Genomic DNA, 250,000 nt, shown 5'->3' with positions numbered 1-250,000 from the left:
TGGCGGAATTTGTTAAATAAAATTTGAAGAAGACGAAGTTAAAGAAAATTGAAGAAGAAGACGTTTTGGTCACAAATCTACATACATAACCATATACGTTTGCTCCATTATCATAAGAGAATGTGTTGATCTTCAAGTGATGCTGTGACGACATGATAACAAAATGCTTAACAAAGCTTTAGCTCGATCTCCATTGCATATTTGATTAATTACACATTTGTAGATCTAATTTCTTAAGTCATCCAGAAGCAGATGTTCCAGTCAAGGTGAAGAACGGTTTTCACTCAATCCTATGAAGTTCAAAACACTAAAACAGCTGCTCTTGATAAAAGGGGATAATTATTGGCGTGCACTCGGACATATTTCCATGCACCTGGAGGTTGTGATGGCCTACAGGGCACATCAAGTTGTGACCATGACCCACCATTGCAAGATCTCTCCTTGAATTATGGGGCCTGTCTGTCGGTCCTCATATGGAACTGTTAGGAAGATGCCAATTAACCAATTACTCAGAAAACATGACTCATGCCACGGTAATGCTAAAATTAATGCTTATTAATCGATTAACGCAGCTGTCTTACACCCTTACTCCAATCTAACCATTAATATTTCCTAAATCTATATTTGTCTTACTTCTTCTTAACCACACCATTTAAAATGGATATTCTTATCCACCAACAAGGCCGTCATCTGCAGCTTGATGGAATACTGCTCTCCCCTTTGGGCTGGCGCTCCTGCCTCACATCTTGCTCAGCTTGACGCCGTCGGAACCAAGGCCTTAAAAATCATTGGAATCTCCCGTGATGAATCTGAGTCTATGGGCCATCACTTGGTCAACACAGACAGGTCGGTGCTCTCTCTGTCTTCTACCACCACCTTTCTGGTCTTGCACCCTCTGCTTTTTCTGTGCTTTGTCCCCCCTCAGGATTCTGCAGAGCACACACGGTCCTTCCTCAATCTGTTCAATTCCATTTTTCCCTCCAGAACATCAAGATGGCTCTTCATCACCACCGTTACAGGTCATCCTCTATCCACACCCAGGATTAGTTATACCTTTATTAGCCCTCCCTAATCATACACCTTCCTCTCCAGTTTATTGTGTCTTCCACCCCCTTCTCCATCACCCTCTTTTTCATGGTTTAGTTCCATTTCTGGTTATTCTTTTGTTTTCACTTCCGCCTCTTGCTGTGTTTGAGGCCTTATCCAGTGTATTCACCCTCTGTGTCCTCCTACCTCTCTCCTTGATCTCATTCTTCCGTTGTCCATCTACTTTGGTGTTGGTGTGTTAACCCCGCCCCTTGCCACTACGTTCTTCTTATTCTATGTTCTAACTCTTCCATGAGCCTCGACTTTGTATCCAAAAAAGTAGTATGCGGAGAAGGAAAATAAGGTTGCGAGGAGATATTAGTAAATGGTGGGAGAGCTGCCCCATTTATAGAGCACTCGCAGAGTTACCCGGCGTTGCCCGGAAAATAAATAAGTCAGTCATGTGTGTGTAGTGGGCTTTTTATAGTCAGAGGAAGCCACGCCCCTTGGACACGCCCCGCTGCCATGCCCCATGGGCACGCCACGCTGCCACGCCCCATGGGCACGCCACGCTGCCACGACCCTTGGGCACGCCATGCTGCCACGCCCCTTGGGCACGCCATGCTGCCACGCCCCTTGGGCACGCCCCACTGCCAAGCCCCTCGGGCACGCCACACTGCCACACCCCTTGGACACACTCAGCTGCCGTGCCCTTTGGGCACGCCACGCTGCCACGCCCCTTGGGCTCACCCCAAGTCCAAATCTGATGCGCCCATATTTTTTGTCGTGAAAAGTTACACTCATGGACCCCCTCTTCCCTCTCTAATGGCGCTTTTCCATTGCACATTGCACTTATGATTTAGCTATCTTCTCTCTGGAATCGTGGTATTACAAAATGGCGGTTGGGTCTGAACATAGCGTGACGGTTCCGTGACGATTGCGATTGACCAATCAACGGTTTGCAGTATTGCTCGCTCCACTCATAGGTCCGGGTTCGGCTCGCTTGGTACCTATCCATAGCAGGAACCAAATTTAGCACGGATACTTAGATATGGTACTATATATACTATATATATAAATCCCTGGTGTTGGGCTAGCGGCTAGGGTGCCGGCTTAGGATACCTAGGATCCTGGGTTCGAATCCCAGTCGATCGCTGAATTAACACCAGGGGGGTTGACTCAGCCTGTTCATCCTTCCGAGGTCAGCTAATTGAGTACCAGTTCACTGGTAATTCCCTGTTTGTTGTTAAAGGCGGCAAAAAGGGTTGGCGGCAGGAAGGGCATCCGGCCGTAAAACATTGCTTCAAAAAGGGGACCAAAAAACAACAACAACCACGGTTCCCGAAAAAGGCCAACCCCCGCTTTGCGGGGAAAAATGGCCTCTAAAGGTGGTTATTTTTTTATATTACTTAGATACGGTACGGTTCACTTGCCAATGGAAAAACGAAAAAACGGATTTTGGTTACAGTACGGTACGGTACGGTACGGTACCGCAGTGGAAAAGCGCCACAAGTCACTTCCTTAAGCTGTCCATGAGGCACAACCGAACAAACAGATGTTCACAAATAGGGTTATATCGATGGGAAGGGGTTAAAAACAATTCAGCTATATTCGCATCCGATTTGCCATTTTACTGTTTATCTGGAAGAAAATCTATGAAAAAGATAGGAGGGAAGACTTTATATTTTCACAGTCAGAGATGACCTAGCTAATGACCCACAGGAGATACATCACATCACAACTGTGTACCTGCGAGGTGAGTGATGGCTGACTTAGACATGTTTACCATTCATCAGTTTCAATTCGCCTTCAGCACCATACACCGACCAGAATGGCCACACGGGATGGATTCATGAGCAGGTAGGCCTACTTATGACCGTTTCGGGATCGCTCCGACGTACGATTCACTACTCCGGGAAATGTCAGCCATCCTGGATCTCTGGATATATTAATGAGATTGTGGAAGGAGAATTGTAAGAAACGACGACTTGTTAAATAACGCATTTGTATGGAAGTGATGTACTTGGTTGAAATGTCGATCGCAAAGGTGACAGAGAATGTTGGTGGCTGTACCGACGCCATTTCTTTGGGCAAGCGAATCATGGCCGAGCATGTAACTAGCTTGGAGGTAAACAGCAGGTCAAGCGATGGCATCGTGGGTTGCACTTGCTGTCACTTGAATTGGAGCTTAGAATTAATCCGATGGCACTGCACAGGGACTACGATAGGATTTGTCTGCTTTCTTAAATCCTTACAAGTGTAGCATTCCAGAAAATTCTTGCAGAGAAAGATATAACAAAACCGCTGATCTTTGCTGAAGGAATTAGCCATGTTGGCAATAATGCCAGCGTATCTGCAGATTTCAACTCAGGCTGCTCAATGGAGGGTGTGATGTCACGTGTGATAAAAAAAAAATGCAACCGATGGAAAGGTCCTGTCATTGTGATTAAGAGGTGAAACCTCGATGTGGTGGTAATACAGATATGACAACACAATCACAAATTCACAAAACTTAGACGGGTAACCTGGAAAGACCTGACTGTGATGATCAAGGACATAACCAGTTCAGCAACATGGGACTTTCAAAATGACATGTGAATGCTAAACGACACAGTTTGCGCATGCGCTGTGTGTGTTTACACTGACTCGATTCTGTTCGCCGGGCACTTTTAACCTGCCGTTGCTAGCGCGACATCTGTAATTCAAATAGACGTTAAAACAAAATTTTCAGCATTTGGACGAAAGAGTGGCAATTTCAGAATGGTTACTTAACCATAATTGTTCTGTTCCTAAATGCAAATCGGACTCTCAGAAATATAGGAAACAAGTACAGATACATTCAAAATACACCACCCCCATGCCAAATAAAGAAATAACATCCTCCAGCGGGGCATTGCCGGGGACGCCTTAGGCCTTAGGCGCCCGGCAATACCGCAGTGTGCAACATAGAGAAAGTATTGGGAGGGAGAGGTGTACAATAATTGATTGATTAATTGCAAAATTAAAATCTATAAATAATAATCGTAAAATAATTTCCTAATCAATTGGCTAATAGCATACCTCAACCACCAGTGTTTCATCCGAAGCTGTAACTTTTTGGAAATTAATTAAATAGGTAATTGGTCAAAACAAATCATAGAATTAATTGATTGACTAATCAATAAATAATTAATCGATTAATTGATTAATCAATAAATCAAAAATATCGTTTATAACCACATCACTTGGTCACTGTCATGTCCGAATATCAGCTTCCTCGCTCAAAAGGTGCCTTGAGATATTGCCTAGATTAGAAAGAAAATAAATAAGTGATTAATACAAAAAATAAATTAATGATAATCGACAATCGTAACCATAATTAAATTACTAATCAACTGGCTAATACAAATACCTAAACCACCACTGTTTCATCAGAATCTGTAACTTTTTAAAAAATCAAATAATTAAATTAATAATATAATCGATTAGTTGATTAATCAATAAATCAAAAATACCCTTTACAGCCAAATCACTTGGTCAGTGTCGTGTCCAAGTATCAGCTCCCTAACTCAAAAGGTGCCTGAGATATTGCCCATATGAGAAAGGAAATAAATAAGTGCGTAATTAATCGATAATAATTAAGTAATTAATCAATCAATTGATTAATCAAAAAACAAAAAATACTGTTTTTGCCAAAGCACGTGCTAACCATTGTTCTGAAATTTCAGCTTCCTAGCTCAAAGGGTGGCTGAGAGATCGCCCAGACAAACAATAAAACAAACAAGAAATATGTCATGCATCGCACAATACTTGCGAAATCCCTAAAATAAGTTGTTGGCCTCAAAATAATTGGTGGTTGAATTCAGTGACCTGGTATGCAAATCCTCTTACAATTTTAAATCAGTCAGATGAAAATTGAGGATTTTATAAATTTGGCGTAGGGTTGACCTTTTCGCAGATGTTGACCTCAAAAGTATTTGGTGGTTGAATTTAGTGACCAGATATCTTAAAATTCTCTTAAAATTTCAAGTGATTCGGATGAAAATTGAAGATTTTAGAAATTTGACAAAATTGGAACCTTTGGCCTATGTTGACCTATTGACCTTTTGACCCCAAAAACAATAGGCTTCTTGCTTATGACAAACTCTACCATTTGGTGAAGTTTCCTAATGATCAGTTGAAAATTGTGACCTGTAGGCGACTGACATACAGACAGACAGATAGAATAACGCATAAGACAAACCAATATACTTGAAAAATCTTCAATTTTCGCAAGTAACAAACAAGCAAGCAAGCAAGGAAACAAGAAAGAAACCGGAGTGAAAATGGAGTACTCCCTTTCAGCGTGCGTCATCGCCGGGCCCCCTTCGGTGCCCGGCTATGACGTCATGCAGCTCCAAGAGATGAAATAGGAAAGGAGCGGTGTGCAATACGAAAAATATCTGTGGATGAGAGGAGCAGGGTTCTATCATTTACTGTTCGTAAATTCTAACATTGGCTGTGGATATAACTCACACATGCAGACGCTTCTCCTTTAAGCAATAGATGCAAAAATCTAGTATAATTAGGCCGTCCAGTGCACAGCAGGAGACAAGGTATTGTAATCACATGTGTGTGTGTGTGTGTGTGTGTGTGTGTGTGTGTGTGTGTGTGTGTGTGTGTGTGTGTGTGTGTGTGTGTGTCTGTCTGTCTGTCTGTCTGGGACGTAGCAATTTTTCACGAAAAGTTTTATGATAATACGAAGAAGGCAAATTAAGAATTTTGTCAAAACGTCAAAAAGTCAAAGGTGCGCGTCACATAAAATCATCCATTTTCATACAATTGACCTGAAACTTCAATTTACCATTTGAGTTTTGTCATCAAATTTTTAACAAAGCTTTATTATGATAATAGGAGAAAATAAATTAATAATTTGATTAAAGGTCAAAGGTCAGCGTCACATAAAGTCGTCAATTTTCACCCGATTGACCTGAAAGTTAAAGGATTTGCATATTGGGTAAATTAATTAGTTCACCAATCAAAAGCTACAAGCCGATTGTTTTTTTAGATCAAAAGATCAAAGGTCAAGGTTGCGTAAAATCACCAATTTTCATTCGATTGACCTGAAATTTAAAGAATTTGCATATCGGGTCACTGAATTGGTTCACTAATCAAAAGATAGAAGTCGATTGGTTTTTTTTTTTAGTTAAAAGGTCAAGGCTGCATAAAATCATCAATTTTCATTTTGTATTTTTACCCTCGCCTGAGGAGAGGGTATTGCATTTGAGTCCGTTTGTTACTTGGAAAAACCATTTTTTTGGACAAGTATGTTGATCACTCCGGTTTGTGTGTGTGTGTGTGTTTGTGTGTGTTTGTTTGTCTGTCCACTCAGTTATACTTGCGTACACGTCACAATTTTAAACTGATCTTCACGAAACTTCACGAAATTGTAGAGTTCGTGGTCCGACAAAATCCTATATATTTTGAGGTCAAAAGGTCAACATAGGCCAAAGGTCAACCACTTTTTGTCAAATTTCTAAAATCCTCAAATTTCATCCGATTGACTTGAAATTTGAATGGGATTTTCATATCACCTAACTGAATTCAACCACCAACTATTTTTGAGATCAAGCAAACGCCAAGAGGTCAACATAGGCCAAAGGTCAACTATTTAATATTTCTAAAATCCTCAATTTTCATGTCATTGACTTGAAATTTGAAAAGGATTTTCATATCAGCTAACTGAATTCAACCACCAACTATTTTGAGGTCAACATAGGCCAGGGCAGGTGTGCATGCCCACCGAGCATTTTGAGGGCAGATTACGTCATTTTTTTAAAGTACTGTATTGGCAACCAAATTTTGGCTACAATAATGGTGCAATTATTTAATTTCAAATCTCAATAATTTTCAACAGATGCATTCTGGAGCCCCATTCTAATTTGTGAAAAAATTCAATCCGTGAGAATTCTTATTATTTATTTGTTTTCAAGTTATCACTTTCAACACTACATTTACAAGCTGGCCTTCAAAGCCAGTCGCCGACTGGGCATCGTCCGTCGTGCGAAGTCCTTCCTCGGCACACCTGAGCTCCTCGCCACATACAAGGCTTTCATCCACAGCTCAATGGAATACTGTTCTCCCCTATGGGCCGGTGCTCCTGCCTCACACCTAGCTCGGCCTCACGCTGTTGAAACCAAAGCTTTCAGAATCATTGGAATCTCCCGCGATGAAGCTGATTCTGAGGGCCTTTCACTCACTCACTGCAGGCAGGTTGGTGGTCTTTCTGTCTTCTACCGACTCCTCTCCGGCTTTGCTCCCCCAGCTCTATCTGGGCTCTGTCCCCCAAATATTCCTGCAGGACTCACAAGATCTGTCTGCAACCCTTCTGGTGAACTTGCCAAAATCAAGACTCTGTGCTCACCTTCACTCCTTCATTCCCCTTTTCTCCCGCCTCTGGAACAAACTCCCTCACTCTCTTCAATCCCACTCCTCCCTCCAGGTCTTTAAAGCAGCTGTTCACCACCATCTCTTACCTTCCCCAATCCAAAACCTTGATCTTTTCTACCCCCGCTAATTCACCCCAGATCCACTTTTTTGAAATTCCGACTTCTTTCCTGGAAGTCCTAGCAGTGTCCATATGTTTTATTCCTCTCCCACCTCCCCACCCTCCCCCCTTCCCACGCTTCCTCCCCCCAAGCCCTCTCCCTTCCACAAATCTCCCGATGTCCCTGTTCTCTGCTGTTGTGCTTGTGTGCTTTCTTCTCTTTCTCCCAATCTTGTCTTCCGCTCCCTTTATCTTGTGTTTTATGTGTCCGTTTGTTTTTTTGTGATTAATGTTAGCTCTTACTAATTAGCCTCGATCTTGTCTACCAAAAAATAAATAAATAAGTCACTTCTACTGTCATGGCGTACAGCGATTACAACCTGCATCCATTGGATTAAGCAACTATTATGCACATTCAAATTGACAGGAGTCATCTTGGAGATTCTACTCACGAATTTTCCTGAAATTATCCCTACGTTCTAATGGGGTTGGCATTGGGGAGGTTTGGGCCAAGTCTTTCATGAACCGGCTGGCCAGGGACAGACATTCGACTCAGGGCAGGAATTTGGATTTTGTTCATGGTACCAACGACAACTCACCGACTCTTCGTGAAAAACACCGTGGGGATCTTTACCGTCCACCAACTAATGCATGCAGAGGGGATGCCAAGTTTAACGTCCACCCAAGTGACGTCACACACATAGATGAATGACCCTGCTTGGGAAACACTAGGCTGACCGTTTATAGCTGGGTCGGGATCCCAACCCAGGCTAAACAGCTTAGCGGCGATTGTGGGAATAATTGTGCAAAGAAGTTAACCACTTAACAATTGATTTTTATCAATCACTGAGACTCTGCTAATTTTATATAGTAATTTAATTGTTTAAATTACCTTAATTATTCTCAATCTTAACCGCTGCCAAAGCTGTGCATGGGGGGGGGGGGGGGAGGAGGAGGGGCACACACCTTAACTCCCCCCCAACCCCTCCCTTGCTATGTTTATACACATGCAAGTGTGTGACATCACATTGATAACTCGAGAGTTCATAGAACATGATGCCCCACGCAATTTTCAAGCATACACTCCAATTTTAACAAAATAATGATTTTAAAAATTGTTAAAAAACAGTTTAGCATGGAGTTGGCCAGGGTGTGCCGACCTAACCTACCTGTATTAACCATACATAACCCAACCCTCTTACTTGCAGATTGCCCCTCCCCACCCCCACACCCAATTCCTGTTCGTTCATTCATTACCACACGGCATGTGAAGCAAAGAGCGGGGTTAAGCAGTCGGCTCACTTCTGCCTGTCTATCCATCTATAAACGTCCATTTATGATTGAAGAACAACTTGATTTCAATTGAATGTAATATTTTGAACACAGATCAGAACATGAACAGGAAAACACGACACGGATTGGAACATGAATCGGAAAACGAACCTGTACTTTTACAGTACTTTGGCTCTCAAATTGTCCCGATTGTGCATGTGCAGAGAGGAGTGAGATTAAAAAAAAATTTTTTTTTACTCTGTCTGCCTGTCTGGCAGTAAAACAAAATTGAAAATAATTCCAAATCTGAAACTTACATTTTTAACGACGTCATAAAGGACACAAACAACGGGCATAAAGACCTAATGTAATGTGTTAAATAAGGTGGTGTAAAAGACGCTGCATCAACGGCGGTAAACTTTCGATGTTTTTTCTAAATCCTTGAAAATCTTTATTTTATTTCAGTTGAATTATATATTTGCATACTGTACAATACAAATAGCCTATTTGACACTTTCAAAAAACCTTCCGTTTAGCAGTACTTAGACAAAATATTATGGCATTTTACGTCAACACGACCAATCAAATTTGTCTCTCATAGACCCCGCCCATGTCCTTGTTTCCCAAGACTGCCCTCCGTCATCTCGCTCCTACCATAAATCTCGATTTTGTAAAGATAAAAACAAAAAAGATGATAAATTTACGTCACAGTGTTGTCTGATGTACAATTATTTTGTTAAAAATAAACTTGCTAATCTCGGTGAACTCACTTTTTAGTTTTTTTTGTTTGTATACAAGATCGAGGCTCGTGCAAGAGCTAACATCAATCACAAAAAAACCAAACGGACACATAGAACATACAATAAAGGGAGTGGGAGACAAGATGGGGAGAGAGAGGGAAGCACACAAGTACAACAGCAGACAACAAGGACATCGGGAGATCTTTGGGAAGGAGAGGGCTTGGGGGGAGGAGGCATGGGAAAGGGGGTGAGGGTGGGTGAGGTAAAAAAAAAACACATGGACATAGCTAGGACTTCCAGGAAAGAAGTCGGTATTTCAAAAAAGTGGATCTGGGCTCTGGGGTGAATTAACGGGGGTAGAAAAGAACAAGGTTTTGGATGGGGGAAGATAAGAGATGGTGGTTTTGGTTTTGGTGGATGGTGATGATGATGGTGGTTTTGGGCCACCTTTTGAACACCACCTTTTGAGCCTTAGGCATGGAAAGAAAAACAACAAAACTCGTTCACTTGAACCAGCGTGAAATTCATTTTTCAAAAATAAATCACAAAAAGTACAATTTATCTACAACAAGTCAGTGCCAGTGATTGATTGCCTTACTCGTGGTGTTAGTGTCGCATTTCATCCGAGAAGGGACTTTCTTCTATTCCGATGTCAAATTGGGTCACAAATGGAAGGGAAATTACACCGGTGAAGCGAAATCATTTTCATGAAAAGCAGGACTAGTCGAGGGGATTGACATCGTAATCAATGTGTGAGCGTTTTGGGAGCGAAGAGAAGGCCACCCACTGTGAGATGCATTCGCCATGATGCTCCTGCTACCTCTGCGATGCCAAAACATTTGCATGTGAATAAGAGGGCTTCTGCGTGGCAGATGAGGTTACCTGGTTCCGGTGAGCGAACACACGCCTCCATTTTGTCTGCAGTGCAAAATTGAAGGAGTGAATTGTGTCGAATGCCACTGGTGGGGTGGTCTCCTTTTTGTCGACATTCTACAAGGAGTCACAACCTGGTGTTGGCTTCGTGGTTAGGGTGCCGGCTTGGGACCCTAAGGATCCTGGGTTCAAATCCCGGTCGATCGCTGAATTAACATCCAGGGGGGTTGACTCAGCCTGTCATCCTTCTGAGGTCGGCAAATTGAGTACCAGCGCGCTGGTAATTCCCTGCGTGTCGCAAGAGGCGACCAACAGGGTTGGCGGCAGGAAGGGCATAAAACATTGCTTCAAGAAGGGGACCAAGGTGCCCAAAAAAGGGCCAACCTCTGCTCTGTGGGGGAAAATGGCCTCTAAAGGCGGTTCCTACAAGGAGTCACAAGCAACTTCAACACGGGGGGGGGGGGGGTAGGTGGAGGTTATGTGGCTGACCAAGCCAGTGCAGGGCTGGCAGGATGACCCAGAGAGTATGCACACTCACCTCTGTGCCGCCTACCTTGGGTTCGAATCCACACAGATATCCACCATCATCAGGGTGACTCATCAATGTGTGTGGCGTCCAGAAGCGTCGGAAGCTTCCAAAAGGATTTGGGGCTAGGGCTTCTTCTTAAAAGCATCTCTTCTTCTTTCATATGTAGCAAAAGGCTGCGTGGTAGTCATCATTGGCTGTGCAGCTGATCGATGCAGCGCCCTCTGTAGGCGAAGGCAGGAAATGTTTATTGGTTCAGGGTGCCGACGATAGATCGCCTACTCTACACGATGGACGCCTGCTGAGTGCATCCTCTGGCAAGTGGGCGTGGCATGTGAGAGGGGGAGGATCGTGGTGAGTAAAATGGCGTCCTCCATGACGACATACGATTCCGAGCGACGCCGTGTTCTATGGCGATCGATAAAGCTTCTATGTGCAGGTTACATGTGATCTTTAGTGCTCGCCGATGGCCAAATGTCCCAGAGTTCCACAAAATTACCCAAGACCCAGAAATCAAAGATGCTTCGTGCAATTTCTGATTAGATCTCAAGGAAATTGTCGCACGTATATTGCACCGTTTCCCTCGTATATTGCACGGCTTGCCTTCCCTTGGCCGTCATTCTCCTGTAAGTGCAATCCATCAATGAAATGCCGTTTGACACTGTGCGATGTTGCTGTAAAAATGCATGGCGGTGGCTCGTAACTCATCCGGCAGCTCCACTTACACAGCTAAACTCGGATGGGATGGGTTGAAAAATATTTTATGGTCTCGCAGAGAGAGCACCCATCTGGCTTTTCTCCGTGGAAGGCGGTGGACCTTCCATAGCTCCAGTGTACGTCGTCCTGTGCAGATGTTGTAAAATAAACTAACTTCTGCTCTACTTCGGTTGTGATGCTACGTCACATCATAAAGAAGTAGATATTTGCGGTCACAAAGCCGCCATATTACTTTCAGAATGTATGGATAGTGTGTAAATTAAGAAAATGTGTCCCCATCTACAGTCTATCCATAAAACTCAACACCATGGAAATTTTATACTGATGCAATTTTTTGTTAATTACACGACTCACAATAAGTTAGGGCTATTGGCAGGTTCTTCGGTGTGGTTGATTTTGTGTATTAATTATGTTGAAAAAAGTTGTTGGTCCTAATTCTATAGTTATTAATGAGTGTAAAAAAACACAGCATTCTTGATTTCAATACCCTAACCCTAACCCCTATAAAAAAAATAAACTCACTCCCACAATATCCCTAACTTATTGTGAGTAGTGTAGGTCACAATCAGAAACAAGAATGAACGCTGTGTTCACAACCTGCTACAAAAAATATATAGTTTTTGCCTCCTCTGCCGATTGGAAAACGCGCACTTAAAACACTCTTAAAAGATGAACAGCGCGATTGGGAAACACATTTAATGGTCTATTAAAAGATGAACAGCGTGATTGGGAAACGCACATTTAATGATCTATTAAAAGATGAGCAGTGCGATTGGGAAACGCACATTTAATGACATTAAAAGATGAACAGCACGATTGGGAAACACACATTTAATGAGCTATTAAAAGATGAACAGCACGATTGGGAAACGCACATTTAATGAGCTATTAAAAGTTGAGCAGCGTGATTGGGAAACGTATTTAATGTGCTATTAAAAGATGAACAGCACGATTGGGAAACACATTTAATGATCTATTAAAAGATGAACATTGCGATTGGGAAACACACATTTAATGAGCTATTAAAAGATGAACAGAGCGATTGGGAAACACATTTAATGCGCTATTAAAAGATGAGTAGCGCGATTGGGAAACACACATTTAATGCGCCATTAAAAGATGAACAGCACGATTGAAAAACACATTTAATGTGCTATTAAAAGATGAACAGCATGATTGGGAAACACATTTAATGACCGATTAAAAGATGAACAGTGTGATTGGGAAACATTTAATGCGCTATTAAAAGATGAACAGCACGATTTGGGAACGCACATTTAATGATCAATTAAAAGATGAACAGCACGATTGGGAAACGCACATTTAACGCGCGATTAAAAGATGAACAGCACGATTGGGAAACACACATTTAATGCGCTATTAAAAGATGAACAGCACGATTGGAAAATACATTTAATGAGCTATTAAAAGATGAACAGCACGATTGGGAAACACATTTAATGACTGATTAAAAGATGAACAGTGTGATTGCAAAACACACATTTAATGATCTATTAAAAGATGAACAGCACGAATGGGAAACGCACATTTAATGATCTATTAAAAGATGAACAGAGCGATTGGGAAACACATTTAATGCGCTATTAAAAGATGAACAGCACGATTGGGAAACACACATTTAATGTGCTATTAAAATATGAACAGCACGATTGGAAAACACATTTAATGAGCTATTAAAGGATGAACAGCGCGATTGGGAAACACATTTAATGACCGATTAAAAGATGAACATCGCGATTGGGAAACACATTTAATGAGCTATTAAAAGATGAACAGCGGAATTGGGAAACAAAGTAAATGCGCTATTAAAAGATGAGCAGTGCGATTGGGAAACACATTTAATGCGCTATTAAAAGATGACACCACAATTGGGAAACACATTTAATGACCTATTAAAAGATGAACAGCACGATTGGGAAACACATTTAATGTGCTATTAAAAGATGAACAACGCGATTGGGAAACACACATTTAATGTGCTATTAAAAGATGAGCAGCACGATTGGGAAACATATATTTAATGTGCCATTAAAAGATTACAGCATGATTGGGGAACACACATTTAATGAGCTATTAAAAGATGAACAGCACGATTGGAAAACACATTTAATGCACTATTAAAAGATGTACCAGAAAATCACAATGGAGAATCACATTTAATCAAAATCATCCGTCCACAACTTTTGGAGATATCCTGCTATGTATCGTTGTTGGCCCTATCTCCCAATGGTGAAGAATTGCTTTGAAAAATTCTACTAGCCGGATCCGGAACCGGATATTCACAAAAATCTAATCATTTCGTCCTTGTCACATACACTACCTCTCTGCCAAATTTCGTCCGAATTCGTCCACAACTTTTTGAGATATCTTGTTCACAAACAAATGGACAAACAGACAGACAGGGGTGAAAACATATCCTCCATCCACCTTTGGCGGTGAAGGTAACTAGACACCTCTCATCCATGTCAGCCTCCACCACGGTTATAGCAGAACGAGCTGATTTTTCACACGGTCACATATTGTTTAAACCCAATATGGGGCCCTTCAAATATTATGTATTGCTGTTTTTTAAATGACACTCCCACCCTACTGTAATGCCACACAATGCGAGATCAAACACCCCCGAAAATAATATGGAACTGTAGCGGTTACCGGAAGCATACACAATCACCTTGCACCGGCCGATGATGCAACCGGCGAGCGGTTACTTGTCCGGACTCGCCCGGACGTGTCCAGACTTGCCTTTCCCGGGCGAACACTTGACTTGCATACCACGCCCCGTTGAGAGGCGTGGCTTACCTATTTGCATACCATGCCCCACCTGAGAGGCGTAGCGTTTGTGTGTTGAACTTGACTTATGAATTGCCGCCCGTTCGATCGGCAGTTTTCAGTGCCTTTGAGTTGAGCTAGAAATAAATAGCTCAGTGAAACTTCGTTCCTGGTGTCATCCATTTTGTCCGGCTTTATCGTGAGAGCATACATAGCTCCACAATTGGTGACCCCTTTTCAAGAACACGGCGATGGAGTCATCTGGAGCTTTGAAGCTCCCTGGCTTTTGGGAATTGCACGCAGCCATCTGGTTCGCCCAAGCAGATTCTCAATTCACCCTGCGGAACATGACGGAGGACACGACGTGCTACCACCATATGGTCTCCGCGCTCAACGCCTCCACTGCCGCCCGGGTCCTGAGCTTCCTACAGAACCCGCCGAACGCCGACAAATACGGCGCACTCAAAGGCCTACTCCTCGGTGCGTTTGGACTCACGGAGACCGAACGCACGCGACAACTGCTCGACCTCCCGAAGCTGGGTGAGGCCCATCCATCCGAACGCATGGACCACATGCTTGCTCTACTCGGCGACCACAGCCCAGATTTCCTCTTCCGCGAGCTGTTCCTCCGGCAGCTACCCGGGCAGGTACGATTAGCTTTGGCTAATTTGCCCATCACGGACCCTCGCGCCCTGGCCAAGGAGGCCGATAAATTTTTCTCGGCCAGGCGACATGTCGGAGCGGCCGCCTGGAACCCTGGGCCGACGGAGGCAACGCCCGCACCATGACCAGCGCCACCACCGGCCGAGTTAGCGCCACTGGCGGCAACGGCCGCCATGACGACCGAACCCAACGCGACCGCCGGAGCCTCCACCAGAGCGGACCATGTGCTACTACCACGCCAGGTTGGGGCAGAAGGCCAGAACGTGCCGCCCACCGTGCACTTTCGGCAGGTCGGGAAATGACCAGGCCGCCGCTCGCTGCCTGCCATGAGCATCGGCCATTCAGGCAGCCTTCTGTTTATTACGGACAAAGCGTCCGGGCGGCGTTTTTTGTGCGACACTGGCGCTCAGCTGAGCGTGATACCCGCCTCGGTGCAGGACAAACAGGCCGCGCATTGCGGCCCCGCCTTGGTCGCCACAAACGGCTCCTCCATCCGCACCTTTGGTTCGCGCAGCGTCGCATTCTGCTTCGGGGGCCAGCGCTTCAGGTGGGACTTCATCACGGCGAACATACCCATGGCCTTGCTGGGTGCAGATTTTCTTTGCGCGCATGGGCTTTTGGTTGACGTCAAACTGCGTTGGCTCATCAACGTCGAGACCTTCAGCTCGCTCGCTTGCTCTTGAGCGGCTCCGCACCAACCAAGCTAGCCTGCGTTCTCCCGGCCGCGGACGATTTCACCCACCTATTCGCCGAGTTTCCCGCCCTCATGCAGCCGACGTTTTTGGCCGTCGCCGTCAAACACGGCTTCGAACACCACATCCCGACCACAGGCCCACCGGTCTACGCCAGGGCTCGTCGCCTCGACCCGGCCAAACTCGCCGTGGCGAAGGCGGAATTCGACGCGCTGGAGCGATTGGGCATTGTGCGGTGCTCGAATAGCACGTGGGCCTCGCCCCTGCACATCGTGCCCAAACCGGGTGGCGGATGGCGACCATGTGGCGATTACCGCCGCCTCAACGACGCCACCACCCCCGACCGGTACCCGATACCACATATACAGGACTTTTCCACCCGTTTGGTGGGGCGGGTGATCTTTTCCAAGGTCAACCTCATTCGGGGCTACCACCAGGTACCTGTCCGGCTGGCTGATGTTCTGAAGACGGCGGTAATTACACCTTTTGGCCTCTTCAAGTTCCTTCGCATGCCGTTCGGCCTTAAGAATGCAGCCCAGGCCTTCCAACGGCTGATGCACAGTGTGCTGCGCGACCTCACCCTTCCTTTTCGTCTACTTGGACAACATTCTCGTCGCCAGCACTTCCTGGGCGGAGCACCTCATCCACCTGCGCACGCTTTTTGAGCGCCTCGGCCAGCACGGCCTCATCATCAACCTGGTGAAATGCAAGTTTGGCGTAACGGCCGTCGACTTCCTGGGGCACTGCATCACGAAGCGCGGGGCCGTTCCGCTACCGACCAAGGTGGAGGCAGTCACAAGTTTCCCGCGCCCCCGCTCCATCAAGGCCCTACAGGAATTTTTGGGAATGGTAAATTTCTACCACCGGTTCGTGCCTCGCGCCACCCAACTCATGCGCCCCCTGTACGAAGCTCTCCGGGGCAAGCTGTCCAAGCACGACGTCGCCTGGACCAAAGAGATGGACGAGGCATTCACGGGCGCTAAGCTGGCCCTCACCAATGCGACCATGCTGGCCCACCCGGCGCTCGACGCACCCATCGCCCTCACCATGGACGCTTCCGACTACGCGGTGGGCGTCGTGCATGAACAGTGCGTGAACGGGGCTTGGCAACCGCTGGCCTTCTTCAGCCGACAACTTCGCCCTAACGAGCGCAAGTATAGCGCTTTCGACCGCGAGCTCCTCGGCCTTTACCTGGCCGTTCGCCACTTCCGCCATCTTTTGGAGGGCCACCCGTTCACGGCGTTTGTGGACCACAAACCCCTGGTCTTCACCATGGCCGATGTTACAGAGCCGTGGTCAGCCCGCCAGCAGTGCCACCTCTCCGCCATGTCCGAATTTACGACGGACATCTGGCACGTCGCGGGCAAGGACAACGCTGTGGCCGATTGCCTCTCCCTGTACGGCGCGAACGCCGTCCACCTGGGTGTGGACTTCGCCCGCATCGCGGCCGACCAGACCGCCGACCCCACGGTGCAAGCCCTCCGGACAGCCGAAACAGGCCTGCGGTTGGCCGACGTCCCCTTCGAGGACACAGGCACAGTTCTCCTGTGCGACGTTTCCCTGGGCCAACCTCGCCCCATCGTGCCCACCGGATGGCAGCGGCACATTTTTGACGCCCTCCACGGCCTTCCCCACCCAGGCCGGAAAGCATCGCAGAAGCTCGTGGCAGCGAAATTCGTCTGGCACGGGCTCCGTAAAGACGTACGCGACTGGGCCAATGCCTGTGTCGCCTGCCAGCGCGCGAAGGTCCACCGGCACACCCAGGCCCCGTTGGCACCATTCGACGTGCCCACGCGGCGCTTCGACCACGTCAATGTGGACCTGGTGGGACCCCTTCCCTCCTCGCGGGGCTTCACCCACCTCCTCACGATGGTGGACAGGACCACCAGGTGGCCGGAGGCCGTCCCGCTGGCATCAACAACATCCGCCGACGTGGTGCAGGCCTTCATTGACACCTGGATTGCCCGTTTCGGCGCCCCCTCGGACATCTCCTCCGACAGAGGCCCGCAATTCACCTCCGAGCTTTGGGGCGCAGTCGCCCAGGCCTTGGGGGTCAAGCTTCACCGCACCACGGCGTACCACCCCCAAGCCAATGGCTTGTGCGAGCGGTTCCACCGCTCGATGAAGGCCGTTCTCAGGGCCAGCCTCCAGGACGACGGTTGGGCCGACAGGCTCCCGTGGGTCCTATTGGGCCTCCGAACGGCCCCTAAAGAGGACCTCCAGGCTTCCACCGCCGAGCTGGTCTACGGCCAGCCACTGCGCGTGCCGGGCGAGTTCATCCCTGACGCCACCGGCCCTTGGTCCCCGGCTCGCCAACGCTCGGTCCTCCAATAGGCCGCCAGGAGATTCACCCCCGTGCCCACGTCCCATCACGGCTGCCCCCAACCCCACGTCCCCCCAGCACTTCGCACTGCGGAGTACGTTTCTATCCGCAACGACGCACACCGGGGACCGCTCCGGCCGCCGTACGATGGACCTTTCCGGGTCCTGAAGAGGGACGACAAGTCGTTTGTCGTGGGCATCGGCGGCAATCATCTCCCGCCTGAGAGGCGTAGCTTTTGTGTGTTGAACTTGACTTAGAAATTGCCGTCCGTTCGATCGGCAGTTTTCAGTGCTTTTGTGTGGTGAACTTTGGTTATAATTTGACGCCCGTGCTATCGGGCTTTTCAGTGCTTTTGAGTTGAGCTAGAAATAAATATCTTCGTGAAACTTCGTTCCTGGTGTCGTCCATTTTGTCCGGCTTTATCGTGAGAGCATAGCTCCACAGAACAATTGAAGACACCTCCCCTGCCCCTTCCAATCAATACTCGACCCAAAGCCAATGGAAATCGGACTCAACAAAACTGGCCAGTGGGCAGTGTATAATCAGCAGAGGCCTACAGGCCTAATGTCTTAAGCCCACCAGAAAACCGAGATGGCGGCCATATTATTTTGTCTGGGTGCCATGGCAGGTTGGGTCGTGACAAATATTGGTGTGGTCCGGTATCTGTCCGACCAATGGGAACACATTTCAAAAATCGACCCCCAACAACAACAACCTTGCAGAGCTCTTGTCGACCCGCAGGTAAAAAGTAGGCCAAGGACATTAATCAAATATCAGGTGCACAACGTCAGTGCATGTCCTTATGTTGCAAGAACATCTTGGAAGCAGTCTTTGAGATTCTGCATTGGCAAAATTGAGCGATGACAAAAAAGTCAGCCATTTGACTTTTTTTTTCAGACCGCCATTTGACAATGACCTTGAACCCTTAAGGGTTATGATGTAAATTAAGCATAAATGTGCTTTGCTCTAGGCTATCTATAGAGGGCAATTTTGTTCTGATCAGATAAACCTCAGTCAAGTTTGAGTGAAAAATAAAAAGTAGGTCAATCTCAAAATAATTATGTCAACCACGCATAACTTTTATTCCCATTATTGAAGAAAATTTTCATTCCGAAAGTCCCAGCTGGATCCGAGATACATAGGCAGAAACATAGGCAGAAAAAAAAGGAATGAAAAATAAGGAATGAAAAAAAAAGAAATGAAAAAAATGAAAAAAGGAATAAAAATGGAATGAAAAAAAGGAATGAAAAAACCTCCTAAATGGTGGATTAGTACTCGTTGGGTTCAAACTCTGGGTTACTATTAAAAGTGGGGGCACTAATTGTAGAAACAAACCCAACAGGTATACGCCACCCCTTATCCTATTGGCCGAGGATTAACTACAGATTCCCCCTTTCTTTCAGATTACAAAATTTCCGTTTGCTGATCAGGACAAATCCAATTCTATTGCGAATGAGAGGAAACCGTGATTAGAAATGCCAAACGAAGCCCGCTTGATGATGTTCACGATTTGTTGGGGGAAAACTTTATAAACATGATGGGGTTTCTGGAACTCCGGGAAGCAGTTTGTGGTTTGTCCAGCGAATCCTGGAAACACGACTAAGAGTGATTCACATGGGATGTGGATGTGCCTGTAGATATGGAGAAGTCATTTCATTCGATCGTATTCAAGACCCTACACCAAGAATCGCTCATTGTGATGCAGGATGCACTATTATAGAATTGTGGATATTTTTCCAAGTGTACTGACCTTCTCAGATTTCACAAGTTTAAGAAAAGAGAATTTGCAAAAAACAGATTGCGCACTTCATATCATGAGCAAGCAGAAAAGTATCGGTGACTTACCAACAGGCGTTGTCCTGTGCAGCTTGGCAATCCCACAACTTCCTTATGGAAGTGGGTAATCCTCCTGGTGTCACTGCAACATTCTAATGTGTTCGGGTAAAAGTGTGAATACTTCTTGGCCACCCTGCCAGGAATTGTCGACACAATGTAGGATGAGAGAGTACAGTTTATAAGACTGTGGACTGCCAAGATGGCCAAGGCCCAATAGGTACGCACACTGGCCTCTGGGCCATCTAGCCTGGGTTGGAATCTCGGCCCAGCCACAAACTGTCATCCTGCTGTTTCACAGGCAGTGAAAGTCAAACTGCCGGCATTAGTTGGTGGACATTATAGATGTTGGTGGACAGGTCTAAGCCTATTTATGGATTGTGATTAAGGAGGTTCACACTTTCATGCTGCTTGTATACCCAGGTGTTAATGGACATTTGAGGATGGATCTACCACCAAGTAACAAAAAAGTATTACATCAAGTAATAACCAGGCAACAAAGTCATCTGAATGAGTATCTTTAGGGTATATTTGATCATTAATTTTTTGTCTGCATCTAGGTTCATGGAAGAGTCAGGTGACACAGGGTAGAAAAGACAATGAATGACAGTGGGGCATATTTGGACACAAGCAATGGGATGAATGAACAGGAAGAGGGACAGAGAGAGAGAGACAGAGACAGAGACAGAGACAAACAGAGAGAGAGAGATAGAGAGATAGAGAGATAGATAGAGATAGAGATAGAGATAGAGAGAGAGAGAGAGAGATATCAGGAGGAAACAAGATCGGTAAATGCATGTCCGAGAAATGATTGAGGACGTGTTGAACATCGGGGTTTTTCAACAACTAAAATGGCCACCAGTCAACCAGTCGGCCATCTTTGACCATATCACAAAACAAGTGAATCCTCTTGGATTGCGCTGAGGTTCGGGCATGGAATTTCGAGCCTCGATCATGGTTCGAGCCTCGATCTTGTATACAAAAATAATAATAATAATAATAATAATAATAACCTTGGGCCGAATCTCGCGCTTCACCAGTGCGCGTGCGCGAATTTACGTCACGTCGGCAGCGAGAAGGGGTTCCCCAACACGAACCAATCAGGAACTGCCACGTCACACTTATATGATCTCAGAATTCCTGTGACAGGAATTCGCGTTACACTGGCTGGGAGTCATTCGCTAGAGGCGCTTCCTCAGCGCTAATAAAGCGAGGTGCACGTGTATGCCATCACGTACTTTGCTTGGCACACAGATAAAAAATGATGGTTTACATATGCATGTCATTTATTTTCGAGATCAGATCCACAATGGCCGACTGGCGGCCATTTTGTTACTTAAACATGTCCCAACCATTTCTTGAACTTGCACTTGTCCCATGTTTGAACAAAATCTGACCGTGCTTGTTCAAAAAATGGTTGGGACATGTTTAAGTTAAAAAGATTAATCAGGACACTCTGTAGTTGTGTCTGTGAAAGTGTCATTTGATTCCATCACGTTTTGAAAAAAATATATTTGGAGTGATCTGTTGCTTATACACTGCCCAAACAAAAGAATGTGTCAGTAGAATGCATTGCATGCTTGGAACAACATACCCCATTAGGCGGGTACTCTGCTAGTAACAATAAATGGAAACAAAGGAGAGAAAGGCAACAAAAGGAAAGAGGATAGATAAGATCAAAAGGGGAGGTCGAATAGACAAAACAGAATAAAGTAAACTATAAGGGGAAACACACAGAGAAGCAAAGGACTGAAAGGTTGTAAGAGACGGGAGCTATATGTGAATGAAAATCACTCTTTGATCCCCTGGAAATGCCATCCAGTAGATAAGGGATTGCATTTTCCGTTCAACTGTCTGTGGTGCTGATTTGAGATTCTGAACAGGGAAAGATAGCATGCCGTGATCTCGAAAGTAGTAGGACATTGTGCGCTGATACTTTGGCGAATTTTCATGTCGGGATTAGAATGGGATATGTAGGCCAAAGGCAAAAATTTGTTTTTAGGATAAAGTTGTCTTTTGAGATCATTTGCCATCCCAATCTTCTTGAAAAGTGCATGAAACATTACTGATAAGATACTTTTGTAATACCTTGTGCGGTTTAGACAATTATTACCCTGGCCAGAGGAGAGGTTATTGCATTTGAGTCCGTTTGTTTGTCTGTCTGTTTGTTTGTCTGTTTGTTTATCTGTCTGTTTGTCTGGAAAAAGAATAAATAAGATTTTCTCTGCAACCCTTGGTCCGATTGACAGGAAATTTTCACCATACGTGCAACTCCACATGGACATTTTAAAATGATAATTATGACATCATAGATCACGTGGTGCGGCCGCCATCTTGGAAAAACCGAAAAACTTTGCACCTCTATATCTCCGAAAGCGCCGAATATAAAAAATTGAGACATGGCTCATTGTAAAGAACTCTCCATGGGGGATAAAATATGTTAATGATAATGTCATAGGTGCCTCCATCATGACGTCATAATTCGACAACTACAAAATTCATCCGATCAAGATGAAATTTATTGAGCGTCATGTAGGCATAAATTGGTGGAGAAAAAAAAAATAATGATAACGTCATTGGTAACGTGGTTCGGCCGCCATCTTGGAAAAACCGAAAAACATTTCATCTATACCTCCATATCTGAAAGCGCTGCATATAAAAAATTGAGACATGGCTCATTGCAAAGAACTCTCCAGGGGGAATAAAATATGTTCATGATGATGTCATCGGTGCCTCCATTATGACGTCATAATTCGACAAGTACAAAACTTCATGCGATCAAGATGAAATTTCTTGAGCATAATCTAGGAATAAATTAGTGGAGAATAAAATGACGTCATTGGTCATGTGGTTCGGCTGCCATATTTGTTTTAACACAAAAGCCTTGAAAACCACTGTAAATACATCCTGGCGAGGGTTTGCAATCCCTGATTGTTCTTTCTTGTTTATTATGCATTGCACCTCCCAAATCGAGAAAATTAAAAATAAGAAACGGCAGAGAAGGGAAGATGATGGGGGGAGAGAGAGAGAGAGAGAGAGGGGTGAGGGTGCCAGAAGTGTGGAAGGAGTGGGGATGAAAGGGGGAGGAGTTTGGGAGGGGTTATTATAGTTTTAAGGAAAAAAATAAGTTTTGGACATACAGGGCAGAAAGGATTTGGAGTCAAATTTCTGCCATATTTGTGCATGGAGTAAATAGAACTTCCGCTACACGACATGGCAATGCTGTGTTTTATTATAGGACAAATAATTACCATACTATATTTTTTAAGTCACTACTTGAACTACTAACTTGCCTAAGTGGTGCATATAGCAAACCTGCTCGTTTCGTACCATCTGCAAGTTCTGACATCTAATTCAGAATTCCTAGATAAGGGAAGTGAGGTAAAAATAGGAAGTTTAGGCACAGAATGAATTTGAGTGATCATGTCTATTATATTCACACCAAAATACTCCCAGCTACTCCATATATCTACTGCTAATTATACAGCCTACCTCAAGCAAGGAAGCTGCACCCAATGGTCTAGTCTTTTCTAAAGTCACCATTAAATCTTTGACATCTAAAACCTGAAAGTAGACAGTAAACCTCATTAGAAAGAGATGCATTGATCTCTGGCACTACCCCCAGAAAATTATTTTTCAGTTAAATCCGGTCTCTCCGGTTAAATCAGGTGTGATCAATTTCTCAGTGATTAAATTCACAGTCACTAAACCTTTGGGGTCCAGGAATGACTGTGCCAGAGGTTGAGGTATGAGCACCTCAACTCCTATAAAGTACCCCTTATGGTCAGAATCTCAAATAGCCTGTTATGTCCGAGAAATGGTTGAGGCCTAACAAACAAATCCTCCTTTTCTGACAAATCTCAAACTCTCACTCTCTGTCTCCAAAAGGACCGTCTGGCAAACCCTCCTATCTAACTTCTTAACAATCCTCTTGAGGAAGTCCAGTCATTCAAACTCCTGGGTTTCACTGTCAGCCATGATCTTTCTTGGGCAAACCACATTTCAAAGTTGGCCTCTAAAGCCAGTCATTGAATGGGCATTCTCCGCCTCCGCCATACAAAGTCCTTTCTTGGCACACCTGAACTCCTGTCTACCAACAAGGCCTTCATCCTTAGCTTGGTGTAGTGCTCTCCCCTCTGGGCTGGTACCCCTGCCTCACATCTCGCTCAGCTTGATGCCATGGAAACGGAGGCCTTCATGGTTATTGGAATCTCTCGCAACAAAGCTGAGTCTATGGGCCTATCACTTCGCCATCACAGACAGGTCAATTGACTCTGTCTTTTACTGCCCCCTTTCCGGTCTTGCAGAGTCTGCCTTTCCCGTGCTCTACCCTCGCACCTCCACCCACAGGTTTCTGTAGGGTGCACACAGTACACCAACAACCCCCTTTTGGTGAAACTACCTAACTTCAGGATCACTGCTCACCTCCAATCATTTGTTCCTCTTTTTCCCCACCTGTGGAACCAACTTCCACATTCTCTTTAATCTCATTTTTCCCTCCAGATGTTCAAGTCACCCGCTCACCCCAAGCTCAGATCATCCCCAATGCAAAACCATGATCTTTCCTAACCTCTTTAACATCCCTTCCCCTCTCCCAAGCCCCCCACTTTCCAAATTTGCCTTTGCCTAAAAGTTTGCTTCTGTATCCATATTGTCCACCCTGTGCATCCTCCCCTACCCCTCATTCCTCCGCACATCCCTTATTTTACCAAGTCTCTCTCTATTTTGTCCCTCAACCCTGCTGTTGGTGCCCCCAGGCTACCCTCTCTTTCTACCGTTCCTTTTGTTCTGTTGCTTCCTGATCCATTCTGCGTTGTAGCTCCTCCATGAGCCTCGACTTCGTGTTAAAAAAACAAAACAAAAAAAAGTCCTCGCGCCAACACTGTTTTAACAAATGGTAGAGGTGTGATAGTCCTCTAAAAGTCCCCCCTCCAAAAGAGACATCTCCGGAGGGGTGTATCTCGATGACTGTTGTGAAGCGTACCCGCCTAGGAAAATTGGTGGAATGACCAAAAGCATCGGTGAATGCTCTTGCATTGGTGGAAAGAATCAGAATTGACAGTAAAAATGGGCACATCATTTGTTTTTCCCCCGTCGGAGCTGATATTCAGTGTATTTCAGTGTAAACAAAAGTAAGCTGCCAAACCCTGGAGCAGGGTTGTTTATTGTAACAAGATTCGATCTTAAAGTAACATCACATCATCAATGTACAGTACAAAGGAAGTCGCACCCACACTCATATTGAGATGCAATTTTTAGTGCAGTCACTATCAGATTTACGAGCTTGACATGCAATGCAACTTTTATACACAGACAAATTGTCTCACCCTGTTCATCTCTATTGCAATCTGGTCGTTCGGCTTAATCGTGACGCCGAGTAATGAAACCGTAGCAGGTAGACTTAGCGGAGGCTGCACAATCTCAAACTCAGAATGGACCGGGGACGGGGCTAGGAAGCAAGCCGAATACAGAATCACAAATATACACGGGCAGAAACACTAGCACTCGTACATCCAATACACACCTTTACCTCTGAACTGTACACCAAATTGCTCCTTGCACTGGCAGTACCGTCTGTGTATATAATCACAAGGACGAACAGCGAACTCACCAGGTATCGGGCATCATTAACTGCACCTGGACAACGTAAGGATGGCCAGCTGAACGGGTGTTTTCAACCTCCTAGAAAACCGTAACGGCTTCGAAAAGGAATCACCTGGAAAGCACGAGGAGGTAAATGCTGAACGCAGGCCAGAAACTTGGTGTTGCGGTGTGGCGCTCCAATCTGAGGATTTAGCTCAGCACTTTGGGATGCTGGGTTACAATCCCACATACCGTGTCAATTTTCCCATCAACTCATATCCAGCACATCGATTTATCCGAGTCTATTTCCTTAATGGAAGTATTTACAAGCTCCTCGAGGAGCCTCGGATCTCCGAGGAGGAAATGCAGCGGACACGGCCCGGTAGCCTTATCGTTGTGGTTTATGGTCCACTTCGGTGTGTGCAGTATTTCAAATGCCGTGCCATCACCTCATGCACAATTTAGCTTCTCGACAATAGGTGAAATAAATTCCTGTCCACAGAACCATCCACCGACCAATAAAACGTCTCGATTATCTTTTCTATTCCGCAGACTCCCTTCAACAGTTCCACTGTAGGGATCTCAAATTGACGACGCGGTTCTTTCGCAAGATCTTTCTCAAAGCACAAAGTCATGAACAAGGTGCAAAGCGTCAACTTAATCGAGTGTTTTACAATGACACCGCCACGGAAAGTAAAAATTTTCCTTGACAAGTTTCCTTTCTGCTTTCACAATTTTTCACCATGAGAGATTGATGGAGCATTTTCTTTTGCAAACGGCCAGAAAACAAGTTGCAAAATGAAAGCGCAAGAGATGACGCTATTTGGAAGTAGAAATAGATCCAGTGTAACATCTTCAGAAAGCAAAAAAATAAGAAAAAATAAAAAAAAACATTCAATCTTTTCTGCATTCACGTATAGCAGGTCAGAGCATCGGCGAAGGGGCCTTGCAGGGAAGGCCCGAGGAGGCAGCGAATCCAAACATGGTAGGAGGTGCCAGGATGTATGTTTTCGGCAAACGTATGGTTAAGAGCCGAAAGGATGTAAGGAGAGTAAGTGTTTTCGCCCTCTTCTTGGATCCACACCTCATACTGCACCTTTCAGACCAGGGAACAAACAGAGTCCAGGGGATTGAAGGGAGGAAGTGGTTGGGATGGAGGGGAGTGAGGGAGGATAGGTAAGAGAAGAAGAGAGGACAGAGTGTTAACAAGGAACTTTTTGCGGATGATGTACGAGCTTCAGGTTTATTTGCTGGTCCATGCCCTCCCTCATAACCCCCATTCCATGCACAGTGTTCCCAGGCCCATGATCACACATTGCAACACATCACACAGTTTATGATAACCCTCGTCTTCACCTGAGGATTACAGGTGGAGATTGTTCTCACACACTTCCCATGAAAGCACGAGTGGTTGTCACACCATTAGGGATTATGTGGCCCTCCTCAGATGTGTAAATTACAGGCCTGCCGGTATCACTTTAGGCTGAGAGCACAAGAAGCGGTATTGAAGGACATTCGAGGCAAAATCACCAGCATCTGAAATCGAGCGATTGGCCTGTTTATCCGAGTTCTTATTTTAAGTCACTCGTGCTTAGGCCCACAACCACATCGGAAATGTGAACAGTCGTAACAAAGTCAACTTTCTCCTCCATCCACTAAAAAATAGTGATTCTATCAAGTTAACTCTTACCTGTGTTAACTATAACCTTCAACTTAAAATAACATACAGACTAAGTTATGTGTACGATTAATACCTTTAACTTACCATAGTATACAGACGAAGCTCTCTCTACTATTATCTTCAACATGCTGCAATGTTATTTGCTTAATTAGCACCTGGGCCGTGTGTGGAAGCTGTTGCTTGGTGTCTCTCATTTACCCAGGTGTTTCTATTTTTACGGTGTAGCCCATGGGGCAATGACGTCTAGAACAGCGTTTGTCTGTCCGTATGTATGTCCCTTACAAACGTCCACCAATCAGAGCTGAGGATCTGGTCACATGACAGGGGGACAGCGTTTAGTAACCATTAGAGTTACATGTTCTACTAAAAGGAAATATAATAACCTTCAGTGGAACATTTTGCGGTCCCAGCAGGTGTTTTAAGGTAGGTATAGAAGGTTTCAGAAATTCCTCAATACAATTTTGAAATGTGATTGACACGGACCTTGCTCCTGAATCCGGAAGTGAACAGTTCGCTGGTTTGATAATATCTCAACACAATTGTGATTTAACATTACATTTTGATATATCAACAGCAGTATTAATTTTTACCCTCGCCAGAGGAGAGGGTATTGCATTTGAGTCCGTTTGTTACTTGCAAAATCGAAGATTTTTCAAGTATATTGTCGGTTCCATTTGTGGTTCTGTCTGTTTGTCTGTTTGTCTGTCACTGGCCTACAGGTCACACTTCTAAACCGATCGTCACGAAACTTCACCACGTTGTACAAGTCGTCCAAATTGAGAAGCCTATTGATTATGAGGTCAAAGCTCAAAGGTCATCTGGAGGTCAAATTTCTAAAATCACCATTTGCATATCGAGTCACTAAATTGGGAAAGATACTATTTTTTTTAGGTCAAAAGGTCAATGGTCAACTCAAGGTCAAACTTCCAAAATCATCAATTTTCATCTGAAAAACCGTCAATTTTCATCCAATTGACTTGTACATTGAACAGCATTTGCACATTGAGTCACTAAATAGGGAAACCAACTATTGAGGTCAAAAGGTCAAAGGTCAAGCAAAGGCTCAACCATCCAAAATCATAATTTTTTATCTGAAAAATCGTCACTTTTCTTCCAATTGACCCGAGCTTTGATCAAGATTGTCAATTTTAATCTTGACGAAATGGACAATTTGCTGCATCAATGGAAAATATTTTTTGGAGGGAGGGGGCGGGGCGGATTTTGCAAGTATCGTGCTCTGCATGACGTCTTCTTGTTTGTCTGTTTGTCTGTCTGTTTGTTTGTCCGCGCAGAATAAATATGATTTTCTCTGCAACAGTTGGTCCGATCGACAGGACATTTTCACCATAGGTGCAACTCCACCTGAGGAATTTTTAAATAATTATGACGTCATAGGTCATGTGGTTGGCCGCCATCTTGGAAAAACCGAAAAAAATTCCACCTCTATATCTCCGAAAGCACGGAATAGAAAAAATTTAGATATGGCTCATTGTAAAGAACTCCATGGGGAATAAAATATGTTAATGATGACGTCATTGGTCACGTGGTTCGGCCGCCATCTTGGAAAAACCGAAAAACTTTGCACCTCCATTTCTCCGAAAGTGCTGAATAGAAAAAATTGAGACATGGCTCATTGTAAAGAACTCTCCATGGGGAGGAAAATATGTTAATGATGATGTCATAGGTGCCTCCATTATGACATCATAATTCGACAAGTACAAAACTTCATCCAATCGAGATGAAATTTCTTGAGCGCCATGTCGGCATTAACTGGTGGAGAAAAAGATAATGATGATGATGATGACGTCATGGGTCACGTGGTTCGGCCGCCATCTTGGAAAAACCGAAAAACTTTGCACCTCTATATCTCCGAAAGCGCTGAATAGAAAAAATTGAGACATGGCTCATTGTAAAGAACTCTCCATGGGGAATAAAATACGTTAATGATGATGTCATAGGTGCCTCCATTATGACGTCATAATTCGACAAGTACAAAACTTCATCCGATCAAGATGCAATTTCTTGAGCATAATCTAGGAATAAATTAGTTTAGAAAAAAAAAGAATGACGACGTCATCGGTCACGTGGTTCGGCCGCCATATTTGATTTATCACAAAAGCCTTTAAAACCACTGAAAATACATCCTGGCGAGGGTTTGCAATCTCCGATTGCTCTTTTTCTTGTTTGTGATTGCAATAATGAATGATGCTGTTTGGAATGAAAATAGAGATATCGAGTTTAACACAGAATGAGGAAATGACGTAAGGGTTTCCATCCCTGATATTCGCAATTCCCCATTTGCAGTTTAGCCACTGACTGGATATAGCAACATTCCGACTGGGTATGTTTTTTTTTGTCCAAGTCCTTCATGAACCTGCTGTCAAGGTTTGACGTTCGACTGAATGTGGAATTTATTGTAGCATCGTTTGCCATTCGCTGTTTTTTTTCCCCCACCAAGTCATTCACGAACAGGCTGTCCATGCCTGACGTTCGACTGAAGGTGGCACAGGAATGTGGAATTTATTGGTTCATCGTTTGCCATTCGCCGTTTTTTTCCCCCCCAAGTCATTCACAAACCGGCTGTCCATGCCTGACGTTCGACTGAAGGTGGCACAGGAATGTGGAATTTATTGGTTCATCGTTTGCCATTCGCCGTTTTTTTCTCAAAGTCATTCACGAACCGGTTCTCCATGCACAAAGTCCAAAAAAAATAAAAGTTCCATTATTTGCTAACTGGTAGCTTGTATCCCCACCCAGGTCATACTATCCTCTTCAACTAAATTATCAAACAAGCCCAGCTACGCCGTTGTTAGGCTATCGGTCTTGTTTGTCCGATAATTTGAGGTTTGTCCGACATCGTAAATACCTGCATGTCGTTTACTGAAAAAAAAAAAAAAAATCAGATCATTTGTCTTTATTATGCTAATAACCAAAACCCATAATCACGTGGTTCCTGCCTTAATGCATATGCTATAAAACAAGATGGCAGCAGATGACAACAAATAACTTAGAGACAAAACGTAATAAAATTTACAATGAGCAAGAATTTACAAACTACTGGCTGCACAGTACATTGATAATTGTCGATCAAGGACATCTGCATGAGAGAGAGATCATTGACGGCATGAGGTTTTGACAATAGAGGCTTTAGGAATGACGTCCTGATCTTGCTGGGGAGGAGGAGTGGGGGCGCGGGGGGGGGGGGGGGGGAAGGGGGTTACAAAAAATATATACATTGAAGGAATATAAAGGCTTTCCCTCCACCGAGACAAGAGTGTATCCAAAGCTGGAGAATACCTGTAATATTAACGTTCACCTTACCTGACGCTGTCTTGAGAAACAAGGAAAGGACATGGACAGGGTCTACTTGTGGCAAATTTGATTAGTCGTGTTGATGTAAAATGACGTCATATTTTGTCCAAGTACTGCTAAATGTATGTTTTGAAATTGCTAAAAATGGAATTTGTGTTCTACAATGTTCAAGTATATAACTGAAATGAAATGAAATAAACATTTTAATGGTCGCAGAAAAAAAAAATCCGGAAGTTTTCTGCCGTTGATGCAGTCAGTATCTTTTACACCACCTTATTTGACGTTACATTAGTTATTCGTGCCTGTTGTTTGTGTTCTTTATAACGTCCTTCAAAACCAAGTTTCCAGTCTTTCAAGTTGTACCCCGCCCCTTTCCTATTCCATCTCCAGGCGCTGCATGACGTCATCGCCGGGCACAGAAGGGGAGTCGGAACGTTCACTGTGATGATGTTCTCATTGTGACGATGTATGTGTTCACGGTAGTGTTTGACGTGACGGTGTGAACGTAATTTCGTAATGTTTTTCGTTTCATAATCCTTAAATGAACGTTTAATGTTTGATGAACGTTTAATGCCCTTCGATGTCCGGGGCCGCACGCGCGCTGCACTGGACGGGCCAGCGTGTACCTTGCCCTTCGCCGTCAGGCTCGGGTAAACCGCTGAGCCCCATCCGTGATGGGGACTGGGGCTTGAGACAGTGTCCTTCATTAAACGTATAATAAACGTTGTCTCCATCGATCTTGCCAAGGCCTTAACAGCTATCAGCTCAAAATCCTTTTAACTGTTGATTTGGTACAGTTACACGTATCGGGAATTTGGTACACGTATCGGGAGTACATACGACATAACGATTGTGAACACGTTTATCGATCACGATTCACGATCACGATCATCACGATCATAGTGTATCGATCACGATTTGAAACACGATGGAATAATATTTACCGATATGAACAGTGATGAGGCTTTTATTGAAATTCTAAAGATACTGTTTAGATTTTGATGATTTGCGCGTGATATGATTCAACGGATGTTTATATGAATCGTTTAAAAAAATTTAAAACCTTCAATTTCTGATATTTTGCCTTTTCATTTGGGCCTCTCAATTGAAGCCCCGCCCATAGTGCGGGTACCGTTGCTAGTATGTAAAATTTAGCATTGATAGGCTGAGCGGTGTCAGAGAAACAATTATTTAATATTTTCCTTCGATCTAATATGGCTGCCAAACCATGTGACCTATTATGTCATAAATTTAATATTTCAATACAAATGGGTCAAATGGTTTAAGATAAGGAATTCGATTAAAACATTTTTGGCTGGCATACCACTTCACTTATGATGTCATCATTATCATGCTTTTGTTCCCCATTGGGAGTACTCGACAATGTGCCAAGTTTCAAATTTTTCCATTCAGCGGTTTCTGAGAAATAATTTTTTAATTACTTGCTTTTACTCCAAGATGACTGCCATACCACATGACCTATGACATCGCAATTGTCATAGAAACATTCTGCATGGGTGTCATTCCTACCCTGAAAGTTTCATCTCAATCAGACATATGGTTGCTGAAAAAAACGAGGTTTAGCCCGGACGGACGGATGGACAACCCGAAAACATCATGCCTCCGGCGACTTTGTCGGTGGAGGCATAAAAAGTTACCTCACTCCTCCCTGTGCATGCGTGGTCGAGACAAATTCAGAGCCAAAGTACTGCAAAACTACAGGTTCCTTTTCTGATTCACGTTCTGATTCGTGTTCAAAATATAACATTCAATTGAAATTAATTTGTTTCTTGATCATAAACTGAAATTTGTAGACAGGACAGACAGGCAGAAGTGAATCTTTTGCTGAATACCACTTTTCGCTTCGCGTGCGAGGAGTAATAATCACTTTTCACAATATGCACACACATTTCATCAATTGCATATAAAGAGTCCATGTCAAATTTGAACCACTGTCTTACAAAGTTGCTATTTATAAAACAATATTCAAAATTCTACATGAAGGTCGTAATATGCTTTAATGGATTTTCAAGTTGTAACTTGATGCGCTCCGTCTGCACCCACATATTTGAATGACCTTTAGATGTAATACATATTCACTACTAAATGGTAACGTTTTTTTTCATGTAGTCATGTGATCCACAGTTGAAAATAGTTATCAGATTCAGTAATTCACAGTTTCTGAAATTAAACTTTTGCTTCATTTACTATCATGATCATTGGGGTAAGTAACCAGTCGCTTAATAGGAGCACATTGTTCGGACAATAATGGAATTACTATTATTTTATTTTTTTGTGTACAACATTGAAGCTCGTGTAAGAGCTAACATTAATCACAAAAAGACAAACTGACACATCAAACATAAGATAAAGGGAGTGAGAGACAAGATGGGGGGAGAGAGAGGGAAGCACACATGTACAACATTTAAGAGCAGGGACATCAGGAGATCTGTGGGAGGGAGAGGGCTTGGGGGGAGGAGGCACGGGAAGGGGGGGGGGGGCGATGAGGGGGGTCGGAGAGTTATAAAACACATGGACACTGCAAGGACTTCCAGGAAAGAAGTCGGAATTTCCAAAAAGTGGAATCTGGGGTGAATTAACGTGGGTAGAAAAGATCAAGGTTTTGGATGGGGGAAGATAAGAGATGGTGGTGAACAGCTGTTTTAAAGACCTGGAGGGAGGAGTGGGATTGAATAGAGTGAGGGAGATTGTTCCAGAGGCGGGAGAAAAGAGGAATGAAAAAGTGAAGGTGAATAGAGTCTTGATTTTGGCAGTTTAACCATAAGAGGGTTGCTGGCAGATCTTGTGCGACCTGTAGGAATATTTGGCGGACAGAGCACAGACAGAGCTGGTGGAGCTGGGCCGGAGAGGAGTCGGTAGAAGACAGAAAGACCACCAACCTGCCTTGCATATTTTGAAAAGACCTCTGATTTGTTACATTGCATATTTTGAAATAATTTGCCTGAATGACCAGAAGTAATTCACATGACCAAAATAGCTTAACATGGGGAAATGTTGCCATCACAAAACATCATTATCGAACCTTGAAATTGGCATCGATCACATTGATGATCAATGGTATTTGGCGGAGGCGCTATTCCACATCAAATCACACAAAGAAAAAATACCCGAGGCCTTCTATTTTGAAGGAAACTTGGTGAAATTGTCCGGCCTAATGGAAACGGAATCATGCGAACCGTCAGCTTTGCAGGTGTCGTGGTTTTCGAGTTGCGGCTTGACAATATCCACAGGTACACATACCCAAGCCTAAATGCCGAAAAACAATTGCTCTGGTTAACGTATGTAGACATGAAATTGGCAGAATGTGAAGCTCTTCAAAATTCACCTTTGTTAAAAAATTTCTCATTATTTTTTTTTTACGATCAACTGGAGAATAATAAAGAACCCTTTTAACATGATATGCAATGTGATGGGGTTCAGAAATACATTTTCATATCCAAGATCACATTGCATAACCTTTGACCTTGAATTACTGTGAGTAGGTCTTTTAAGTGGCATTTTTCAGATTGGTGATGGTTTTTCCAATCTGTTCTTTGTACCGTTTCCAAATTTGAGAATCTGCTCATTCAGTGTGATTGAAAGCAATGAGCCATATAAGACAGCATGTCGCCCTAAAAATGTACAATAATGGGAGACTGGGAGAGAGACTAAAATTAGAAAATTTAGAAAGCTGAAATGAAGAAAAGAATGAAGTTTATTTGTTAATTCCAAAGTTTACGGTATTTGCTTGCTATGTCGGTGTATAATTGCATATTTTAAAAAGTTTATAATTAGATGAAAGCTGTTAAAGAAAACCAATTGAATGTAACCGAACAATTTAAATTCTATCAAAACAATTTGTTTTTTCAGAACAAACAAATAAACACTTTCAATGTTGCACAAGATATACCACAATGCACTGCATTTTAAGATGGCGGCACCCAGGGCACTGTCACTATAAGCGAGCAGGAATGAACCATGGGAGTTTTTAAACCAGTTCCCTAATTAACGCACATCACCATATCCCATACCTGAGTCCTCTTTGTCCCCTTAAGAGCGAACGGATATTATGCAAACGTGAAGATTTGGGAATGTGTGTGACCACAGATATTCTCCTCCGAATGGCAAAAAAGTGACGTCTTTATCCAAGAAGAGAAAAATAGACAGAAATGAAATCGTGCAATTCCAGAAAAATGGAGAATTCATATTTTTTTGTGGAAGTGAATGGAAAACCCACTTGTTTGACCTGAACACCACACTCAAGATCGCCACAGCCCAGTCGCTTGCTCCAAATGTAGTGTCTCAAACCAACAGGTATCAGGTATCAGGAAGCAACAGCAGCAGTAACCAAAGTACCAATGGATATTTTATACTTGAATTATTACCTCTGCCACCGAAGGTGGACCGAGGTCTGTTGTGTCTGTCCGTTTGTGAGCAGTGTATCTCAAAAAGTTGTGGACGGATTCGGACGAAATTTGGTGGGCAGGTTAGATGTGTTACGGGGACAAATTGATTAGATTTCGATGAAGATCCGGATGCGGATGCGGATCCATATACGAGAATGTTGAAAGTAATTTTTCACCACTAGCAACGGTACCCGCCCTATGGGCGGGGCTTCAATTGGGAAGCCCAAATGAAAAGGCAAAATATCAGAAATTGAAGGCTTTTTTTATTTTAAACGATTCATATAAACATCCGTTGAATCATATCACACACAAATCATCAAAATCTAAACAGTACGTGGCGCCATTTTGAAAAAAAGATTGAATTCTGCAAAACGGAAGCGGCCGCTACACGTCTTTCTCAGTCGCACGTTTATGTGTGAAGAGTGCGCGCCGAATCTGTAACACGGAAGCGGCCGCTACACCTGCTTCTCAGTCGCTTTGCACACGCTGCCATGTTACTTCGGAGCCGCACGTTTGTATAGGAAGAGTTCATCAGGAGTCGATCTACTCTCTCCTGGTACGTAGAATAAACAGTATTTGTAGAATTTCAACAAAAGCCACATCTTTGTTCATATTGGTAAATATTAATCCATCATGTTTGGAAAAACTGGAAAATTGGAAAAGTTGGAAAAACAATATAGCCTATTTTACTCCCAGGGTCCCAGGAATACCCACCCAAAATATCGTTGCGATCGGTTGAGACGTTTTTGCGGTACCTTCGAACGGACGGACGGACATTTGGTGAATTATAGCATGATTAAGAGATGGGGCAAAAAGGGATGAAATTGAATGACGTCTGATCAAACCCGACATGTAAAATGAGTTTGACATCCCTGGACTGGAGTGATTTCGTGGCTAGTTAGACTATAAAAAGCGACTGAAGGAGACAGGACTTTATACATTAGTAAGGAGGCAATAACAAGGGGAATTGATCGAGATGTTTAAGATAATGAAGGGTATACACATAATAAGTGCAGAAGAGAATTTCAGCAGAATGGACAGTAATAGGACCAGCGACCACAACCTGAGAGTAAAGAATAGAAGATTAAGGTAGGGGTATTTCACTCAGAGTAGTTATTACATCGAATACCTTTCGCTGGAGAGGTAGTGGCAACATAAACAGCGAATGGGTTGAAACAATTGAATTAGATAGTTACCAAGAAGCATTGGGGATATCGGGCTACAGGGACAATGGCAGGACTTGTAGGTAGCTGAGGTATATGTAGATGGCTGATTTTATACACTAGCGTGGACCGGCTCGCTTCGCTCACCTCACCACACGTCACTACAGAGGAACAGGATTGTTTTGACTGAGGATAATGACTGTACCTGAATTGTTGTGTCGTCATAACTTACACCCATCATAATACAAACATTTATTTTGCACAAATTTATTTGTAATATTGGTGATATTATTTATTTATAATTTATTTGGAATCAAATAAGGTCCAAGTGGTGCAAAGTTCTAAATGGTCATGGGTCCAATCTGGTCTGGTGGGTCTAAAGCGTCTTATTGGTATTTGTGGTCATCATGGTCTTTAATGGTTTTTGTGTCTTTGGGGTGTTTGGTTTTGGTGTTTGGGTGGTTTGAGGTCTTTGAGGGTCTGACATTCAAACAGTACATAATTAATAGATATATAGTCACAAGTCTTCACCACCTCACTGCCTCGCAGACCATGTTTTTCGGGTTTATATATATTTGAAGAAGAAGACGTTTGGGCCACAAAATATATACATACATACATACATAACCATATGTTTGCTCCATTAAAATAAGATGTGTACCAATTATGATGTTTGTGAGTGTCTCATCCAAAGGTTAATGTGCTGTTGGTGTCTATTCGTGCCCTTAACCCCCACCTCTTCCTTTTTCTCTCCAAAAAATAAAATAAAATAAAGATGTAAAAATACGATACGGTTAAAAAATCCTGGTGACATCCACGTTTCTGCCGGGTACTTCAACAACCTCCACCATCCCAAGCGAAATTAAGTAAATCAACTAGTACATTGTATTAATATAAATGGTCTGTTCCTGTGTCCATGCTCTTTGTATTTCCTTGCAATGTCTGTTATACATGTTTTTCTCTCTCATTACTCATTACAGATACATTTTTATCCTGTGCATGCAATGCAAAAAGTGGGGTTAAGCTATTGGTTCACTTTGCTAACGTCAAGAACTAACGTCATGTGTTAAATAAGGTGGTGTAAAAGATGCTGCGTCAACGGCGGCAAACTTCCGGAATTTTTTTTTCCCCTCCAACCTTTAAAATCTTTTTTTTACTTCAATTTAATTATATACTTGAACACTGTAGAACACAAATTGCCTTTCAGTCACTTTCAAAACCGTTCCGTTTAGCAGTATCTGGTCAAAATATTACGGTATTTTACATAATCACGACCAATCAAATTTGCCGCTCGCAGTCCCCGCAAATGTCCTCGTTTCTCAAGACAAATTGGGCTCATTTTACATTCCCCATTTACATTCATGGTAAAGATATAGTTTTCTACCTTTGTATCAAGGTCAGTGTTTATGAATAAGTCGTCCTGTTTATTTGTGCTGCTCAGGGACACCGTGTTGTGACCTATAGTATCTGTGACAGGGGAAGTTTTCTTGTGTCTTTGTCCTTCCCGTTGAATCAGGCGGGGGCTGGTCAAGAGAGGAGTCGAGAGGGGTCGGCATATCCAATATGAAACTAACAACCGGACAGTTTGGAAAGGGTTTATAATTTCCAAAAGGCACGTATATACAAGCCAAACTGTGTCAAAAATAGAAAACCTTATCGAAGCACATAAAATCCCTTACTCAGTCAACTTATCACAGATACACAAGTGCCACTCTCATTCCGTGAAAAGGAGATAAGTAATGAGACGGAGACGGAGACGGAGACGGAGACGGAGAGGGAGAGAGAGAGAGAGAGAGAGAGAGAGAGAGAGAGAGAGAGAGAGGGAGAGAGAGAGAGGGTGATGGGGTGTATAGGGTCGACCCCGATCCCAACCATACGTGAACCGACTGTTTTGCGTGTGCCCAAACAGGTAGGGGGGAGGGGTGGTTGGGGGTGGATTATGTGGGTGGTTGTGGAGCTGAAGAGGGTGAATGCAAGGGTATACAATGGAAGTGAGAGGTGCAAAAGTCAGCTAAGCCTGAAAAGAACAGTTGGCGCTTTGGCGATAGCTACGCATCCAAAATGAACGTGGCAGAGGTAGAAAAGGAAGAAAAAGTCTATGGGTCAGTGCGTTTGGGAACCACACCCAGGAGTTCTCGCTAGATCGGCCATTCTGCCTGAGGCTAATTCTTGTTCACTCTGGCTTTCCCTCCAGGCTCCAGTTTTCTCTCGGGCTCCAGCTGTATCTCCGGGCTCCAGCTTTCTTCTTTTCACAGCTTCCAGACACAAAGCCCTGTTCTGAACTTGAACCCTGACCCTTATAGCCAAAGATGTGTTTGCCTCCCTGTCCACATATCTCCTAATCTGATCGCTTTTCCATTGGTTGTCCATGTGATATGGCGAAGGTCATTGGTCGCCTTGAAGCTTAACAGCATGGTGGGGACAGAAGCCCAGTGACGGAACGGGCACCAAGACCTGGGCAACGTGGCGGGGGCCGGGGTTTCAGCCATGCAACAGCGCACACTCTGTCTTGCGTTGTTGTTGTTTCCTGCCCTTTCAGCCGTGCTGTGACGTGCGCTCAGTCCTGCACTGTTGTTTCCTGCCCTTTTGATGCCATTTCGATGACAAATTCAACAACCCCACATGGACAAAGTTGGCATTTGTGGTGTGGTGGTGTGTAAGGCATGTTGTAAAGTGTGTTGGATGTGTGGTAGAGATGGAGAGAGACAGACAGAGAGAACGAACCGCAATGGGGCCGATGCTTCTACAAAAATAACATGTTCCCCTCCCTACTGAAAGCAGGGAAGGCGGGAGTGGGGAAGTGGGGGTGGGGGCAGGGGGGTGAAGGGGAGGTGAGACTCGAGTCTCAAGTTAGCCAATCAATACACTATAAAATAATTAGACGAGGTTTGTTTTACGATGTAGCCTATAGGGCAAAGCCCTCCAGCACCGTGTTTGTCTGTCCATATGCACTATGTATGTATGTCCCTCACAAACGTACACCAATCAGAGTTGAGGATCTGGTCACATGACAGGGGTGATGTGATGTGATGTGATTACGTCTGTGATGTCATTACGGCATACGACGACTGAGTCCACACACCGCCATTTTGATTCCTATGCTGTTCAGGCCGAACATATCCTCGAACCTGTCATATATCACAATCGCCATACTCTACCTTTACGTTTTTCATTCAGTGTGAAACACAAACAATCCGATTGTTAAAATGATCATCAAATATCGAAAGCATATGTGTTACGGGTCTTCCAATGACACAGTACATAAAGGCCTTAGGCTTCATGCCTTCATGCCTCACCTTCAGGCCGCTTTGGACGAATTAGCCCGGTTTCTTCATGCAGGGAATAGTTTTCGTAATAAGAATACTAATAATGTTAATAATAACACAATAGCAAATATAATCGTAACACTGTAAGCCCTTTGTCATGATTGCAAGGTTAGTGGATTGAAGCGGTGTATGATTGGTTCATTGTTGACTCGAACCATATAGAATAAACCAATGTCTCAATGCAATCTCTTCACTTCCATGGTGACAAACAGCTTAGAGACTTGGAGTACTTTAAAAGAATTTAATACTTACATTATTTGCTAACTGGTATCTACACCCATGTCATACCATCCTTTTTTTTTTTTTTTTTTTTTTTTTTGTATACAAGATCGAGGCTCGTGAAAGAGCTAACATTAATCACACAAAAAGACAAACCGACACACAAAACACAAAAAACAAGGGGAGCGGCAGACAAGATGGGGAGAGAGGGGGAAGGACACAAACACAACATTTGAGAGCAGGGACATCGGGAGGACTTGGAGGGGAGGTGGGAGAGGAATAAAACATATGAACACTGCAAGGACTCTGGGGTGAATTACCGGGGGTAGAAAAGATCAAGGTTTTCGATGGGGGAAGATAAGAGATGGTGGTGAACAGCTGTTTTAAAGACCTGGAGGGAGGAGTGGGATTGAAAGGAGTGGGGGAGTTTGTTCCAGAGGCGGGAGAAAAGGGGAATGAAAGAGTGAAAGTGAGCAGAGAGCCTAGACTTTGGCAGTTTAACCACAAGAGGGTTGCAGGCAGATCTTGTGCGACCTGAAGGAATATTGGGGGGGACAGAGCACAGAGAGAGCTGGGGGAGCAAGGCCCGAGAGGAGTCGGTAGGAGACAAAGACCACCAACCTGCCTGCGGTGAGTGAGTGAAAGGCCCTCGGAGTTGACTACACATCGCAGGAGATTCCAATGATTCTGAAAGCTTTGGCCTCAACAGCGTGAAGCCGAGTAAGGTGTGAGGCAGGAGCACCAGCCCAGAGGGGGGAACAGTATTCCATTGAGCTGCGGATGAAAGCCTTGTATGTGGTGAGGAGCTCAGGTGTGCCAAGGAAGGACTTCGCACGACGGAGGATGCCCAGTCGGCGACTGGCTTTGGAGGCCAGCTTGGAAATGTAGTTTTCCCAAGAAAGATCATGGCAGATAGTGAGACCCAAAAGCTTGAGCGACAGAACTTCTTGGAGAGGATTGTTGAGAAAGTAGATGGGAGGGTTGTCCAGTCGGTCCTTTCGGAGAGACATTGTAAGAGTGTGAGATTTGTCAGGATTGAAAGACATGTTCCACTTGTTTGACCAGTCTGTGATTTTGTCCAGGTCTGCAGAGAGTGAGGAGGCTGCAGACTGCCGATCTGAGGGATGAGGAATGGAGCGGCAGATAGTGGAGTCATCAGCAAAGAGATAGAGAGGATTTTCCAGAGAGTCGGAGAGGTCATTGATGAAGACCAGAAATAGCACAGGGCCCAGAACACTACCTTGGGGAACTCCAGCCAGAACAGGAAGGGAAGATGAGAGAAATCCATTCAGGGCCACACGTTGCCTACGACCAGAGAGGAAATCCACAAGCCATGAGTGGAGATTTCCCTGAATACCATAGGAGGTGAGTTTGGTGAGCAGAGCTGGGTGCCAGACCGTATTGAAGGCACGTGATATGTCAAGTGAGACAGCTCTGATTTCCTGTTTGGCATTGAGGACCTCCATCCATTGTTGAGACAGCAGAAGCAACATGTCCAGAGTAGAATGACCTGGTCTGAATCCAAATTGATGATCAGAGATCAAGCCATTGGAGAAGAGGAAGGATTTGATATCTGAAGCAATGATGGATTCCATGACTTTGCTGATAATTGGGAGCAGGCTGATTGGTCTGTAGTTGCAAGGATCTGTTTTTGCACCTTTTTGTGTAAAGCGGTAATGTTTGCTGATTTCCAAGATGCTGGCAGATGACCTTGAGCAAAAGAGAGGGTGAAAAGAACAGAGAGAGGGTGAGATAGAGCGGCAGAGCAGGATTTTAGGACCCGAGGGCTGATGCCATCCCGAGGGCTCTTCAACTAAAATATCAAACAAGCCCGGCTACGCCACTGTTAGACTTTCGGTCTTGTTTTATTGTCCTTTGGTATGCGCTACCCTAGCCTGGTGTTGGCTTAGCGGTTAGGGTGCCGGCTTCGGATCCTAGGATCCTGGGTTTGAATCCCGGTTGATCGCTGAATGAATGCCAGGGGGGTTGACTCAGCCTGTCATCCTTCCGAGGTCGGCAAATTGAGTACCAGTTCACTGGTAATTCCCTGTGTGTTCTGTGTCGCAAGAGGCGACTAACACGATTGGCGGCAGGAAGGGCATCTGGCCGTAAAACATTGCTCCAAAAAAAAAAGGGGACCATGGTGCCCAAAAAAGGCCAACCCCTGCTCTGTGGGGAAAAATGGCCTCGAAAGGTGGTTCAGGTATGCACTACCCCTGGGGTCTCCGAAATCCTTTCCAATATTAATCCCACAGCCGATGCTATTTTGGTAATTATGTTGTAAATGCTCAGTTAATTTTTATTTATTATTATTATAATTTTTTATCATCTCATAATTAATTCCTTGACTGCAAAACAAAATCCACTGCAATCTGGAAAAATATCAACATAGAGCATTCATTAATCATATAAACCACTTGTAATTGCACAACACCTAAAAGCCAAAGGAATGTAATAACTTGCTTTGAAAATGTAATTTACAAGTTGTAATGGTTTTATTCCCACTTTGGTATCAATTTGTAAAAAAAACAAAAAAAACACAAGACAATGTGTATTACCTACTTTCTGTAAATGTATTCCCAGTTTACAGGCCATAGTTAGGTATTAGGGAAGTCAGAAACTGCAATTATTCAATATAATTTTGCCAGTGGGACCTAAAAAGTGCGGGATAGGCAACAGAATATAGCTTGGTGAAGAGTAGTCGTACTTTTAATCAAGTCATGGAATATCCTGCAATACTGGTAACTCCTAAAAACCATGAAAAATACCAACGATTTAACCAAACACTAACCTCCTGAGGTTCCAAGAAGTCTAGGTTCCATGGAGGCTGCCATGTGACCATGATATGTGCTTCGGCGGATATAGGGTCGACCGCGGACTTGCAGCGAGGGACCCTGACTCGGCTTGGAAACACGGGCGTCACGGGTACTTGTCCGGGAGCAGTGAGCTTGTCAGGTATTACCTGGCGCATGGTGGCCAAGAACGAAGCGATATCCACTCGTGTGTCCTGCGGATAGAAGCGGCAGAAGGCATTCGCACGTTTCAAAGGTTGCCGAATCACACCTGTCCGATTCGGCAAACTTACAAATTGTTGCATTAGCCGCCAAGCTCAGCACATCCGTGTGGCAAAGGTTTTCCGACTTGATCTCAGTGTAGCGTAAATTATGGATCAGAAAACAAAATCCCAAACTTTATCATTAATTAAGCCCTATTAGAAGTGCAACGTCATTAGGTGCTTAACTGGTGCATCTCATGAAGCTCTCACTGGCTTATTGGCTCCCATCAGCTATTTATATGGTGAGAGGCCGACAAGGAATGCTCTTTGTCATCGTTGATGCAGAAACCTCCCCTTTGGGAGAAGCGGTGCATGTTCCAGCGAGTATGCATTGTTCTCCAGCATATAGAGTGGGAGAAATTTGTTTGAAGTCACCACCCGCTGCATTGCTTCGGTAAAACTTTCGTTCACCAATACCGCTGCAATTTCCTTGGTGGATGAAGTCCTTTATGCCAACAACAAGAAGAAGCATGTATCCGTGGATGTTCTAGCATGTCAGGTTGTAGCACGAGTTATTCTGGTTTCAGAAAGGGGAATTGGAATGACTGTTACGACATCACCGGCTGTTGCAGAACAAGCCAAGTGGGCAAATATCATTGGAACAAGAATAACGGGGAATCGGCATTACAAATGTGAGCTTAAACAATCATACAGAGGATTAGAAACTATTGACGACATCCAAAAATGCATGAACAGCAGCTGCATCCTCAGGGGTTGAAGCTTTCGATTTCCTCCCAAGCGAAAGTTAATGCTCTGTTGGAACAGAACTTTCTCTTGATTACAATCCAGTTGGACGCTCCGTGAGCCACAGCCGGTGAGGTTAATAGCATGTGTGACTTCCACAGAAAGGCATTTAATTTGGAGAAAACTTACAATTTTAATGAACAAATGTAACAGAAATATGATTGGTTTTTAAATCTCACATTGTATTGTGAGCAAGGTAGATAGATGTATCAGTGGTTCACAAATAAACAAGAATCATCCATGATAAATTCTCAAACATGCTCGAGCATTAAACATTGGTAAAGGGAAAAACAACATAGCGATTCTACATACCTGTGTACCCGACTACATACCTACACTTCCCTGACAAGGGAAACATTTGCATAAACATTTCCCTATAAATTCACCCACTGATATGCAATTTTTGATGGGATTTGCCAGGCATCAGGAGGCATTGGTCTTCAGTTCTACAATGTTTGGTGAAAATAGGACTAGTAGTTCTAGCATTACAGGTGATGAAGGTTGTGCTCAAGTTTCATCAAAACCGTGGTGTAGTTTCAGAGAAGAAAGCAAATACCTATTTTGGGGTTGGGAGGTTGAGGGGATGGGGGGGGGGGGGGGGTGTCAAACCTGGACCCACTTTAATCCCCCATAGATCCCCACAGACCTTCATTTTTAGCTCACCTGGAACAAAGTTCAGGGGATCTTATGCAATGGCTTGTTGTCCGTCCGTCAGTCCGTAAACACTTGAAACTTCTTCTCCGAAACCGCTGATGGGATTGTGACTAATCTTGTCACAAATTATATTTATTGTGTTGTGACTAAAGTTTGTTCTTGGCATTAAAAAATATACATATTGGGGGGTAAGGGGGTCTACCCGGGGTCAAAGTGGATCTAGGTTTGACCCCCCCAAAATATGAATTTGCTTTTTCCTCTAAAACTACAAACAATATGTCGATGAAACTTCACTACAATCTTCTTCACCCGTGATGTACCAAGGATTGTTCCTGGCATTAAAAAAATCTGCCCCTTTGGGGGTCTACCCCCAGAATAGGTATTTTTTTGTTGTTGTTTAAAGTCTTATGATTATGTTTGTGTGATTCTACATGCTGCCCTGTCTTCTAGCAACCATTGAAATTGGTTTAAAATACCTTTAGTCAGTGTAGTATACTGTTTATTCTACCAGGTGAGCACCAGGGGTATGCACCTATGTTTTTTTTTTAATGGTGAGAACCAAACTTAGTACATTACGGGTGAAGAAGATTGTGGTCAAATTTCATCGAAATTATGTGTGTGTGTGTAGTTTCAGAGAAGATCCGAGTGTTTACATACTGACTGCTAATACCTCACCTGAACTATGTTCCAGGTGAGCTTAAAAAAAAAACCAGGGGGATAATGTAATCGGCTCTGTCTGTCTGGCCATAAGGTCACGTGGTACGGAAACATCTTGGAAAAACCTAAAAACTTTGCACCTCGATATCTCTGAAACCGCTCTATGGAGAAAATGAAAACCTGTCTCATTGTCAAGTACATTCTCCTCATGGGAAACAATATATATTCATGATGATGTCAGCGGTGCCTTCATTGTGACATCATACTTAGACAAGTAAAACGCTTGATCCGATCATTTTGAAATTTCTTGACCATGATCTGCATAAAAATTATATGGGAGAATCTAATTGATGACGTCATTGGTCAAGTGTTTTGGCAGCCATATTGGATTGAACATAAATCTACATCATGCATAAGCCACACAAACACAGCAGCTAATAAAAACCCGACAAAATACACCACACAAACACGTCTTGGCGAGGGTTTGCAATCTCCGATTGATCTTTCTTGTTTACCTTGTATTTAATCTACCCTGTATTTAAACTGGAAATGATGAGATTTCATTACCCTACAAGATTACTTTCTCCAATATTTTCATTCTTGCTTTCGCTTCCTGCATTTCTTGTCAAGCTCCATTTTTGTTTCCTAAGCTATAGCTTCCTTCATGTCATTGCAACACTCTAGCCCAAACACAAAGCAAGAAGTATTTTCTTTACGGGGAGGGTTAGGTATGACAGGATGATGCAGAGGTAGCAAGTTTACCTTAGAGATGGTGAGTCTTGGTTTCATGCCGGAACCACTTTAAAATGTAGGACTGGTGCATTGCACGGTGGATGTTGCATCACTAAATGCCAGATGGAGAATGAGCCAGGTGCCCTTCTGCTGGCATTAGTTTGTGGATCAGGTTAAGGATCCCACATTCCACATATTTTGAGAAGAGAAGACAAGTTATTGCTGACACCCTGAATAAATTCCAAATTCCTACCCAGACTACCACTGCAAGGCAATGGCAAACCACTCGGTTGAATTATTGGTGTGAGGCTCCTTTAGCAGGATTGAACCTGTGAGAGATATACAGATAGATATGTAGATTGAGATGGATATACGGAGGGAGAGTGAGAGATGTCAAGATCTACACTTTGTAATATCTTATTGTACTCCTGTTCTATGCCGTGCTCGAGCCACGTGACATTCACTTCCATACCATGTACACAGTGCATGCACTTTCCCTGTGCAATAAATATATACATTTTAGTTTGGTGATGTGCACTTCAGTTCCACATGCTGCGCGCGCACCGCCTGATTGCATTACAAGCATGATTGATATTTCCTCTGTAGAGCATTGTTGTGCGCTTGTCTTACATGATAAAATCCTTTGCCAGTTCAAACGTGCTGTGAATAATTGCAGACTTCTCATCTTAGATGATCTCACACTCGATTCATTTCCTATTTCCCGAATGATGCACTACCACAGATACAACTTTATCACTACGTAACACGTCCTAAAATGTAACGACGTGCCCCTGAAAACCACCAAAATGCTCAGCATTCGTTTGTATAATCCAGTCGCATCTCTCCTTACCTCTTGGCTCTTCAAACGTAAATTAAGCAGCAAAACAATTCTTCATTTAAAAGCCTGGAGGTCTTTTAACAGTTGTCCAGGCACTCACACGTGTCGCATAGTTGTCTCGAGCCCGATTGTTAGTAAATCAACGCTGCGTTTTGTCATAGAGCAGCTCCATGAGCTACACTACGTGCTGATAATAAAGATCAGTAAAGCGGAAAGGAAGTCAATGCACTGTTTAAATCGAACCACAAAGAGGTTACAGGACAAGGAATTATTACAGATGTTGGTGCAAAACCTTCTGTCAAAAGAAATGCATTAGTCCATCAGATTTGAACCTAAGACTGACAGCGCACGTAGAGAAAATGAATAATATGTGACAATAATAATTGAGTGATTTCTGCATCGAGTGAGATTATTCTCAGTTGCATGAAACCGGAGACAGTGTGTGGAAGCTTTTGTAAAGGCAGTGGAAAAAAATATACACACATCTCTATAAAATTGGATACAAATGGCCCTGCTTCATTCGTCTTGTGATTCTACTGGACGGGATCCTGTCAAGGAATCCAGCGATAAAAGAAAACTGCAAATCAAATGCCTGAGCTTCCTGCAAGGAGCGTGCCAAAAAAAACAGGCAATATAGCAGGAGCATACATAAATATTTCTGCTTTTTTTTTTGGTCAAGTGGACCTTTTTGTCTTCCAAAACACAATAAAACCCATCTTATCCGGCAAACTCCTTTTCCCAAAAACAACAGGCCAGAATAAAAGACACAAATTATCAAGAGAGTTTGGCAATAAAGTCCGTCCCATCCCTAAGCATTCATATCGAACCAGCTGTGCCAACAACCCAAAGAGATTAAACGTCGCAGAATGCAGTCTCTCCTTCCTGGGAATGGTCCCTGCACCATGGTCAAATTAGCTGCTGCCAAGATGACTCGTTCAAACTGGCAATAAAACCCAAATGCTGTGTGCCCCATCGGTTTAATGGCTGTGGATACCAAATGGCCTATCTCAATGCCAATATTATGGACCTCAGTGTGGAGAAGTAAAGGATGTTCCATCCAAGAAAGCTCCGACTAAAAAAAAAAAAAAAAAGATAGAAACCCGAGATATAAACAGTGAAACTAAAAGAATGAAATATGAATATCAAAATGAAATAATTACTTGAGAGATAATTTGATTGTTCAAAGGCTGGACAAAATGTAACGTCATTAAGGTTTAAAACAGATAATATACTGTATATAAATATATATTAGACGAGCTGAAGTACCCGGCGCTGCCTGGGGGAATTCAAGGAAATATGTATTTAAATATTTCCTGCATCATAAATTGGGGAATGCTGGCCTTATGGTTTCCTATGAAGTACCAATCTTGGGCGTCGCAAAATGCGCTTGGACCACTTTCACTTCTTTTTATCAATTTCATTTTTAAATAAAACAAATCACTACAACCTCAACAGATGACATTGAAACACACGACATATGACCTGGAAAAAGCCAGGCAGTATATACGCAACATACTCACTCGAGGCCTGAACACAGAGGTGTTATGGGTGTTATAATAAACCTGTTGTAAAGCAATCTTTTTAATAACAGGTGCACGTGTAAACACTATAGTAATCAAATCACAAAATAGACAATCTCAACATACATCTCTACAATACATATTACTCAATCGCTCCTGGGAAAAAGAAAAACCCCAGGCAGTGTATAAGCACGAGCCCTGATTGAGGTCTGAAGACTAATTATCTGGTTTTATCCAGGGTCAATTTTTTTTTTTTTTCGAACAAAGCCCTTGACCTTCCTCTGGATGAGAGGAGGTCATGCAAAGTTTGATTGCACTGGTTCCTGCAGGGTCCAAATACATAAACACACAAACACACATTCTTCTTTATATATTCAATATACTGTATAAATGCAAGTTGCCCGATTGCGTCTGATCAGGGTAAACATTGTAAACACAACACGTACAATGCTGATTTTTTTTTTTTTTGTATACTGAATCGAGGCTCGTGAAAGAGCTGACATTTACTTCACAAACAAATCAACCAGAAAAACAAACTATATAAAAAGAGGGAGCGCAAGACAAGAGAAGGGGAAGCACACAAACACTTGAGAGCACACAACATTTAAGAGCAGGGAGATGTGTGGGAGGAAGAGGGCTTGGGGGGTGGAGGCGTGGGAAGGGGGGAGGGAAGGTGGGAGAAGTATAAAACACAAGGACACCAAGGACTTCCAGGACAGAAGTTGGTATTTCAAAAAAGTGGAATTGGGGTGAAATTAGCGGGGGTAGAAAAGATGAAGGTTTTGGATGGGGGGAAGATAAGAGATGGTGGTGAACAGCTGTTTTAAAGACCTGGAGGGTGGAGTGGGATTGAAGAGAGTGAGGGAGTTTGTTCCAGAGGCGGGAGAAAAGAGGAATGAAGGAGTGAAGGTGAGCAGAGCGTCTTGATTTTGGCAGTTTAACCATAAGAGGGTTGCAGGCAGATCTTGTGTGACCTGTAGAAATATTTGTGGGACAAAGCCCAGAGAGAGCTGGGGGGGCAAGGCCAGAGAGGAGTCGGTAGAAGAGGAGAGAAAGACCACCAACCTGCCTGTGGTGAGTGAGTGAGAGGCCCTTGGAGTTAGCTTCATCGCGGGAGATTCCAATGATTCTGAATGCTTTGGTTTCAACAGCGTGAAGACGAGCTAGGTGTGAGGCAGGAGCACCAGCCCAGAGGGGAGAGCAGTATTCCATTGAGCTGCGGATGAAAGCCTTGTATGTGTTGAGGAGCTCAGGTGTGCCAAGGAAGGACTTCGCACGACGGAGGATGCCCAGTCGGCGACTGGCTTTGGAGGCCAGATTTGAAATGTGGTTTTCCCAGGAAAGATCATGGCAGGTAGTGAGACCCAAAAGCTTGAGTGACAGAACTTCTTGGAGAGGATTATTCAGAAAGTGGATGGGAGGGTTGTCCAGTCGGTCTTTTCGGAGAGACATCGTAAGAGTGTAAGATTTGTCAGGATTGAAAGACATGTTCCACTTGTTTGCCCAGTCTGTGATTTTGTCCAGGTCTGCAGAGAGTGAGGAGGCTGCAGACTGCCGATCTGAGGGATGAAGAATGGAGCGACAGAGAGTAGAGTCATCAGCAAAGAGATAGAGAGGATTTTCAAGAGAGTCAGAGAGATCATTGATGAAGACCAGAAAAAGCACAGGGCCCAGAACACTGCCTTGGGGAACTCCAGCCTGAACAGGAAGAGGAGATGAGAGAAACCCATTCAGGGCCACACGTTGACTACGACTAGAGAGGAAGTCCGCCAGCCATGCGTGGAGATTTCCATGGATACCAAAAGAGGAGAGTTTGGTGAGCAGAGCGGGGTGCCAGACCGTATCGAAGGCACGTGATATGTCAAGGGAGACAGCTCTAATTTCCTGTTTGGCATTGAGGACCTCCATCCATTGTTGAGAAAGCAGAAGCAGCATGTCCAGAGTTAGGGTTAGGGTTGTTAGGGTCCTCCCGGTGACTACCTGGTCTCGGTGACCCCCGGACCGTGAGAGGAACTCCGCCAGAAAGATCTATTATTTATGCTCTTTCGTAACGCATAAATCTGAATTCCAATCAATAAGAAACCCCACACCAAGGATCCAGAATAATCAATGATATATTCCCCGAGCAATCAACAACCATCCACAATCAGCAATCAATAGTACAAAGATGTAAACTCATCTATAATAACTCTAAGATGGCCATCTTATACATTCCTCACGTGAGCCCCACTCCCGACTCCCTCCATGGTCAATGTCTCTCTCAATGTCTCCGTACTCCGGTAGTTCGATCTCCGCACGTGGGCGGTTGAACGGACCCTTCCTGACGTGCTTTCACCGGGCACGTCCCGTACCGGGAACAACGGCTGCAGCACGCACCTCCTGGCCAAGCAAAGCGGGTACAGCAAAGCAGGCAAAGCAACACGCGGCTTGCCCAGCGCGCGCGGCCCAAAGTGCGACCCGTACGCGGCCTTATAGACGGTGAGGCGAACTGTGCCAGGGGCTTGGTTCCGTGCACGAACCCACGGCGACTTGACGTGTCAAAGGGTAGTTACACGTCCCGGTAACTCCTCTCGCCAGACGGTCTTTTAAACGCCGATTCTGTTACGTTGCTCAATCGATACCGCTCGCGTCCGAGCTCGGCGAGGAAGAAGAAGAATCGGCGTTTCTCCAGGACCTCGTGTCTTTTCTTCTTCCGTTTCCGGTCTCCTTTTTCCCAGAAGGGCTCCTGACCCTTTAATCCCAACAACCTTTAATCGAGTCCACATTGATAAGCAAAGACCTGAATAGTAATTCACATACATTCACATAAATATGTAACAGGACCTCCATCCATTGTTGAGAAAGCAAAAGCAGCATGTCCAGAGTAGAGTGACCAGGTCTGAAACCAAATTGATGATCAGAGATCAAGCCATTGGAGAAGAGGAAAGATTTCATATCTGAAGCAATGATGGATTCCATGACTTTGCTGATAATTGGGAGAAGGCTGATTGGTCTGTAGTTGCTGGGATCTGTTTTTGCACCTTTTTTGTGCAAAGTTTTATACTTCTCCCACCCCCCCCCCCCCCCTTCCCACGCCGCCTCACCCCAAGTCCTCTCCCTTCCACACATTCCCGATGTCCCTGCTCTCAAATGTTGTGTTTATGTGCTTCCCCTTCTCTCCCCAGCCTGTCTACCGCTCCCCTTTTTATATACTTTCTTTGTTTGTCTGTTTGATTTGTTTGTGTGATAAATGTTAGCTCTTTCACGAGCCTCGATTATGTATACCAAAAAAAAAAAAAAAAAAAGAAAAGCGGTGATGTTGGCAGATTTCCAAGCAGATGGCAAATGACCTTGAGCAAAAGAGAGGGTGAAGAGAACAGAGAGAGGGAGTGAAAGAGCGGAAGAACAGGATTTTAGGACCCGTGGGCTGATGCCGTCAGGTCCAGTTGCAGAATCAGAGTCGAAGGTTGACAGAAACTTTTCCACCTTGTCAGGAGGAAAGGACACAGAGTCCAGGAGCAGCTGGGTACGACTGGGTACGGTGGGTACAGAGAGGGATGGGTTTGGGACACAAGATTTAGAGGCAAACAAAGAGTTGAGGCATTCAGCTTTTTCACGTGCGGAGTCAGCCGTGTGGCCGTTTGAGGTGAGGGAGGGGATGGAGGGGGAACAAACACCAGAAACAGATTTGACCAGACGCCACCAGGATTTGGAAGAGGGAGACAGATAAGAGAGTTCTGTTCTGAGAACGGAGAGATATTGTTTCCTGGCTCTCCTGAGGGTGGACACACACTTGTTTCGGGCTTTGTGAAAGGAAATGAGATTTCCTTCCGTTGGATTTGCTTTCCAGGAGACGAAAGCAAGTCGTTTCTGGGCAATAGCCTCACCACAAGATTCCGTGTACCATGGACGGGAGGAAGGGTATGACAACTGAAGACGAGATGGGATAAATCTGTGCATGAGAGAGAGCAAAGAGATACTTGCTTAAATGATACCTCATTTAAGAGCTATTGGATCCAGACAGTGCATGATGAGGTTTAAAAATAATGTTATTCATGCAATCATGAGTTATATTCATTTTTGTAGCACACATGGTGTATATGATCAGATTTGTTGGTTTGCACATCTATCACAAGTAAAGAAAAGAATATAACACAAACTATTCAGTCAATTCTGTCAATGTATAATTACCTTTCCATCAATTTACTTTTCTGAGAAACCTTATCAGTCTTAACAGTTAGTCACCATAATGCTGTTAAAGGAAAATAATAGAAAAACAAGTACAAAAAGTTTTAATTAAAACAAAGGCCGCGTCGATGTTACACAATGCCTAGATGCAGCTGTGCCTATAACGTCGATGTTATAGGCACAGGACATTCCTATTGATTCGATTACTTGATGTTATTTTTGTGCAAAGTGAAAATATATCTCGGCAATTTCCCGTGTGTGGCGACGAATTTTTAATATATCTCGGCATTTTCCCGTCTGTTATTTCAGGCGGTGTATGACTGACCATGCTGCGATTTAAAAAAAAAAAAATCTCGGCAATTTCCCGTGTGTGGCGACACGTGAACGAAGCTATGCTCCTCTCTCCACATTATTGTGACGACGTATAAATTAAATATTTCATCGTGACGATTGTCATCAAATGGACGAATTTTTAATATATCTCGGCATTTTCCCGTCTGTTATTTCGGGTGGTGTATGACTGACCATGCCGCGATTTAAAATATATATATCTCAATGGACTTGAAGTTACAGGCCTTTGAGAATTCATTTCGTTCTATAAAGGGCAACTTTCATCGGATTTTCTTCCCGTTTTTTTTCAACCGAGTCTAAAACTATGTTAGCGACTGTGAAAAATGAAATGATATATCGAATTTGATTTGAAATAAAACTGTGTGAGAGAGGAAGACACCACGGGCCTACAAAACAGGCCTCAAAGCTATGCGAGTTAATAAAATGGTGGATATTTGTTTATATGAAGCCTCTGACAGAATGGGTGGAGCTATGGTTCCCAGAATGGGTGGAGCTTTGAGGTTTTGTCTTCTCTGCAAGAACAAGAACAAGAAGAACAACAACAACAGCAGAGGGCACTCTATGACCAGCGTCTGCGACGCGGCTAAAAATATGATGAATAATTTCCTTTTCGTCCATTTTACTTTCCCGCAAAAACGTCATTCTTTTGGAAACGAATGAATTCTCCTACAAACGGAACCTCAGACTTCTTGCTCAATCCATCTATGGCAAGTTGGAGTTGACGAAAAACGAGTTGGTTCGATTACAAATGGAAAGCAGCTTTTTATTTTAGTGATTTATTCGACTTGATCGGAAGTGAAGTGATACTGCGCATGGAATCCTGGTGGGTTGTGAACATACATAGCCTTGGGTGAGAGAATTGTCTTGACGTCACACAGCCGTTTATATATAGTCCTCATACCCCAAATAATTGTGGATATTAGGAGAACAAATCTTCATAATGCATATTACTTGGGGGTATTAGGAGATTTGGGGGTATGAGGAGATATTTATCATTTTGTTATTCACACGAAAATTAGGTGCATATGGAGATTAGTTCAAAACCAAAATAGACTTAAAAAATGAAAAACGGAAACCAGTATGCTCCCTTCCATATTGGCTCAGGATGGCTACAGGTATAACCAGTCTGTGTGTCAATCCTTGCGAGGGAGGGGGAGGGATGCAGACTTGGAGTTGGGAAGGGGGGAATGATACAGACTTGTAGTAGGAAGGATACTGAGTTGGGAGAGGGGGGGGGGGGGGAAGGGGGATGCAGACTTAGAATTGATAATTTGGGGTGCGGACTTGGAATTGGGACGGAGGAGAGAGGGATGGATACCGAGTTGGGAGCGCGGGGTGGTGGGGGGGGGGGGGAGGGGGATGCAGACTTAGAATTGATAATTTGGGGTGCGGACTTGGAATTGGGACGGAGGAGAGAGGGATGGATACCGAGTTGGGAGAGCGGGGTGGTGTCTGGGAGGATGCAGACTTAGAATTGATAATTTGGGGTGTGGACTTGGAATTGGGACGGAGGAGAGAGGGATGGATACCGAGTTGGGAGAGCGGGGTGGTGTCTGGGAGGATGCAGACTTAGAATTGATAATTTGCGGTGCGGACTTGCAATTGGGACGGAGGAGAGAGGGATGGATACCGAGTTGGGAGAGTGGGATGGCGGGGGGGGGGGGGGGAAGGGGGATGCAGACTTAGAATTGATAATTTGGGGTGCGGACTTGGAATTGGGACGGCGGAGGCAGGGATGGATACCGAGTTGGGAGAGCGGGGTGGTGGGGGCGGTGGGGAATGGAGACTTAGAATTGATAATTTGGGGTGCGGACTTGGATTTGGGACGGAGGAGAGAGGGATGGATACCGAGTTGGGAGAGCGGGGTGGTGGGGAGGGGGATGCAGACTTAGAATTGATAATTTGGGGTGCGGACTTGGAATTGGGACGGAGGAGAGAGGGATGGATACCGAGTTGGGAGAGCGGGGTGGTGGGGGGGGGGGGGGGGGGTGAGGGAGGATGCAGACTTAGAATTGATAATTTGGGGTGCGGACTTGGAATTGGGATGGAGGAGAGAGGGATGGATACCGAGTTGGGAGAGCGGGGTGGTGGGGGGGGAGGATGCAGACTTGGCATTGATAATTTGCGGTGCGGACTTGCAATTGGGACGCAGGAGAGAGGGATGGATACCGAGTTGGGAGAGCGGGGTGGTGGGGGGGGGGGGGGCGGGGTGGGGATGCAGACTTAGAATTGATAATTTGGGGTGCGGACTTGGAATTGGGACGGAGGAGAGAGGGATGGATACCGAGTTGGGAGAGTGGGGTGGTGGGGGGCCGGGGGGGGGGGGGATGCAGACTTAGAATTGGGAGAGGGGAGGGATTCCAAATTAGTTTATGTGTGCTCAGACGTAACCTCGAGCACAGGGCTTCAGCTTGAGCGAAGTTTGAACAGAAGTCTGAATCGAAGTGATGTGCCAAGCAATAGTAAAGTTATGCAAAATATTCGACCTTTTTGAAAGTAGTCTGATAAGGCAGCTTGAAAAGAAAATATTTTTTTGAGCGATTTATACAACTAAATATAATATGATTATCACCATACAGTGCATTCAGAAAGTATTCAGACCCTTTCTCTTTTTTCACATTTTGTTATGTTGCAGCCTTATGCTGAAATCGTTTAAATTCATTTTTTCACTCATCAATCTACACTCAATACCCCATTATGACAAAGAGAAAACAGGATTTTAGAAAGTTTTGCAAATTTATTAAAAAGAAAAAACTGAAATATCATATTTACATAAGTATTCAGACCCTTTGCTATGACACTTGAAATTTAGCTCAGGTGCCTCCCATTTCTCATGATCATCTTTGAGATGTTTCTACACCTTGATTGGAGTCCACCTGTGGTAAATTCAATTGATTGGACATGATTTCGATAGGCACACACCTGTCTATATAAGGTCTCACAGCTGACAATGCATATCAGAGCAAAAACCAAGCCATGAGGTCGAAGGAACTGCCTGCAGAGCTCAGAGACAGGATTTTGTCGAGGCACAGATCTGGGGAAGCCTACAAAAAATCTCTGCTGCATTGAAGGTTCCCAAGAGCAGTGGCCTCCATAATTCTTAGATGGAAGAAGTTTGGAACAACCAGGACTCTTCCTAGAGCCGGCCGCCCGGCCAAACTGAGCAATCGGGGGAGAAGGGCCTTGGTAAGAGAGGTGACCAAGAACCCGATGGTCACTCTGGCTGAGCTCCAGAGATCCTGTGTGGAGATGGGAGAAACTTCCAGAAGGACAACAATCACTGCAACACTCCACCAATCTGGGCTTTTTGGCAGAGTGGCCAGACGGTAGCCTCTCCTCAGTGAAAGACATGAAAGCCCGCTAGGAGTTTGCAAAAAAGCACCGAAAGGACTCTCAGACTGCGAGAAACAAGATTCTGTGGTCTGATGAAACCAAGATTGAACTGTTTGGCCTCAATTCTAAGCGTCATGTCTGGAGGAAACCAGGCACCGCTCATCACCTGCCCAATACCGTCCCAACGGTGAAGCATGGTGGTGGCAGCATCATGCTGTGGGGGTGTTTTTGAGCAGCAGGGACTGGGGGACTGGTCAGGGTTGAGGGAACAATGAAGGGAGCAAAGCACAGAGATATCCTTAATGAAAACCTGAAACAGAGCGCTCAGGTCCTCAGAATGGGCGAAGGTTCACCTTCCAACAGGACAATGACCCAAGCACACAGCCAAGACAACGCAGGAGTGGCTTAGGGACAACTCTGTGAAGGTCCTTGGGTGGCACAGCCAGAGCCCTGATTTGAATCCAATAGAACATCTCTGGAGAGACCTGAAAATGGCTGTCCACCGACAGTCCCCATCCAACCTGACAGAGCTTGAGAGGATCTGCAGAGAAGAATGGCAGAAAATCCCCAAATCCAGGTGTGCAAAGCTTGTCGCGTCATACCCAAGAAGACTCGAGGCTGTAATCGCTGCCAAAGGTGATTCAACTAAGTACTGAGTTAAGGGTCTGAATACTTATGTAAATGTGATATTTCAGTTTTTTCTTTTTAATAAATTTGCAAAACTTTCTAAAATCCTGTTTTCTCTTTGTCATTATGGGGTATTGAGTGTAGATTGATGAGGGAAAAAATGAATTTAAACGATTTCAGCATAAGGCTGCAACATAACAAAATGTGAAAAAAGTGAAGGGGTCTGAATACTTTCTGAATGCACTGTGTATATAATTCAACTGAGCAATTTAAACATTTGTTAGATTTATTTGTCATTCTTTTACAAGCTCGAGACTCAATCGGGAAATGGATTCTCATCACTATTACATTTAATTTCTGTTTTATCCGTTTTTACCCTGCGCTCGCGAAGCGACAGGCGGCGTTAAGCATCCAGGTACGTACGTACGTGCGTGTCTGCATTTCAGTAAAGTAAAGTGTGTGCCGTGTCAGCATTTTAAAAATTCGTTTTCTCGGCCACCGTCGGTCTGATTGACACGAAACTTTACCATCTAACCGCCTCCGCCTGAATAAATTTTTTATTCATAATTATGACGTCATATATCACGCGGTACCGACGCCATCTTGGAAAAAAGTTACACCTCTATATCTCCCAAACTGCTCAATGGAAAAAATTGAAACATAGCTCATTGTCCAGTACTCACCATGGGGAATATAATATATGTTGATGGTGATGTCATCGGTGCCTTAATTATGACGTCATAATTTGACAAGTACAATGCTTGATCTGATCAGTATGAATAAAACAAATTTCCTCTGCAACTGTTAGTCCGATGGACACAAAATTTTCAGAATATATGCGGCTCCTGTATAATTATTTCATGATAATTATAACGTCATAGGTCACGTGGTACAGACGCCATCTGGGAAAAAAAAAAAATCGAAAAACGTCGCACCTCTATATCTCCGAAACCGCTCCATGGAAAAAAATTGAAACATGGCTCATTGTCAATTACTCCCTTTGGGGAATAAGATATGTTAATGATGATATCGGTGCCTTCGTTATGACGTCATAATTCGACAAGTACAACACATATCCGATGATTGTGAATTTTTTTTTCTCAGCAACTGTTGGTCTGATGGGCACGAAATTTTCACCATGGGAATGCCTCCTCATGCAGAAAATTTTAATGATAATCAGTAAAATGAGAAAATTGGCCAAATTAAGAAATTCTATTGTGGTGATCCCTAATAAGGAGATTGGATTAAAGGCCGATTTTGCTCATAAAAAGGTATGCAGCCTAATTTATATTTTAAAAAAGACTTCTCGGAGACTCAAAGGTGCATCCTCATCTATATGTGAACAATAATCCTTGCAGTGACCCAATTCCAAAATAGCCTTCTTCATGGAACACATTCTGGCCCACTTGCATAATTTCATGTTCGATGAACGTAAGGTTTTCCCTGAAACGCATTAACAAGAAAAAAGGGGTATATTGAATGTCAAGGTCAAATATGCATAGCCAGGTGCACAACTTCAGGCTAGTATCTATATTTGTGCAAAGTAGGGTGTTTGTAGCCTCAGCCATTTAGGAGTTATTGAACCAACAGAAATATGCGAGAATTAATAACAATAAAAATAGCTGGATGAATAACAATTTGGCTTCCATTCAGAAAATGAAGGCCACAATTAAAAGGGTCGTTGTCATAATGAGGGAGGTGGGTTGAAGGGAATACCGGATCCATGGTACGTGACGGTAAACGCAAAATAATCCTCGAATGAGGTTGACAACATATATTCACACAAAGGACATTCACCAACGTAATGATATTTACCACCATTACAAAAAAGGGGGGTTGCTATTCTCCTTGCCATCCACGTTACAGTAAATACGCACATTCATAATAATGGAGGTCCACTCTTGACAGATTTAGGGTCTTCAGACCAGGTCAAGAAACATTTTGAAGCTCGAAACAATCTTACACAGATCAGATCACCACTCCATCGTGAGGTATTCAATTGAAGGTGCAGGGATTTTGAATTTGGTCAGGATGCCAGAGAAAACTTGTCTCCTTTTCGTGGAAGCCAATGGGATTTTCAACATCCACCAACAACCAGTACTGATAGACAAGTCCTCCAGCTTATAGCCGGGGCCTAGCCGGGGCCGTCACATGGACGCATCAATCGCCCTGCATGCAAAACACCTGGGTGGCAGTGTATACTTGGGTCCACATTCAAACCCAGGGGAGACAGAGAGAGAGAGAGACAGAGACAGAGACAGAGACAGAGAGAGAGAGACAGAGACAGAGAGAGAGAGAGAGAGAGAGAGAGAGAGAGCTTCAAAACTAGTGTGCTTACCTCTTACGCTATCCTGAGGGTCCCTCATGTATAAAATTATTAAGAAGACAATTTCTTACCGATTCAACATATTGTAATGTGACATTGTCTAGGTGAACAACGGCAGCGCTGGGTGTAACTACTGCCAAATCGCCGAGCGATCTGATAGGCCCAATTAAAAACTGTTGGCAGGAAGATGGTCTTCACACCTAAAATACACCGTATTGGCTACCCAGGTCGAAAATCCCATAGAAACCAACAGAGACCAGTAGGACATTTATATGGGTCTCTATTGGAAATCACGGTTTCTATAGGCTTCTATAGGTTTCTCCAGGGACCAGTAGAGTTTCCAGTAGAAACCTAAGCAGATTCGGTTGATGCCAATATAATTCTACTGGTCCAATTTCCTATGGGATTTTTATGGGATTTGTCCGAATGGTTTTCTATGGGAATTTCGACCTGGGTGAGCAACAATTAATATAGAGTGATAAATCAGGATGCAGAGTTCTGTAAATAATAAATATGAGCAACCCAATTGACACCAGGTATGATTCTGCCAGGCCTCATGCATGGTAAGACACCTGCAACACGAACTTATTGCATTATAGAAAAAAATATCCCCAGCTTTTTTCGGGTTTTTTTGGATACAGAATCAAGGTTCGTGGAAGAGCAAACACATTGAACATGAAAACATGCACGGACACATAAAACATACAATGAAGGGAGCGGTATACAAGAGAGAAAGAGAGAGGAGGCACACAAGCACAACAACAGTAGATAACAAGGATGTCGATGGATCTGTGGAAAGGAGAGGGCTGGGGGAGGAGGGAGAGGTACAGGGTATAAAGCAAATGAAGACTAGGAATTTCAGGAAAGAAGTTGGGGTTTGAAAGAGGTGGATTTGGGGTGTTTTAACGGGGGTAGAAACGATCAAGGTTTTGGATGGGGGAAGACAAGAGAGGGTGGTGAACAGCTGTTTTGAAGACCTGGAGGGAGGGAGAAGTGGGATTGAAGAGAAAGTGGAAGTTTGTTCCAAAGACAGGAGAAAAGAGGAATGAAAGAGTGGAGGTGAGCAGAGTCTTGATTTTGGCAATTTCACCAGAAGAGGGTTGCTGGCAGATCTTGAGTGCTGCAGAAATATTTGGGGGACAGAGCACAGACAGAGCAGGGGGAGCAAGGCCGGAGAGGAGTCGGTAGAAGACAGAAAGACCACCAACCTGCCTGCGGTGAGAGAGAGAAAGGCCCTCAGAATCAGCTTCATCGCGGGAGATTCCAATGATTCTGAATGCTTTGGTTTCAACCGCGTGAAGCCGAACTAGGTGTCTAGGTGTAAGGCAGGAGCACCAGCCCAGAGGGGGGAGCAGTATTCCATTCAGCTGTGGATGAAAGCTTTGTATGTGGTGAGGAGTTCAGAAATGCCCAAAAAGGACTTTGCACGACAGAGGATGCTCAGTCGGGGAGTCGTTTTGGAGGCCAGCTTGAAATGTGGTTTTCCCAGGAAAGATCGTGGCAGATAGTGAGACCCAAAAGCTTGAGTGACAGAACTTCTTCAAGAGGTTTGTTCAGAAAGTAGATGGGAGGGTTGTCCAGTCAGTCTTTTCAGAGAGACAAAGTGAGAGTGTGAGATTTGTCAGGATTGAAGGACATGTTCCACTTGTTTGACCAGTTTGTAATATTGTCCAGGTTTGCAGAGAGTGAAGAGGCTGCTACCTGCTGATCTTAGGGTTGAGATATGGAGCGGCAGAGAGTGGAGTCATCAGCAAAGAGATAGAGAGGATTTTCCAAAGAGTCGGAGAGATCATTGATGAAGACCAGAAAAAGCACAGGACCCAGAACACTGTCTTGAGGAACTCCAGCCTGAACAGGAAGGGGAGATGAGAGAAATCCATTCAGGGCCACACTGACTGCGACCAGTGTGGAAGTCCGCAAGCCATGTGTGGAGATTTCCATGGATACCATAAGAGGAGAGTTTGGTGAGCAGGGCGGGGTGCCAGACCGTATCGAAGGCACGTGATATGTCAAGGGAGACAGCTCTGATTTCCTGTTTGGCATTGAGGACCTCCATCCATTGTTGAGACAGCAGAAGCAGCATGTCCAGAGTAGAATGACCTGGTCTGAAACCAAAAATGATCCGAGATCAAGCCATTTGAGAAGAGGAAGGATTTGATGTGAGAAGCGATGATTGATTCCATGACCTTGCTGATTATTGGGAGCAGGCCGATTGGTCTGTAATTGCAAGGATCTGTTTTTGCACATTTTTTGTGTAAAGTGGCAATGTTTGCTAATTTATAAGCAGATGGCAGATGAGCTTGAGCAAAAGAGAGGGTGAAGAGAACAGAGAGAGGGTGTGAAAGAGTGGCAGAGCAGGATTTTAGGACCCGTGGGCTGATGCCGTCTGGTCCAGTTGTAGAATCAGGGTTGATGATTGACAGAAACCTCTCCACCTTGTCAGGAGAGAAGGACAGATAGCAGAGCAGTTAAGAGGAAGCATCGTTCATTTTTTCAGGAAAGCACCAAATTTGGCACAGATGTAGTATGGACCTATACAATTGCTTTCCTGAGGGGCGCCCAAAAATTCAGAACCCCTGGTGGCCGCCATATTGAATTTCAACATTACCACCCTCTGTGACCTATTTCCCTCAATAACTTCTATACTATGAGTGGTCTTGGTCTTGTATTGTGGTCTTGGCAATAGCACACTACTTTACCTACCAGTCACACGGTGTGGAGGAACTCTGGAATGCCATTGGCACTGGTAAAAGCTACCGCTACCTTGCCATCCATAAAATTGCCACCGGCCTTGGCCGCAGGAAGTCCGAGTCTTTGCCATTATTTCATGCCTTCACTGGCTGCGACAGTCATTTTTTGCCCAAAATGGGAAAAAGACAGCCTGGAAGGCTTGGGAGGCATACCCCAGCATCACGCAGACCTTTCATGCTCTCGCTTATAGGCCATCTGTGGACGCTATTACTATGGAACTAGAGAGCATAGAAAGATATGTTGCCATCCTCTATGACCGGACTACCGAGATAAAGACAGTGAATGACATGCGCCGACACTTGTTCACGAAGAAGGCAAGAACAATTCATCACATTCCCCCAACAGCAGACGCCTTCGAACAACACCTAAAACGTGCATGTTTTCAGGCTGGACACGTATGGAGTCAGGCACTTGTGCCCTACCCAGAACTTCCATCACCAGCTGATTGGGGCTGGATGAAAACAGGGACTTCTTGGACACCAATTTGGACCATAATACCACTGATACAGGAGGCATGTTCAGAGCTTACAAGCTGCCATTGTAAGTCGGCCTGTAAAGGCAACTGTAAATGCTCCAGGGCAAATCTGCCCTGCACATCACTGTGTGACTGCGATGGACAGTGCTTGTAGTACTACGCGTCTGTGCGAGAGCCTCCACCTTTCAAGTGCCCACAATATTTTAAGTTAAAACTGCAACTGTGTGTAACTTTGATTAATTAATACCATTCCATTGTTATCAGAGACCAATAAAACAATGTGTATCACTTGGAATTGAAATTTTACCTAAAATACTATGAATGAAAGATTCAAGGAAAATGGAAACACAATGGCGGCCATCTTGAAATTAAAGATGATGAATGCCAATCTTTATGCAATTGATCCCATTGGATTCAGAGACCATGAAAACATGGGGTAAGACACTGGAACTGTGGTGTTATCGCTCATAGTATATAAGTTATTGAGGGAAATAGGTCACAGAGGGCGGTCATGTTGAAATTCAATATGGTGGCCACCAGGGGTTCTGAATTTTTGGGCACCCCTCAGGAAAACAATTGTATAGGTCCATACTACATCTGTGCCAATTTTGGTGCTTTCCTGAAAAAATGAACGATACGCCCTATTTTTCGGTCTTAACTGTCTAAGTTAGAGAGAGATGGGTTTGGGACACAATTTTGAGGTAAACACAGAGTTGAGACATACGGGTTTTTCACGTGCAGTGTCAGCTGTGTAGCCATTTGAGGTAAGGGAGGGGATGGAAGGGAAACAATCACCACAAACAGATTTGACCAGACACCACCAGGTTTTGGAGGAGGGAGACAGGTTTGATAGTTCAGTCTTGAGAGTAGAGATAGTGCTTCCTGGCTCTCCAGAGGGTAGACACACACTTGTTCCGAGCTTTGTGAAAGGAACTGAGATTGCCTTCAGTTGGATTCACCTTCCATGAGGCGAAGGCAAGTTATTTAAAGTTTCTGGCCATAAATCCATAAGCTACAATACACAAAGGGTCGCGATTAAAAGTAAAAGGGAAACAACCTGTGAGTTGGGCCAAATGATAATTCAGGGAGGCAACATGGATGAAAAATGACACATCCTGCTTGGCAAAGTTGACATGGTGCATGCACATTGGATGAGTATAAGACGATAAGCAGGTGCATTCTCTCACCCTGGAGCACAGGTGGGGCAGGCTCGTTCCACGGCACTCGGCTAGCTTTGGGGTGGTGTTGCAATGACGAATTGGCAGCTGAATCTTGCCCCTAAGTTCTCCCTGACTCCGACACATTTCTCCCAGCTTCACATTCGAAGACACTCTGAAACTTGAGCCTGCATCTGTCCTTTCCGAAGCTCTGCTGATATTCAGGCCTCTCACCCCCTGTTTATCGGCTCAGCCAAATGACATCTAGCTTGGCCGAATGTATAGTACCTCTGCATTTGAAATGCTGCACGTCTCCTGGGGCAGTGCAGTATTGGATGCCAGAACGACACTGAACTGTGGGGATTAATAATAAAATGATAATAAAGAGGGAGGTGGCTTGAAGGGCAGACTGGAACTGTAGAATACGTGGTCCTGAAGCTAAATGAATCCCCTTGGTTACATGATGGCCACGTGTACGCATACACAAAATACCTCTGTAATTGTGTTGTCCATATACAGGAGCATGAATACAATGGAAGGCGGTGGGGGTGGTTGTCCCACTCATTTCCATGCATACTTCAATGTTGGTGGATAAAAATCATCACATAATAAAATGCACAATTTGGTGTCTGTCTGATTTTTTTTTTAAATACATTCGGCCGTTACTCATCCAATCTCAACCAAACTTGACAGGAGGATCAAGTGCCCCACGATGGAGGTTGTAGCGATTAAATTCCCCCTCCCCACAACGGGGATTTGCACCTTGGATGAAGTCAGTGTTGAGGTGTATATCCATATTAAGATAGCTAGCTTATCGTGGCGTTTTTCCGAGGCCGCGTCTAATCATAAAAGTAACAAGAAAGAACAATCAGAGATGGCAAACCCTCGCCAGGATGTATTTTCAGTGGTTTTTAAGGCTTTTATGTTAAAGCAAATATGGCGGCCGAACCACGTGACTGATGACGTCTCATTTTTTTTCTAAACTAATTTATTCCTAGATTATGCTTAAGAAATTTCAACTTGATCGGATGAAGTTTTCTACTTGTCGAATTATGACATCATAATGGAGGCACATATGACATCATCATAAACATATTTTATTCCCCATGGAGAGTTCTTTGCAATGATCCATGTCTAAATTTTTTCTACACAGCGCTTTTGGAGATGTGCAAAGGTTTGCTGTTTTTCCAAGATGGCGCCCATACCACATGACCTATGATGTCATACTTATCATTAAACAATTCTACAGGAGGAGGTGCACCTACGCTGAAAATTTCCTGTCAATCGGACCAACGGTTGCAGAGAAAATCATGTTTATTCTGTGTGGACAGACAGAAACAAACAAAGCCAAACGGACAGACAGACTCAAATCGCCAGAGGAGGGTAATAACAACACTAAATCTAATAGCATAATATTAATGTTATTCCAAAACAATATTAATACGAATAATATCCCTTCTCTCCAAGAAGTTCATCCTCTGTGGATAAATGCCGTGTTAACGTGTACGAATAGCTTATCGTGGCTTTCATGGAAACCCTAACCGGAAGTAAAATAATATTATCAACCACAAACACATATGATTACCTTTTTAGAACAGTCACTACTGTTGTTTAACACTGAACTGAAAGGGAGGAAAGCCAGGATGTGTTCAGTTACCAAGAAGATGTCTAGCGCTTCCAAACCAGCCGTTCCTTATCAACGGAAATCAGCAAACATTACCGCTTTACACAAAAAAGGTGCAAAAACAGATCCTTGCAACTACAGACCAATCAGCCTGCTCCCAATTATCAGCAAAGTCATGGAATCCATCATTGCTTCGGATATGAAATCTTTCCTATTCTCCAATGGCTTGATCTCTGATCATCAATTTGGTTTCAGACCAGGTCACTCTACTCTGGACATGCTGCTTCTGCTGTCTCAACAATGGATGGAGGTCCTCAATGCCAAACAGGAAATCAGAGCTGTCTCCCTTGACATATCACGTGCCTTCGATACGGTCTGGCACCCAGCTCTGCTCACCAAACTCTCCTCCTATGGTATCCATGGAAATCTCCACGCATGGCTTGCGGACTTCCTCTCTGGTCGTAGTCAACGTGTGGCCCTGAATGGATTTCTCTCATCTCCCCTTCCCGTTCAGGCTGGAGTTCCCCAAGGCAGTGTGCTGGGCCCTGTGCTTTTTCTGGTCTTTATCAATGATCTCTCCAACTTTCTGGAAAATCCTCTATCTCTTTGCTGATGACTCCACTCTCTGCCGCTCCATTCCTCTTCCCTCAGATCGGCAGTCTGCAGCCTCCTCACTCTCTGAAGACCTGGACAAAATCACAGACTGGTCAAACATGTGGAACATGTCTTTCAATCCTGACAAATCTCACACTCTTACTATGTCTCTCCGAAAAGATCGACTGGACAACCCTCCCATCTACTTTCTCAACAATCCTCTCCAAGAAGTTCTGTCGCTCAAGCTTTTGGGTCTCACCATCTGCCATGATCTTTCTTGGGAAAACCACATTTCCAAGCTGGCCTCCAAAGCCAGTCGCCGACTGGGCATCCTGCGTCGTGCGAAGTCCTTCCTAGGCACACCTGAGCTCCTCACCACATACAAGGCTTTCATCCGCAGCTCAATGGAATACTGTTCTCCCCTATGGGCTGGTGCTCCTGCCTCACACCTGGCTCGGCTTCACGCTGTTGAATCCAAAGCTTTCAGAATCATTGGAATCTCCCGCGATTAAGCTATCTCTGAGGGCCTTTCACTCACTCACTGCAGGCAGGTAGGTGGTCATTCTGTCTTCTACCGACTCCTCTCCGGCCTTGCTCCCCCAGCTCTCTCTGTGCTCTGTCCCCCAAATATTCCTACAGGTCGCACAAGATCTGCCAGCCACCCTCTGATGGTTAAACTGCCGAAATCTCGGCTCTCTGCTCACCTTCACTCTTTCATTCCTCTTTTCTCCCACCTCTGGAACAAACTCCCACACTCACTTCAATCACACTCCTCCCTCCAGGTCTTCAAAACAGCTGTTCACCACCATCTCTTATCTTCCCCCATCCAAAACCTTGATCTTTTCTACCCCCACTAATTCACCCCAGATCCACCTTGTTTGAAATTCCAACTTCTTTCCTGGAAGTCTTGGCAGTGTCCATATGTTTTATACCTCTCCCACCCCCCCCCCCTTCCCATGCCTCCCCCCCAAAGCCCTCTCCCTCCCACAGTTCTCTCGATGTCTCCATGTCTCTCGGTCCCTGCTCTCAAATGTTGTGTTTGTGTCCTTCCCCCTCTCTCCCCATCTTGTCTACCGCTCCCGATGTTATTTGTTTTGTGTGTCTGTTTGTCTTTCTGTGTGATTAATGTTCGCTATTTCACGAGCCTCGATCTTGTATACAAAACAAAACAAAAAAAAACAAAAAAAAAACGGTTTTAAACGGATGCTTAAGCCACCGATTGAGTGCTCCACAAGAAACTTGGTAACTGAACACACCCCCGACATTCTTGAGGTCTTAAATCTACTGTAATCTATATACCCCAGAGAGGAATGACCATTCCTGCCGCTCAACAGGTGTACCAGTATATACTCGTATAAATGGCAATTCTCGGATGATTAAATCTCATGCCGAGAACGTTTTTTAAAACTCTTCCTCCCCAAGTATTTCTTTCGATTAAAAGTTGTGCCCAATTATTGGAAAGCAAACACATTGTTATTAAGCAATACCACAGAGCTATTGTAATAGAACATGTTTAAGTCGTTGTTAAAAACAACTGGACGTTTGCAACAACTGAGGACACCTCTTCTGACGAATGCATGTTGGACCACGATTGAATTATGAGCTCTGAATGTTGGTTGAATCATCCCTCAAGTGCAGGTGTGGTGCAAATGAAGTGCCATGAAGTACCGTTGAACTTAAGGACAATAATGTGGAAAATGGACACCAAGATCTTTAACATCCTGCATCAAGGCCAATGGAAGAGGTTCAGTCTCTTCAACTTCTAAGCTTCACCATCAGCAGAGACTATTTCTGGACTGACAGCATAGCTAGGCTGGCATCAAATGCCAACCACAGAATGGGCAAACTCTGTTTATTCAAAGGCATTCCTGAAAAATTCAGAACTACCCACAGCTTACAAGGGCTTTGGCCATAGCTCAATGGAGTATTGCTCTCTTATGGGTTTGGACTCCAGCATTATATCCGCCTCTCCTAAAACCTGCGGAATTAAAAGGCTTTGAACATCATTAGCATCTCCGATGATGTGCTGTGCCTCGCGTTTTCACATCTCGAACTGTTTGATTGCTATCTGCCTTTTTGCCATCTCCAGAGATGCTCCCTCTGCTCCATCTAATCCTCCCCTGCTCTACAATGAGCCAAGTGCTCTTACAAGAACCTGCTTCTGGTTAAATTCCTAAAATCTAAGGTCGCCACCCACCTCCACTCATTTCTTCCTCCTTTATGTCGTTTGTAGAGCTGCCTTCTGTTCCATCACACTCTTCTCTCCAGGGCTTCAAACTTGTGATTCACCACCATCTCATATTACCCCCAACCCAAATCCTTGCACCCCGACCCTACCTAACTTTACCCTGGTACTTGTGGGTTACTATATTTACTGCTCTCTCTCCCTACCCTCTTTCTTGTTTGTTGTCGTTGATATTGTAGTGTAGTTCTCTCGAACAAGGCTGCGGCACGGAGACAGCCGATCGATCTCCCAGGAGCGACCCGCATATCAAATATCCCCCCACACCCAGAATGGTGTACCCATGCCTTCACAATGTCAGGGCCATGACAGAGTTAGAGAGATAGGAAAGAGAGACAAGAGGGAAAGGGCCGGTCCATGGGGACCGATCGGAACTCTGACCGTGACCGCGCAGCCCTGACGAATCCGGGCAGCAGAGAAGAATGGGGAAGATTTGGCACCCAACCTGCATTGGGGGGTACAACCACCACAAAGAGGCGTCCCCGATAGTTGCCCTTCCTTGTTTGTTCTTCGCATTGCTTATGTCCAACTGTAGCCCCACTGTCAGTCTGTTGCCATTTTACCTCATTTTACACTCTTCCATGAGTCTAGATTGTATTTAAAAAAATGGAAATATAAAGAAAAGACCCTACAGGCCAAAAACAAGTGTTTTGTTGGTTTAACAACAAGGTAAAACACATTGCAAACACTTGTAGCATGTTGAAATGCATGAGAAATATGATGCGCCCCACCAATATTTTAGACACACTATAACCATCCTGGAATTCATGTGTTGTCACCTTCAAATGATTTCGAGAATGCTTTTCAGGAAGCCATGAAAAGGTGTCAAAGTTACTGACTGGCAAGCATCGATGTGCCAACACGTGAGAATTATCTCAGGAAGAAGAGGTTTGAGGATTAAAGGTTTATCATTGAAATGCCATTCTGGTGCGCAGCGTGTTGCGGAAATGATGTGCGAAGCCTCATTTCCACTCGTGTGCTGGCCAGTCCTCGTGTTAGGTGCTATTGCAATCTGGTGCTTGTATTTGCTGTATAAGCATGCAATATTTTAAATACTCGCGAAAAACGCCTCCTTATGGACGGGATAATTTACCCAGAATTGGCTTACTTACTATGGCTTGTAATACCCCCCCGCCCCTCCCCCCCCACCGACGGGGAGCCACACTATGCTACATACATACATAGAGAGAATTAGGGTCTTCCTTAACCCCCCCCCCCCCCCCCCCCCCAAGCACTAGTTTTCAACTCATTCCATCTCATGGTTCAGGAGATATGCAAACACACACTCACGACGTCGACCGATATGCCTCCACCCACGTTATTACATAATTTTAATACTTGTACCAAGTTTGTTTTAAATCCATTCAGCTGTTCTCAAGTTATCACATTTTTACCTGGCATGACCTCTGACCTTTGACCTGTTCATGCCATAATCCAATCAGTTCATCTTTGCCTCATATATACTTATACCAGGTTTGTTTCAAATCCCATCACTGGTTCACGAATTGGCGCGGCAACATAATTTTTACTTAATGACCTCTGACCTTTGACCTCATGACCCCAAAATCTAATCAGTTCATCTTTACCTCGTTATACATACGTGCACCAAGTTCGACTAAGATCCCTTTTCCATTCTTAAGTTATCGCGGTAACAAAGTAATTGTAACTTAACATGATCTCTGATCTTTGACCTCTTGACCCGAAAATCGAATCAGTTTATCTTTGCATCATCTTGCTATAATTCACCAAATGTCCGTCCATCCGTTCCCAGGTACCGCAAAAACGGCTGAACCGATCGCAACGATATTTTGGGTGGGTAATCCTGGGACCCCCTGGAGTAAAATAGGCTATATTGTTTTTCCAATTTCAGCTTTGGTCTCCAGCATTTTCAGGTTTGGACTCCCGCCTAACGTTATTGTCCCAGGTACTGCAAAAAACGGCTGCACCGATCGCAACAATACACCTCCATGCCCGTGGGATTCCCACAGGTGACCTCACTAGTAATATACAATTACATCAAGTTTGGTGAAAATCCCATGACTGGTTCACAACGTAGCTCAGTAACAGAATTTTTACCTCACATGACTAAGATCCATTCAGCCATTCTCAAGTTATCATGGTAACGAAAATCTGTCACGGATGGACGGACAGACAACCTGAAAACATAATGCCTCCGGAGACTTCGTCAGCGGAGGCATAAAAATCATTTTTAAAAAGGGAGAATTAATGCTTCCTAATCATAATCGATTTTTTCACTTTGAATCCTTTTGTATGGAAAAAAAAAATGAACAGAAAATTCCTGAATTTCCCAGTTATTACTGAAGATGAGTCTTGCCTACGTGGGTGCACGATAGGATGAGAAATGCAAAATGCTTTTAACAGTCAGTGGTCTAAAAAAACACCGAACCAAGCTCGGGGGCTTTCCTTAGAAGGTGTTCTACCTGTCAACATGACACCAGGCTGACGTGCGATACTGTCAGCCTGCCATGTTGTCCATGAAGACGTGCCAACTTTGCTCGAGGGATCGGGGTCTGCACATTGGGTTGTTGAGGGGCCACCTATTTAATACGGGAGCACACTGATGTAAAAGGAGGATTGAAGTCAAAATTCCTCAATCTTTGTGTGCACGGAAAATATGCACATACTCCAAGAGGAGCAATAAGGCTGAAGAAGGTGAACGAGCTTGCTCCCATGCAATCGTGAGGAGGGAAGGGGATTGGAGGAAAAAAAGATAAAACTGGAGAGGGATAATCGTGAAATTGAGGTTCAGTGATTGTGTTTGAACAGTCCAGGATTATATCAGAGAACCCAACTGAAGGGGGAAGGCCAATGACGTCAACCCCTGCACACAACATACCGAGTCCACAACAAAGACTGATGACTAGTTTGAAACATTCTTTCAGAATGCAAACAATTACAATAGCAACAACAACAGACGTTTTAAGACTATTTTGCAATTTTTCATGAGGTGTGGTCAAATGAGGGCATTCCTCCATATGGATCTATCCAATGAGTCATTTTTGTGGAAACCCGATCCAATTTTTTTTTTTTGGCCATTTTCATTGCATGTCTTTTTGAGGACGTCCTCTTCCTTGGACCACACGCTTATTACCTCCACCACCAAAGGTGGATGGAGGTTATGCTTTCACCCCTGTCTGTTTGTTACTTGCAAAATCGAAAACATTTCAAGTATATTGGTTGGTTGGATTTGTTATTGTGTCTGTCTGTTTGTCTGTTTGTTTGTTTGTCTGTTTGTTTGTCTGTTTGTCTGTCACCGGTCTACAGGTCACAATTCTAAACCGATCATCACTAAACTTCCCCAAGTTGTAGAGGTCGTCACAATTGAGAAGCCTATTGATTTTGAGGTCAAAGGTCATCTGGAGGTCAAATTTCTAAAATCGCTATTTTTAATCCGATCGACTTGAAAATTGAACAGCATTTGTATAGTGTCACTAAATAGGAAAACCAACTATTTTTGAGGTCAAAAGGTCAAAGGTCAACTCAAGGTCAAACTTCTAAAATCATCAATTTTCATCTGAAAAATCGTCACTTTTCATCCTATTAACCTGAGCTTTGATCAAGATTGTCAATTTTAATCTGGATGAAATGGACAATTTGATGGATCAATTGCATCCTTTTGGGGGGGGGGTGGGGTGGGTGGGGAGGGGATGGGTTTTGCAAGTATCGTGCTCTGCATTACGTCTTCTTGTTTGTTACTTGCAAAATCTAAGATTTTTCAAGTACAGGGTGAATCAAAAGTAGCGCCCGCGCCCGATTTGTTTTTTCGGCTGTCAGATTCTTTCTGGGATGTCATGTTGTTAATAATTGTCCTGCAGATTATTAATTTTCTTAATTTATTAGCTCCACCTCATTATGGACGTCATGACCGTCAGTGGCTTGATGAAAACTTTCCCGGAAAGTGGATCGGCCGCCGCGGTCCGATCGAGTGGCCGGCACGCTCCCCAGACCTTACACCTCCAGATTTCTTTATTTGGGGACTCATGAAACACCTTGTTAATCGTGAAAAGCCTCGTACCATTCAGGAATTGAACGCTCAAATCACTGCAAAGTTTGAGGAAATTGATATCGAACCCTGCAAGCGTGTGTGCCACTCTGTGCCTGCTCGGCTGCAATTGTGCATCGATCACGAGGGAGGGCACTTTGAAAATTGCAAGTAAAACAGCTTGATACACTTCCGTAATAATTTTCCCCCGAATAAATGGTTAGATAAACATGTCATTCATTTATTTCTACCTTCTTGTGCACTGTAATACAAATGTCAAACAAACAATCAACTGACAGAAATATATATATATATATATAAACAGAAATTGGGTGCTACTTTTGACTCGCTGTATATTGGTCGGTTGCCTTTGTGGTTCTGTCTGTCTGTCTGTCTGTCACTGGCTTACAGGTCACAATTTTCAACCGATCTTCACGAAACTTCACCACGAAACTTCACCTTCACCAAAGTCTCCCTTGACATATCACGTGCCTTCGATACGGTCTGGCACCCCGCTCTGCTCACCAAACTCTCCTCTTTTGGTATCCATGGAAATCTCCACGCATGGCTGGCGGACTTCCTCTCTAGTCATAGTCAACGTGTGGCCCTGAATGGGTTTCTCTCATCTCCTCTTCCTGTTCAGGCTGGAGTTCCACAAGGCAGTGTTCTGGGCCCTGTGCTTTTTCTGGTCTTCATCAATGATCTCTCTGACTCTCTTGAAAATCCTCTGTATCTCTTTGCTGATGACTACTCTCTGTCGCTCCATTCTTCATCCCTCAGATCGGCAGTCTGCAGCCTCCTCACTCTCTGCAGACCTGGACAAAATCACAGACTGGGCAAACAAGTGGAACATGTCTTTCAATCCTGACAAATCTCACACTCTTACGATGTCTCTCCGAAAAGACCGACTGGACAACCCTCCCATCCACTTTCTGAATAATCCTCTCCAAGAAGTTCTGTCACTCAAGCTTTTGGGACTCACTATCTGCCATGATCTTTCCTGGGAAAACCACATTTCAAATCTGGCCTCCAAAGCCAGTCGCCGACTGGGCATCCTCCGTCGTGCGAAGTCCTTCCTTGGCACACCTGAGCTCCTCACCACATACAAGGCTTTCATCCGCAGCTCAATGGAATACTGCTCTCCCCTCTGGGCTGGTGCTCCTGCCTCACACCTAGCTCGTCTTCACGCTGTTGAAACCAAAGCGTTCAGAATCATTGGAATCTCCCGTGATGAAGCTAACTCCAAGGGCCTCTCACTCACTCACCGCAGGCAGGTTGGTGGTCTTTCCGTCTTCTACCGAATCCTCTCTGGCCTTGCCCCCCCAGCTCTCTCTGGGCTCTGTCCCGCAAATATTCCTACAGGTCGCACAAGATCTGCCTGCAACCCTCTTATGGTCAAACTGCCAAAATCAAGACTCTCTGCTCACCTTCACTCCTTCATTCCTCTTTTCTCCCGCCTCTGGAACAAACTCCCTCACTCTCTTCAATCCCACTCCACCCTCCAGGTCTTTAAAACAGCTGTTCACCACCATCTCTTATCTTCCCCCATCCAAAACCTTGATCTTTTCTACCCCTGCTAATTTCACCCCAATTCCACTTTTTTGAAATACCAACTTCTGTCCTGGAAGTCCTTGGTGTCCTTGTGTTTTATACTTCTCCCTCCTTCCCACGTCTCCGCCCCCCAAGCCCTCTCCCTTCCACACATCTCCCTGCTCTCAAATGTTGTGTTTGTGTGCTCTCAAATGTGCTCTCAAATGTTATGTTTGTGTGCTTCCCCTTCTCTCCCCATCTTGTTTTTCCGCTCCCTCTTTTTATATATTTTGTTTGTCTGGTTGATTTGTTTGTGAAGTAAATGTTAGCTCTTTCACGAGCCTCGATTCAGTTTACCAAAAAAAAAAAAATGATAGAGTTGGTGAAAAGAAAGAAGCCTATTGTTTTTAGGGTCAATTGGTCAAAAGGTCAACATAGGCTGAAAGGTCAACATAAGCCACATTTCTAAAATCCTCAATTTTCATCCAATTGACTTGAAATTTGAAAAGGACTTGCATATCTGGTCACTGAATTCAACCACCAAGCATTTTTGAGGTCAACATAGGCCGAATTTCTAAAATCCTCGATTTTCATCCGATTGACTGGAAATTTGAAGAGCATTTGCACATCTGGTCACTGAATTGAACCACAAACTATATTTTCGGTAAACATAGGCCAAAAGTTCAACATAGGCCGAATTTCTAAAATCACCAATTTTCATTTGATTGACTTGAAATTCGAAGAGGATTTACATATATGGTCACTGAATTCAACCACCAACTATTTTTGAGGTCAACATAGGCCAAAAGGTCAACGTAGGCCAAGTTTTTTTTTTAATCCTCAATTTTCATCCGATTGACTTGAAAACTAAACAGCATTTGCACATTACAATTTTTTAAGTGTTCTTCCCCATTGAGTGATTATGGCCAAAAACGAGGGGTAGATCAGGGTATGAAAGACTGGTCCTATGGTGATTCCAGTGATTGATTTTGATTAAATTAGATTCTGTATTGTGATTTTCTGGTCTACCCTGAGATACAAAATGTAAACTGTTCACCAGGTGGAGGTATGCTCTCGACTGAGTGCCGTTCTAGTTGCTTTCTGCACCGCTTAATCTTATGACCTTCGTTACACATGAGGCGAACACACCAACAGTCTTGTCTTCTGAAGTTCTTATTCGCTAGAATAGATTTTTACTCATTTCTGACACAAATAGTTAGCCTGGTGTTGGCTTAGCGGTTAGGGTGCTGGTTTGGGATCCTAGGATCCTGGGTTCGAATCCCGATCGATCGCTGAATTAACACCAGGGGGGTTGACTCAGCCTGTCATACTTCCGAGGTCGGCAAATTGAGTACCAGCTTGCTGGGATGAATGATCACGGTGTGTACCCCGGTTTAGAATAGGTACACCGTATCCCTGCGCATCGTAAGAGCGTGACCAAGGGTTGGCGTCAGGAAGGGCATCCGGCCATAAAAACATTGCCTCAAACAGGGAACCATGATTGTCATGGGGCCCGCAAGGCTAACCCCCGCTCTAGCGGGGAAAATGGCCTTAAAACGATCATTCATTCATTCATTCATTCTGACCTTCTGCAGTCCATTGTTTTACCCATAGAAGGAAACAAAGCTCTTTGTTTCAGAGACAGTCCATTCATCAATCATATCATTCTCATATCTGTTCTTTCAAAATTATTTTTACATCTTCGATCCGCATTGCCAGCATTTTGCTTCCATACATCAAAGCCGGCCTGATACGGGCTTTTAAACTTTACCAAGCTGACTTTATTGTTCTTCGATCGGCTAATTCTGCTCCACCTGATGCCACCATCACATCTCTCTCCAAGGTAACAGAATCTTTTGACCTTTCCAAAATTAAATTTTGAGCTCAGGAGCATTTGTTTTTGTTCTTCATCTTTTTCATTAAATCATTTTCAACCTCACACCTTTTATGTCAGAAAATGCCACTTATAGGACTGTGCTCCCATTTTTCAGTCTTTTGCTTTAATTGAGAGGAGTGTTCTGTAGGATAATCTAGATGTACTCGCACTCACATCCACGCTGTCTAGCCTGGTTTTGAATCCCGACCCAGCTATAAACTGTTATCTTGCGGTGTTTCACAGGCAAGGTGTGTGCCGCCCCTCGGATGGAAGTTGAATTGGATTGGACGTCGCCTCTGCCGGCATTAGTTGGTGCACGTTAAAGATCCCACGGTGTCCTTTGCGAAGAGCCGGCACCCTGGTACAGAATATAAATTCCAGTACTAACTACTACTGGGAAAGCAATGGCAAACCACCCAGTATAGCCCTTGCCAAGCAACTGCTTCAGCAGCACCGACGCTCTGTAACAGAGTATGGTTCATGGGAATCAGGATCATGTTGTTGTTGTTACCTCCGCCATCAAAGATGGATGGAGGTTGTGTTTTCACCCCTGTGTGTCTGTCTGTTTGTTTGTCTGTGAACATGATATGTCAAAAGGTTGTGGATGAATTCGGACGAAATTTGGTGGAGAGCTTTGGTATGTGACAAGGACGAAACGATTAGATTTTGGTGAATATCCGGATCCGTATTTGGATCCGAGAATTTTTTAAGTGATTCTTCACCATTGAGTGATAGGACCACAAACTATACATAGCACGATGGCTCAAAAAGCTATGGACGGATGACAAAACTTGGTGGATGAGTTGGGTGTGTGACAATAACAAGATGATTATAGATTTTGGTTCAGGTCCGAATCCAGATCCGACCTATCAGTGGGATACAAAACAAACTGTTCATCCTGGTAGAGGTGTGTGCTCTACCGAATGCCATTCTAGTTTTGTTGTTATAGAAGCTGCTATTTCAAATGGTTAATCAGCTACTGAGAAGCAAGCTTAGAAAGGCTCAATGCATCGATGGCAAAATGGTGATACAAGCATGAAAAATTGAAAATGTTGCCTGTGTTCAAGAACAGTGAGTCAGGAAATATGTGGAGCCCATTCAATATTCCAGAATAATTTCTTCAAGAGTGGTGCACCCACATGTGGGCACTCTGCACCACCAGTGAGCGAAACTACCCAGGATTATGATAAATCAAGTCTATTTTTTTCACCTGCATACAAAACCTGGTCCTACCTACCTCCAAGGCATCACACAATCTCCGACATCATACTCTCCACTGGCATATTCTTCATCTTCAATACCAAACGTCAAGCAAGTGCATGGCGGAATGGGTAATAAAACCTCTGCACCTGCACTCCACTTGCAATATAAAAAGTTTTTCTATCCTCCTGTTATTAATTTATCTATAAAGTCAGCATACTTTCCTTTCTCCCTTCCATAAGCCTCTTCTGTATTGTCTTGTGGCACTCTCAACTCTCCAAAGACAACCTTCCATGAGATGAACTATATTACTGGATCTGCAACCTCCCCTGAGAACATCACCGTGCTTTCCAAAGTCTACTTCACAATTCCATACTTTGGTGCTGACCGAAGAGCAAGATTCTGGTAATAAGCCACTAATATTTTAATTCTTCCTGCTCGGCTCCCAGGCACAAACCGAATAAACATGGATTTGGTTTGATCTCGACTGTTTGTTTGTCTTCTCAACTGATTCCTTAACCTCAGTGGCCAAACATTGCAGCACAAGATCATGTCTTGACTTTTACTTTGAAACAAACAAATCTGGGATATGAACCGAGGACATGCTGAAACAACGCATTTCCTCCAAAACGGGACAAAAAACATTTACTCCTTGACCGTAGTTATGCAAATTTACTGGTGTTGGTAATGTTTCGCTCACATATCTAATCCTGAAGCTTATCCTTTGTGGCTCTGCCTTCCAAATACCCAAATAACAAATACCTGTGGCTCTGTCCTATTTGGTCAACATGTTACTTATGCGTTGCATGTAGTGTTGAATTCTAGTGTTTAGATCGAAAAAAACCAAAAAAAAAAAAACAGCTTTAGAGGCCATTTTTCCCCGCAACCGGGGGTTGGCCTTTTTCGGGGACCGTGGTTGTTGTTGTTTTTTTGGTCCCCTTTTTGAAGCAATGTTTTACGGCCGGATGCCCTTCCTGCCGCCAACCCTTTTTGTCGCCTTTTTACGACAAACAGGGAATTACCAGTGAACTGGTACTCAATTTGCCGACCTCGGAAGGATGACAGGCTGAGTCAACCCCCCTGGCGTTAATTCAGCGATCGACCGGGATTCGAACCCAGGATCCTAGGATTCTAAGCTGGCACCCTAGCCGCTAGCCCAACACCAGGCTGTTTAGATCGAATGCAGAAGATTAAAGGGGAAGCTGAATGGGCAGGAGATTGCCGATTTTGCACATGCTTCCTCTTGTACCGTTTCATACATACATACATACATACATACATACATACATATATATATATCTATCTATCTATCTATCTACAGTCACGTGAAAAAGTAAGTACACCCCATGTAAAGTTTTGACTTTTTCAACATATTTCAACATACAGCTATTTGATCTTCATTTCAACAATATTGAGAGATAAAGGTGATATAATATAACAAATATGAAACATTTACATTTTGTAGTCCATTGTATAATTTAAATAAACATAAATGCAAATTTCGCATGTGGAAAAAGTAAGTACACCCCTACATTTATCACTACTGCAAATACCTAAAATTAGAATCAGGTGCACCAGCTCAGGTGCAAATGATTAGAACATCGTTAGAGATGATCTTGGAGGAACCTGTCTTATTTAACCCTCAGACATTTAGTTTGGTTTACTCTTTGTTGTTGAAGTGTGCGGCTTCACCATGCCTAGATCAAAAGAGCTATCTGAGGCCTTCAGAAAGAAGGTTATAGATGCCTACGAGTCTGGGAAGGGATTTAAAAAGATCTCCAAACAATTTGAAATCAATCATTCGACTGTCCGGAAGATCATCTACAAGTGGAGAAGATTCCAAAGAACTGCCAACTTGTTCAGGCCAGGCCGCCCCAGCAAGTTCAGCCCGAGAGCAGACCGCAAGATGCTGAAAGAAGTCTCAAAGAACCCCAGAATGTCATCACGAGACCTACAGGTAGCTCTTGCCACTGTTGATGTCAAAGTGCACGAGTCTACCATTGGAAAGAGGCTGCACCAATTTGATCTACATGGGAGGTGTGCCAGGAGGAAACCTTTGCTGTCCAGAAAGAACATCAGGGCAAGACTAAAGTTTGCCAATGAACACCTAGGCAAAGACCAGCACTTCTGGAACAATGTGCTCTGGACAGATGAGTCAAAGGTAGAGCTATTTGGCCACAGTACCAGAAGACATGTTTGGAGAAAACCAAAGACAGCATTTGACCACAAGAACCTGATACCAACTGTAAAGCATGGTGGTGGAAATATTATGGTTTGGGGCAGCTTTACTGCATCAGGGCCTGGGCAGCTCACCATCATAGAATCCACTATGAATTCTTCATTGTACCAGAGGGTGCTTGAGGATAATGTGAGGCCATCTGTCGGAAAGTTGAAGCTCAACCGAAGGCGGACCTTGCAACATGACAATGACCCTAAACATAGCAGTAAATCCACCAAGAAATGGCTGAAAAGAAAGAAATGGAGGGTTCTGGAATGGCAAAGTCAAAGCCCGGATCTAAATCCCATCGAGATGTTGTGGGGGGATTTGAAATGAGCTGTGCATGCAAGAAACCCCTCAAACATCGCACAGCTGAAAGAATTCTGCATGGAGGAGTGGGCAAAAATTTCTCCCAGTCGATGTCAGAGACTGGTAGACAGTTATAAGAAACGCCTCCTTGAGGTTGTTTGTGCCAAAGGGGGCAATACCACCTATTAGAGCCAAGGGTGTACTTACTTTTTCCACATGCGAAATTTGCATTTATGTTTATTTAAATTATACAATGGACTACAAAATGTAAATGTTTCATGATATTTGTTATATTATATCACCTTTATCTATCAATTTTGTTGAAATGAAGATCAAATAGCTGTATGTTGAAATATGTTCAAAAAGTCAAAACTTTACATGGGGTGTACTTACTTTTTCACGTGACTGTATATCTATCTTCTATCTATATCTTTTTCTTCTTCTTCTATCTTCTTCTTCTTCTTTTATAATATATATTATTATTTATATGTATAAAAGAAAGTTTTTGTTTGTTTGTCTGCACAAGCTAATCTCCTGAACGGTGAAAGATAGGAGGAAACCCCTAATACAAAAAATGTCAGGACGGGCCCCGGGAAGGTTTTAGGCTAGGTGGCGAGGCCGGCCGAGGCTCACCTTGGCCGGGCGGGCCCATTTCGCAATTAAAAGCTGAGCTGAATTATATATAGTCAATCTTCTACGGCCGCAAGTAAAAGCTGAATTATAGTAGTAAATGCATTTAAAAAGAACCAAAAATGTCGGGACAGCCCCCGGGAAGGTTATAGGCTCGGTGGCGAGGCCGGTCGAGGCCCACCCCGGCCGGGCTGGGTCCACTTCACAATTAAAAGCTGAGCTGAATTATAGTAGTCATTCGTCTACGGCCGCGAGTAAAAGCTGAATTATAGTAGTAAATTCATTCAAAAAGAATCAAAAATGTTGGGACGGGCCCCAGGAAGGTTATAGGCTAGGTGGTGAGGCCAGTCGAGGCCGCATCGGCCGGGCTGAGCCCATTTCGCAATTAAAAGCTGAGCTGAATTATAGTGGTCAATCTTCTACGACCACGAGTAAAAGCTGAATTATAGCAGTAAATTCATTCAAAAACAAGCGTTACGCCTCGGTCCCCCGTCGGTGAAGTGATGCGAGTTGACAAAGTGGAAGATTTTGGATTTGGATTTTGGATTTTGACGTGGCGGCCCAATTTTCAATAGCGTTCTCCCTTATGCGTCGATACACCCACACACCAGATTAGAAGTTAGTAGTTCGCTTATTTTTCAAGATATTCCGCTCACAAGGTTGAGACATACATGGCGGTGGCCATCTTGGATTTTGACGTGGCGACCCAATTTTCAATAGCTTTCTTCCTTATGCCTAGATACACCCACACACCAGATTAGAAGTTGGTACTTCGCTTATTTTTCAAGATATTCTGCTCACAAGGTTCAGGCATACATGGCGGTGGCCATCTTGTATTTTGACGTGGCGACCCAATTTTCAATAGCGTTCTTCCTTATGCGTAGATACACCCACACACCAGACTAGACGTAAGCAGTTCATTTATTTTTCAAGATATTTCGCTCACAAGGTTCAGACATATATATGGTGGCGGCCATCTTTGATTTTGACGTGGCGACCCAATTTTCAACACCGTTCTTCCTTCTGCCTAGATACACCCACACACCAGATTAGAAGTTGGTACTTCGCTTATTTTTCAAGATATTCTGCTCACAAGGTTCAGGCATACATGGCGGTGGCCATCTTGTATTTTGACGTGGCGACCCAATTTTCAATAGCGTTCTTCCTTATGCGTAGATACACCCACACACCAGACTAGACGTAAGCAGTTCATTTATTTTTCAAGATATTTCGCTCACAAGGTTCAGACATATATATGGTGGCGGCCATCTTGGATTTTGAAGTGGCGACCCAATTTTCAACACCGTTCTTCCTTATGCCTAGATACACCCACACACCAGATTAGAAGTTGGTACTTCGCTTATTTTTCAAGATATTCTGCTCACAAGGTTCAGGCATACATGGCGGTGGCCATCTTGTATTTTGACGTGGCGACCCAATTTTCAATAGCGTTCTTCCTTATGCGTAGATACACCCACACACCAGACTAGACGTAAGCAGTTCATTTATTTTTCAAGATATTCTGCTCACAAGGTTCAGGCATACATGGCGGTGGCCATCTTGGATTTTGACGTGGCGACCCAATTTTGAACACCGTTCTTCCTTATGCCTAGATACACCCACACACCAGATTAGAAGTTGGTACTTCACTTATTTTTCATGATATTCCACTCAAGTTTCAGACATACATGGCGTCAGACATGCATGGTGGTGGCCATCTTGGATTTTGACGTGGGTTGCACCCACACACCAAATTTGAATGCGGTCCTTCACTTACGCACGCACGCACGCACGCACGCACGCACGGACGGACACACGGACGGAGGGGAAAACCATAGTCCCCCTTTCGCTCCGCGGTGCGACGAAGGGACAATAACCCAGGCAACGCCGGGTGCTTTCAGCTCGTGTGTATCTATATATATATACATATCTGTGCAGTGTCTGTCTCGTGACTGAACTGCTTTCTCAAACTTTTGTGAAATCGTACCAAACTTCTGGTATGCACATATCTCTCCCGTCGGTATGTCCTAAGGGTATTTTTTTGAAAAATGTTCCAATTTTAATTTATTTATTTTTTTGGGAAAAATTGTTTTTTTTCTACTTCAATTGTTTATAAAATGTGATATCACGTATATTACAAGTACATGTGTGCATTATGATTGTTTGAATTATGATTGGTTTAAACCATGACAAAACGGCAACTCGGGTACAGTCATTTATCTATATATCTACACATCTGGGCAGTGTCTGTGTTGTCACTTAACGACTCCCTCAAACTTTTGTTTCTGTGGTTGTGAAGTGTTTTTAATAACGTTGTGGTGGTTTTGAATCACGTGGTGGTGAGGTGTTTTAAAATCACATGGTGGTGAGGTGTTTTGAAATCACATGGTGGTGATGTGTTTTGATTTACGTGGTGGTGAGGCGTTTTGAATTACTTGGTGGTGGTGTTTTTAATTTCGTGGCTGTGAGGTGGTTTTTTTACGTGTTTTATGGCTGTGAGGTGTTTTTAATTTCGTGGTGGTGAGGTGTTTTTATTACGTGTTTTATGGCTGTGAGGTGTTTTTAATTTCGTGGTGGTGAGGTGTTTTTATTACGTGTTTTATGGCTGAGGTGTTTTTATTACGTGTTTTATGGCTGTGAGGCGTTTTTAATTTCGTGGTGGTCAGGTGTTTTTATTACGTGTTTTATGGCTGAGGTGTTTTTATTACGTGTTTTATGGCTGTGAGGCGTTTTTATTAGTGTTTTATGGCTGTGAGGTGTTTTTAATTTCGTGGTGGTGAGATATTTTTATTACGTGTTTTATGGCTGTGAGGTGTTTTCAATTTCGTGGTGGTGCGGTGTTTTTATTACGTGTTTGATGGCTGTGGGGTGTTTTTAATTTTGTGGTGGCGAGGTGTTTTTATTACGTGTTATATGGCTGTGAGGTGTTTTTATTACGTGTTATATGGCTGTGAGGTGTTTTTATGACGTGTTTTATGGCTGTGAGGTGTTTTTATTACGTGTTTGATGGCTGTGAGGTGTTTTCAATTTCGTGGTGGTGAGGTGTTTTGAATTACTTGGTGGTGAGGTGTTTTGAATTACGTGGTGGTGAGGTATTTTTTAATAACGTGGTGGTGAGGTGTTTTGAATTACGTGGTGGTGAGGTGTTTTGAATTATGTGGTGGTGAGGTGTTTTGAATTACGTGGTGGTGAGGTGTAATCGTCCCAAGCTTCCAGTCTGCACCTACCCCTCCCCATGTGTGTGCTGAGGGGTTCTTTCTTGAAAAAAATGAACATTCAATGGCTGAAGCCTCCAGAAGACCCTTTGGGTCGGAGGTGACGCTTTGGTCTAGGACTTCGGTCCACAGGAGATCGGGACAGCGCTCGTCACGCTGTTATGTTCGTTGATTATTATCCCCGCCGATCGCACCGCACCCCCTGGTTTTGGTTTGCACTGGTGGGAACGATGGTCTGTGTGGCAGACAGGCTGTTGGTTCCTTGCGGGTTATGCGGTATTTACCGTGTGAGACATAATTCGTGGCTAGTGCTCACCATTAAAGCTAGGAGGTGCCTTGATCATATGTATATATATATATATATATATATATATATATATATATATATATATATTGTTGCGGATTCGGGGGTCGGCTCTCCCATTATCAAGGGGGAGGGGGTTAATCCCCTTGTCTTTTAAGCTGGCCATCCCCCAATCCTGAAAGCTATGACGCTCCTTCCGGTCGATATTAGCTAGGGTGATTGGTCAATGAAGTCCCAAATACCTACGTACTAACCCGACCATAAAGCAGGGAAATAACTCCCGCTCGAACCACGGATAAGATGGAATATTGCCGAGCGGTTAGCAATCCGCGATCCGAGCCGTTAACAAATGACTAACCCGATCCTGAGTGGTTTCAAAATCGTGCCATAGGTACTCAATTGAAAGAAAAGACGGAGGCGATCGGGTAAGAGGAAACCAGAGTAAGGGAAGAACAAAGAGTGGGTTTATTACAAATGTACACGAACCCAAAGAGGAAACGAAAGGAATATACAGGAGGAAGAAGAAACAAAAGGACACAGGGCAGGCTTACCTATACAGTCTTAACTTATTACGACCCCAGGACGAACAGACACACTCACACAGGATTGTAGTGGTAGGGGAGGAAGGTCCAGGCGATGGGATCCGACTCTGGTCCACTCCAGTCCAGGCTCCGGTTCCGCGGGCGAAACCCGGCAGGCAGCTTCGCGCGGATCGTCGGACGCGAGCAGACCTTACGTATCTCGGGGGGACTGGGATGCGGCGTACGTAATACGTAGCTCGTGCCAGCTCTCTCTCTCTCTCCCCCGATCAATGGCTCGTATCACAGGCAGTTCGTGCAATCAGCGTCTCCGCGCAGTCCTTTGAAACAAGCGCGCCTCCCGATCAATAAGTTCATAAAGCGCCTTTCCCAACGAGTCTGTATCAAAATGTGCTCCCTCACGCAGTCCTTAAAAGGGCTTCGCGCGCGCGCGCTTATATAATGCGCTTTGAGATCAATCCGCGCTCTTCGAAACCACGCCCGCCAGTGAGCTCACCTCAGCCCTGTTGGTTGGCGAGGGCTCACAGGCTCCGCCTTTGATGGCGAGTTGACAGGGCCACGCCTCGTTCCCGGTGCTCCGCCCCCTTCTTCCTCGAGCTTGACCGCGTGGTTAATGGCGTTTGTTTGAGCAAACTTCAGCTCAACGCAGCGAACGCTGCTGGCAAGCGAAGGCGTGTAATAGATTTGGGAGAGAGGTTGGAAAGGAAGCGAATGGGGCCCATCTTATTTGATTAATGCAACGCAGATTCAACTTTTGGGAACACAGCCTTATCTGAAACACATACCAAGGAAATAACTGAAAGTCCTATGGTGTCCTAAGTGTTGCTGTGGCCTAACTATGGGTGCAACGTTTAACCTTATTAAATGATGGAATATTATTTACAAGTATTTACAAAGTGAGGGGTTTTAAAAACCGCAACACTGCACCCTCCTTTCCTCAGGGTCCATCCCGGGCCGAAACAACGTTAACTTCGTGTGACACTTAGGTGTGGTTATCCTCTACCTTTAACCTCACCCTGAGTGCGACAGTTTTAACACTAAATATGTCCTGAGTGCGACAGTTTTAACACTAAATATGTCCCGCCTGCTGTGTTGCATTTTCTACCCAACAAACTCATGCCCACAGACTAACCGAATTGCGGAATTATTCTGAAACTACACATTTAACCGGTGGGGAGCATTATTTACAAAAACACTAATTATTTACAAACTGTCACCCAGGACCGGTCTTTTGTGGGAAAAGCAGGACTTTTTGAAAAGAGGAAAAATACGACACTGCACTGCACTGATACACCATACCAGATGCACCAATAATAAAAATGCACCAAAAGCACCAAAAAGCACAATCGTCAAAATGCACACGAAAAAAACATTTTAAAACTAGAACGGGCACTCGGTAGAGCGCATACCTTCGCCGCAGCTACTGTTCTGTACTTGGCATGGGAGTGTAGGGAACAGAACAGTGAACAGTTTGGTGCTGATTTCATGCAAATCGGATAAGAATTGACCGAGTTATGACAAAAAACGCACATTTTGCAAGGTCGTGACCCCCCTGACCTTTGACCCCCAACCGCTAACAAGGGTAATGTCTTCACTGGGTCATGTCGTATATCACAAGATCGGGCATTGAATTCTGAACATTTTGGCATTAGTTGCATGCCAATTGGATAAAAATTGACCGCGCTATGGTAAAAATACGATTTTGACCTTTTCGTGACCTTGACCTTGACCTTTGACCCGATTGCTCCCAAAATCTAATCAAATGTGTCCCGTATAATAACCAATCATCCCACCAAATTTCATGCAATTCGGTTGAATACTTTTTGAGTTATGCGAATAACATACACACACACACACACACAGACATACAAATAAATACACAGCGATCAAAACATAACCTTCCGCTTTTGCGAAGGTAATAATCAATGATGTCTGATGTCTTCTTGCTTGTCTGCTGGGCCGATGCTTCCGGTTGTCTTGATCTTCATCTTGCTGTCTATTTAATAATAAGAAAGGGCACAACACGCATCCGCTTTTTATTATTTCTGGCCAGCAGGGCCAATGTAGGTGGTCCACCTGCATGGCATGGCGGCCACTCTGAAAACACAGTGGTCCACAACCAGACACCGCTGGCAACAGTGGCCGGTCCCAGCAGACGCGCCAGGCCACAGTACGTGTGGTTCATAAGGTGGTGCTATGCCACAGAACGTGTGGTCCATATGGTGCATCAGTGCAGGCCGGAGGCAGCAAGGGTGCAGGTGCACAACTGTGGTCACCTGCACACTCCTCCCCCCCCCCCCCCCCGGGCACAAAAGAACAATGGTCCGTGAGTGGGGAAGGAAGGACAAAGCAGATCAGCGGGCAGGGGCGCAAGGGTACACATCAATACAAAGCAATGCAGACATGAAGGGCGCGGGAGAGCGAGCTGAGAAAGCTCGTCCCTAGCTTTCGTCACCCCCCCCCCCCCCCCCATGTCACCTACTCTACCCTTGCCCCTACCCCATAATTACACAATTTACAATTCGTCGCTATCGTCTTGTCTTTCCCATCCCCTCTAATACCAAATTAATCATCAATCCCTCCTAAGGAGGAAGAGATGGAATCCAAACAATGTCAACCCCACGTCATGATGCGTCTTACATTCCAAATGTCTGCCAAAATATGGTGTGGAGTTATTTCACCTTGGTAAGTGGATGCGGATGGTGCGAAGAGACTTTCTCCTATCTACCTTCTATATGACATTAACACTTTACACAACCCGGGGTCTTACCCTGCCAATCCATTGGCCATCATAAAACAATGTGGTTCTAAAAACCAATTCCCATTGACCAACCTGTGGTGCACTCCAATTTGGGGTCTCACTCCCCCCATTCTTCAACCTGTGCCCTCGCACAATTTCAGGGCTGGGTCGTGTGGCTCACCAGCAGGTCCGCTCACCTGCACACCTCCGCCACTGCATGTCGACACCCGAACTTACCTGCTCCTCACCCTAACCTACCTGGGGAAGGCCCTCTGGCTCCCTTACCCCACTACCGCCCTCTCTGGCGTCGGGCTACCCGGGTCCTTCTCTGGATCCTCGGGCCCCATTGAACTCTAACTGGCTCCCAGAGCCTACCTGCGGCCTCACCTGGCCGACAGACTACCAGTGGCGGAGTGCCCATTTAACCGTACTTACAAACAGGCTACACGCCCAGCCATTCCAATTCACTCATGCACCAATCCAAGCAGTACTCTGCTACTCTCGCACCACAGATGTCAATATCCACCAAATTTACCTACTCCCTCTACCTACTTTTACCTACCCTACCCGGGTACTCGTGAAGGGGTCCATTCTTCCCCTATTCACACCTTCACACCATACACACCACCACGTATTCTACAACACTCACTCCACACCATTCATTCCATACTCAATTTACTCCAGACCATCTATTCCATCCAACCATTCTCCCTTGCCACCATGCAAGCCAATCACTCAATGCACAATCACACACATCCTCGATACTCTGCTCAATACACTTTCTACACACACACAGCATTCACGAGCAATTCCTCTCAATTCCTCATTTCATCTTAAACCTCCTGCTCATACACACAGCATCATTTAACTATCTATTGCCCTTCTAAGATTCGTGCTTCCCAGTCATCCCTTTATACTACTGCACATCCTTCGTCGTTATCAACCATCTAATCTACCTACGTCCCCACTACAGGTACAAAGTCGCTAATTAACTCTCAAGTCACCTATGGTCATTTCTCTAGATCCTAACATTATCCTAACCCTCCCGGGCTAGTTTACACTGCCACCCCATAAACTATAGCTCCTCTGCCCAAAGTAATGATGTGAGGGATGGTAGATCTACCATCCCTCTACACCATATACCATTTGCCATCAATTTCACTATCCCAGTCTACTATCTTGAGCCTCTCGTGCGGGAATGCATTGTCATTACAGCTCGGCTTCGCAAAGCCGAGAAATGTGTGCGGATGGTTGGTCTACTGCAGGTTGGGTCCGTCCGGCATTTACGATTCAGGGGAGGAGGTTTTGTCGGGCCAAGACTCCAGGCACCATCTCGGCGCAAGGCCTTGCGCTCCCAAGCACGATGGCCCAGCCTTGCCCGGCCGGAGTGCCTCCACCGCAAGGGGGCGCTGCTCCGACCCCTTCTCCTTCCCCTCAAACCAGGCCGATCGCCTTGCCTGGCAAAATGCGGCACCGACCGTGCAGGGCAGAGCCCGGCCCGAATCGTGCACGGCGCTCCGTGCAGGAGCGAAGCGGCACCGATCCCGGCCGGCCCCCGCAGCACACAAAGAACACCGCGCCCTGAGAGCTCGCGTCGGCTATACGTCGGCCTGAACGCTGTCCCGGTTAACGTCGATGCCCGCCTCGCATGCTCACACCATTCGTTCCTTTCTTCACTCACAAATCGAGGTGTCTCCGCGCCTCTCATACACGCCACGCACTCTCTCTCCGTACACTCTCTTCCCTCGCACACCCCATTATCACACACACCTCCGTTCCACACCTTTCTCATGCACACCCGGACGCACTCTCTCCCGGTACGTACTCCGTACCACTCGTGGGTGTGCACTCTTGCACATACCCACACAGTGCACACCTACCCACGGGTGTGCAATCCCCTATCGCACACCCAATCACGCGCTCCACAACCAACTCAGGTGTGCATTCTCGCACACGCTCCTCAACCATCTCACAATCTTGGTCACACTCTCTCCCACTTCCACACTCTGTTGTGCACTCACCCTCGCTTTCACCCTCTAACACATTCGCGCTCTGGCGCCGTTCGCACACGCACGCCATTTCCACTCGCACAGCACACCACGGACCTCCCACAAACGTCCGGGTTACGCTGGAATCCCAAGCGCGTGAAAATTCTTTTTGCGCTAAACACTTTCCCGCAAAATCTTTTAGCACCATATACTAACGACTCACCTTGGCGGTTCCTCTTCTTCGCTCTACCACCTGCAAACTTTCCACTTGGTTATGCAGCACGACATCATGATGTGAACACGGACGTTGCATGCATTCCATTTCTTCCTCCCGCGAGTGCTTTTCTAAGTCCGTCTCTTCCGCCCCAATTTCCACTATTGGTTCAATTTCTCTTCCTAGCCCAACGACCGCCGGCGCGCTTAAAAAAATTTCTTTTAATTCTGCGGCCGTTGGCTTTCCCATACCCCGGGTCGCGATTTCTACACCCGTCCACGTGACTGTGCTTTGCTCCAACTCACTCAACCCGCGCTCCTCTAGCCGCGTTACCTCGTCGCGTACCGATGTGCCCCTCCCGCTCGACCGGCGGTCTATGTCTCTCCCCATCTGCTCTATCTGGCCGCCCACTCTGGTTCCAAACCCCGTTAACTCGTCCTTCATTCCATCTATCTGATTTTCCCGGGTGTCCATCTTGCTTTTCACCCTCGTTAACCCTTCGTTCATTTCTTTCATCTGGCCACCCACGTCCTTTAATTGGCCCCCCAATTTGCTTTCTAGCCCCCAAATTTTGTCTCCCATATCATTCCTCAACCCCCCAATTTGGTCTCCCATATCATTCCTCAAACCCCCAATTTGGTTTTCTAATCCCCCAAATTTATTTCCCATATCATTTCTCAATTCCGCATTCCCCATTTGTATGGCTGCATGAATCTGTGCCATGAGGTCCTGCACATTCATCCCCCCGATTTGCACAGCGGGCGCGGCGCCGCCATTTTGTGCGCCTGAAACCCCTGCTACAGCACCTTCTTCAATCCCCTCTTCCATTGCTCCCACTTCTTCCCTGGGGTCCTGGGTTGACTCTAAACCTTCCTCTACCCCCTCATTTACCTCCACCGGCATCCGATCGCCTTGACTATCCATGGCACGATCTTAATTTGGTTTTTAAATAAAAGTTTTGGCCACTCATAATTTTGACCCCATTTTTTTTTTTTGATGCATTAAAATTTCGTTCGGGTCCAATCCCACTCCCAGACACCAATTGTTGCGGATTCGGGGGTCGGCTCTCCCCTTATCAAGGGGGGGGGGGGTTAATCCCCTTGTCTTTTAAGCTGGCCGTCCCCCAATCCTGAAAGCTATGACGCTCCTTCCGGTCGATATTAGCTAGGGTGATTGGTCAATGAAGTCCCAAATACCTACGTACTAACCCGACCGTAAAGCAGGGAAATAACTCCCGCTCGAACCACGGATAAGATGGAATATTGCCGAGCGGTTAGCAATCCGCGATCCGAGCCGTTAACAAATGACTAACCCGATCCTGAGCGGTTTCGAAACCGTGCCACAGGTACTCAATTGAAAGAAAAGACGGAGGCGATCGGGTAAGAGGAAACCAGAGTAAGGTAAGAACAAAGAGTGGGTTTATTACAAATGTACACGAACCCAAAGAGGAAACGAAAGGAATATACAGGAGGAAGAAGAAACAAAAGGACACAAGGCAGGCTTACCGATACAGTCTTAACTTATTACGATCCCAGGACGAACGGGCATGGTTTCGAAGAGCGCGGATTGATCTCAAAGCACATTATATAAGCGCGCGCGCGAAGCCCTTTTACGGACTGCGTGAGGGAGCACATTTTGATACTGACTCGTTGGGAAAGGCGCTTTATGAACTTATTGATCGGGAGGCGCGCTTGTTTCAAAGGACTGCGTGGAGACGCTGATTGCACGAACTGCCTGTGATACGAGTTAGATGGTGAACCCGGTTCTAACGGTTGTATTCGTGCCACGCTTAGTCAATGGCGAAATCACAAAGGCGAGTGGTAGGGGATCACAGAGACACACTCACACAGGATTGTAGTGGTAGGGGAGGAAGGTCCAGGCAGATGGTCCAGGCGATGGGATCCGGCTCCGGTCCACTCCAGTCCAGTCCAGGCTCCGGTTCCGCGGGCGAAACCCGGCAGGCAGCTTCGTGCATATCGTCGGACGCGAGCGGCCTTACATATCTCGGGGGGACTGGGATGCGGCATACGTAATACGTAGCTCGTGCCAGCTCTCTCTCTCTCTCTCCCGATCAATGGCTCGTATCACAGGCAGTTCGTGCAATCAGCGTCTCCGCGCAGTCCTTTGAAACAAGCGCGCCTCCCGATCAATAAGTTCATAAAGCGCCTTTCCCAACGAGTCCGTATCAAAATGTGCTCCCTCACGCAGTCCGTAAAAGGGCTTCGCGCGCGCGCTTATATAATGCGCTTTGAGATAAATCCGCGCTCTTCGAAACCACGCCTGCCAATGAGCTCACTTCAGCCCTGGTTGGTTGGGGAGGGCTCACCGGCTCCGCCCTTGACGGCGAGTTGACAGGGCCACGCCTCATTCCCGGCGCTCCGCCCCCTTCTTCCTCGAGCTTGACCGCGTGGTTAATGGCGTTTGTTTGAGCAAACTTCAGCTCAACGCAGCTGGCAAGCGAAGGCGCGTAATAGAATTGGGAGAGAGGTTGGAAAGGAAGCGAATGGGGCCTATCTTATTTGATCAAGGCAACGCATATTCAACTGTTGGGAACACAGCCTTATCTGAAACACATACTAAGGAAATAACTGAAAGAACTATGGTGTCCTACGTGTTGCTGTGGCCTAACTATGGGTGCAACCTTTAACCTTATTAAATGATGGAATATTATTTACAAGGTGAGGGGTTCTAAAAGCCGCAACAATATATATATTAGGGTGGAGCTTATTTTTGAACCTTTGAAATATGCTCTTCTTACCCTCTCAATGTGTTCCTATATATGAAATAATAATTCAGGCAAAATATGAGCACAATTGAACAATATTTAGGGGTAGCTCAATGATGGTAAAGCTTCTGATACCCCAAAGCTGCAGCCGCCCTTTTATTTCGCATACTACTGATAAATAGATTAATTCTGTTGATAAATTAAGAACCCAATTTTAACTACTAAGTAAATTGACACTCTCTCCTATCATCATACACACAACATGCAATCATTGTGGTAAAATGAATTACTGGGAACACAGATAAAACCTTTAAGTTATAAAACTCTGTGCTCCATGAAATAAATAATTACAGTAGTAATATGTACATTGTACATACACAATATCTGTTATAATAAAAGAGTAAAATGTTCGTTGAGCTAGAGTCTGCTAGACAATAAATGCTAAAATGAGATGTAGCGCTGACCTGGGAACGCTTTTCACCATAGTATCTAAAAGTAAACACTGTACATAGGTGTATCACAGAACACTATTTGAAAATAAAAACGAAGTTATCTCAGGCTTTGCAGAGAATCACAGACACAATGGGTGTATAAACATGGTATAATATTATCACAGATTATAGAAGCATAATCATTGTGGTTCAACTGGTTCATATCTATTATCCAACCAATCATCCGAATCCCATTGTTTTTCTGATAAATTGATAATGCAAATTTTCCATGAATTTATATTCCAGACATGTTCAGACTTGTTTACTGTTTGGACTCAAAGGACTGACTATGCTGACTAAGCAACAGCTGCAACACTGTTGCAGCAGTATGTTTGTGTAATTGCTTGAGGCATTGTGCTCACTGCTCAGTTATTAATAGAACTGTTTGAATTTTCTTGATTCTTAATTTCTTAATGCTATGTTCTATTTCTTTCAGATTCATATCTGATTGAAAATGTCATTTGTGGAAAAAGCAACAAGATCTCAAACCAAGTTGTATCTCCTTGGCGACTCTGTGACTGAATTAAGTGGCAGCAAGTTGCCATCATTGCGTATGGCTCTTGGATTCTTCCTACATCACCATCTCGATCTGAAGGAGACCGTAAGACAATCGTCGGATGTTACCATCACGGAAATAGCTAACTTTTGGAAGAAAGCTAGAATCCTGATGAGAGCTCATCAAAACTGCCAAACCAAGCTTGAGCAGACATTTGAAGAATGGCGTCTTCTGAAAAAGAACAAAGCGCGAACGTCACCAACTCAACTCGCGAGAGAGTCGGCTTTTGTTTCCAGGCTTGAAGACCTTTTTGATGTTGCTCACGCTGATGCTCTGACCAATACGTCAGTATTACAAGAAGACAAGGATTTCTTGTTAGCCCAGCGAGAAAAGGGAAGAAGGGGGTCGCTGGCTGGAGTAGATGTAAAGCTTGCTGCAAAGGAGAAAACGGCGTCCAAAAGAGAGGAGGAAATGCTTGCCAGGCAACAGCGAATGGAGCAAATGAAACAGTTAGCAGCTTCTACAGCTGAACTGATTTCATCTGGTTCTGAATCTGAAAACAGCTCAGCAGAAGATAGTGAAAAGATGGAAACTGGGGACAATGCAAGTGAGGGAGCTGCTGGAGGCATCACATTTCAGACACGAAAAAGAAAGAGGGGGTGAAAAACTGTCGTTACTGAAGAACTCGCAACCGCTCTAGATCGCACAAAAGTGTCAGACCGCAAAGCCGTTTTTGTTATAGCAGAAACTGCCAAAAGCTTGGGACAGAACATTGATGAACTTGCTCTAAACAGAGACTCAATTCGCCGACAAAGAGTACAACACCGAGTCCAGAGATCTGCAAATATAAAGGTGGAGTTTCAGGGTAACGTTCCCCTTGTTGTTCACTGGGACGGCAAACTGATCCTTGATCTAATTGGAAAAGAGGTTGATCGCCTGCCAGTATTGGTTTCAGGGAAAGGAGTTTCTCAGCTACTCACAGTTGCCAAGCTTCCATCTGGAACAGGCGAGGCTCAGGCTGCTGCTGTCTTTGGAGCCATTGAAGACTGGGGTGTAGCCGACAGCATCCGGGCTATGTGTTTTGACACGACCAGCTCAAACACTGGTCGGATTGCTGGTGCCTGTGTCCTCCTAGAGCAGAAGCTGGAGAAGGAGCTCTTGTCACTAGCTTGCAGGCATCACATTATGGAATTGATAATTGGTGCAGTGTTCCAAGTGTGTATGGGATTGGGAGCCAAATCTTCTCCCGAGGTTCCACTCTTCAAACGCTTCCAGGAATACTGGGGATTCATAGACACGGCCAAGTATGAACCAGGGATTGCAGCTGATGACGTGGCAAGTCTAGTGGAAGACATAAAGCAAGACACTATCGATTATGCCAACAAGCATCTTGAACAGAGTCAGCCGAGAGATGATTATAAAGAATTCTTGGAACTTGTGATTGTCTTTCTCGGTGCTGCTCCTGCCAGAGGAGTACAATTCATGTCACCCGGAGCAATGCACCACGCCCGCTGGATGTCCAAAGTAATATACTGTCTCAAGATCTGGATGTTCAAGGCTCAATTCAAACTGACTCCTGCAGAAAAGAGAGGATTACGTGATGTGTGTGTATTCACAGTACGTGTCTACCTGACAGCCTGGATCTCTGCACCTCAAGCATCAGGTGCTCCTTACAGTGACCTGCTGCTGCTGAAGTCACTGCTTGAATACTCATCAATCCATCCAGCCATCTGAAAGTCAACATCACGCAAGTTTTCCAATCATGTGTGGTACTTGTCACAGGAACTTGTTAGCTTGGCTTTCTTCGACAGTCGGGTCAGTTCGTCAACCAAGAGACTGATGGTGAGTGCCATGAAGAATGAAGAAGACCAAGATCAGGATCATTCCAAGCGAATCACTGTTGCTCTTGATTCATTCAAGGACAAGAACTTGGAAGATTTCGTCACAGCAAGGTCAATGAAACTTCTGCGAATGATGGAACTTCCAGATGGATTTCTCGCGGTTGATCCGGACTTGTGGGATGACAGAGACGACTACAAGCAGGCTGCAGAAACAGTCAACTCTCTAAAAGTTGTCAATGACTACGCTGAACGTGGAAGTGGCAATCATTCAGGAGTACAGTGGGTTGATAACCCGCGATGAAACGCAGCTGCAATTCCTGCTGCAAGTTGTCGAGGACCATCGCAGAATGTACCCTGATAGCAGAAAACATACACTGTCCGGGATGCCATGAAAATAATAAATTTGGGGTTTGCTGGACATTGTCAGGCTGATACTATGAACTCTGTCAGAAACTGAACAAAGAATTCACTATTAACGTGTTCAAAAATAAATACTGTGTTCAAGTGTGTTGTTTAAAATAAATTAAGATATAGTCTGATATACTCGTAATTCGTTGAATTTTTATAATTTTCATAATCTTGGAGGCCCTTGAGCTACCCCTAAACATAATACTTTAGTGCTCAATCTTTTTATACAGTGTTTCTATATTATATGGAACAGATTAAGGTGGTAAGACGTTCAAAAATAAACATTTAGGTTTTTTAAATTTTTTAAGCTCCACCCTGATATATATATATATATATATATATATATATATATATATATATATATATATATATATATATATATATATATATATATATATATATTGGCGGATCTGCCGCCGGCCTTCTCCCCTTACCAAGTGGGGATTAGTTCCCTTGTCTTTAACTGACCAGACGTGACCTGAGGCCTATGACGTCCCTTCCAGACAGCGCGAAATAGGGTATTAGGACTAAAATTCGCTATTACCTAATTACTTGCACTGCCCTGAAACGAGGAAATAAGCCTCGCACGAACCACGTGTGTTGAGACGCAGAGCGGTGCATACACGCGATCCGTGCCGTTTAGATGGTGAACCCGGTTCTAACGGTCGTATTCGTGCCACGCTTAGTCAATGGCGAAATCACAAAGGCGATCGAATTGGAAGAAGGAAGAACAAGATTTATTTACACTATTCACAATGATTCAGAAGCAGAGACACAGGGCAATCCTTACACAGTCTTACTTAATACCCAGGACAAACGGGCCCAACACACACACACACACACACACACACACACACACACACACACACACACACACACACACACACACACACACACACACACACACACACACACACACACACACACACACACACACACACACACACACACACACGGCTTGCAGCTGCAGGATGATGGTCCGCACGTCCAGGGATGGCTCTCGTGCAGATCCCTCCGGTCTCCGGCTCGTCCCATGCAGATGGATCGAGGCGAAGGCAGGAGCTCGTAGCGTGCCGTTTGGACGCACAGGGTTATTACGGGGCGAACGGTAGGGGGGTGGGCTCTGGTGCAGTTGGCGGTTAATCACTGGTGGCTATGGCCGCGTTTACTCGCGTGGATGGAATATTCGCTATTCGCCACTGGCGCGTTTGGCTGTGGCCACGTACTCGTACCCCCAACGCCTCTTCTTCTCCCCCTCTGGCGCGTACGTAATATGGCGAGTTACAGTTCAAAGCCTCAAAGCGCTATCGCAACGAAGTTCTCCCAAGTCCTTCTCCCTCAAAGTCCTCTCGATATGCGCTCGCTGTAAAAGTCCTCTCGAGTGCTTTGCGCACCGACTTATATAGGCACGCCCCGCAAGCCTTCTCGAACTTACCAGACGTGCCTCTCCACGCCCTCTCACGCCGTCATCGCCCCTGCCGCTCTGATCTCAAAGCCACCCCCCCCCCCCCCGACCCCGCGCTCCTCCTTCTCAGGCCTACCTCGTGTTACTCGACTAGTGGGCAGCCAATGCTTAACAAACTGAGCAGGCAGCCAAATGGGGCGCGGGGTGGATTCCGCCCATCGAGGTGGAATTGGAGGGTGGATGTAAAATGAACGGGACCTAATCTCATGTCTTTACACAACGCAGATATTAATAGGGGAAATGGCCTATACTTACACTTACTATGACATAACTAATACTACAAGTGGGCCTGCGTGTTGCTCGTGGAACTAACTATGAGTGGCAAACCTTTAGCATTTATTGAAGTCATATGTACAATCTCAAAACCGCAGCAATATATATATATATATATATATATATATATATATATATATATGTGTGTGTTGGTACACACACTATGCTAATGCTGTCTGTCTGTCCCACCCTGCAACATGGAAATGCTCCTCAAAGAAAAAAAAAAAATGATGAATTAAAGTTGCTTTAAATTAATCCAAACCTATGGGAAAATTGTTATTTTTTTTAGACAAAAAAAAAGGTTCCAAGCAGTGTATGGGCAGGCAACAGACCGCCGTCTCAATCGCTCCAGAAAATTTATTTTTTCTTTGCTGTTAAGAAATTTATATTTCCTCATACCCTATTTCACCAAACTGTGAGATCTCTCGATGTTTCCATGTCTCTCGGTCCCTGCTCTCAAATGTGTTTGTGTCCTTCCCCCTCTCTCCCCATCTTGTCTACCGCTCCCGATGTTATATGTTTTATGTGTCGGCTTGTCTTTCTGTGATTAATGTTCGCTCTTTCACGAGCCTCGATCTTGTATACAAAAAAAATAAAAAAATAATACATAACCTCCTATTTTTGAGCCGATTCAACCAGCACAAGAATAAAAGACTTCCTTTTTTTCTTTCTTTATATCATGGTATATTTACCACAGACTTCTGCTAGTTCTGCATAATGGAGTAATCAAATTACCAGACTGCTCTGATTGAAAGAGAACAAACATTTAAGTCGCTCTTTCTCGACCAATGTCTAATCGCTTGCATAACACAAAAAAATGCATAATACAGAAGATAATATTTTGTAACTTTTTGGTATAATCAGTATGAATTTAGTTTTACTAAATTGTGACACCATGCTCTTTACCATGCAATGCATTTGAATCCCTACTTATTTCCTGATTGTGTACCTACATTCCTTCCTTACATTTCCACTTTTTCATAAAAACACATTAGATGCAAGAGATTTTGACTCATAAATAAATAAATTAATATATAAATAAATGAAGCACAATGCAATTCGTACCTGGTAAATGCGGTACAACCACTCAGGGTGCCGGCAGCACAAATGCAGTGGAACTTCCACACTGCGCTCAATGCGTTCTTGTACGGCCGATGGCAGGTGAGCTATGCCACCCTCATCCCAGGGCCGATCAGGATGTGTGACAGTGTCCCCTATCCGTTCATTTCGCCAAGCAATGTACGACAGCGCCATGCCTGGCAGAGAGGCAAGCGTCCGGTAAGGAGTGTAGTGTGTTGGGTTGACGGCATAAGGAAAGATCTCCACAACGGCAGCTCCAGGAGGCAGAAAAACCGCAACTGCAAGCTGAGAGCCATGCATGCTCACAAGTGCTGCAGCACCACTCACGATGCGTACAATCTCACTGAAAGGGTGCGAGTCCAATGAGACGGCGAGTAAGCGAGCATCAAACTCTTGTGCAATTGCCAGGATAAGCTCAGCCTCATTTAGGATAAGCCGGTTAAAGGTGCGACGAATAAGCACAATATATGGTTCCGATGTGCCTCCGTTAACAGAGTACGTGTTAGATTCCGACACGTTGAGTTGTGCACGTATAAATGTGGCAAAGTGACGAATTTCGTTCCCAGATACCAAAAGGTTGGGTTTGGGTCCTTGCGGCTGAGTGAAACCATACTGATACCATGTGGGTAGCTTATTCAGGCCCACATAAGCACGAGGATAGCATAAAAGATCACCCAGGGAAGACAGTTCACCACGTAATAATGGCTGTCGACCTGTTAGGAGCCTATAGAGCTCAAAATGAGGTCCCTCAGACCAACCTTCAGTCAGCACAAGTCGTGTATAATTCCACGAAAGTTCACCAAACTGTTTCAAAGTGTAGAAGGCTGGCAAGAGGTCGTCATGGAGAACATGCATCAAGTTCTCAGGGTTGAAGCGGTTGAAAATGAGTGCAGTGTCAGAAAGAAAGGCGGGCCGTGGAAGGCGGTCCAGAGATGACACTGGCAAGTCTATAACGTTGAAATACTGGGTATTGTGATCATCCACTGTTGAGAGGTCGAGAAGAGCTGGCTGGAAACGGCGAGCTCCAAGGCTTGGTAGGGCTACAGATCCAGGCCCATGGAAAAAAAGGAATTCATCTGCGGGTGCCCAGTAGCAGAGGTGTTGAAACCTGCAGAGACGATCAGTATGTACCTTCCCCGTGCACACTGCAGTAGTGCCATCGGCATGGAGCTCTCGTATTGCTGCATCATAGTCGGCCGGAGCGAGCAAGGGGCTCTCACGGGCCCGCCGAGCTTCAGCCTCAGCACTTTCGGCACGGCGGCGAAGGTGGCCATACTGCCATAAGACAGCAGCAAGGGCAGGTAGCAGGATCCCATTGAGTACAGTTGAGAGATTCATGGTAGAGTCAAATGGACTGACTTTTCTTCAGATTACGAGATGCATGTGCCACAGTGACCAAATCAAAGCACGTGAGCAATAATAAACACGGAAAATAGAAATGGTGGAGTTACAATGGTGCTGAATAATTCTGAATCGCTGGGATGGTTTGGTTTAAAATGAGCGACTCAAGCAAGTTCTCTCATAGAGCAGGCAATGAATCAGATTACAGACAGAATACTGTCGCATAGCATGGTCAGGTGGTAAAGAGGTTGGGTTGGAATGGCATCAAAGACTGTCTGTATATGGCAACATGATACAGTGAACAATCAATACACGTGCCATGCACCAAACCAGGCCACACATCTATCATTCCAATGTCCGATTGAAATAGCGAACAGAAGACCTCCACGATTCGGAGATGCCTTTCTCGTGATTTTTCATGAGCCACAACCACTTGTATATTGAACTATCTGCTCCGTTTGCCTCATTTTGAGGTATCAAGCATCACGTTTGCTGCTTTATCAAACTACGCGGTTTCCGTTGCAAAGTGCGCATTGTGAAAACTTGGCGATCCACCTGCAAATCGCCGAACGCACAACGCGCAAGGCATTCGGTTTGATCTTCACATCGGAATCAATCCGTCCCGACTGCAAGTGCATTGGAATAGTTGGATCGTAAAGTACATTCCTTGGATAGAAGTTATAAAATGTCGAATGAAGAAATCTGTCCTCTTGACTTCCTTAATCCACATACAAGAAGAGCAGGCCGCACCAGTACTGGAACCTACGTGAAAGAGATCAAGATGGATGATTAGTTTCATTTTGCTTTTTCATTTTTTCCAAATTTAAATATTCAACCTCATGAGGCAGCCATTGTCATCGTTATCCCTGATAAAGCATGTTTTTCAATATTTGATGCAGAGAGGCTGGAGCTGTCGTTACATCTTAGCAGCCTCAATGAACACCCAATTTGGCACACCGGTTCAAGAACGACTGATAAAATGCTAACCAGGCATACCCGATGGAATAGTTAGAAATTCACAGCCAGAACTTTCATGTCGATTCCAAAGATTCATCCTCAAAGGTCACTATTCCTGTTGAGTCGTGGCCACATAATTCACTGGCATAACAAATTCATGAGAATATGAATAGTGTCCCACTCCTGGCTCCTCTTCTTGAATCTCACCTGCAAATGAGACCCAAATGTTTTGGGTCGAAAAATATTTTGGTTCCTTTTACTAGGCAGATCCCGCATCAAAAAGCGTCGTGCCATGAGCGGTCCAACTGCACATCACATTTTCCCATGAATTTCCTCCACAACAAAGGCATCAGATTGGTTACGCGAGTGCGAACGACACCTCAAGATCAACAGCTCAACAGAGACTGGTAATTCACCAGTCTCAATCTATCGTACAACAAGGAGTGTCCTTCACCTGCATTAAAGCGGTTAATCTTGTAAATAAGTGAGTAAGAGAAATGTGTGCCATTTCCTGCAGCAAAATCCATTACGTGTAGAGATGGCAGATCCTTGTGCAAGAGCACCAAATTCACGACCAACACCATGGACCCCACCAAGCCGCAAATCTGGCGCAACATACATCATCTTGCCGAGCAATGCTTTGGGCGACAGATCACATTGGCAGCACCTTTCAATTTACCAAGAAGAGAGTCAGAGGCTACACAATCCATAGCAACACGGAGCGGAATTCAGACGGTAGTTCCAAGTCAAAGTGTTGCACAAGGAAAAGCAGCTTTACGAGCAATTTGTAATCCCACCATGCATGGTACCAATCTCATTTCATATTGAGACAAGGTTGGTTAAAATTACATGTGCAGTTAAAACATGCACCTCGCTGGCAGCCAGATGCACAGTATATAATCAATGCAAAGTAGACTCGATGAAAGGTAAAATAACCAGAAATATGCATGATAGGGAGTACATACTGGAACTGGGGCCAGATTTGTGCTTGCAATTTTGAGTTTGCTTTCAGTTGCCTGGTTATCCCCATGCCTTTTGGAAAAAAAAAATGGGGTCGGGGGGTATCGCAATTGGCTCCGTCTGTCTGCCCATCCGTAATCACCTCCTAAATGGTTGTGCAGAAATTCACCAAACCAGTTATGAGCACCACGTGGCACGAAGTTGCAGGGGCAGCATATCATTTTTGGTCCCGAACCCTGGAGTGGGGTCAAATACCGAAAGATGCAATTACGGGCACATTGTAAAACATTTTTAAATGAAACTTTAATGAGACATTTTGTTTGGCAACTTAAGGTCACATGGGTCAAAACAGAAAACAATTCCAACTCAAAATTTGATGTTGGGTCATCATTCCTCGTGGAATTTTTTTGCCATCTTTACCTCCGCCACCGAAGGAGGATGGCTGTTATGTTTTCACCCGTCTGTCTGTTTGTTTGTCTGTCTAGCTGTGAACAGGATATCCCAAAAAGTTGGTGGAGAGGTTGGGAGTGTGACACAGACGAAATGATTCGATTTTGGTGAAGATCCAGATCCAGATAAGGCTTGTCGAATTTTTCAAGTGATTCTTCACCATTGAGTGAAAAGGTTTAAACCGATACATAGCACGATACCTCAATAAGTTATGGACGGATTTGGACTAAACTTGGTGGACCGGTTGTGTGTGTGACGAGAACTAATCGATTCGACTTTTATGAAGATCTGAATATGGATTTGGACATGAGAATTATTTAATTTTGGAAGTGATTCTTCACCATTGAGAGATCGGGCAAAAAGCGATAAATAACACGATATTTAAAAAAGTTATGTACGAGTTATGACTAAACTTGGCGGACGAGTTGGTTAGGTGACAAGAACAAGCCGTTTCGATTTTGGTTCAGGTCCGAATCCAGATCCCGCCCATCATTGGGATACAAAACAAAATATTTAGCCTGGCGGAGGTGTGCGCTCTACCGAGTGCCGTTCTAGTTTAACTTTGCTTCAGGTGGGAGGCATGGGGATTTGCAACAGCGTACAAATAGACTTCGCTAGAGTTGAATTTGCCAATACTAACATGCTCTGCATTTTGTCTCGATCTGGTATAAACTGCCTACCTTCTTGATGTGCTACATGCCAAATGCATTTCAAGTGGTATTTGACTTGGCTTTACCATGTGTTGCTGTTGAATCCATTAAGAAGTCATTTGGATTTTATCCTTTTATAATTGTAACTTGCACTACACCTACAGCCTTGTGCGTTCTTGGCCAGGTCAAGTATGTCGATCGTCCTGTGGACTTGTACGACCCAGCTGATTAATGATTTGTTCCAATTTCACCGAAATCATCCTGTTCCACAGATATAACTAAACTTAAACACATTCGACAATATATCATTTTCAATCCAGCAACACATGACTGCGCGTCCCAACCCCACCCGACCCCAAACCCATCCCACCACGGACCCCAAATCTTCATTTCTGATAAAAGGAAAGACCTCAGCAGAACAACAAACACAGAGTGATGAAACTCATTTTCATTATGATCAATTTGGAGTAAAACGAATTAACAGGTCGATAGGAAGCAAGCAACAGGTCGATAGGAAGCAAGCAACAGATCATCAACTACAGTAGTCTTATGAAAACAAACATATATTCTGTGTACTGGTCAGTCAGTGTATTGAAAGTTTGTTGTACCGGGACACCACCCAGCCCCATACCCCTCCCTGCATCGGAACTTTTATCAAAGGCACCCAAGAACATTCTGGGCATGTGAATGACACTACAGCAGATCATCCTCCAAATAAGATTCAATTTTAAAACACATTTATATTTCTTCATATATACACAGTTACCACTTGCAGTCGTTATTTGAACAGAACAGCCCCTAACATACTAGGCATAGTAGAAAGCTTAAACTGACTTCTATACAACAGCATGGCACTAAATGTATTGTGGAAGTTTAAACATGGCAGATGCATGGCAGGCATCTCCTGTTTGCCAGGACCTTTGCAGCAGGTGCTCGTGTGGCACTTGGTGGAAATACCGGGCGGACATTGGCTGAAAGCTCCGGGGTGGACATTGGCTGAAAGCTCCGGGGTGGACATTGGCTGAAAGCTCTGGGGTGGACATTGGTATAAAGGCCCATGGCAGTGATTGCTGGAAAGCCCCAGGGTGGATATTGGCTAAAATTCACAGGGTGGACATTGGCGGAAAGACCCGGGACAGACGTTGGTAGAAAGGCCAATGGCAGTGATTGCTGGAAAGCCCCAGGAAAGATGGATGATGGAAAGTCCACCCCTCGATGTGGACTCTCTATTCACCTTCACTCCTTCATTCCCCTTTTCTCCTGCCTCTGGAACAAACTCCCTCACTCCCTTCAATCCCACTCCTCCCTCCAGGTCTTTAAAACAGCTGCCTACCACCATCTCTTATCTTCCCCCAACCAAAGCATTGATCTTTTATACCCCCGTTAATTCACCCCACATCCACTTTTTCGAAATACCGACTTCTTTCCTGGAAGTCCTAGCATTGTCCACATGTTTTTTTTTTAAACCTATTCCCCCCCCCCCACCCCCCTTCCCATGTCTCCTCCCCTCAAGCTCTCTCCCTCCCACAGATCTCCCGATGTCCCTGCTCTCCATCTTGTTTTCCCGCTCCCTTTATATTTTTTGTTTTATGTGTCAGTTTGTCTTTTTTGTGATCAATGTTAGCTCTTACACGAGCCTCGATCTTGTATACAACAACAAAAAAAAAAAAAAAAAGTACAGTGGAGATAGATGGAAAGGGTTTGTGCAGAGATTGGTGGAAAGCTTCAGGACAGAAAATGGTGGAAAGGAAAGGCTTGCTCCATGATTGGCAGAAGATGAGGGGGAGGAGGAGGAGAGGGAGGAGCAACAGGACAGAAAGAGAAATGAAAGTGAAGAGGGAGCAGAGCCAGATAAAGGTGGCTATAAGATTATTTTCAGCTACCTTGCCTTCACTCTCCAGCTACCATGTCTCCTTGAGCTGCTGTGTTCCCCAGTAACTTACAGCATGTTCTGACATTCTATATCAGGCCTGCAGGCATATCCCTGAATCACTGACTGCATATTGTGCGTGACCATGTTTGGGTGACGATGGGAAAATGGTGCCATTTGTTATTTAAATATTGTGTGAATTGTGTTAAATGTGTCGTTTTGTGTCATAATTTAATGAAGTATTTCTTCAGGAACGACATATGCCTTGTGTTTGCTGCCATTTTGGGAACAAGCAATCAGGATCATTTGAGTCCCTCGAGTGTTAAAATTCTGGTAACTTTTTTGATAAACGCCCCACCGATTCACAGATGGATGGAAACCACTCGACATCGGCTTGTAAAGAAAAGCTTTAAGCTGACCATCTTTGGATATTGCCGGCATTAAGGCAGTTGCTGTCAGGAGTTTGAGTATCTTGCTATGCTTTGGTAGACTCTACCCAGATCCGGTCGCCCATCCAAACTCAGCAGCCGGGCAAGCAGCAAACTGGTTCGGGATGTCACTGTAAAACAAACAATGACTTTGAAAGATCTGCAAGGCTCTATGCTCGAGATCCGGGTCAGTGTTCATCAAACAACAATATTCCGTTCCTTTCACAAAGCTGGCCTCTATGGACAGGTGGCAAGAAAGAAGCCATTACTGAAAAAGACGCATCAAAAGCTCACATGGAGTTTGCGAAAAAGCATCTTAGTGATACTACAGGCAAGTGGAGAAAAATGTTGTGGTCATACAAGACAAAAATTGAACGTTTTGGTCTAAATTCAAAGTGTTACATCTGATGCAAGTCTAACACTGCACATCACTAGTCAACACCATCCATACTGTCAAGCATGGTTTTGGCAGCATCATGTTATGGGGCTGCTTTTCATCAGCAAGGACTGGCACGCTTGCCAGGATAGAAGGGACAATGGACAGTGCAATGTCAAGGAGAATACAGTCATGCGTCGCTTTACGTCCGTCCGATCGCTTATACGTCCGTGGCCCATAAAAATAATAAGAAAATAATGGGGATTTAAAAAATCCCGTTCAGACAACGGGACATAGCGGATGTAAGTGGCCTTAGAGCGGGCGCGCTCACGCATGCATCACGTGTTCTAAAACAAAATAGATTGTGCTGCCAGGCGTATGATGATACAGTTATATAAGAAATGCCTATGTTACTGGTTTATGTTTTTTGGCTATTGTAGTGCACAGTACTGTACTTTTAATTTGATTTCCTTACTTACGAAATAAAAAGTTTACAAACCGTATAACAGTACATGCTTGGTTTTGCCTCGTCGGCAGCACCGCAGCATCAGCATCATCAGCATCCAGTCTCGATTACCCCCACGTATTGTGAGCGTTATTGTCTTTTCATTTGATTTCATTAAAATCAATCCACCCTAAAGTTAATAATGGGTCCCAAACGCAGCGCAACCAGCCCTAGTGGTAGCAGCAGCAAGAAACAACGCAAGAGCATCGATTTGGAGGAGAAGCAGAAAATACTGTAATAAGACAGTGTGAAGGCAGCAAATCTGTGAATGCTACCGCACGTGATTTCGGCATGTTTTTCGGCATGAATACCACCTCTTTGATTCAGCCTATGGATCAAGGGGCTATTGCAGCTTTCAAGTCCTATGTTCGGACAACGTCCAATTCGGTTAAAGTCACGTTTGCAAGAACGTATCTAGGACGTCAAGCGACGCATGACTGTACTTTATAAAAACCTGCTCGAGTCAGCCATGAATCTGAAACTGGGTAAGAGATTCACATATCAGCAGGACAATGATCCGAAGACCAAAGCTAAAGCCACGCTGGAGTGGCTGAATAAGAAGAAAATAAATGTTCTTTGGTGGCCCAGTCAAAGTCCTGACTTGAACCCAATTGAACATTTATGACGATACTTGAAGATTGCAGTCCATCGATGATATCCATCAAACTTGACAGAACTAGAACAATTTTCATGTGAAGAATGGACATAGATCTGTGCAAAGCTCGTAGAGACCTATCTACCCAAAAATACTCATAACGGTCATTGCTGCAAATTGTGCTTCCACCAAGTACTGACCTCAGGGGCTGAATACTTTTTCAACCAGTGAATTTTGAATTGTAAATATTTTTAGCAGGTATTCCTCACATGTAACCTCCTTCGTCTATACCAGTGTTTAGTTTGATCTCTTCAGTTATGAATAAAAAATGTCATTTGAAAAAATTGTTTCTATATCATTTATCTAAATGTGCCATTTTTTGGAGGGGGGAGGGGGGGTGCAAGGCTCGAGTAAAGGGGGGCTTGAGGCTCTATAAAAGGGGAACAGAGATCCTCTTATGGAAGAAAGGGGTTAGAAAGATAGAGAAGCGGAGACTCTGAGATTTGAAGCTAGAGAGGGTTTTGGAACTCAGTCTGAAGAACAGGTTAAGACAAGTGTGGTCCCATGGAGGAATAGCAGAGGAAGGTTGTTTCGTGATGAAAGTGAAAATGCAGGCTTGCTTAACTTATTTTTTTTCAACATCTACACAAAAAAGTCATGGTCATTGCCAATAGCTGAGAGAATCTATATAGGAGGCAAGGAAGGGCTATTGGAAGAGTTCCAGGTCAGAGTGGAGGAAGTTAAGTAGCAGCTCGGAAAGCCAGGCAAAGATAAAGCTCCAGGGCCCGATAATATGGAGTATTGGGGAAGGTGGCAGGGCAAATAGCAGCGTGTTAGCCGATGATATCGTTAACAGCTCGTTCGAGTCAGGCCAGGTACCAGAGGTTTGGAGAGTAGCAAATGCACCACCGTTATTTATGAAAGAATCCAGAGAAGAATTGGGGAACTACAGAACTGTTAGTTTCATTTCAGTTGTGCGGAAATGTTAGAACTGTAGCGGTTCCCGCTGAATGTACACAATCGCCTTGCACCTGCCAGGACGCGGCCAGGGCGCGATCGCCATGCCGGGCTCGTCCGGACGGGCCCAGACGCGCCTCTCCTGGGCATGCCCGGACTCACTGTTCCCGGGCACACCCGAACCTCCCGGGCACGCCCGGTCTCGTCTTTCCCGGGCATGCCCGCTCTCGCCTTTCCAGGGCTCGCCCAGAGCGCCTGGGCACGCCCAGCCTCGACTTGCCAGGCTGCGTCCAGGACGCCCGGGCATGTCCAGACTCGCCTTTCCAGGACTCGCCCTTGACACCCGGGCATGCCCGGTCTCGGTTTTCCCGGGCAAACGCCCGGGCATAAATGTGTATATATATTGCTGCCCGATAAACGGGCTTTTCAGAATACCTGAGCTGTTTTGTTTCAATAAAGCAACTCGGACGAATTCCGTCTTTGGTCGCGTCAATTCTTTCGACTCGCGTTGGAGCCCAGCTCCTTCACTGGTGACCTACCGACATGGACACGGCAGTGACTCTTAAACTGCCTACCTTCTGGGAGGCTCACGCGGCTGTTTGGTTCGCCCAGGCGGACTCCCAGTTCGCCCTGCGAGGCATCACCGCGGACGACACCCGCTTCCACCACGTCGTGGCAGCGCTCGGTTCCGCCACCGCGGCCCGCGCCCTGAGCCTCCTCGAGCACCCGCCGGCTGCCGACAAGTATGACGCGCTGAAGAGGCTCCTCCTCGACGCTTTCGCCCTCTCACCGGCGGCACGCGCACGGCGCCTGCTCGACCTGCCCGAGCTCGGCGACACGCGCCCGTCCGAGCGCATGGACTATATGCTCTCGTTGCTCGGTGAGCACTCTCCGGATTTTCTGTTCCGCGCGCTGTTCCTTCGCCAGCTGCCTCACCCGGTACGCCTCGCCCTGGCTGGCACGTCGATCACTGATCCCCGCGCCCTCGCCAGGGAAGCCGATAAGATCTCCTCGGCGGGCCAACACATCGGCGCGGCTACCTGGAGCCTGCCGCCGTCCGCGGCGACGCCCGAGCGCCCTGCGCGGTTGGAGGCCGAACTGCCGGTGCAACTGGCAGCCGCCACGCCGCGCCGACCGCTTCCGACACGACGGCCGGGGCCCCCACCTGACCAGGCATGGTGTTATTACCACGCCAGGTTCGGACACAAGGCTCGGACGTGCCGACCCCCGTGCACTTTCGGCAAGTCGGGAAATGGCCAGGCCGGCGTTCATTCCCAGCCATGAGCGCCGGCCACTCGGGCAACTTGCTTTTTATTCGGGACAAAGCGTCCGGGCGGCGTTTCCTTTGTGACACCGGCGCCCAACTGAGCGTCATACCCGCCTCCGAGCAGAATAGGCGGGACACCGTTTGCGGCCCCTCTTTGGTCGCTGCTAATGGCTCGGCCATACGCACTTTCGGCCCGCGCGATGTCACCCTCTGCTTCGGCAGCCAGCGCTTTCAGTGGACCTTTGTGACCGCCTGCGTCCCCATGGCTTTGCTGGGCGCCGACTTCCTCTGCGCGCACGGGCTGCTGGTCGACGTCAAACGTCGTCGCCTCGTCAACGCCGAGACCTTCAGCTCCCTGGCGTGCACGATGAGCAGCTCCGCACCGACCAAACTGGCGTGCGCCCTCCCGACGGCGAACGAGTTCGCTCGCCTGCTCGCGGAATTCCCGGCCCTCACGCGGCCGACGTTTTCGGCCGTCGCAGTGCGGCATGGGATCGAGCACCACATACCCACTACGGGCCCGCCGGTCTACGCCAGGGCCCGCCGCCTCGACCCGGCCAAGCTCGCCGTGGCAAAGGCCGAGTTCGACGCGTTGGAGCACCTCGGCATCGTGCGGCGCTCCAATAGCGCGTGGTCCTCACCACTGCACATCGTGCCAAAGCCGGGGGGCGGATGGCGCCCGTGTGGCGACTACCACCGCCTCAACGACGCTACCACCCCCGACAGGTACCCGATCCCGCACATCCAGGACTTTTCCGCCCGTTTGGCGGGACGGGTCATATTTTCCAAAATTGACCTGATACGGGGATACCACCAGGTACCTGTCCGGGCGGCTGACGTCCCGAAGACGGCCGTCATCACGCCGTTCGGCCTGTTCGAATTTTTGAGGATGCCGTTTGGCCTCAAGAACGCGGCCCAGGCGTTCCAGCGCTTAATGGACGGCGTGCTGCGCGACCTGCCATTTCTTTTCGTCTATCTGGACGACATCCTCGTCGCCAGCACGTCCCGTGCCGAGCACCTCCTCCACCTCCGAACACTGTTCGGTCGCCTCAGCGAGCACGGCTTAATTGTCAACCCGGCCAAATGCCACTTCGGCACGACGACCATTGACTTTTTGGGCCACCGCATCACCAAGACCGGAGCCGTGCCGCTGCCGACCAAGGTCGAGGCCATCACCACGTTCCCGCGTCCCCGTTCCATCAAGGCCCTACAAGAGTTCCTCGGCATGGTGAATTTTTATCACCGATTCATGACCCGCGCTGCTCAGCTCATGCGGCCTTTACGAGGCCCTCCGGGGCAAGCCGGCCAAGCATGACATCGTTTGGTCCGCGGGCATGGACGCGGCCTTCGCGAGCGCAAAACGGGCCCTCGCCGACGCAATGCTGCTGGCTCACCCGGTGCTCAACGCGCCCATCGCCCTCACTACGGACGCCTCCAACTACGCGGTGGGCGCCGTCCATGAACAATGGGTGGACGGGGTTTGGCAGCCACTCGCTTTTTTCAGCCGGCAACTCCGGCCGAACGAGTTAAAATACAGTACGTTCGACCGCGAGCTGCTCGGTCTATTCCTGGCCGTTCGCCATTTCCGACACCTCCTGGAGGGCCGCCCGTTCACGGCTTTCGTCGACCACAAGCCGTTGGTCTACGCAATGGCCAAAGTCACGGAGCCGTGGTCGGCCCGCCAGCAGCGCCACCTCTCCGCCGTGTCGGAATTCACCACGGACATCCGGCACGTCGCCGGCAAAGACAACGCCGTGGCCGACTGTCTTTCTCGGGCCAGCGCGAATACGGTCCACCTCGGCGTGGACTTCGCTCTCATGGCGGCCGACCAGACCACCGACACCTCGGTGCAGGCCCTCCGGGCGGCGGACACGGGCCTCCGCCTGGCCGACATCCCCTTCGCGGGCACCGTCCTGCTCTGCGACGTCTCCCAGGGCCAGCCTCGCCTCATCGTGCCCGTTTCCTGGCAGCGCCGCATCTTCGCCTCCATCCACGGCCTTTCTCACCCGGGCCGGAAAGCTTCTCAGAAGCTGGTGTCGGCGCGTTTCGTCTGGCACGGCCTTCGACGGAACGTCCGCGACTGGGCCAACGCCTGCACGGCCTGCCAGCGGGCCAAGGTCCACCGCCACACCCATGCCCCGCTAGCACCTTTCACCGTGCCTGCACGGCGTTTCGACCACGTCCACGTGGACCTGGTGGGTCCCCTGCCCCCATCGCGGGGGTTCACCCACCTGCTGACCATGGTGGACAGGACCACCAGGTGGCCGGAGGCCGTGCCCCTCACCTCCACCACCACCGCCGACGTGGCACAGGCGTTCATCGCCACCTGGGTCGCGCGCTTCGGCGCACCGGCAGACATCTCGTCCGACCGCGGCCCACAGTTCACGTCCGAACTTTGGGGCGTGGTCGCCCGCTCGTTGGGGGTCACGCTGCACCGCACCACGGCCTACCACCCCCAAGCCAATGGGTTGTGCGAGCGGTTTCACCGCTCCATGAAGGCCGCACTCATGGCCGGCCTTCAGGACGACGGTTGGACCGACCGGCTGCCGTGGGTCCTTTTGGGCCTCCGCACGGCCCCCAAGGAGGACCTCCGGGCGTCCGCCACCGAGCTCGTCTACGGCCAGCCGCTCCGCGTCCCGGACGAGTTCGTGCCCGACGCTACCAGTCCCTGGTCCGCCGCACACCAGCGCTCGGACCTCCAGGAGGCCGCCCGCCGATTTGCCCCCGTGCCAACGTCCCGCCACGGTGGCCCCCAGTCCTACATCCCCCCGGCGCTTCGCACAGCGGAGTACGTCTTTGTGCGTCATGACGCGCACCGGGGGCCACTCGTCGTCGACGTCGGCGGCCGGTCGGACCGGATCTCTGTGGACCGCCTCAAACCGGCGCACGTGGACGTCGACCGACCACCACGGTTGGCCCTTCCTCCGCGGCGAGGCCGCCCCCCGTCTACAGTTCCCCCCGCTCGACCACCCGCCACCGGATCGGACCCCCCCCCCCCCCCACGACCCTCCAGGGGTCGCTTTGGCCGGGTCATCCGGACCCCCCTTAAATTGACCCTGCCGGTGCAGGTCGATTCTGGAGGGGCGTGTGTAGCGGTTCCCGCTGAATGTACACAATCGCCTTGCACCTGCCAGGACGCGGCCAGGGCGCGATCGCCATGCCGGGCTCGTCCGGACGGGCCCAGACGCGCCTCTCCTGGGCATGCCCGGACTCGCTGTTCCCGGGCACGCCCGAACCTCCCGGGCGCGCCCGGTCTCGTCTTTCCCGGGCGTGTCCAGACTCGCCTTTCCAGGGCTCGCCCAGAGCGTCCGGGCATGCCCACTCTCGCCTTTCCAGGGCTCGCCCAGAGCGCTCGGGCACGCCCAGCCTCGACTTGCCAGGCCGCGTCCAGGACGCCCGGGCATGTCCAGACTCGCCTTTCCAGGACTCGCCCTTGACACCCGGGCATGCCCGGTCTCGGTTTTCCCGGGCAAATGCCCGGGCATAAATGTGTATATATATTGCTGCCCGATAAATGGGCTTTTCAGAATACCTGAGCTGTTTTGTTTCAATAAAGCAACTCGGACGAATTCCGTCTTTGGTCGCGTCAATTCTTTCGACTCGCGTTGGAGCCCAGCTCCTTCAGAACCATCTTTAGAGGCCATTTTTCCCGAAGAGCAGGGGTTGGGCACCATGGTCCCCTTTTTGTTTTTGTTTTTCTTTATGAAGCAATGCTTTACGGCCGGATGCCCTTCCTGCCACCAACCCTGTTAGTCGCCTCTTGCAACACACAGGGAATTACCAGTGAACTGGTACTCAATTTGCCGACCTCGGAAGGATGACAGGCTGAGTCAACCCCCCTGGCGTTAATTCAGCGATCGACCAGGATTCAAACCCAGGATCCTAGGATCCCAAGCCGGCACCCTAGCCGCTAAGCCAACACCAGGCTAACATGTTAGAGATGTCAATTATTTGGATATTGGAGTAAAAAATCGGCTTTCCAATTTTTCAGACGACACGAAGCATGGGGGTAAGGTCGATAACAGAAAGGGGTGATCGTATTCTGCAAAGTCGAGATACTTTCATAGACTGGGCTAAAGATTGACAGATGCAGGTTAACATAAATAAATGTAAAGTGCAGGAGATGTGTAAGGATAATGAAAATTGGGACTATATAATGCAAGGGACATCTTTGATCACGTGACACAGGAGAAAGATCTGAGGGTGGCAATAGATAAGTGGGGCAAGGAGACATCACACTGCCAGGCAACTATGGGTAAAATTAGTTGGGTTTTCGGTTGTATTCACAAGGGGATAAATTATAAATCAAAAGAGGTAATCTTAACACTGTGCATGAATTTAGTGAGTCCTCATCTCGAATATTGTGTGCAGTTTTGGTGACCACATCTGAGGAAGGGGATAGCTGCCAAAGAGAGGGTTCAATGGAGAGCGACAACATGGAGTCCGGGCCTAGCTAGACCAAGCTAAGCTACGAGGAGTCGCTGAAGGAGACGGGCATTTTTTACATTAGAAAGGAAGCGACGACATGCGATCTGATAAAGATGTTTACGATAAATAATAAAGGGGATTAAACAAAGTAAGTCCAGAAGGGTTTTTCAACAGAATGGACAGTGACAGGGCCACAGTTTAAGAGTAAAGAAGGGGAGAGTGAGGATGGTAGAACATGGATTTTTCACTCAGAGTAGTAAATGCATGGAATGGCCTCCCTGAAAAGATAGCAGCAGAAAAAGAAAAAAAAGAGTACATAATTTTATTAACCCTCGCCAGAGGAGAGGGTGTTGCATTTGAGTCCGTTTGTCCACACAGAATAAATACGATTTTCTCTGCAACCGTTGGTCCGATTGAAAGGAAATTTTCACCATAGGTGCAACTCCACCTGTATCATTTTTTAATGATAATTATGACGTTATGGGTCATGTGGTACGAGCGCCATATTGGAAAAAACGAAAAACTTTGTACCTCGACTTATCCAAAAGCTCTGCATAGACAAAATGCATTGTAAAGAACTCTCCATGGGGAATAACATATTGTTACAGACGCGGCTTTAGATGTTATATTGACCGAGCGGTGGTGTATTTAACCGCGTCCGAACAGTTACTCCCCGATTAGAACCCGATTCCACCCGACGTTGACCAGATCGCCCCACAGATATTCAATCGGGAAACCTCTAAAGCGACCGAAAGAGAATGAAAAAGAAGAAGAAGAATACGGAGGAAGAACAGATTTATTATACACACACAAGCAATGGAGGGAAGAAGCAGTAACACAGCGAATCGTTAACTTACACTATTCATTTTTACTTAACCCCAAGACAACGAGCAGGACAGGACGTTCACACTTACACAGGGGATATTGCAGGCAGGTAGGGCTTGAGGTGGATTGCTTGAGAGGGAGGCAAAGTCGGGAGGCAGCAGCTCGCAATTCCTCGCGGTTTTTGGCGGGAAAACCCTCCGTCGCGTATCCGCTGCGGTAGACGCCACGCGCTGGTTCGGCACACCTGCTCCTCTTCTTGTGGTGGAGCCGTCTCCCTCCTTTCAGCGCGTCTCTCCAAAGCTGGTTTCCTTGCCGAGTACCTCTCCTCTTTGGCTTGGAGCGTTTCGCATCTCACCGCTCCTCTTGGTGCCGCCTCTTTGCTCCTCCCAGGTCATCTGGTAAAGCAGTCCCTTACAGTCGCTTTTATCACCTCGGGCGAAATCAAGCCGCCGGCTCCGAGGGCACGCCTACCGGGTCGCTCACCGCGGTGCTGATTGGCTGTTAGGGCTGGTTCACTCCTTCCCTCTTATGACGAGGTGGAGACACGCCTTTCTTCTCCGACTCAAAGCACATGGGCAATGGCGGCCTGCGGGATTGAAAACAACTCCCCTTTTGAAAGGAACTTTGGAGAGCGGAGATGTTTGGGGAAATTGGAAGGGCCTACGCTTATTTTGTTTGATACAATGCAAAGTCAATCTAGTGGGAAACACATATTTAGCCTACATGGAATAAGGAAATACACTATTTAAAAGATATATCGTGACCTGCGTGTAAGTTTCATGGAATTAACTAGGAGGACGGCTGCGACCATTATTTACATTACGAGGATGTTACCATACTTTTGTAACGTTCACATTGTAACGTTTCCACATTCGTTACACTTCCTCCAAAATTGTTACACTTCTCAAAAACCGTTACACTTCTCAAATTCGTTACACACTTCTCAAAATCGTTACAATATGTTAATGATGATGTCATAGGTTCCTCCATTATGACGTCATAACTCAAGTACAAAACTTTACGATAAAGATTAAATTTATTGAGCATCATCTATGGATAAATTGGTGGAGAAATATAATAATGATGACGTCATCAGTCACGTGGTTCGGCCGCCATGTTTGTTTTAACACAAAACCTTAAAATCATTAAAAACATGTCCGAGCGAGGGTCTTCAATCTCTGATTGCTCTTTCTTGTTTTAAATTTGAATTAGATAGGTACCTGTAAGCATTGCAGATAGTGAAGTACAGGTAGTGGGCAAAAAAAAAAAAAAAATGGCAACACCTGAGTGAATGAGAGGCACCAGGCAACGGCTTCCACACAGGTGTGGCCCATGTGTTAATTAAGCAAATAACATCCCAGCATGCTTAGGGCCATGTATAAAAATGCTGCACAGGCCTGTTTGCCTATAATTATGGCTAAAATGGCTGCAAGAGGAGTGGGGCTTCGGTTCTCACCTTGAGCAGCTTATTAGCCTTGTTGTGTACGTCCTGCGTGCTTTTTAATTTCCCCATCTTGTCTATTTATTTATCTTGTACTGTATGGCCTGTTAGTCCTGCATGCTAGTTAGTCTCCCCCTTCCTGCTTTTCCCTGGTCCTCCCCCCTGTCTGGGAGCATCACCCTTAAGGCAGGTAGGTTAGCCTCAAGCCTCCCAGCTACCATCTCCCTACCTCCCCTTCCCCCGTCATCCCGTGTCGCCCCCCCCCCCCCCCTACCCCCACTTCTCCATAGGACATTGACAGGGCGAGTATGCGCCATAACTGCGTCAGTTTCAAGTTCGTGAAGGAGGGACCCGTTCTGCAAAGTTATGTATTTGAATGGATGGTATTGCTGGCCATGGAATTTCATCATCTCCTTGGCGAATGGATTTGACGCCTTTCCAGTCCGCTGGGGGACTTGCTGAGTTTTGGGTGTGGTGGACAGCCACCTAGTCAGCTGTGATTCTGGCTGACTGGGCTGTCGAATCCCTCTCTGGCTGGGTCAAGTCTGAAGTTCCATTGGCCATATCACTCAATGGTGAAGAATCACTTAAATCATTCTACTAGCTGAATCCAGATCCGGCTCTTCACCAAAATTGAATTATTCTTCTTTGTCAAACACACAACCTGTTCACCAAGTTTCGTCCAAATCCGTCCATAACGTTTTGAGATATCCTGCTATATGTTGGTTTTAGCCCTATCACTCAAGAGTGAAGAATCACTTAAAAAATTAAATAATTATCATATCCGATTCCATATTCAGATCTTCACCAAAATCTAATCGAATTGTCCTTGTCAGACACACAACCGGTCCACCAAGTTTCATCCAACTTTTTGAGATATCATGCTATGTATCGTTTTTGGCCTTATCTCCCGATGGTGAAGAATCACTTTTAAAAATTCTAGAAGCCGGATCCGAATCCGGATCTTCACCAAAATCTTATCATTTCTTCGTTGTCACATAAGCGACATCTCTGCCAAATTTCGTCCGAATGCGTCCACAGCTTTTTGAGATATCTTGTTCACAAACAAACAAACGGACAGACAGGGGTGAAAACAACCTCCATGCACCTTTGGTGGCGGAGGTAATCACATCCCTAATGGGATAGTAATTGGGATGGACTGTGGGCAGGTTTATTACGCGGGCCAGCCAAAATGGTGCCACAAGTGCGGACAATTGAACCAATTTGTGTCTCCATGTAAAGAACTGTATAAAAAATACTGCACAGTTTACTAGTTCCTCCATACTTTGACCTCTGCACGGCATCAAAGATTAAGTATTTTCCCATTCGTGTCTGTCAAATTTCCACTCATTATTTTATTGTTTTTATTGTGGGTCATAAAATTGTGGGTTTTATTGTGGGTTTGGGGGAAAAAAAATCATATTTTATTGTGGGTTTCGGTTTCCGGTTCCTCGAGCGAGTGAAGCGTACTTCGAGCTCTCCACGGCATCGAAGTTTAAGTGTTTTCCCATTCTTGTCTTTGTCAAATTTCCACTGGTTATTTTGCTGTGTACGTATTATTGTGTGTTTCTAGTTGGTGTTGGTTTGTGGTTCGTGCAAACTTGTGTGTAGTTAATCGTTTTCTGGGTCGTACCTCGTGCGTGGCCTGGTAACTTGGGGCTTCCCTCCCCCCATCGGTGTTTTGTCGGTTTGGGTTATTTCCTTCGCTGTATTGCTTGTTTCTTTTATTTTATTTTCTCCCCCTCACCTCACCTCCCTTGACAAAGAATTCTATATTGATTCTTTCTCTCCTCCCGGACACGTTGCTTGTTCGCTCTCCTCCTCATCTCGACTTATGCTGTGCCCCGCCCCCTGTATCTCGTTTCTCTCCCGCCTCTGCTCCTTCCTTCTCAAATCCACGTTCTCGCTTGGAGACATTTCCCAGATTGTTTTTCATGGTTTTCATGGTTCTGTTTGGATATTGTTGGAATATGTTTAAACTGCAGCCGTGATGCTGACACCCCCCCCCCCCCCCCCCCCAGAATTCCCATGTTTTAAACGTTTCCCAGTGTGTACCCTGGTCAGAATAGGTACACCGTATCCCTGCGCGTCGTAAGAGACGCCTAAGAGGGTTGGCGTCAGGAAGGGCATCCGGCCATAAAAACATTGCCTCAAAAAGAAAACCATGACAATTACAACTACATATGGGCAGGGTGCAGCCCGAAGTGGAGATCGGATTCTGAGGTTTGGGACATGGAATGTAGGGACAATGACAGGGAGATCAGGAGAAGTAGTGGAAGTATTGGTCAGAAGAAGAGTGGACATATGTTGTGTGCAAGAGACGAGATGGAAGGGAAGTGGTGTGAGAATGGTGAAGGGTAGGCAGGGACAGAAATACAAGTTTGTGTGGCAAGGGTACCCGGAGGGCGTGAATGGTGTCGGTGTCCTGTTTTCTGAGGAGTTTGTAGACAGTGTGGTGAGTGTGACTAGAGTGAGTGATAGGTTGATGATGGTGAAAATGATGATTGGAAAGCTCTTGGTGAACGTCATCTCGGGATATGCTCCGCAGGTTGGTCAAAGCAATGAAGAGAAGGACAAGTTCTGGTGTGCGATAGAGAAGCTGATGGAAAACGTGAAAGATGAAGAAGTTGTTGTGGTGGGAGGAGACCTGAATGGACATGTGGGAAGGAGTATGGATGGTTTTGAGGGAGTTCATGGGGGTTACGGATATGGTGTGAGAAATGGAGAAGGTGAAAGGATTTTGGAGTTTGCTGATGGAGCTGATTTGTTGATTTGTAATACTCAGTTCCAGAAAGAGGATAATAAGCTTGTTACATACACGTCAGGTGGGTCGACGACAACCGTTGACTACCTGATGGTGCGTAGGCGAGATAGGGGGCACCTCCGGGACACAAAGGTGATCCCGGGGGAGGAGGCTGTTTCACTGCACCACTTGGTTGTCTGCGACATAAAAATGAAAGGTGCGAGGAGAGCTCGGCGGGTGAAGTACCAACCAAGAATGAAGGTGTGGAGGTTGAAAGAGGTGACAGTAAGGGAGGCATTAAAAGAGAGGCTGAGTAGGGTAGAGGATGATGTGGTTGAGCTTGAAAGTGGTTGGATGTCAATGAAAGCTAGTCTGTTGGGAGCCGTTGGTGAGGTATGTGGATGGACAAAAGGACCACCGAGGCACTCGGAAACATGGTGGTGGGATGATGAAGTTGGAAAGAGGATTGACGAGAAGAGGAAGAAGTTCAAGGAGTGGCAGAAGGCAAAGGGTACGGGAGCAGAAACAGCAGAGCATGAAAGTTATAAGGCAGCCAGGAAGGCTGCAAAGAAAGAGGTAGCAAAGGCGCAGGAGGCATGTAGGAAAATGTTCGGAGAACGCTTGGATTCGGAAGAGGGTCAGAAAGCAGTATTCAGGATTGCAAAGCACATAGCGAAAGAGAGGTGTGACGTGATGGGGGTGAGTTGCTTGAAGGATGAAGTGGGACAAATCGTTGTCGACCCAGATGGAATTAAAGGAAGATGGAAAAGATATATGGAAATGCTGTTGAATACAGAGAATGAATGGGATGGCAACATAGAGAGTAACCCAGTTTTAGGACCGGCAGAGAAGATAACTGAGAAGGAAGTTGAGGAAGCGATAACAGCAACGAAGAGTGGAAAAGTGGGAGGGCCGACGGGAGGTGTGGGAGATATGTTGAAGGCAGCAGGAAGTTGGGGTGTGAAGAGAATGACAGATATCTGTAATCTGGTGGTGAAAGAAGGCAGCATTCCAGTGGAATGGGAACTGAGTACCCTCGTCCCTCTATACAAGGGGAAAGGTGACCCTCTGGAGTGTGGCTCGTACCGAGCGATAAAGTTATTGGAGCATGGAATGAAGGTATTGGAAAGGGTGTTGGAGAGGAGGATAAGGAAGAAAGTGAAGATTGACGAAATGCAGTTTGGATTTATGCCAGGAAGAGGAACGACAGATGCGCTTTTCATTGTGAGACAGTTGCAGGAGAAGTACATGGAGAAGGGGAAGAAGTTGTTTTTTGGGTTTGTTGATCTGGAGAAAGCATTCGATAGGGTTCCACGCAAAGTATTGACATGGGCATTGAGGAAGTTAGGAGTGGAGGAATGGTTGATCAGAGTAGTGATGGCAATGTACAAAAGAGCACGCACAGCTGTAAGGACGAAGGACGGGAACAGTGGTGAGTTTGAGGTGAAGGTGGGAGTGCATCAGGGGTCGGTACTAAGTCCACTACTATTTGTAGCTGTGATGGAGGTGCTGGCTCAGAACGTAAAGGAGGGTTTACCGTGGGAGTTGTTGTATGCAGATGATCTGGTGTTGATTGCGGAAAGTATGGATGGACTGAAGGAAAAGATGAACAAGTGGAAGGAATGTATGGAGACAAAAGGTCTGAAGGTGAATATCGGAAAGACGAAGGTGATGGCAAGTGGTAAAGCATGTGGTGAGGTGGAAAGAACTGGGAAGTGGCCGTGTGCTGTGTGCAGGAAGGGTGTCGGAGTGAACTCCATTCAATGTACAATGTGCGCTGAGTGGGTTCATCAAAAATGTAGTGGTCTGAGAGGGTCATTTACCAGTGTGGCAGCTACATTCAAATGTAAGGTGTGCACAGAGGGAGCTGCAGATGGAGGAAATGTTGAGTTGGATCTTGGAGACGGCGTGAAGCTGGAAGGTGTGAAAACATTTTGCTACCTCGGAGACATGCTGAATGGAGAAGGTGGATCAGACTCGGCAACGGTTGCTCGAGTGAGATGTGCATGGAAGAAGTTTCGGGAACTGAGTGGCGTGCTGATGAGGAGAGTGTCGCTGAAGCTGAAGGGAAAGGTGTATGCTGCATGTGTGAGAAGTGTTATGATTTATGGGAGCGAGACATGGGTAATGAACGTAGAGCAGCAACGAAGGCTGGAAAGGGTGGAAATGCGAATGGTTCGATGGATGTGCGGAGTATCGTTGAGAGAGAGGAAGACAAATGATGAATTGCGAAAGATGATGGGAATATTGCCTGTGATTGATGCTGTGAAGAGGAACAGGCTGAGATGGTTTGGTCATGTGTTGAGGAAGGATGAAAGTGACTGGTTGAGAAGAGTGATGGAAATTGATGTAGAAGGAAGTACAGGACGGGGAAGACCGAGAAAGACTTGGCTAAAGATGGTGGAAGAAGAAATGCGGGCAAGGAGGGTTAACAAGGAGAGATGCAGAAAATAGGGCAAAATGGAGAAGATTGTCATGGGGACCGCAAGGCTAACCCTCACTCTAGCAGGGAAAATGGCCTTAAAATGCATGTTGTTGTTGTTGTTGTATTTTATTGTGTATGTGTTACTATGTGTTTCTAGTTAGTGTTGGTTTGCAATTTGTGCAAACTTGTGTGTTATTAAATCGTTTTCTGTTCGCACCGCATGCGCGGCCTGGTAACTTGAGGCTTCCCTCCCCCTGTCGGTGTTTTGTGAATTTAAGTTACTAGGGCATGCCCGTACTATATATATATCTAAAATTATATCCCCCCCCCCTCTATTTACATGAAATGGTTTGGTCCATTCGCAAAGCCAAAGCGAACGGCTTGCGAGTACGGTGGCAATCCCCCCCCTCTATTTACATGAAATGGTTTGGTCCATTCGCAAAGCCAAAGCGAACGGCTTGCGAGTACGGTGACAATCCCCCCCCCCCTCTATTTACATGAAATGGTTTGGTCCAAAGCGAACGGCTTGCGAGTACGGTGACAATCCCCCCCCTCTATTTACATGAAATGGTTTGGTCCAAAGCGAACGGCTTGCGGAGTTTGGTAAAGAAATCGCCATAGCTCGGTAACTACTTCTCCGATTAATATGAAACCTTGAAAAGGCACATCCTCGGGTCCCCAGCAATATACCTGGCAAGTTTCAAGTATATCGGACCCGTGGTTGTCGAGAAACAGCGGTCACAGACACACAGACAAACACACACACACACACAGAGATTACTGGAATTATAGATAGATTTCCTTCACTGTATTGCTTATTTCTTAGATTTTCTCTTCTCCCCCTAACTTCCCCGAACATCTACCCTTTGTCTAACGTTTTAAACACAAATTTTTTTCCTTCTCTCCTCACAGACACATGCTTGGTGTCTCGCCAGGCCCCCTTTATCTCCTTTTCTTCCACTTCTTCCTTCTATCTCCAGCCGAAACTCGCCTTTCCAATTCCAGTTTCCTCCATAATCATTTAACCCTTTCTCCTTTCTCTGATCCACGCCCTCACTTCAGGGACTTTTCCCAGATTGTTTTTTCACGGTTTTGTTTAAATATGTTTCAACTTTCCCCTGCAGTATTTTATTCAATGGTTTATTACAACACGCTGTTTTTCTTCCTATTTAAAAGGCTTTTTTCAATTTCCTCATCAAATCATTCCATTTCAAAAAACAATTCAAAATCTTAATCATTCCTTTCTACATTCTCTAAACTCACCTTCATTCCACCCCTCCTCTATCGTTTTCAAATGGATCTCCGACTTGAAAATCACAATTAACCCAGTTTGTAATTAATGTTTGTTTTTCATTAATCGTCCAATTTCTAAACTCCCCCCTCACCCTTCCTCTCCTAAACTCCCCCCTCACCCCTCCCTTAGAATTCTACCCATTCACCCCTCCCAAATTCCCCCTTTTCCCCTCCCCTCCTAAACTCCCCCCTCACCCTCAAAACTCCCCCCCCCCCCCCCCGACTATCTTTCTCCAATTCTCTCCCCTCCTTCTCAAAGCTCCCTCCTCCCTAATTCCTCTCCCTTCCATCACATACCTCCACCTCCTCCAACCTTCTACTTTGCTCTGCCCCCCACCCCCTTCCCCCTAAAACAACACCTCACTGTGACTCTTCCCATCACCATCAAACCTTTTGTCCTCCTCATCCTTCCCTTTCTCCTTACTCTTCTGCAATCTAGGACACACAATCGCGACGATACCTCTCCCTACCTCCTCCTCTCACCCCTCATTTTATCATACCCCTCCCCTGTACGCGATGCTCCCCCTCCCCCTCCCTCTTCCTTAACGGTATGGACCTCAAACATCCGGGGCCTTCACGCGAACCTCATTGATCTCTCCATTCAGGTTGTTTCTGACAAATCAGACGTAATCTGCTGAACAGAAACTTTCCTCCTTCAAGATATCTAATTCCTTAATATCTCTACCTGGTTACTCCCTCCTCTGGTATGATAGACCTGAGCCTCGTCCTGTGGTGGGGTTGCTATCTTTATCAAAAACTCTTCCTCACTCTCCTTGCACTGCCCTCTCTCCACCCCACCCCACCCCCAGGAGTACCTCTGGCTATGCCTTCCTCTCCACTCCCACCTTTTGTTCATATGTGAACTGTTGTTGTTGTTGATGGGTCTCGCGAGATCTCGGAGACGGTGGGAGGGATTTTCGAAGCTCCACACGGTCTCCACGTTTTTCGAAGTTAAGTCTGTTCACAATTGTATTTTGTCGAAACTGTATTTATCTTTCGGTGTGTGAAGTTATTGTGTGCAACTTTGGTTGTTTCTCGGTGTTTATCTTTCATAAATTGATCGTCTGTTTGCCGTGTCGCGAGCAAGGCCTTTGCCGCGTCGCGAACGATTTGAAATCGAAGTTAAGTGATTGTTCCCATTTGTATTTTCGTTAAAACTGTATTTATTTATGGTGTTGTACGTATATTGTGTCCCGACGAAGATTTTTCGGTGCAAATCTTTCATACCTGTATTGAAAATCGTGTTAATTCGTGTTGTGTCTTGAGGCCTTGTACAGTGTGCACTGTACAACCTTGAGGCTTTGTTTTTCTCTCAGTGGTCCGTCGTTTGTGATCCAATAACTTTCGTTCTCTGTATTCCCAGTCTTTTCACCCATAGCCTACTTCCTTGTGTAAATCTCAACTCGGGGGGGAAAAAAAAACAAAAAAACAAACAAAAAAACATTTCCTTCTCTGTTCTCATTCGTTTATTCATTCTTATTCGTTCGTTCGTTCTTCAACCACGTGTTTCTCCCCCATTTCCCCAGATAGTTTTCACTCATTAACCTTCAATGTTTACACTTTCCCCTCAAGTTATGTATTCCGTCATATTTTATAACACCTTTTTCTTCTTCTTCTTTAAAAGGCTGCTTTTGACTTGCTCACCAAATCAATTCATCCCAAAAAAAATATCCATCTCCTATAGTGCCTTTTTTCTACATTCCCTAAACTCTCCTGCACTCCATCCTCCATCCAGCGTCCTTAAACGTATTTTTAACTCGAAGGTCACAAGAAACTCATTTTGCAATAAATGTTCGTTTCCCATAAATCGTACACTTTCAAAAATCCAATCTCACCCCTCCCCTCCAAATCTTCCCCATAACCCCTCCCCTCCAAATCTTCCCCATCACCCCTCCCCTCCAAATCTTCCCCATCACCCATCCCTTTCAAATCTCCCCCCTTGCCCCCTCCCTCCTAAACTACCCCTCACCCCTCCCCGCCAAGACGCCCCCTCGCCCCTCCCCTCCTAGACTCCTGCCTCACCCCTCCCCTCCAAATCTCCCCCATATCCCATCCCTTTCAAATCCCTCCTTGTCCCTTCCCTCCCAAACTCCCCCCTCACCCCTCCCCTTCAAATCTCCCCACCCTCATTGCTTCTCAATTTCCCCCCTCTCACTCCCCCTCCTCAAAGCGTCCTCCCCGCTTCTTCCCCCTTCAAACTCTCACCTCCATCTCCCCCAACCTTCTGCCTCGCTCTTCCCCCTCCTCAAATAACACCTCATTGTGGCTCACCCAATCACCATCAAACCTTTTGTCCGCCCCATCCTTCCCTTTCTCCGAGCTATTCTGAAATCTCTGACACACCTTCAACAGCTCTCCCTACCTCTTCCACCTCTTCCACATCTTACCCTACCCCTCCTCCCCCCTGTTCTGGATCTGATGCTCCCCCTTCCTCTTCATTAACGGTATGGACCTCAAACATCCGGGGCCTTCGTTCAAACTTAACTGATCTCTCCATACAGGTTGCTTCTGTCAAACCAGACGTGATCTGCTTAACAGAAACTTTCCTCCTTTATGATGTCTCTGATTCCATAGTATCTCTCCCGGGCTACTCCCTCCTCCGGTATGATAGACCTGAGCCTCGTCCTGGAGGCGGGGTTGCTATCTTTATCAAAAACTCTCTTCCTCACTCGCCCTGCACTGCACTCTCTCCACCTCACCCCCAGGAATACCTCTGGCTACGGCTTCCCCTTCGCTCCCACCTCTTGTTCATATGTGTGTTGTACCGTCCACCAAACAGTGATGACTCCATCTACATCTCGCTGTCTGATGATATGGACCAACTTCTATCTACTCATCCCAACTCTCTCTTCCTCATATGTGGTGATTTCAACTGTCATCATGCCAGTTGGCTGGGTGTGGGTACCTCTCTCACCAGCCATGGCTCCTCAGCAAAGGACTTCTGCGACTCACTGGGACTGACACAATCTGTCAATTTCCCGACCCGGATCTCAGTCAACGGAACATCTTCTCTTCTGGACTTGGTTATGACTAACTTCCCTGAAAATGTCTGCTGCTCTTCTTCTGCTCCGATCGGATCATCTGATCATGTCCTTGTTAAAGTGGACATCTCTCTGACCATCCTCAGGGAGCCTGCTCAGCGTCGACGAGTCTGGCATTTCACTCAGGCCAACTGGCACGGTCTTCAAGCAGCCATCAATCATCTGGACTGGTCTCCCATCTCTACCACCTCTGACATCAACTCATCCTGGGAATTCTTCCAAAGTAAATTGCTCTCTCTCATGCACAGATTTATCCCATCTCGTCTTCAGTTGTCATACCCTTCCTCCCGTCCATGGTACACGGAATCTTGTGGTGAGGCTGTTGCCCAGAAACAACTTGCCTTCGTCTCCTGGAAAGCAAATCCAACGGAAGGAAATCTCATTTCCTTTCACAAAGCCCGAAACAAGTGTGTGTCCACCCTCAGGAGAGCCAGGAAACAATATCTCTCCGTTCTCAAGACCGAACTCTCTTATCTGTCTCCCTCTTCCAAATCCTGGTGGCGTCTGGTCAAATCTGTTTCTGGTGTTTGTTCTCCCTCCATCCCCTCCCTTACCTCAAATGGCTACACAGCTGACTCCGCACGTGAAAAAGCTGAATGCCTCAACTCTGTGTTTGCCTCTAAATCTTGTGTCCCAAACCCATCCCTCTCTGTACCCACCATACCCAGTCGTACCCTGCTGCTCCTGGACTCCGTGTCCTTTCCTCCTGACAAGGTGGAAAAGTTTCTGTCAACCCTCGACTCTGATTCTGCAACTAGACCCGACGGCATCAGCCCACGGGTCCTAAAATCCTGCTCTGCTGCTCTATCTCACCCTCTCTCTGTTCTCTTCACCCTCTCTTTTGCTCAAGGTCAACTGCCATCTGCTTGGAAATCAGCCAACATCACCGCTTTGCACAAAAAAGGTGCAAAAACAGATCCTAGCAACTACAGACCAATCAGCCTTCTCCCAATTATCAGCAAAGTCATGGAATCCATCATTGCTTCGGATATGAAATCTTTCCTCTTCTCCAATGGCTTGATCTCTGATCATCAATTTGGTTTCAGACCAGGTCATTCTACTCTGGACATGCTGCTTCTGCTGTCTCAACAATGGATGGAGGTCCTCAATGCCAAACAGGAAATTAGAGCTGTCTCCCTCGACATATCACGTGCCTTCGACACGGTCTGGCACCCCGCTCTGCTCACCAAACTCTCCTCCTTTGGTATCCATGGAAATCTCCACGCATGGCTGGCGGACTTCCTCTCTAGTCGTCGTCAACGTGTGGCCCTGAATGGGTTTCTCTCATCTCCTCTTCCTGTTCAGGCTGGAGTTCCCCAAGGCAGTGTTCTGGGCCCCGTGCTTTTTCTGGTCTTCATCAATGATCTCTCTGACTCTCTCGAAAATCCTCTCTATCTCTTTGCTGATGACTCCACTCTCTGCCGCTCCATTCCTCTTCCCTCAGATCGGCAGTCTGCTGCCTCCTCACTCTCTGAAGACCTGGACAAAATCACAGACTGGTCAAACAAGTGGAACATGTCTTTCAATCCTGACAAATCTCACACTCTTACTATGTCTCTCCGAAAAGATCGACTGGACAACCCTCCCATCTACTTTCTCAACAATCCTCTCCAAGAAGTTCTGTCGCTCAAGATTTTGGGTCTCACTATCTGCCATGATCTTTCTTGGGAAAACCACATTTCCAAGCTGGCCTCCAAAGCCAGTCGCCGACTGGGCATCCTCCGTCGTGCGAAGTCCTTCCTCGGCACACCTGAGCTCCTCACCACATACAAGGCTTTCATCCGCAGCTCAATGGAATACTGTTCTCCCCTATGGGCCGGTGCTCCTGCCTCACACCTAGCTCGGCTTCACGCTGTTGAAACCAAAGCTTTCAGAATTATTGGAATCTCCCGCGATGAAGCTATCTCTGAGGGCCTTTCACTCACTCACCACAGGCAGGTAGGTGGTCTTTCTGTCTTCTACCGACTCCTCTCCGGCCTTGCACCCCCAGCTCTCTCTGTGCTCTGTCCCCCAAATATTCCTACAGGTCGCACAAGATCTGCCAGCAACCCTCTGATGGTTAAACTGCCGAAATCTCGGCTCTCTGCTCACCTTCACTCTTTCATTCCTCTTTTCTCCCGCCTCTGGAACAAACTCCCTCACTCCCTTCAATCCCACTCCTCCCTCCAGGTCTTTAAAACAGCTGTTCACCACCATCTCTTATCTTCCCCCATCCAAAACCTTGATCTTTTCTACCCCCGCTAATTCACCCCAGATCCACCTTGTTTGAAATTCCAACTTCTTTCCTGGAAGTCCTGGCAGTGTCCATTTGTTTTATACCTCTCCCACCGCCCCCTTCCCATTCCCCCCCCCCCCCCCAAAGCCCTCGCCCTCTCTCAGATCTCTCGATGTCTCCATGTCTCGGTCCCTGCTCTCAAATGTTGTGTTTGTGTCCTTCCCCCTCTCTCCCCATCTTGTCTACCGCTCCCGATGTTATATGTTTTATGTGTCGGTTTGTCCTTGTGTGTGATTAATGTTCGCTCTTTCACGAGCCTCGATCTTGTATATTAAAAAAAAAAAAAAAAAAAAAATGTGTTCTGTACCATCCTCCAAACAGTGATGACTCCATTTACATCTCCCTGTCTGACAACATGGACCAACTTCTATCCACTCATCCCAACTCTCTTCCTCATATGTGGCGACTTCAACCGTCATCATGCCAACTGGCTGGATGTTGATTCCTCTCACACCAGCCATGGCACCTCAGCAAAGGACTTCTATGACTCATTGGGACTGACACAATCTGTCAATTTTCCGACCCGGATCTCAGTCAATGGAGTATCTTCTCTTCTAGACTTGCTTATGACCAACTTCCCTGCAAATGTCTGCTGCTCTTCTTCTGCTCCAATTGGTTCTTCTGATCATTTCCTTGTTAAAGTGGACATCTCTCTGGCCATTCTCAGAGAGCCTCCTCAGCGCCGACGAGTCTCGCATTTCACTCAGGCTGACTGGCACGGTCTTCAAGCAGCCATAAATCATCTGGACTGGTCTCCCATCTATATTGCCTCTGACATCAACTCTTCCTGGGAATTCTTCCAAAGTAAACTGCTCTCTCTCATGCACAGATTTATCCCATCTCGTCTTCAGTTGTCGTACCCTTCCTTCCGTCCATGGTACACTGAAGCTTGCGGGGAGGCAGGTGCCATGAAGCAACGTGCCTTCACCTCATGGAAGGCTAATCCAACTGAAGGTAATCTCAGTTCCTTTCACAATGCTCGGTACAAGTGTGTGTCTACCCTCAGGAGAGCCAGGAAACAATATCTCTCCACTCTCAAGACTGAACTCTCAAACCTGTCTCCCTCCTCCAAATCCTGGTGGCATCTGGTCAAATCTGTTTCTGGTGTTTGTTCCCCTTCCATCCCCTCCCTTACGTCAAATGGCTACACAGCTGACACCGCACGTGAAAAAGCCGAATGCCTCTACTCTATGTTCGCCTCAAAATATTGTGTCCCGGACCAATCTCTCTCTGTACCCACCTTTCTCAGTCGAACCCAGCTGCTCCAGGACTCTGTGTCATTCTCTCCTGACAAGGTGGATAAGTTTTTGTCAAACATCGACTCTGATTCTGCAACTGGACCTGACGGCATCAGCCCACGGGTCCTAAAATCCTGCTCTGCCGCTCCATCTCACCCTCTCTGTTCTCTTTACCCTCTCTTTTGCTCAAGGTCATCTGCCATCTGATTGGAAATCAGCCAACAATACCGATTTACACAAAAAAGGTGCAAAAACAGATCATTGCAACGACAAACCAATCAGCATGCTCCCAATAATCAGCAAGGTCATGGAATCATTCATCGCTTCTGACATCAAATCCTTCCTCTTCTCAAATGGCTTGATCTCAGATCATCAATTTGGAGTCAGACCAGGTCATTCTACTCTGGACATGCTGCTTCTGCTGTCTCAACAATGGATGGAGGTCCTCCATGCCAAACAGGAAATCAGAGTCGTCTCCCTTGACATATCACGTGCCTTCGATACGGTATGGCACCATGCTCTGCTCACCAAACTCTCCTCCTATGGTATCCATGGAAATCTCCACGCATGGCTTGCAGACTTCCTCTCTGGTCCTACTCAACGTGTGGCCCTGAATGGATTTCTCTCATCTCCCCTTCCTGTTCAGGCTGGAGTTCCCCAAGGCAGTGTTCTGGGCCCTGTGCTTTTTCTGGTCTTCATCAATGATCTCTCTGACTCTTGAAAATCCTCCACCTCTTTGCTGATGACTCTACTCACTGCCGCTCCTTTCATCATCCCTCAGATTGGCAGTCTGCAGCCTCCTCACTCTCTGCAGACCTGGACAAAATCAGACTGGTCAAACAAGTAGAACATGTCTTTCAATCCTGACAAATCTCACACTCACTATATCTCTCCAAAAAGACAGACTGGACAGCCCTCCCATCTACTTTCTGAACAATCCTCTCCAAGAAGGTCCGTCACTCAAGCTTTTGGGTCTCACTATCTGCCATGATCTTTCCTGGGAAAACCACATTTCCAAGCTGGCCTCCAAAGCCAGTCGCCGACTGGGCATCCTCCGTCGTGTGAAGTCCTTCCTTGGCACACCTGAGCTCCTCACCACATACAAGGCTTTCATCCGCAGCTCAATGGAATACTGCTCTTCCCTCTGGGCTGTTGCTCCTGCCTCACACCTAGCTCAGCTTCACACTGTTGAAACCAAAGTTTTCAGAATCATTGGCATATCCCACGATGAAGCCGATTCTGAGGGCCTTTCTCTCTCTCACCGCAGGCAGGTTGGTGGTCTTTGTCTTCTTCGGACTCCTCTCCGGCCTAGCTCCCCCAGCTCCGTCTGTGCTCTGTCCCCCAAATGTTCCTACAGGTCGCACAATATTGCCTGCAATCCTCTTATGGTTAAACTGCCAAAATCAAGACTCTCTATTCACCTTCACTCTTTCATTCCTCTTTTCTCCCTCTCCTCTTTTCTCCCTGTTTGCACAAAGAGGAAAATGTGACTTCAAGACCTCAGCAAACACCCCCTCAACTCCCACACCCACTTTCTCCTGTCCACTCCACTCCCCCCCCCCCCCCACCCTCCCATCCATCCCCCCTTCCCTCTCCCCAACCCTCCAATCTTAAACTGTGTCAGCGACAGTGGAAATTGCAGGTAATGTAAAATGTGACTTCAAGACCTCGACAATCCCCTTTCATTTTCCTGCTCAAACCCACTCTCTCCTCTGCCCCTCCATACCCACCCTCTCCTCTGCTCCTCCATACCCACTCTCTCTCCTCTCCCCCTCCATACCTACTCTATCCCCCCCTCCACCCCCAATTTCAAAGGGGTCCTATATAATAATAATAATAATAATAATACATTTATTTTATATAGCGCTTTTCAAGAAGCCCAAAGACGCTTTGACAGAGTACAAAAAACAAGTGCAAAAAGACAAAAATCAATAGGTAAATAATCAAAGCAAAAGGAAGGAGAAGGAGAAGAGATAGTCAGGGGTTAAATGCTGTGGGTTAAATGTTGAATGCAGTGTTGAACAGGTGGGTCTTGAGTGATGTTTTGAATGTGGTGAGTGAGGAGGAGTCTCTGATGGTGTGAGGTAGTGAGTTCCAGAGGGTGGGAGCAGCGATGGAGAAGGCCCTGTCCCCCCAGGATCTGAATTTGGTCCGTATGGGGGGGGGGGGGGGTCAGGAGGTTGGTACCAGCAGAGCGGAGGTTGCGGGTGGGAGTGTGTCTGGAGAGGAGGTCAGCCAGGTAGGATGGGGCCAGGTTATGGAGGGCTTTGTAGGTCAAGAGGAGGATTTTGCACTGGATTCTCTGGGGGATGGGGAGCCAGTGAAGCTTGTAAAGGATGGGAGTGATGTGGTCACGGGTCCGGGAATGGGTGAGTAGACGGGCAGCGGAGTTCTGAATGTATTGGAGTTTATTGGTGATTATTGAGGGTGAACCATAGAGGCTGTTGCAGTAGTCCAGACGGGAGGTGATGAAGGCGTGGATGAGGGTTTCTGCAGCCGTGGAGGAGAGGGATGGACGGAGACGGGCGATGTTTTTCAGGTGAAAGAAGGCTGTCTTTGTGATCTGTTTAGTGTATTTGTCGAAGGAGAGGGTTTGGTCAAAGATGATGCCAAGATTCCGGATGTGAGGGGAGGTGGATACTGGGAAACCGTCGATGTTGAGGGCAAAGTTATGGGTGGATTTGGTGAGCGTTTTTGGGCCAATGATGATTATTTCAGATTTATCATAGTTAAGTTTGAGGAAGTTGATTTGAAGCCAGGATTTTATTTCAGTGATGCAGTTTGTCAGGATAGAGTGGGTGGCGGTGGAGATGGACGGTGGAGATGAAAAGCTGGATGTCATCGGCGAAGCAGTGGAATTGGAGACCATGACGGCGGATTAAGTGACCAAGGGGGGACAGGTACAGGATGAAGAGGAGGGGGCCAAGAACTGAACCTTGGGGGACACCTTGGGGGAGGGGAGCAGTGGGGGATTTGCAGTTATTGATGGAGATGAACTGGCGTCTGTCAGAGAGGTATGATTTGATCCAAGAGAGGGCAGTGCCGGTAATGTTAAAGGTGGTTTCAAGTCGGGTGAGGAGGATGGTGTGATTGATGGGGTCAAAGGCGGCGCTGAGGTCGAGGAGGATGAGAATGTTGAGGTTGCCAGCGTCAGAGGAGAGGAGAAGGTCGTTGGTTATATAGCATTACAAAAGCTTTCAAAGTAGTTATGACGTCGATATATACAGTGCCTTCAGAGAGTATTCCCACCCTTTGACTTTTTTCACATTTTGTTGATAAGCCTGAATTTAAAATGGAATTATTTTGTTTTTATGGCACCGATCTACACAAAATACCCCATAATGACAACGTAAAATCATGTTTTGCAACATTTTTACAAATTTAATGAAAATAGAACATAGAAACATCTAATTTACATAAGTATTCAGCCCCAAGTCAATCGTCAATACTTCATCGAAGTGCCTTTGGCAGTGATTACAGCTTCAAGTCTTTTTGGGTGTGTTTATCAAATTTGCACATCTGGATTTGGGGAGTTTCTTACATTCTTCTTTGCAGATTTGCTCAAGCTCTGTCAAGTTGGATGGGGAGCGTCGGTGAACAGCAATCTTCAAGTCTTTCTACAGATTCTAAATAGGATTGAAGTCTGGCCTTTGGCTGGGCCACTCAATGACTGACGTTCTTGTTCTGAAGCTTTTCGTGTTTTCTTTTGCTTTGGCTGTATGTTGGGGTCATTGTCCTGTTGGAAAGTAAATCTTCACCTCAGTTTAATGTCTTTTGCACTCTGAAGCAGGTTCTCCTCAAGGTTTTGTCAGTATTTGGCTCCATTCATTGTTCCCTCTTATTGTCTTTACAAGTCTCCAAGTCCCTGTCGCTGAAAAGCATCCCCATAGCATGATGCTACCACCACCATGTTTCACGATCGGGATGGTGGTAGATGGGTGATGATCTGGACTCCGTTTCCATCAGAGAGAGCACTTTGCATTCAGGCCAAAGAGTTCAATTTTCGTCTCATCAGACCACAGAATATTTTGGGACTTTCACGTGCCTTTGTGCAAACTCCAGGTGTGCTGTCACGTGCCTTTTTCTCAGGAGTAGCTTCTGTCAGGCCACTCTCCCATAAAGCCTAGATTTGTGAAGTGCTGCAGAGACTGTTGTCCTTCCGGCAAGTTCTCCCATCTCAGCCAAGGAACTCTAGTTCTTTCAGAGTGGTGACTAGGTTCTTTGTTACCTCCCTGACCAAGGTCCTTCTTGCCCGGTTGCTCAGATTGGTCGGACAGCCAGCTCTAGGAAGAGTCTGGGTAGTTCCATATTCTTTCCATTTCCTAATGATGGAGCTCACTGTGCTCATGGGAACTTTCAACCCTCTGGAAACTGTTTTATACCCTTCCCCAGAACTATGCCTCCTCACAATTCTATCTTGGTGTTCTATGGACAGTTCCTTGGACTTCATGGCAGAGTTTCTGTTCTGACATGCAATGTCAACTGTGGGAACTTATATGGAAAGGTGTGTTTCTTTCTAAATCATGTCCAATCAATTGAATTGGCCACAGGTGGACTCCGATCAAGTTCAAGGACATCCCAAGGGTGATAAAAAGAAATTGGATGCACCTGAGCTCAATTTGGAGTGTCACAGCAAAGGGGTTGGTTGAATACTTAGTGACTTAATTGTTATTTTTTGAATACTTCTTTGAATACTTATTACTCAATCGAATACTTATTTTCTGGTCAGGTCAGTCTTTTGGAACTTCCACTGGTAACATGTAACCCAGTGCTACTTGCCACATGGTCGGGTTGTCGGCGACTAAACAGACACTTCACTTTGGGCTTTGCTAGTGGGGAGGGTGACTGACACCTGCCATGACCAAAAACAACACCTGGCAAAGGGCGGATGATCTCCGTAGGGAGCCAACGGCCATCCAGTTAGGAGATGGTGTCTCCTAATAAGACACCCATCCGGTTTGGACCGGTTCAAGTCATACCAAAGATTTCAAAAATGGTACGTGCTGCTTCCTTGTTGAAAAGGATAGAACATGGACAATCCCCATCGGTTGGCATCCATGGGGAGGAGGAAATTCTTCTTGAGGAAATGCCCCGCTGAGTACGGTGAGAGAAGCGGCGCCATTGTTATGACGTCACTGGTACCCAGAGTATCCTCGGAAGTGATGGTAGTGACAGCACTTCCCCCAAGCCCAGTGGCTGTCAAGTGTTTGCCTCGTCAATATGTCTGTGTGTGTGTGTGTGTGTGTGTGTGTGTGTGTGTGTGTGTGTGTGTGTGTGTGTGTGTGTGAGAGCTATATTATGCGCCTCAGCCCATGTTAAAAAAAAAAAAAAAAAAAAAAAAAAGACCAGCTTTTCTTTTTAAATTATTTTGTTTAAACTTTCTAAAAACATGCTTTCTCTTTGTCATTATGAGGTATTCTATGTATATCACTGACAAAAAATGTCAACAAGTACAGATACATTCAAAGTACACCGCACACATGCCAAATAATTAAATATCCTACAGCGCGGCATTGCCGGGGCACCCGGCAATACCGCAGTGCAGCTCATAGAGGCTGCATTGGGAGGGAGAGGTGTAATAATAATAATAATAATAATTCATTTATTTTGTATAGCGCTTTTCCAGAAGCCCAAAGGCGCTTTGACAGAGTGGAAAACATAATGCATAACAATACATGAAAACAACAATTGCAAAAAGACAAGAATCAAGAAAACAAACAGCAGCGATATACGGCATATATATAAGACAAGAATCAAAAAGACAAGACAAGAATCAATAGGGAAATATTTAAAGCAAAAGGAGGGAGAAGGAGAAGAGATAGTCAGGGGTTAGATGCTGTGGGTTGAATGTTGAATGCAGCGTTGAACAGGTGGGTCTTTAGTGATGTTTTGAATGTGGTGAGTGAGGAGGAGTCTCTGATGGTGTGAGGTAGTGAGTTCCAGAGGGTGGGAGCAGCGATGGAGAAGGCCCTGTCCCCCCAGGATCTGAATTTGGTCCGGATGGAGGGGGTCAGGAGGTTGGTACCAGCAGAGCGGAGGTTGCGGGTGGGAGTGTGTCTGGAGAGGAGGTCAGCCAGGTAGGATGGGGCCAGGTTATGGAGGGCTTTGTATGTCAAGAGGAGGATTTTGTACTGGATTCTCTGGGGGATGGGGAGCCAGTGAAGCTTGTAAAGGACGGGGGTGATGTGGTCACGGGTCCGGGAATGAGTGAGTAGACGGGCAGCGGAGTTCTGAATGTATTGGAGTTTATTGGTGATTTTTGAGGGTGAACCATAGAGGAGGCTATTGCAGTAGTCCAGACGGGAGGTGATGAAGGCGTGGATGAGGGTTTCTGCAGCCGTGGAGGAGAGGGATGAGCGGAGACGGGCAATGTTTTTCAGGTGAAAGAAGGCTGACTTTGTGATCTGTTTAGTGTATTTGTCGAAGGAAAGGGTTTGGTCAAAGATGACGCCAAGATTCCGGATGTGAGGGGAGGTGGATACTGGGATACCGTCGATGTTGAGGGCAAAGTTATGGGTGGATTTTGTGAGCGTTTTTGGGCCAATGATGATTATTTCAGATTTATCACAGTTAAGCTTGAGGAAGTTGATTTGAAGCCAGGATTTTATTTCAGTGATGCAGTTTGTCAGGATAGAGTGGGTGTCGGTGGAGACGGACTTGGTGGAGATGAAAAGCTGGATGTCATCGGCGAAGCAGTGGAATTGGAGACCATGACGGCGGATTAAGTGACCGAGCGGGGACAGGTAAAGGATGAAGAGGAGGGGGCCAAGAACTGAACCTTGGGGGACACCTTGGGGGAGGGGAGCAGTGGGGGATTTGCAGTTATTGATGGAGATGAACTGGCATCTGTCAGAGAGGTATGATTTAATCCAAGAGAGGGCAGTGCCGGTGACGTTAAAGGTGGATTCAAGTCGGGTGAGGAGGATAGTGTGATCGATGGTGTCAAAGGCAGCGCTGAGGTCGAGGAGGACGAGAATGTTGAGGTTGCCAGCGTCAGAGGAGAGGAGAAGGTCGTTGGTGATTTTGAGGAGAGCAGTTTCAGTACTGTGGTTGGAGCGGAATCCGGATTGGAATGTTTCATACAAGTTATTGGCAGAGAGATGATGTTTGAGTTGAGTGGCTACAGCGCGTTCCAAAACTTTTGACAGAAAGGGTAGGTTGGAGATGGGTCTGAAGTTGTTTAGGGTGTCAGGGTTTAGACCAGGTTTTTTTAGAATGGGGGTAACAGCAGCAATTTTGAGGGAAGGTGGGACGATGCCTGTAGACAGGGAGGAGTTTATTGTTGCAATGATAAGTGGAGAGAGAGCAGGGAGGGAGGCTTTGACAAAGCTGGAGGGGATGGGGTCAAGAGTGCAGGTGGCAGTTTTCATTCCTATGAGGAGTTCAGAGAGGTCAGTAGGAGAGATTGGGGAGAACCGAGACAGGGGATGGCAGGACAAGGGGGGGCAGGTGGTTGGAGGGGGAGCGGGTGCGGCGGTGGTCAAGCTGTTGTAGATGTTGTCAATTTTGCGTTGGAAGAAAGAAAGGAAGGAGATGCAGTTGTCTACTGTGAATGACTGGGTGGTGGTGTTCAGGGGGCGGAGGAGTTTGTTTATTGTCGAGAAGAGTGCTTTTGGGTTTCCGGAGCCAGAGTGGATAATTTGAGAGTAGTAGGCAGAGCGGGCGCGGGAGAGGGCATCTTTGTAGTGTTGTATGTGGTCCTTGTAGGCTTGGGAGTGAACTGTGAGACCCGTTTTATTGCGGAGTCTTTCAAGTTGGCGAGCACGAGTTTTCATCAGGTGGAGTTCAGGGGTAAACCAGGGAGCAGAATGGGTGAAAGAAACTGTTTTGGTTTTTACAGGCGCAAGCTGGTCAAGGCAGGAGGAGAGAGTGTGGTTGTAGTAGTCAGTGAGGTCGGAAGGGGTGTGGAGGTCAATGAAGGGAGAAGTGGACATTTTTTCAGAGAGGGTGGATGAGAATGAGGTAGGTGAAAGAGCGTTTAGCTTACGGAAGTTGATTGTGCGATAATGCCTTGGTGTTGGGGCGGGGATGTTGATGGTCAGAGTGATGGCTAAGTGGTCAGAGAGGGTGAGGTCGGAGCCATAGAGATGGTGCAAATTTAATCCAGTGGAGCAGACAAGGTCCAAAATGTGACCACGGATATGGGTAGGAAAGTCGACATGTTGAGTGAGGTTAAAGCAGGTGAGTAAATCAGTGAAGTCAGTGGTTATTGTGGAGTCAGTGGAGTCCATGTGGATATTGAAATCACCAAGGAGGAGGATTGAGGGGGAGAGGGAACATAGCTGGGTCAGAAAGTAGGAGAAGTCAGACAGGAATGATGGGTGTGGTTTGGGAGGGCGGTAGACGACAGCCATGACTGACTGCGTGTGACCAGAGAGTTTTAAAGCCAGGTGTTCAAATGATGGAGCAGATGAGATGGAGATGAGGTTGGTCTTGATGTCTTGACGGTGGATAACGGCAATTCCACCACCTCGGCCCTCCGAGCGTGGTTTATTGACGTAGGAATATCCATTGGGTGTGGTGAGGTTGAGTGTGTAGTAGTCCAGAGGTTGTTGCCAGGTTTCGGTGAGACAGAGAAAGTCCAGTTTGTTATCCAGGATGTATTCGTTCAGGATGAGGCATTTATTGTTGAGGGACCGGGTGTTGAACAGGGTGAGCTTGATGTTGTTTTGAACAGCAGGGATGAATTCAGGTGATTTAGCCAGGGTTCGTAGGCAAGAGGTGCGATCGTGTGGGTTGCTGTGACCAGGTGCGCTGGGACGAAGAGTGAGAGTGCGCTGAGCCGACCAGTGTACACTAATTGATTGATTAATTGTATAATTAAAATCAATAAAAGATTATCACAAAAGATTTTCTTAATCAATTGGCTAATAGCATAACTAAACTACCAGTGCTTCTTCCGAAGATGTATCTTTTAGAAATTTAATTAAATAAGTCAGTAATAAAAAATTCAATAATTAATCAATTAATCAATAAATAATTAATCGATTAAATGATTAATCAATCAATCAAAAATATCCTTGATAGCCACATCACTTGGTCACTCATGTCCAAATATTAGCTTCCCAGCTCAAAAGGTGCCTGAGATATTGGCCAAATGAGAAAGAAAATAAATGAATGATTAATAATGAAAATAAATAAATAATAATCATTAAAAAATTAAATTATTAATCAATTCTGTCACAGAACACATAAACCACCACATCAGAATTTGTAACTGAAAAAAAATTTTTTTTTTTGTAATTAATCGAATAATTAAATAATTAATCGATTAATTAATAAATCAAAAATATCCTTGATAGCCACATCACTTGGTCAGTCATGTCCAAATATTAGCTTCTGAGCTCAAAAGGTGCCTGAGATATTGGCCAAATGAGAAGGAAAATAAATAAATGATTAATAATGAAAATAAATAAATAATAATCATTAGAAAATTTAATTATTAATCAATTCGGTCAGAGAAGACATAAACCACCACCATTTCATCAGAATCTGTAACTTAAAAAAAAAAAATCATTAATCGAATAATCAAATAATTAATCGATTAATTGATCAATTGATTAATTAATAAATCAAAAATAGCCTTTGCGGCCAAATCACCTGGTCATTGACATGTCCAAATATCAGCTTCCTAACTCAAAAGGTGCCTGAGTTAATGGTCAGAAGAGAAAGTAAATTTGATTAATTAAATAAGTACTTAATTAATCGCTAATAATTAAATAACTCCTCAATTAATTGATTAATCAAAAGACAAAAAAATAGTTTTTGACAAAGCACTTGCTCACTATTGTGCCGAAATTTCAGCTTCCTAGCTCAAAGGATGGCTGAGATATCGCCCGGAAAAACAAGAAAACAAGAAAGAAAGAAAACAAACAAAGTAAACAAACAAGTACAGATATATTCAAAGTACACCGCCGCCATGCCAAATAAAGAAATAGCATCCTCCAGCGGAGCATTGCCGGGGACGCCTTAGGCCTGAGGCGCCGGGCAATACCGCAGTGTAGCACATAGAAAAAGTATTGGGAGGGAGAGGTGTTCGCTAATCGATTGATTAATTATATAATTAAAATCAATAAAAGATTATCACAAAATATTTTCTTATTCAATTGGCTAATAGAATAACTAAACCACAAGTGCTTGATCCGAAGATGTATCTTTTAGAAATTTAATGAAATAACCCATTAATAAAAAATTAAAGAATTAATTGATTAATCAATAAATAATTAATCGATTAATCAATAAATAATTAATCGATTAAATGATTAATCAATAAATCAAAAATATCCTTGATAGCCACATCACTTGGTCACATGTCCAAATATTAGCTTCCCAGCTCAAAAGGTGCCTGAGATATTGGAAAAATGAGAAAGAAAATAAAGAAATGATTAATAATGAAAATAAAAAAATAATAATCATTAAAAAATTAAATTATTAATCAATTCTGTCACAGAACACATAAACCACCATGATTTCATCAGAATCTGTAACTGAATTTTTTTTATTTTTTTTAGTAATTAATCGAATAATTAAATCATTAATCGATTAATTGATTCATCAAGAAATCAAAAATATCCTTGATAGCCACATCACTTGGTCACTCGTCCAAATATTAGCTTCCGAGCTCAAAAGGTGCCTGAGATATTGGCCAAATGAGAAAGAAAATAAATAAATGATTAATAATGAAAATAAGTAAATAATAATCATAAAAAAATTAAATTATTAATCAATTCGGTCAGAGAACACATAAACCACCACCATTTCATCAGAATCTGTAACTTTAAAAAAAAAATTTTTTTGCTCATTTATCGAATAATTAAATAATTAATCGATTCATCGATAAATTGATTAATTAATAAATCAAAAATAGCGTTTGCAGCCAAATCACCTGGTCATTGGCATGTCCAAATATCAGCTAACTCAAAAGGTGCCTGAGTTAATGGTCAGAAGAGAAAGGAAATTTAATTAATTAAATAAGTACTAAATTAATCGCTAATAATTAAATAACTCCTCAATTAATTGATTATTCAAAAAACAAAAAATACAGTTTTTGACAAAGGACTTGCTCACTACTGTGCCGAAATTTCAGCTTCCTAGCTCAAAGGATGGCTGAGATATCGCCCGGACAACCAAACAAACAAACAAGAAAGAAAACAAGAAAACAAACAAACAACCAGAGTGAAAACTGAGTACTCTCTTTCAGCGTGCGTCACTGCCGAACCCCCTTCGGTGCCCGGCAATGACGATTTGCAATGCCTGGAGATGGCATAGGAAAGGAGCGGTGTACAACAAGAAAGCAAACAAACAAACAACCAGAGTGAAAACTGAGTACTCTCTTTCAGCGTGCGTCACTGCCGAGCCCCCTTCGGTGCCCGGCAATGACGATTTGCAATGCTTGGAGATGGCATAGGAAAGGAGCGGTGTACAACAATGAGAGTGAAAACTGAGTACTCCCTTTCAGCGTGCGTCACTGCCGAGCCCCCTTCGGTGCCCAGCAATGACGATTTGCAATGCCTGGAGATGGCATAGGAAAGGTGCGGTGTACAACAAATAAAGATACATTCAAAGTACACCGCCCCCATGCCAAATAATTAAATATTCGACAGCGCGGCATTGCCGGGGCGACTCTGGCGCCCGGCAATACCGCAGTGGAGCACATAGAGGCTGCATTGGGAGGGAGCGGTGTACACTAATTGATTGATTAATTGTATAATTAAAATTAATAAAATATTTTCACAAAATATTTTCTTAATCAATTGGCTAATAGCATAACTAAACCACTAGTGCTTCATCCGAAGATGTATCTTTTAGAAATTTAATTAAATAAGTCGTTAATAAAAAATTAAATTATTAATTGATTAATCAATAAATAATTAATCGATTAATCAATAAATAATTAATCGATTAATCAATAAATAATTAATCGATTAAATGATTAATCAATAAATCAAAAATATCCTTGATAGCCACATCACTTGGTCACTGTCATGTCCAAATATTAGCTTCCCAGCTCAAAAGGTGCCTGAGATATTGGCCAAATGAGAAAGAAAATAAATAAATGATAAATAATGAAAATAAATAAATAATAATCATTAAAAAATTAAATTATTAATCAATTCGGTCAGAGAACACAAACCACCACCATTTCATCAGAATCTGTAAGTTGAAAAAAAAAATTTTTTAGTCATTAATCGAATAATTAAATAATGAAACGATTAATTGATTGATTAATGAATAAATCAAAAATATCCTTTGCAGCCAAATCACCTGGTCATTGGCATGTCCAAATATCAGCTTCCTAACTCAAAAGGTGCCTGAGTTAATGGTCAGAAGAGAAAGGAAATTTAATAAATTAAATAAGTACTTAATTAATCGCTAATAATTAAATAACTCCTCAATTAATTGATTAATCAAAAAACAAAAAATACCGTTTTTGACAAAGGACTTGCTCACTACTGTGCCGAAATTTCAGCTTCCGAGATCAAAGGATGGCTGAGATATTGTCCGGACAAACAAACAAGAAAGAAAACAAGTACACATACATTCAAAGTACACCGCCCCATGCCAAATAATTAAATATGCTGCAGCGCGGCATTGCCGGGGCGCCTCCGGCGCCCGGCAATACCGCAGTGCAGCTCATTGAGGCTGCATTGGGAGGGAGAGGTGTACACTAATTGATTGATTAATTGTATAATTAAAATCAATAAAAGATTATCACAAAATATTTTCATAATCAATTGGCTAATCGCATAACTAAACCAGTAGTGCTTCATCCGAAGATGTATCTTTTAGAAATTTAATTAAATAAGTCATTTATAAAAAATTAAATAATTAATTGATTACTCAATAAATAATTAATCGATTAATCAATAAATACTTAATAGATGAAATGATTAATCAATAAATCAAAAATATCCTTGATAGCCACATCACTTGGTCACTCATGTCCAAATATTAGCTTCCCAGCTCAAAAGGTGCCTGAGATATTGGCCAAATGAGAAAGAAAATAAATAAATGATTAATAATGAAAATAAATAAATAATAATCATAAAAAAATTAAATTATTAATCAATTTGGTCAGAGAACACATAAACTACCACTATTTCATCAGAATCTGTAACTTAAAAAAAAAAAATTTTTTTGTCATTAATCGAATAATTAAATAATTAATCGATTAATTGATTAATTAATAAATCAAAAATATCCTTTGCAGCCAAATCACCTGGTCATTGGCATGTCCAAATATCAGCTTCCTAACTCAAAAGGTGCCTGAGTTAATAATGGTCAGAAGATAAATGAAATTTAATTAATTAAATAAGTACTTAATTAAACGCTAATAATTAAATAACTCCTCAATTAATTGATTATTCAAAAAACAAAAAATACCGTATTTGACAAAGGACTTGCTCACTACTGTGCCGAAATTTCAGCTTCCTAGCTCAAAGGATGGCTGAGATATCGTCCGGACAACCAAGAAAGAAAACAAACAAACAAGAAAACAAACAAGTACACATACATTCAAAGTACACCGCCCCATGCCAAATAATTAAATATGCTGCAGCGCGGCATTGCCGGGGCGCCTCCGGCGCCCGGCAATACCGCAGTGCAGCTCATTGAGGCTGCATTGGGAGGGAGAGGTGTACACTAATTGATTGATTAATTGTATAATTAAAATCAATAAAAGATTATCACAAAATATTTTCATAATCAATTGGCTAATCGCATAACTAAACCAGTAGTGCTTCATCCGAAGATGTATCTTTTAGAAATTTAATTAAATAAGTCATTTATAAAAAATTAAATAATTAATTGATTACTCAATAAATAATTAATCGATTAATCAATAAATACTTAATAGATGAAATGATTAATCAATAAATCAAAAATATCCTTGATAGCCACATCACTTGGTCACTCATGTCCAAATATTAGCTTCCCAGCTCAAAAGGTGCCTGAGATATTGGCCAAATGAGAAAGAAAATAAATAAATGATTAATAATGAAAATAAATAAATAATAATCATAAAAAAATTAAATTATTAATCAATTTGGTCAGAGAACACATAAACTACCACTATTTCATCAGAATCTGTAACTTAAAAAAAAAAATTTTTTTTGTCATTAATCGAATAATTAAATAATTAATCGATTAATTGATTAATTAATAAATCAAAAATATCCTTTGCAGCCAAATCACCTGGTCATTGGCATGTCCAAATATCAGCTTCCTAACTCAAAAGGTGCCTGAGTTAATAATGGTCAGAAGATAAATGAAATTTAATTAATTAAATAAGTACTTAATTAAACGCTAATAATTAAATAACTCCTCAATTAATTGATTATTCAAAAAACAAAAAATACCGTATTTGACAAAGGACTTGCTCACTACTGTGCCGAAATTTCAGCTTCCTAGCTCAAAGGATGGCTGAGATATCGTCCGGACAACCAAGAAAGCAAACAAGAAAGAAAACAAACAAGTACAAATACATTCAAAGTACACCGCCCCATGCCAAATAATTAAATATGCTGCAGCGCGGCATTGCCGGGGCGCCTCTGGCGCCCGGCAATACCGCAGTGCAGCTCATTAAGGCTGCATTGGGAGGGAGGGGTGTACACTAATTGATTGATTAATTGTATAATTAAAATCAATAAAAGATTATCACAAAATATTTTCATAATCAATTGGCTAATCGCATAACTAAACCACTAGTGCTTCATCCGAAGATGTATCTTTTAGAAATTTAATTAAATAAGTCATTTATAAAAAATTAAATAATTAATTGATTACTCAATAAATAATTAATCGATTAATCAATAAATAATTAATAGATGAAATGATTAATCAATAAATCAAAAATATCCTTGATAGCCACATCACTTGGTCACTCATGTCCAAATATTAGCTTCCCAGCTCAAAAGGTGCCTGAGATATTGGCCAAATGAGAAAGAAAATAAATAAATGATTAATAATGAAAATAAATAAATAATAATCATAAAAAAATTAAATTATTAATCAATTTGGTCAGAGAACACATAAACTACCACTATTTCATCAGAATCTGTAACTTTAAAAAAAAAAATTTTTTTGTCATTAATTGAATAATTAAATAATTAATCGATTAATTGATTAATTAATAAATCAAAAATATCCTTTGCAGCCAAATCACCTGGTCATTGGCATGTCCAAATATCAGCTTCCTAACTCAAAAGGTGCCTGAGTTAATAATGGTCAGAAGAGAAATGAAATTTAATTAATTAAATAAGTACTTAATTAAACGCTAATAATTAAATAACTCCTCAATTAATTGATTATTCAAAAAACAAAAAATACCGTATTTGACAAAGGACTTGCTCACTACTGTGCCGAAATTTCAGCTTCCTAGCTCAAAGGATGGCTGAGATATCGTCCGGACAACCAAGAAAACAAACAAACAAGCAAGAAAACAAACAAGAAAACAAACAAGTACACATACATTCAAAGTACACCGCCCCCATGCCAAATAATGAAATATCCTACAGCGCAGCATTGCCGGGGCGCCTCTGGCGCCCGGCAATACCGCAGTGCACCTCATAGAGGCTGCATTGGGAGGAAGAGGTGTTCGCTAATTGATTGATTAATTGTATAATTAAAATCAATAAAAGATTATCACAAAATATTTTCTTAATCAATTGGCTAATAGCATAACTAAACCAGAAGTGCTTCATCCGAAGACCTATCTTTTAGAAATTTTATTAAATGTCATTAATAAAAATTAAATAATTAATTGATTAATCAATAAATAATTAATCAATTAATCAATAAATAATTAAGCAATTAAATGATTAATCAATAAATCAAAAATATCCTTGATAGCCACATCACTTGGTCACTCATGTCCAAATATTAGCTTCCCAGCTCAAACGGTGCCTGAGATATTGGCCAAATGAGAAAGAAAATAAATAAATGATTAATAATGAAAATAAATAAATAATAATCATAAAAAAATTAAATTATTAATCAATTTGGTCAGAGAACACATAAACTACCACTATTTCATCAGAATCTGTAACTATAAAAAAAAAGATTTTTTGGTCATTAATCGAATAATTAAATAATTAATCGATTAATTGATTAATTAATAAATCAAAAATAGCATTTGCAGCCAAATCACCTGGTCATTGGCATGTCCAAATATCAGCTTCCTAACTCAAAAGGTGCCTGAGTTAATGGTCAGAAGAGAAATGAAATTTAAATAATTAAATAAGTACTTCATTAAACGCTAATAATTAAATAACTCCTCAATTAATTGATTAATCAAAAAACAAAAAATACCGTTTTTGACAAAGGACTTGCTCACTATTGTGCCGAAATTTCAGCTTCTTAGCTTGAAGGATGGCTGAGATATCGCCCGGACAACCAAGAAAACAAACAAACAAACAAGAAACCAGAGTGAAAACTGAGTACTCTCTTTCAGCGTGCGTCACTGCCGAGCCCCCTTTGGTGCCCGGCAATGACGATTTGCAATGCCTGGAGATGGCATAGGAAAGGAGCGGTGTACAACAAGTACAAATACATTCAAAGTACACCGCCCCATGCCAAATAATTAAATATGCTGCAGCGCGGCATTGCCGGGGCACCTCCGGCGCCCGGCAATACCGCAGTGCAGCTCATTGAGGCTGCATTGGGAGGGAGAGGTGTACACTAATTGATTGATTAATTGTATAATTAAAATCAATAAAAGATTATCACAAAATATTTTCATAATCAATTGGCTAATCGCATAACTAAACCACTAGTGCTTCATCCGAAGATGTATCTTTTAGAAATTTAATTAAATAAGTCATTTATAAAAAATTAAATAATTAATTGATTACTCAATAAATAATTAATCGATTAATCAATAAATAATTAATAGATGAAATGATTAATCAATAAATCAAAAATATCCTTGATAGCCACATCACTTGGTCACTCATGTCCAAATATTAGCTTCCCAGCTCAAAAGGTGCCTGAGATATTGGCCAAATGAGAAAGAAAATAAATAAATGATTAATAATGAAAATAAATAAATAATAATCATAAAAAAATTAAATTATTAATCAATTTGGTCAGAGAACACATAAACTACCACTATTTCATCAGAATCTGTAACTTAAAAAAAAAAATTTTTTTTGTCATTAATCGAATAATTAAATAATTAATCGATTAATTGATTAATTAATAAATCAAAAATATCCTTTGCAGCCAAATCACCTGGTCATTGGCATGTCCAAATATCAGCTTCCTAACTCAAAAGGTGCCTGAGTTAATAATGGTCAGAAGATAAATGAAATTTAATTAATTAAATAAGTACTTAATTAAACGCTAATAATTAAATAACTCCTCAATTAATTGATTATTCAAAAAACAAAAAATACCGTATTTGACAAAGGACTTGCTCACTACTGTGCCGAAATTTCAGCTTCCTAGCTCAAAGGATGGCTGAGATATCGTCCGGACAACCAAGAAAGAAAACAAACAAGTACACATACATTCAAAGTACACCGCCCCATGCCAAATAATTAAATATGCTGCAGCGCGGCATTGCCGGGGCGCCTCCGGCGCCCGGCAATACCGCAGTGCAGCTCATTGAGGCTGCATTGGGAGGGAGAGGTGTACACTAATTGATTGATTAATTGTATAATTAAAATCAATAAAAGATTATCACAAAATATTTTCATAATCAATTGGCTAATCGCATAACTAAACCAGTAGTGCTTCATCCGAAGATGTATCTTTTAGAAATTTAATTAAATAAGTCATTTATAAAAAATTAAATAATTAATTGATTACTCAATAAATAATTAATCGATTAATCAATAAATACTTAATAGATGAAATGATTAATCAATAAATCAAAAATATCCTTGATAGCCACATCACTTGGTCACTCATGTCCAAATATTAGCTTCCCAGCTCAAAAGGTGCCTGAGATATTGGCCAAATGAGAAAGAAAATAAATAAATGATTAATAATGAAAATAAATAAATAATAATCATAAAAAAATTAAATTATTAATCAATTTGGTCAGAGAACACATAAACTACCACTATTTCATCAGAATCTGTAACTTAAAAAAAAAAATTTTTTTTGTCATTAATCGAATAATTAAATAATTAATCGATTAATTGATTAATTAATAAATCAAAAAATATCCTTTGCAGCCAAATCACCTGGTCATTGGCATGTCCAAATATCAGCTTCCTAACTCAAAAGGTGCCTGAGTTAATAATGGTCAGAAGAGAAATGAAATTTAATTAATTAAATAAGTACTTAATTAAACGCTAATAATTAAATAACTCCTCAATTAATTGATTATTCAAAAAACAAAAAATACCGTATTTGACAAAGGACTTGCTCACTACTGTGCCGAAATTTCAGCTTCCTAGCTCAAAGGATGGCTGAGATATCGTCCGGACAACCAAGAAAACAAACAAACAAGCAAGAAAACAAACAAGAAAACAAACAAGTACACATACATTCAAAGTACACCGCCCCATGCCAAATAATTAAATATGCTGCAGCGCGGCATTGCCGGGGCGCCTCCGGCGCCCGGCAATACCGCAGTGCAGCTCATTGAGGCTGCATTGGGAGGGAGAGGTGTACACTAATTGATTGATTAATTGTATAATTAAAATCAATAAAAGATTATCACAAAATATTTTCATAATCAATTGGCTAATCGCATAACTAAACCAGTAGTGCTTCATCCGAAGATGTATCTTTTAGAAATTTAATTAAATAAGTCATTTATAAAAAATTAAATAATTAATTGATTACTCAATAAATAATTAATCGATTAATCAATAAATACTTAATAGATGAAATGATTAATCAATAAATCAAAAATATCCTTGATAGCCACATCACTTGGTCACTCATGTCCAAATATTAGCTTCCCAGCTCAAAAGGTGCCTGAGATATTGGCCAAATGAGAAAGAAAATAAATAAATGATTAATAATGAAAATAAATAAATAATAATCATAAAAAAATTAAATTATTAATCAATTTGGTCAGAGAACACATAAACTACCACTATTTCATCAGAATCTGTAACTTAAAAAAAAAAATTTTTTTTGTCATTAATCGAATAATTAAATAATTAATCGATTAATTGATTAATTAATAAATCAAAAATATCCTTTGCAGCCAAATCACCTGGTCATTGGCATGTCCAAATATCAGCTTCCTAACTCAAAAGGTGCCTGAGTTAATAATGGTCAGAAGATAAATGAAATTTAATTAATTAAATAAGTACTTAATTAAACGCTAATAATTAAATAACTCCTCAATTAATTGATTATTCAAAAAACAAAAAATACCGTATTTGACAAAGGACTTGCTCACTACTGTGCCGAAATTTCAGCTTCCTAGCTCAAAGGATGGCTGAGATATCGTCCGGACAACCAAGAAAACAAACAAACAAGAAAGAAACCAGAGTGAAAACTGAGTACTCTCTTTCAGCGTGCGTCACTGCCGAGCCCCCTTTGGTGCCCGGCAATGACGATTTGCAATGCCTGGAGATGGCACAGGAAAGGAGCGGTGTACAACAAGAAACCAGAGTGAAAACTGAGTACTCTCTTTCAGCGTGCGTCACTGCCGAGCCCCCTTTGGTGCCCGGCAATGACGATTTGCAATGCCTGGAGATGGCATAGGAAAGGAGCGGTGTACAACAAGAAACCAGAGTGAAAACTGAGTACTCTCTTTCAGCGTGCGTCACTGCCGAGCCCCCTTTGGTGCCCGGCAATGACGATTTGCAATGCCTGGAGATGGCATAGGAAAGGAGCGGTGTACAACAAGTACACATACATTCAAAGTACACCGCCCCATGCCAAATAATTAAATATGCTGCAGCGCGGCATTGCCGGGGCGCCTCCGGCGCCCGGCAATACCGCAGTGCAGCTCATTGAGGCTGCATTGGGAGGGAGAGGTGTACACTAATTGATTGATTAATTGTATAATTAAAATCAATAAAAGATTATCACAAAATATTTTCATAATCAATTGGCTAATCGCATAACTAAACCAGTAGTGCTTCATCCGAAGATGTATCTTTTAGAAATTTAATTAAATAAGTCATTTATAAAAAATTAAATAATTAATTGATTACTCAATAAATAATTAATCGATTAATCAATAAATACTTAATAGATGAAATGATTAATCAATAAATCAAAAATATCCTTGATAGCCACATCACTTGGTCACTCATGTCCAAATATTAGCTTCCCAGCTCAAAAGGTGCCTGAGATATTGGCCAAATGAGAAAGAAAATAAATAAATGATTAATAATGAAAATAAATAAATAATAATCATAAAAAAATTAAATTATTAATCAATTTGGTCAGAGAACACATAAACTACCACTATTTCATCAGAATCTGTAACTTAAAAAAAAAAACTTTTTTTGTCATTAATCGAATAATTAAATAATTAATCGATTAATTGATTAATTAATAAATCAAAAATATCCTTTGCAGCCAAATCACCTGGTCATTGGCATGTCCAAATATCAGCTTCCTAACTCAAAAGGTGCCTGAGTTAATAATGGTCAGAAGATAAATGAAATTTAATTAATTAAATAAGTACTTAATTAAACGCTAATAATTAAATAACTCCTCAATTAATTGATTATTCAAAAAACAAAAAATACCGTATTTGACAAAGGACTTGCTCACTACTGTGCCGAAATTTCAGCTTCCTAGCTCAAAGGATGGCTGAGATATCGTCCGGACAACCAAGAAAGCAAACAAGAAAGAAAACAAACAAGTACACATACATTCAAAGTACACCGCCCCCATGCCAAATAATGAAATATCCTACAGCGCAGCATTGCCGGGGCGCCTCTGGCGCCCGGCAATACCGCAGTGCACCTCATAGAGGCTGCATTGGGAGGAAGAGGTGTTCGCTAATTGATTGATTAATTGTATAATTAAAATCAATAAAAGATTATCACAAAATATTTTCTTAATCAATTGGCTAATAGCATAACTAAACCAGAAGTGCTTCATCCGAAGACCTATCTTTTAGAAATTTTATTAAATGTCATTAATAAAAATTAAATAATTAATTGATTAATCAATAAATAATTAATCAATTAATCAATAAATAATTAAGCAATTAAATGATTAATCAATAAATCAAAAATATCCTTGATAGCCACATCACTTGGTCACTCATGTCCAAATATTAGCTTCCCAGCTCAAACGGTGCCTGAGATATTGGCCAAATGAGAAAGAAAATAAATAAATGATTAATAATGAAAATAAATAAATAATAATCATAAAAAAATTAAATTATTAATCAATTTGGTCAGAGAACACATAAACTACCACTATTTCATCAGAATCTGTAACTATAAAAAAAAAGATTTTTTGGTCATTAATCGAATAATTAAATAATTAATCGATTAATTGATTAATTAATAAATCAAAAATAGCATTTGCAGCCAAATCACCTGGTCATTGGCATGTCCAAATATCAGCTTCCTAACTCAAAAGGTGCCTGAGTTAATGGTCAGAAGAGAAATGAAATTTAAATAATTAAATAAGTACTTCATTAAACGCTAATAATTAAATAACTCCTCAATTAATTGATTAATCAAAAAACAAAAAATACCGTTTTTGACAAAGGACTTGCTCACTATTGTGCCGAAATTTCAGCTTCTTAGCTTGAAGGATGGCTGAGATATCGCCCGGACAACCAAGAAAACAAACAAACAAACAAGCAACCAGAGTGAAAACTGAGTACTCTCTTTCAGCGTGCGTCACTGCCGAGCCCCCTTTGGTGCCCGGCAATGACGATTTGCAATGCCTGGAGATGGCATAGGAAAGGAGCGGTGTACAACAAGAAAACAAACAAACAAGAAAGAAACCAGAGTGAAAACTGAGTACTCTCTTTCAGCGTGCGTCACTGCCGAGCCCCCTTTGGTGCCCGGCAATGACGATTTGCAATGCCTGGAGATGGCATAGGAAAGGAGCGGTGTACAACAAGAAAACAAACAAACAAGAAAGAAACCAGAGTGAAAACTGAGTACTCTCTTTCAGCGTGCGTCACTGCCGAGCCCCCTTTGGTGCCCGGCAATGACGATTTGCAATGCCTGGAGATGGCATAGGAAAGGAGCGGTGTACAACAAGAAACCAGAGTGAAAACTGAGTACTCTCTTTCAGCGCGCGTCACTGCCGAGCCCCCTTTGGTGCCCGGCAATGACGATTTGCAATGCCTGGAGATGGCATAGGAAAGGAGCGGTGTACAACAAGTACACATACATTCAAAGTACACCGCCCCATGCCAAATAATTAAATATGCTGCAGCGCGGCATTGCCGGGGCGCCTCTGGCGCCCGGCAATACCGCAGTGCAGCTCATTAAGGCTGCATTGGGAGGGAGGGGTGTACACTAATTGATTGATTAATTGTATAATTAAAATCAATAAAAGATTATCACAAAATATTTTCATAATCAATTGGCTAATCGCATAACTAAACCACTAGTGCTTCATCCGAAGATGTATCTTTTAGAAATTTAATTAAATAAGTCATTTATAAAAAATTAAATAATTAATTGATTACTCAATAAATAATTAATCGATTAATCAATAAATAATTAATAGATGAAATGATTAATCAATAAATCAAAAATATCCTTGATAGCCACATCACTTGGTCACTCATGTCCAAATATTAGCTTTCCAGCTCAAAAGGTGCCTGAGATATTGGCCAAATGAGAAAGAAAATAAATAAATGATTAATAATGAAAATAAATAAATAATAATCATAAAAAAATTAAATTATTAATCAATTTGGTCAGAGAACACATAAACTACCACTATTTCATCAGAATCTGTAACTTTAAAAAAAAAAATTTTTTTGTCATTAATCGAATAATTAAATAATTAATCGATTAATTGATTAATTAATAAATCAAAAATATCCTTTGCAGCCAAATCACCTGGTCATTGGCATGTCCAAATATCAGCTTCCTAACTCAAAAGGTGCCTGAGTTAATAATGGTCAGAAGAGAAATGAAATTTAATTAATTAAATAAGTACTTAATTAAACGCTAATAATTAAATAACTCCTCAATTAATTGATTATTCAAAAAACAAAAAATACCGTATTTGACAAAGGACTTGCTCACTACTGTGCCGAAATTTCAGCTTCCTAGCTCAAAGGATGGCTGAGATATCGTCCGGACAACCAAGAAAGAAAACAAACAAACAAACAAGTACACATACATTCAAAGTACACCGCCCCATGCCAAATAATTAAATATGCTGCAGCGCGGCATTGCCGGGGCGCCTCCGGCGCCCGGCAATACCGCAGTGCAGCTCATTGAGGCTGCATTGGGAGGGAGAGGTGTACACTAATTGATTGATTAATTGTATAATTAAAATCAATAAAAGATTATCACAAAATATTTTCATAATCAATTGGCTAATCGCATAACTAAACCAGTAGTGCTTCATCCGAAGATGTATCTTTTAGAAATTTAATTAAATAAGTCATTTATAAAAAATTAAATAATTAATTGATTACTCAATAAATAATTAATCGATTAATCAATAAATACTTAATAGATGAAATGATTAATCAATAAATCAAAAATATCCTTGATAGCCACATCACTTGGTCACTCATGTCCAAATATTAGCTTCCCAGCTCAAAAGGTGCCTGAGATATTGGCCAAATGAGAAAGAAAATAAATAAATGATTAATAATGAAAATAAATAAATAATAATCATAAAAAAATTAAATTATTAATCAATTTGGTCAGAGAACACATAAACTACCACTATTTCATCAGAATCTGTAACTTAAAAAAAAAAAATTTTTTTGTCATTAATCGAATAATTAAATAATTAATCGATTAATTGATTAATTAATAAATCAAAAATATCCTTTGCAGCCAAATCACCTGGTCATTGGCATGTCCAAATATCAGCTTCCTAACTCAAAAGGTGCCTGAGTTAATAATGGTCAGAAGATAAATGAAATTTAATTAATTAAATAAGTACTTAATTAAACGCTAATAATTAAATAACTCCTCAATTAATTGATTATTCAAAAAACAAAAAATACCGTATTTGACAAAGGACTTGCTCACGACTGTGCCGAAATTTCAGCTTCCTAGCTCAAAGGATGGCTGAGATATCGTCCGGACAACCAAGAAAGAAAACAAACAAACAAGAAACCAGAGTGAAAACTGAGTACTCTCTTTCAGCGTGCGTCACTGCCGAGCCCCCTTTGGTGCCCGGCAATGACGATTTGCAATGCCTGGAGATGGCATAGGAAAGGAGCGGTGTACAACAACCAAGAAAACAAACAAGAAACCAGAGTGAAAACTGAGTACTCTCTTTCAGCGTGCGTCACTGCCGAGCCCCCTTCGGTGCCCAGCAATGACGATTTGCAATGCCTGGAGATGGCATAGGAAAGGAGCGGTGTACAACAAGAAAACAAACAAGTACAGATACATTCAAAGTACACCGCCCCATGCCAAATAATTAAATATGCTGCAGCGCGGCATTGCCGGGGCGACTCTGGCGCCCGGCAATACCGCAGTGGAGCACATAGAGGCTGCATTGGGAGGGAGCGGTGTACACTAATTGATTGATTAATTGTATTTTATTTTATTTTTTATTTTTTTATTTTTTATTTTTGTATACAAGATCGAGGCTCGTGAAAGAGCTAACATTAATCACACAAAAAGACAAACCGACACACAAAACACAAAAAACAAGGGGAGCGGCAGACAAGATGGGGAGAGAGGGGGAAGGACACAAAAGAGAGGGGGAAGAGGGGGAAGGAGACAAACACAACATTTGAGAGCAGGGACATCGGGAGGACTTGGGGGGAGGTGGGAGAGGAATAAAACATATGAACACTGCAAGGACTCTGGGGTGAATTACCGGGGGTAGAAAAGATCAAGGTTTTGGATGGGGGAAGATAAGAGATGGTGGTGAACAGCTGTTTTAAAGACCTGGAGGGAGGAGTGGGATTGAAGGGAGTGGGGGAGTTTGTTCCAGAGGCGGGAGAAAAGGGGAATTAAAGAGTGAAGGTGAGCAGAGAGCCTAGACTTTGGCAGTTTAACCATAAGAGGGTTGCAGGCAGATCTTGTGCGACCTGAAGGAATATTGGGGGGACAGAGCACAGAGAGAGCTGGGGGAGCAAGGCCGGAGAGGAGTCGGTAGAAGACAGAAAGACCACCACGTTGACACATGTTCTATATCTCCTGTTCAAATACCACATCACGCCACAATCAACAACCGGTGCAGCTCCGTCTGAGTTATTGATGAAACGACACTTGAGATCGACACTTGACAATCTCAAACCAGACATATCATCAAACGTTTATCAGAGCTAGCTTATTCAAAAGTTGGTGCACGATAAGACGTCCAACAGTCGCTGTATCAACATTGGAGATCCAGTGTTTGCCAGAAATTTTGGTGCAGGTTGCGACGTGGCTACCGGGGGACATCATCGAGAAGCCAGGTATAATTAAAATTAATAAAATATTTTCACAAAATATTTTCTTAATCAATTGGCTAATAGCATACCGAAAGCACTAGTGCTTCATCCGAAGATGTATCTTTTAGAAATTTAATTAAATAAGTCATTTATAAAAAAATAAATAATTAATTGATTACTCAATAAATAATTAATCGATGAATCAATAAATAATTAATAGATGAAATGATTAATCAATAAATCAAAAATATCCTTGATAGCCACATCACTTGGTCACTCATGTCCAAATATTAGCTTCCCAGCTCAAAAGGTGCCTGAGATATTGGCCAAATGAGAAAGAAAATAAATAAATGATTCATAATGAAAATAAATAAATAATAATCATAAAAAAATTAAATTATTAATCAATTTGGTCAGAGAACACATAAACTACCACTATTTCATCAGAATCTGTAACTTAAAAAAAATTTTTTTTTGTCATTAATCAAATAATTAAATAATTAATCGATTAATTGATTAATTAATAAATCAAAAATATCCTTTGCAGCCAAATCACCTGGTCATTGGCATGTCCAAATATCAGCTTCCTAACTCAAAAGGTGCCTGAGTTAATGGTCAGAAGAGAAAGGAAATTTGATTAATTAAATAAGTACTTAATTAATCGCCAATAATTAAATAACTCCTCAATTTATTGATTAATCAAAAAAAAAAAGTACTGTTTTTGACAAAGGACTTGCTCACTCTTGTGCCGAAATTTCAGCTTCCTAGCTCAAAGGATGGCTGAGATATCGTCCAGACAACCAAGAAAGAAAACAAGAAAGAAAACAAACAAGTACACATACATTCAAAGTACACCGCCCCATGCCAAATAATTAAATATGCTGCAGCGCGGCATTGCCGGGGCGCCTCCGGCGCCCGGCAATACCGCAGTGCAGCTAATTGAGGCTGCATTGGGAGGGAGAGGTGTACACTAATTGATTGATTAATTGTATAATTAAAATCAATAAAAGATTATCACAAAATATTTTCATAATCAATTGGCTAATCGCATAACTAAACCACTAGTGCTTCATCCGAAGATGTATCTTTTAGAAATTTAATTAAATAAGTCATTTATAAAAAATTAAATAATTAATTGATTACTCAATAAATAATTAATCGATTAATCAATAAATAATTAATAGATGAAATGATTAATCAATAAATCAAAAATATCCTTGATAGCCACATCACTTGGTCACTCATGTCTAAATATTAGCTTCCCAGCTCAAAAGGTGCCTGAGATATTGGCCAAATGAGAAAGAAAATAAATAAATGATTAATAATGAAAATAAATAAATAATAATCATAAAAAAATTAAATTATTAATCAATTTGGTCAGAGAACACATAAACTACCACTATTTCATCAGAATCTGTAACTTTAAAAAAAAAACATTTTTTGTCATTAATCGAATAATTAAATAATTAATCGATTAATTGATTAATTAATAAATCAAAAATATCCTTTGCAGCCAAATCACCTGGTCATTGGCATGTCCAAATATCAGCTTCCTAACTCAAAAGGTGCCTGAGTTAATGGTCAGAAGAGAAAGGAAATTTGATTAATTAAATAAGTACTTAATTAATCGCTAATAATTAAATAACTCCTCAATTTATTGATTAATCAAAAAACAAAAAATATCGTTTTTGATAAAGGACTTGCTCACTATTGTGCCGAAATTTCAGCTTCCTAGCTCAAAGGATGGCTGAGATATCGCCCGGACAAACAAACAAGAAAACAAACAAGTACACATACATTCAAAGTACACCGCCCCATGCCAAATAATTAAATATGCTGCAGCGCGGCATTGCCGGGGCGCCTCCGGCGCCCGGCAATACCGCAGTGCAGCTCATTGAGGCTGCATTGGGAGGGAGAGGTGTACACTAATTGATTGATTAATTGTATAATTAAAATCAATAAAAGATTATCACAAAATATTTTCATAATCAATTGGCTAATCGCATAACTAAACCAGTAGTGCTTCATCCGAAGATGTATCTTTTAGAAATTTAATTAAATAAGTCATTTATATAAAATTAAATAATTAATTGATTACTCAATAAATAATTAATCGATTAATCAATAAATACTTAATAGATGAAATGATTAATCAATAAATCAAAAATATCCTTGATAGCCACATCACTTGGTCACTCATGTCCAAATATTAGCTTCCCAGCTCAAAAGGTGCCTGAGATATTGGCCAAATGAGAAAGAAAATAAATAAATGATTAATAATGAAAATAAATAAATAATAATCATAAAAAAATTAAATTATTAATCAATTTGGTCAGAGAACACATAAACTACCACTATTTCATCAGAATCTGTAACTTAAAAAAAAAAATTTTTTTTGTCATTAATCGAATAATTAAATAATTAATCGTTTAATTGATTAATTAATAAATCAAAAATATCCTTTGCAGCCAAATCACCTGGTCATTGGCATGTCCAAATATCAGCTTCCTAACTCAAAAGGTGCCTGAGTTAATAATGGTCAGAAGATAAATGAAATTTAATTAATTAAATAAGTACTTAATTAAACGCTAATAATTAAATAACTCCTCAATTAATTGATTATTCAAAAAACAAAAAATACCGTATTTGACAAAGGACTTGCTCACTACTGTGCCGAAATTTCAGCTTCCTAGCTCAAAGGATGGCTGAGATATCGTCCGGACAACCAAGAAAACAAACAAGAAAACAAACAAGTACAAATACATTCAAAGTACACCGCCCCATGCCAAATAATTAAATGTGCTGCAGCGCGGCATTGCCGGGGCGCCTCCGGCGCCCGGCAATACCGCAGTGCAGCTCATTGAGGCTGCATTGGGAGGGAGAGGTGTACACTAATTGATTGATTAATTGTATAATTAAAATCAATAAAAGATTATCACAAAATATTTTCATAATCAATTGGCTAATCGCATAACTAAACCACTAGTGCTTCATCCGAAGATGTATCTTTTAGAAATTTAATTAAATAAGTCATTTATAAAAAATTAAATAATTAATTGATTACTCAATAAATAATTAATCGATTAATCAATAAATAATTAATAGATGAAATGATTAATCAATAAATCAAAAATATCCTTGATAGCCACATCACTTGGTCACTCATGTCCAAATATTAGCTTCCCAGCTCAAAAGGTGCCTGAGATATTGGCCAAATGAGAAAGAAAATAAATAAATGATTAATAATGAAAATAAATAAATAATAATCATAAAAAAATTAAATTATTAATCAATTTGGTCAGAGAACACATAAACTACCACTATTTCATCAGAATCTGTAACTTTAAAAAAAAAAATTTTTTTGTCATTAATCGAATAATTAAATAATTAATCGATTAATTGATTAATTAATAAATCAAAAATATCCTTTGCAGCCAAATCACCTGGTCATTGGCATGTCCAAATATCAGCTTCCTAACTCAAAAGGTGCCTGAGTTAATAATGGTCAGAAGAGAAATGAAATTTAATTAATTAAATAAGTACTTAATTAAACGCTAATAATTAAATAACTCCTCAATTAATTGATTATTCAAAAAACAAAAAATACCGTATTTGACAAAGGACTTGCTCACTACTGTGCCGAAATTTCAGCTTCCTAGCTCAAAGGATGGCTGAGATATCGTCCGGACAAGAAAACAAACAAGAAACCAGAGTGAAAACTGAGTACTCTCTTTCAGCGTGCGTCACTGCCGAGCCCCCTTCGGTGCCTGGCAATGACGATTTGCAATGCCTGGAGGTGGCATAGGAAAGGAGCGGTGTACAACAAGTACACATACATTCAAAGTACACCGCCCCATGCCAAATAATTAAATATGCTGCAGCGCGGCATTGCCGGGGCGCCTCCGGCGCCCGGCAATACCGCAGTGCAGCTCATTGAGGCTGCATTGGGAGGGAGAGGTGTACACTAATTGATTGATTAATTGTATAATTAAAATCAATAAAAGATTATCACAAAATATTTTCATAATCAATTGGCTAATCGCATAACTAAACCAGTAGTGCTTCATCCGAAGATGTATCTTTTAGAAATTTAATTAAATAAGTCATTTATAAAAAATTAAATAATTAATTGATTACTCAATAAATAATTAATCGATTAATCAATAAATACTTAATAGATGAAATGATTAATCAATAAATCAAAAATATCCTTGATAGCCACATCACTTGGTCACTCATGTCCAAATATTAGCTTCCCAGCTCAAAAGGTGCCTGAGATATTGGCCAAATGAGAAAGAAAATAAATAAATGATTAATAATGAAAATAAATAAATAATAATCATAAAAAAATTAAATTATTAATCAATTTGGTCAGAGAACACATAAACTACCACTATTTCATCAGAATCTGTAACTTAAAAAAAAAAAATTTTTTTGTCATTAATCGAATAATTAAATAATTAATCGATTAATTGATTAATTAATAAATCAAAAATATCCTTTGCAGCCAAATCACCTGGTCATTGGCATGTCCAAATATCAGCTTCCTAACTCAAAAGGTGCCTGAGTTAATAATGGTCAGAAGATAAATGAAATTTAATTAATTAAATAAGTACTTAATTAAACGCTAATAATTAAATAACTCCTCAATTAATTGATTATTCAAAAAACAAAAAATACCGTATTTGACAAAGGACTTGCTCACTACTGTGCCGAAATTTCAGCTTCCTAGCTCAAAGGATGGCTGAGATATCGTCCGGACAACCAAGAAAGAAAGAAAACAAGTACACATACATTCAAAGTACACCGCCCCATGCCAAATAATTAAATATGCTGCAGCGCGGCATTGCCGGGGTGCCTCCGGCGCCCGGCAATACCGCAGTGCAGCTCATTGAGGCTGCATTGGGAGGGAGAGGTGTACACTAATTGATTGATTAATTGTATAATTAAAATCAATAAAAGATTATCACAAAATATTTTCATAATCAATTGGCTAATCGCATAACTAAACCACTAGTGCTTCATCCGAAGATGTATCTTTTAGAAATTTAATTAAATAAGTCATTTATAAAAAATTAAATAATTAATTGATTACTCAATAAATAATTAATCGATTAATCAATAAATAATTAATAGATGAAATGATTAATCAATAAATCAAAAATATCCTTGATAGCCACATCACTTGGTCACTCATGTCCAAATATTAGCTTCCCAGCTCAAAAGGTGCCTGAGATATTGGCCAAATGAGAAAGAAAATAAATAAATGATTAATAATGAAAATAAATAAATAATAATCATAAAAAAATTAAATTATTAATCAATTTGGTCAGAGAACACATAAACTACCACTATTTCATCAGAATCTGTAACTTAAAAAAAAAAATTTTTTTTGTCATTAATCGAATAATTAAATAATTAATCGATTAATTGATTAATTAATAAATCAAAAATATCCTTTGCAGCCAAATCACCTGGTCATTGGCATGTCCAAATATCAGCTTCCTAACTCAAAAGGTGCCTGAGTTAATAATGGTCAGAAGAGAAATGAAATTTAATTAATTAAATAAGTACTTAATTAAACGCTAATAATTAAATAACTCCTCAATTAATTGATTATTCAAAAAACAAAAAATACCGTATTTGACAAAGGACTTGCTCACTACTGTGCCGAAATTTCAGCTTCCTAGCTCAAAGGATGGCTGAGATATCGTCCGGACAACCAAGAAAACAAACAAACAAGAAAGAAACCAGAGTGAAAACTGAGTACTCTCTTTCAGCGTGCGTCACTGCCGAGCCCCCTTTGGTGCCCGGCAATGACGATTTGCAATGCCTGGAGATGGCATAGGAAAGGAGCGGTGTACAACAAGTACACATACATTCAAAGTACACCGCCCCATGCCAAATAATTAAATATGCTGCAGCGCGGCATTGCCGGGGCGCCTCCGGCGCCCGGCAATACCGCAGTGCAGCTCATTGAGGCTGCATTGGGAGGGAGAGGTGTACACTAATTGATTGATTAATTGTATAATTAAAATCAATAAAAGATTATCACAAAATATTTTCATAATCAATTGGCTAATCGCATAACTAAACCAGTAGTGCTTCATCCGAAGATGTATCTTTTAGAAATTTAATTAAATAAGTCATTTATAAAAAATTAAATAATTAATTGATTACTCAATAAATAATTAATCGATTAATCAATAAATACTTAATAGATGAAATGATTAATCAATAAATCAAAAATATCCTTGATAGCCACATCACTTGGTCACTCATGTCCAAATATTAGCTTCCCAGCTCAAAAGGTGCCTGAGATATTGGCCAAATGAGAAAGAAAATAAATAAATGATTAATAATGAAAATAAATAAATAATAATCATAAAAAAATTAAATTATTAATCAATTTGATCAGAGAACACATAAACTACCACTATTTCATCAGAATCTGTAACTTAAAAAAAAAAAATTTTTTTGTCATTAATCGAATAATTAAATAATTAATCGATTAATTGATTAATTAATAAATCAAAAATATCCTTTGCAGCCAAATCACCTGGTCATTGGCATGTCCAAATATCAGCTTCCTAACTCAAAAGGTGCCTGAGTTAATAATGGTCAGAAGATAAATGAAATTTAATTAATTAAATAAGTACTTAATTAAACGCTAATAATTAAATAACTCCTCAATTAATTGATTATTCAAAAAACAAAAAATACCGTATTTGACAAAGGACTTGCTCACTACTGTGCCGAAATTTCAGCTTCCTAGCTCAAAGGATGGCTGAGATATCGTCCGGACAACCAAGAAAACAAACAAGAAACCAGAGTGAAAACTGAGTACTCTCTTTCAGCGTGCGTCACTGCCGAGCCCCCTTCGGTGCCCGGCAATGACGATTTGCAATGCCTGGAGGTGGCATAGGAAAGGAGCGGTGTACAACAAGAAAACAACCAGAGTGAAAACTGAGTACTCTCTTTCAGCGTGCGTCACTGCCGAGCCCCCTTCGGTGCCCAGCAATGACGATTTGCAATGCCTGGAGATGGCATAGGAAAGGTGCGGTGTACAACAAGTACACATACATTCAAAGTACACCGCCCCATGCCAAATAATTAAATATGCTGCAGCGCGGCATTGCCGGGGCGCCTCCGGCGCCCGGCAATACCGCAGTGCAGCTCATTGAGGCTGCATTGGGAGGGAGAGGTGTACACTAATTGATTGATTAATTGTATAATTAAAATCAATAAAAGATTATCACAAAATATTTTCATAATCAATTGGCTAATCGCATAACTAAACCAGTAGTGCTTCATCCGAAGATGTATCTTTTAGAAATTTAATTAAATAAGTCATTTATATAAAATTAAATAATTAATTGATTACTCAATAAATAATTAATCGATTAATCAATAAATACTTAATAGATGAAATGATTAATCAATAAATCAAAAATATCCTTGATAGCCACATCACTTGGTCACTCATGTCCAAATATTAGCTTCCCAGCTCAAAAGGTGCCTGAGATATTGGCCAAATGAGAAAGAAAATAAATAAATGATTAATAATGAAAATAAATAAATAATAATCATAAAAAAATTAAATTATTAATCAATTTGGTCAGAGAACACATAAACTACCACTATTTCATCAGAATCTGTAACTTAAAAAAAAAAAATTTTTTTGTCATTAATCGAATAATTAAATAATTAATCGATTAATTGATTAATTAATAAATCAAAAATATCCTTTGCAGCCAAATCACCTGGTCATTGGCATGTCCAAATATCAGCTTCCTAACTCAAAAGGTGCCTGAGTTAATAATGGTCAGAAGATAAATGAAATTTAATTAATTAAATAAGTACTTAATTAAACGCTAATAATTAAATAACTCCTCAATTAATTGATTATTCAAAAAACAAAAAATACCGTATTTGACAAAGGACTTGCTCACTACTGTGCCGAAATTTCAGCTTCCTAGCTCAAAGGATGGCTGAGATATCGTCCGGACAACCAAGAAAACAAACAAACAAGAAAGAAACCAGAGTGAAAACTGAGTACTCTCTTTCAGCGTGCGTCACTGCCGAGCCCCCTTTGGTGCCCGGCAATGACGATTTGCAATGCCTGGAGATGGCATAGGAAAGGAGCGGTGTACAACAAGTACACATACATTCAAAGTACACCGCCCCATGCCAAATAATTAAATATGCTGCAGCGCGGCATTGCCGGGGCGCCTCCGGCACCCGGCAATACCGCAGTGCAGCTCATTGAGGCTGCATTGGGAGGGAGAGGTGTACACTAATTGATTGATTAATTGTATAATTAAAATCAATAAAAGATTATCACAAAATATTTTCATAATCAATTGGCTAATCGCATAACTAAACCAGTAGTGCTTCATCCGAAGATGTATCTTTTAGAAATTTAATTAAATAAGTCATTTATAAAAAATTAAATAATTGATTACTCAATAAATAATTAATCGATTAATCAATAAATACTTAATAGATGAAATGATTAATCAATAAATCAAAAATATCCTTGATAGCCACATCACTTGGTCACTCATGTCCAAATATTAGCTTCCCAGCTCAAAAGGTGCCTGAGATATTGGCCAAATGAGAAAGAAAATAAATAAATGATTAATAATGAAAATAAATAAATAATAATCATAAAAAAATTAAATTATTAATCAATTTGGTCAGAGAACACATAAACTACCACTATTTCATCAGAATCTGTAACTTTAAAAAAAAAAATTTTTTTGTCATTAATCGAATAATTAAATAATTAATCGATTAATTGATTAATTAATAAATCAAAAATATCCTTTGCAGCCAAATCACCCGGTCATTGGCATGTCCAAATATCAGCTTCCTAACTCAAAAGGTGCTTGAGTTAATAATGGTCAGAAGAGAAATGAAATTTAATTAATTAAATAAGTACTTAATTAAACGCTAATAATTAAATAACTCCTCAATTAATTGATTATTCAAAAAACAAAAAATACCGTATTTGACAAAGGACTTGCTCACTACTGTGCCGAAATTTCAGCTTCCTAGCTCAAAGGATGGCTGAGATATCGCCCGGACAACCAAGAAAGTAAGAAAGAAACCAGAGTGAAAACTGAGTACTCTCTTTCAGCGTGCGTCACTGCCGAGCCCCCTTTGGTGCCCGGCAATGACGATTTGCAATGCCTGGAGATGGTATAGGAAAGGAGCGGTGTACAACAAGAAACCAGAGTGAAAACTGAGTACTCTCTTTCAGCGTGCGTCACTGCCGAGCCCCCTTCGGTGCCCGGCAATGACGATTTGCAATGCCTGGAGGTGGCATAGGAAAGGAGCGGTGTACAACAAGAAACCAGAGTGAAAACTGAGTACTCTCTTTCAGCGTGCGTCACTGCCGAGCCCCCTTCGGTGCCCGGCAATGACGATTTGCAATGCCTGGAGGTGGCATAGGAAAGGAGCGGTGTACAACAAGAAAACAACCAGAGTGAAAACTGAGTACTCTCTTTCAGCGTGCGTCACTGCCGAACCCCCTTCGGTGCCCGGCAATGATGATTTGCAATGCCTGGAGGTGGCATAGGAAAGGAGCGGTGTACAACAATCAAACAACCAGAGTGAAAACTGAGTACTCTCTTTCAGCGTGCGTCACTGCCGAACCCCCTTCGGTGCCCGGCAATGACGATTTGCAATGCCTGGAGATGGCATAGGAAAGGAGCGGTGTACAACAACCAGAGTGAAAACTGAGTACTCTTTCAGCGTGCGTCACTGCCGAGCCCCCTTCGGTGCCCGGCAATGACGATTTGCAATGCCTGGAGGTGGCATAGGAAAGGAGCGGTGTACAACAACCAGAGTGAAAACTGAGTACTCTCTTTCAGCGTGCGTCACTGCCGAGCCCCCTTCGGTGCCCGGCAATGACGATTTGCAATGCCTGGAGATGGCATAGGAAAGGAGCGGTGTACAACAGGAAAACAAATAACCAGAGTGAAAACTGAGTACTCTCTTTCAGCGTGCGTCACTGCCGAGCCCCCTTCGGTGCCCGGCAATGACGATTTGCAATGCCTGGAGATGGCATAGGAAAGGAGCGGTGTACAATAAATAAATGATTAATAATGAAAATAAATAAATAATCATGAAAAAATTAAATTATTAATCAATTCGGTCACAGAACACATAAACCACCACCATTTCATCAGAATCTGTAACTGTTTTTTTTAATATTATTATTAATTAATCGAATAATTAAATAATTAATCGATTAATTGATTAATTTATGAATCAATAAATCAAAAATATCCTTGATAGCCACATCACTTGGTCACTCATGTCCAAATATTAGCTTCCGAGCTCAAAAGGTGCCTGAGATATTGGCCAAATGAGAAAGAAAATAAATAAATGATTAATAATGAAAATAAATAAATAATAATCATAAAAAAATTAAATTATTAATCAATTCGGTCAGAGAACACATAAGCCACCACCATTTCATCAGAATCTGTAACTTAAAAAAAAAACATTTTAGTCATTAATCGAATAATTAAATAATTAATCGATTAATTAATAAATCAAAAATAGCCTTTGCAGCCAAATCACCTGGTCATTGGCATGTCCAAATATCAGCTTCCTAACTCAAAAGGTGCCTGAGTTACTGGTCAGAAGAGAAAGGAAATTTGATTAATTAAATAAGTACTTAATTAATCGCTAATAATTAAATAACTCCTCAATTAATTGATTATTCAAAAGCAAAAAATACCGTTTTTGACAAAGGACTTGCTCACTACTGTGCCGAAATTTCAGCTTCCTCGCTCAAAGGATGGCTGAGATATCGCCCGGACAAACAAGCAAGAAAACAAGAAAACAAACAAGACAACAACCAAGAAAACAAACAAACAAACAACCAGAGTGAAAACTGAGTACTCCCTTTCAGCGTGCGTCACTGCCGAGCCCCCTTCGGTGCCCAGCAATGACGATTTGCAATGCCTGGAGATGGCATAGGAAAGGTGCGGTGAACAACAAATACACATACATTCAAAGTACACCGCCCCCATGCCAAATAATTAAATATCCTACAGCGCGGCATTGCCGGGGCGCCTCTGGCGCCCGGCAATACCGCAGTGCAGCTCGTATGCTCGTAGAGGCTGCATTGAGAGGGAGAGGTGTACACTAATTGATTGATTAATTGTATCATTTAAATCAATAAAAGATTATCACCAAATATTTTCTTAATCAATTGGCTAATAGCATAACTAAACCACTCGTGCTTCATCCGAAGATGTATCTTTTAGAAATTTAATTAAATAAGTCGTTAATAAAAAATTAAATAATTAATTGATTAATCAATAAATAATTAATTGATTAAATGATTAATCAATAAATCAAAAATATCCATGATAGCCACATCACTTGGTCACTGTCATGTCCAAATATTAGCTTCCGAGCTCAAAAGGTGCCTGAGATATTGGCCAAATGAGAAAGAAAATAAATAAATGATTTATAATGAAAATAAATAAATAATAATAAAAAAATTAAATTATTAATCAATTCGGTCAGAGAACACATAAACCACCACCATTTCATCAGAATCTGTAACTTTAAAAAAAAAAAAAATTTAGTCATTAATCGAATAATTAAATAATTAATCGATTAATTGATTAATTAATAAATCAAAAATAGCCTTTGCAGCCAAATCACCTGGTCATTGGCATGTCCAAAATAACAGCTTCCTAACTCAAAAGGTGCCTGAGTTAATGGTCAGAAGAGAAAGGAAATTTGATTAATCAAATAAGTACTTAATTAATCGCTAATAATTAAATAACTCCTCAATTTATTGATTAATCAAAAAACAAAAAATACCGTTTTTGACGAAGCACTTTCTCACTATTGTGCCAAAATTTCAGCTTCCTAGCTCAAAGGATGGCTGAGATATCGCCCGGACAACCAAACAAACAAGAAAGAAAGAAAACAAGAAAGAAAACAAGTACACATACATTCAAAGTATACCGCCCCATGCCAAATAATTAAATATGCTGCAGCGCGGCATTGCCGGGGCGCCTCCGGCGCCCGGCAATACTGCAGTGCAGCTCATTGAGGCTGCATTGGGAGGGAGAGGTGTACACTAATTGATTGATTAATTGTATCATTAAAATCAATAAAAGATTATCACAAAATATTTTCATAATCAATTGGCAAATCGCATAACTAAACCACTAGTGCTTCATCCGAAGATGTATCTTTTAGAAATTTAATTAAATAAGTCATTTATAAAAAATTAATTAATCGATTACTCAATAAATAATTGATTAATCAATAAATAATTAATAGATGAAATGATTAATCAATAATTCAAAAATATCCTTGATAGCCACATCACCTGGTCACTCATGTCCAAATATTAGCTTCCCAGCTCAAAAGGTGCCTGAGATATTGGCCAAATGAGAATGAAAATAAATAAATAATAATCATAAAAAAATTAAATTATTAATCAATTTGGTCAGAGAACACAAACTACCACTATTTCATCAGAATCTGTAACTTTCAAAAAAAAAAATTTTTTGTCATTAATCGAATAATTAAATAATTAATCGATTAATTGATTAATTAATAAATCAAAAATATCCTTTGCAGCTAAATCACCTGGTCATTGGCCTGTCCAAATATCAGCTTCCGAACTCAAAAGGTGCCTGAGTTAATGGTCAGAAGAGAAAGGAAATTTGATTAATTAAATAAGTACTTAATTAATCGCTAATAATTAAATAACTCCTCAATTTATTGATTAATCAAAAAAAAAAATACCGTTTTTGACAAAGGACTTGCTCACTATTGTGCCGAAATTTCAGCTTCCTAGCTTAAAGGATGGCTGAGATATCGTCCGGACAAACAAACAAGAAAGCAAGAAAGAAAACAAGAAACCAGAGTGTACTGAGTACACTGAGTACTCTCTTTCAGCGTGCGTCACTGCCGAGCCCCCTTTGGTGCCCGGCAATGACGATTTGCAATGCCTGGAGATGGCATAGGAAAGGTGCGGTGTACAACAAGAAAACAACCAGAGTGAAAACTGAGTACTCTCTTTCAGCGTGCGTCACTGCCGAGCCCCCTTCGGTGTCCCCGGCAATGACGATTTGCAATGCCTGGAGATGGCATAGGAAAGGTGCGGTGTACAACAAGAAAGAAAGAAAGAAACCAAACAACGAGAGTGAAAACTGAGTACTCCCTTTCAGCGTGTGTCACTGCCGAGCCCCCTTCGGTGCCCAGCAATGACGATTTGCAATGCCTGGAGATGGCATAGGAAAGGTGCGGTGTACAATATAATCTATTTTAAGTTGTCTATAACAACAAAATGTGAAGAAGTCAAGGGATGTGAATACTTTCTGAAGGCAATGTATTTTTTTAGCATATTTTGATGTACCGTACCATACTCTTTGCTGAGCATCGTTGGTGTCTGAGCAGTTTCTTGACAAGGGTAATACTGGATGGTTTTCCATTGCCTTCCCAGCATTGTTTGTGCATGTGTGTGCGTGTGCAACAAGCATCACTTGTTCAGAGCAGCTGAGGTAAAAGCAAGTGCACTATCTCTGCACCACACTGTCATTGCATGCACCCAGTTTCACGTACTATAAAAAATACATTGTATATGTTAATGGAATGAATTTCAATTCCGAACTTTCACAAAAATGAGATTTTAATCAACAAAGATATTGTATATTAAAAATATGGATTGCTTCTTCTTCAAAATTGAAATTTCATTGCCAGAACAATACAACAGACACAACAGGCATTTAAAGGCCATTTTCCCTGCAAGGGCGGGGGTTAGCCTTGCGGTCCCCATGACAATCTTCTCCATTTTGCCCAATTTTCTGCTGGAAACTGGAAATTGGAACTGGAACTGGAAATGCTGGAAATTTCTGCAACCTGGACAAAATCACAGACTGGGCAAACAAGTGGAACATGTCTTTCAATCCTGACAAATCTCACACTCTTACGATGTCTCTCCGAAAAGACCGACTGGACAACCCTCCCATCCACTTTCCGAATAATCCTCTCCAAGAAGTTCTGTCACTCAAGCTTTTGGGTCTCACTATCTGCCATGATCTTTCCTGGGAAAACCACATTTCAAATCTGGCCTCCAAAGCCAGTCGCCGACTGGGCATCCTCCGTCGTGCGAAGTCCTTCCTTGGCACACCTGAGCTCCTCACCACATACAAGGCTTTTATCCACAGCTCAATGGAATACTGCTCTCCCCTCTGGGCTGGTGCTCCTGCCTCACACCTAGCTCGTCTTCACGCTGTTGAAACCAAAGCATTCAGAATCATTGGAATCTCCTGCGATGAAGCTAACTCCAAGGGCCTCTCACTCAGTCACCGCAGGCAGGTTGGTGGTCTTTCCGTCTTCTACCGACTCCTCTCTGGCCTTGCCCCCTCAGCTCTCACTGGGCTCTGTCCCGCAAATATTCCTACAGGTCGCACAAGATCTGCCTGCAACCCTCTTATGGTCAAACTGCCAAAATCAAGACTCTCTGCTCACCTTCACTCCTTCATTCCTCTTTTCTCCCACCTCTGGAACAAACTCCCTCACTCTCTTCAATCCCACTCCTCCCTCCAGGTCTTTAAAACAGCTGTTCACCACCATCTCTTATCTTCCCCCATCCAAAACCTTGATCTTTTCTACCCCCGCTAATTTCACCCCAATTCCACTTTTTTGAAATACCAACTTCTGTCCTGGAAGTCCTTGGTGTCCTTGTGTTTTATACTTCTCCCTCCCCCCCCCCCCCTTCCCACGCCTCCTCCCCCCAAGCCCTCTCCCTTCCACACATCTCCCTGCTCTCAAATAGTGTTTGTGTGCTTCCCCTTCTCTCCCCATCTTGTTTTCCGCTCCCTCTTTTTATATATTTTGTTTGTCTGGTTGATTTGGTTGTGAAGTAAATGTTAGCTCTTTCACGAGCCTCGATTCAGAATACCAAAAAAAATAAAATTAAAAAAAAAAATCTACCCTTGTTAACCCCCTTGCCCGCATTTCTTCTTCGACCATCTTTAGCCAAGCTTTCTCGGTCTTCCCGAGAAGACCGAACTTGACTTCTTCACTTTCTCGGTCTTCCCTACTTCCTTCTACATTCATTTCCATCACTCTTCTCAACCAGTCACTTTCATCCTTCCTCAACACATGACCAAACCATCTCAAACTGTTTCTCTTCACAGCATCGATCACAGGCTCTATTCCCATCATCTTTCGCAATTCATCATTTATCTTCCTCTCTCTCAACGATACTCCGCACATCCACCGAACCATTCGCATTTCCACCCTTTGTTGCTGCTCTACGTTCATTACCCATGTCTCGCTCCCATAAATCATAATACTTCTCACACATGCAGCATACACCTTTCCCTTCAGCTTCAATGACACTCCCCTCCTCGTCAGCACACCACTCAGTTCCCGAAACTTCTTCCATGCACATCTCACTCTCGCAACCATTGCCGAGTCTGATCCACCTTCTCCATTCAGCATGTCTCCGAGGTAGCAAAATGTTTTCACACCTGCCAGCTTCACGCCTTCTCTAAGATCCAACTCAACATTTCCTCCATCTGCAGCTCCCTCTGTGCACACCTTACACTTGAATGCAGCTGCCACACTGGTTAATAACCCTCTCAAACCACAACATTTTTGATGAACCCAGTGATGGAATTTCACTCCGACACCCTTCCTGCACACAGCACACGGCCACTTCCCAGTTCTTTCCACCTCACCACATGCTTTACCATTTGCCATCACCTTCGTTTTTCCGATATTCACCTTCAGACCTTTTGTCTCCATACATTCCTTCCACTTGTTCATCTTCTCCTTCAGTCCATCCATACTTTCTGCAATCAACACCAGATCATCTGCATACAACAACTCCCACGGTAAACCCTCCTTTACGTTCCGAGCCAGCACCTCCATCACAGCTACAAATAGTAGTGGACTTAGTACTGACCCGTGATGCATTCCAACCTTCACCTCAAACTCACCACTGTTCCCGTCCTTCGTCCTTACAGCTGTGAGCGCTCTTTTGTACATTGCCATCACTACTCTGATCAACCATTCCTCCAGTCCTAACTTCCTCAATGCCCATGTCACTACTTCACATGGAACCCTATCGAATGCTTTCTCCAGATCAACAAACCCAAGAAACAACTTCTTCCTCTTCTCCATGTACTTCTCCTGCAACTGCCTCACAATAAAAAGCGCATCTGTCGTTCCTCTTCCTGGCATAAATCCAAACTGCATTTCGTCAATCTTCACTTTCTTCCTTATCCTCCTCTCCAACACCCTTTCCAATACCTTCACTCCATGCTCCAATAACTTTATCGCTCAATACGAGCCACAGTCCAGAGGGTTACCTTTCCCCTTGTATGGAGGGACGAGGGTACTCAGTTCCCAATCCACTGGAATGCGGCCTTCTTTCACCACCAGATTGCAGATCTCCGTCATTCTCTTCACACCCCCAACTTCCCGCTGCCTTCAACATATCTCCCACAACTCCCGTCGGCCCTCTCACTTTTCTACTCTTCATTGCTTTTATCGCTTCCTCAACTTCCTTCTTGGTTATATTCTCTGCCAGTCCTCAAACTGGGTTTCTCTCCATGTTGCCATCCCATTCATTCTCTGTATTCAACAGCATTTCCATATATCTCTTCCATCTTCCTTCAATTCCATCTGGGTCCGCAACGATTTGTCCCACTTCATCCTTCAAGCAACTCATTCCCCACCTTGAGTTTTGACGGGAGGGAGTGGGGTCCCCCACAGGCTACTTCGGGCTGTACCCTGTGCATATGTAGTTGTCATTGTCATGGTTCTCTTTTTGAGGCAATGTTTTTTTTATGGCCGGATGCCCTTCCTGACGCCAACCCTTTTAGTCGCCTCTTACGACACGCAGGGATGCGGTGTACCTATTCGAAACCGGGGTACACACCGGTCATTGCTAGAACAATGAAAACACATTTTTATTATCCGATATATATTAACGCAACAACTCCACTTTGAAAAATCGGACTCGAGCTGTTTTATTAAAGTGGACAGAAAGAGCGACTTACCTGCTACCTTGTAAAGGTTATAGCTGCGAAATGCGATGCCGGGTCCTCTAATTGCTCGGTATCAGATCTATAGTTATATTTGGCTTACTCGTGATTCGACAAAGAAACCATACAGTCGGTGACTGTGGTTATAGAAACAATTGATGGAAAGCGGCAGTATTTTTAATATCAAGGTCATTGTATCAGTTGGTGGTGACTACGTGTAGAGATTTAAAGATGTATAATTCAAATAACATTTAACAGATTTGCCCAATTCCAGCTCACTGATGTGGCATCTGGATAATTATTATCAATAATAATTATTATTGCAATATTTGGTGTTGGCCTAATGGTTAGGGTGGTGGGCTTGGGATCCTCAGGTCCTGAGTTTGAATCCCGTTGAATTAACGCCAGGTGGGGTTGACTCAGCCTGTCATCCTTCCGAGGTGGGCAAAATGAGCACCAGATAACTGGTTATAGAGAAGCATTGCATCAGCGGCAGACGCATCCACAGGAAATGATACAACCAGCTGCTGCACACGAACCACCATTATTATTATTATTATTATTGCAGAAAAAAAAAAAATTACAAATTTCTTCTTTTTTAGTTCTACTTTCGGCAATCAAATTTCAAACTTGTGTATGAATAAAAATATGACCAACGCAGTGGATCAAAACACAGGGTGAGTGAAAAGAGAAAAAAAGAATTAAAGGGCTGGACATGGTGACCTCGACTTCGAAGTATGCACATTCGCCGTCTTGTCTGTCTCACCTTGATAGGTTCAAATCCCAACCCTGCTATAAACTGTCATCCAGGCGATTCATGGGCAGGCTGATCTATCAGTGTGTGCAACATCCCTAGGATTGAAGTTCAAGTGCATGTCCCGTCCACCGGCGTTTGGTGACAGCCGGTAAAGACCCCAGAGTTGTCCTTCTTGCAGAGTTGGCGAGCCATCACGGGCACCATGAACAAATCCCAAAATTCCTGCCCTAACTGCTGCTGGGAAGGCAATGGCAAACCACCAAGTATATCCTTTTCTCAGGAAGCTGCTTGTGCAGCATCAGACAGAGGTAGCTCAATTCAGATGCCACTTTGCTTTGGACTGCACATTTTGCATGCTAATAAGTATATAATAAGTATGCTAATAAGTATGTGATGATAATATATTATATCACGACATTTAAAGGGTAAACCTGCTGTGTAAACGTGGGCCTGTAAAGGCAAGACCTTGCTTGAGTTCATCTTCCTCGAGTCCTCAAACATTGGTTATTAGCGAATGCGCAGAATGATCCTGAATGCATCAACAATGACCTACAAGATGGTTGCAGTACAATTGGCATCCTTTGAATGACTTTTTCTTGCAACTCAAAGCCCAGGTGTGGAACCGGATTCAAACTATGAAACCTCAAGTGCAGTCGAAATAGGAAACCAGACACCGTAGACGGGCATTGCGGCCACGTTGTCAAACTCACACCTGCAATCACATCGATTTTCATAAGCCAGGTGTTGGCTTAACGGTTAAGGTGGCTGGCTTGAGATCTTGTCTGGTCCTGGAGTTTGAGTCCCTGTCGTGCCATTGAATTAACACCAGGTGTGTTGACTCAACCTGTCATCCTTCGCAGGTAGGCAAAAATGAGTACTGGCAGCAGACTGCTAATAGAGGGCACTGCATCAACAGCACAGCCGTGCTTCCAGAAAAATGATGCAACCAACAGCCACAGACCATACAAAACCACAACAACATCGTCTTTCATTGCCGGCAATTATCAACCCCCTAACTTGACACACACATCGATCCAAATTCGGATTTCAAAAGCCACACCTTCCATCACTCGGTCGCCTTTGAAAGACTCGAAACTCGATCCCAACAGGAACTCCGCCAGCACGGAACAAAGTACGTTCATCAACCGTTCAAATGCCTCCACTCACCGCAATACTGTAGCAGACTCCGTGGAGCTCGAATTCCCGCGTTATGGAGAAAACGGAAAAGCGCAGCACGATTTAAGGGGCGAAGAGCCCGGCGTCCCTGGTTACGCGGAAGGTCCGCACATCGCGCACGTGTTAGCAGCGCACGGTGGGAAAAGCGGCGGGAGTTGTGCGGACCCGGAGAGACGGGCGCAGAGGGTTCCGCGGCGACGATCGGACGACCTGGGGAAGTGCCAAGGGAACAGGAAGCCGGGCGGATATTCGACGCCGGTATTAGCCACCTGCCCCGGACGGCTGCGGGTCGAAAACCCCGTCTCGGTCCCTTCCCGGAAAAACAACAAAAATAATAAATAAATAAATAAATAACCCCTTCCGGCCTCCCCGACCCGCCCACTTCACCTCCCCTCTACACGCCCCTCCCCTCCGAAACCCGGGACACGTTTTTCCCACCCGCCAGGGCAGCGCCTCTGCAGCTCGTGGGAGGAATGACAAAGTGCCTTTCGCCTCCTCTCCCTGTTTCTCTGTCCTTCCTCCCGGGAGAATTTGGGGTTAGGGATCGGCTTCGTGTAAATTACTCTGCTTAAAATTATGGATACCTGCACACAAAACGTTTACGACTATAAATGATGACGGTAAAGGTCAAAAACACCGTATGAAGGGCACTTGGGGTCGAGAGACTCAAACGGATTGGCAATCAAGCAAAAGAGAGCGATTACCGGTAACGAATAACATTATTGAGAAAAGAATCCCAATTTAAGATTTTGGTTTTGAGCTCTGTGTGTGTCATGTCCTGAAAGATTGAGACACAGATGTGGAATACCTTATAATTATATCGCTTTACATCACAACCTATAACTCGTCTAAATATAACTCCGTGAGTCACTCCACATTCCCTTATTTCAACGAGTTGTCCCGCCCTCTGCTGGCCAAAGGAGCTATTGCAGCACAAAGTTACAGATTCGCATCAACCACATAGCCATAATCCATATCATTTTCCACGATGTCGAATGTCGTCATATCATGTTCCACGATGTCGCCATATCATGTTCCAATATGTCGCCATATCATGTTACAAGATGTCACCATATCATGTTACAAGATGTCACCATATCATGTTACAAGATGTCACCATATCATGTTCCAAGATGTCACCATATCATGTTCCAATATGTCGCCATATCATGTTCCAATATGTCGCCATATCATGTTACAAGATGTCACCATATCATGTTCCAAGATGTCACCATATCATGTTCCAAGATGTCACCATATCATGTTCCAATATGTCGCCATATCATGTTACTAGATATCACCATATCAAGTTCCACAATGTCTCCATATCATGTTCCACGATGTCGCCATATCATGTTCCAATATGTCGCCATATCATGTTACAAGATGTCGCCATATCATGTTACACGATGTCACCATATCATGTTCCAATATGTCGCCATATCATGTTCCAATATGTCGCCATATCATGTTACAAGATGTCACCATATCATGTTACAAGATGTCACCATATCATGTTACAAGATGTCACCATATCATGTTACAAGATGTCACCATATCATGTTAAAAGATGTCACCATATCATGTTACAAGATGTCGCCATATCATATTGCACGATGTCGAATGTCATCATATCATGTTCCAAGATGTCGTCATATCATGTTACAAGATGTCACCATATCATGTTCCAATATGTCGCCATATCATGTTCTAAGATGTCACCATATCATGTTACAAGATGTCACCATATCGTGTTACAAGATGTCGCCATATCATGTTCCACAATGTCACCATATCATGTTCAACAATGTCGCCATATCATGTTACAAGATGTCTCCATATCATGTTACAAGATGTCTCCATATCATGTTCCACGATGTCGCCATATCATGTTCCACGATGTCGCCATATCATGTTTCAAGATGTCGCCATATCATGTTACAAGATGTCACCATATCATGTTACAAGATGTCTCCATATCATGTTACAAGATGTCTCCACATCATGTTCCACGATGTCGCCATATCATGTTCCACGATGTCGCCATATCATGTTTCAAGATGTCGCCATATCATGTTACAAGATGTCACCATATCATGTTACAAGATGTCGCCATATCATGTTCAACAATGTCGCCATATCATGTTCCACAATGTCGCCATATCATGTTCCACAATGTCGCCATATCATGTCACAAGATGTCTCCATATCATGTTACAAGATGTCACCATATCATGTTACAAGATGTCGCCATATCATGTTCAACAATGTCGCCATATCATGTTCCACAATGTCGCCATATCATGTTCCACGATGTCACCATATCATGTTCCACGATGTCGCCATATCATGTTACAAGATGTCGCCATATCATGTTCAACAATGTCACCATATCATGTCACAAGATGTCTCCATATCATGTTCCACGATGTCACCATATCATGTTCCACGATGTCGCCATATCATGTTCCACGATGTCGCCATATCATGTTCAACAATGTCGCCATATCATGTTCCACAATGTCGCCATATCATGTTCAACAATGTTGCCATATCATGTTCAACAATGTCGCCATATCATGTTCCACAATGTCGCCATATCATGTTCCACGATGTCGCCATATCATGTCACAAGATGTCTCCATATCATGTTCCACGATGTCACCATATCATGTTCCACGATGTCGCCATATCATGTTCCACAATGTCGCCATATGTTCCACAATGTCGCCATATCATGTTACAAGATGTCTCCATATCATGTTCCACGATGTCACCATATCATGTTCCACGATGTCACCATATCATGTTCCACGATGTCGCCATATCATGATCCACGATGTCGCCATATCATGTTACAAGATGTCGCCATATCATGTGACAAGATGTCACCATATCATGTCACAAGATGTCGCCATATCATGTTCAACAATGTCACCATATCATGTTCCACAATGTCGCCATATCATGTTCCACAATGTCGCCATATCATGTCACAAGATGTCTGCATATCATGTTCCACAATGTCGCCATATCATGTTCCACAATGTCACCATATCATGTTACAAGATGTCTCCATATCATGTTCCATGATGTCGCCATATCATGTTCCACGATGTCGCCATATCATGTTCCATGATGTCGCCATATCATGTTCCATGATGTCGCCATATCATGTTCCACAATGTCGCCATATCATGTTCCACAATGTCACCATATCATGTTACAAGATGTCTCCATATCATGTTCCATGATGTCGGCATATCATGTTCCACGATGTCGCCATATCATGTTCCACGATGTCGCCATATCATGTTCCACAATGTCACCATATCATGTTACAAGATGTCTCCATATCATGTTACAAGATGTCTCCATATCATGTTACAAGATGTCACCATATCATGTTCCACAATGTCGCCATATCATCTATCTATAATTCCAGTAATCTCTGTGTGTTTGTTTGTTTGTACGTTTGTTTGTCTGTGACCGCTGTTTCTCGACAACCACGGGTCCGATATACTTGAAACTTGCCAGGTATATTGCTGGGGACCCGAGGATGTGCCTTTTCAAGGTTTCATATTAATCGGACAATTACTTACCGAGCTATGTCCAAAAAACGATTCAACCAATCAGAGAGCAGCGAGCTATCGCGTGTGCCGAACGTGGCGAACACACTCTGCCTCGGATGGCACATTTGAGAGCGTATTCATTTATTTCACGTTTGCAAACTATGTTGGCGCTATGTTGGCGTTAAACTATGTTTTAAAACTAATAAAAACGAATTTGCGATTCATCGTAACTGCGATATACGACCTTCCGGACAGTGAGGACTGCACTTCCGGCATCCAATCACAGAGTGACAGAACGCGTTATTTATTGCGTAGGCGTGGCCGATGTGAGAGCGAGCTGATGCTGAGCCCAGCGCGTGCGCCATTACGGTACGTAATTCGATTTCTTCCGGAGAAAATAATAATTTCTCGATAGAGGGGGGATATAAATAGAGGGGGGGGGACCCCGGGGGGATTGTCACTGTACTCGCAAGCCGTTCGCCGTTCGCTTTGGCGTTGCGAATGGACCAAAACATTTCATGGACCAAACCATTTCATGTAAAGCGTTCGCCGTTCGCTTTGGCGTTGCGAATGGACCAAAACATTTCATGGACCAAACCATTTCATGTAAATAGAGGGGGGGATATAATTTTAGATATAGATATAGTACGGGCATGCCCTAGTCTATCTATAATTCCACTAATGTGTGTGTGTGTGTGTGTGTGTGTGTGTGTGTGTGTGTGTGTGTGTGTGTGTGTGTGTGTGTGTGTGTGTGTGTGTGTGTGTGTGTGTGTGTGTGTGTGTGTGTGTGTGTGTGTGTCTCTGTCTCTGTTTGTCTGTGACCGCTGTTTCTCGACAACCACGGGTCCGATATACTTTAAACTTGCCAGGTATATTGCTGGGGACCCGAGGATGTGCCTTTTCAAGGTTTGAAATTAATCGCAGAAGTACTTACCGAGCTATGGCGATTTAGCCGTTCGCCGTTCGCCGTTCGCTTTGGCGTTGCGAATGGACCAAACCATTGCATGTAAATAGAGGGGGGGGTTCTGTGGTCGTTGCGAATGGACCAAACCATTCATGTAAATAGAGGGGGGGGGGTTCTGTGGTCGTTACTGCCACGTGGTTTCAAAGTTTTTTTTTGTTGTTGTTTGCACGCATGTTTTTTTGCACCCACGTACGGGCACGCCCGAGGATGTTTACACACACACACCCCTACACAAATTTTTTTTTTTTTTTTTTTTTGGCAAGGAACGGGCACCCACGTACGGGCACGTCCTAGCTTATATATAGTACGGGCATGCCCTAGTCTATCTATAATTCCACTAATCTGTGTGTGTGTGTGTGTGTGTGTGTGTGTGTGTGTGTGTGTGTGTGTGTGTGTGTGTGTGTGTGTGTGTGTGTGTGTGTGTGTGTGTGTGTCTGTGTGTGTGTGTGTGTTTGTCTGTGACCGCTGTTTCTCGACAACCACGGGTCCGATATACTTTAAACTTGCCAGGTATATTGCTGGGGACCCGAGGATGTGCCTTTTCAAGGTTTGAAATTAATCGGACAAGTACTTACCGAGCTATGGCGATTTAGCCGTTCGCCGTTCGCCGTTCGCTTTGGCGTTGCGAATGGACCAAACCATTGCATGTAAATAGAGGGGGGGGGGGTTCTGTGGTCGTTGCGAATGGACCAAACCATTCATGTAAATAGAGGGGGGGGGGGGGGTTTTTGGTCGTTACTGCCACGTGGTTTCAAAGTTTTTTTTTGTTGTTGTTGTTTGCACGCATGTTTTTTTGCACCCACGTACGGGCACGCCCTAGGATGTTTACACACACACACCCCTACACAAATTTTTTTTTTTTTTTTTTTTTGGCAAGGAACGGGCACCCACGTACGGGCACGTCCTAGCTTATATATAGTACGGGCATGCCCTAGTCTATCTATAATTCCACTAATCTGTGTGTGTGTGTGTGTGTGTGTGTGTGTGTGTGTGTGTGTGTGTGTGTGTGTGTCTGTGTGTGTGTCTGTGACCGCTGTTTCTCGACAACCACGGGTCCGATATACTTTAAACTTGCCAGGTATATTGCTGGGGACCCGAGGATGTGCCTTTTCAAGGTTTGAAATTAATCGGACAAGTACTTACCGAGCTATGGCGATTTAGCCGTTCGCCGTTCGCTTTGGCGTTGCGAATGGACCAAACCATTCATGTAAATAGAGGGGGGGGGGGGGGTTCTGTGGTCGTTACTGCCACGTGGTTTCAAAGTTTTTTTTTGTTGTTGTTGTTTGCACGCATGTTTTTTTGCACCCACGTACGGGCACGCCCTAGGATGTTTACACACACACACCCCTACACAAATTTTTTTTTTTTTTTTTTTTTTGGCAAGGAACGGGCACCCACGTACGGGCACGTCCTAGCTTATATATAGTACGGGCATGCCCTAGTGTTCCACAATGTCACCATATCATGTTCCACGATGTCGCCATATCATGTTCCACAATGTCGCCATATGTTCCACAATGGCACCCTATCATGTTACAAGATGTCTCCATATCATGTTCCACGATGTCACCATATCATGTTCCACGATGTCGCCATATCATGTTCCACGATGTCGCCATATCATGTTACAAGATGTCGCCATATCATGTTACAAGATGTCGCCATATCATGTTACAAGATGTCGCCATATCATGTTACAAGATGTCGCCATATCATGTTACAAAATGTCGCCATATCATGTCACAAGATGTCTGCATATCATGTTCCACAATGTCACCATATCATGTTCCACAATGTCACCATATCATGTTACAAGATGTCTCCATATCATGTTCCATGATGTCGCCATATCATGTTCAACAATGTCGCCATATCATGTTCCACAATGTCGCCATATCATGTCACAAGATGTCTGCATATCATGTTCCACAATGTCGCCATATCATATTCCACAATGTCACCATATCATGTTACAAGATGTCGCCATATCATGTTCAACAATGTCGCCATATCATGTTCCACAATGTCACCATATCATGTTACAAGATATCTCCATATCATGTTCCATGATGTCGCCATATCATGTTCAACAATGTCGCCATATCATGTTCCACAATGTCGACATATCATGTCACAAGATATCTCCATATCATGTTCCATGATGTCGCCATATCATGTTCCACAATGTCTCCATATCATGTTCCACGATGTCGCCATATCATGTTCCACGATGTCGCCATATCCGCCTATGGAACAATCTCCCCCACTCTCTTCAATCCCACTCCTCCCTCCAAGTCTTCAAAACAGCTGTTCACCACAATCTGTTATCTTCCCCCATCCAAAACCTTGACCTTTTCTGCCCCAGTTAATCCACCACCAACCCGCCTCTTCAAATTCCCTGTTTTCTTTCCTGATAGTGCTTGTAGTGTCCATCTTGTTTATCCCGTGTACTCCGCCCCAGCCCCCTCCCTTCCGCAGATCTCCTTATGTCCCTGTTCTCTACTGTTGTTGTGCTTCCCTCTTTCTCCCCCTCTTATCTCCCACTCCCTTTGTGATATGTTCGGTGTGTTAACTGTCATACGAGCGTCGACTTCGTATACCGTACAACAAACATTTTTTACATTGCGCTTTACCGTGATCAGTGATGATGCAATGCAAACCCGCCTTCCTAATAGTGATCATTGTTGACTGCAATGAGAAACCAACAATGTAACAAAGGTAGATCATAACCTAAACTACACGAACCTGATCTAATGAGCTGGAGAAGGTACATTGGGAGAAATTGTGAACGAATCGGTGGAGTGATCAAACCAAAATAAGTTTTTAGTGGGGGGGCCTATGTACTCAATTTCAACTTCGTGTGCAGTTCATGTTCATTTTGGGCAACCACTATAAATGTATTATACTGGGTCCTACAAATCGGAAAAATGATGTCGCCATTTTTTTCTGTGGACCTTTAGTGACCTTGACTCAAGGTCAAAGTTCAAACGTCATTACAGTCACCATACTTCATCCAAACTATATCGACCTTGGTACCAAAATGTGGCAAATTTTACAAGGAACATTGATTATGACATTTGTTTTGTCATCTGCCCTCTCAGATGTTTGCAATATGCAAATGAATAAGCAAATGACCTAATTAGAGAAAAAATATGCATAATTAACATATCGTCTTCACCATACACGTAAATCCCATCACTTCGCATTATTCGCATTACCTGAATAATTTCAAAGAATTTATTGAGTAAATCTTCTTCCTTATCTTTTAGAAAGCGTTTGTGGACGAGTTTCGGAGGCGTGAAGAGATGGCTCAGGCTAAGATACAATCCGTTCGATTAGCAAATGTACTGAAACGTATACGTCCTGCGGAGGAGTGGCGGCTTCTCAGCAGTGGTACTTGGCCACGAAAATGTTCGCGACGAGTGGTGCTTCACGACACCTCAACAAAGGTAGATCAGGAGTATGTATGGCCTCGGAATATTCAGTCTCTCCGACCACCGCCATCACATATTATCCACGTCGTCTTTTCACAATACTTCGCTCGATAATGTGATGATGTCCGAAAGGGATTGGCAGAGCAGATCTCAAGTAGCAAGTGTTTCATTTTGATTTATCCATGAACTAATTATAATTATTCTAATCGTCATTGTATCTTCATTCTGCAGAGTTCATTCCAAACCACGTCAAACGAGGCAGGCGTTTCGGTCAACGGAGGTAAGTACATTTTAACGCTGTTATTGAGTTTACTCGACGAGGTTTATCTTCATAGCATGAGAAGAGGACATGTTTTTATGAATGACCCCATTCTAGGAAGAGGACATGTTTTTATGAATGACCCCATTCAGGAAGAGGACATGTTTTTATGAATGACCCCATTCAGGAAGAGGACATGTTTTTATGAATGACCCCATTCAGGAAGAGGACATGTTTTTATGAATGACCCCATTCAGGAAGAGGACATGTTTTTATGAATGACCCCATTCAGGAAGAGGACATGTTTTTATGAATGACCCCATTCAGGAAGAGGACATGTTTTTATGAATAACCCCATTCTAGGAAGAGGACATGTTTTTATGAATGACCCCATTCAGGAAGAGGACATGTTTTTATGAATAACCCCATTCTAGGAAGAGGACATGTTTTTATGAATGACCCCATTCAGGAAGAGGACATGTTTTTATGAATAACCCCATTCTAGGAAGAGGACATGTTTTTATGAATGACCCCATTCAGGAAGAGGACATGTTTTTATGAATGACCCCATTCAGGAAGAGGACACACCGATATTTAAACTCGCTCACATTGCTACTGTTGTGGAATTAATTTAGCCTTGAAGTAATTGACAAACTCAAGAATCAATATCCAAACGTCAGAAGATGATTGACTGATTTTTAATTCGCGCAGAGGACTTCACTTAGGGTACAAGGAAGATATACGTCCATGGAATAGAGAAAACCACTTGCCAAGAATCCAAATCAAGAAGAACGCACACACAACAGTTCCTAAGCAAAATGCTGAATCTTTGGTCCAGCACAGCCTTCTTATACTTGTGAAGAACAAAGAGAAGGGCAGGGGGCTGAGGGGAGGAGAGAGACGAAGAGGGAGGAGCATAGATTTGGGGGATGTGGAACGAGATATAATGGAGCGGATAAGTGCAAAAGTTGTGCACTTCTGGCAGAAAGCATGAAATTTGGCACACGGGGGTTTTGGAGTATGCTAAATTCAATAAGAAGAGGAGGCAAGTCGTAAAATGATTGCTTCCGGTTCAAAATGGCGGATCTCAAAATGGCCGCCAAGTAAACCGATAAAAACGTGTATCTCATATATTGGTTACATAGCGATGTGTTTGCAAAGCCAAAATAAGTAACATATCATTATGCCAACTCTACATTGCTTCTGCACACTAAGATTTACATTTAGTGCTGCCCGAAAGAGAATGAAGGCATATGGATAATGCTTACGTCTGCGCGCCTATAAAATTGAAACAATTGGTACAATATCGACACAATTTTTTTAATTAAACATGATTGATTTTACATAGTATTATGTTGAATAATATCACTTGAACTGTGAAAATACATTGCAACCTTAACGCTCATCTAATATCATTAAAATATAGAAATTGTTCGCAACAAATATGGTAGCTTAATGAGAAATACATTATATACACGTAAACGTCCAGTGTTCTCAGTCCCTGGAACATTGGCCTGCACATAAACACAACTGGGTACACGGGAGGCTTGCTTTAGAACATTTGCACCTCCTAGAGCAGCTCTTTTTGCACTGACATTTTATAAGTTCGCGGCACGCTTTCGATGCTTCCGGGAGAGTTGTCCACAGGGGTGTCCAGCTGTCATCGGTGTCTCATCTGTCATCCAGCCCCATTCCTCTGGTGATGGTAGAGTTGGACTTGGGACAAGTGCTTGTCCCCAAATATGACCAGCTTGATACGCAGCCCACTTTACGTGTTGCTTTAGGGCGCCGGCTGTTGGAGGAATGTTCTCAATCTTCCGATTACCGTAGGCAAACACATGTTGACGAGCCTCGTTGACCGTTTTCAATGATGAAGTCCTACTGGAAAGCAGCACGAAATACCTCTCCAATTCGCTCATATCACTCTCAGATACCTCGCTAGGTGTACGAGACAGGTTGTTGAAGACATGTCGAAGATGTGGAAGAGAGCGCCAAACATCCCACGCTGTCTTCTTCCCTACACCGTGGACGAATGAGACGGTGTCACATCCCGATACAGCATGCAAGAACAGCAAACCCCACGACCGCTCAGCTCCCAAATTAGCCGCAATGCTGTGGGCTGGAATATACCGAAACTTGGTTCCATGACCAAATGCCAACCAAAGCTCACATCCACCCAGGACACTGGTTGTTGCAATTGCCAATACCAAAACATCGGTGTCAGTCGCTTGAATTAGAATGTGCCGATACCCCAGATGATACGCATGTGAGGCATGCAACAACATTCTGGAATCTGCTTCTTCGTGGGTGCAATTTTGGATGGCCGATATCTCGTATTCAGATGTCGACACTATGTTGTCGCCATCTGTGGAGAGTATTACTTTGCCTTCTGGGACAGTTGTGGATTTAATTTCATTGGCCAAGAACGTGAACAATTCGGTTTTGTTTGAATCAACTCGTAGAAATTTCGCCCAATGTCCAGGCACGATTGTGTTTCCAGCAACCCGGACAGCTATGCCATCACCACGACTCTGCCTGACATGCGATTTCAAGCTATTGGTTTTGTAGACATGCCAAACCACATCTAACCGCTTGGAGGTCTGAAGTTCTCTATGTACGTAAGGCATGAACACTCGTTGCGAATAGTCACTGAACGATTTGATTGTAACTGTGGATTTCTTTGGATCTAACGCATGTACTAAGGCGGCACCATCTATTATCTTCACCTCGAACACGGGCGTTACCACGGGATATGGAGCAAGACTTTCAAGGCAAACAAGCAAGTTCGATTTCTTGCCTTGGCCCAAGGCATTTTCTTCAGCTAGCGACGGTGGCCATGCGTGGTTTTCATGCTGGAAGAATGTTTCTAGATCCCCATCTCTGGATTGGCAAGATATATACATTCTGGAGAACAACTCAAGGTCTGTTTTCAGGCTGGCTAGTTTCGTCTTTGATTTTGATGTTTTCTTGCATCCAGACTTGAATAGTGGTAAGTTGTTTTTGGTGATGGTGTCATAGAAAGGAGTACGCGTGCTTGCAATTCGATCGTCGACAAAGCTCTTGTACTGGGTTTTGCCAAGTTCTTCTACAGTTCGTACACCGTTAACCACTTCTTCTGACATTATTATTTTCGTGTCCAAGGAATACAATTCGTCACTATCATCTGTAAAGGGATTACCCATTCCATCAATCACATGCACCACATTTGTCACATCAGAAGCAAATGATTTCTTTGTACTGGGTATCTGTTCATGTTGACGACTGTCTGTACTCCTCGACAATTGACTGTCCTCATACTCGTTTAGAATTATTGATACCTCCGGCCCAGCTACCATCCAACGTCGCAAAGCTCCTTCGTTCTCCGTGATACCAATTGCTCCTCCTTCACCTTTGACCATAGCATTGACCTGTTCATGAACGTGGTCATGGGCCATCGCAGAAAATTTGTGACAGGTCTTCTGAGTCACGAAATGTCCTTTGTAAAATTGAGATAAAGCATTCGGGCATTGTTCCTGGAGCTGTACGAGATCACAAACATGTACAGTGAGCCATCGGGAATAGTGGTAGTGGTCCAAACCGAACATCCATGGAATGATTTTACCAAGTGCTTCCACATACAATTTGAAGTTCCCCTCGCGTTGTGATCGAAGAAACTGCAGGAAGAGGAGCTCTAGTTGGAGAGTTTTACTCCAGTAACAGAACTGTGGATGGTTGAGTTCCATCTGGTTACACCATTCACGAAAAGGCAAAATATCATCTGGTGCAGTAGTCTCTATTGCAGCGCTATATGATTTCATCTGCAGCATGAAGAGAGCAGCGGCTGTTACCTGGTGTGCCCACTGTGCTCTAGCTGTATCAGAACCCCTCTGCAAATTATCAGCTCGGCCTTTGGTAGTAACGTTTGCACTTGACAAAACAGCCGTCCAACCACTTCCTTCTAACCAGTCTCTCATGAGGTTGAGCATTGCCATCTCTACATGAAGGCCCCCTAGTAATACAACGTACTTGTCCTCTCCATACAATGAAGGCCAAGACCACTGAACCTTCTTTGCAAGAGCATGTAGTGGTTGGTCCAGTGTGATAACAGGAATTTGTCCTCGATTGACGTGTTCTGCAGATTTTTTGATGAGATCGATGCCATGTTTTACCATGGCCAACGTGTGGGCACAGTCACGGAACAAGGGCATCAGTTCTATGACGGCTGGAGGACATGGAACCGAATCTTGTAGACTTGCAAAATATGCCGACCAAGATATATTGTCATGACTATCCAGTTCTTCTTTATGAATGAGTTCACGAACTTTGGACAGCCATTGATGCTGGGTCTCATCTGCCTCCAGTAGTGTGGTATCTGGTATACGGCTGTGATATATTTGACATGTAGGCTCAGGCTTGGCCACTGGGAACTGTGCTGGTGGGACATATGTATAAGCATCTGGTAATGGTTTAATCGTTCTGGATTTACACACAAAAGTTTCACTTTGAACAACTTGCTCATTCCGCTCACGAGCAATACCAGGATTGTCATGTGTCACATGTTGCGTTAGAGATAATGCAGTGCCATGAAATGAATCTTGAGCTGATGATGACGAGGGATTGTGCTCTATATTGTCGAGGTTCCCGGTAGTATAGAGTCCGGTTCTGATTAAAGTAGGGCAAACAACACCATTAAGCTCAAATTGATCAATCACTTTATTAGCTTCGTCAGTGAATACTTGTAGTACCCTATCGCACGACACTGATATACCTTTCTCAGAACATGATGTCTACCAAATCACGCTTTCTGGTCTTGTTATGGACCAGAAGACCCAAGTATAGTGGAAGTTGAGTCTCACGATCGGGATTGTGCCTTACAAGTTTAGTTTCCTTGCGAAATCGTTTAACAGCATTGTAGCATAACAACTGGGACAACGATGATACGGTGCTCTGTATCTGTAGCTCTGTATAGCTCTGTACTGTGTTGCTGACAGTTTGGCTCTTGATATTTGTACCACAGAGTATCATCTGGACCAAGGCTAGCAAGGATGACGGAAGGTTGCTATAGTGAGTATCCAGTAAAGACCCTGAGAAGGACTGTTTTACCTCATACAACTTTCTGCGTACAATTTGTGCGGCCCTCATGAGTGTGACAGCATCACTATCTGGGTCTGCCTGACTAGCAGTAAGTATTGCATCACCTATATCATCTTTGAATGAAAGGATCACATCATTTGATTTGGTCTTGTTTGCCTCTAAGCCTGGTAATATAGCGAGGAGCTTTTCCTTGAGTCTAGTGGCATGAACATACCCTGGTTTATCAGCTGTGAGCTGATGTAGGCGATCCTTGTACAAAACAAAAAGATCTGCCAGTTTAAAAATCTTGTTTCGTTTCTCATCGCTCTGGTGTGCATCTTCTATGTACGAGACCAATTCTGCTGGAGCCATCGAGTCTGGCGTAATATCGCGAGCTTTGTTTGTAGTTTCTTGGTGTCGTTGATATGTTCTGTACCTCGGAAACAAATCAGTCATACAGATCTTGTGATATGTAGCGTCTTTAGCTGGCATGTCGCCAGAACTAAGTTTAGCTAGCAACTTTGTATCATTCAGTGCTGTCGCCATTAGCCGAACATTCTGATCGACATTCATTGTCTCTACACAGTGATATTTGTGTTCAGTTTGTATAGGTTGATCGCAAAAGAAACATACGGTAGCGTCATCGGACTGACCGAAGGATAAGTTGCACCGAAGTTTATTTTTAACAGGCGTTGATGCTTTTGACGAAGTACCTGTGTCCTGTTTGGCATTTCGTTTCCGAACCCTGTCAATTTGTTGCTTGTTACACGATAGATAACATGTTTTGTGCCATTTAGCGTTATTTCTAGTAAGCGTTTCTTCAATACCAGATCCATCGTCCAATCTGGCAATATTCATGGAGAATGGAACAGCGTCTAAATCCTTCAATGCGTGGAGATTCTCTGATAAAGTCTGGTATCCTATAGATCTGTAGGACACATTGCGGTTCCTCTTTGGATCTACCAATACTTCGGTGTTGGCTTCTTGACGTAGAACACACAGTGACCAGTCTGTGCCTTGACCTGGTGTGTCTGGTAACACGAGCTTGATTTTCTTTGACATCACTTCAGTGTAGCATGGAGACTACCACCAAACACCAAACCCTGGAAAGATAGAACACACCTCAATCAGTACAGATGAACACTATTCATAGACTTCATCATTTATCATTTATGTTATTGGACTGTTATGCAAATATAAGATAATAACCAGTGGACTGTTCGAACCATATATCCACTGTACCAAACTGTAGAGAAAAACAACAACACAAGTTATTTTTACCACATTTTAATGACCATGGCACTTTCACGAAACATACCAACGGCGCTGTTAGCTCACCAACGTTATGTCAAAATTAACGTGATGACAAAATTAAAACGTCACAAAAATTCATGGTGTGATATTAATGAAAAATATTGTGTCAATATGGTGTCAGTTGTGTCAATTTTATAGGCGCGCAGGGTTGAACGTTATTAATATGCCTTCAGGTCCTCACTGGTACCAAATGTACATCTTGATATGAAGAAGCAATGTACAGTTAATAATAATGATATTCTAGCTATTTTGGTTATGCAAACACATTGCTATATGCCAGATATATGAGATACACGTTTTTTATCGGTTTACTTGGAGGCCATTTTGAAATCCGCCATTTTTAACCGACGTTTTTTTATCGGTTGCCATTTGAATGCCATTTTTACGAAGTCCTCTTTAGTTGAATCGCAGAGCAATGTCATGCTTTCTGCCAGAAGTGCACTACTCTGGTGTTTTTTGGCACATATCCGCTCCAATAATAAGGACTTCAACAAGATTCAAGAAACTTTTGCAAGTTTAACAGTATTTTGTGGTCTCTTGGTGCCACCTCTTGGATCTCCACGGTAAGGCAGGTCTTTTCTTGAACATTTTGTGATGACGGGAACACATTACACAGCTCGTTATCTTCTTAACTCAGCTCTGAATGTCCAAGTGCCTGATTTACATGTTGTTACAACGCATCTGTCATGTCTTATCCTTCAGTACAAACAAGTTTTTTTTTTTTTTTTTTTTTTTTTTTTTTGTATACAAGATCGAGGCTCGTGAAAGAGCGAACATTAATCACACAGAAAGACAAACAGACACACAAAACAAATAACATCGGGAGCGGTAGACAAGTTGGGGAGAGAGGGGGAAGGACACAAACACGACATTTGAGAGCAGGGACCGAGAGACATGGAGACATCGAGAGAACTGTGGGAGGGAGAGGGCTTTGGGGGGGAGGCATGGGAAGGGGGGGGGGGGGTGGGAGAGGTATAAAACATATGGACACTGCCAAGACTTCCAGGAAAGAAGTTGGAATTTCAAACAAGGTGGATCTGGGGTGAATTAGTGGGGGTAGAAAAGATCAAGGTTTTGGATGGGGGAAGATAAGAGATGGTGGTGAACAGCTGTTTTGAAGACCTGGAGGGAGGAGTGTGATTGAAGTGAGTGTGGGAGTTTGTTCCAGAGGCGGGAGAAAAGAGGAATGAAAGAGTGAAGGTGAGCAGAGAGCCGAGATTTCGGCAGTTTAACCATCAGAGGGTGGCTGGCAGATCTTGTGCGACCTGTAGGAATATTTGGGGGACAGAGCACAGAGAGAGCTGGGGGAGCAAGGCCGGAGAGGAGTCGGTAGAAGACAGAAAGACCACCTACCTGCCTGCGGTGAGTGAGTGAAAGGCCCTCAGAGATAGCTTCATCGCGGGAGATTCCAATGATTCTGAAAGCTTTGGATTCAACAGCGTGAAGCCGAGCCAGGTGTGAGGCAGGAGCACCAGCCCATAGGGGAGAACAGTATTCCATTGAGCTGCGGATGAAAGCCTTGTATGTGGTGAGGAGCTCAGGTGTGCCTAGGAAGGACTTCGCACGACGGAGGATGCCCAGTCGGCGACTGGCTTTGGAGGCCAGCTTGGAAATGTGGTTTTCCCAAGAAAGATCATGGCAGATGGTGAGACCCAAAAGCTTGAGCGACAGAACTTCTTGGAGAGGATTGTTGAGAAAGTAGATGGGAGGGTTGTCCAGTCGATCTTTTCGGAGAGACATAGTAAGAGTGTGAGATTTGTCAGGATTGAAAGACATGTTCCACATGTTTGAACATGACACAGGTGGATCTGGGAGGGTTAATCACACAGAAAGACAAACAGACACACAAAACAAATAACATCGGGAGCGGTAGACAAGTTGGGGTTGAAAGTTTTATGACTTTTAAGAAAACAACTCCATTCTCTGACGAGGACAATCTGCGTCGTCAGCTCTCAGTCAGCTTGGGGGAGGTTGGGTCACAGAAAGTTTAACCGTTTAGTACTTACACCTTATAGAATTAATGTTTGTATCCTGTTGCGTTTCAATACCTTACCATTCTGTCTCATTACTTTCACATATGTTGTGCCAAATTAATAGAGTATTAACTTCAGTTTTTCAAAAACTTTAAATCCATTGCAAAGTAATACAAAATCAAAGGAAAGTCTCTTGGAAAACAAAGTATGTTTTGTGAAACTTAAAATTATCGGCTCACCAGGTGTTGAAACTGCCTTTGTTTATTTCCAACTCCGACAGAAAACCAAAACGGTGGACCACTTGAAACGGATGTACACTCTGTAGAGGAAAAGCAGCGCAGCATCGACTACAACAGCGATAATGAAGAATTATTCCTGATGCTTGGACTAGAAACGCCCAGCATTAAGGAGGTGAGTGGTTTCCACCAGCATATCATCATGTAGCAAGTAACTACCGGTAGCTTCCTTCTTGCAATATGAGCCAACATTTTCTCTTCTTCCTTCTTGCTCATCTTCTGCTATTTCTGTACAAGTCATGATTGGTTATATTTTCCTTCCAGAAAGCTGCAGGACTTGTAAAAAAGGAATACTTTGGATTATTGCTTTAGTAGTTTCAGAGGATACTAAATGCATTTTTACCCCGTGCACGTGAAGCAAGAAGCGGGGGTTAAGCAATTGGGTTACATTGTCTGTAGTTTAACAGTACTTCTTCTCTGAATTCATCCCGATCATGAGTGCACAGAGAGGAGCAAAAATTTTTTCCTCTGTCTACCTGTCTAACAGTCAAACACAATTGAAAATCATTCCAATCAAGAAACATACCATTTTTAGGGACATCATAAAGGACACAAGCAACAGGCATGAAAATCTAATGTAATTTGTTGTTGTTAGGGTGTGTATAAGACGCTGCACCAACGGCAGTAAACTTCCGGAATGTTTTTTCTACAACCTTTAAAATCTTTATTTTATTTCAATTGAATTATTTGACCGAAGCCAAGTTAAACGAGGTCGAGGCCGTTTACTCCTGATACATGAAACAGCCTACAACCCAAGCTGACAGAAAACAGACATTTTGGAATGCCAGCCACATTTCCTATCCAATTCTCATATAACTTTGTTAAAATAATTCTCCATGAGTAGACTCTCCGATGTTGAAAGTTTTGTGTTAAGGTATTAAGCAGTTGCAGAGAAAATAAATTTTAAACCGAATAAAGTTTTAAAAGTGAAGGCGGAAGAAAGCAAGGCAAACGTCAATCAATTTATGATCAAGGAACAACTTTATTTCAATTGAATGTTATATTTTTTGTTATTTTATACATTACCATTTGCCCTTCCAAATCAAACGGTATCGCATGAGATCTCGCGAGAGCATGCCAAATAGCTAATGGCCTGACAATAAAGCAGTTATCGTACATAGTGTCAGAAGTTAACCGAACTCACTGCTTTTTGACATCAATACGGTATGGTGTTTCCAAACTTCAAATATCCAGCTATTCATTGGGATGCAGCGGATTTATTTTGGAGAATTCACTGGGTTTCGAGACCATGTTCAGTTTGTGTTAGTAGGCCTCCTATCTGAGCCAACCCGAAAACTAAAGGCCGGATGGCTGGGCACTTGGATCTGTGCTCATTGGCGCGAAGTTTACAAAACGTTCACATAGATCTCGCGAGATCTCGTGAGATCTTGCGGGGGAGGTCACGATTTTTCGAAGCTGTCCCGATCTTCACACATGCTCGAAGTCAAGTAATTGTTCACAATTGTATTTTTGTCGAAACTGTATTTATCTTACGTTATAGTGTGTCCCTTGGAAGATTTATCGGTGTTAATCTTTCATACCTGTATATAATAGTCGAGTATTTTGTGCCACGGTATTTTGCGGCCTTGTTCTTGAAGATTCCTACCTTGAGGCTTGTTCTCTCTCAGTGGTCGATTGTGGTCCTTCTACTCTCGTTCTCTCAGTCTTTTCCCAGTCTTTTCACCCCATACTTCTTTGTTTAAATTCTTAACTTAAAAAAAAAAAACCAAGAAAAAAAAAACATTTCCTTCTTTTCGTTCGTTCATTCTGCGACCACGTGTTTCACCCCCATTTTCACACCATTCCCCAGATCTGTTTTGCCCTGTTCTTTTTGCTGACACCTTTTGCCCTGTATACGTGACTCGTGGTTGTCCCTCCAAGCTCCCTCTCCCCGTTGGTATTTTTGTGAATATAAAACTGTTCTTCACGGTTCTGTTCAAATATGTTTAAACCTTCCCCTGCAGTATTTTATTCAGTGGTATATAAGAACAGGCTGTTTTTCTTCCTATTTAAAAGGTTCTTTTCAATTTCCTCTCCAACTCATTCCACTTCAAAAAAAAATTCAATCTCTTTTAATTCTAAATCACTACATGCTCTAAATTCAAATTCATTCCACCCCTCCTCCATCGTTCTTAAACAGATCTCTAACTTGAAAATCACAACAAACCCAATTTGTTATCAATGTTCGTCTTTCATTAATTATCCACTTTCTAATCTACCCCCTTGCCCCTCCCCTCCAAATCTTCCCCCTTGCCCCTCCCCTCCGAAACTCCCCCCTTGCCCCCTCCCCTCCTAAACTCCCCCCTTGCCCCTCAACTCCAAAACTCCCCCCTAACTCCTCCCCTTCAAAACTCCCCCCCTACCATCCCTCTCCAATTCTCCCCCCTCCCACCTCCTTCTCAAAGCTGCCTCCTCCCCATTTCATCTCCCTTCCATCTCATACCTCCACCTCCCCCAACCTTCTACTTTCCTCTACCCCCCCTCAAAGAACCCCTCACTGTCCCTCATCCCGTCAAACCCTTCGTCCTCCTCATCCTTCCCTTTCTTGTAACTCTGCTGTATTTTCTGACACACTATCAACTGCTCTTCCTACCTCCCCCTCTCATCCTTCATCTGACCCTACCCCTCCCCTCCCCTCTTCTGCACCCGATGCTCCCCCTCTCTCCTCATTAACGATATGGACCTCAAACATCCGGGGCCTTCGCTCAAACCTGATTGATCTCTCCATTCAGGTTGCTTCTGACAATCCAGACTTGATCTGCTTAACAGAAACTTTCCTCCTTCAAGATGTCTCTAATTCCTTAATATCTCTTCCTGGTTACTCCCTCCTCTGGTATGATAGACCTGAGCCTCATCCTGGTGGTGGGGTAGCTATCTTTATCAAAAACTCTCTTCCTCACTCTCCTTGCACTGTCCTCTCTCAACCCCACCACCAGGAGTACCTCTGGCTATGGCTTCCTCTCAGCTCCCACCTTTTGTTAATATGTGTTCTGTACCGTCCTCCAAACAGTGATGACTCCATTTACATGTCGCTGTCTGACAACATGGACCAACTTCTATCAACTCATCCCAACTGCCTCTTCCTCATATGTGGCACTTCAACTGTCATCATGCCAGCTGGCTGGGTGTGGGTGCCTCTCTCACCAGCCATGGCACCTCAGCAAAGGACTTCTATGACTCATTGGGACTGACACAATCTGTCAATTTCCCGACCCGGATCTCAATCAATGGAGTATCTTCTCTTCTAGACTTGGTAATGACAAACTTCCCTGCAAATGTCTGCTGCTCTTCTTCTGCTCCAATCGGTTCTTCTGATCATGTGCTTGTTAAAGTGGACTGTTGTGAAAAACCAATCGAGTTCACAACATTAGTCCATCTGTTGGTTTAATTCCATTAAGACCTTTGACATCATTCTGTAAATACAGGAAATGCAATAGGAATAAGGTTTGGTATCACATAGGTCAATCCATAACATTCAATGCAAGCAAGCTTAATATTCTATGCAGGCGTACCGTTAGCGAGTCTACGAGGTGTAACATGTCACAGGAGAAGTCCCCTGAGCACCGGCCGCAGCGGGTCTTATAGCCGCGCCCCTAGCGGTGTCAGCGAGCAACGAGCATCACCTGGGATCAGCATTAATACGAATACGATTTCACTACATTCTCCCCACCGTTAGAATTACACTGCAGAGCGGTAAAGAATCGAGCGAGCGTCAGCATTAACAGGGTGCGGAATATGGTATCAGTCGACCCAACCGTACCGGTCCGGGCGGCGAATTTCTCTGCCAGCACGCATCCGAAATTGCCCGGGTACGGCATCACGTATCCCAGAGACCCCGGCGTCGGAGGAGCTACCGGAGTCAGGGGACGAAGGGGGTACCGCCAAGCCTTCGGGCACGGGTAGATGTGGCAAAGGGAGGGTCGGAAGAGTCCATAGTCTCATAGATTGGTTCGATCGGTGCGTCCGATTCTCTACAAGGGTCGGCCACCCCACATGGGGCAAGATGACGTACGGAGACAGTGGTCTCACGTCCATCAGCCGTCATCACACGAGCATGCTCAGGATTAGCCTGGAGTATCTGCACTTTGTCCACTAAGGGGTCGTACTTGCTCATGCGAACCGCCCATTTGAGGTAGGCCAGCCCGGGCTCAGTGAGCCAACTGGTAAAGACCGTATACACCCCATGCTCCTTGGGTGGTGGAAAAGTCTCTCGTGGGGAGTCTGGTTGGTGGCCGTACACAGTAGAGCCATGATCGAGTTCAACGCCGCAGGTAGCGACCAAGCCCATTTATCGAGGCCCCGGCCAAGGGTCCTGAGGTTGAGCATGACGGCCCTCCATATAATCCCGTTGAAGCGTTCGATCTGCCCATTTGCCTGGGGTCTGTACGGCGTGGTGGAACTAGAAGCGATGTTATTTTGGAGCAGTTAGCCTCGCACTTCCTGAGACAAGAAGACCGCACCCCGATCAGTATGCACATAGGCCGGGTACCCGAACATAGAGAACAAATTCTGTAAGCATCGCATTTCCGTGGCAGCAGTCATGTCCACGCACATATAAGCGAAGGGAAATCGCGAGTACTCATCGACGATAGTGAGCAGATAGCGAGAGTTACTCGACACCGGCAATGGGCCCTTGAAATCCATCGCCAAGCGTTCCCACGGCCTCGTAGCCCTAACCAGAGTCCCCATGGGAGGGTTATAGAAACGCGGTTTGATTTCCGCGCATATAGCGCAGTCGCGACAGATACGGCGGATATCGTCAATCGAGCATGGTAGATTGCCGCGCCGCACAAAATGAGAGAAACGCGTTACGCCTGGATGCCCCGCAGTGGCATGCAGCGCGCGTAGGCCCTCCAAAGTGGCGATACCCGCACACGTAACCGGTCTCGATAAGGCGTCGGCGGCCTGGTTATCCTTCCCCGGGCGGTATTTGATAGTGTAGCAGAAGTCGGCAAGCTCTATACGCCAGCGAGTGATTTTCTCATTCTTAATGCGCTGGGCGTGTAATGTGTCGTACATGAACGCAACACTTTGCTGGTCCGTGATGATTTGGAAACATCGCCCGAGTAAGTACGGGCGCCATCGCCGAATAGACTCGACGATCGCATACGCTTCCTTTTCGACAGACGAATGTCTCCGCTCAGCGGAGGTAAGAGTCCGTGAAAAGAAAGCCACCGGACGCCCTCCTTGGGAGAGGGTCGCCGCGATGGCCTGATCCGAGGCATCACTTTCGAGGATGAAAGATCCGCTCTCGTCGATCGTCGCCACAGCGGCACTGGCGATGTCGGCCTTAAGGCCTCCAAAGGCCGCCAATGCGGCCGGACGCAGAGGGAATGTGTCGCAGGCCACAAGGGGGCGAAGTTTCGCGGAGAAATTTTGGACCCATTTTGAGTAATGGGCGAATAGCCCGAGGGCGCGCTTCAGGGACGCCCGATCGCTGGGAGGGGCCATGTCAAGCAAAGGTCGCAGACGCTCCTTATCCGGAGCGACAGAGCCATGGGTCACGGTGTACCCCAGAAGATCTATCTTGCGTAGAGAGTATTGACACTTAGCCTCGTTCATGGTTAAGTGATACCTCTGCGCGACCTCGAGGAAGCGCTTCAGATTAGCATCATGGTGCCCTTGGTCATACCCACAAACCGTAAGATTGTCTAGGTAGATGAAAATATCGGTTAAGTTCTCCCTTGCAATGAGGTCATCCATGGCCCTCTGGAAACAGGTGACCCCGTTCGTCACCCCAAAAGGCAATCGAGTAAACTGGTACAACCGTTGCCCCGACTCAAACGCGGTATAGATACGATCTGCCCTAGAGATGGGGATCTGATGGTACGCACTACGGAGATCGAGAGTGCTGTAGACCGAGTACTGGGCCACCTGTCGCACCAGCGCGTCCATTCCCGGAAGGGGGTAGGCATCCAGCTGTGTAAAGCGGTTAATCGTTTGGGAATAGTCGATTACCAAGCGTCTGCGGTGTGCATCGCTTCGCACCACCAAGAGCTGGGCTCGCCACGGCGACCGGCTAGGTTCTATGATACCGTCTTTCAAGAGCTGTGCCGTTTCGTCCGCAATGAATTGCATGTCTGCTCGAGAGTAGCGCCGTGATTTTACCGCTACAGGGGTACAGTCGGAGGTTAGATTGGGGAACAGCGAAAGCGGGTGGATTTCCATTTCCGCTAGGGCACACACAGCAAGCGCGTCAGCCCCCACAACAAGCGTGTCAGGCCCACCAAACTCCATTTCCAGACATCCACGTCGCTTAAGAAAATCGTGTCCTCACAGAATATCAGCACATAACGCAGGTAAGACCATAAGGTGTACATCTGGGAAAACCCGTCCCTTTATCACGAGTTTCAATCGGCATTCCCCCTTCGTGCTGAGTCGAAGTCCCTGGGAAGCCATGAAGATCCGTCTCGTAGACCTCAAGACCTGCCAACCATGCCTGTGCACTAGTCGCTGGTCGATAAAACTATCCGTAGACCCTGTATCCACCAAGGCACGCACACAATGGCCCTCGACCATGAGGGGAATAAGGGCTTGAGCCAGGCCGGACGAGCCTGCTGGGAGTGGGACCGAACCTCCCGAGTGGGTCGGCCTCGCCTCGCGGGTGGATCCTATGCCAGCGGCAGTTGTCCGGGCGTCAGAGGGTGCCCGTGGAGTCTCGTATAAGTTGTCAGGGTGTGTTCCCATGCAATCTGCAGTTTTGCGGTCGTTGCCGGAGTATTCGTTGTTCATGGGGAATCCGTTAAAGCCATCAGAGAGCTTTCCCATGCATTCCGTTGCTTTGCGATTCAAAATCGCCGTTTGATGAGTATGGGCCTCCGTAGTATTCGAAATCGCCGTTTGATGAGTATGGGCCGCCGTAGTATTCGAAATCGCCGTTTGACGAGTGTGGGCCACCGTAGTTGGTACCGAACTCGTGTCGCCACCAGTGGACGCTGTACGCTCTTGATAGACACGACGAGAACGTACCGCTGGGGCTTGGCGAGGCTCCAAAGCCCCTCGCGTGGCCCGGAGTCTGGTCAAGGACACATGTGCCGTTCTCGATTGAGGATGAGACTGTTGTGGCTGTTCGGTGTCTCTCGCCAAGGTCGATTGAGCGACCAGGGGCCCGCGAGGAGGGACCCTGTCCATCAAAGCCGGGTAAGGCGCCGCGTTCCGAGCTCAGCTCGTAGGCTCCGCAATGAGCCCATTCAAGGTCGCGCACGGCCGCGAGCCGCGTGCGGTTTTCCGGCACACTTTTGCGTAGTGCCCCTTTTGCGAGCACAAATGGCATATGGCGTCCCGAGCCAGACACACTGTCCGGAGATGTCGTTGTCCCCCACAGAAGTAGCATGTGGCTCCGCGTAAGGCCTTGGGTCTGGTCGTAGCGGCAGCCATCAGGACCGGATCCTCCTCCGGAGCATCCTGGAGTTCCGCGAGCAGTTCCGCTCCCTCGGCGGTAGCACTCTCCGGCCGTGCATGTAGTAAGGTTCCCGCCAAGAGGCGCGTGCGATCATAGGCGTTCGACTGCAACCGCGCTTCAGTGTGTACCTTTCCTTGCTCGAGTGCCGCCGTGAAGGTCAGGTCGGTCTTCTCCAGGAGTTTGAGCCTTAGGTCCTGAGAGGAGACCTCGGCGACGAAAGCGTCTAGGAGAAGGTCATCCTGAGCCTGCTCATGAGTCCGTGGCTCCCGGGTGCTGTCCAGCAGGAGTTGCCGGAGCTCCTGGGCATAGTGATCCATCGGCTCGTTGGGTTGCTGGCGTCGTGATAAGAGCAAATGCCGAGCATACACCGGGCCCTTTTCCTTTATGTACAATCGTTTGAGCTCCGCAATAGCGAGGTCGTACGTCGCACATTGTGCAATACTGTTGTACACCTTGTAGTCGACTTTGGAGTGCAGCGTTGCTAGCTTCGAGGCAGCCGTCGGCTCGGTCTCAGGCTCAGCGAAATGGTTCTCCAACGTTTTCAGCCAGTGCTTCAGTTGCAATCCACCATCCGAGGCTTGCGGGTCGGCGCAGAATTGTGTGACCAACAGCGTCTTGTTGCCAGCCATGTCCGTCGATTCTTAATGGAATTAAGTGTTGTGAAAAACCAATCGAGTTCACAACATTAGTCCATCTGTTGGTTTAATTCCATTAAGACCTTTGACATCATTCTGTAAATACAGGAAATGCAATAGGAATAAGGTTTGGCATCACATAGGTCAATCCATAACATTCAATGCAGCAAGCTTAATATTCTATGCAGGCGTACCGTTAGCGAGTCTACGAGGTGTAACATGTCACAGGAGAAGTCCCCTGAGCACCGGCCGCAGCGGGTCTTATAGCCGCGCCCCTAGCGGTGTCAGTGAGCAACGAGCATCACCTGGGTTCAGCATTAATACGAATACGATTTCACTGCATGGACATCTCTCTGGCCATTCTCAGAAAGCCTTCTCAGCGCCGACGAGTCTGGCATTTCACTCAGGCTGACTGGCACGGTCTGCAAGCAGCCATCAATCATCTGGACTGGTCTCCCATCTCCACTGCCTCTGACATCAATTCTTCCTGTGAATTCTTCCAAGGCAAACTGCTCTCTCTCATGCACAGATTTATCCCATCTCGTCTTCAGTTGTCTTACCCTTCCTCCCATCCCTGGTACACGGAATCTTGTGGTGAGGCAGTTGCCCTGAAACAACTTGCCTTTGCCTCTTGGAAGGCAAATCCAACTGAAGGCCATCTCAGTTCCTTCCACCAAGCTCGGAACAAGTGTGTGTCTACCCTCAGGTGTGCCAGGAAGCACTATCTCTCCACACTCAAGAATGAACTCTCAAACCTGTCTCCTTCCTCCAAATCCCGGTGGTGTCTGGTCAAATCCGCTTCTGGTGTTTGTTCCCCCTCAATCCCCTCTCTCACCTCAAATGGCGACACATTTGACACCGCACGTGACAAAGCCGAATGCCTCAACTCTGTGTTTGCCTCAAAATCTTGTATTGTAGCGGCTACCGCTGGGTATACACAATCGCCTTGCACCTACCGAGGACGCGGAGCGATAACCATGCCGGGCTCGCCCAGGACGCCCGGGCATGCCCGCTCTCGACTTGCCAGGCCTCGTCCAGGACACCCGGGCGCGCCCGGGCAGGCCTGCCCTCGACTTGCCAGGCCTCGTCCGGGACGCCCGGGCATGCCCGCCCTCGACTTCCCAGGCCTCGTCCAGGACGCCCGGGCACGCCCCCTCTCGCCTTTCCCGGGCAAACGCTCCGGGATAATGTGTATATATATTGCTGCCCGATAAACGGGCTTTTCAGAGTACCCGAGTTGATTTGACACAATAAAGAAACTCGGACGAATTCCAGCTTTTTGTCGCGTCCATTCTTTCGATTTATGTTGGAGCATAGCTCCTACATTGGTGACCTACCGACATGGACACGGCAGTTGCCCTCAAACTGCCTACCTTCTGGGAGGCTCACGCGGCGGTTTGGTTCGCCCAGGCGGACTCCCTGTTCGCCCTGCGAGGCATCACGGCCGACGACACCCGCTTCCACCATGTGGTAGCAGCACTCGGCTCAGCCACCGCAACCCGCGCCCTGAGCCTCCTCGAGAGCCCGCCAGCCGCTGACAAATACGACGCGATTAAAAACCTCCTCCTCGACGCTTTCGCCCTCTCATCAGCGGAACGCGCACGGCGCCTGCTCGACCTGCCCGAGCTCGGCGACACGCGCCCGTCCGAGCGAATGGACTACATGCTTTCGCTGCTCGGCGAGCACTCTCCGGCATTCCTGTTCCGGGAGCTGTTCCTCCGTCAGCTGCCTAGCCCGGTACGCCTCGCCCTGGCAAGCACGACGATCACGGATCCCTGCGCCCTCGCCAGGGAAGCCGACAAGATCTCCGCGGCAGGCCAACGCATTGGAGCAGCGACCTGGAGCCCACCGCCATCCGGCTCTGCTAGGCGCCGACTTCCTCTGCGCACACGGACTGCTGGTGGACGTCCAACGGCGTCGCCTCATCAACGCCGAGACCTTCAGCTCCCTGGCATGCACATTGAGCAGCTCCGCTCCGACCGAGCTGGCATGCGCCCTCCCGGCGGCGAACGAGTTTGCTCACCTGCTCACGGAGTTCCCGGCCCTCACGCGGCCGACGTTTTCGGCTGTCGCAGTACGACATGGGATCGAGCACCACATACCAACCATGGGCCCGCCGGTCTATGCCACAGCCCGCCGACTCGACCCAGCCAAGCTCGCCGTGGCCAAAGCCGAGTTTGATGCTTTGGAACACCTCGGCATCGTGCGGCGCTCCGATAGCGCGTGGGCTTCGCCACTACACATCGTCCCAAAACCAGGGGGCGGCTGGCGCCCATGTGGCGACTACCGCCGCCTTAACGACGCTACCACCCCCGACAGGTACCCAATCCCGCACATCCAAGACTTCTCCGGCCGATTGGCAGGAAGGGTCATTTTTTCAAAGATCGATTTAATACGGGGATATCACCAGGTACCTGTCAGGGCGGCTGTGGAAGTGTAACTCAGTGTAACATATTGATTGGCCCTGGTAACTTATTAATTAACCTGGTAACAAAGCAGATACATTTTATGTGTATGAACAATGTAATCTCTTGAAACACCTGGTCAAGGCCCCAGGCTAGAGCACCCCCCCCCTGCTGTGATTTCCATTTACACAGCAGGAGGGGAGCGAGCTGATGCCAGGACTCGGTGCGATGCATGACCTCGGGACATTAGCGGAGAGGAGATTAAGTCCAGTTTGGCGATATAACGAGAGCAAACGTTGAGTAAAGTACACTTGTCCTCAGAAGCCCTGCCCGACGGAACGATGGAATGAACGAGTAAGCGCTGACCGAACGGGAGTGTCGGATGGAGAGAAGGACCAGCGAAAAGAGTTAACCTGATCCATTATATTATGCGGTATCATTTTGGTAATTGGATGAAGTGAATACAGTTTAATAAACGAGACCTTTTGTAACCTGTGTCCGGTCTTTGGAGTCCTGTGAGTCCCCCAGTAAATTCCCTGACAATCATGGAGGCACCGCTGCGATCAATTGTACAAGCAAGTCTTTAAAAGGTGAGTGTGTCTTGTCTTGTCCAATATGATTTACGAACTTGGAAGTTATGGGTACATACATGGGGGAGCAGGTGATCTGGGGCTTCTTTGCGCACCGATGCCGCGATATAGGTGGCGTGAGCCATCACGAATGGGATTTCGATAAACGACTGTAGCAATTTATTCGTTTTTTTCTAAATGATTTCTGTAAATACGTATTTTTGCGCTGGTTATTAAAGGGCCTTACTGTAACCTGGAAGCAAACGAAGCAAGTGTGCACCTTGCGACCGCTTGCTTCCAGGACGTGTAAGGCCGGTACACTCGTTTACCCACCAGCACACGGATAAAGTACTACTTTTTTTTTTGCACTTGTTCGAAGCACTTGACTTGATCGGCGCTCGGCGAGCGACAGGGAACCGGGAAACGGAATTATATTTATATATATATATATATTTCCAATATGGTACACCGGCCACAACGATTTTAGCGATTATCCGAGTTTTTTTTAACGATTTCTGTAAATACGTATTTTTCCTGCGCTGTGTAATTCTTCTGACACGCGCCACAAAGAAACGCACCACTGATGTGCATGAAGCGACTTGTTTGCCGGTTCGGTAAGGTCCGTCCGTACACGTGTACAATCGTGTACACCCGTTTTAAATAAATAATTTTTTTCAGTTTTCCCGCCATGCCTATAAATTCATGACAGACAACCCACCCTCATGCCGGTCCAGAATTATGATGAAAGATGGCGATTGAGAAAAAAAAATTGCATCAAATTTTGTCCAGGTCCATCAAGAAGCCTTTGAGACATGCTTCACGGTTGAATAAAAAACCACCGTTTAGAGTACTTCTTTTTTTTGTTCAAAGCACTCGACTTGGAGCCAGCGACTTGCTCGGCGGGGGATATAATTTTAGATATATATATAGTACGGGCATGCCCTAGTGAGAGATAATTACAGGAAATGGTGTTTGTGAGTAACAACCACCCTCTGGTCGAGGCTCCTAGAAGGGGTGATGCTTACTGATTCGGCACGCTCACAAAATATGGGATTTTAAATGGCAGAGATGCCACGAAAGATCAGGAAGGGAAGGAATGGAAAATTTGTCAAGGTTTGAAATTAATCGGACAAGGGGGTCCCAAGGTATGGTCACCGTACTCGCAGGTCGTTCGTTTTGGCTTTGCGAATGGACCGAACCATTGCATGTAAATAGGAGGGTGGTTCTGTGGTCGTTCGTTTTGGCTTTGCGAATGGACCGAACCATTGCATGTAAATAGGAGGGTGGTTCTGTGGTCGTTCGTTTTGGCTTTGCGAATGGACCAAACCATTCCATGCAAATAGGAGGGTGGTTCTGTGGTCGTTACTGCCACGTGGTTTCAAACTTGTTGTTGGAACTTGTTGGAACTTGTTGTTGGAACTTGTTGGAACTTGTTGTTGGAACTTGTTGTTGGAACTTGCTGTTGGCACTTGTTGGAACTTGTTGGAACTTGTTGTTGGAACTTGCTGTTGGAACTTGCTGTTGGAACTTGTTGGAACTTGTTGTTGGAACTTGTTGTTGGAACTTGCTGTTGGAACTTGTTGTTGGAACTTGTTGTTGGAACTTGCTGTTGGAACTTGCTGTTGGAACTTGTTGGAACTTGTTGTTGGAACTTGCTGTTGGAACTTGCTGTTGGAACTTGCTGTTGGAACTTGTTGGAACTTGTTGTTGGAACTTGCTGTTGGAACTTGTTGGAACTTGTTGTTGGAACTTGTTGTTGGAACTTGCTGTTGGCACTTGTTGGAACTTGTTGGAACTTGCTGTTGGAACTTGTTGGAACTTGTTGTTGGAACTTGCTGTTGGAACTTGTTGGAACTTGTTGTTGGAACTTGTTGTTGGAACTTGCTGTTGGCACTTGTTGGAACTTGTTGGAACTTGTTGTTGGAACTTGCTGTTGGAACTTGCTGTTGGAACTTGTTGGAACTTGTTGTTGGAACTTGCTGTTGGAACTTGCTGTTGGAACTTGCTGTTGGAACTTGTTGGAACTTGTTGTTGGAACTTGCTGTTGGAACTTGTTGGAACTTGTTGTTGGAACTTGTTGTTGGAACTTGCTGTTGGCACTTGTTGGAACTTGTTGGAACTTGCTGTTGGAACTTGTTGGAACTTGTTGTTGGAACTTGCTGTTGGAACTTGTTGGAACTTGTTGTTGGAACTTGTTGTTGGAACTTGCTGTTGGCACTTGTTGGAACTTGTTGGAACTTGTTGTTGGAACTTGTTGTTGGAACTTGCTGTTGGCACTTGTTGGAACTTGTTGGAACTTGTTGTTGGAACTTGCTGTTGGAACTTGCTGTTGGAACTTGTTGGAACTTGTTGTTGGAACTTGTTGTTGGAACTTGCTGTTGGAACTTGTTGTTGGAACTTGTTGTTGGAACTTGCTGTTGGAACTTGCTGTTGGAACTTGTTGGAACTTGTTGTTGGAACTTGCTGTTGGAACTTGTTGGAACTTGTTGTTGGAACTTTTTGTTGGAACTTGCTGTTGGCACTTGTTGGAACTTGTTGTTGGAACTTGCTGTTGGAACTTGTTGTTGGAACTTGTTGGAACTTGTTGTTGGAACTTGCTGTTGGAACTTGCTGTTGGAACTTGTTGGAACTTGTTGTTGGAACTTGCTGTTGGAACTTGTTGGAACTTGTTGTTGGAACTTGTTGTTGGAACTTGCTGTTGGCATTTGTTGGAACTTGTTGGAACTTGCTGTTGGAACTTGTTGGAACTTGTTGTTGGAACTTGCTGTTGGAACTTGTTGGAACTTGTTGTTGGAACTTGTTGTTGGAACTTGCTGTTGGCACTTGTTGGAACTTGTTGGAACTTGTTGTTGGAACTTGTTGTTGGAACTTGCTGTTGGCACTTGTTGGAACTTGTTGGAACTTGTTGTTGGAACTTGCTGTTGGAACTTGCTGTTGGAACTTGTTGTTGGAACTTGCTGTTGGAACTTGTTGTTGGAACTTGTTGGAACTTGTTGTTGGAACTTGCTGTTGGAACTTGCTGTTGGAACTTGTTGGAACTTGTTGTTGGAACTTGCTGTTGGAACTTGTTGTTGGAACTTGTTGTTGGAACTTGTTGTTGGAACCCATACTTATTTAATTAATTACATTTCTTATTACATTACAGTAATTACATTACAGTAATTACCTGAGGTAATTACAGTAATTACAGTTCCGGTAATTACAGTAATTACAGTAATCATTACAGTAATTGCAGTAATCTTATTACAGTAATTACATTACATTAACTCAGGCACCTTTTGAGTAAGGAAGCTGATATTTGGACATGACACTGACCAAGTGATGTGGCTGTCAAGGAAAATATTGATTTATTGATTAATCATTTAATAAATTAACTCGTTGATTTATAAATGACTTATTTAATTAAAATTCCTGAGAGATACATCTTCGGATGAAATACTTGCAGATTGGTTATGCTATGAGCCAATTGATTAAGGAAAATATTTTGTGATGGCCATATTGGCAATTTCGTGGCCATATTCGTGGCAACTCAGTTAGTGCCACTGCACCTTTAAAATGCATCCCTGCGTTCATTTTTCGATCGATTGAGTTGAAATTTTGAACAATCGGATCTGGACTGTCGTTGTTAACGACTCTAGGACGCACTCGTCCAATCAGGATGGAGCGGTATGGTCCCCGGATCATCACTGCCCGCAGTTTTAATTAATTATACTTTTTCCCTTGGGCATATAATTTTGAAGACATGCATGTCATGATAGAGGAAATGTTTGTTCTGTTAAACGGAATAAATGTTGTTTATTTTGTGGATTTGTGTGGGATGGAGCTAAAGAGCAGAGGTGGCTGTGGAGTTGATCTAACACCTGTAGGTGTCTTGCTCTCTTTCAACCCACAGCCCTATTTCCTTCGCCCATTTCGCCATCGTTTGGCAGGGCCATGTTATTTTGTGGATTTGTGTGATGATGGAGATCCTTGATGACGAATCAGGAATAGTGAATGAGCAGACAAATATCACGGATGGTACACCAGATAGGGAAAATGTAGATGAAACCCCTTTTGCTCAGGTGCTGTGTAGCGCTGCACAAAGATCCATATGAGCGGGGCCTGGGTGCTGTGTAATTAGTACACAAAGAACCAATTACTAGGGTGCTGAATAAACACAAAGATCCATTTTTGGAGCTGGTTCTCCCGGTGCTGTGATTTATTCAAAGAACCAAAATCTTGTAAGAATTAAGATATGATTTGTCGACATCATAAATACTTTAATATATGTAACGATTTTTGTAACGATCATCCTGCAAAAGGTCTGCTCGTTCTTTTCCTTTGAGTCGTAAAATCCTGTTGAATTCTCATTAGAATGCGGAATTAAGTACGCTGTGTGATGATGGAGATCCTTGATGACGAATCGGGAATAGTGAATGAGCAAACAAATATCACGGATGCTGCGGCTGGAGCAGGGGAAGCGATTTTTGAATTGTTCAGTGATTATTCGATATTGTTATGACTTATTGTCAATAGGTATACTAAGTGGCCATGAGGTAGCCTGTTGCTATGTACAGTTTTATTCTATTGTTGATTATACCACATAGCTGTGGTGATAAAGGAAATGTTCGTTTTAAATAGATGATTATGATAGGACCATGACTATAAAATCATGATGATTATTATGAATGATATCATAGGGTTCAAATGCAGAATGCTGCATGAACTTGGGAAAGAACTTTCAAGCCCTATGGGATAAATTGGGTGTTACAAGCAATGGAGCTTCAAAATTTAGCATGATTGAAGGAATTTTACAGTCTTATTTCAGTAGTTTTACGAAATTTAAATTGCCAAGAGATTTTGGGTACTATTAAAGAAAAAAAATGATGAGATATTTTTTCCAATGAACTTTAATATCTGCCATCCATTTTGGCTGTCTCACGAATGAAGGATGAGTTGCCTTTAGTGGTTGCAAAGAAAATTTGTGGAGACCAGGCAAAATGGGGAAATATGTCAGATATGACCCTAGGACAGGACGGTGATTCATCAATTGACATGAGGTACGAACCAGAGGTGACGACCGATGAGTCGATCTCAGTCAATGGATGGACCTGTCCTGACATCATTGGGGAAAGGGCTTATGCAAGGAGTCATTCAAAATGATTAATTTGATTTATTGATGAATATTGATGAATTAATTGAAATTGAATAATTGATTGAATTGTTAATTGATTGAATCTAATTGATTGAATTTAATTGCATAAATTGAACTGAATAAATTGAATTGAATATATTGATTGTTTGATTGATGAAAATGCGGTCTCAAGAAAGAAGCTTTGATATCTTTGCGAGATATTATCAATGTGGAGACAACCTGGGAAAATTGAGCAAGGTGGTGAGTTTATATACAGATACAGTGGTACCTCGGCTTACGAGTTTAATCCGTTCCGTGACGGAGCTCGTAAGCCAAATCGCTCGTAAGTCAAAGCAAATTTTCCCATTCAAATGCATTGAAATGCTATTAATCCGTTCCAGCCTCAAAAAAAAAACACCAATTTTTTTTGTTAGGTGCTTTTAAATAACAAAAATGTACTTTATAAATAACAAATAATGTATAAACAAGCACGACCTCGTATATACTGTACATAATACAAGAGAATGTAAAGAAATAAACTGGTTTTATTAAGCAGAGGAGAACAGCATGCCAGGTGAGGTGTGCGTGTTGTCGACTTGGCGAGGCAGTACGATCGTACTCCTTCTACGATATGTACGATTTTGAAGCAGAAGGAGTCCATAAAGGCTATAACCAGCCAGCCAAGGGCGTTACGATTATTTCAAAGCTCCGGACCTCTATCCATGAAGATATGGAGAAGTTGTTGTTTGTGTGGTTGAAGGAGAAGCAGCTCGCAGGAGATACCGTGACCGAGAGCATCATGTGTTTGAAAAGATTGAAACTCGGATATCGAGCACGGACCACGAGGTGTTTTTTCTTTTTTCTTAATCTCGGTTTCAGTGAACTTTTGCTCTGTGCTCACGTGTACTGTACCTGTACCTGTAATGGTACGTCAGAGGATGGCACCTGTTGTCATCATATTAAGTGCAAGATGTTCTGCATCGTAAGTTGGTACACCGTGGTCTTTCGGCGGTGTTTAAGCCGGCCGTCTTGGCTTCTGTCACCATTGGCATTGAGTCTTTCGATGTAGGTAGGTCGTTGTGTGCCGGTGCCTTGGCCGAATTCCTTCATTGCTGCATTGTTAGCTCACCTGGTTTTTTATACCACATCTTTGGTTATCGGACCAGCGAATGACGTCATCTCCTCCAAAGTATGGCTTATTCTCACTTGTCTAGGACGATCTTCTACTTCTAGCCTTCCACCGTGCATTTGGTGTCCACTGTACTTACTGTACAGTGCCTGGTAAAATTGATGTAATGGGTTTTTGACCGTCAACGCCATGAACCGTCATGAACTGTCAACCGCCATGAACTACCATGAACCGCTAACACTCAAAAGCCCATTTATCGCGCCTTATAAAGCAAAACGCAAACCGAAAGCCATGCCTCTCAAGCGAGGCGTGCTTCCGTGGTCACGTGATCCACAGGTGTAGCTCATTATACCCGCACGCGCGACACGCTTTGGCGGTCACGTGACCAGCCACTCTGGAGGCGGGGATCCCCGCCGGTGACTTCACCGGCTGGAGCAAGGAGATTCCTCGCTCATGTATTTCGACGATTGCGTGTTTTATATCCAAGCAGAGATGCTTTCACGGCAAGATAACCGCGTGACCGGAACCGGAAGCCACAACCGGAAAATTCAAAAAAATAAATTTTTTGAGCTCGTACATCGGATCTCGGCTCGTATCCCAAAGCAACAAACCGCCCGAGCGACGGCTCGTATCCCGAAAAACTCGTACGTTGGGGCACTCGTAAGCCGAGGTACCACTGTATATATGTGCGGTTACCATTGTGTGATTTCCCCGTCAAACAGAGCGGACACCTGAGGATTCACCCACTTCATACTGACCCTCCGGCTCATCTGCAAATACTGATCTGTGAGATTGGATTGTGCAAAAGCCACAGCTGAGGGAGATTCTCTGGAAATCACCGTGCGAACAGGTGGAGAGATCCTTCCTGGAGGTACGAGTGAAGCTTTAGAGGAACCTGGAACAAGCTACAACACATCCAACGCTACTTTGATAAAAGGCAGAATGGGAAATGGAGCCTGCAAGAACACACAAGGACAACCAGAGATTCCACAAAAAGGTACTTGTACACATCATATGTACGACCGTTATGGTGCCGAAGCTATAAGGCAGGTCGAGAATTGGTATTTGTGGACAAAGGGACATGATGAGGAGTTTCCAAGAGATGGTACATTTGAGCGAAGTCGATTGGAAAGATTGGAACAAAGATTGAAAGCCAGGAAGAGACAGAATCTAACGGTAGACTGGCTTGCATTCCATCTTTGGGATGGTGAATCCAGACAACGGGAACAGCAAGAACGGATAACGGAACTAGAACTTAAAATAAAAAGGATACAGGATACAGTGGAGGAGACAAATGCACAACTGCCCTCGAAATTAGGAATGAAAGTCACAGTTGTCCCATCTGATTTCCAGTTGTCTCCCCAAAAAGGACGGTACAGAGAATTTTTTCGTGTTTCAGGAGATAACGAGAGATTGCAGTGGCAACTCAGGGATGTAGAGATGCAGCCCAGCAATACAAGTGCACAGGCGCACAGATCAGACAACGACAGAAACAGGTGTTTCGAGTGTGGAAAGATGGGACATTGGAGAAGAAGATGTCCGTATGTCAACAGGAAGACAAGGTCATGGGGCAAACCAAGATCAAGCGTACCAGTGCTTACCGGTACCTCAGACAATGATTAGGCCTTCATTGCTGCAAATCCCAAATGATGATTGGCCTCAACAGATTCGATTACTGGACAAACATGAACAACTGTCAATGATTCTTGTGTCTGAAAAGTTTTCAGAGCAAGAATGATTCATTTTTCTTTTTGCTTGTTAACAAATTAATAATTAATTGATCAAATGCCAAAATTGGATCTTCTATTTTGGGCACAGCAATTTTAAATTTACAAAGTTTGGAACAATTGCGTTGCAATTGTTGGCAAACCAAGTAACAAGAGTCACATGATGATCAGGTGGGAATTTCGGACTATTGTTCCGCACGATTGATAGGTCAATGGTCGACTGACATGCAAATGGGTGTGTAGTCAAAATTTGGATAGATTATTGTGAAGGCAGAAAGGGTAATTTCAATTTGACATCATAAGGGTTTTCTAAGAATGGACTTTTGGTTTATTTGTCTATAAGCATTTTGAATTTGATTGACAAATTTTATGAAATTGAAATAAAATTGACACCCATCTGATCTGTAAATAATGGTTCCAACGCAAACAAATATGCATAATGCATGTGTGTGTGTGTTTTTGTGTATCAATCTTACAAGATTGTTGACACCGACAGTGTGCCTGTCTGGAAATGGATAGTTATATGTGGATGGGATTGGGATATGTGGATGGGATTGAATATCCAGAGAATCCGTAAAATAAAATAGAAATATAATTTGATTATGAACATTATCTCTTTTGTCAAGGGAAATGGAATATAAAAAAATTTGATGTGCTGGGTTATGAGCAGCCATTAATTAATAGTAAAATTGTGAGTAATTTTGGGATTCCATTTTTGATAGAATGTATATGAGAATAACATCTATTTATGGATATGAGCTTCATAAAAGGAAATGAGGAAGTACAAAATCATCCAAATTTGGGAGAGGTCTTACACTGACTTCCCAGAATACTCTGCTCATGGATTTTATATATATAAACTTGAATTTTATCAGCATATAAATTGTGCTGTATGTATGGATGTGTTTTAGGCATAGATGATATGGGAAAAGAGGAAAGAAAATTTTGCTGGTTTGAACTATTGTGGGTTTTTCAGTTCTGGAGTTTAAACAAAGTCACTGGTTAACAGATGAGAAAGGATAGTAAATAAATTATTCTCTGCTGGGCAAATTAAGTACGATATTACTAAGACTTATGAGAGCTATTGTTCCGCCTTACAGCAGTGGAAAATTATTGGAAAAAATTAGATCCAACATAATGAATCTATAAAAGAATGTGATAGGGATAATATCCTCAATTTGTACTAATTATTTGATTGTGGGTAAAGGAATTAAGTCATCGTAGTGGATTGTTAACAGCAGCCTGAAAATGTCCTGAGAGTGTGCATCCATGTAATCAGAAATCCCAGATTTGTTTTTACAAACAACATTTTGGTAGAGTTCTTGTGTGGAACACTTCCTTGGTAGATAAAAACGGTACTGCATGCTGGCAGCCACTTTTGCGGCCAGTTAGGCCAAACAAATTGAGAGGAAATTGTAGTTAAATACGTAAGTTACACATGGCTATTTGTAAAAAAGGAAATTTGTTGAGATGGGAAACATTTTTTCGAAGGTTTATTAAGGTGTTATAATATGACATGTGGCAAGGCAAACTATTGGATGGGAAAATTAGATCTGGCTATAGAATAAATTTATTGACCCCTTGAAGTTAATCCTTCGAATCATTGTTTCACTGGCATTTTTGTTCAAATTGGAAATAGTTTGGTAGAGCTTTGGTTAAAACCTTTGGTTGCGGTATCTTGGAACGAATTGATAAACCATAGGAGATTGATAAGAATAGAAACAAATATGGACCCAAAATAGAAAGTTGGATTCATGCCTCTCATTGCAAGCAAGCACATGGGGCTAAGGTGGACGATCCCACAGAAAATGAGGCTGCACCTAGCAGCCCAGCAGAACATTCAGTGGTAGAAAAATGATAGTCATGATTTACAGTCATTTGAATTACATTTTAACACCCCTTGCATTGATAAACATTACATTTTCAACATGTGATATTCCTACTTGGAATAGTGACATTTATTTGCCTACATGACATACAATTACCTGCTGATATTAATACAGCATGAGTGAAAAAATGTATCACAACTACGCTCATGACCAGGGGATTGAGTTCAACCCCGGGAGATAGGGGGATCAGGGTAAGACAAATAATCTGATTATGTTACATATTAAGGGATTTTCTTTATTTACCTTTTAGGAAGCTTGTTAGTTTGGTATATAATGTTAAATGTCATCGACATATAACTATGTCATAGATATGAATATATACAAGGAGTAGCAGACTTGTTTGTTGGTTTAGTAGTTATATTGGCAATTGTTTTAGTGGTGGCTTGCTTGAAAGCCTTAGTGACGGTGTGTTTGAATAAGGTAACCAACAACACGATGATAACACATGAAGTGACAAATGAGGAAAGAAATGTGGAACCAGAAAAGGAAGACTTTTATGGCGACATAAACAGTAGAATTAAGATAATGGCATAACGACAATGTTATGAGTTGTGTCAATTACAATATCAATGAACTCATATCACCACGAGTGACACACTGTTAGGAAAAAGAGGGAAAAGAAAAAGTGGAGAGGAATTATGGTAATAATACATTATGCTTAATTTGTTGGTTTGGGAAAATTGTTGTTGGGAATTAGGTATTCCCGTTTGTGATTGTAATCATATACAATGCTATTCTTAGTTTAGTAATAAAATACATACCTGATTGAATATTATTTGTGTGACGCATATAAATGAATATAACTTTTTGAGTTAAGGAAAAACAACAAATTGTTGAATGTGAAACTGTCGGAAGATATACATGATTATGCTGATTTCATGGTAAGATGTACCCTATCTGATTCAGTGTGTGCGGAAAGCAGATTCAGATATGACTGAGCATAAGGATAAGACGAGATCACATTTTGGAGGGATTGCTAACGGAATTGGGAAGAAGAAAGAAAGAAAATTTGTGGCTAAAAAATGAAGTTAATCGTGGCATACACCCTCTTTCTCAAAGAATGATGAAGACATTCTCCCGTGTAACTTGGAGATGAATGCTTACCTTCACCAAGGAAATTTATGTGACCATTTGCCTGGATCACACTGCAACATATGAAAGAAAGGCGATCACTTACTCTTGTTCGAAGACTTCGAACATTCACCACATCAGAAGTTGCAGGACAACGACATTTTACCTGCAACCTCTGTGAAATGCGGGGACATATGTTATTACTTCACCAACGTCCGGGGAACCAGCATGGAGCCCTTGTCACAACAGCTGTGCACGATTCTGCTGGTTGCTCCTGGTAAGGACCATGAATGACCTGAACACCATGGTCCCAACATCAGTGTGGATGCATCCGGCATCCCTGTTCCACATCTTGCTGGCCAATCATGGTTCACAGCAAAAAGTGGCAAGAATGCTACATGGAGAGAAGGGTCAGTCTATGACTCCGCAGTGTTACCACAACAGCGAAATCCTACACGAAGTAGTGCAGGAGCTATGAAGATATTAGGAGAAAATGCTTCATACCTGGATTCAAACACAAGTGATCAGCCCTTCCTTTCAAACAAAGTCAACATTTGTGTGGAGGCAAACGTTTTTTGCCAGATGGTGCAGATGCTTTACAAAACTTGAAAATGAAGTGAAATTGTTGTATCTTGGTGATGGTGAAGTGTTGTTTTGAAAATATATTTGTGATGCAAATGCAATAGATTGAACGATATGGAAGAAGTCAATGACCAACGAAATGTTTTGTGAGTCTTGCAGGATGACGGTGTATGCCTAAGGGAATTTGATTACCAAAGTGATTGATTATTTACTTATACTTGTAATGATGTTTACTAGTAGTGATTGATTGTTTACTTATATTGATGTTTAGATTAATGGTTAATATAAACAAAAACAAAAAGATGAGGGAATTGTGGAAGTGTAACTCAGTGTAACATATTGATTGGCCCTGGTAACTTATTAATTAACCTGGTAACAAAGCAGATACATTTTATGTGTATGAACAATGTAATCTCTTGAAACACCTGGTCAAGGCCCCAGGCTAGAGCACCCCCCCCCCTGCTGTGATTTCCATTTACACAGCAGGAGGGGAGCGAGCTGATGCCAGGACTCGGTGCGATGCATGACCTCGGGACATTAGCGGAGAGGAGATTAAGTCCAGTTTGGCGATATAACGAGAGCAAACGTTGAGTAAAGTACACTTGTCCTCAGAAGCCCTGCCCGACGGAACGATGAAATGAACGAGTAAGCGCTGACCGAACGGGAGTGTCGGATGGAGAGAAGGACCAGCGAAAAGAGTTAACCTGATCCATTATATTATGCGGTATCATTTTGGTAATTGGATGAAGTGAATACAGTTTAATAAACGAGACCTTTTGTAACCTGTGTCCGGTCTTTGGAGTCCTGTGAGTCCCCCAGTAAATTCCCTGACAGCGGCCGACGTCCCAAAAACGGCCGTCATCACGCCGTTCGGCTTATTCGAATTCCTGCGAATGCCATTTGGCCTCAAGAACGCGGCTCAGGCGTTCCAGCGCTTGATGGACGGCGTGCTGCGCGATCTGCCGTTCCTCTTCGTTTACCTGGACGACATCCTCGTCGCCAGCACGTCCCGGGCCGAGCACCTCCTAACCTCCGAACACTGTTCGGGCGCCTCAGCGAGCACGGCCTCATCGTCAACCTGGCCAAATGCCACTTCGGCACGACGGCCGTTGATTTTTTGGGCCACCACATCACCAAGAACGGGGCCGTGCCGCTGCCAACCAAGGTCGAGGCCATCACCACGTTTCCGCGTCCCCGCTCCATAAAGGCCCTGCAGGAATTCCTGGGAATGGTGAATTTCTATCACCGCTTCATGCCCCGCACTGCTCAACTCATGCGGCCCCTCTACGAAGCCTTCCGGGGCAAGCCGGCCAAGCACGACGTCGTCTGGTCCGCAGCAATGGACGCGGCCTTTAAAAGCTCAAAGCGGGCCCTCGCCGACGCAACACTGCTCGCTCACCCAGTGCTCAATGCTCCCATCGCCCTCACCACGGATGCCTCCGACTACGCGGTGGGCGCCGTACATGAGCAATGGGTGAACGGGGTTTGGCAGCCACTCGCTTTTTTCAGCCGGCAACTCCGGCCGAACGAGCTCAAATATAGCACGTTTGACCGTGAGCTCCTCGGTCTACACCTGGCCGTTCCCCATTTCCGCCACCTCCTGGAGGGCCGACCCTTCACGGCGTTCGTCGACCACAAGCCGTTGGTTTACGCAATGGCCAAGGTCACGGCGCCGTGGTCGGCCCGCCAACAGCGCCACCTCTCCGCCATGTCGGAGTTTACCACGGACATCCGGCACGTCGCCGGCAAAGACAACGCCGTAGCCGACTGTCTTTCTCGGGCCAGCGCGAACGCGGTCCACCTCGGCGTGGACTTCGCGCTTATGGCGGCGGACCAAACCACCGACACCACGGTGCAAGCCCTCCGGGCGGCGGACACGGGCCTCCTCCTGGCCGACATCCCCTTCGCGGACACTGTCCTGCTCTGCGACGTCTCCCAAGGCCAGCCTCGCCCCATCGTGCCTGTTACCTGGCAACGCCGCATCTTCGCCTCCCTCCACGGCCTTTCCCACCCGGGCCGGAAAGCTTCCCAGAAGCTGGTGTCGGCGCGATTCATCTGGCACGGCCTTCGACGGGACGTCCGCGATTGGACCAGCACCTGCACAGCCTGCCAACAGGTCAAGGTCCACCGACACACCCAGGCCCCGCTGGCACCTTTCACCGTGCCCGAACGACGTTTCGACCACGTCAACGTGGACCTGGTGGGCCCCCTCCCCCCATCACGGGGTTTCACACACCTGCTCACCATGGTGGACAGGACCACCAGGTGGCCGGAGGCCGTTCCCCTCGTCTCCACCACCACCGCCGACGTGGCGCAGGCTTTCATCGCCACCTGGGTCGCCCGCTTCGGCGCACCGGCAGACATCTCGTTTGACCGTGGACCGCAGTTCACCTCCGAGCTGTGGGGCGCGGTCGCCCGCAACCTGGGGGTCAAGCTCCACCGTACTACGGCCTACCACCCCCAAGCCAACGGGTTGTGCGAGCGATTCCACCGCTCCATGAAGGCCGCGCTCATTGCCGGCCTTCAGGACGGCGGTTGGGCCGACCGGCTGCCGTGGGTCCTTTTGGGCCTCCGCACGGCCCCCAAGGAGGACCTCCGGGCGTCCACCGCCGAGCTTGTCTATGGCCAGGCGCTATGCGTCCCGGGCGAATTCGTACTCGACGCTACCAGTCCCTGGTCCGCAGCTCACCAGCGCTCGGACCTCCAGGAGACCGCCCGACGGTTTGCCCCCGTGCCAACGTCCCACCACGGTGACCCCCAGTCCTACGTCCCCCCAGTGCTTCGCACAGTGGAGTACGTTTTTGTGCGTCATGACGCACATCGGGGGCCGCCATACGACGGGCCCTTCCGGGTCCTGCGACGGGACGACAAGTCGTTCGTCATCGACATCGGCGGCAGGTCGCACCGGATTGCGGTGGACCGCCTCAAGCCGGCGCACGTGGACATCGACCAACCGCCACGGTTGGCCCTTCCGCCACGGCGAGGCCGCCCCCCGTCCACGGTGCCCCCCACTCTACCGCCCACCACCACACCGGACCCCCCCCCCCCCCATGACCCGCCAGGGTTCGCTTCGGCCGGTCATCAGGAGCCCCCTTAAATTGACCCTGCCGGTGCAAGTCAATTCTGGGGGGACATGTGTAGCGGCTACCGCTGGGTATACACAATCGCCTTGCACCTACCGAGGATGCGGAGCGATCACCATGCCGGGCTCGCCCAGGACGCCCGGGCAGGCCCGCCCTCGACTTGCCAGGCCTCGTCCAGGACGCCCGGGCACGCCCCCTCTCGCCTTTCCCGGGCAAACGCTCTGGGATAATGTGTATATATATTGCTGCCCGATAAACGGGCTTTTCAGAGTACCCGAGTTGATTTGACACAATAAAGAAACTCGGACGAATTCCAGCTTTTTGTCGCGTCCATTCTTTCGATTTACTTTGGAGCATAGCTCCTACAGTATCCCAAACCCATCTCTCTCTGTTCCCACCTTACCCAGTCGAACCCAACTGCTCCTGGACTCTGTGTCCTTCTCTCCTGACAAGGTGGAGAGGTTTTTGTCAAACCTCAACTCTGATTTTGCAACTGGACCAGACGGCATCAGCCCACGGGTCCTAAAATCCTGCTCTGCCACTCTATCTCACCCTCTCTCTGTTCTTTTCACCCTCTCTTTTGCTCAAGTTAATCTGCCAGCATCTTGGAAATCAGCAAACATTACCGCTTTCCACAAAAAAGGTGCAAAACAGATCCATGCAACTACAGACCAATCAGCCTGCTCCCAATTACCAGCAAAGTCATGGAATCCATCATTGCTTTGGATATCAAAATCCTTCCTCTTCTCCAATGGCTTGATCTCCGATCATCAATTTGGATTCAGACCAGGTCATCTACTCTGGACATGTTGCTTCTGCTGTCTCAACAATGGATGGAGGTCCTAAATGCCAAACAGGAAATCAGAGCTGTCTCCTGCGACATATCACATGCCTTCAATATGGTCTGGCACCCAGCTCTGCTTACCAAACTCTCCTCCTATGGTATCCATGGAAATCTCTACGCTTGGCTTGCGGACTTCCTCTCTGGTCGAAGTCAACGTGTGGCCCTGAATGGATTTCTCTCATCGCCCCTTCCTGTTCTGGCTGGAGTTCCCCAAGGTAGTGGTCTGGGCCCTGTGCTTTTTCTGGTCTTCATCAATGATCTCTCCGACTGTCTGGAAAATCCTCTCTATCCCTTTGCTGACGACTCCACTCTCTGCCGCCCCATTCCTCATCCCTCAGATCGGCAGGCTGCAGCCTCCTCACTCTCTGCAGACCTGGACAAAATCACAGACTGGTCAAACAAGTGGAACATGTCTTTCAATCCTGACAAATCTCACACTCTTACTGTGTCTCTCTGAAAAGACCAACTGGAAAACCCTCCAATCTAATTTCTCAACAATCCTCTCCAAGAAGTTCTGTCACTTAAGCTTTTGGGTCTCACTATCTGCCATGATCTTTCTTGGGAAAACCACATTTCCAAGCTGGCCTCCAAAGCCAGTTGCTGACTGGGCATCCTCCGTCGTGCGAAGTCCTTCCTTGGCACACCTGAGCTCCTCTCCACATACAAGGCTTTCATCCGCAGCTCAATGGAATACTGTTCTCCCCTATGGGCTGGTGCTCCTGCCTCACACCTGGCTCGGCTTCACGCTGTTGAATCCAAAGCTTTCAAAATCATTGGAATCTCCCGCGATGAAGCTATCTCTGAGGGCCTTTCACTCACTCACCGCAGGCAGGTAGGTGGTCTTTCTGTCTTCTACCGACTCCTCTCCGGCCTTGCTCCCCCAGCTCTCTCCGTGCTCTGTCCCCCAAATATTCCTACAGGTCGCACAAGATCTGCCAGCAACCCTCTGATGGTTAAACTGCCGAAATCTCGGCTCTCTGCTCACCTTCACTCTTTCATTCCTCTTTTCTCCCGCCTGTGGAACAAACTCCCACACTCCCTTCAATCCCTCTCCTCCCTCCAGGTCTTTAAAACAGCTGTTCACCACCATCTCTTATCTTCCCCCATCCATAACCTTGATCTTTTCTACCCCCACTAATTCACCCCAGATCCACCTTGTTTGAAATTCCAACTTATTTCCTGGATATCCTGGCAGTGTCCATATGTTTATACCTCTCCCACCCCCCCCCCCCCCCCTTCACATGCCTCCCCCCCAAAGCCCTCTCCCTCCCACAGATCTCTCGATGTCTCCATGTCTCTCGGTCCCTGCTCTCAAATGTTGTGTTTGTGTCCTTCCCCCTCTCTCCCCATCTTGTCTACCGCTCCCGATGTTATTTGTTTTATGTGTCTGTTTGTCTTTCTGTGTGATTAATTTTCGCTCTTTCACGAGCCTCGATCTTGTATACAAAAAGAAAAAGAAAAAAAAGAAAAAAAAAAAGGCATAACCACAACACAAGGTAGTTGATGCCAAGCATCTCACCTTCTCAACATGGAAGGCTAATGTAACCATTGATTACCTTGGACTACCCAACAAGGTTTGCTATACTTGTCAACAATGTGATGCTTTTTAGCTCACCTGGAACGAAGTTCAGGGGAACTTATGCGATGGCGCGTCGTCAGTCCGTCCGTTTGTCCCTCCGTAAACACTTGAAACTTCTTCTCCGAAGATTGCGACCAAATTTGGCACAAATGATATTTGTTGTGTTGTGACTTAGGTTTGTTCACAGCATTAAAAAAATCGGGGTGAACTTCGTTTCCCTGAACATTCTCCTGAACAATAGCATCTTCTATCTATACTATGACACTTTGTGTGTGTGTGTGTGTGTGTGTGTGTGTGTGTTGGTCGAATTGGATTTTTTTTTTTTAAATAGTGCCTGAACACTCAGCTTGGGGTGTTAATTCCACCATTTTGTCCGCACATCTCAATCATGCCTTGCCTCAGAACAGGTCGGTTTCTGTCCAATAAAGCTTCATATCCACGAATGGTAATATCGCTGATCTTCATACCTATGATTTGCTGTATTCCTGTATACATCACAATGCTTACAAACACCAGTGTTTGTGCCTTTATTTAATTTCCGCAAAGCTTGATAATCTCTTCATCTGAACCAAATTTGAACATTTTAACTGCTGAATTGACCTCAGCAGCAGTTCCGACTGTTAACAAGTAAACAAAAAAAACCTTTTCGGGCTGCACACTTTTATCTTCAAGTTCCCCTTTTCCCAGCAGGCAGCAATAATTCAAAACAGGTCTCTTGACCTATTTCGGTTCAGTTCAGTTCGCGGATGTGTACATGTACCTCACGAGCACACCAGGTATGAAAGTACATCCGGGTACTTTCACCCTCTGACACTTGACAACCGAAGGGCCGATGAAAGCAAAGACGCGTAGCAATGTGTGCGTACATGTGTAATGTGTATGTACATGCGCGATACACACAACAGTTACTTATGTTGCGTTACAGCTTTCACTGAATTTATGAACGGTTTGCTATTTTTTCGCAAGTTCTTTTTCGGGAGAATATTTCAGTTTGTTGTACATATCCTATGCGTCTTCATCAGTTGTCATCTATCTATAATTCCAGTAATCTCTGTGTGTCTGTGTGTCTGTGTGTTTGTCTGTGACCGCTGTTTCTCGACAACCACGGGTCCGATATACTTGAAACTTGCCAGGTATATTGCTGGGGACCCGAGGATGTGCCTTTTCAAGGTTTTAAATTAATCGGACAAGTACTTACCGAGCTATGTCCAAAAAACGCTTCAACCAATCAGAGAGCAGCGAGCTATCACGTGTGCCGAACCGTTAATGCAATGCAAGCGTTAATGCGTTAATGCAAGGCTTTTCTTTTTTTCCCTCTTCTCTTTCTACTTTTCCTTGCGATTAAATTGCAAACAGCCAAAATACGTTGGCGCTAATTGAATAATTGGCCATTAACACTAAAATAATCGTAACTGCGATATGCCAACTTCCGGACAGTGAAGCCTTCCCTGTTGTTGTTGTTTGCAGCAGCTGTTTGCAGCAAGGCAAGGCTTTTCTTTTTTTCCCTCTTCTCTTTCTACTTTGCCTTGCGATTAAATTGCAAAAAGCCAAAATACGTTGGCGCTAATTGAATAATTGGGCATTAACACTAAAATAATCGTAACTGCGATATGCCAACTTCCGGACAGTGAAGACTTCACTGTTGTTGTTGTTTGCAGCAGCTGTTTGCAGCAAGGCAAGGCTTTTCTTTTTTTCCCTCTTCTCTTTCTACTTTTCCTTGCGATTAAATTGCAAACAGCCAAAATACGTTGGCGCTAATTGAATAATTGGCCATTAACACTAAAATAATCGCGTACGGGTAGCGTTTTTTTTTTTTTTTAGCAAGGAACGGGCACCCACGTACGGGCAATGCCCTAGTAGTTAAAATGCCTCGAAACTGTGTAGCGTTTGGCTGCCATAATCACAGTCTGTCGAGAGATAAGAAACGATCTTACTTTGAAATCCCAAAACGACTACGCAGTCCAGAGAGAAGAGACCGGTGGTTGGCCGCGATCAGCCATGAGAATGAAGATAGATCCCACTGGCGTCCAGTCAATTCAAGGTCGATCTGCTCTGATCATTTTGTCTCAGGTAAGGTTTATGATTATTACCGTTGCATGTTTGGGCTACAGTGAAGTAAAATAAATTATTGCAAATTTAAGGATAATGCTTGGCTGAATGAGTGATATTTTACTGTTATTGTTAAAGATGTCAAGATGTCACTATTTCTCATTTTGTGTTTGTTTGCTTAATTTTTGCAGGTCGACCTTCGAAGGATGCACTTCATCCTGATTATGTGCCGTCGATCTTCCCTCATCGTCCTCACAGCCTACAGAAAGCAGAGCACAGCCTGAAGCGATACCAACGCCATGAAGACACATCTTCCAAGCGAAAATGTAAACAGCGATTGGACTTTGAGGAGACTAAGTGAGAGAAACACTGCTACTGATTTAGGTGTTGCTCTTCTTGATGAGCATAGAGCACAGGCAACTGACAATGACAAATCAACCCAGACACATGAAAGTCGAGAGCAAACACGAATCACAAATCTTCATGAAGAAATTCAAAATTTGACACAGGAGAAGGAGGAGGCCATTCAACATCTAGATGAACTTAAAGTTCGATACAAAGGAGTTCAGCTGTCGAGTTGTGCCATTAAGGACAATGATGCGAAGTCCCGTTTTTACACAGGTTTGACATGGGCTGTGTTTCTTCAGACTTTCAATTTTTTGGCTAGCGATGTGAGTGGGAGGACAAAGGACAGTCTAGCCTCCATAGATCAGTTCTTCATAACTCTTGTTCGACTTCGCCTGGACTTGCCATTTGAACTTATTTCAGATATTGCTGCTTGTGGGGAGACCACAGTTAGAGACTATTTTTGGAAGTGGATCGATGTGATGTATGCTAAATTGTCATTTTTACTCAAGTGGCCAGAAAAGGATGCAGCTGCACAGACACTTCCACCAGAATTTAAAGTGTTATATCCATGTTTGACTGGCATAGTAGACTGTTTTGAGATTTTCATTGAAAATGCAGGAAATCTACTAGCGCGTCAGCAAACTTACTCCAACTACAAAAAACATACGACGGCAAAAGTTTTCATTGCATGCAACCCTTTAGGGGCAATTACATATTTGTCAACAGCATGAAGAGGTCGAGTGTCTGATGTTGAACTTGTGCGCCGTTCTGGGTTTATGTCTCCTGAACTTCATTGGCCGCATGACCAGATTTTGGCAGATAGGGGGTTCACTCTGCAGGAAGACTTTGCTGTAATATGTGGGGTGTAACTAGTGATACCTGACTTCACCAAAGGAAAGAAGCAACTGTCGGCATCTGAGGTTGAAGTATCACGGCAGATGTCCTCCATCCGCATCCATGTTGAGCGGGTAATAGGACTTTTAAAGAAACGCTACACAATTCTCCAAGGGACTTTGCCTATCCAAATGATAAAAACTCTAAAAGATGAAACGGACCAAGTGGGGGAGGCAAGCATCGATAGACTGCTAAGAGTATGTGCAGTGTTAGTCAATCTTGGTGGAAGCATTGTATATAGAGGATGATGGCTTCATTTGCTAATATCAAATTGTGTACGGATTGATGTCATACTGTCACATGTATATGTTATTTGTTCTTTCTTTATTTGGTTCAGGTTCTTTCCAGCTCACTCCATTTAAGCTTCGTATTTTGTTCAATGTACACATTTGGGACAGCCCCTTAATAAACATTTGCAACTGTAATTTGTATTGTTTGCTGAAAATTATTCTTTAAATTTCTTGGAGTTGTCAACTGACTAGAATGTGATGAGAGTTGCCTTTTAAGTGTTTCATTTTTAGTCATTGATTTTGTCGAGATGTGATTTATGCTTATTTTTACCTGTAAGTAATGTAATGCGTGCATATTCTGTTTGTAATTTGAAATTGTGTATGAGCAATATCTGTGCGAGTATGCGAGTTTGGCAAGACGTGTTTTTTTTCTTTCTTTCATTTTTTAAGTGCAATCAACAAACCTATCCACTTACTATTGGAAATTATAAGGTACCCTTAATGTACCTTTATGTTGGTAAATACAAACAAATCTAAAAATAAGCACTTATAACAAAAGTGTCTTCTAAAAGTGTTGGAAAACATTTCAATAACCCGTTTATATGAATCAATGATTTTGGGGGAGGATCATATAAAATAATGAATATAAGCTGGAATGAACCTTCCTTAAAATTAACGCATTGAATTTCTGTTGCTCCAATCACATGCAATAAAATACACCCACACACAAAATACAACAAACTTCTATCTGAATCAGTGATATAAATGAAATACTTCAAATGGTAGTGATATAAAAAAACACAATGGTGTTATTTTGGTTCGAGCAGTGAATATACATTTTCTTCTATAAATTTATTTCAACTACATGCAATGTTTCTCTTTCAATTAATATTTTTTTTCATTCACATCCCACCCCTTCACTCCCATTTTCTTCTCAAAAAAAATACTGCACTGTCTCATAACATTTGCACATGTGAAAACAATTACAAATATAATGACTTCTACACAATGAATTTCATGGGGTCAACTTTATTTCATTTATTATTTCTTGTACTTTGTCTTCACAGAACCTTGATTATACTTGTACTTCATTTCTAACTTATGAAATGAACGAGGTAATGTAGGCATTATAGGTACTAGGGCGTGCCCGTACGTGGGTGCAAAAAAACATGCGTGCAAACAACAACAACAAAAAAAAACTTTGAAACCACGTGGCAGTAACGACCACAGAACCCCCCCCCTCTATTTACATGAAATGGTTTGGTCCATTCGCAAAGCCAAAGCGAACGGCTTGCGAGTACGGTAGAACCCGCCCCCCCCCCCCCTCTATTTACATGAAATGGTTTGGTCCATTCGCAAAGCCAAAGCGAACGGCTTGCGAGTACGGTGACCATACCTTGGGAACCACTTGTCCGATTAATTTCAAACCTTGAAAAGGCACATCCTCGGGTCCCCAGCAATATACCTGGCAAGTTTCAAGTATATCGGACCCGTGGTTGTCGAGAAACAGCGGTCACAGACAAACACACACACACACACACACACACACACACACAGACACACACACATACACACAGAGATTACTGGAATTATAGATAGATTACATGTAAATTATATTGAAAGTACAATACATGATATCAAGTATTTCATGCTTGAATTTCCTTTTCGTGGCAGCATTTCTTACAGTACCATGTGCCTTTCGGTGCTGTCTTCCTAGCTGGACGTATGAAATTCAAGTGTACCCACTCAAACGGGCAAGACCGCCCATCGCATCCAACTAGAACAGAAACTCCATCCCACTTCTTCCTGCAATAGCAATATATCCGTTCATCATGCTTAACTTGTGCATTTGCATGTTCTACTCATCTAGTGAGGAGTTCATGTGTGATGTGACGTTTCCAGAATCCTTCAAGCGTTGGCAGAGTTTTGCTAAGGGACATATTGCGAACAATTGTCTGATGCAGAAGAGAGTCTTTCACATACACAACAAACTCACAGGCCTGCACATTGTGAACATATATTTCTAGCTGAACTTGTGTGTAGTACTGGTGTTCCTCTTTCAAGTGTCCACCATACATGTAGGATGCCTTGTCATAACAAATTCCTTTGCTTCTTTGTCCCTTGCTGAATACGGGCACTTGATTTCTAAAATCCTTGTCCCATGACAGGAGCACTTAACAATGCTGACAACCATGGCTTGTCCTCGCATATCACCATTCCGCAGTGCGAGAGTTCACAGTTTTCATGATATTGTCCGAGGAGTTGACCCGCTAACTGGAATACCTCGGGTTCCTTTTTGCGGCCATAAATGAGGGGGGCTGAATGTATCTCTGAAGGATTCGGTTTTGTCAATCTGAGGATGGCGGATGGAGCTGGGCTGTCCTGGTTAGTGTGCAGGATGGTATGAGCAGAAGAGGCAGTGATACGACCAGCTCGGTGTTCATGCCAGATGGTGGTCTTTGCCTGGAGTCGAGTTTTCTGTTCCAAAAATTCAGATTCACTTTTGTTCACTGCCAAAGATGTCGCTAGTTCCTCACATTTTCTTTTCAGTTCTGCAGAATGTAGTTGTTTGTTAGTCTCTTTGTAATGTGACCGCAATGTCAACGGCAGATGCGGTGTTGGTGGTAGAATCCGTTGAGACTCGAACGCAGCTGAAGTTGGCGAGAATAGTGAAAGGGCAACAGGAGGGCATTCATTGGTGCTGAGTAGTTTAAGGAAACTCTGCTGTTCATCTACAGAAGGCTGAGTCATATGTGATGTGGGCCGTCTCTTTCTTTTTTTCAAATCCACTTTTTTGATAGCATCCTGGTTGTAGAAACCAATGTTATGGATTGGAGCTGGCTGAACCTTATCCGTGTGGTAATTATTCCACTCACACGGCTTGCTTGTACAGGCCACTGATGTCAGCCCGAAACGAACTGCTGCCTCCACCTTGAAGAGCAAGGCAGCAACGTGTGAACAGGACTCGCCAAGCCTGGAGGGGAGAGACAAAGTAAAATTATATTAAGTACTTACACGGCCCAATTTATTGTAAATTATATGAATATGAAATACTATAGTCTTGATAGAAAGTGATATTTTCAGTAGCTGTGATGTAATGAAAATACTAACTGAAGTTAAAAGTAATAGTTTATATTTAAACTTACCCAGCCATGCAAGTGCAGTGGGCATCTTGCACTACTCCTTCACTGTTTGTGGCTAGCCATGGGCGATGTGAAGGGTCATCAGCCCGCTGTGATGGACGTACATCAGCTTTCAAGATAATCAACCCTGTTGCAGACTTGACATGATGTACTGTCTGCACGAAGCCAGCAGTGAAGTACCGATGGGCCTCCAGTGACTTATAAGCCTTCATCGCTTGATGTGTGTACACGCCTGGATTGGAGAGAACATTAAAGTAAAATTCCGGCAAGTCTTTCACTCCTCAGTCACATTTGCTCTACGGCTAGGATACGGCGCCCGTACCCCCCCTAAATTGACAGAAACGTGCGGTGGCCGCAGAGTTTCTGAGGTGGCCCTAGGGCGTATGGCTATCTTTTACAGGCCGTAGGGGTCACCGTGGAATTATAGCGCGGAGTTATAACTTTTTTCATTTCTAGGGTGGCCGTAGCAATTCGACAAGCCGTAGCCATGACGACGATATACATATGAAAAAGAACTGGTATATATACCCACTCGTTACCGTCCGTCTGGCCGCACGTTCGCCTTAGGGCCCCCCTGCGGTCGCCTTGCGGGCACCTTGAGGCTACCTTGCGTCTGCCTTGAAAATTCTATGGCCGCCACAGGGACGCCCTAAGGTCACCGTGCTACATCAAATCAAAGACCGTACGGCACCCCCACGTTTTCGGTCTCCACAATTTCTAAATACCCCGTGCGGCTACCCGAAAAATAAAAACATGTGACTGCTACATTGTGTGACCGTGGAAATACTGCGGCCGCCCTATAATTGCTAGTGGCCGTAGATTTTATAGACCCTACGGCCGCCGAGCCAAATGTGACTGAAGCATCAGGAAAAGAGTACGAAGTCTACCCTTTGGTAGGACAGCTATATCCCCTCAACCGCCCCCTCCCCCAAGTACCGGTTTGACAATCTTCTCAACATTACTAGACCTAATCATACTCGCACACAGATCTGCACAGACTCAGTCTGGAATACATTACATGTCACAGGAACAAATTGCACACATAACATGACAGAAAGTTACACAAAATGAACAAATTAATTTCATTTTTAGATCATGATTTTCTTTTGCCAAGTACGAGCTGAACTACTTAAACTCTTTACAAAGAATGTAAAGGTCTTTGTTGCAATAAATTGAAATATTATTAGCATATAACACATTCCATACCTGGTGTGCTCATGAGGTACATGTACACATCCGCGAACTGAACATCCGGCCAGGCCGTCGGGTCGTTGACCCACGCACTTGCCGGTAACCGGTACGGACAAATTGCAAGGCCAATTGCCGATAATTTGGTCTCGTATCTCTCTTTAGCTTCGCTTGGAAGATTGTCAAAATAGTTGTAAGACATGCTGATATAAGTGGCCAGTAGTATGTGACGAAATTCGTAAGTTAAACCGTTGCAACAACACAAAATCTAGCACTTTCCTGCGCAAGTCTGCAAGCACAAAGCACACACACACTGCAAGCACGCGGCGTGATTGTTTTCATCGCTCCAGGGCACGTGACGCCGTTACTAAGCGGAAGTGATCTCATCTCCGCCCCCACCCATACGACCCATCACTTGCTCGTAAATATACTCGTACAAAAATAACGTCCATCGACCTCGTGTTTCAGTTCCAGCATGTTGGTTCAAGCTGTGAATTTCAAACTCAACGAGACACTTTTTATTCAAACTCGGGAAGTACTACAGAGAAACGATCTGCTTCTTATAATTCTTCTTCTTCAAACTCAAAAAGAATTACAGCGAAACTCAGCCATGATAATTCTTCTTCTGGAGAAACAGGGTGGACAAAGCATTAGCATTCTTTTGCTTCTTCTTCTTCTTACTACTCTCCTTCTTCTTCTTCCTCTTCTCTTCTTCTTATTCCTCCTCTTCTCTTCTTCTTCTTCAAAGAATGGTGGAGAAACTCAGCTCTCAAAAGATTGCCAAAACATCAACATAAAAAACAACAATTTTATTACACCCTGCAATTTTGGCAACATATATCACTCAGATCTTCTTCAAACTCACGAGAAAGTCTTTATTCAAACTCGGAAAACATTACGGAGAAACAATCTGCTTCTGTGGTCACTGACCAAACAGGTAACAAATCTCATCTGAGTCTCTCTCAGCAACTGCTCATTGGTTCCGAAGGAGTAAGTCTCATTCTCTGGCCCTTGCAGAGGGTCCAAGTCTCGCATCCATAAAGCAAGACTGGAAGCACCAAAGACTTAAAGACTCTGACTTTCGTTCTCCTACCTCGATACCGACAGCGCCACACCCATGAACCAGGGAGTCCATGACTCCCCAGGTCCGACACAGACGTCAATGAACCTCTGGCTTATAACATGTGGAGACATGAATAACACTGCCAAGGTAAGTGAATCTCTTCATGACCTTAACATCTTCGCCAGAAACAGGCACAGACAAGCCAGCAGCATCCAAGATGGCATTGAAAGCCTGGATCTTGGTTTTGACCCAGGAAATCCATAATCCCAGCGGCTCCCTGGAGGGCCCCCTACCTCCCCACCCCCCCCCCCCCCCCCCCGTAAGAATATCCAGCATCTCCGCATAGATGACCGCATCATCTGCAAAATCAAGGTCAGAGATCTTGACACTCCCAAACGATGCACCGCAGCCTGACCTCTTCGACATCCTCCCCAAAATCCAGTCCACACAGGCGCGGAAGAGTGTGAGAGCCAGTACACACCCCTGCCGAACTTCAGTAACAACTGGAAATAAGTCAGAGATGGAGCCACCACACCTCACAGCACTCTCAGCATCAGAGTATAGTTCAGACATCAGATTGATCAGTGTTGGTGGCAACCCACGAAGACCAAGAATCCTCCAGAGGGCATCCCGATTCACCGAATCGAATGCTTTGCGGAGATCAATTTAGGCTGCAAGCAGCCCCTGACGAAACTCTCATTTGCGTTCAGTGAGGACCCGAAGCGCAAGGATACGGTCAATCGTTGACCTCTTTGGTGTAAAGCCCGACTGCTCTGGTTGTCTGGTGCTCGAGCAGGTGGCGGTGAACCCCCTCAAGAATGATCCAAGCAAAGACCTTGCCTGGCACCAAGAGTAGCGTCACCCCTCTGTAGTTGTTGCAGTCCTGGTGATCACCCTTCCCTTTCCAGAGGGGAACAACAAGGCCCCTCTTCCAGTCAGTTGGGATGATTCCTGTACTCCAAACAGAGCACAGAACTGCATGCAGCGACTCAAGTATGGCATTTCCAACAGCCTTGAGAAGCTCAGCATGGATGCCACAAATCCCAGGAGCTTTGCCCCCCTTTCAACTGGTTCACCGCCGCCTGTGTTTCCACAAGTGTAGGCGGTTCACAGTTACTTGGGGGGTCAGCATTTGGGATAGCAACACCCCTGACATCCAACTCAACAGCCAGTGGGTCAGCCTGGTACAGCCGCTCAAAGTAACCGACTCAGCGGGCCTTCACTTCAGACTCCTCTGTCAAGAGGCCACCACCCTCTGCTCTAACCGCAGTACACCTAGGGACAGGCTTAGAGGAACGCAATGCACAGATTCCTCTGTAAGCAGGACGAGAATCGCATGTCCACAAGCGATGCTCTACCCTTTCACAGATTCCTTGCACATAGGCCTCCTTGTCGGCCCTCAGCAAATGTACAGTTTTATGCCTCAGCTCCTGAAACAGTTCAGCTCTGCCATCAGGCCTGGCCCTGTGACTCTGGTCGATTGTATTGAGCGTCCCTCTGAGAGACAAAGTTCTTCTTCGCCTGACGGTGGGTTCCAAGACAACCACCGGCAACATTAAGGATGGTGGTCTTGAAGGTACTCCACAACTCCTCAGGATCCCCTAAAGCATCCAGACCCCCAAAACCCCACTCAACCTGCTTGCAAACTTCTCAGCTACCCTCTCCTCCTTGAGCTTGCCCACATCTAGCCTAGTCTGGGATGGTAGCATTCTCTTGGATTTGAGCTGCAACTTCAGAGTAGCTACAACAAGCCTGTGGTCGGTGTTGAGGAATTGAGCACTCCGGTAGGCCCTGCAGTTCTGGTGCATCCGCCATCGACTATCAATGAGCACATGGTCAATCTCCTTCGCCATCAGCATTGGAATACCAAGTCCAGCGATGAGGCTGTGGGCACTGAATCCATGAGCCTGCCACCCTAAGTCCATGACTTCTTGCAAAGCCGAGGAACTTGGTGCTATTCTCGTTCACAGTCCCGGATGTAGTTGCATGTTTTTTTTTGTTTGTTTTTTTTTTTTTGTATACAAGATCGAGGCTCGTGAAAGAGCTAACATTAATCACACAAAAACACAAACCGACACACAAAACACAAAAAAACAAGGGGAGCGGCAGACAAGATGGGGAGAGAGGGGGAAGGACACAAACACAACATTTGAGAGCAGGGACATCGGGAGGACTTGGGTGGAGGTGGGAGAAGAAGAATAAAACATATGAACACTGCAAGGACTCTGGGGTGAATTACCGGGGGTAGAAAAGATCAAGGTTTTCGATGGGGGAAGATAAGAGATGGTGGTGAACAGCTGTTTTAAAGACCTGGAGGGAGGAGTGGGATTGAAGGGAGTGGGGGAGTTTGTTCCAGAGGCGAGAGAAAAGGGGAATGAAAGAGTGAAGGTGGGCAGAGAGCCTAGACTTTGGCAGTTTAACCATAAGAGGGTTGCAGGCAGACCTTGTGCGACCTGAAGGAATATTGGGGGGACAGAGCACAGAGAGAGCTGGGGGAGCAAGGCCGGAGAGGAGTCGGTAGAAGACAGAAAGACTACCAACCTGCCTGCGGTGAGTGAGTGAAAGGCCCTCGGAGTTGACTTCATCGCAGGAGATTCCAATGATTCTGAAAGCTTTGGCCTCAACAGCGTGAGGCCGAGCAAGGTGTGAGGCAGGAGCACCAGCCCAGAGGGGGGAACAGTATTCCATTGAGCTGCGGATGAAAGCCTTGTATGTGGTGAGGAGCTCAGGTGTGCCAAGGAAGGACTTCGCACGACGGAGGATGCCCAGTCGGCGACTGGCTTTGGAGGCCAGCTTGGAAATGTGGTTTTCCCAAGAAAGATCATGGCAGATAGTGAGACCCAAAAGCTTGAGCGACAGAACTTCTTGGAGAGGATTGTTGAGAAAGTAGATGGGAGGGTTTTCCAGTCGGTCCTTTCGGAGAGACATTGTAAGAGTGTGAGATTTGTCAGGATTGAAAGACATGTTCCACTTGTTTGACCAGTCTGTGATTTTGTCCAGGTCTGCAGAGAGTGAGGAGGCTGCAGACTGCCGAACTGAGGGATGAGGAATGGAGCGGCAGATAGTGGAGTCATCAGCAAAGAGATAGAGAGGATTTTCCAGAGAGTCAGAGAGATCATTGATGAAGACCAGAAATAGCACTGGGCCCAGAACACTACCTTGGGGAACTCCAGCCAGAATAGGAAGGGAAGATGAGAGAAATCCATTCAGGGCCACACGTTGCCTACGACCAGAGAGGAAATCCGCAAGCCATGAGTGGAGATTTCCCTGAATACCATAGGAGGTGAGTTTGTTGAGCAGAGCTGGGTGCCAGACCGTATCGAAGGCACGTGATATGTCAAGTGAGACAGCTCTGATTTCCTGTTTGGCATTGAGGACCTCCATCCATTGTTGAGACAGCAGAAGCAACATGTCCAGAGTAGAATGACCTGGTCTGAATCCAAATTGATGATCAGAGATCAAGCCATTGGAGAAGAGGAAGGATTTGATATCCGAAGCAATGATGGATTCCATGACTTTGCTGATAATTGGGAGCAGGCTGATTGGTCTGTAGTTGCAAGGATCTGTTTTTGCACCTTTTTTGTGTAAAGCGGTAATGTTTGCTGATTTCCAAGATGCTGGCAGATGACCTTGAGCAAAAGAGAGGGTGAAAAGAACAGAGAGAGGGTGAGATAGAGCGGCAGAGCAGGATTTTAGGACCCAAGGGCTGATGCCATCTGGTCCGGTTGCAGAATCAGAGTCGAGGTTTGATAAAAACTTCTCCACCTTGTCAGGAGAGAAGGACACAGTGTCCAGGAGCAGTTGGGTTCGACTGGGAAAGGTGGGAACAGAGAGAGATGGGTTTGGGACACAAGATTTTGAGGCAAACACAGAGTTGAGGCATTCGGCTTTGTCACGTGCGGTGTCAACTGTGTAGCCATTTGAGGTAAGGGAGGGGATGGAGGGGGAACATGTTTTTGCGGAATGTTGCGGAATGACATGTTTTTATGGAGGCCGGTGTGCAAATCCTGCCACCAACCTCCTGGAAGGAGGTAACCCGACTGCAGGAGGACGTCAGCAGAAGCAGTTGGGCACCAGAACTTCACCAGAGGAGGGGAGAGGGAGTGGAGAAGGGATGGGGAGGGGAAGAGGTGGGGGAGAGAGGGGAGGTGGAGATAGGAGGAGGAAGAGAGGGGAGGGAGAAAGGAAGGAAGGGGGAGGGAGAGCGAAGCCTCACTATACTGCACACTCTGGGAGGGAATGGTGGTGCGAGGAGAGCGAGTGGAGAAGGGACAGGGAGGGGAGAGGGAGTGGAGAAGGGAGCAGAGAAGGGAGGGGCAAGGGATGGGGGGAAAAAAGGGGAGGGAGAACGGAAGGGGGGAGGGAGAGACAAAGCCTCACCACATGTCACTATACTGTAGTCAAAACTGAACTGATTCTCACTAAATTTGTTTTACTGGGGCCTTATCGACCTCAGCGACTATGAAAATCGAAACCAGAAATTGAATCTCAGTTAAACTAAACCCTGGAGGCCGACTGCGGACCTTTGATCAGCAACATAAAACTAATGTAGCAGCACAACATCCTGCACGAGGTAAACTAAACCCAAAATAATGGCGAGGTAAATTAAGGGTGCCCCTATATATACACAAAGAATTAAGTTAAGCACCCCCCCCGTTTTTTACAACCTCGCACATTACAAGTTTGTTGTCGTCAAAACAGTGTAATATACCCATGATATTGCTATATTTTCTGGAGAAGTGATATTATGGTCACATAAAAACATAACAATCATGCCGTTTTCAATATTTTATTCTGAATAATTTAAGGTGAAATTTTTTGGGAATTTTAGGCATATTTTCACCTCAATTTAAGTATGGAGCTATAGGTCCATCACGGACAGTGTGGATGACGTTTATGTTTTCTAACGTACAGTCATTGTTCTGAGAAGACCTCTAGCGATCTTTGCGTCAATAACGTGTGTAGGACCCACGTGATCGGATCACTGACTCAACCAATCACTTTTTTTCACTTTGATCACTCAATTTCATCAATGGATAATTGCTAATGTCATACCAATCATTATTTGATCTCACATACCTTAGAATATATGCCAATGTATACATATACACAAAGAATATATATTAGGGGGTGCTTACCTTAATTTGTTGTGTAGGGGTGCTTAACTTAATTCTTTGTGTATATATGAACTTTTCCAGGGCATTACATGGTTCCTCCGAAGAACACAAGGGTAGCATGCACACAAGATTTTTAGAATGTCCCTTCTTTATCGTCTGGCATTTTCCACATGCGATGGAATGTCCCTTCTTTTCTATTGTTTGGTATTGTTATGTTTATAGGGGTAGGTGAAAGGATACCGTAGGGAAGTAGGACTGTATAATTATAGCTTGGACCGTGTAAAGCGTCGGAGCATTTCAATGTAATAAGTCGGGAAATTGTAGCTTAAGGCTGTTTATGTGTCTTCACATGAGGGGTGAAGCAGTGCTAATTAGCGATAGGGATTTTCCCTCTGTAATTTTCCCTTTACGTTTTGCTGATAAGGCCGGCCATGCAAAACCTCATTTAAACAACAGCAACCGCCAACTGCAAGCAAACTGGTTCCCGGATTAAGCCCCACCCAAAGGACCTAATAGGTGAAAGCCCGCCCACGAGAGGCGGATAAATGGGCGGTCAAGAAGAGCCGTCAGGCTACACCCCTGAAAGTGATGATTGGCCCAGAAGACATGGGGTGATTTGTCAAGAACTTTGCCATTGGTAGTGGTGACGTCATCAAGAGGTTTTTTTAGAGAGGAAGAGGAAGAGTCGCTCTCGGTGTTTTTGCTCGGACAAGAAGCTTTGCCATTTTGGCTATTTCCGATCGTGAGCTGGATGGAGTTGGGCACGATTTTGTGGCACTCGAGGAGCAATAAAGGCTGCGTGTTGTGGGGCTCTTGGCGCTTCGGACAGAGTGCAGGGAAAGAGGGTCGTCTTCATTGCTCGATTCATGGCTCCGTGCACTCTCTTCGTCGCCTGGTGCCAATTGGGCATGGGAAGCGTTGGTGTCGGCCACCACTGCCGACCTCATCAAACGAACTCGTTTGGGTGAGCTAGGCACTGCCACTAAAAAGGAACATTTTTTTTTTCATTTTAATTTCCCGTGTGTTCGTATTCGTGACTGTATGTGAGGATCCTCAAAGTAAGAATTTCAATTCGTTTACCTCAACATTTATTTCGTCTTTTTTTTTTTTTTTTTTTTTTTTGTATACAAGATCGAGGCTCGTGAAAGAGCTAACATTCATCACACAAAAAGACAAACCGACACACAAAACACAAAAAACAAGGAGAGCGGCAGACAAGATGGGGAGAGAGGGGGAAGGACACAAAAGAGAGGGGGAAGAGGGGGAAGGACACAAACACAACATTTGAGAGCAGGGACATCGGGAGGACTTGGGGGGAGGTGGGAGAGGAATAAAACATATGAACACTGCAAGGACTCTGGGGTGAATTACCGGGGGTAGAAAAGATCAAGGTTTTCGATGGGGGAAGATAAGAGATGGTGGTGAACAGCTGTTTTAAAGACCTGGAGGGAGGAGTGGGATTGAAGGGAGTGGGGGAGTTTGTTCCAGAGGCGGGAGAAAAGGGGAATGAAAGAGTGAAGGTGAGCAGAGAGCCTAGACTTTGGCAGTTTAACCATAAGAGGGTTGCAGGCAGATCTTGTGCGACCTGAAGGAATATTGGGGGGACAGAGCACAGAGAGAGCTGGGGGAGCAAGGCCGGAGAGGAGTCGGTAGAAGACAGAAAGACCACCAACCTGCCTGCGGTGAGTGAGTGAAAGGCCCTCGGTGTTGACTACATCGCAGGAGATTCCAATGATTCTGAAAGCTTTGGCCTCAACAGCGTGAAGCCGAGCAAGGTGTGAGGCAGGAGCACCAGCCCAGAGGGGGGAACAGTATTCCATTGAGCTGCGGATGAAAGCCTTGTATGTGGTGAGGAGCTCAGATGTGCCAAGGAAGGACTTCGCACGACGGAGGATGCCCAGTCGGGCGACCGGCTTTGGAGGCCAGCTTGGAAATGTGGTTTTCCCAAGAAAGATCATGGCAGATAGTGAGACCCAAAAGCTTGAGCGACAGAACTTCTTGGAGAGGATTGTTGAGAAAGTAGATGGGAGGGTTGTCCAGTCGGTCCTTTCAGAGAGACATTGTAAGAGTGTGAGATTTGTCAGGATTGAAAGACATGTTCCACTTGTTTGACCAGTCTGTGATTTTGTCCAGGTCTGCAGAGAGTGAGGAGGCTGCAGACTGCCGATCTGAGGGATGAGGAATGGAGCGACAGAGAGTAGAGTCGTCAGCGAAGATATAGAGAGGATTTTCAAGAGAGTCAGAGAGATCATTGATGAAGACCAGAAAAAGCACAGGGCCCAGAACACTACCTTGGGGAACTCCAGCCTGAACAGGAAGAGGAGATGAGAGAAACCCATTCAGGGCCACACGTTGACTACGACCAGAGAGGAAGTCCGCCAGCCATGCGTGGAGATTTCCATGGATACCAAAGGAGGAAAGTTTGGTGAGCAGAGCAGGGTGCCAGACCGTATCGAAGGCACGTGAAATGTCAAGGGAGACAGCTCTAATTTCCTGTTTGGCGTTGAGGACCTCCATCCATTGTTGAGAAAGCAGAAGCAGCATGTCCAGAGTAGAGTGACCAGGTCTGAAACCAAATTGATGATCAGAGATCAAGCCATTGGAGAAGAGGAAAGATTTAATATCTGAAGCAATGATGGATTCCATGACTTTGCTGATAATTGGGAGAAGGCTGATTGGTCTGTAGTTGCTGGGATCTGTTTTTGCACCTTTTTTGTGCAAACCGGTGATGTTGGCTGATTTCCAAGCAGATGGCAGATGACCTTGAGCAAAAGAGAGGGTGAAGAGAACAGAAAGAGGGAGTGAAAGAGCAGAAGAACATGATTTTAGGACCCGTGGGCTGATGCCGTCAGGACCAGTTGCAGAATCAGAGTCGAGGGTTGACAGAAACTTTTCCACCTTGTCAGGAGGAAAGGACACAGAGTCCAGGAGCAGCTGGGTACGACTGGGTACGGTGGGTACAGAGAGGGATGGGTTTGGGACACAATATTTAGAGGCAAACACAGAGTTGAGGCATTCAGCTTTGTCACGTGCGGAGTCAGCCGTTAAGCCATTTGAGGTGAGGGAGGGGATGGAGGGGGAACAAACACCAGAAACAGATTTGACCAGACGCCACCAGGATTTGGAAGAGGGAGACAGATAAGAGAGTTCGGTCTTGAGAATGGTGAGATATTGTTTCCTGGCTCTCCTGAGGGTGGACACACACTTGTTTCGGGCTTTGTGAAAGGAAATGAGATTTCCTTCCGTTGGATTTGCTTTCCAGGAGACGAAAGCAAGTTGTTTGGTTCACCAACGACGGTCGATTGGAACACCAAACAATCTTTATTTCTTGGCAACAAGTAAGAAAACCAGAAATGTTGTATACCAAGAGGTCTTGCTTTATTTTGTTATTAAATCGTTTGATTATCAATTCATTGTGGTGTTTGCATGTTCTGTGGGTTCGGAATAAACCCGTTTTCCGTTCCGGATAAACGTCTTGCAGCCTCCATCTCGCGCGCACTCATAACTGCCAAATTGGGAGTTCGCCTCGGGAGTAAAAAACGTTCAGGTATTCGTCATCCGGTGGTCTTAATCGACAGGGACAGGACAGTATTTTCTACAAGCCATGGAATGTGGAATGTCCCTTCTTTTCTATAGTTTGCCACATGGCACATCTCTATATATAAAGGAGGAGTGTCTGTCTGTCTGTCTGGATGTCCGCTTATAACTCAAGAACTACACATCGAAGAAAAGTTTTAGACACAGATTCGGAATCAGCATAAAATTCCGGTGGTTATAGGCTACGTTTTATTTTAATATCAATGGTTTAAAAAACCGGGCCAGCTGCAATTCCATGGTGTAGTTTGTGTCGGCGCTATTGCCCCTTTCCGATCCCATGACGCATTGCGGTTCCGATTCGCGATAAGGTCTATGCGCTATCACCAACACTTTTCCACCTTTTCCATACCTTTTAATCAGATTTACCTTATCGTCCATCGTAACCACATTATGCTTGGAAACACTAGCATTATCCTTCTTCGGACCCATGGCTAACACAGACACAGTAAAGGAATACTGTACGTCGCCTCTGTTTTGAATGAGAATCGGCAGTTGCGCGTACATACAGTATACTGTACGTACATATTTATATATTTTTAATGTGCTTTTTATTGTATTTTATTTTAGCTTCTTTTATTGTTAATTTATGTACTATTTTATTTATTTTAAATATATTTTTAAGGAAAACAAATGTTTTCACGTCCGTAGGAGTGACGTAAAGTCGCACATAATGACAAAATGCGCGCCATTTTTTCGCGCCAAGAACGAATAAACGGTTGTTTTTTTTAGTTGAGATTTTATTCGAATTCGAATTTCATTAAATTTCAACTGTTGGAAACAATAATTATTTCAACTGTTGGAAATATTTTTTTGGTTCACCAACGACGGTCGATTGGAACACCAAACAATCTTTATGTCTTGGCACCAAGTAAGAAAACCAGAAATGTTGTATACCAAGAGGTTTTGAGAAATTTAAGAATGGCAAGACGGAAGCCACTCCTGAGAAAAAGGCACATGACAGCACACCTGGAGTTTGCAAAAGGGCTTATGAAAGACTCTGGGAGCATGAGGCAAATGATTCTGTGGTCTGATGAGACGAAACTTCAATGCTTTGGCCTGAATGCAAAGTGTCACGTCTGACGGAAGCCGAGCACAGCTCAACACCCATCCAACACCATCCCTACTGTCTGCATTGAGGGAATGGCTCAGGAGCTTCTGAGGGAAACAGACTACAACATGGAAGAGCTGACCACATTTGTAGAGCAGAATGTCCCAAGAATGGTTGAGGACCAATAGCAAGCCTTTACTTCTATCCTGAAGAGTGTTGATGATGATGCTGGCAAGATATTCTTCCTCGATGCTCCTGGCGGGACAGGAAAAACATTCCTCATTAATAACATCCTGGCCAAGGTTCGTCAAAATTCGGAAATTGCTCTGGCTGTGGCTTGAAGTGGAATTGCAGCTACACTTCTTGAAGGAGGAAGGACAGCACACTCAACTTTCAAACTGCCTTTGGATTTGACCAAGCAAGACACCCCAACCTGCAACATTAGCAAGAATTCAGCAAAAGCCAAGATCCTTCAACAGTGCAAAATCACATCTGGGATGAGGCTACTATGAACCACAAGCAGGCATTCGAAGCAGTGAACAGAACACTCCAAGATATTCGCAACAACAAGAAAATCATGGGTGGTGTGACAACTGTTCTGGCTGGAGACTTTCGTCAGACTCTCCCAGTCATCCAACGGGGCACAAGAGCAGATCAAGTCAAGGCCTGTAACAAGTCTTCTTATCTCCTCTGGCCACATGTGCAAAGACTTACCCTGAATACCAACATGAGAGTCCACCTTCTTGGTGACAACACTGCAGGGGCGTTCTCAAGCCAGCTTTTGAAAGTTGGCAATGGCCTATAGTCTATACCCTCAAGATGCATCAGAACAAATAATTCTACCATTTGGACAGTTTGTTGAAACAAAAGATGACTTGATCAAAAAGGTCTTTCCCAATATGGAGACCCAGTTCCAGGACTCATCATGGCTTGCCGAAAGAGCCATTTTGGCCCCCAAGAACAATGCTGTTCAAGAGATCAACAATTTGCTCCTCCACCAACTTCCCGGTCATGAAAGACATTATGATTCTCTTGGCAAAGTGACAGATGAAGATCAGGCAGTAAACTTCCCAACTGAGTTTCTCAACAGTCTTCAGCCTCAAGGACTCCCAACACACAGGTTGATTCTCAAGGTGGGAGCACCAATCATGCTTCTAAGGAATCTTCATCCACCAAAGCTGTGTAATGGAACACGATTGACAATCCAGCAAATGATGCCGCATGTCCTAGAGGCAACCATCCTCTCATAGTCCAAGCCATTTAGCCCAAATATGGGGCCAGATAGGAAAAAACTGCAACACTACATATCAGTGCGAAATTGTATGCAGTAATATATACCAGATAACATATCAAAAGTCTAAAGCTCTAAAAATATGGGGTGTCTGTCAAAATCACTGGTACATGGACCCCCCTTTTCATCCTTTTGCGGTACGATTTGTTCACATTTTGCGATACATTCCGAGCACATGGTATATAATTATACTTTTAATATCAGGAATTACAGCATGTTACAGCCCCAGTACGGCCCGTACGGAACAAAAAATAAGCACGTAAACAAAATTCCCAATAGCTAAATACTGATCACTGATATGCAAATACATGAATCACTTGTCATGACTGTTTCAGAATTATGGCACATTTTGTTGATTAAAATCACAAACTCATAATAAAATCACATATAGAGAAACTAATAATACTGACTCATAAAATACTGTCGGAAGTCAAGGATTCGCTTAAAAGTAAAAAAATGTCCACAATTAACTAATTCAGCTGCATGTAACAGTCTATAACAACAGTCCACTACCTAATCATCATTTTCCTCGTCATCGTCGTCGCTGAAACTGTCCAGGACGGAGTTGGTGCAGCCAGATCCACGGCACTGACCACAAGCAGGAGAACACTCCAAGTTGGTCTTGCGGCATGTACACCGTGCGGAACCACAATCGGTCGAACAGTTGCACCGGATAACATTCAACAAATCCTGAGGTGCTGGAGGGAGGTCGGTCATAACAGGAACAAGATTGCCGTCGCTCATTCTCCAGCCCCAATCCACTGGTTGTAGGCTGTTGTTTCCTTTCCACTGCTGTATTTGCAGATACACCCGTCTGCTGTGATATCTCGCTGCAGCAGATGTGGGCGGTAAGGTCTGTGGGAGTATCTTCGAAGTCTTGACTGCGACCTGTTCACAAAACCGCTTGTACCTGAGGGAATCCAAACTTTCATCAGGTTTACCCTTGTAGAGACACACGAGTGCTATCTCTCCTGCAGCCTCGACCACATCTGGTGATGCATCCTCAGCCAAGAACTGTTGGGATTGAGTTTGGAAGAGTGTGCTCATCATGAATTTCTTCAGTGATGCTCCTTTGCCAAGGCCGTACAGTCGAGACGTCGTGTCACATCCCAATACTGCGTGTATGAATAGGATGCTTTCACACACAGCTGCACCTAGCTGACGTTTCATGGACTTCACATTCCAGATGTGGTTTGGTTTTGTAGTGGATTTTGCCTGACTATACATAAACAAGTCGTGTGCTTCTAGGTTTGCGTAGAAGCAGAGTAGGACGATCAGATCTGTGTCTTCTCCTATAAGGGCTGTGTTCCTCATGTTCGCCGAACTGACTGCGGTCTGGACGATTAGCAGGTCAGCATCTTCCTGGGAATGATGGGTCTGGCATCCAGAAAGCCGGAGGTATCTGCTCAACATGTTGATGAAGTTCTGTTTGTTGTTGAGGTTTCCCAGGAAGATGTCTTTCTTCATGGTCAACTTCATGTCATCAGTGAAAGTCACTTCTGGTCCACCTCTACCTGCTGCTCGCCTCTGGTGGGTCATGTGCTTGGTTGATTGACCAAGATATCCATCAAATATTACGATGGCCTTTCCGTACTTTCTTGTAACATAGTCACAGTGGAGCATGCAGATCTCTCGATATGTTGGTGAACCACGTGGCCATGGTATACGGTGCAGCAGACTTCCACCATCCAAGACATACTGGATTTCGCTGATTGACTCTATGGTACCTGGTTCAAGTTTAGACCAGATAGCATCTCCGAGTACGGACTTCTGGGCTTCACGTAGCATCAGCTTTTCATCAAACAGCGCAGGTGGATGAGGGCATAACTCAAAGCGAAACATCTCTTCCTTATCTTCAGCAGATTTTGAGATGATGATGAGACGCTGGAATAGCAGTTCTGGGTCTATCTGTACCTGGTCTTTACCAACTCGCACAGATGATCTGGCCTTCAGAAATGTGGTGGCTTGGTCTTTGCGCTTGAACGTGTAGTGGACAACTGACTGATTTGTCATGGAGTGCATGATCTTGTCTCCAATGAGCTTGGCGTTGTCGACATCAACCTTACTGCCAGCGTTGACACCAGTCATTATGTTCCTGAGGGATGGATGACACTTGAAAGGATTTCTGTCAACTAGAGCGACCTGTAGTGTACTTGTATCTTGCATGTCGCGATGCTGCCTGGTTTTGCCCATCTCTTTGTTCTGTTCACCTGTGCTGTACTTCACTCCAGTGAGCTCTTGCATCGATCTGTTCGTCTCCGAACAAGCCGGCATGGACAAAAGCCACGTTAACCGTTGTTGCTCTGTCATTCCTCTTCCTCTTGTTAACCCCCCGCTGGTCTTCATACTTCTCATGAGTACTTGCTCAATCATCAGGTCTGAGGAAATTCCAGCCCAAGCTCTACTACTTCTTCGGGTGACATGGAAGCCCTGAGTAAACTTACGGTGCACATCTGGATAGTCCTGTTCTAAGCTGTGCATTATTTGCAGGTAAATCCTGGCAGACTTAGCATAGAGTGAATGACCTGAGGCTGCTACATATGGTAACATATCAGATACAGCTTCGAGGTGCAGGGACCAGTTTCCCATACGCTCGGCTTTGATGAATTTTCTTAAGATCTTCACCATATCCATATACTGTAACCACAGTTTCGCTGTTCGGTCTTTGGTCAATGATTCTGTCTGTGTTTCAAAGACTTTGCTGATCTTGTCAAGGATTGGATCACTTGCTACATCGTTGGAAGATCGTGTGCCTTTCATCAACGCATCATACAGGGTCTTTGCTTTACTCACATCTGGATGAATCACATCATCATCGGCCAAGCCACTCATTGCATCTCCATCCCGAACTGGCAAGTCTTCTGCAGTTCTGTATTGTGTTCCTCCAAGAGGATCAGACAGGAGGAGTGCATTCAGGACAGCATCCAGGAGGATGTGTGCCCATACAGCCCTGGAAATTGCTTTTCCTGTTAGGATGTGATCCACTGCATTTGGTGCGTATATGAGTTCTAGCAGCTCCTTCAACCCAGAACCACCCATGAGGTGCCCTATGCTGCCAAGGAAGCTCATTTCCATATGAAAGGCACCTAGCCTTACCACAATACGTCGCATGGGGCTTCCATCTGGCTCCGAGAGAATGATCGACAATGCCTTCCACCATAGTGGCTGATCAAAGGTGATGATGGTAGGTACATCATGTTGTTTAGCATGTTGCGCAATGTAGTTGAGAGTGGAGTAGATGCATGTAGTGTCGCTCGAGCTCAAATCAATCATTGGGAGAAACAGGACAGACGATTTTGAATGCTGGACACCACGATGTAAGAGTTGCATCATCCCGGACCATGCAGGTCTTGGTATCTTGAACAGCAGTGACGTCTTCCACAGTACATCAAGGTTGGCTGTGGGATCATGGGCTCTCATGATAGGCATGCTCCCATGAGTCAAGGTTGCAAGTGCCTGGTCGTTAGCTCTATGGTACTGTATCTGGATTCTTCCAGTTGTTTCTATGTCGCTGGCAGTGACCTGAGCTCTAGGAATCGGATGTCCTTGTGTTGTTCCAGGGGTAATCATGGCTATTATCCCCATGCCATGGAAGGTGTTGTGTCCGTCTAAGGTTCTAATGTTGTGGTCGACGTTGTCAGCTGCATATTGAACAAATTCTCTCTTGTGGTTGGGTATGTCCGTACCCTGGTATACAGCTGCATTTTGGTTGAAACGTGTGACTTCCTTGTATGAGCTGCAGTACCCATGTGCATGCAGTGAATCAATAAGGAAACGAGAGGCGAAATGGTGCTGCAGCTGCACCCCCAGTGCAATTTGCAGTGGAGCAATCAGGACACGTGGTCGTGCAGCTTGCATTATAGCCTGACCAATTGAAGCTATCTTCAGCTCTACATCTTTTGCCTTCAAGATCTTTCCAAGAAAAATCTTCAGAGTATCAGGAAGAAAGTTGAGGCTGGCGTCTTTGAACTCAAAGTCTTCCGATGTTGGGTATGTTTCATTCCCTGTTTCCACTTGCTTTATGTCATCCAGTATGAATTTAGCGGCAGCTTCCAGGATTATTTTCTTCTGAATCATAGGATCCTTAGACTGGTTTGCATGAAACTCCAAAAGTACACTGTCAGCTGTTTGCCTCATCGTTGCAACATTCGATTTGCCATTAACTGTTGTGACAATGACTCTGTCGCCAAAGTGTTCAATCAGTCTGTCTTTCATATATCTTTGAGAATAGGACTCGGCATTTGAGTCAGCAAGATACTCGGCCATTTTGTCCACCAGATCAGAGATTGTGTTTTGTTCGTCGTCATTTTCCTCAAGGAATTCAGTCACCTTTATAAATGCCTGACATCTGTCATCCAGAGCAGGACGACCGCCTTCGTGTGGTGATTTGTATCGTCTACCCAATTTCTGTTTCTTCTGTACTGTTTCATTATGTACAAAATTCAGAGGGATCAGTTTCCCTGTCCGGAAATTTGAACTGCATACCTGGTGATACACGGCATCTGCCGCTGGAAGGTCACACACAATGAGCAGTCGAGCCCGAACAGTATCGGCCCATGCATCGTTCCTTGTTGAGCACTTTTGCAGAAGACTATCTTTACATTCTGTAAATGTGATAGAGTGGACATCTCCTTGTTGTTTCCTGTTATCAAAGTTCACCTTTGTACCACAGAAGAGGCAATCTGCTTTGAAGTTGAAGGCTTCCTCTGCTGATCGGAGCGATACACTTGGGCCTGGTCTGTGTGTATCTCTGATACGCTGTGCTACCTTTATTGGATTGCAGTATACACGTCGGCATTCTTGATGAACAACTTGACCTGGAACAGTCTGTATTGGGTCACTGCGCTGGTCACTAACAACATTAATAGTCCGACTTCCCTTTTCACGAAGTGTCACTACTGGATTATCGTTGTTGGTGGATTCATTGCAGAACACACACGAATTGGCCGCCATTCTTCAGGGTTGGATTACCTGCAAATATAGAAAAGTTGAATATACTATTACTGTATGTTATTGCCAATAGACCTAAACATACTAAATACATGTCATTCATGGGATTAAAAACTAAGATATATATGGTTCACAAACAAATAATGATGTACCGTCGCTTGCTGTGGAGTGAGCAGTCTTTGTAAAACGGGGTGTGGTTAAATAAGACACTAAAACAGTAAAAACTTCACTTATATATACAATATTGTACAGTATGATATCCTTTATTTATTATATCGTGCTAGTGATTAGGTCCAGTGTATAAAATAAGCAATAGAAGTTCAGAGAGCGACAATAATCATAGCATGCGGCATATGTACGTCTTTTAACATGGGGCTAAATGGAGAAAACTTGATTGCATTATTTGAGAGTCACCCCATATTTTTAGACCTTTATACTTTTAGTATGTTATAAAGGTACCTTGAGGGTAATCAATACTAATGAGATCGGTAGTGTTGCAGTTTTTTCCCCGTCAAATGCTAAATGGCTTGGACTATCAGGACAATACAGAGGAGAGAAAGTATTCATCCCAAGGATACCACTTATTCCACCTGACCACCTATTCTCCTTCAAGAGGAGTCGGTTCCCCATCAGGCTATGTTTTGCTATGTCCATCAACAAGGCGCAGGGGCAATCAATGAAGGTTGTAGGCCTGAACTTCACAGAACAAGTGTTTGCCCATGGCCAGCTGTACGTGGGCTGCTCGAGGGTTGGAAAACCAAGCAATCTTTATGTCTTGGCACCAAGTAAGAAAACCAGAAATGTTGTACACCAAGAGGTTTTGAGAAATTGAAAATTGACAAAACGTCATGAAGGAAATGTACTGTGATATTGCTCTAAAATATACATGTTCTTTTCATCATATATTTGTCTTATTCTTATTCAACCCGGGCGAAGCCGGGTACCTCAGCTAGTACTATATAAAGGGGCATTTTCTATGCCCTGACATTTCCCCCAATAATTATAGTTATGCAATGCTTTGTCAGTTTCACCTTTTTTCTAAAGATGACAACTTTGTAAACATGTTTTTAAATTCCTGCATACATTTCCTTGGGATTTTTACTACAGAAGGGAAAAACTGATAAAAGGAAAAACCCTTTTCCTTGGCAGTGTGATGGGGCTGGTGGGATGGCCTGGAGGTGCACGCACTCTCCTCCAAGCTATCTAGCCTGGGTTCAAATCCCGACCCAGCTATAAACTGCCATCCCGGTGTTTTACAGGCAGGACGGTTCGTTCATCAATGTGCATGCCATCCCTCGGATGCACATTATACTGGACGTTCCGGCCGTCAGCATTCGTTGGATGTTAGAGATCCCATAGTGTCCTTCACAAACAGAAGGCGAGCGGTCACTGTCGCTATGGCTAAATTCCAAATTCCAGCTCCAACCTACAGGGGGCACTGCATCAGCAACACAGCTTCTCAAGCAAATGATGCGACCCACGGTGATGTGCTGCATACTAAAGAAGAAGAAGCACACACAAGCAGAATCAAGCACCAAATACCAAGACGTCAATAATGAAGTGAAAAGATCCTGGGAGCTGAAAAGCACCAAAATTGTACCAGTGATGATTGGGGCAAGGGGAATTATAAAGACGAATGTTCGAGATCTTAAGCATCCTTGGGAACATTACCACAAATGAACTAAAAAGTTGGAGGCAATCTGGGGTTCGGTGATGATCCTGAAAATAACCCTTGGAGCAAAACTCTGAAAAAAAAAAAAAAAGCTTGTACCATAAACTGTGATCCCTCACCAAAGCGGAGGAGGATACTTTGAGACCTGGGAGGTCACCGTTCCACTTTCTGAAACCCACATATATAGAGATAAAAACCACCGGAAGAAGAAAAAGAAGGCAGTGTGGCCTGTTCTGTGCTCGGGGTAGTTGTTTTAATGAACAAGGCTCATGTCGAAGGCATCACATGACATGGGTAAATAACAAATGGGGAAATGACAAAGGTTACATCACTCCAATGATGTAATAGTTAACCCTAAAAACACCAAATGCTTAAAAATATTTCCTTCTCTTTCAGAATGGCAACAAATGAAGCATTTTAAATAATTGATTGTTTGGAATAATAGTACCAACATGTCTGAAATGACTTGTCAGTGAATGAATGAAGCTGCATGCATGTACGGTATTGTCTTTCAGATTGTTAAAGTGCATTTTAAAACCTTCAATTATACCGGAAAAGGAATTTAAACTCCACCTCCCACTCCCCAAGCCATTTTAAACAGTGAAACTGCAAAATCTTTGGAAAGTCAAGTCACATAAAATACAACAGAAGGAAACAACTTGGGTTTTGGTGGCATTTTCTTGCATCTGCCTGGACGGATGACAACCCAGGCACACAGTGAGGCTTCACCCATGGGATTGCGATGAGGAACTTTGTACTCTTCTTTACCATCTCTTGCTTAGTTTATAGATCCTGAGGAGCCTCGGGTTTATGGACGATGCTGGAACGTCTCGCTTTGATTTTGGAGATGGGAACCTGACGAAGCTCTCGCCATAGCTTTCTTACCGGAACAGGGGCGGCACGCTGAGGTGGCAAGTGAGAGACCGCTTCGTTGCGGCTGACACTCGGTGAATGTTCAGCCATATTCGATTTGGAAATGGAGCTGTTTAATGATCCATCTTTTACCTCCTCCTGTCCGTGGTCAATGTCATCCGATATGTCGGGCTGCACCTCCTCGCCAAGTGATGGGTGGTCCGACGTTAACGCATCTGCATCACATTGGACCAACGATCGTATTTACCAACTGTGACAACGATAATCTGGTTCCTTCAAACTTCCAAACTCATTTAGTTTGGGTGCCGGAACATTTCCAAAATTGTGAATAATTTGCTCTTTTTGTTTATTTGTTGTGCAGCTGGAGGGGAATGTTGGGAGTGGAAGGCGAAGGGAAAAATTTGAGTAACGTCACCTGGAAGGCTGGTTGAGGCTCTTTGTGAGCGACGCGATTCTGGAAACGTTTTCTGCAGTTTACGCTTCAGCTCACGACTCGTGCATTTGTAGAAGACGAGGTCCTTCTGCAGTTGTTGCACCTTGTCTTCATCTATCTATAATTCCAGTAATCTCTGTGTGTTTGTTTGTACGTTTGTACGTTTGTACGTTTGTACGTTTGTTTGTCTGTGACCGCTGTTTCTCGACAACCACGGGTCCGATATACTTTAAACTTGCCAGGTATATTGCTGGGGACCCGAGGATGTGCCTTTTCAAGGTTTCATATTAATCGGACAATTACTTACCGAGCTATGTCCAAAAAACGATTCAACCAATCAGAGAGCAGCGAGCTATCGCGTGTGCCGAACGTGGCGGACACACTCTGCCTCGGATGGCACATTTGAGAGCGTATTCATTTATTTCACGTTTGCAAACTATGTTGGCGCTATGTTGGCGTTAAACTATGTTTTAAAACTAATAAAAACCATTTCATGTAAATAGAGGGGGGGGGGGGGGATTGTCACTGTACTCGCACGAGCAGATGGCGGAAGTGCCTGACCGCCAAGTGAAGTCCGAGCAACTCGCGGTCGAAGGTACTGTAACGGCGTTCGGGCGGGCGAAGCTGCCGGCTAAAGAACGCCAGCGGTTGCCAAGCTCCGTTTTAAAACTAATTAAAACCCCGGGGGGATTGTCACTGTACTCGCAAGCCGTTCGCCGTTCGCTTTGGCGTTGCGAATGGACCAAAACATTTCATGGACGAAACCATTTCATGTAAAGCGTTCGCCGTTCGCTTTGGCGTTGCGAATGGACCAAAACATTTCATGGACCAAACCATTTCATGTAAATAGAGGGGGGGATATAATTTTAGATATAGATATAGTACGGGCATGCCCTAGTAAGATTTAATGACAGTAGAGCTCTCACTTTCGCCTGCTAGATAAAATGACCAAAATATCAAGAGGAGAATTCCCATATCCTCTGAGGTGGAGCAAGAGAGGCGGTACACCTTGTGACTATTAAAAGTTCGGCCTTTTTTATGTATGTGGTGCTGTGGTGCTCACCTGCTGGGAGTGAGTGCGCAGTCGATGCGTGGATAATGTACAGCTGCAGGCTGCGGTCATGCTCACTCTGCTGTGTGGTGAGCTTACGCTCGTTCTCCAAGGAGAGGTTTTGCATCGCCACTTGCAACTCGGCCACGAGTAGTTCGCTTTCCCCGGCCTTCGCTTCCAGGAAAGGAGCAGGAGAGCTAAAGGTGCCGTTTCTCCTCTTGGAGCAATACCATCTGGAGGTCCACCAAAACATAATGATGGGATGGATTATTGCAGCAATGTGTGCAAAGAAATTGAGAAAACCTTAGCGGAGGGGTTCTGCAGGTGCATGAGGTAATGCCTCTGAAGGTCAACCTTGTCAAAGTACTTGCACAGAAGATGGTGGGTTTCCTTGGTGGCCAGGTTGGCCAGGTGTCCCATTATGTTGTCCCAACTTTGGCGAAAGACTGCAGTGGGATCTTTAGGTGCGGTTTGCGGGGAGCTAAGCACCTCGCTGAGGTAAGCAATGGTGGCGTCCAGCGACTCGATGGCTTCGTCCATTGCAGCAGGTAGTGCTCGTCCTGTGTGACATGCAGCACAACGCATGAATGTTGGCAAATGGCATTGTATCTTAATCATTGTCAGTGTCATTAATGTCGCATAACATGCTAAAAGTAAAAATTATACAACAGCTTAATAATCTAGCAATGAAAACTTCCAAGTTCAACAAAAAGCAGGCGGCTTCATCAGACGTGGCAAAGAGCAGCAGCTCCTTGGCTGTATGGTCAGCCGACATTAAAGCAGTCAGCAACCCAGAATTAACATGATCATTGGGGGGAGAAAATGCCTGGCGAAGGAGGGTGACCTGCTCCCGGGCATCCCAAACAGAAGGGTGACCCGCTTCTCTGCTACTGGAGCCGAATGGATACAACGACATTTCCGATGCCTGTGATGGCTCTGAAACTTCCACACAAAGTTTCGCAGCTTTCTCAGCAAAACGTGGTGCGCAGTAATCAATACTTCCACTGTGATGCTACGGGAATTCAACCATGTGAATGCTGTACCTCCATATCCAACCGCTTGTGATGAAGGCTTGTATTAGCGCAGAGTAACAAAGAGCAAGTATATGTTCAGTCACAGGCGTAGTATTAATAATACTAGCGGGGTCACCCGTGGGAATCCCACGGGCATGGATGTGTGTGACATTTCGACATATTGAGTTATATGCTGCACATTCATTTTTACAAAATGGTTACTGGCAAGTCATCAGATCCAGAAATGGTGTGATGAACACAATTTATTTATTTCACATAATATGTGACCCCTCACTCCTCTCCACCTGACACTCTCCTGTCTCCACCTGACACTCTCCTGTCTCCACCTGACACTCTCCTCTCTCCACCTAGCACTCCTCTCCTCTCCAAACCCTCACATCCCTCTCCTTTCCAATCCCTCACCTCTCCAATCCCTCACACTCCTCTCCTCTCCAATCCTTCACACGCCTCTCCAATCGCGCCTCACACTCCTCTCCAATCGCGCCTCACACTCCTCTCCAATCGCGCCTCACACTCCTCTCCAATCGTGCCTCACACTCCTCTCCAATCGTGCCTCACACTCCCCTCCAATCACTCCTCTCCAATCGTGCCTCACACTCCTGTCCAATCACGCCTCACACTCCTCTCCAATCGTGCCTCACACTCCTCTCCAATCGGCTTTCCCCGTCTCGTTTCTCTCCTTTTTCTCCCGTCTCGTTCTTTTTCTTGCTCCAAATCGGCCCGTCGGAATCGGAAATCGGCCCGTCTCGCCCGTCGGCCCGTCGGAATCGGAAATCGGCCCGTCTTGCTTTTGTGCTTGTGCGTAAATAAATTGTGTTCATGACACCATTTCTGGTGTTGGGCTAGCGGCTAGGGTGCCGGCTTAGGATCCTGGGTTCGAATCTCGGTCGATCGCCGAATTAATGCCAGGGGGGTTGACTCAGCCTGTCATCCTTCCGAGGTCGGCTAATTGAGTACCAGTTCACTGGTAATTCCCTGTTTGTCGTTGAAGGCGGCAAAAAGGGTTGGCGTCAGGAAGGGCATCCGGCCGTAAAACATTGCTTCAAAAAGGGGACAAAAAAACAACAACTACCACGGTCCCCGAAAAGGCCAACCCCCGCTTTGCGGGGAAAAATGGCCTCTAAACGGTGGTTTTTACACCATTTCTGGATCTGATGACTTGCCAGTAACCATTTTGTAAAAATGAATGTGCAGCATCTAACTCAATATGTCGAAATGTCACACACATCCATGCCCGTGGGATTCCCACGGGTGACCCCGCAAGTTTGCATTGACGTTCGTCGATGGACTCGTTCGCCCGTCTCATTCGTTTTCTTGCTGCATCCTGTTCAAGTCTGCGTTCTTCATCGATCGTCTCATTCATTTTGGAAATAGAAGTTTCCACGCAGCGCATGAATTGTCACGATCCTCAAGAGGAATTTGTCTCGTAATCATCAAATGATAAATGGCAAGTAAATTATATTGTGGAAAATTAAAGATTTCAAATAAACCTATTTAAAGTGTATTCGCACATAACTAATTTTAAAAAACGAAGAAATATCTCTCGGTAATTTCCTGAAACATATTTTACTTCCGGCTAATAATGTTGAATTAAATAAAAACGAAGAAATATATGTCGGCATCATTGTTGACGTTTTTGTGACGACTGTCATCAAACGAAAAAGTAATATATCTTAACGGAAAAGCAAAAGCGAATTTTTAATATACTAGGGCATTGCCCGTACTATATCTATGTATATCTAAAATTATATCCCCCCCCTCTATTTACATGAAATGGTTTGGTCCAAAGCGAACGGCTTGCGAGTACGGTGACAATCCCCCCCCCTCTATTTACATGCAATGGTTTGGTCCATGGTCGACACGTTGCCGTTGGTGTCATGTTGGGCGGTGTATGATACACCATGACGCGATTTTTAAAAATATATCTCTGCATTTTCCCGCGTGTGTGGAATGTTCTCAATTATTGCTGACACCGAGTCCAAAACCATCGATAAAAATGAAATCATATGGTGAGTTAGATTGGAGATAAAGGCGTGAGAGAGACTCAATGGCCTTGAAGTTGAAGTTACAGGCGTTTGAGAATTCATTTCGTTCTATAAACGGCAACTTTCATTGGATTTCCTTCCCGTTTTTTTTCAACCGAGTCGAAAACTATGTTAGCGACTGTGAAAAATGAAATGATATATCGAATTTTTAATATGTATCGACACGTTGCCGTCGGTGTCATGTTAGGCGGTGTATGATACACCATGACGCGATTTAAAAAAATATATCTGCATTTTCCCGCGTGTGTGGAATGTTCTCAATTATTGCTGACACCGACTCTAAAACCATCGATAAAAATGAAATCATATGGTGAGTTAGATTGGAGATAAAGGCGTGAGAGAGACTCAATGGCCTTGAAGTTACAGGCATTTGAGAATTCATTTCGTTCTATAAACGGCAACTTTCATCGGATTTTCTTCTCGTTTTTTTTCAACCGAGTCTAAAACTATGTTAGCGACTGTGAAAAATGAAAAGATATATCGAATTTAAAATAGATATCGACACATTGCCGTCGGTGTCATGTTGGGCGGTGTATGATACACCATGACGCGATTTTAAAAAATATATCTCTGCATTTTCCCGCGTGTGTGGAATGTTTGTGGAAAATTAAAGATTTCAAATAAACCTATTTAAAGTGTATGCGCACATAACTAATAAAAAAAACGAAGAAATATCTCTCGGTAATTTCCTGAAACATATTTTACTTCCGGCTAATATGTTGAATGAAATAAAAACGAAGAAATATATGTCGGCATCATTGTTGACGTTTTTGTGACGACTATCATCAAACGAAATAGTAATATATCATAACGGAAAAGCAAAAGCGAATTTTTAATATATATCGACACATTGCCGGCGGTGTCATGTTGGGCGGTGTATGATACACCATGACGCGATTAAAAAAATATATCTCTGCATTTTCCCGCGTGTGTGGATTGTTCTCAATTATTGCTGACACCGAGTCTAAAGTAAAAATGGTGAGTGAAAATGAAATCATATGGTGAGTTAGATTGGAGATAAAGGCGTGAGAGAGACTCAATGGCCTTGAAGTTACAGGCCTTTGAGAATTCATTTCGTTCTATAAACGGCAACTTTCATCGGATTTTCTTCCCGTTTTTTTTCAACCGAGTCTAAAACTATGTTAGCGACTGTGAAAATGAAATGATTTATCGAATTTGATTTGAAATAAAACTGGGGGAGAGCAAGACACCACAGGCCTACAAAACAGGACTCAAAGCTATGCGAGTTAATAAAATGGTGGATATTTGTTTATAGCCACTCCCAGAATGGGTGGAGCTATGGGTGGAGCTACTCTGCAAACCGAGTAAGCACACCCCGGACAGACACCCAACAGATAGACAGACAGACAGACAGAATCATCTACGGCTATTATAATATAGATGGCGGAGACAATAACGAGGAATCCATTGTGGGATGTTGCATTGTGATGAGATTGTAGGACCGATACCTCTTTGGATAATACGTTTCCCTTTTGGAGTTTCACTTCCATCTC

The 250,000-nt window shown here is 44.2% G+C and overlaps 1 protein-coding gene across 4 annotated transcripts; it reads right to left on the bottom strand.

Moving 5' to 3' along the window:
• Nucleotides 1-25,093: 25,093 nt before the first annotated feature.
• POMGNT2 (protein O-linked mannose N-acetylglucosaminyltransferase 2 (beta 1,4-)) lies at nt 25,094-171,895 on the bottom strand. 4 transcript variants are annotated; one of them, XM_068107088.2, is made up of 5 exons: nt 171,560-171,868; nt 100,443-100,536; nt 97,028-99,145; nt 42,442-42,657; nt 25,094-26,639 (listed from the first exon to the last, which is right to left on the bottom strand). In XM_068107088.2, the coding sequence occupies exons 3-5, from the start codon at nt 98,378-98,380 to the stop codon at nt 26,454-26,456; spliced, it is 1,755 nt and encodes a 584-aa protein (XP_067963189.1). In that variant the 5' UTR covers nt 98,381-99,145; nt 100,443-100,536; nt 171,560-171,868; the 3' UTR covers nt 25,094-26,453. The 4 variants fall into 4 exon arrangements, with proteins under 4 accessions (XP_067963189.1, XP_067963188.1, XP_067963191.1 ...); XM_068107087.2 differs by lacking the exon at nt 100,443-100,536 and having other exon boundaries at nt 171,560-171,895; XM_068107090.2 differs by lacking the exon at nt 100,443-100,536 and having other exon boundaries at nt 25,094-26,633; nt 171,560-171,877.
• Between the last annotated feature and the right edge of the window lie 78,105 nt (nt 171,896-250,000).

Source organism: Myxine glutinosa, chromosome 2 (assembly GCF_964187855.1).
Source record: "Myxine glutinosa chromosome 2, kmMyxGlut1.1, whole genome shotgun sequence".
Lineage (NCBI taxonomy): Eukaryota > Metazoa > Chordata > Myxini > Myxiniformes > Myxinidae > Myxine > Myxine glutinosa.
Note: the sequence above shows the minus strand (reverse complement) of the source record. Positions and strands in the feature narration are given on the sequence as shown.

What these genes read in the sequence shown, in the direction of transcription:
- POMGNT2 (XM_068107087.2), bottom strand. Translation starts at nt 98,380, where the DNA reads ATGAATCTCTCAACTGTACTCAATGGGATCCTGCTACCTGCCCTTGCT. An exon ending in GGTTGTACCGCATTTACCAG is followed by an intron (nt 42,658 to 97,027) that starts GTACGAATTGCA and finishes TTCTATCCGCAG; the next exon opens with GACACACGAGTGGATATCGC. An exon ending in ACTTCTTGGAACCTCAGGAG is followed by an intron (nt 26,640 to 42,441) that starts GTTAGTGTTTGG and finishes CTGGTCTGAAAG; the next exon opens with GTGCAGTATGAGGTGTGGAT.